The sequence below is a fragment of the Camellia sinensis genome, chromosome 12 (genome assembly GCF_055761805.1).
Source record: "Camellia sinensis isolate YWXY chromosome 12, ASM5576180v1, whole genome shotgun sequence".
NCBI classification, from domain to species: domain Eukaryota; kingdom Viridiplantae; phylum Streptophyta; class Magnoliopsida; order Ericales; family Theaceae; genus Camellia; species Camellia sinensis.
In genome coordinates, this window is record NC_138972.1 from 147,478,416 (window position 1) to 147,766,773 (window position 288,358).

Genomic DNA, 288,358 nt, shown 5'->3' on the forward strand with positions numbered 1-288,358 from the left:
TTTTTGAGGTTTTTACAGTTCTGTAAAGTGGCTTATTTTTGGCCCCTCTTCAATGTTGTTGAAGGGCCCTAACCTGTTTGGAGTCAGCAGCTATGAGTTGCTTCATAATCTCATATTTAGGGCCATTTTTGCATACTAGTTTTGCCCCATTTATGCTTGCTGTTTGGCCATGTTTTGAACTGTAAAAGTGCTCGTCTAGGGGCTGCCTTGCTTCTGTCTTTTCATCTCATGTGCAAATTATGCATGCTTTGTATAGCTGTAAGCCATTTTATGTACCTAATGTTGCATTTCGGTTTAATTCCATGCATCGGGTGTACTTTCGCCTCATTTCGGGGCTGTTTTCCCCCACATTTCAGTGCTGAAATTCCATTAGCATGTTTGCATATCATTTTAGCCATATTGCATTGCGTATGCCATTGCCTCGGTTTGCGTGCCCGTGTGCACGCATTTCGAGGCACTTCATTTTCATCCATCGGCCTCTTATGTGAGTGTGGCTGAGGCTCTCTCATGTTAGTATAAGTCCATGTTGCATTCTATATGCCATTTTAGCCATATTGCATTGCGTATGCCATTGCCTCAGTTTGCGTGCCCGTGTGCACGCATTTCGATGCACTTCATTTTCATCCATCGGCCTCTTATGTGAGTGTGGCTGAGGCTCTCTCATGTTAGTATAAGTCCATGTTGCATTCTATATGCCATTTTATGCTATTGCATTGCGTATGCCATTGCCTCAGTTTGCGTGCCCGTGTGCACGCATTTCGAGGCACTTCATTTTCATCCACAGGCCTCTTATGTGAGTGTGGCTGAGGCTCTCTCATGTTAGTATAAGTCCATGTTGCATTCTATGTGCCATTTTTGCCATATTGCATTGCGTATGCCATTTCATCCATAGCATTGTGTATGCTCGGTTGTGCATTACCTCGTGTAGCGTGTATGTCATTCCATAGCATTGTGTATGTTAGGATTGTATCTTAGTCGCATTTCATGCATGTCATGTATATCACATCGTGTTCGGGATAGGAGTTAGCCTGGGCACGGGAAACGAGGCGCATTTCGTACTCCGAGTGACGGAATGTATCTCAATTCCCCAGTCGCCGACACTCCGGATCATCCATGATGGAGTTAGGTCTTGTTGTGTTTTCATGTGCATTCATTCTATATTGAGTTGTGCAATTCGACTCCTCGGCCATCATGCCTCGGTATGCGTAATTGGTGGCACGAGGATCGAGGCATGCATATATTTGTGAAAATACATTGCTATGCCCCTTTCCTGCTCTCTGTTGCAGCAAAATGAAGAATCAGAAACTTTTCGGGGCTTGGCACGCTTTTCAAGAACAGGTGTAAACAGAGGCTAATTGGGGCATCCCAGTGGATTTCCGCGCAAAGCAGCCTAAATATACATCATTCATCAGAAGCAAGGCAGTCCTTGGCTTGCACGCCAGTTTTACAGTTTTCTTAGTTAATTTGATTAATTAGGAATTTGTATATTATTCGGACTGTAATATTTGGACTGTAATATTCTTTCATTTGGGATTGTATATTTATTTGGACCCTCTACGCGAGGGCATAATTGTAATAAGTGTGCGTGAGTGTGTTGTATGTCTTCCAACCCCACATCTTTCTCCCTTTTATTTATCCGCTTATGATGGTTAGATTAGGGCATGTTTCAATTAGCATACAGTATCATAGCATGTTTGCATTCATTCATCTGTTTTGCATGCACCGGGCTCGGCGCACCATACTAACCGCATTGTATTTTCAATTCCAAATTGAATACATGTTAGTTGTAGCATTCCATATGCCATGTTTAGAATAGTCGAGCCTGTTATAGTTGCATTTTTGTATGTGTTGCATTAGGCATTTCTGTATACTTAGGATCATGCATGATTTCTAAAGTAGTTTCTGTTTTGGCTAGGAGTACTCGGTGAGTTTTATGCTTTAGCATCCTTGCATGCGTGTGAGTGACTGCCATGAAGAGCATGCTTTCCATGAGGCTAATTGCTTATGTGATATATCTGCCTGAATGCCTGTGGGTGAAGGTTGGGTTACTTAAATTGGAATAAATCATCAAATGTTTTAAGCCCACTAGATAGTGGCAAAACCATCTTTTCTAAGCCCACCTGCGGGTGGCAAAATCTGCATTTTAAGCCTACTTGCGAGTAGCGAACCATCTTTCAAATAAACAAGCATGAAATGTTTTGTTCCAATTCGGGCAACCCAGTCTATACTTATATGCTGTGTGCATCACATAGTAACCTAGGCTAATAACCGGAATAAGGACATACAAAGTTTTCAAAAATAGATATCATGGTTAGTAGAGGCCGATCTTTGATCGGGCGAGCGGGGGTGCTCACGAAGTGACCTTCCCCAATTGTACCCAAGTTCCCGAGCTGAGGCAACTTTGGTGATGACGGACACGTGGCCTTTGGCACCGAGTCAGGGTTTCCTAAATTTCCCATTAAAAAGCATTTAGGTGGCGACTCTGTATCTGGCAAAGCAGTCCATGTTTGGCACTTCTTTTCAAAAATTCGTTTTTCTCAAAACGATTTGCCGGATTTGGACTCTTTGGTTCAGACTTAGAACCGTGACAAATTTGAGAGTCCTGAGCTGTAGTGACCCCAAAATGAACAGAACGGGAGCTCGTTCCTCCCGGGGCGTTCGGGGACGTCTACAGTTTCTGGCGACTCTGCTGGGGATTTAGAGAACTTGACTCGAACTCTTGATATCTGTTTTTGACTACACTTGTGTGTTTCTTTGCATTGCATTTGCATTGGTGCGCCTAGGACACCGTGTTTGCCATCTGCTATTCCTGAACGGTTTGCCAGAGGCTTGTCTTGTCAAGGCATGACCATAAGGCTGACCGGTTGTGGGCTCTGCCAGTATGGGAACACAAACCCCGATTTTACCGGGGCACCCTCTTTGACCATTCGACCTAGTGCATATTCGGATCCATAGTGACCATTCCAAACTAGGACAGGTTGCTTACCCGTTTATAGGTTGTTTGAAACCGCTGTGTGCGTAGTGAAACCCTAGCTCCTGACAAAATGGGACAGGGAAACCCTACCCCAACATAGGGGTGTTTTGGCTCTCACTTATCTGTTATGTGCTTTAGAGTGCGTCTCTACAGGAATGCATGTATCAGTTTGCAAGTTTGGGCATCAGGCCTGCGGGCGCCAGTTCAGTATTTTGGGTATTGGGCTTGCGGACACCAGTTCAGTATTTTCGGAAATCAGTTATATCTGCGAGTATCAGGTTCAGTTTTGGGGACAGTAATTTTGGGAACAGTGGTCAGTGGTCGAATGCAGGTATTCAGTTATATTCATGTCTGTATTGGTAGGATTGGGCTGAGATGCTGCATATTTTCTCTTTCAGTTCAAAGACTTGGTTCAGAGCAACCAGTGTTCCCCTTTGCTGAGGCAAGACAGGAAAAGGCTCACCGGTTCTTCAGATTCATTAGTCACCAACCCGGCCCATCTAATCCGTCAGTCACCAGTCACCTCTGTTCAGTTCAGCAAAACTCGTAATGGCGCAAAATTCGGAAGAAATTGTGGTTTTGGCAGCCACATTGGACCAAGGAATCACATTGCAAGGTTATACCGATGGTGAAGTGCCACACCCACCCAGGTCACCTGCCGCACATCCGATTTGGGAACCCCAGTTATTTCAAACCCGTGAGCCCACCACATTCGAGTTGATGGAAATGATTGGTGACCTTCAAAGATCCGTGGCGGATCTAGCCCGCGGAATGTCGGTTCCGCCGCCAAATGCATCGTATGCTGGAAATTTCATACCGCAGGAGCCCCCGCTACTGGGACGAATTGTAATCGAACTTAGCCAACCTGAAGCCATCCCAAGTTCCGGCAATGGCATGTCGACAACAACGGGGCTCCGCTCTGATGTAGCAACTCAAACCTTCTACCAAGCCGAGGCGAGTGGTAAGAACAAGATGAAGGTGGACACCGATCCCTACGAACAACTCCTGTGGGCTGTTGAGGCTTTGAAAGTCGGAGGATTGAATAAACAGCAGGTGTTTGCTGTTGCTGTAAAAACTGTAGATGACATCTTCCCCACTCAGACCGAGAGCAGTTTAAGCCAGAGGGAAAATCAAGACGGGGACCGTCGTGCCAGAACAGTTCCCTCCAATCCTAACCCTGCACCTAGAAGAGATCAGAGAGCCAAGGCAGCACCTGCCGACCCTTTTTCGAGTGCGTCCAGCAAAAGTTAGCAAGCCTCGAATTATCCACCCTGAGGTCGCAGAGTCTTCCATGCCCTCTATATGCCTTTGTCTAAGGCCCTTCAAATCCTCGTCAAAAAAGGGAATCTCAAACCCCTCGAGCCTCGGCCTCTCCCGAGTCCTCTTCCAGCTAAGCATGATGGTACCCAGTACTGTGCATACCATCAGCAAACTGGTCACAGCACCGACAATTGCTTCCGTCTTCGCCACGAAGTGCAAGATTTGATTGATAATGAAGTCATCCTCCCTCCAAGCTCGGCAAAGTCTGTCACCACCAGGTTGGTGGATTTCGAGGATAATGCAAGTATGTGATCAGGGGTTGGACCACCTGCGGGCGGCGCGCGGTTTACCTCGGATGTGGGAATGGCACGCACTGTTCTGAGCAATGTGCAAATACCAGTTTTTGTACTTTCTGACTTGGGTATCGGGTCTGTTGTTTTGTTGTTTTGTTTTGAGTCTGTCTTTTTGTTTTGAGTCAGTCACTTTTGTTTTAGGGTTTGTCTTGTTGCATCGAGTCAGTCCTGTTGTACAAAGGTCGGGTGATTCCAGGGGTGTTACCTCGGGCATCACCATTTTGTTTTGTGTTTGTCTTTTCGTTTTGCTTTGAGTCTGTTCTTGCTTGGAGCCAGTTACACCAACAGATTTGAATGAAATAGCAGTGGTTTTTCACGCTCTTGTGTTTGCCTCGGCCATGTGCCAATTGTGCCAGAAAGTTTGAATGAAACGGCAGTACTTTTCGCCTACTCTTCTGCACCCCAAAATCATTGCGTTGACCTAAATTTTTCAAAACTTTTTGAACACCGCGGTGAAAACAAAGAGGAAGGAATTCCTCGGGATTTGCAAAACTTTGATCAATTGAGAGAAAGAGAGGCGTGCTAAGCCCTTAACGAATGAAATCATGCTTATTAGCGTGAGTACTGAGAAGGACCCTGGCTTGATCCAGACTGGTTTCACACTATTTTCTGCGCGAGTGATTTGTCGCTTTCTTGAAAATTTTCAAAAGCAAAATATTTTGCGCGGTCCTGCGAAGACCTGTGTGGAATCGCTCTTGAGATTGTGCAGCCTAGGATCGCTCTCAGCCTCGAGACTCAACCCCTTTGCTTCCAAACCTTGAACTTGAATTCAGAAGGTTCAACGGTCAACTATGACGTGAGGCCTGTGTGGCCAGATTTGAAGCAGCCCTCGAACAAGAGGCCAGGAAAGTCAGACCAAAAAGATCAGATCTCATCAGGAGAAGCTTACGAAGCTAGAGCAGCGGCCATTCTCCTGGATTCAGATAATTTCAGGATCTCAAAACCATTTGGCATGGACTCGTTACACTTTTACCCTTTGAGAGGCTCGCTGGGCCGAAAACCCGGAAGGGCGACCCAGGCAAAAGTTAGAGCAAGAGAAAAATACAAAAAAAAAAAAGAAAAAGTAAAAAATGAAAAAAGAAAAAAAGAGAACGAAAAAGAAAGATGCAAAGAAAAGAACAAAAAAAAGAGAAGAAAAAGAATTGAAAAGAGAAAGAAAGAAGAACAAAGCTCGCAAGGTTGAAAACCCGCAACGGGCGCCTTGGCAAAAGTTAGAGCCTGAAAATGAGAGGTTAATACCCGAGTGTACCTTAACCCCGAACTACGTAAGGCTTGATTCCCATCTTTGAGATACGTAGGCAACTTCATTCTGAAGTCCAGCCGTAAACCAATTCGATTGTGTCCATGCGATGGTTCTGATCATCTTCGCTTTCTCTGTATCCGAGAGTTTGGTTGTGTTCGTCGCTCTGAGGACTGCCTACAATGCGCTGCAGTGCCATCCAAACAAGGGGCAACTTTCCGTTGCCATTCAATGCGCCGTGGCGCCGTTCAAACAAGGGGCAACTTTCCGTTGCCATTCAATGCGCCGCAGTGCCGTTCAAACAAGGGGCAACTTTCCATTGCCATGCAGTTCCCCTCAAGCAAGGGGCAATCTTCCTTCGAATCCAAAGTTGTGCATCTCAAGAGTAGGTTCCGTGCTCGTTGAGCAGTGGTCGTTTGCAAAAATAGTTTTTGAGAATTTTTACTGAGGTTGACTAACCTTTTCGAAAAGTATTCAATTTCCAAAAACTGGACCATTTCTTGGACCCAAAAGAGGAAAATTTTCAGTGCTCACAGCCTAACTTGCATGATTTTAAATCAAAAAATTGAGCAAGTGTGTTAATCTAACTCTCATGTTGGCAAAATTGTTTTAGTAGAAAACCAAAACAAAAAATGGTTGAAATAATGAACTAGGGGCACAGTTGAGTCGGGCTTTCTGTCTTTTCCCCATTGTCAACATACTTGCCAGAAAAAGCACTCTACTTGCCAGAAAGGACACTCTACCCGCCAGAAAAGGGGATAACTGAAGTTAACAACAAAGGGTTGAAAGCTCTCTCATCCTCCAAGCAGCGAGGTATCAAGCCGAGTGCGAAGCACGAATTGGAATGGATCGAGATGCCCCATTCCCTCGTCCGGCGCATCGACGGATGTCACCGAACGAAATAGCCGCGAGTTGATTATGTTGGGTGTGAGCCCGCAACTTCCTGTTCATCCATCAACCACCCAGGGGAGGGATAAAAAAAATGAGAGATTAAAGAATAGAGAGATGTGCGCTGAGAGAAAAAGTGAGGAAAAGGGCTTTTTCAGCAAAAACAGAGCTTGAGGGCCGAGTGATGTGAGAATCACAATTGAGAAAGGGTGGGAAACAATACCCGAAGAAACTGGCTCCTCGCGTACTGAGAGGTCTCTCGTCTTTGTAACACGTCTGTGTGTCGTGTCTTTTGTTTTGTTTGTCCCGATTCTGGCTTTGAGTCATTCCGAGTGTGTCTCGATGCGTTTAGGTTGTTTACCTTTTCTTTTCCATTGTTCAATCTTTTTCGCTGTGTTCAGTCGTACGCTCAATAACCAGTTAAGAACACATTTCTTAATTTCAAAAATTGTCCTGTGCTCAGAGTGCCGTGTCATTCTCCACATTTGTGCAAAACAAGATTTTGTTCTTTCAAAAAAACACAGGGTTCAACCCGACCCGTGTGGGAACAGTAAAGCCAGAACCCATCTGAAGCTATATAGGTTCCAAACTTCAAAGCAAAAGGAAAAGAGGAAGACGTCGGACATCTGAGTTTGTTTCAACTTTTGCAAGTTCCGTCATCGCATCCTGTAGGTTAAAAATGAGCTGTGTGTTCAAAATTAAAAGACTATTGAGATGTGGGCTGCGTGTTCACCTTCAATTCGAGCTGCGTGTTCAGAAAATCAAAAGTTTGGGCTGCGTGTTCAACTTTCAATCAGAGTGGGCTGCGTGTTCACCTTCAATTCGAGCTGCGTGTTTGGAAAATCAAAAGTTTGGGCTGCGTGTTCAACTTTCAATCAGATGTGGGCGGCATGTTCACCTTCAATTCGAGCTGCGTGTTCGGAAAATCAAAAGTTTGGGCTGCGTGTTCAACTTTCAATCAGATGTGGGCTGCGTGTTCACCTTCAATTCGAGCTGCGTGTTCGGAAAATCAAAAGTTTGGGCTGCGTGTTCAACTTTCAATCAGAGTGGGCTACGTGTTCACCATCAATTCGAGCTGCGTGTTCGGAAAATCAGAGTTTGGCCTGCGTGTTCAACTTTCAATCAGAGTGGGCTGCGTGTTCACCTTCAATTCGAGCTGTGTGTTCGGAAAATCAAAAGTTTGGGTTGCGTGTTCAACTTTCAATCAGATGTGGGCTGCGTGTTCACCTTCAATTCGAGTTGCGTGTTCGGAAAATCAAAAGTTTGGGCTGCGTGTTCAACTTTCAATCAGAGTGGGCTGCGTGTTCACCATCAATTCGAGCTGCGTGTTCGGAAAATGAAAAGTTTGGGCTGCATGTTCAACTTTCAATCAGAGTGGGCTACGTATTCACCTTCAATTCGAGCTACGTGTTCAGAAAATCAAAAGTCTGGGCTGCGTGTTCAACTTTCAATCAGATGTGGGCTGCGTGTTCACTTTCAATTCGAGCTGCGTGTTCGGAAAATCAAAAGTTTGGGCTGCGTGTTCAACTTTCAATCAGAGTGGGCTGCGTGTTCACCATCAATTCGAGCTGCGTGTTCGGAAAATCAAAAGTTTGGGCTGCGTGTTCAACTTTCAATCAGAGTGGGCTGCGTGTTCACCGTCAATTCGAGCTGCGTGTTCGGAAAATCAAAAGTTTGGGCTGCGTGCTCAACTTTCAATCAGATGTGGGCTGCGTGTTCACCTTCAATTCGAGCTGCGTATTCGGAAAATCAAAAGTTTGGGCAGCGTGTTCAACTTTCAATCAGAGTGGGCTGCGTGTTCACCTTCAATTCGAGCTGTGTGTTCGGAAAATCAAAAGTTTAGGCTGCGTTTTCAACTTTCAATCAGAGTGGGCTGCGTGTTCGGAAAATCAAAAGTTTGGGCTGCGTGTTCTAGTTTCAATCAGATGTGGGCTGCGTGTTCACCTTCAATTCAAGCTGCGTGTTCGGAAAATCAAAAGTTTGGGCTGCGTGTTCAACTTTCAATCAGAGTGGGCTGCGTGTTCACCTTCAATTCGACCTGCGTGTTCGAAAAATTAAAAGTTTGGGCTGCGTGTTCAACTTTCAATCAGATGTGGGCTGCGTGTTCACCTTCAATTCGAGCTGCGTGTTCGGAAAATCAAAAGTTTGGGCTGCGTGTTCAACTTTCAATCAGATGTGGGCTGCGTGTTCACCTTCAATTCGAGCTGCGTGTTCGGAAAATCAAAAGTTTGGGCTGCGTGTTCAACTTTCAATCAGAGTGGGCTGCGTGTTCACCATCAATTCGAGCTGCGTGTTCGGAAAATCAGAGTTTGGGCTGCGTGTTCAACTTTCAATCAAAGTGGGCTGCGTGTTCACCTTCAATTCGAGCTGCGTGTTCGGAAAATCAAAAGTTTGGGCTGTGTGTTCAACTTTCAATCAGAGTGGGCTGCGTGTTCACCTTCAATTCGAGCTGCGTGTTCAGAAAATCAAAAGTTTGGGCTGCGTGTTCAACTTTCAATCAGAGTGGGCTGCGTGTTCACCATCAATTCGAGCAACGTGTTCGGAAAATCAAAAGTTTGGGCTGCGCATTCAACTTTCAATCAGAGTGGGCTGCGTGTTCACCTTCAATTCGAGCTGCGTGTTCGGAAAATCAAAAGTTTGGGCTGCGTGTTCAACTTTCAATCAGATGTGGGCTGCGTGTTCACCTTCAATTCGAGCTGCGTGTTCGGAAAATCAAAAGTTTGGGCTGCGTGTTCAACTTTCAATCAGAGTAGGCTGCGTGTTCACCATCAATTCGAGCTGCGTGTTCGGAAAATCAAAAATTTGGGCTGCGTTTTCAACTTTCAATTAGAGTGGGCTGCGTGTTCACCTTCAATTCGAGCTGCGTGTTCGGAAAATCAAAAGTTTGGGCTGCGTGTTCAACTTTCAATCAGATGTGGGCTGCGTGTTCACCTTCAATTCGAGCTGCGTGTTCGGAAAATCAAAAGTTTGGGTTGCGTGTTCAACTTTCAATCAGATGTGGGCTGCGTGTTCACCTTCAATTCGAGCTGCGTGTTCGGAAAATCAAAAGTTTGGGCTGCGTGTTCAACTTTCAATTAGTGTGGGCTGCGTGTTCACCATCAATTCAAGCTGCGTGTTCGGAAAATCAGAGTTTGGGCTGCGTGTTCAACTTTCAATCAGAGTGGGCTGCGTGTTCACCTTAAATTCGAGCTGCGTGTTCAGAAAATCAAAAGTTTGGGCTGCGTGTTCAACTTTCAATCAGAGTGGGCTGTGTGTTCACCTTCAATTCGAGCTGCGTGTTCGGAAAATCAAAAGTTTGGGCTGCGTGTTCAACTTTCAATCAGTGTGGGCTGCGTGTTCACCTTCAATTCGAGCTGCGTGTTCGGAAAATCAAAAGTTTGGGTTGCGTGTTCACCATCAATTCGAGCTGCGTGTTCGGAAAATCAAAAGTTTGGGCTGCGTGTTCAACTTTCAATCAGAGTGGGCTGCGTGTTCACCTTCAATTCGAGCTGCGTGTTCGGAAAATCAAAAGTTTGGGCTGCGTGTTCAACTTTCAATCAGTGTGGGCTGCGTGTTCACCATCAATTCGAGCTGCGTGTTTGGAAAATCAAAGTTTGGGCTGCGTGTTCAACTTTCAATCCGTGTAGACTGCGTGTTCACCTTCAATTTGGACCGTGTGTTCAGAGAATTAGTGTTTGGGCTGCGTGGTCAACTCTCGATCAGTGTGGGCTACGTGATCACGACAAAGAGTATGAGCTGCGTGTTCAGAAATTCAAGTGCTTGAGTTGTGTGTTCAAAAATGCAAACCGAAATGAGCTGTATGCTCAGAGTCGAGCTGTGTGCCCGAAAACGAGCTGCGTGCCCAAAATAAGCTGCGTGCCCGAAATGTGCTATGTGCCCGAAATGTGCTATGTGCCCGAAAGAGCTGTGTGCCCAGATTAAACAGAGTGTTGTGTTGTGAGCTGTGTGCCAATTGAATGGAAGAGGGGCAACTGTAGACACCCCATTTTTGACCGACCTTAAGACTCAGACGTCACCAGTTGAGCGCTCAGTGATATTGCATAATGTGCTCGTTCAGAAGTTTCAGAATCGCGGCCGTGAGCCCTGCCTCTGGATTTCCGAACCCTCTTCTGTGCCTTGCCTCGGTTTGCGAACCAGACTCGGTTTTCTCTGTTTCTTTTCCTGTGGGGAGGGAGAGGTCCCGTAGACCATCTCTCAGTGGCCGTGGGCTAAATTTTGTGGCCGTAGGCCATTTTGCCCATTTCGGAGCCCGATTTCCGGTTTTTCGGGACCGTTGGCCATGTGCCTCGGTTCGGGACCACTTAACCATCTCCTATCACTCCGGTTTTTGGCATGCATCTTATTTACTCCCTTTTTAGGGATACTGGGGTCTAAGAAACCCACTTCATGGCCGAACGCCACTTTCGGTGCTTGGCAGCCCATTTTCAGGACCCCGAACTGCGTGTTTTGGCCCCTGAGCATTCGTTTTGCATCGGTTTTCGTTCATTTTTGGCAGGTGCCTCTGTTTCATCACCAGGAAGGTCACTGGAGGGTGGGAGGCCAGCAATTATCTTAGCAACCAGTTATATTCCATTTTCGCCCTCCGGCATCCGTTTTTCTCACTTCCGAGCCAATGTTGAACACCTTGGGGCCACTTTCTTCAACCCCAAACCACATATTTGTGTTGTACACACATGGGAGGACCCTAAAATTTTGTGGCCGGCCAGTAATTCCCCCTGACCCTTTTGACCCCCTCCTAGAAATGGCCTATTCTCTCTCCTGTTTTACAATTTCCAAATTCGAACCACAGGGTTGTGATGAGGGGACCTGGGAGGACATCTTTATGTGGTGGCTGGCCACTAAATGAACTTGACCTTTTTGACCCCTAGCCGGCCGGCTAGGGGGGTGGCCGGCCGGCCACCTGCAACTCCAAAAGGTGGCCGGCCTTGATCCATGAAATATGAACTTTACAGCTGTATAGCTGTTGTCCCCCAGAAATATCTAAATCCGGGGGACACCTTTTGGGGAAAAGCTTTGGTCCTTTTCCCCCACCCTTTCCCTCCATGCTCCCCCTCTCCTTGGTCCTTATAACCAGCTGCCAACATTTGTTTTAGGGGTTAGAAAAAAATTGCTTCAAGCATAGGCATCCAAATCTCCCTCCATCTCTCTCATTTTCTCAAAAACTCCTAAGTTCTACCCCATTCCTTCATCACCACCAAGCACCACCACCACCACTCCATTTCCAGCAGCAAGGAGGGCTTCTCAGAGGCTAAAGGTGCTGCAACTTGGTCTAAGAAGCAACCAAAGATTGGTCTACAAGGGTGAGTTGCCATTTCCCCCTTTTTGAGCTTATTTTTGCAACATTTCTTAGCCATATATGCTTACTGTTTTGAGCTCCGGCCCTAACTGAAAGTGGCCTTATTTTGAGCTCTTTTTCACTTTTTCTTAAGGGCTCAACCAGTCTCAGTCCCAATCCCTGTCTCGATTCCGATCCATGATCTCGATCCTTTTTCACTCCTTGGTCTCGTAACCTCGCGTTCGTGCAACTCAACCGATCCATCTTCCTCTGCAAAATTATCAGAACTAGAATCTAGAAAAACAAAAAATGGTCAAGAAATTTCAATCAAATCGATTCAAGAATCGATGGATTTAGAATTAGATCTGAACAAGTAATTGAAATTGAACCTAATGAATCTCTCAAGGAGCATGAGGAGAGACAGAGAAAACCCTAGATCTAGAGAAAATGATAGAGAGAGAATGACAAAGACGGAAAGAGAAATGGAGACGGAGCACTATTATAAATTGAAACGCGTGCTTATAAGAGGATAACGCGTGTTTTTAATTTCACTTTACACCTTCCACAGCGTTTGTCAAAAAACGTTGTCTAAAAAACGTGGTTATAGGCAACTTTTGTTGTAGTGTGCCCTTCATTTGCGTAGTTTCTTGGACAAGTGCCTTCTTGTCTTGCCAAAAAGGAAAGTTTAAAAAAAAAAAAAAAAGATGGGCATGTGACCTTCCCAAGGCAATTGGTCATTAGTGCAGCAAATTGCTGGTTCAAAAATGTTGGTTTTGATAATTTAGTTTTTAGTTTTCTTTGAAAATTTGGTGGTAGAAACACCATCCTCAGCCCTTCTAGATTATCCAGGAACTTCTAGACTAAAGTTGCCAAGAAGAAAAAAAAAATTGTTAAATTTATGTTAATTCGGCCTCTAGATTATCCAGGAACTTCTAGACTAAAGTTGCCAAAAGAAGAAAAAAAAAAATTGTTAAATTTATGTTAATTCGGCCTCTTAATGAAGCAGGAAAGAAGAACGCTTGTTTTTGTTGTTAATTCATGTTAAATTAGATATTACATTTCATATGCATCAATTTTCTTTACATTATGTACATAGACATGTTTCATCTTGCATTTTCTGACCTCTAGGGAAATCCCCTTTACCCATCCCCCAACTTTCCCCACACTAGCACAATTTGGAAGACAGAGGGAGAGAGCATGCAAAGGATTAGGGGGTGTGGAGAATGGCTTTCATCCTAAGCCTCAAACAATTATCTGCACTTTAACAACTCTTCAAACTCAAGTTTTGCTTTAGTTTAACCATACAACAATGTTTGTATGTGAAGTTCAATTCATTAACAACATGAGCAAATATTTATCTGAAATAGGTAACGACAAAGCCAATCAAAATATATTTATGTCAAAACTATGAGGCTTGTATTTTCTCCATACCTCAGGCAGTCAGTGTAATTTTCCCATGTTCATTGTATAGCTCTAAATACATACTGATTTTCTTGGATTGCTATCCGTATTCAATAATTTGCATTCATCCTCAATAATTTGCATCAATACTTGGGAAAATTTCGATGTCAGATGCCTTTATCTAGAAGCTGCCCATTGTGATGGTTCAACAACCTTTTTAGTATTCCTATCCTACTGCTCTCATTTGCATCCTTCAGCACCCTCTTTAGCACTATATGTACTTACATCCACTGAATATATACGTATCACTATTCTTTTGAAATAATACAAAGGCTTTAATTTAAAAATTCACGGACTTTCACTTCCCATATTTATATTCTTTGATTGTGATACCTGAACCTTAACTTAGATTGGAGACATTTGTTAATAATATTTTATTCCACATAAGCTGGCTATTACCCAAAATTTTGAATGGTAGTTATATAACACAATACCTACCTAGGCCCTGAAAACAAAATTAGGCAATCCGTATTCATTTTGTGTTTCAATAACTCTCTTGATCATTAAGAAAATTAAGCAAAAGACAACAAAGATGAAATGGGAAATTGATTTTAAAATAGGAAAACAAAAATGAAATAGGAAATTGATTTTAAAACAAAGATGAAATGGGAAACAACCTCACTCCTCAAATCTGAGGCACCACCAAGGATAACTATGAACACAAACAAAATAAATATTTCTTTGTATCAACATATTGAAACAACTAGAACCCTTTACAACATTATGTAATTGATAACAGAGATCAAAACAGAATAATATATCATGAAAACCATATACTATTTTATATTTAAATAAAATAAAATTTTGAACAAGGTTATGCCATGACAACCATATTTATTTGGTGTTCTCGTTGTCACTTAGCTCATCTTCAATGTCTGAAATATTAATTCTCGCAGACCCCTGCTTCGCCCATGTCACAATTTTCTCAGCTTCGCGATTGATTTTCTCTTCCACTTTCATTGCCTTCTTTAGAATTTTTTGTTGCTCTTTCGCTGAAAAAATATTCAAATCCGACTGGAACCCCTCTCCATTCCTCCCCCAATCAACATCAACTCCAATTTCCTTGCTATTTTTCCTGGAAACCCTTTTGGGAGAACACCAGAAACAACCTGTTTTCTTAGGTGGTGATGGAGAATCAAAAAAAATTGGAGAATCAGAAGGGGATAAAAATGACCCAGATCGTGATTTTGGTTTCGAACCCATTTTCCCATCTGGGTTTTCCTTCAAAGGTGAGAAATTCCCATTTCCAGCAGATGAATTCGACGATTTCGAAACAGAAGAACCAGACCCAGATCTCAATTTCGGATTCAAAGCCTGTTGTTGGTCATTTGGGTCTTCATCAGAAGGTGAGTGTAACTGGGGTTTTCCTTCAACTGAGCTATCGAATTGGGGATTGATCGCTTTAACAGAGGGAAAGTGTGAATTGAAGCTTGAAGAAGAAGGGTTGTTCTTGTGATTGGAAAGAGTGGGAGACATTGATTTTGTGGTTGTTGTTGGTAAGGACTTGAGCCTGCGGAAGCGAGTCTCGAGGTGAGACGGAAGAACAGAGTCGGAAGTGAAACCAGAGCAGTTAATGGTGGCAACCTGTTCGAGAACAGAGTGATCCATTGCTTGACTGAGGAGCTCTTCCACTGCACACTCATCACTACTATCTGAAAGAAACGAAAAATCTGCCATTGCACAGAGAGAGAGAGAGAGAGAGAGAGAGAGAGAGAGGGTTCGGCGGTCCCTTTGGGGTTCTTCTGGTCATGGACGTACAACGGTTATAGCTTTTTCAAACTTTTGACTTCAATGGTAGGCCGGTGGGACCCACTGGCGCTCCCTCTCGGACCACTTCATTTTTTTGCGCCAAGAAAAATTATAAATTACAAAAATGTTAAAATTTTTAAAAATTTTATCAAAAATTTTTACATGAGCATAAGACTCATATGGATTCATATTGTGTGGATCTTATACTCATGTGAGATGTTTAGTAAAAGCTTTGGTAGAAGATTTGATAGAATTTTTAAGATCTCTAATATTACTCTATAAAATATTTGTGGAGAATTAATGCTAAGGACTTAAATGTTTTAGGGTAAATTATGTATACACTATTTGAGATTTGCTTAAAATATAAATTGTCTCATGTGATTTAAAAAATTTTATTAGAATTTTTTATTTAACAGAACTAACTAAAAAAAATGAAATTCATAATTACTCTCCTATACAATAATAAAATTACTTAAATTATTAATTGAAATATATTTTTAATATCATTAAAAACTGTTAATTGACTTGATAATTTATTAATAAAATAGGCGATTTGTTATTAAATTAGAACCTCAATGAGTGGAATGTAATTTTCAAAATCACAAGGGGCGATTCGTATTTTAATCAAATCTCAGGAATGTATTTGTAATTTATCCAATGTTTTATTATGGGTGATGATTCAAAGTTTTAAAGCTAAAGCTCTAAATTCAATTCTAATGACGTGTAAAATTAAAATAAAAAATAAAAGAAAAACAAACACAAGCATAAACATCACTGTCATTGCAGGGCCCACACAATTAGAGTTCCTTGAAAGCCCCCTTACTTTTGAGCTCCCAATCATTTTTTGTTTTATAAATATTTTTATTAAATATCTTACATGACTGTAAGACTAATATGAGACTCGCGTAATATGAGTCTCACACTCATATAAGACATTTAGTAAAAATATTAGTAAAACATTTAGAGCACACATGAATGTAGAATCCACATATAATCCACATGTATGGATTCTACAACCAAGTGAAATATTTGATAGAAATGTTAATAAATTATTTAGGATTCCTAACATTTTTCATTCCAAGAGTATTAAGTACCCATACTTTCTAACCAGTCATTATTTATGACGTATTCTCAAACTTCTTAATCACCCAAATGTGTTTTCCAAAATGAAATATATACAATTTTTATCCCAAATAATATATACAATTTTTTGGATGGGCATTATACTTAATCCTCAAACATAATAATGATATATTATCATATTTAAAATTACTTTCACTTTCATATCTTCTTTAATAATTAACAAATCATTTCTCTTGTATAACAATAAATCTAAAAATGAATCTAAAAAATAAATGTATATTATTTTCCTTTTATAAGACTATGTTTGACATATTAGTTGATGGGTGGAAAATATAAAAATATATTTTAGAATGTGTAACAATTATTTCAATTTTTTTAAATATTGAGAGACACCCTTCCTTTTATAAAGTAGTAATTTATTGAAAATATAAAATATGTATATTTGTTATTGTGAGTACTATAGTATAACATAGAACTTGTTAAATATTAAATATTATGTATAATTGAAATACTTGATATATTTGATAGTGTTCTCAATATTATTGTTAAATAAATTTAGTAAAAAGTCATGCCAAAGAAAATTAAATTGGCAATCATTAAGATACACAAAATAATTAACATTAAAATTTCAATACAACTTTTATGCATTTTAATATATTTTTATATTTTTTTTAATACATATTTAACAATATTACTGATAGGCCTAGGGCTGAGTAAGGAATCCGTGAAATATCGAATCCAGTAGATTTGGATTGGTTTTTTGAATCCGTGGCTCGGTTTCGGATTGAAAAATTAAAAATCCGTATTTCACGGATTGGTTCCGGATTGAACCTCACGGTTCCAGATTGGAACCGATCCGGACCGTATACAAATAGTCTATATTTTTATTATACACCCTCCTCCATAGTATCTTCTATTATTTTATATAAAACTTAAATCAAACCTAAACTCGCATAGTATTTTCTTTTATTACTTTTGTTTGCTAGTTTTTAGCGTTAATTTGTAATGATCTAAATACTTATGGTGGAACTAGTTTTCTTATGATTGTTTAAATTCTAGAATAATATGTCGCTATTATAAAAAGACATGTTGCTATTTTGAAACTAATATGGTGTTATATTTATATTTTTATGAAATTAAAGTGTTATATATATATATATATATATATATTGTTATTTAATTATGTAAATCCGTGGTCCTAAACCGATCCAATCCGTGTTTAAATGGATTGGTTCGGATTAGTTTCACAATTTAAACGGATTGTATTGGTTCCAATTTTTCAGGAACCGTAAATAATAGATTGGTCCTGATTTTACCCAAATCCAGTCCAATCCGAACCATGCTCACCCCCTATATAGGCCTTTGAGCTATCATTAACATTGCCAACCAGTGTTGTTATTGTAGAAGATTACATATACATTTTTGGACAATTTCGTGAGGAAAAAATCAAATCAAATTCTTTCTTTGTTTGTTTGTTTGTTTTAATCTCATTTTAATCAAATTCTTTCTTTCTTTCTTTCTTTGTTTTAAAAAATCAAATCAAATTCTTTGCACATTTACACTTTATCCTAGATCTCATTTTAATCTTTTCTTTTTTAATTGAACAATTAGAATAAATTACTAACTTCCCCTGAGACAACACAAGTTGAGATCCTGTATAGTTGCACCATAGAGATAATAGACAAGGAAGGTTTCCACAATTATATAAAACCTGAGGGAGGTCGGTGCAATTAATCCTTTAATTCCCACATTGTTAGAAAGGGGTGATCAAGGGCAACATTGACATTTTAGTCACTAAGGTTGCCGCCATCATCTTATTCTGTTGGCCATTCTAACGAATAGAAAATCTTATTAGTAGTTTCAAAACTTAAAAAACTCAGTGTTACTAAGTTTATGAAATAGACCATTATAATTAAAAATCAAATAATACAAATAAAGAAGCAATTAATTAAATTGCAAAAGCATGCTTGTCCCACCACCAGCTTGATGTTTACACACCAACAACTATGGTCATCACATAATTCAATCTTTTGGTAACAAACAATGCTAATGGGTCCCAATAACTCAGCACTAATTAATTTTCTGAGGTTAAAGATAATGCAATGATGACATGGTGACTAGTTGACACGCAAAACCATAGACTAGGAATCAACCCATCTCCTCTCAAACCCTTTGGCGTGAAACAGTTGGATCGATTTGAGGTTTGTTCTTCAATATTGCAAGAGCTCAAATCAAATGAGCGAAAGATCAAGCTTTTTTTGCTTTTGCTTTTCCAACAAAAAGAAGAGAAAGGGTGGTGATGATGTTTCTGGGCTTGATATCAAAGGCAGCAGCAGTACTGAGTGGGGAAAGAAAGAAGAGATGTTGTCGGATATGAGCACGTTTTCAGTGAAAGAACAAGAGCAGAGATTGAAGGTGGCGATGGCGGAGGAAGAGAAAGTCGTGCAGGAAGCGGAAAGGGTGGTCAACTGGGTGAAGCAAGCATCAGCAAGGTTGGATGTTTCTACAATCAATAGAATTCTAAAGGAAGAAGGTGATCAACCCACCAAGTGATGACAACTTCTCTTTAGGCTTTATTTGGATCTTGAATTTGTGAAAGAAGAAAACTGACGTAGAGTCGCTATGAAGCATAATCCAAGCAAATGCCACTACTGATGTGTCAGAAACACAGAACACAAGCAAAAACATTTCAAATCCTAAGAGAAAATCACACCACAGAAAAGCTTACAGCGGTTAAGAACAAGAAGCATTTCAGTCTATTCAATACAGGTTATGATCTTTATAATTCTACCATCATGCACACATCGCACTTGGAGATGCAAATTGTACAACAAAATTAGTTTCCATATTTTACATACCCCGTTTGTGATGTATGAATTGAGAGAATATTCTGAATAATCCATGTCATATACCATCTAACAAGATGTTCCACTCAAATCTTGTTAAGGGTTAAAATTGACACCTTAGAGGCCCCTTTTTTTAAAAATTTAAAAAAAAAAAAAAAAATGAGGAGCTGCATTGGTTAAAATTACTGGTACAGAGATGACGGATCAAATCTCTGAACAAGATCTTCTTCACCAGGTCTTAACCATTCCCTGAAAAAACCAAACATCGAAATAAGTCACCAGCTCTTTACTCCATTCACCGCAATTATCGGTTGCCCATTCTCAAGAAACTCTAAAAGACACAACATGTAATAAACATAAGATCATGGTTTCAAATGCAGCATCAGTTGCAATAATGGCCTCATTCAGTGTGATGGTATTGGGAGGTATCTGGCACCTCTGCAAACTGGTTCCTTAAACTCCCAACAAATAAACTGTATCATATCATTATCATTATGCTTTTAACAATTTGTGTCAAAAGCAATGATTTTAGTGATTTGTTTTTCACGAAAGGCATCATCATCTCTTATTGGCATTGAGTTTAATACAGATTTTTAGTGTCGGTAGGAAATACTTTCATTTATCGACGTTACACCACTTTTCATGAGTACGATCGTGATTACAAAAGTGAGATTACATTTGAGCTTTCATTGCGCAATACCAGACAAAAATTGGAGAGGCAAATAAGATTAAAAATTCATTCAAGTTTCAAAGAAAGTACGGGAGTTTTCCAATTTTCATTTATCAATTAAATAATATTTGAAGGAATAGATGAGAAGTATCAAAGAAACATATAATAGTCTCCCAATTTTCATTTGTCAGTCAAATGAGGGAAAAGTGCATGGGCAAATTTTGTAATATGAGCAGCAATGACAATGTTCTGCATGAATCCAACAGCTTAAAACATATATTTACATAAGTGTATGGCAGATTGCAGAATAATTATATAGGATATGACTAGAGGACAAGAGAACATACTCAATGTATCCGTTAGACAGTTCACAACCACCAACAAGACCAGGTCCTCCAATTTTTGGGTGCTGAAATGAAATAAAAAATCAGACTGCATAGCTTGAAATATCATAACTACATCTAAAGAGTTTTTAACAAGTATCTCAACAATAACAATTCAGTGCCATACTAAATATACTAAATATAGGTAGTGTAGTATTCACTACAACTAAAAGGGGAACAGAGGTGCAAATAATAAGTACATATTTTACTGTTTATGTACCCTTGCAGAAAGCAATAAAATAATTGACCATACGATTGCACACTCTGTTACTTCCGTATTTGGATTTAATTTTACCACTAATTCACTTCTATACTATAAGATTAAATGAGTGAAATTAATTTAGATTGAAGAGGCTTTGAAATTTCTTAACATTTAATGCAAGGAACTTGTAAGATAAATTGATAAAGAGAGAGAGCAAAATGAATAACTCTGTATTTCTGTGTATTATTACAAGAAGATGAACACTCTCTTTATAGAGAGGAGATGACAGCATAGAATGCTAAGTTAGGCACCGAAAGCAAGAAACATTACATAATATATAATATAAATGACAACTAGCTATGCTTTACTTTACAGCTTTTCTGTACACTAATAATACTAACAGCCCCCCTCAAACTCAAGGAGGATAGACACAAACCAACTTGAGGTTGGAAAGAGTAACAAAACAAGAAAATAAAATAGGATAGGAGACACTGTATAGTCGTGTCAGACCGTTGGTGAAGAGATGGTATGGTCATGTCGGACCGTTGTAGCAGGACAGTTTACGAGGTCATGCCGGACCGATGTAAGAGCTAACCGGAATCAATGTCGGGACAGTTTACGGGGTCATACTGGACCGTTGTAGAAGCTAACCGGAATCAATGTCGGGACAGTTTATGGGGTCATGCCGGACCGATGTAGAAGCTGACCGGAATCAATGTCGGGACAGTTTACGGGGTCATGTCGGACCGTTGTAAAAGCTTGTGGTGGTGCACCAAGGGGGCGACTTAGGGAGTGCGCCATGGGGTGGCTTGGGTGGTTCCCATGGTGTGTAACCATGCTCACCATGATACATGATATATGTATAACCCCCCCCTCAAACTCAAATAGGTGTAAAGATAGAAACCTATTTGAGGTTGAAACAAAAGGATTAAGAAAGTGGAGTAAAACAGCTCAACACAGAGTGAAGATGTTAAAAAAAAAAAAAAAAAAAAAATTGATAAAAAGGGTTTTTTGTTTTTTTTTTTTGGTTTTTTTTCTTTCGGTTGTGGTGTAAAATGGTGATCGGGGTTGATCCCGGCAAGAAGAAATGACAAATTTGTGGAATGAAAACGAGTTGGGTGTGAAATGATTTTTTTGTTTGTGTTTTTTTTTTTGTTTTTTTTTGTTTTGTTTTTTTTTTTTTGTTTTTGTTTTTTTTTTTTTGAAAGAAGGAAGATAAAATAAAATAAATAAAAGGGTATAGTGGGATCAGACGGCGTGGTGTGAAAGTGGAGTGTTTGGGTAATATAGTATAATAAAAAGAGATAGATATATATATATATATAAAATAAAGAAGGTTGGGGAGAGTGGGAAGCGTAATAATGAGTCTGAGCTCAACAAGGGGCAGTGGATAAGATGTTGGGTCCATGGAGAGAGAGAGAGAGGGAAGCAGTGTGGGAGAGATGATTATATTTTAAAAAAGAAGAGATAAAAAAAAATATAAAAAAAGAAATAAAGAAACAAATAAAGAAATCACAGACCACGTGCAAGGTGACAGTGGAGGTTGGTTCAAAATTGTTTCCAATTTCCTACCGGTTTGGTAGGAGCCCATGTGTGTATCTATGGAGGTGTAGTACCCACGTGCTACGCAATAGCAGTTTGTTAGTGCGTGTGAATTTTTTTTTTTTTTTTTTTTTTTTAAGTGAAATATCTTGGGGCATGTGGGTTGATTATTAAAGAGTTACCCTCCACGAGCTTGATCTGTAACGACAAAGAGCTTGTGATCAGGGTGGAAAATAAGTGAAAGAAGTTCTCCAAGTGTAGGTAGATCACCAGCCACAAGCTCACTTCTTTTTTTTTTCTTTTTTTTTAATTTGTTTTGGGAGAGCCCAGTCCTACAACATGGCAGAGAGACCCAACATACACACCCCGAAGAGAGAGAGAGAGACCATGCCCGAGGGACGGGCTACGGAAGTGACTGAGATGGAGAAAGCTCCTCATTCTATGCCATGGTGGTCAATGCCAGAGAGCTCCGGCCTGCTTGAGGAGTGGGACAAGAGAGCCGTTGATGTGAGAGGCCATGACTCTGTCTATAGCTCCAACGAGTTTGCCACCGATGAAGACGACAGGGACGGCGGAGGAGGTTTCACGCTGGCCGGGAAGGACGAAGCAGGCGGCGAAGAGCTCGCCGGAGGAGGGATCTTCAAGGCGGATCTCGCAGCGATCGTTGCTGATCTCTGTGATGCGACTAGGGCCATTCGATGTGAGTTTCGAGCTAGAAGAGCCATGGAGGTTGGTTGAACTTGCAGAGAGAGAGAGGAGTAATCAGTCTCTCTTGTGTGTGTGTGTGTGTGTATGCTGTATGAGTGTGGGGGTATGGTAGGAAAGGTTGATGCCGAGAGGGAATATTGAGCGTGTGTGTGATCCCTGTGCTTTGCCTCCTCCGTGCATGTGTGTGATAGGTGTGTTGTGCATCAGTGCATGGTGTGTTGGGTCTGTTGAACATAAGACCAGCGAGAGAGAGGAAGAGCTGCAGAAAGAGAGCAGACGAGCTCGGCGAGCTTGAGCATGGAGTTTACATGGCCTTGTGCTGGGAGGGGGAAGATGAGTACATGTGGTGGTGTGAGTGTTTGTCGCCGGCGTAGCAGCAGTGAGCACAGAATGGGAGGCGGTCGGCAACTGGGTTGGACAGGTGGATTTGGGCAATGATGGGAAGGTATGTGTAGAAAATAAGCGGAATAGGTTGAGGTCAGGTGGGCAGTCAAGACAAGGTATGTGTTGGAGGTTTCAATTGGTTGAGGTCCGGCAGGCGGTCAAGGCAAGGTTGCCGCCCGCCGGAAGGCGAAGAACACCAAGATCTTTAACCTATAGCTCTGATACCATGTAAGATAAATTGATAAAGAGAGAGAGCAAAATGAATAACTTTGTATTTCTGTGTATTATTACAAGAAGATGAACACTCTTTATAGAGAGGAGATGACAGCATAGGATGCTAAGTTAGGCACCGAAAGCAAGAAACATTACATAATATATAATATAAATGACAACTAGCTATGCTTTACTTTACAGCTTTTCTGTACACTAATAATACTAACAGAACTTCTGTGGAAGCTATACTTATTCCCCCCAAAACTGTTTGGTGGTCAAGAAAGAGCAGAGAATTTTTTAAAAAATTTTCTTGATTGGCAACAAAACAAAATTATTGATATAAATCAAAAAGTTAAACGGGGACACAAAGTCCACCAAAAGCAACAACATCAAAATACATTACATACTACTAGACTTTCTAATCTCTAGAGATCAAAAATAAAGGAATCCTGGAAACCAAAGCCTACGAGAAAGCAAAGTAACAAAGTTTCTCCACCAAATCACACAAAACACAATCACAAATGTTGTTATACATTTACAGGTGTTTATATTATATTCTTTCTTCTTCTTCTTTTTTTTTTTTTTTTTTTTTTTAACATTTTCTGAACTTTCAAAAGATTACTTCAAGGTATTCCTAAATTTTGTTACAACTAGAACTATTACACACTAAGTTCCTATTTATCTGATGACCTATACTTCTACATAGCAGTTACTTTTTTGTTTTTCAATTTTTCTTCCTTGGATAAGGTATGTGTTTAAGCATAAAGATAGAACAACAGCATTTATGTCCGAAATCTGAAGTAGATGAGACCTTTACCATAAATAACTTCTTTTTTGAAATGCAGTTAAATTGGGATGAAGCAAACCATCTGGAAAATGGAACTGTATATGAAACTTAAAACTTGTTGTCCAACCTGTACTGCCAATGAAAGAAACTTATATATATCCAAAGCATATCGGACCAGTGCTTCATTCTCACCTGGGTTGATTGTACACCTGAAAATTTGAAGGATTCATGTGAACTGTACTCTTCCTTCCCAATGTCAGGTGGAAGGATAGATATAAAATAATAAGATAATTACTGAAATCATTATGGAATAAAACACTACTACAAATATAGATAAAGATTTCATTTTTTTTGTGTGATGTATGTTTTTTAATCACACTTTTTAAGTTTTATTAAAGTGTGGTCTTTGGGAGTGTAATTAAAAGGGATCATTTTTAATCATACTTTTTAAGTGTCATTAAAAAATGCTTTCATCACACCTTTTAAGTGTGATTAAAAATATTTAGATCACACCTTTTAAGTGTGATTAATAACATTTAAATCACACCTTTTCAGTGTGATTAATAACTAATAAAACCTATGATAAAAAAAATAAAAAAAAATTCAAAATATTTGAAGAATAATCAATATTATTTTTGTACGCGCATTTGAAGAATGTAATACACACTATATACGATATTTTGAGTCACAGCCATATATTGAATGGAATAACGTCATATATTTCATAAATTAAAGTTAAATGTTCAAAAGTATATACAAAGAAATTAATAAAAAAAAATTAACTGTAATTACATATATTAAAAAAATTAAAAAAAACTTGAAAAAACTAAGTTCTTGAATGCTTTCAAAGCCATGTGGTTCGGCTCGTCAAAAGGTAAGTATCCAGCCATAAGAACAAAAAGAATGACCCCACAAGACCATATATCAGCTGCTGTACCATCATAACCTTTATCAGTGAGCACCTGATAGAAAGGGGAAAAAAAAGAAAGAAAGAAGTATCACAAATGCAAGAAACTAATAAGAAAAGGAAAAAAATTTTGCATCAAAGCGACCATTCATTTCCATGACATCATAATTGATACCTCAGGAGCAACATAATTTGGGGTTCCACAGGCAGTGTGAAGCAGCACGTCTTCTTACAGTAAAAAAAGTTGTCAGTCTTTGATTAAGCAAAGCCACAATACTAACTTATATTGATGAATGAGGGTTAGGTTTAAGGCAATCCATAACTTATGTGTCTGAATGACATTGAGATCATATAACCTCAATGTGGATTAGATCAAGTCTTAAAAAATGGTCACTGAATGTTTTCAAAGTGTCAAAATCTAGATGATGCATGATACAGAATCTTATGAAGAAGTCAACTAATAAAACTAAACTGCCTCCTTGATTTGGGGAAACTAATATAAAAAGAGGGAAAGGAGAGACACAAATCATAAGAAAAAGTTCATTTCCAAATTAATAGAAACAAGAAATGAACATGCCACTGAAGGACAGAAGAAAAACTAATGGCCACATTATTCCTGACGAATTCCTTTCAGAGCAGGGCACTGCTCCTGGCCAGAAAGGTAGTTTCTGGACTAGGTGATTTTAGTAAACCAAATAGACTGCAAAATTGACTCAGTGCTGTAACCACTTTTAAAAATTTAACGTTCAATTTATTAACTCCCACCTGCTAAAAATCTGCTCTTAGATGAGGAAATTGTTGCAAACTCACATAATACTTACTCGCACTTGCTGGGAAAATGCACTCAATCCAAAGTCTGAAATCTTGAGAACACCAAATGAGTCTAGAAGCAGATTCTCAGGCTGCAAAAGATGTAGGGTAACGCAAATTTCAGAGTCATGGTCGCATAGATAGCCAAAGAAACCAAATTACTGTTAGATAATAAATTCTTTTTTATAGGAAGAAATTAGAATAAATACATTAATTAATCAATGAAACATGTAAGAAAGTTTGTTAAACCTTGAAGTCTTTATGGTACATGCCTCTACTGTGGCAGTAGTCTACAGCATTGATGAGCTGCTGAAAATATCTCCTAGCTTCATCCTCTTTATGTCTTCCTAGTTTGGCCTAGTTATAAAAGGGCCAATAAGGGAATATTATCAGACAAATACAAGACTCGGTACCCACATGATTTACATAAATGAGCCTCAATAGAACACACATTACCACAACAAAATGGTAAGCATGACATGAGCAAATGCCTAAATTAAGATGTAATGCATTACACAATTGATTATATTATGAATGAAATTATAGGTGCTCAGAGAGTAGAAGCTCAAAAAACAATGCCTTACTATTTTGTCAAAAAGCTTGCCCTCGCCAACATACTCGAGCACAATGTAGATCTTTGTCTTGCTTGCCATAACCTATTTTCAAGCATAGAAAAAGGATGCATTAACATGTAAAACATGAAGCACTTAGACCATCATATTTCTAGTAGTGTGAAGAGCATTCAATTCCTTTTAAATTCTGCTCATAAATATAAAAAAAAAAACTCAAAAAAATGTTGCAACAAATAGAAAAAGGATGCATTAACATGTCAATTGTTTTCATGTTTACACTAGACAAAATTGTATGCATAGAAAGTTGCATAGTGAAGTGGTTAGAAAATTAACTGTGTGATGAAGAATCAAGGTTTGTGAATAGTGGTAGCACGAGACAAACTATTGGTTGTGGTATTAGAAATGTTGAGCAATATGTATCCAGAATCAGATGATACAATTGTAAATTTTATTTTACTTATTTTTAAATCACCAAAGTAGCAAAAAAAAGTTTTATAGTAGCTAAATCAACTATAATCAATCATGAACCAATTGTATCAACTATGAACCAAATCATGAATCAGTTATAAACCGATATATGTATTGCAAACTGGCTAATATATATGATTTTCATTTCTATTAATTCTGGTATTAAAAGGCTAAAACCCAATACATACTGCATCTATGAATATCAAAAATCATGAGTGAGAGTCATGCTCCAAATTAATCTTATCCACGTATACATTTTATTTTTGATCACTTGCAACTTTTTCTCTCTTTTCTTTATTCGTAAGTTTTACCTTTCGAAGTATTCTTAAAAAAACATAATTAGCGTCTTCAACACACTAACAGACTTGCATGACCAATAGGCCCAAAGAATTGAGTGCAATCATCCATGTCAAAATTTGGTCCCTTTGTCAATGCTTCATCTGCTTCTTGAAGCCTATGCAGCTTCAGCAAGGCCTCAGCTTGCAATGCAAAAATCTTACCAACAACCAAAACAAAACACTCATGTCAATTTCAGGCCTATAGCTGTGGCACCAAACCTTGAAAACAGAACATAACATTTAAAGGCTGAAATTGAAGTGTATAGCTAACCTATGGGGCAGAATCAGCACCAGCTGATATGGCGAGCCTGGTTTCTTTCAGTAGTGTGTTTCAATCTCGTTGTATCTTGGCCTCAGTACACTTACTCAGATGAACCTGAAGATTTTTAGCTTTAGTCAAGACATCAGGGTCTGATTCAGCACCAGCTTGTTTATAGTGATACATTGCCTTTTCTGCTTCTCCTAATCTGCAATCACAAATAAATATTACAACAACAATAGTAATGCCCAATTAAGCATAATGAACATAACTAAATGACAATTGAAGATTTGAAAACTAAAATATGATTAAAAAAAAAATTATCATGTTTTAAATAGTAGGAGACGAATTAGTATTGGTCGAAGTGCAGTGATATATAGAGTATTGAAAGATATGTATTGAGAATTTTGGTGGCACAATTAAAGATATGAACAATGGCCTCCAATATGGAAAATCAAACGTTGTCACGAACCATTCTTGTTGCAGGTTTCCAAGAAAAACGTTCATAGATGAACAATGGCCTCCAAGTGCCATAGAACAATGCAAATGAAAAGATCAAAAACACTAATCTGTTCGATCATGAGCATCTCTGTAGGAACCCACACTTTGTGTCCTCATCATGTTCATGAGCATCGGTATGATTATGACTTGTTTAGCCTGCATGTGTATGTTGTGATTTGTTTCGCTTGAGCTAATGCGACCCATGTCTTGATTTGAAGCCTTGTGATTTGTCTAAGTGTAGTGTGCTTGTCTTGTTTCTCCCTTAATGCGAAACCTAGGTTACGCCTTGCCTGAGTTATGCTAGCCGATGTTATTCCAAGCCGAAGTCATCCTCAGTCTAGTATTAGTATCTTGAAACCCCTTGTCGACCTCAGTCCTTGCCTTGACCACATTAGCCGAGATGTTACCTTGCACCAAGTGATCTCGTCCTGGAAGTGGTATGACCTAGGCCGAGGTGTGGCGCATCTAGGCCAAGGTGTGGCACAGCTTAGTCAAGTGTTGTCCCTCCTAGCCGAGGTCATTGTCATCTTAGTTGCCGAAGTCTTGTGGTTAACCGATGTCACCACTTGCCGGAGTGCCATCCCGAGTAGCTTGTTAGATACGCCTTGTCAGAACCTTGTCTTGTCAATCCATCACCTTTTTGAAGAGAACCAACCAACTGTTGCCACGTGTCCGAGCTGAGAGTTAACTCAGCCGGCAGAGAGAGAAACCCATCATTTGTTGTATATTGTTTTGAAGAGTAGAGAGAGAAGCTCTAGAAGAGGGAGAAGAGTTCTTGAGAGAGAGTAGATCTTCAAGCTTGATTTCTAGAGATCCAACCGTTAGATCCGCGTTCTAAGGTTAGATTCTTGATCTACTCGTGATGTTCTTTATGTTTATGTTATTGCATTGCATGATTGAAAATGATTTGTAAGCCATGCATCGTTTTGAAGCTCGATTTTAGAAAGAGAAAATGACATTCATGTGTTCTTCAAGAAAGTCTTGTTTTGATCCGAAAGCTTTATGCCTAGATTCACGTTTTGTGTTTGTTCTTGCATGATTTCCAAGTACGGGTACCCAGGTCCATGTTTTCAAACTCATAGCACGAAAACCCCAGATTTGTGATGACAGATTATGATCAAACATTCGTATTTTTCATGTTTTCACACCCATGTTCTTCATGTTCATCAGCAGAGGGAAACCCAGAGTTTCCCGACCTCTTTCCTTGCATGTGGCCTCGGGAACACACCTCGGCAAGGAGGTGTGGAACCTCGGCCTGGACCTGGTTGGTGCCCAGCATGTTTTCCGAAAACATTTGTGTATACGAGAGACTTGTTTGAAAGCGCATTCAATAGGCTTTGCCATGTGTTGTAGGACCTGGGCTTGTCTCGACCCCGACGTGTGAAGAAACGATGTGAGTGGTATTTTTAATAAAGCTATGTTATACTTGCTTTCATAAATCTCGTCTTGCCTTGTTTTGAAAAGTACTTGATCTAGCATGAATGACTATCCCTATTTTGTGTATCAAATGCTATCTTGCTTTGATGACTTGTCTTGACAGTCCTTAGTGCTAGAGGACTATAAACTTTTGCAGCACAGCTTGTCTTGACAGTCCTTAGTGCTAGAGGACTATAAACTTTTGCAGCACAGCTTGTCTTGACAGTCCTTAGTGCTAGAGGACTCTAAACTTTTGCAGCACAGCTTGTCTTGACAGTCCTTAGTGCTAGAGGACTATAAACTTTCGCAGCACAGCTTGTCTTGAAACTCTTGTCTTGATATGTCATCACCCCTTGAAATAAGTAGATGTTATTAACATCCAAGGAACTTGAAAGCCGGCAAATGAACTTGATTTCCCTCTCGATCGAAAAGTATGCTATGTATGGTTTTGAAAGAAATCTTGGATATCAGTCATGCAAAACCTTTATTTCTAGTATCATTCACTGAGTATCCAAGCTCACCCTCTCTATATATATGTAGGTGATGAACAAGAAGGCATTGAGGCCTAGACGTGATTGCCGATGTGTTTTGGGTGCTTTGCCGACATGTTTTGGATTTGCGTTTTGCATCGTCTTGAAGATTATGCTTCTCGGCTTATGTTTTCTTTGTTTGTTTTGACATATGTCGGCTTGAGAAGCCTTTTGGTCAGGATGTATTTTGTGTTCCATTTTATTGTATCTAAAATTGTAAGACTTGTAAAGATGTTTGATGTATGGCATTCCATTGGACTTATGCACGGCTCTCATGGACAACTCGGTTTATATGTATATTTTGCTTCCGCTCTTGTAAGCCCCATATTTCATACTCTGATTGTGTGTGATTTTTGTAAGACGGCCTTCGGTAACCTCGGGTTACTGGCCATCACGGCACCAAACTACTAGGGGCGGTTTGGGGGCGTGACAGAATGGTATCAGAGCACAAGATCCTTGTAGTACGTTAATCACACACCTTGAGTTCTAGAGAGCCTAGGATTTCCCTTAGAAGAAAGTTAAGATTGCATCATATTGCTTGCTACTTGACTATGTGTGCATCGTTTTGGCTTAGACGCTCGTTACTTGCGTATGTGTTACTTGTTTAGTTGTTTTAAAGTCTCATCTTGCATCCCCCCTAGCATCATGAGGAGAGGTAGACCCCCGGTTGGTCGAGATCGATCGGAAGACAGGTTGGAGAGATTGGAAAGGTTAGTCGAAGGCTTGGTTCGTGAGCAGAGGCAATCTAGGCCGCAGGATACTGGTACCACTTCTATGCATGCCGAACAAACGAATGGCCGATATGCAGCTCCACCCCCTCCGGTGCCACAAGTGCCTCCGCAGCAAGCTTTGTATGGGAACGACACGATAACTCTAATCAGAGAGTTCAAGAAGATGAAACCGCCGAGATTTCAGGGAGGCATAGAACCAATGAAAGCTGAGGCATGGGTTTTAGAGATGGAGAAGTTGTTTGAAGTTTTCCCCAGTACAGACGCTCAGAAGGTATCTCTGGCAGCATTCACGTTAGACGACGATGCTCGTAGGTGGTGGATGATGGTCCGAGAAAGCAATCCGGGTTTGACTTGGGCAAAATTTTTGGAGTTGTTCTACAACAAGCATTTCCCCCTCAGCGTCCGAGACCGAAAGACCACGGAGTTTCAGAATCTGGTCCAAGGGAACAAGACGGTCGCAGAATACGATCGTGCCTTTACTGAACTAGCGAGATATGCGCCTCATATGGTTGATGACGAGTATCGAAAGGCGAGGAAGTTCGAAAGTGGGTTGCGTGGGCCGATACAAGATCGGGTCAATATGCTCAATATGCCGACGTACGCCGGAGTACTGGACAAGGCCATCCTGGCTGAAGCTAATTTAAACCGATACCAGAGTTCAAGTGAGGGTCAGAGGAAGAGACAGAGTTATGATAGTCGCCGAGTTCCGTTCAATGCCAAGAAGAGAATGAGCACAGACAGTTCCAGCAACTCAAATCAGGAAGGTAACGCCAAGCCGATGTGCGCGAGTTGTGGAAAGCAACATTTCGGGGTTTGTCGTTGGGCAACGGGAGCTTGTTATGAGTGTGGCGAGATAGGCCATCGCGTGAAGGACTGCCCGAAAGCAAGGACCGATGATGGGAAGAGGAATGGAAGCACCTCGGGCTCAACACAGAAGAATAACATCGGGGGAATACAGGCGAGGCAGGGCAGAGTTTTTGCATTAGTACCAGGAGACGCCCAGAATGCCGAGGCGGTAGTGTCAGGTACCCTCTCAATTTGTTCTCAAGATGCATACGTACTGATTGATTCGGGTTCTACGCATTCATTTGTGTCCACTATATTCGCCGAGAAGTTGGATAGAGAATTAGAACCCCTTGATTATGTATTATCTGTGTCTGCCCCATCTGGGGGAAATATGATTGTTACATCCATTTATAGGGCGTGTATTGCTATGGTTGAGAGTGTAGAATTTTTAGTTGATTTGATGCCATTAAACATGACTCACTTCGATGTTATATTGGGAATGGACTGGTTAGCGGCGAATCATGCATCCATTAATTGTGTTACTAAGAACGTCACATTGAAAACCCCAAGTCAAGCCGAGGTCATTTTCCAGGGTAAAGGAGTTGTACCCCCACCTTACTTAATCTCATCCATGAAGGCCTACAAGTTGATCCAAAAAGGATGTAAGGGTTACTTATGCAGTATACTAAGTGATCTGAATGGAAATGTTGAGTTAGCCGACATACCCGTTGTGGAGGAATTCTCCGACGTCTTTCCGACTGAATTGCCTGGCCACCTTGTCGATAGAGAAATAGAGTTTACTGTGGACGTCTTGCCAGGAACACAACCTATCTCCAAAACACCCTACAGAATGGCTCCAGCCGAACTTAGGGAACTGAAATCGCAATTACAAGAATTGTTGGATAAGGGATTCGTCAGGCCGAGCACTTCACCGTGGGGGGCACCCGTTTTATTTGTTAAGAAAAAGGACGGCACCCTTCGTCTTTGCATTGACTACAGAGAACTTAATAAGGTGACCATTAAGAACAAATACCCATTGCCAAGAATCGATGATTTGCTTGATCAGCTACGAGGAGCACGAGTCTTTTCCAAGATTGACCTTAGGTCGGGCTACCACCAGTTGAAGGTTAAAGCCGAGGATATCGAGAAGACTGCTTTTCGGACAAGATATGGCCACTACGAATTTTTGGTGATGCCCTTTGGAGTAACCAATGCCCCAGCAGCATTCATGGACCTGATGAACAGAGTCTTTAAGCCGTACCTAGATGAATTTGTCATTATTTTTATCGACGACATATTGATCTATTCTGGGAGTGCGAGCGAGCACGAGAATCATCTGAGACTTGCCCTGCAGACCTTGAGAGATAAGAAGTTGTACGCCAAGTTAAGTAAATGCGAGTTTTGGCTTTCCAGCATTTCGTTTCTAGGGCATGTGATTAATGAAGACGGTATATCAGTTGACCCCAGTAAGATTGAAGCCATTGTGAATTGGCCGACGCCGACCAACGTGTCCGAGATTCGTAGTTTTCTGGGTTTGGCAGGCTATTACAGAAAGTTTGTAAAGGATTTCTCGAGGATTGCAGTGCCATTGACCCAACTAACGAAGAAGGGAACAGCTTATGAATGGACCAATGAAAGGGAATCAGCTTTCCAGGAATTGAAGACGAGGTTAGTCACAGCACCAGTTCTAGTACTACCATCAGCTAATGAGGAATTTCAGATTTACAGTGATGCTTCACATAAAGGTTTGGGTTGCGTGTTAATGCAAGAAGGTAAAGTCGTAGCGTACGCGTCTCGTCAGTTGAAGCCCAATGAAAAGAATTATCCTACCCATGATTTGGAGCTAGCTGCCGTGGTTTTTGCCTTGAAGATATGGCGTCATTATCTGTATGGAACATCTTGCCAAGTTTTCACCGACCACAAGAGTCTGAAGTACTTGTTCACTCAGAAAGAGTTAAATATGAGGCAGAGAAGATGGCTCGAGCTACTGAAAGATTATGACATGCAGATTCAGTACCACCCAGGTAAGGCAAATTCCGTAGCCGACGCATTGAGCAGGAAGTTAGTTGGAAGTTTGGCGTGCCTGACAGCGGTTTCGGTGGAACCAACTATTATTGAGGAAGCGAAGACCAGACAGAGGGAGGATAAATTCCTCGAGAAGGTAATTGATGAATTCGTCACCAAGCCGAGGCCGGGATACACTATGGAGAATCAAGTGCTTAAGTTTGAAGGAAGATTGTGCGTGGCCGACGTACCAGAGTTAAAAAGGAAGATTTTGCAAGAGGCCCATAGTTCCAAATTTGCCATTCATCCAGGGAGCACCAAGATGTATCGGGACGTAAAGCGGACCTTTTGGTGGCCAAACATGAAAAGGGAGATAGCCGAGTTTGTATCTCAGTGTCTGTGTTGTCAGCGAGTGAAGGCAGAACACCAGAGACCAGCAGGACTTCTTCAACCCTTGTCAATTCCTGAGTGGAAATGGGAGCACATCTCCATGGATTTCGTAGTAGGCTTGCCGAGGACGCAAAGAGGTATGGATTCCATCTGGGTTATAGTCGACAGGTTTACTAAGTCAGCTCACTTCTTGCCTGTCAAGACTACATTCAATGCCAACCGACTTGCCGAATTGTACATGAATGAGATCGTTAGGCTTCATGGTGTGCCGATGTCCATTGTGTCAGACCGAGACCCGAAGTTCGTTTCTAGATTTTGGCAGAGTCTACAAGGAGCCTTAGGAACAGAATTGAGATTTAGCACAGCCTTTCACCCCCAGACCGACGGACAGACAGAAAGGACGATTCAGACACTCGAAGACATGCTCAGACTGTGCGTGTTGGACTTCCAGGGAAGTTGGGAATCGCATTTGCCATTAGTGGAATTCGCATACAACAACAGTTATCAAGCCAGCGTAGGCATGGCGCCGTATGAAGCTTTGTATGGAAGGGAGTGTAGATCGCCGATATGTTGGACTGAAGTAGGAGACAAAGCCCTAATTGGCCCCGAGTTGGTTCATATGACAACTGAAAAGATCAAACTCATTCAGCAGAGGATTAAAACTGCACAGAGTCGACAGAAGTGTTATGCCGACCAAAGAAGGAGGGAGTTAGAATTTGAAATTGGGGATCATGTATTTTTGAAGGTCTCGCCGATGACAGGAGTTTCGAGATTTGGGAAGAAGGGTAAACTTGCACCCCGATATATTGGGCCATTTGAAGTTCTTGAGAAAGTTAACACCGTTGCTTACAGACTCGCGTTGCCGCCAGATTTGAGCCAAGTCCACAGTGTGTTCCATGTTTCAATGCTGAGAAAATATATCCGAGACCCCCTGCATGTAATAGATTACTCCGGGGTTGTAGTTAATGAAGACTTGGGCTACGAAGAGAAGCCGATGAGAATTATCGACAGACAAGTGAGGCAGTTGAGAAACAAGTCGATATCAATGGTGAAAATCGAATGGGAGAAGCATTATGGCGAGGAGGCCACATGGGAAAAAGAAGAAGAGATGAAAATCCGTTACCCAGAGTTATTCGTAGGACAAGGTAACTTAAGTTTGGGGACCAAACTTCTTTAAGGAGGGTAGACTGTAGGAACCCACACTTTGTGTCCTCATCATGTTCATGAGCATCGGTATGATTATGACTTGTTTAGCCTGCATGTGTATGTTGTGATTTGTTTCGCTTGAGCTAATGCGACCCATGTCTTGATTTGAAGCCTTGTGATTTGTCTAAGTGTAGTGTGCTTGTCTTGTTTCTCCCTTAATGCGAAACCTAGGTTACGCCTTGCCTGAGTTATGCTAGCCGATGTTATTCCAAGCCGAAGTCATCCTCAGTCTAGTATTAGTATCTTGAAACCCCTTGTCGACCTCAGTCCTTGCCTTGACCACATTAGCCGAGATGTTACCTTGCACCAAGTGATCTCGTCCTGGAAGTGGTATGACCTAGGCCGAGGTGTGGCGCATCTAGGCCAAGGTGTGGCACAGCTTAGTCAAGTGTTGTCCCTCCTAGCCGAGGTCATTGTCATCTTAGTTGCCGAAGTCTTGTGGTTAACCGATGTCACCACTTGCCGGAGTGCCATCCCGAGTAGCTTGTTAGATACGCCTTGTCAGAACCTTGTCTTGTCAATCCATCACCTTTTTGAAGAGAACCAACCAACTGTTGCCACGTGTCCGAGCTGAGAGTTAACTCAGCCGGCAGAGAGAGAAACCCATCATTTGTTGTATATTGTTTTGAAGAGTAGAGAGAGAAGCTCTAGAAGAGGGAGAAGAGTTCTTGAGAGAGAGTAGATCTTCAAGCTTGATTTCTAGAGATCCAACCGTTAGATCCGCGTTCTAAGGTTAGATTCTTGATCTACTCGTGATGTTCTTTATGTTTATGTTATTGCATTGCATGATTGAAAATGATTTGTAAGCCATGCATCGTTTTGAAGCTCGATTTTAGAAAGAGAAAATGACATTCATGTGTTCTTCAAGAAAGTCTTGTTTTGATCCGAAAGCTTTATGCCTAGATTCACGTTTTGTGTTTGTTCTTGCATGATTTCCAAGTACGGGTACCCAGGTCCATGTTTTCAAACTCATAGCACGAAAACCCCAGATTTGTGATGACAGATTATGATCAAACATTCGTATTTTTCATGTTTTCACACCCATGTTCTTCATGTTCATCAGCAGAGGGAAACCCAGAGTTTCCCGACCTCTTTCCTTGCATGTGGCCTCGGGAACACACCTCGGCAAGGAGGTGTGGAACCTCGGCCTGGACCTGGTTGGTGCCCAGCATGTTTTCCGAAAACATTTGTGTATACGAGAGACTTGTTTGAAAGCGCATTCAATAGGCTTTGCCATGTGTTGTAGGACCTGGGCTTGTCTCGACCCCGACGTGTGAAGAAACGATGTGAGTGGTATTTTTAATAAAGCTATGTTATACTTGCTTTCATAAATCTCGTCTTGCCTTGTTTTGAAAAGTACTTGATCTAGCATGAATGACTATCCCTATTTTGTGTATCAAATGCTATCTTGCTTTGATGACTTGTCTTGACAGTCCTTAGTGCTAGAGGACTATAAACTTTTGCAGCACAGCTTGTCTTGACAGTCCTTAGTGCTAGAGGACTATAAACTTTTGCAGCACAGCTTGTCTTGACAGTCCTTAGTGCTAGAGGACTCTAAACTTTTGCAGCACAGCTTGTCTTGACAGTCCTTAGTGCTAGAGGACTATAAACTTTCGCAGCACAGCTTGTCTTGAAACTCTTGTCTTGATATGTCATCACCCCTTGAAATAAGTAGATGTTATTAACATCCAAGGAACTTGAAAGCCGGCAAATGAACTTGATTTCCCTCTCGATCGAAAAGTATGCTATGTATGGTTTTGAAAGAAATCTTGGATATCAGTCATGCAAAACCTTTATTTCTAGTATCATTCACTGAGTATCCAAGCTCACCCTCTCTATATATATGTAGGTGATGAACAAGAAGGCATTGAGGCCTAGACGTGATTGCCGATGTGTTTTGGGTGCTTTGCCGACATGTTTTGGATTTGCGTTTTGCATCGTCTTGAAGATTATGCTTCTCGGCTTATGTTTTCTTTGTTTGTTTTGACATATGTCGGCTTGAGAAGCCTTTTGGTCAGGATGTATTTTGTGTTCCATTTTATTGTATCTAAAATTGTAAGACTTGTAAAGATGTTTGATGTATGGCATTCCATTGGACTTATGCACGGCTCTCATGGACAACTCGGTTTATATGTATATTTTGCTTCCGCTCTTGTAAGCCCCATATTTCATACTCTGATTGTGTGTGATTTTTGTAAGACGGCCTTCGGTAACCTCGGGTTACTGGCCATCACGGCACCAAACTACTAGGGGCGGTTTGGGGGCGTGACAATCTCATCGAACAGAAAAAAGAAAAAAAAGATTAACTCACTAAACACAACAGCTATATAAACAATAAAGGATTAGATTGAACAGCTATATAATCTATTCAATTTTGTAATTTATCGAACGCTATAAGGTCCGAATCTATTGTTAAGCAAATTACATAAGAGATGATAGAAATTTGGATATAGAAAATACACATTCATCATTTTTGCAGCACAGAAAAACCAATGCTTAAATCAAATTCTATAGTCTTCTACAAAGCACATCTGAAATTCACCAAACTACGACTATAAGCTAAAATCCACACACATGCTCCAATCTAACATGACAGAAAATAATAATAATAATAATAATAATAATAATAATAATAATAATAATAATAATAATAATAATAATAATAATTCGAATTCAGAACTAAAATCAAGCAAGTTCAGAGCAAGTTCATCATTTTCGCAGCACAGAAAATACACAATTAAGAATGAATGGTTCAGCTTGTACCTGTAGCAGATGAGGAAGAAGAATTGAATGGAGATTTATGATCATAGCACCTAATAAATCGAGTTGATTTTAGCTGTTGCATAATATGTACATAGTTCACTTATGCAAGAATGAATATGCTGCGATTTATACCATTAAATGAAAATAAAATATCAAAAGTCACCAATCCTTTTATTTCCCGAACTCTCACCAATCCTCTGATTAAAAAGCAGTAGTGTATATATAATCACACTTTTAATTAGAAGGTATGATTAAAAATATATATATATATATATATATATATATAATCACACTTAATTGAAAAGTGACATAAAAAATAAATATTATCATACTCAATCAAATTAAGTGTGATTAAAATATTAATCAAATTTTTTTTATCATACTTCTAATAAAAGTGAGATCTTTTTTTTTTCAACGTGTGATCTTTAACTATATTTTTAGTAGTGAAATGAGAATTACAAGAAAAGTGGTCGCAGTGATTCTATACTCATGCTTGCTTCCATGTGAAATGACTTTGAACATAAAAAGATGAAACAAAAAAACTAGCCAGAATATACTCCTACCAGCACTACACCTCAACCAGCCACAAAACACACTACACAAAGACAAGGCCAAACATGCACACTGCTGATCATCAACCTACTCAAGAGCTCTGGCCCTGCTCACTCTTACTCTCAGTATTCCTGAGCCACGAAAATACATGACTTCCCACTCATTAATTTTTTTTTTTTATTATTATCAAAGGTGTTGGAAAGTTGTTTTGTTATACCAACAAAACACAATTCAACAAATGAAAAACTAAAAAACAAGAGAGAAACATACTATGTTAAGAAACATCACACCAAGAATGACCGCATTAGCAAAACCAAAACTCAAAACGTGCATGAAAGAGCATGTGCATCGATATTGTGTTATGAATTATTTATAACTCGTGTATTTAGTTATTTATTATTTATTTATTTTATTATTTTTTTTATCACTTTGTGTGTTATCTAAAACTAATTGCAAAGTCCAAAGGCATGTTTTTGCTAGCCCCCCTTAATTTGTCCGAACAAGTCTCATGCACACAACGTGTTAATGAAATGCTTCAACAGTTTTCTTATCTTCCCTAAATTGCAATGCTAGTCCATTATCTTTCACTTAACTTCCAAAAAGTTGATTACAAATAGCACATATATACATACATATATATACACACTATTTGTAATTTACGAATAAAAAATATGAAATAAGGGTTGTTGAGTTTTAAAATATTGAATCAATTAATGCAAAGAGTGTGACAAATAATTCACACTAAACAACTTGTATACTTTATATATAGGACAAGTGGTGTGAGTGGTGTTCTGAATTTTTGAATAGTTTGATGATTGAGTAAGCTGATTAGCCATTTATAGTTTGATGAAGGTACAGAATTATTGTAATAGTTATTGGATATAATAGGTACATGATGAAAATTTGGTGGTAATTACTGAGTAAGATTTAGAGAAGAAAGAAACCTCTCAAACTGTTTGAATTTAGGGGCAAGGATGTAAATGATAGTGTAGCAAAATTATGGAATTTCTTGAAATTTTAATAAACGCAAGATGGGAAATGCAAGGTATGAAAACTCTGTTGTACTTACTCTCTTGATAGTGAGAAAATGCATGGTGTAGAGCTCCATTCAAGAATCCTTCATCAATTCCTTCAAAGACAAACCTTTAAGAAATAATGAAGACATAAATTGCATCAGTTAAAAGCTTGAGCCTACAAAACCAAATATTTAGGTGTAGCACTTTCCTCAATCTAAAACTAATGTTTACATTTCAACAAGCACTAATTAGATCACATCACTCTTATTGAACCATGTGGACAATTCAAGCTCTTAATTTAATCAATCTATTAACATCATTTAGTTTTCAAATGCTCTACTGATCCTCATCGTGAAATGCCCATGTATAGTTGACAATATTTACCAATTGGACCACCGATATACAAAGTTATTCAATAGCCTTCACTATGAGAGTTTAAAACATACCTGTAACAACCAAAATAATAAATTCTATCCTAGATGATATTATATTACCCAAACTGAGAAAGAAAGATTGTCAACTTAATATTATTCTCACAGTAACTAATAGACCACTTGCATTTTGATTATTCCATACCCTCACCATGGGCTCCTCATATCAATGTGATGAAATCATTTTTTTTTTTTTAAATTTGTTTTCAAGACTAGGCCCCAATATAAAAATCTTAATTGAGAAAAGAGTGTATATTCTTTTCTTTTCAACTCAATTTGGAATTTCTAAAGAATGGGATCACCTTTAAATGAAATTAAAAAATGCTCTAAAATTTGAAAAATCAAAACAAGCTATCTAACCTCCAATAGAATAATAAAGATCAAAGAGAAAGATGAAGAAACATTACTACTTTAAGCTTAAACCTATTTACTAGGCACAAATACTCTATCACTCAACGCTGAGAGTTAAAACTACACGAGTACACCCAAAAAAATAACAACTAGCTCATTGTTAGACTAGAAATATATTGAAGATCACAAGCCAGAAGGACATATAGAAAGATAAATTTTCATCTAAAACCAATAGAAATAACCAAAATGGGCATTCTATATGCATCTTTACGCACACCTGTTGCTCTAACCATATGAATGAAGAATCTAGACAAAGTGTTTAAATGTAGACTTTAAAAATGCAGAGACTGGAACATAAACTAAATAAAATGAAGTAGACCATACATAACTAATCAATTAGAGCACCAGCATGCAAAGATACTCAGTAAACAACCAAATTTAAATATTGAAACAAACCCATTCAAAAGACTAATAAGTAAAGATCACAACGTAGATAAGTGACAAAGAACTGATGAACTTTCAGCTCAAACTTATAGCGATCCCGATTTTACCTTCATTGTTTAATTGTAATATATGACAACTTTTCAAAGATTATGCATGATTATACTAGATTCATCTCATTAGTAAGATACATGTACATCAATTAGATGGTGACTAATCATTGATACCTATTTATACAATGTATAGAAGACTAATGCTAATACATTGAATGTGATGGATTTATTATGAATGAATCTTAGAGATGCATTATGTTTCTATTATGAATATGTAGGATAAATTAATCTATCTAATGAATTCATTAATATAGAAGATGCATTATGTATCATGAATGTATGAGATACATTAATCAATTTAATGAAGTTCATTGAATGAATAACTTGAGAATTTCTCTCTCTAGACTACATCTTCTCTCTATAAATACATCTAGTTGTAGTGATCTTCTACCCTAGTTCCTTTGTATTGAGTGTGGAGCTTCCCTTGATCTTCATTTTAATCTGAAAGTTTGGCGATTTGGAGCACTTTGGTTTTTGGCCTTCATCTTCTCCATTTGAGGTAGGGATTTCTTTGTTCTTTTTCAATACTCCGTCTATAGATAGACATGTGGTAATTTTGTATTGCATGAAAATCATATCCGTGTTGGATTTGTTTTAAAATCATGAGGGGAACCTAGGGTTGGTTGTTTGAGAATGGTTTTGTTATCATTGACTGTGGTTTGGACTAATTAGAGAATAAAATTAACATGTTATTATTGAAAGAAGAGAAAGCCCTAAATTATATTTTGATTTGGTAAAATAAAAAGGGTTTATGGTTGAACAATGTTGGTAAATTTCTATTGTTAATATGAGTTGTGTAGAAGGTGTTAACAGTTAAAGGATTAATTGTGGTATTGGAGTTATTTTGAAATGAACGTATTGAATCAAGTTGGGTTATGGCTTATTATCCATGGAATTGATTTTGTAAAATGAAAAGAATGTAATTGGTTTTGTGAAAAGGGAAAAGTGTTTTTGGAATAAGTGATGGAACGTGTTGACTTGAAAAATTATGAAAGTTGATCTTGAAAATGGCAAATGAAATGTTAACTCTATGTGAGTCTCAGAAAATAAATTTGAGAATTGAACTATTGTATCATGAGTGTTGAATACACACATTTGGGGGTTTTATCTTTACCTATCGTACTAGTGTCGTTGTTGGGTTTAAGGATTGCTTGAGAGTTGAGTCTCTTTTATTAGGTGTACTGAATACATGCATCTAGAGGTTTTGTCCTTGGTCATCGGTGGAGGATGACATTGTTGTGTTGAATTGTGATGTATGCGTTACACTTGTGTTGGGTAAACATTATTGAATAGTTTATGTGTATGTATTACACTTGTTATTTATGCTTTGTTGTATTGAGGAATTTGTACATGATAATCGCTTATATACATTGTTTTGTGTGGGAGGAGATAGGGGATGTACTCCACGGTTTAGGGGAAGATAGGGGATGGACCTCTAAACCGGATTTTGTTTGGGAGGAGATAGGGGATGGACTCCATTAGCACCACTATATGTGTGCTTATTGATATTAGAAGTGTTTTTGTTTGATATTGATACAGCACTAAAATGTGTATCATTTGTGAAGTATAGAAGTGTTTTTGGTTACTCAACGGTTTAGGGGAAGATAGGGGATGGACCTCTAAACCGGATTTTGTTTGGGAGGAGATAGGGGATGGACTCCATTAGCACCACTATATGTGTGCTTATTGATATTGGAAGTGTTTTTACATGTTATTCATACAACACTAAAATGTGTATCATTTGTGAAGTATGGAAGTGTTTTTATCTGAGATTGATACAGTACTAAAATGTGTATCTATTATGAGGTATGAAATGTTTAAAATGAGTTATTATCTCGCTTATCGCTTGGCGTATCCTTAGCTTACTGTGCATATAGCCGGTAGAGCAGAGTTTTAATTGTTATCGTCAGTGTATCTAAGTATGTTATGGGTTGCGATGGTTACAGTTTTGAAAGGCCGAGCTGCCTCATTTGTGGATTATATACATGTTGATGATTTGTTATTTCCCTTTTATTTAAGACATGCATGTATTGATATGAATGTATTGGGAACAAACCAAAATGCCATTTTGAGATTTTGGAAAGTGTGAAGGAAAATGGGGTATTTGTGAACATGTTTTTCAAAAAAGGTCATTTTGTTGTAAGTACGGAAAATGGGGGAAGAGTAATGGGCTTGGTGAAATTGTTTTTTTTTTTCTAAAACTGTTATAGTCATGAAAGTTTGGAAAATGGGTAATAAAAAGGAAAAAAAGGTGAACCGCTTATAGCGTCGAATGAAATGGCTGTTTTCGAGAAAAGTTCATACTTATGCATATTTTGTATAAACTGCCACATTACTATTCTAGTATGAGAATGAACATTCATGATCATAGCTATCTGTAAGTTGTTATTGTTGGAGATCATGTTGAGATCCCTACTGGACTATATGTTCATCCCACGTTGTTGAATCTTTTTCAGGTGATAGCCAGGATGTTCTACAAGGTTTTGGATCTTCTTATTTGTTGGCCACGGGGCCTCTTTTGTGTTGGCGGAATGCCATTTATGTAAAAAGGGTTATACCCTTCTTCTTGACTTTTAATGATGTAAGCCCAAGGGCAATTTATTTAGTGTACTCATGTTGTATTTACTTGCATACGAATGAGAGCAATGTTGTTCACTTTTACAAGTTGAATATACGAGTTTATTTCCGCATGTTATCTCTGAAATGGAATTAAGTAAATGAAATTGGTAATACTTTGAGTAATAAAAAGTGGGGCGTGACAAAACTAATACTACAACTCCATTGATTTGCTTCTATGCACATTCACTCGACAATGATTACTTTGATAGTCAAGATGAACAAACCAAGCAAAAACTAATAAATCAAAGAGTAAGAAGTAAAATTATGACAAAGAACCATTAACGGGGGGAGAAAAAAATATATTTTGAGCTGACTCTGACACTAAAACTCAATTGGACCCACTCAGTTAGATAACACTCTTTCACAAGTGCAATATCTGTAAATTACATATATCTTAGACTAGAAAGTGAGACTTCAAAAAATTGATAATTGAGGATAAAAACCAAATATTCTTAACAGGAAAATGTACTCAGTGTAAGTACCCTCTACCGTAAAAAATTCAGAATAAAGAGCACTCAAATAATAATTGTACCTGAATCACAAACTAGCAGAAAATTGGCGACTAGAAGGATTAAAACGTCAATCAACACAGACATTAATATGAACACAATCACCTCAAATAAGCCCATTAATTCTTACATAAATAATAATTGTATTTGAATAAAAAAACTAGCATACAATTGTGCCACCCATGTTCAAATTTACAAAATACCCTATTGAAAAGAAAAACAAAACATATTGCATAAAACATGAAATCCCACCCTCATAAAACAATTCATTATAGAAGAAACCATAAAATAATTAGTAGATACTTGGTTCCTGCTGATCTGGCTGTCGGTCAGTTTGTGTATGTGGTGCAAAAGAGGATTAAGCTCAGTCCTGAAGAGGCTATCTTCATTTTGTTGAAGAATATTTTGCCTCCCACTGGTGCGATTTAACATCTATCTCTTAGAAATATTATTCTTCCCATCCCTGTTTTTCTTGAGTTTTCTCAACGGAAAAAAATGAAATCTGAAGTAATGTTTGAGTTGTTGCAGCGGCTATGATGTCAGCCATTTATGAGGAAAATAAGGAAAACAACAGAATCACCAAAACCAAATTAACTCAACCTAGAAGTCCTCTATTTGATTCAAGAAAATCAAACACTAGAATATAAATTTTCTAAATCTTTTGTTTGCTATTTATTTGATTTTCCCCCAAAATCAAACTATACTAACCCAAAATACCGAAGACAGGCTCATTTTAACTGAACCCATGGCAATGTTTCTCACAGGTATTTTATCAAACACAAGAAAGGCTTTTACACCGTCTCCCTCGCCCAACCCTCTTATAGCTCCCCAACCTCTTCATTCCCCTTAGGAACCCCTATCCCACCTGGTTACACTTCCCCTTCTGCCCCTTACCATAGCCCCTCCAACCCTCTACTACCATAGATCCATTGCCTCTTTCCCTCTTATCCACAACCACAAAACTACTCTTTTTCTCCACCACAAATCTGAAATGTCGCCCCTTTCCCTCCCTACTATAGCACCACTGGCCCTCCTCTCACACCACACCTCCCGTTACACCATTCCATCCCCACCACAGCGCCACCACGTTACCGAAAACCCTTACCCTACCATTAAACAACAGAGAGAGAGAGAGAGAGGCCATACCTTTGTAAGGGAGAAGGGATAGCGAGTCCACTGTGAGGGAGATTGGAAGAGGCTGAAGAGATGTTGAGATTGAGCATACAATGAGGTGCTAGGGTTTTATTTGAAAAAAAAGTCTCAAAACGATTTGTCCTTACAAATTCAATCTTATTTTGCCTGTTGAGAGTAATGGAAGAGAAAAAGGCACCAGTTTAGGATATATTATTATATAAAAACAATATATTCAAAACTATATACAATCACGTTAATTAAAAGGTATGAATAAAAAATATATATATAATCACATTTTATTTAAAAATGACATAAAAATAAATATTATTACATCAATTAAATTAAATATGATTAAAATATCAATCTAATTTTTTTTATCACATTTTTAATAAAAGAGATATTTTTATTTGTCAAAGTGTGATCTTTAACTATTTTTGTAGTAATGATATAATCACACTTTAATTAGAAAGTGTAATTAAAAATATATTTATATATATATATATATATATAATCACACTTATTTAAAAAGTGTGATTAAAAAGTAGTAGTGTATATATAATCACACTTTAATTTGAATGTGTGATTAAAAAATATATAAATAATCACACTTTAATTAGAATGTGTGATTAAAAATATATATATATAATCACACTTGTTTAAAAAGTGTGATTAAAAAGTAGTAGTGTATATATAATCACACTTTTAATTAAAAGGTGTGATTAAAAAATATATATATAATCACACTTAATTGAAAAGTGACATAAAAAAAATATTATCACACTCAATCAAATTAAGTGTGATTAAAATAACAATCTAATTTTTTTTTTATCACACTTCCAATAAAAGTGAGATCTTTTTTTTTTTGTCAAAATATAATCTTTAACTATTTTTGTAGTAGTGAAATGAGACCACATAATTATAACAAAAACATATATAATTACTCAAAGGCGTGGAACCAAGTGCCCAGATCATGAACAAGAAGGGGGAGAGAGAACAGGAAAGTAAAAGGTTGGGGGAAAAACCACATTTAAATGTACTCCATATTGTATATTAATGTATAAGAAAACATGCATATAGCCCACAGTCAAAGTGCAAGCAGGAAGCTTGTCTAAGGGAAACAAGGCACAACATGTTTATGGAAATAAATTGAAATGATGATAACCACCTACCAAATACTATTCATGTAATGTTGAGATGCACATAAATACATTGTTTACATTGTTTTGTAGCTCAGAAAACCAAAAACTTCTTTACCTGATGCATGATTCCTTGTTCGCTACACATCCTGCTTTGCAGTTCACAAGTCCAATGCCAAGCTTCCCAAACAAATCTTACACCATCATGTCTTCTATCAGTAGATTTAAACTATATCTTACCTTCTTTAATGTTTATGTTTGTATTCAATAAATGAACTATATTTTACAACCTATATCTTGAAAGAAATAGATGAATGCTTAGTTGAACGTTTAGAATAATACTCGATCAATTACATTAATCTTGAATGTGAAACTGAGTTAAATACAATTGTGAAAGGTTAACATTTGAACATATAACTTGACAAAACAACATATAGAAGACCAAACCTACTTCACACTTGGAGAGATGATTTAGATTGAAGAAAATCAATTGAATCATCAAGCCTCAACCCTGGTCAACCAAGATTATCAACTAGCTTATGAGTTGGTCAACCAGACCTAAGAAAAAGGAGGTATAGTGAAGAAAGGAGGACATCATATTGATCAAAGAGTTTGTCAACCCAATGACAAATTCACCTTTGGCACTTAATATCAAGGAACACCCCTCCCCTCTCTTCTTCTCTTCATGCATTTTACCACTCCTAAACCAACAATCTAATCTCACCACCTTTAATAATAGTCCCTTCCTTCTATTCAAATATCATCTTTTCCGCCTTACCTACCTTTCAAATATTCCCAACCAACAACCAAGATATTTACCCTACCTCTCATTGGAATGGGAGGTTGAATAGAAGGGTAACTGACAATTATCGAGTAAGATATTTGTATGACATATAATAAACTAGTAGAAGTATAATTTCAAACGCGTCCCAAGCATGTTGTGTCCTGCCTTTTTTGCAAATCAATGCGTGATGTCCATGTCGTATCATACGTCTGTGCTACATAGTTTTTATCTATTTTGTATGGTCGGTTCTCTGTCTTTGGACCATCTTTTAGATTTTCTAGAGACCTTCGAAAAAAAATTAATGTATAGTTTTCTTTTTCTTTTCCCCCAGATTGCACCTATTGGGTGCCATTACAAAATATTATAATCAACAAAAAAATATTAATTTAAAAAAATGTGCACTTACGTGGAATACACTAAAACTCCACCCGAGCGAACTATCTGAACAACATAAAACTCCACCCGAGCGAACTACCTGAACAGCCTAGTCAAACATTTTCCTTTGATACCCTGCATCGTTCTTTAAAGACTATTGTGTCTTGCATCAAGCAAAATAAAGAATGACAAAAAAGAAGTTGCAACTTGCAAATCATCATTTGAGAGAAATTAAAACATATATAAAATAACTACTCAGCATTGAACAAGTCTTTGTGATATCATAAAAATACACCAAAAAAACAGAAAGTGATACCCAACATCAACTTTTTAAATTATCCAAACACGAACTAAATAGATTATTCTCATCAAAATGAAACAACCAAACTCATCAATGTAGTTTAGTTTCATTTGTTGCATTTTTTTTAAACTCATCAAGTATATTATAACTGTTTTTGCAACGACGTGATAGAAATAATAATGACAAATTGGGAAATACATGAAGCATACTTGGGACATTGTGAAGTTAAGTTTTCATTTTACTTGAGCCTTACTTAACATCTAAATTATGCAATGCAGCCAAGATGATATGGGACTTGCAAGAAATCAATGTTGATTAATATATTTTAATTTATTAATAATCATTAGGACCCACAGAAATACTATTGCCAACTTTTCATTTTATTAGGACTTTAAGAGGCTTACATGAGAATTTTAGTGGTTATTACATTCGATAGAGTTAGTTTTAATGTGTTTGGTAGCCTTAATTCTAATGTGGTTTTTATATGAGAAATAAGTATTATCATTTAACAAAGGTAAATCATAAGCAGACCAGAACAATCCAGTTCCAGTACCAAGTATGGTAATTCAAACAAAGAAACCAAAAGGCCAACTGAAATAGATTCCACAAAGTGGTTCTTTCATTATCAACAGAAACAATTACATCTCTATACAAGTAAAAACAAAAAGAGAAAAGTTGCACGTTATAAGTTTTAAGAATAGATAAGAAAATTTTTGCACGAGATAAAGAAACCTACTTGACCCAACAAGGCCTTGTCCCAACTATTTGGATTTGGCTACATGAATCTTGTTCTACCATTCCTCTCTGCTTAGAGTTAAATTCCAGTTGAACAACACTGCCATGCATCTCTGTGCATCCCAACACAGTAAAATTTTGGCCTTCCATCCCCTATTATGTTACTCTTTCTGACTCTTGCAACTACCTATGTCATTGAAAATGACCATTGTAAGACTAGATGTTTTAGAATACTCACAAATTTTAGCTATTATTTTTTTTAACAGACAATTTTTTTAAGCTATTAAAAAACAACAACTACAACAACAACAACAACAACAACAGCAAATTTTAGCTATTATCTATCTAATCAAAGTTACAAAGACTTCATTTACACCCCAAACAATATGAAACTTAAAAAATAGTGTAACAATGAAATTCTATCATTATGGTAGAAAAGAGTAATTACAATCATTAAGATTGAACTTGAGTAGAAAGTGCACTCTTCGTAGATATTACACTGTCAAAATACTTCCTCTCCATACTTTTCTGTCTAACAAAATCAATCTATGAGATCTTCCTAAGCTCAGTGCAAAAGTACACATAACATAACTACAGCCCTTGAAGTGTAAGGTTTATAGATGTAGGGGGGTTGGAATTGGCTTGATTTAAAAGGTAGTAAGTTGCAAGATTTGCAAGAATTAATTACTAAAATTCTAGACAACAACTATTTCATGGCTTTTGGGCTTGAATTCAAAGTCTGGAAAGCACAGAAAAGGGTTATTAGCTTGTTAGAGCATAGTTTTGGCATAATTTAGGGGCTGTTTATTGGCCTTGAATTTCTTGAACAGTAAGGTCTTCTCTATACACCGGAGCCTCTTATGGATGGTAACTCAAAAGAAGATGAGAAAGAAAAGAAGTAGATAAAGAAGAAAAATCTAGGATCCACTTAGAATTCTTTTGAAATTAAGCGCAACGGGTAAAGGCTAATACATCACAAAAAGCTGCAAAAGCTTGTCATGGGTTTAGAAAAAGAAACTCCTAACTTTATCTAATTCCAGAACAAAAAACTAAAATCTTTGACTAGCTAAAATATTCAACAGCTAATATAGCCGTGTACAAAAACCAGTAAAAAAATCATATGTAATCAAGAACGGTCCATGTACCCATACTACAGCCTATGTCCAAAAATATGAAATTACCAAAACAGTCCAACTCCAAACCAAACCAATCCCAATTAAGCCTTGGGTTCCAATCAAGTAGGATCAGCTACATGAATCTTTTTCATCATTCTGCTCTGTCAAGAGCTATATACTCAGTTAAGTACAGATTGTACAGGAAACCATGGCACAAATTGACCCAAAACATGCTCCAAGAAAATCCAGATTAGATATTCTTCTTATTTTCCCACTGTGCATCAGCTTGCAAATTCTACCACAGAGCAAAATCCCCTCAATGAAATGGTACCAAAGATCTTCAACAAAAAGACAAGATAGTAACTTCCCATTGATTGCATTCAACAGGTATTCAATTGCTACACGCTTGTCCAGATAATTCTGATTCAACAGCATGCAAAATTTCATAGTCTGGGGATACTATTGTCCAATTACGCACTTCAGCATTAAAAACATATAGAGATTCTGGTATCGATCTAGCAAGAATTGTTGATCTATTTTTAAGTATCATTATGGTCAACGACCACCTACTAAATTGGAGAAAGTGAAAAACCAGCAACAGATAAGAAGCCAACCACCAAGATAACAAACACAGAACAAGGAGCATCAAGAAGAAATAGGCAACTGTAAGAAAAAATAATAATAATATACAAAAATAAAATAAAATCCAGGAAAATATCGTACCTCTCCAGCTAATAGTCGAGGTCTCAAACCCAGAGTAGAACAAGGAGCATCAAGAAGAACTCGATCGAAGCTATTTGGAGAAAAACCTTCTGATTTTTGAACTCGATCGAAGCTATTCGGAGAAAAACCTTCTGATTTTTCAACCCTACCACCAATGCCATGATTTCTTCCAACCCCATTTCCCTGTGTCGGGATACTCTTCCGGAGTTCAGCTTTGCTAGTGTAAGTCATTTGATTGCTTGTCCATTGGTAACTGAAATATTATAAGTTGATTAGATATGGAAGTTGCACTCATAGGGTAGGGGAAGTGGCACTCATCATGCACATATCAACAATGGAATAGGAACAACCATAAATCTGTCATCCCTAAAATGGAAATGAATTCCTGCCATGTGTGGTAAGGGAGATTAGACTAAAGCTAGCAAAGGTAATGACATGCATTCTAAGGAGAATTAACTCAAAGGTAAGAAGGGAAACCCTAAGGAAAATTTCTAGAATATAATTCTTGGTTCAAAGCACAACCATATTTCAAAGTTCGAAACTTTAACCCTTTCAGCTCTCCAACATGACATGTTAGGCTAGAGTTCAATATCATATGTGGTTATTCCAGTGGAAGTTTGATGATTTCATCTCTTTTTTTTTTTTTTTTTTTTTAGTGAAACTATTATAAACACACTATTTGCATATCTACCACTTGTTCTCCCATGTACCCACGTATCAAAAAAAATCATGAATCATAAAATATAGGCCATATAAAAAGAATTAACATACAGTTTTCATTTCTAGGGAAATCAATGTTTGGCGGTTCTTAGGCAACAAATGACGAAGTGTGCATGTCACTGGATTCATCTCTTCTATGAACAGCTTTAAGAGCATCTAATTTGTAGGTGGTTATACAATTCAAGCCCATTTCAGCAGCCAATTTCTGGATATCAAGAACCTACAAAATAAAATATGATTAGAAGTAACATAATGATAACTTCACAAAAATATATTTTTAAGAGAACAAAGGGCAGAAGACGATACATTTTTAGATGTGAAAATTTTAAGTATTAGACCAAACACATGTTGCCAGCATTAAAGTATTAATCTGCTTATGGTATTCGGTTATGTTTAAATATCAAAATTATCAAACATTGTCATGCAATATGATTTTTATCAGTCACCAAGTAAATTGTATTAAGAACACTCCGAGAGAGCACAACCCACATACAACCAGTAAAATCAAAAAAGAAAAAGAAAAACACTACGACCCTAAAACAATCAAAAGAAAGATCCCCTTTCAACAATAAAATGCTTCAATGATGCGCCAGTTCCACAAAAGAAGCTTTCTCAATGTCACAACCACCACCCTATGTGGACTTGGCATCATAGCAGGATGGCAGCCTACTTGTGGCCACCAAGGCCTGTGGTCTAGTGCAAGTAAGGCCAAAGTTTTCACTTGCAACAAAGCACAAACCCATTTGCACCTCCATGTTTTTGCAATTACTTTCACTTCTTCACACTGATTTGTAATTCATATCTTTGTCAGTTCTTTTAAATCATGTTTGGTTGTGAGAATATATGTTAATTATTAATGAGGTTCAGTCAGCTTTTCTGGGTGGTCAGAACATTATGGATGGGATTCTTATAGCTAATGAGATTGTTGATGGATGGAAAAGATCCAATAAGAAAGGTTCGGTTCTCAAATTGGATTTTGAAAAGGCTTTTGACTCAATCAATTGGGAGTTTCTCTTCAATGTGCTCTCAAACTTTGGTTTCAGATCTAGACGGGTGAGTTGGATGAAAGCTTGTGTATCCTCTGCTAAGATTTCTATTTTGGTTAATGGGTCACCAACGCCTGAATTTTGCCCACAGAGGGGCCTTCGTCAAGGTGATCCATTGTCACCGTTTTTGTTCAACATTGTAGCAGAGGGTCTCAATATATTACTGAGCAGGGCAAAAGAGTTAAACTTAATCAATGGGGTGGAGGTGGGGTCCAATGGCTTAAGAGTAACTCATTTGCAATTTGCGGATGACACTATTTTGTTTTGTAAAGCTAAGAAAGAGGAAGTTTGTAATATCAAAAGAATTTTAAGATGCTTTGAGATGGCTTCGGGGCTGAAAATAAATTACCACAAGAGTGTCATTTGTGGTGTTGGTGTTGATGATGGACTATTGCAAGAGTTTGCCTTTAGTCTAAACTGCCTCTATCAAAAGCTACCTATAATGTATTTAGGTTTGCCATTGGGGGTCAACCCAAGTAGGAGAAGTACTTGGAAACCTGTTCTTGTCAAACTTAAGCAGAAATTGGCTAATTGGAAGAGAAGACTACTTTCTTTTGCCGGGGAGGTTAACTCTAATCAAGTCAGTTTTGTCCAATTTACCGGTTTACTATTTATCATTGTTCAAGATTCCTGTTGGGGTGGCTAAGGTGATTGAGAAAATACAATCGGCTTTCTTGTGGGGTGGATCAGATCTTAGAAGAAAAGTGCATTTAGTCCGATGGGAGGTAATTGCAAAGAATAAGAATCTAGGTGGTTTGGGGTTGAGGAGGATTAGAACATTCAATGACTGCTTGTTGTTAAAATGGTGGTGGGGGTTTGGAGCTGAGAACCACACACTCTGGAAAGAAGTGTTATGCGCAAAATATAATGTTCATTATGGGAAATGGTTACCAACTTTGGTAGGTAGAGGTTCTAAGATCTGGACTGATATAATTAATGTAGCTTTGTTGAATCCAGACTTGCATAATTTCTTTATTCTTAATTCTCAAATAGCTTTGGGTGATGGGAGTAGAGTTCACTTCTGGTTGGACAAGTGGATTGGCAACGTGTGTTTAAAGGAGGAATTCCCTAGACTCTTCTCTCTATCTAATAATAAGCATGGGGTGGTAAGGGTGTTTTTTGAGAATAGGGGTGTAGCTAATGAGTGGAACCTTGAGTTTAGAAGAACTTTGTTGGCTTGGGAGAAGGAGGAAGTACGTAGATTAGTTTGTTTGCTCAGATGTGCACCAGATCTTTGCAGTGAAAAATCAAATGTATTGAAATGGGCAGCAGAGTCATCTGGACTGTTTAGTGTAGCATCAGTATATAAATGGAGTGAATCCCTTCTTGGTCCGGTTATGGCAATGGCAGGCTCTATATGGAATAATTTTGCTTCTCCTAAAGTACAATTTTTTGGATGGTTGGCATGGCTTGGTAAGGTCAAAACTTCCTGGTTCCTTCACAGAATTGGTATACTTGATGGGGGTGTCAATCTTGAATGTGTGTTTTGCCATAATGATGTTGAAACTGTGGAGCATATTCTTCTTGTATGTCCTTTTGTTTGGAGGCTTTGGTCAAACATTGTACGTTGGTGGGGCTTTCAATGGGTCATGCCAGGTTCTGTAGATGGACTGCTGCAGTGGTGGTATGGGTGTAGTATGTCAAAATTGGAGACGAAAATCTGGATGGTCATTCCTGTGGCAACTCTTTGGTCTCTCTGGAGGCATAGAAACGAGTGTGTTTTCAATGGACTACAACCAGATTTTGAAGCTCTATGCGACATTGTGAAAGTTCGAGTAGCTTTGTGGACTAAGGCATCGCCACTACAGGTGGCAGCTTCTGTAAATGATTTGGTGTACAACTTGCAGCAGGTCAAGTTCTGCCTGAGGAGTGGTGGTTGAGTGTGTTTTTGTTATGGGTATTTATCTCAGAAAAATCTGTTGTCTGCTCTGGTGTTGAGCTTGCTGGGTCTCTATTTTTCTATATGTTGTTTGCTCTGCTAGAATTGGGTATGCACCAAGATGGTGGCTATTTGCTACTTCTGCAGATTTTCTTCTTTTATTGTGCTGTTTGAGCTTTCTGGTTGTTAGTCTAACCTGTTACCATGGGTGGACTGCTGGCTAAAACAGATTCTGATATGTTTGGGTGGTGTATTCTGATCTGTTTGCTCTGCTGGTTTGTGAGGTGTGGTTGGTTCTCTGCCTGGTTGTGTCTAGCAGTTGATGTCTAGCAGCATAGCAGCTTTGGTTTGGTTTTTGGTCTGTCTCTCTCGTTGGTTCCTCACCAACTTTAGGGTGCTAGCAAATGATAGGATGGGTTTTTTTGGTGCCAACCTAGTTGGGATCATTTAGCTCATTGTGATGCTCATGCACTCCTCTTTTCTTTATTGGTGTAATTTCTTTCGTACCTTGTACTAGCTTTTACATCAATGAAGTATCTTTTTTGCTGATCAAAAAAAAATTATGGAAATATATCAATTAGGTTGATTGTATATTTTAGATTGATTGTGTAAATATTAGATTGATTGTATAGGGTTATTATTTCCTATTTCAGATTAGGTTTAGGTTTGCTATATATATCGGTTGTAATCTTTGTATTAGAAACAAGTTGAATATACAGATCATTTAGAAAAACTTATAGTTTGCAGCTTATTCCAATAAGAGATCTATTCACTTATTGAATTTTATCCTCCATATTTTCATTACCCACCCCACCCACAAGGAAATGAAATATAATAAAATTAAAAATAAATAAAATAAAATCTCAATTGTTAGATACTAGTTCCAAAAACTTAAGTTGTTAGGAAATAAGTCCAACAATGTATGTCAAGCTCTCTAACACCCTCTCTCACATGCAACATCGTCTTGCACATGGAGATGCAAACATCCTTACATACAAAAAGAAAAGGAAAAAAAAAAAGAAAAAAAAAAGAAGAAGAAGAAGAAGAAGCAAACAAGGACCAAATGCAACTAGAAAGACTTGAAGCCAAGACCTCCTCCAACTTGAGTTCTAATACCATGTTCGATTACAACTAGTCCCAAAAGCTTAAGCTGTTAGGATATTAGCCCAACAATGAATATCAAGCTCTCTAAAATCCATGACTCTTACCCAACCTGTCTAAGAGCACTTAGCTCAATTTCGTATAATCATATCTAGACAACATTGGGATGCCATCCTATCCAATCTACACCTAATTGGACTAGTATTATTTAAAATTCATCAATGCAAGAGTCATACGCCAAGGAACTAATAGTGAGATGAGATCTATCAAAAACTGCACCTTATTGTGAGATCTATCAACTGCAACAACCTCTCATTTGTCCTTCATAAGGATAGCAATTGCAGTTGTGTTTCCCTCCAGGAGCTGCACACATATCCAATATCCTGTCTCCCTGTTGAGGATCTAAGGCACAAAATAAAAATAAACAAAAGGATCTATCACACAAAAAGGAATACCCTTCACTATAAAACCTAGAGGAAAAAGAAAGAAAAAAAAAACAAAAATAAAATAAATAAATAAGACTATAAACAAACAAAAAAGACAAAAGAAAAACTTACAGACCCAATTACCCTCGTCCCCATTGTCCTCTAGCTATCACTTTTTTTCTCCTTGTAAAATAAGACTATATTCTCTTTCACATACACAAAAAAAGAGCCTAAAAAGATCTCTCCATTCCATTTTTTATAGAAATTGTACTTTTGTATTGTTCATCGATTTTAATGGGTTTTCAATTTCTTTACTTTCTCAATTTACAGGTGTCTTATTTCCTTGTGTTGTTACAATGTATATATATATATGCCACATTGAAACCCTAACACCTCCTGAAACTACCTTATTTATCAGAAGAAAAAAAAACACCTCCTGAAACTGCCTTCCTAACTCACCTAGTAATACCTTTCTAATTCTCAACATCCATTGTCTGCAAGTTCACAGGCCCCTCACCCTTTAAACACTCCACTCTAATATGAAGAATTAGAAAGAAACTCAACAAACTCACTCACTCAAGGAACGTGTCTCCAATGTAGAGACATCATAATTAACTTAACCCAAACACTCCTCAGCAGCTTGTTTCAGCTTGGATGAAATATATTGCTTGGAAAAGAATGGACCCACCAATACAACTGTTCACAGATAACCCATCTACAATGGGCACACTCCCCGAGAGGTGAATGATGAGAAAGGGGTGCCACATGGACATCTTATTTTTCACTATATTTTAGTAAATTAGGGATGGATAATTGGAAAATTGAGAGGTAGGTTAAACTAAGTTTGTAGAGCTTAAATTGCATGGGACCTTTAATTTGTGTTTATTTGAAAGAAGTGCTATTTAATTTTCTTAAATGGTCAAGATAGTTCAATTTTTTCATAATTGTTTATTTTCATATTTTTATTTTTTAGTTTTAATATGCCAAAGTAGATATTCTAGGAAAAATAGTGCCAACATCAATAAAATTTGATTGGTAACTAATGGAGCATGATTTAACTTGTGAGATTTTAAGGAATTTATGCAATTTCTACATCTTGCCTGTAACAAGAATGTTTGGCAACAAACAATGATTCAAAATAAGCAACAATACATCCATCACAAAAAGGGGAGAGGAGAGAAAGGGCAACAACATATATATATATATATATATAAATTAGTCAGAATAACTATGATGCTAAGATAATTACCAAGGGCATGTGCGGTGATAATGCTTGGCAGATTTTGCATAAATATTTCCCCCTCCAAAACATCTGAAAACCAAAAAGTTCAAGAAACAGATGATTAAGAACAATAAGTAATTTGTAAACAACAAGCATGAAGTTTGAATTGTATACTGTAAGCAATAGTCCCAGTAACACAAAGATGCTCAAAATGGAAATGAAACAACATTAAAATGGTTTATAATATTTACTCTAAACACTACAACCTAAAAAAGGTGTCAGCTAGCTTGGTAAGTAAAGTCTCTTGAAGGTGGCACCGTAAACCTAGGATAGAATCTCATCTTCGTTCATAGACCTCAACATGCTCAAGTAATTAACAATTAAAAATTTATTAACATTTATATAAGTTTTTGTTTTGTTTACAAACATTTCCATATATTTTCCAATTCTTTTGTCATTTCACTGATGTTCTTGAAATGCTTCTCTTCCAAAATGTTTCAAAAAAATTTTGTTTCCAAGCTAACCAAAACAAAATACCGAAAGGAATTTTTTTATCCTTGGCTCTTATCCTGCCTACCATAATGATCCACCTTCCAGATAACATTGAAACAAACAGGGAGACTACATTATAGTGAATAACCAACAAGGGGGAAATCAAGAACTAATAAACAAAAGGATTTGTACTACTAAACAGATGCATGTGCCGAACACCATTACAAGTTGAGAAACCACTGAAAAGTGAGGGAGTCTAAAACTCCATAATTAAATGTCACACCAAATCATTTCCTTGCAATAAAATCATAATCAGTATCAAGTATGCTCGCCATATTTGGGGGGAAAATTATACTATGAAAGGAAGGTAGCTCAAATACTCTGTTATTCATATCCACAACAATTCCTTGTAAAATGCGAAACATCCCAGCTCTTGAAATCATTGTCGTTCCTTGGCCAATATATAATCCACTTTGTTCAGAAAAATAAGGATCTGCAACAACAATAATATAAGTCAACCATAACATTTCAAGAAATATTTGCATAAATACGAACAGAAGATAAGAATAAATTCAACTGTTATGCATGAAGCAAAACATATATAAATGCATGAAACTACCACCACTACACACCCATCCCAACTGCCACCTCAAACCACCACCCTGCAAGCCCCTTGCCTAGCAATCACCACTGCCCTGCCCCACCCTCATGACCCCCTTCCAACTTTACCCTCCACAATGCAAACACCACCCCCTAAAGTCTTCCCCTCTTCATGAATATGTATAATGAAAACTAGTGTTCTCAAATCCCTGAACCTATTATTATATGCTCTCATCTGGATATAAAATATGTTAGTCAAGGACAGTGAAAAAATAGAACAAAGAAATTAGGACCTTCATGAAGTGAAGTCAAAACAAGAGCAATTGAAAGAAGACAAAAGGATAGTGGATAACTAGAGAATCGGAAAATAAGATGAAACATAGCTGAAAAAGCCAAAAAAAAAAAGATGAAAGACAAAGTGAAGAAGATGAACATATGACGCTGAAGAAGATGGAAACACAACAATGATGAGTAAGTTTTTAAAGAAAATGAACAAAGAGAAAAAAAAAATAGCAGATGGTACATCAATGAAGAAGATGAAAAAGAGGATGGAACCATTCCAATAATCTATCAAGATGCAACAACCTTGTTCTTTGCTAATCTCAAGTTCCGGTCTCCTCCATTCTCTTGTCAAATTATAACCAAAACTTGCTTGTATGCAACAAAAAATGCATTCTCGGTCTTGAGCTTTTATCATTGCTAGGTGCACTCCAAGCTTGCGAATGTGGCCATGTGGATTTGAGCTTAAGGTTGGACACTTCATAAAAATAATGTAGAAGGCATGGTCTGCACCCAATACACCCCTCCTGTCACCTTACATTGGCAGCACCAACATGAGGCAGCAGCTTTTTTTCTTCTTTCTCTTTCAAATTTATCTTTTTGTAGTATTGCAAGGTTTACTAAAAGCTTATTGATCAACTGTGTAGAAAAGCAGAAAATTGTTCCGTATAAAGAAGAGTCAACTTTTTTCTTAATACTGAAGAAAAGTTATGATTGTACAAAAGGCTTCAAGAGAATAATAAATTTTAAAAAAAATTATGGGAAGCAAATTTCTGGCAGCTATAGTTTGCTTTATGATCTCATGCTGCCCCAAACAAAGAGCATATAATATATTTATCACAACCTCCATTTTTAAGGACAGTGCACTGACATTTAATGTTAATAACCCAATGAATTTCACCAACTGTTACTTTGATGGTCATTTTCATGGTTAAAGTTTCAGATCCCAACAATCAAGGTCCAAAGAACAAACAATTAAACAATTCACGCTGAAGGTCATTCAGTGTACTTAGTAAATAACTGCAGAAACTGACTTGCCTGTCTCCAATATTTAACAAAACAGCTTAGTTTTTTTTCCTTGATGGGAATTTTGTCCCATTGTCAAAATATGAACCATTGGATTGAACTTAATCCAAGGGCTCACAGTGTCACACAGGGATTCTGTGAAAAATACTGTTTGTCATAACACTTTAAAAATATATATATCATTTTATACATAAAATGGCCCCCTAGTGTAAGAAAATGCATATCTTATTATTCTCCCATCTTGCCTTCTTTTTCTATTTTGCACTAAAAAAAATTTCTTCATCCTATTAGAAATTGCTTCTATGGTATTTAATTTTTTTTTCTATGTATATATAATTTATATATCATATTGTGCATACATGTGTGTTTGTGTATTTGGTGATTTTTTTTTCTGGCCCCTTCGGTAATAAAATCTTGGTTTCGTCTCACACTCTCCATTTTCAACCCACACCCTCTCTCTCTCTCACTCTCATCTCTTTGTTTCTGGTTTCTGATTTCAAAATTTAAAATCAGACCCCCCTTCTCTCTCTCTCTCTCCATCAGACGTGCTACCCTGTCGGAGCCCAACCCTCACCAGCGACCAAACCCCAAACCCCCTATTAGTCTCTTCATCTTCTCTTTTCCTCCCTCCATCTCTCCACTATCCTAATCGTCATCGTTTTTCTTCCGACCGAATGGAGCCACTATATATATGATTTAGAGATGGGAGATTCAGAGATTCGGAGACCGAATGTTTGTATGTATATGCATTTGTGTGTATTATATACATAATTTTATATATGATTGTGGATGTATATATATGTATACATATGATTCCAATATGTATGTATATATGTATATATGGATGTATATATATATCTATATATATATATGATTCCAAACCCGAAACCTCCTATTTATGTATGATTCCAGTATGTATATATATATATATTTCTTGAGAAGCCATGTTTAAGAACAAAAGCTATGCCAATTAAACAAAACCTGAAGTGGGTTTCTGCTGCGTTTTTTTTTTTAAAAAAAAAATGAAAAATTGGAAGAAGAAAATAAACATGCCTTCCTCTGCCTCTTAGGGCATGTTTTTTGTGTTGAATAGGTTTATTTTTTGTGGGTTGAGAAAAGAATGGGTTATTTTTTGTATTAGTTTTTGATTTTTTTAGCTAATTTTCCAAATTTAACCAATATAAATAGGAGTTAAATTAATCTTTTTATTTTTATATACGATTATGGATGTGTATATATATATATATCTATACATATGATTCCAAACCCATTTACTTTGATTTAGTAGGAATTAGTGGGACTATTGTATTGAGTTACTCTCTTGAATGGTTGTTGTGCCATTACTATTGTTTGGTTGTTACAAAAATGTTTGATAACCATTCTATCTTCCTTTCTTAGTGTTTGATAAAACGTTTCAATGGAATTTACACACACACAAATTGACTTTAACACACACCACACACATTGGTAATTTTCATCATAAAAATTCATAACTGTCTTATGATGTGCATCTTTCTTTTCTTTTCTTTTTTCTTTTTTTGGACAAAAAAACAACTTTATTAATATGATGTGCATCCTTTTAAGAGTGGACATTATTAATTTTCCCTAATATATGAGAAATCAATACATGATAAATCAATATTTAGCCAAGAGAATGCATTAAAAATATATATATTCAAAGAACAATATTGAAACCTTAAACAAATAAATTACTGGTTTGTTGGGTTTGTTAGATGCTTTGTTCTGCAAAGTAAATGTAATACTCTTATCTCTTTCTTAATAGATTATTGTGTGTATATATATTGATTACAGTTTTTTTTTTTTTTTTTCTTTGAAGCCATAGAGACCATCAATTGATCATTAGTGGAATAGAGAAAGAAAGATTCCGAAAATCAAACTGTGAGTATTGTTTTTTTTTTTAATTTTCTAGATGCATGTAGGATTTTGGGTATACTTTTATGGGTTTTGTTGATTTTTTTTATTCATATATATTATCTATGTATATATATACACACATATATATGAAGAGTTGGTTGGGTTCCACGAAACCCATTTACTTTGATTTAGTAGGAATTAATGGGACTATTGTATTGAGTTACTCTATTGAATGGTTGTTGTGCCATTACTATTGTTTGGTTGTTACAAAAATGTTTGATAACCATTCTATCTTTCTTACTTATTAAGTGTTTGATAAAATGTTTCAATGGAATTTGCACACACACAAATTGACTTTAACACACACCACACGCATTGGTAATTTTCATCACAAAAATTCATAACTATCTTATGATGTGCATCTTTTTTTTTTTTTTGACAAATAAACAAACTTTATTAATATGATGTGCATCCTTTTAAGAGTGAACATTATTAATTTCCCCTAATATATGAGAAATCAATACATGATAAATCAATATTTAGCCAAGAGAATGCATTAAAAATATATATATTCAAAGAACAATATTGAAACCTTAAACAAATAAATTATTGGTTTGTTGGGTTTGTTGGATGCTTTGTTCTGCAAAGTAAAGGTAACACTCTCATCTCTTTCTTAATTGATTATTGTGTGTATATATATTGATTACATTTTTTTTTGATTTTTTTCTTTGAAGCCATAGAGACCATTAATTGATCATTAGTGAAATAGAGAAAGAACGATTCTGAAAATCAAACTGTGAGTATTGTTTTTCTTTAATTTTCTAGATGCATGTAGGATTTTGGGTATACTTTTATGGGTTTTGTTGATTTTTTTATTCATATATATTATCTATGTATATATATACACACATATATATGAAGAGTTGGTTGGGTTCCATGAAACCCATTTACTTTGATTTAGTAGGAATTAGTGGGACTATTGTATTGAGTTACTCTATTGAACGGTTGTTGTGCCATTACTATTGTTTGGTTGTTACAAAAATGTTTGATAACCATTCTATCTTCCTTGCTTATTAAGTGTTTGATAAAATGTTTCAATGAAATTTACATACACACACAAATTGACTTTAACTCACACCACACACATTGGTAATTTTCATCATAAAAATTCATAACTATCTTATGATATGCATCTTTTTTTCTTTTTTCTTTTTTGACAAATAAACAAACTTTATTAATATGATGTGCATCCTTTTAAGAGTGGACATTATTAATTTCCCTTAATATATGAGAAATCAATACATGATAAATCAATATTTAGCCAAGAGAATGCATTAAAAATATATATATTCAAAGAACAATATTGAAACCTTAAACAAATAAATTATTGGTTTGTTGGGTTTGTTGGATGCTCTGTTCTACAAAGTAAAGGTAATACTCTCATCTCTTTCTTAATTGATTATTGTGTGTATATATATTGGTTACAGTTTTTTTTTTTTTTGTTTTGTTTTTTTTCTTTGAAGCCGTAGAGACCATCAGTTGATCATTAGTGGAATAGAGAAAGAACGATTCCGAAAATCAAACTGTGAGTATTGTTTTTCTTTAATTTTCTAGATGCATGTAGGATTTTGGGTATACTTTTATGGGTTTTGTTGATTTTTTTATTCATATATATTATCTATGTATATATATACACACATATATATGAAGAGTTGGTTGGGTTCCACGAAACCCATTTACTTTGATTTAGTAGGAATTAGTGGGACTATTGTATTGAGTTACTCTATTGAATGGTTGTTGTGTCATTACTATTGTTTGGTTGTTACAAAAATGTTTGATAACCATTCTATCTTCCTTGCTTATTAAGTGTTTGATAAAATGTTTCAATGAAATTTACACACACAGACAAATTGACTTTAACACACACCACACACATTGGTTATTTTTGTCATAAAAATTCATAACTATCTTATGATGTGTTGTTGGCACATAAATTTCAACTAAATTTATGACATGTATAGAGCCTATGATAGGAAGGTTGTAGGTAATCAATCCCTAAAAAAAGATCAATATGATCCGTTGAAGTACATAATTAAAACGACGTTGTATCTCAAAAACGTTATTCAAGATACTCAAATGACACGTGGAGCCTACGAAAGATGACACCTACAGAGCCTACATCAAGGACACCACATAGGATGAAACCACAAAGATTAATCCGGTTAACGATTAATCAGATAGCGCTATTATTCAAAATTCAATTGGCGCTATCATTCAATTTGAAATTCAAATTGAAGATGAAGCATTCCTATCACCTGATGGCCCTACATAAATATGAGGACCATCACACAAGACGGGGGATCAGAAAATCAGAAGTGAAAATATCAGAGATAGAGAGAAAGAAATTGAGAGCTAAAGAAATCGTTACAAGAAAGAAGAAGAGAAGCCTAGAGAACTCAAGAGCCTACGCTAATGGCGATGAATAGGTAAAGGGTTCCAAACCCAAGAATTGTATTTTGTATTCGAGGGTTCAAAACCTATAACAATTTCAATAAAATATTTATTTTTCTTAAATTATCTTTTGTTGTTTATTTTGTTCTTCATTAATCGGAGGTTTCATTTGTGTAAAATGTGTAATTAACGATCTGAAATACAGATCAGAAATAAGAACCTGCTATTCAAATAATCAACACTGTTTAGTCCAAAAACTAAACAGTGGACATTTGTAACATAAATTTTGAAATGTGTTGAAACACTTCATATTTTAAAATTTGTGTCCACAAATTCTAGCACGCCCAGTGGGACATATTTCTCCTCCCATCTTTTGAAGAACAAAATATATATATATATATATATAGTTGAAACTTACTGATGTATTCTTTTGCTATAAGAATGCTGGAGCAACTGTCAGGAGACAAACCTACACTCCAGTGGTTCTGAAATCACCAACGGTGGAGATAGCACCCATCACCCAAGGGGCTCCGGAGCGAATGCTCTTGGTTGTCCCAAAGGTAGAACCAGGGAAATCCTAGAAAGATGCACTTCTTTCCCCTATCACCGAAGGGGCTCCGGAGCGAAAGCTCTTGGCTGTCCCGAAGGTAACTGGTGTGACGAAGAAAGTCACATTTCTCCAGAAAGATGAAAGTTTGAGAAAGATTACTGAAGATTATGTGAAAGCTTCAAAGCAGTATGCAATCGTGAGCGCCACAGCCAGAACGAAGAGCTTTCTAACTCAGGCAAAGGAGACTAATCAGTTTGCAACTACGACTTTTGTTACAGCTTCAACGGGGGCAACAAAAATGTTGTGGCCCAACTACTTAAAAAGGTAGAAGACTCCATTAAAATGGTGGAGTCTGCCCAGAAGAAAGCCTCTGCTAAAAACATGGCCATCATTAGGGCCATTGGGAGGAGGGTAATGACCCAAACTCCTGTTGATGGAAAAAAGGCCCCTATTGTTGAAAAAATAGTTTCGGCCTACGAACCGATAGTTCTGTTCAGAGCACAAAATCGGTCAAACCAAATCTCAGTCAACTCTCAGGAGCCAAAGAAACACTAGTTGGCTCGACAGGGTTCGAATAATGAACACCCGTTGGCTTGACAGGGTTCGAATAGGGAACACTCGTTGGCCCGACAAGGTTCGAATAAGGAACACCTATTGGCCCAACGGGATTTGAATCAACATCAATTGGTCTGCTCTAAAAATGTAGGGGCTGTTTTGAAAATTCATGAGGAATCTGCAAAAACGCAAATAGTTCCTTCTATGCCCCTAGAGGCTCGACTTGATATGTCATCCGGTTCAGTTTCAAAAAGACAAAGGCGAAGAAGAAATAAGGCCTTAAAAAAGTTGGAACTAAGAATAGTGGCAACAAATGTTATAAGAGCTATTGAAAGGGCTCTCTCGAAAAATGAACGCCAAAAACAAATTGAAAGTCCTGTCTTTTTTGGAAAGTCAAATGTGGAGGAGGGTAAGCAACCCTTGGGAAATATTTCTACTTTGATTGAACTATCTATGGAGGGAATAAGAAAAGGGCCTGTAACAAGGTCCATAACCCGTAAGGCTCAAAATAAAGCATTGCAGTCAGATGCTTCAAATGTGAGTAATGTTGTGGGGGTTGAAAATCCTTTGTACGAACAAGATGATTCTATCTCGTTTGTTTCAACGAATATTGGAAACAATGAATTGAAAGATATCAACAAAGTCGCAGTTATGATGACTGAGGTTGAGAAAGAAGGTGAACATTCGCAGGTCCAACAAGACCAAGGTCTCAAGGAAAAAGTGGTGGCCCTACAAAAACAACTTGAGAGAAGAGAACGAGAAATGGCCGCTATGTTGGAGCAAATGCAACAGTTGCAGGCCTAAATGACAGGACCAGGAAGTGCACACAAACAAATGACACAACTTGTTGTGGGGACATTCGTAGGCATACAAAGTAAACTAGCCCCAGGGGGCAATGGTCCTTGTTACTCTGATCTAACCAGTGGTGGTATGAACCCAATGCTCATGGCCATGATTGATGATATTGTGAGGAGACAAGTAAAGAAAGTCAAAGAAAAAGATGATGAAAACTTTCGAATAATTACAAAACCTTACACAGCATGGGTAGATGCTGTTCCATTCCCTTCTAGTTTTGACTAACCAGATTTCAAAATGTTTGATGGAACTGGAGACCCAAGATAACATGTGGCTCATTTTCTTTCATGGTGTGGACCAATAGCCCAGAATAAGGCCCTGTGCTTGCAGCGATTTGTCCAATCACTTGAAAGTTCTGCATTTACTTGGTATGCTAACCTTCCTAAGGGATCAATCCTAAATTGGGATTCCATAGTGAAGGAGTTCCTTAAACAGTTCTGCAACACACAAAGGCGAGTTGGAGTACCAAAACTGATTGAGACCAAGCAATGTGACAATGAGTCTGTTACAGATTTCATTGCAAGATGGCAAGCTTTGACATTTGCTTGTCCTCAAAAGTGAATTAGAGTTAATTCGGATGTGCCTTAACAACTTCCGACATGAGCTCTCTACGGCTCTTATGGCTCAAACTTTTAAAGGATTCAATGATCTGTGCACTAAAGCTCATGATATGCAGCTGCATCTAGCTAAACGAAGGAGGCCTAGGGCCGTTGAAAGGGTTGAGTCCTCAACTGCAGCTACAATCGAAACCAGAAAGAAGGGTCCTGTTGTAGTAGGGGCTAAAAAGCCCAAGGAATTTAAAAAGGTGACTATGAAAGAGAGGTTGGAGAAGAAATATTCTTTCATGGATGATCTGGTCGAAGACCTATTTGAAGATCTGTTGGAGCAAAAGTTGATTGCTCTCCCTGAGGTGAAAAGACCACATGAGGTAAGAAAGACCAACGATCTAAAGTATTGCCCCTACCATCGTTTGATTAGCCATCTGATAAAAGAGTGCTTTGTTCTGAAAGATAAAATTCAGGAACTTTTGGACTCTAAGATTATCGAGCTCCCTCCTCAAGAGAAAGCATCTGCTAACCCAATCACTATTGACAATGACAATGGAGGTGAATGGGTTGTTTATCAGTCAAAAAGCATGAAGAAAAAACAAAATGCCAAAATGAAAGCTAGAAATGTGGTTGCTTCAATAACACAAAGGCCAAAAGTTTCCAAAAAGCAAAAATCAAAAGTTTCCAGGAAACAGGAAAAAGCCAAAGTAAGCAAGAGAAAAGGAAAGAAGAACCCAAAGAAGGAAAAATGGGAGAAATTGGTCCCTGATGAGCAGTTAGAGCAATGTCCCCTTGTCCCAGTCACATTGGAGGAATTTCTACCTTCAAAATTTCAATCTGTGGAGTTGCAGACATACTTTGATAAAAGGAGGGAAGAAAAGTTTACTTTGGCCCCTTGCCTAACCATCATTGTTTTGAGTGATGACGAGGAAGATGAGGGTGGAGTTGGTTCAAAAGTAAGGGAAGGAGATTGCATTACATCTCCTATCTGCATACTTGACTCACTAGAGTATACACCAACTTCTCCAGAATACACACCAGGCTCACCAGAGTATACACCAGCTTCTCCGGAGTACACAACAGAAGCCTTTTCTCCAAAATATTCGCCAGTACCACCAATGTACTATCAAAGCACTCCAGAATATGTAAGGAGAACAGAGCAAGGAGACATCGGGTGTAGGTCCGACTCTGAGCTTGTGAAAAAGGTGAAAAAACGACTACACTTCAAGGATGATGAGGTGAATGGAAGGTGTATGTCGGATGATGAAGTATGGAAGCATTCAAGTAAACAAGCAAAGTCATCTCAAGTTGAGGATTCTAATGAAGATTGGGAACTTGACTTTTCTCCTGATGGTTCACCATACACATCCCCAGCTAGGACATACAATGGAGAAAGTGTATCAAGTGACCACTTTGACTTTCCTTGTAATGTCATCACTGTGGATGTAAATTTTGAAGAGCGAGAAATACATATCATTCGTAATCCAGGTGATGATGAGAAAGCAAAAATTGAAGCTAGAAGGGAAGCAGAACATCAGGCAAAAGTAACAGTCTCTTTGAAAGATGAGGGTTTTGAAGCCCATCAAAATTTGATTATTGAAAGAAATCAAATTTCTAGACACCCTTTTCCCTAATTGGGTCGAATGGGTTCAGTTCCCATGAGGATATGCAGTACCTCATTTTCCTTTATATAATGGGACAGGTTGTCCAAGGCGCCATTTGGTTCGTTTCCTTGCACAATGTGGAAACACAATAAAAAGCCAGGCGTTACTTCTATGGCAGTTCGTTCTTTCTTTGGAAGTATGGACAGCAGATTGGTACTTCAGCCTGCTACCTAATTCAATCCTAGATTGGGACACAATGGCTGATCGATTCTATAGGACATTTTATAAACCATGGCCAATAGAAATTGAGATGTTAGAACATTTGGATGACGAAGGTACATCTTCTCAAACATATGATTTCATAGAAGTCACAATTGAGGAGAAGATTGAAACTGCCCTTGATATTTGAGAGATGGGCACTTATCACCCAAGGGATTTGTTCCCTTTATGGGTAGAGCAAACACCATTTCCTAAAAGATACGAACTCCCGAATTTTGTCCTATATGAGGGGTATGGAGATCCTCAAAAACATATTAGGCATTTTTTGAAACAATGTGGGGAAACGGCTCAAAATCAAGCACTTTGCCTAAAACAATTCCCCCTTTCCTTGGAGGGGATCGCCTTTGACTGGTATTGCTCCCTCGTTGGAGTCGTGGTGCCTAGTTGGGAGGCCATGAAGAATGGTTTTGAAGAATCCCAATGCTTTTATAGGCGTGACTCTCGGTACCTAAGAAATGGGAAAAGAATGCAGCTCCAAGAAGATGGAGAAGTGACTGATGATGATGATCACCCTGCAGCTGGACCAGTTAACATGGTCCAAATAGGTGAGGGAACAAAAGAAGTTGAGGTCAACGAAAAGGCAGTTGCTGAAGTATGCCAGACTTACTTGACCTACCGGAGGAAATTACGAAATCCTCAGGACCCTCAAACATCAGAAGTTCCACAGGTTTTGCTGGAGGAAGAGTAAGTGAAATATGATGTACTAGCTATAGACACCCCATTTTTGACTGACCTTAAGACTCAGACGTCACTGATTGAGCGCTCGGTGATAGTGCGTATTGTGCTCGTTCTGAAGTTTCAGAGTCTCGACTGCGAGCCTTGCCTCCGGACTTCGGGGCTCTTTTGTGCTTTGCCCCGGTTTGTGAACCAGGTCCCGCTTTCTCTATTTTCTCTTCCCAAAGGGAGAGAGAGGTCTCGTAGACCATCTCTCAGTGGCCGTAGGTGTAGACGTCCCCGAACGCCCCGGGAGGATGAGTCCCGTTCTGTTCATTTGGGGTTACTACAGTTCGGACTCGACTTGTGTCACGATTCTTAATCTGAACCAAAGAGTCCAAATCTGGCAAATCGTTTTGAGAAACTGATTTTTGAAAAAGTAGTGCCAAACATGGACTGCTTTGCCAGATACAGAGTCGCCACCTAAATATTTTTTTATGGGAGAATTTAGGAAACCCTGACTCGGTGCCGAAGGCCACATGTCCATCATCACCGGAGTTGTCTCGGCTCGGGAGCTTGGGTACGATCGGGGAAGGTCAGCTATGAGCACCCCTTTTCGCCCGGTCTGAAGACCAGCCTCTACTAACCGTGATATCCATATTTGAAAACTTTATGTGTTCTTATTCCATTTATTAGCCTAGAATTACTATGTTATGCGCGCAGCAAACAAGTATAGACTAGATTGCCTAATTTGGAAACAAGCATTGCATATCCGTTTGTTTTGGAAAATGCTTTGGATTTGCTACTCGCAAGTAGGCTAAAACACGGATTTCAATGAGTTCTTCCAAATCAAACAATCCAACCTTCACCCACAGGCATCCAAGCAGTTTATAACACATAAGCATCTAGCCACATGTTAAGCATGCTGACATGGCAACATTCACACTCATGCGATATGCTAAAGCGGAAATACTTACATCGTACTCCGTGCCAAAACAAAGAACTCGTTAGCAAACATGCATGATCCAAGTCCATGTTAAGTGCCTAATGCATCGCATACAAAGTGTTGCTAGAATAGGCTCGGCTATCCTAAACATGGCATATGAGAAATGCACAACTATCACATATTCAGTTTAGAATTTGAAGTACAAATGCAGTTAGCGTGATGTACCGAGCCTAATACATGTAGCATAAATGCATGAATGCACGCATACGTAGCATAAGGTATGCTAATTTAAACGTGCCCTAATCTACCATCATAAGCATGTAAATAAAAGGGAAGAAAGACGTGAGGTTGGAAGACATACACACACTCACGCACACTTATTACATCTTTACCCTCACTCGGAGGGATCAAATAAATATTACAGATTAATTAACTACGCAAGCTAATTAATATTACAAATTAATTTAATTAACGGATTAAATAAACTAAGAAAAGCAGATAATCGCCTCGGGAAACGCGCCGCCATGCGCAAGCTGCCTCTGTTTTCTTTCCTCTGCTCCTCTGGAGGCTGTCAAAACCTCAGGACTGCATCCCTGGACACTGGGGAGTGCCACCGGCTGAGTGGAATTACCACCGGCACTGGTGTGTGGCCATCGGCACAAAATGGAGTTGTCGGCAGAGGAAAGATTGCCGGCCGGCACCTTACACTGCCGGTCGGCAAAGAAAGCCTGCAGAACCTGCAACTCACAGCAACAGAGGGCAAAACAAAGCATGGCAGCACAATTCAAGGCATGTATGCACCAACCATGTCCCTTATCATGATAATGACTCAAAGGGGCATGTGCCTCGATTCTCGGACCACCAATTACGCATTTCCATGCATGATGGCCCAAAGAACCAAGTATGCAAATTTGATTTCAAATGCATGCAAACCAAATCCAACCAAACAAGGCCCAATTCCTATCATCAAGTCAAGGAACAAGGCATGCATGCAAGATGCAATGCAACCTAGGCATACAAGCTAAGGATGCAACATGGCATGGCAACAAACTTATGCAAGCATACAAGCATACATATGGCAATGCAAATAGATGGAAAGATGGACTTATACATGGATTAGGCAGCTTTAATAAGGCCCAAAACAGTAGCCATAATGCTATAATGAAGGACCAAATATACATGCACACATGCACCTAATTGAAGGCCAACACTTAAGCACAAATTGCACAACCCTCAAACACATTTGAAAGGGGGAATCATGGACTATTAACATGCAACATAAGCTCTGAAAATGCATGTTAGGATGGTGTCAAACCAAGCAACAAAATCAAGCCAACATGCAACAAATAGTCCAAGTGTTCAAAGAGAATCCAAGGAGCATTGAACTACACTTAACAAGACCAAACATGGTATGAAAGGAAGGACCAAAATCAGAGGTTTAGCATGTTAAAACAAAGCTAAAGGACTACTTAGATGGCATCTAAGTGACTCAAAAACAAAGGCATGCATAAACACCAAAACATGGAGCATCGCTACACAAGCTTCCAAAGCATTAAAGAGGCATGCAAGGCAATCAAACAAGCATGGAAATGGGGCTGAAATAACATATAAAGTGACCCCAAATCACCAAATCGATGCAAAGATGTCATGCTACACATGCACATACCCAAGGCCAACAAGCCCAAATACAAAGGAGCTATATGATGCATGCCAAATTTGACCCAAACACTTATGGACAGACCTAAAACATGGCAAAATAAGCACATAATCTTCACAAGACTAAGCCTAAAACATGCTCCCACAAAGGCTAACAACCTAAGGCACATTAAGGCATAAACAAGGCATTACATGGCAACTATGCTAAGCATGCATGGAGTACCAAAACCAACTTAAAATCATGTTATATTATGGATATATAAGCATGAAAAACAACCTAAACATGCTCAACACACACTCAAGCATAATGCTCTCTCAAGAGGCCAAAACATGCCCTTTTCAAGGACAACAAGGAGAGGGGGTGGCCCTCTCCTTCTTGGGACTTCAAGGCATCATCTTCACCACTGAAATCCCTCAAGATTTCAGTGGTGAAGAGACCCCAACACCAAAATCCCGGAGCTAGCACAAAATGGCCCAAAATGAGGCCTTTCAAGGCCTAAGGGGGGTCAACCACCCTCAAACAACAAAACACTCTTAATAAACAATAAAGAGGGCCTAAAAACAGAACTTTTTTTATGGTATACAATAAGCACAAAAACAGCTCTAAGACAAGTAGAAAATCAATGCAAAAAAGGGGAAAAATGAGACTAGGTTCTCACCCTTGTAGACCTCTTCACAAATGGTGCTCCAATGGCCTCCTTTAGCTTGGATCCAACACCAAAACTTCAAAAACAGTCCCTTAGAACCTCAAGAGCCAAAGGAAGGTGAAACACTAGGTGTTTGTGTGCAATAGTATGAACTAAACACTATTTTACACACACAAGAGGGAAAAAAAGAGAGATAGGATGTGTATCTAATCCTAACCCTAAAACCAGAGCTTGGTCTGCGTTTTTCTTTCCCTCCAATGTCCAAAATCTCCAACCTCTCTAACAAGAGAGAGCCTCTCTCTATCTATCCAACCAACTTGCAAAACTTACAAGTTAAGCCAAACTAGAGGGCCATCCCTCCATACACGTGTATGGAGGGAAAGTCACTGCAATACAGCTGCCTAAAAATATCTCAAAAAGCAACTGCACAGTAACCGGCCGGCCAAAAATGCCATCTTGGCCAAAAAGAGTGCCGACCGGCACAAAATAGTGCTAACCGGCAACAAATGGTGCCGGCCAGCAATAAAAATTGCCGGTGGAGACAAAAACCAGCCGGTGGCCTCTAGCCACTGCCGGTGGTGGGTGGGGATGGTCTACAAGCCTCACCCTGCCCTTCCAAGGCAAAACACAAGTGTTTGGTGTGAAACCAGACACTAAACGGTCGAGTTCGGAGATCCTGAGGCAAGGCACGCGAGGCGAGGCCTCCGGGAACTCCAAACGAACACAAACATGGATAATCACCGAGTGTTCAAACGGTGACGTCCAAGTCTTGAGGACGGTCAAAAATTGAGTGTCTACAGTAGGCTACGTTCTATGGTCGCAGGCCATTTTTTCTGTTTGGAGCCCAGTTCTCGGTTTTCGGAGCCGTCGGCCGTGTGCCTCGGTTCGGGACCGCTTAACTACCTCCGTTTGCTCTGGTTTTTGGCACATACCTTGTTTCCTCTCTTTTGAGGGACACTGTGGCCCGAGAGATCACCTTCGTGGTCGCACGCCACTTTCGGTGCCTAACAGCCTATTTTTGGGGCCCCGAACTGCGCGTTTTGGCCCCCAAACCTTCGTTTTGCATCGGCTTGGGTTCATTTTTGGCATGGACCCTATTTTCATTGTTAGGAAGGTTGTAGGAGGGTGGGAGACCAGCAATTTTTCTGAAAAACCATCTTTCTCTTCGTCGCCCAGTTTTCATGACAGAAAGCTGGTTTTTCTCACTCCCGGGCCATAATTTCTGGTCTCCCACCATACCATTGTGTTGTACTCATCTGGGAGGCCACCAATATGGGTAGGCCGACTAGTATTTCTTCTTGACCCTTTTGAACCTTGCTAAAAAGCTAGTTTTTCTCACTCTTGGGTCACATTTTCTGGTCTCCCACCATACAGTTGTTTTCTACTCATCTGGGAGGCCACCTTTCTGGTATGGCCGACCAGAAATTCACCTTGACCCTTTTGAACCCTGGTCGGCCGACCAGGGCAAGTGGTCGGCCGACCACTTGAACTGGTCGGCCTACCTTCTGCTTTTTGGCCTTCCCAAGTGCTTCACAACTGTGCCAACTGTGAAGCATTTGACCCACAGTCCAAGGTATAGCTCCCTTGTTTGTCTTCTTAAGGTCGTTTTTGACCCCTTTGCTTAGCTTCCGATGGAAGCTTGACCCTTTTGTCAAGCTTCTTGAGGAAGCTTAACCCTTTTGGTTAAGCTTCTTTTAGAAGCTTTGACTCTCTCTTGAGGCTTCTCCAAGAAGCCTTGGCTCTTTCTCCTCTATAAGAGAGGCCTCCCTCTCACTTTGCAAGGGTTAGAAAATTTTGCTAAGGCATATACACCCCACCCTCCATAGCTCTCTTCTTCAAGCTCCAAACCCTAATATTCTTGGCCATTTACACTACATCTTATAGCCTACCACCTCCATCATCCACTCAAGCACCTTGGGACTGAATTCTAGAGGTTGAAGGCTCACCTTCTTGGTCTAAAAGTTGCTGCGTTGCTGTGCTACAAGGGTAAGTCTCAATTTTCCCTTTTCTTGCATTATTTTTCCCTATATCTTAGCTCTATTTGCAAGCATTTTTGAGCTTTGACATGAACTGAAAAGTGTCTTATTTTGAGCCCCTCTTGAACTTTGTTTCAGGACACTTTTCTATTTGAGGTCATCTACTTCCTTGTATCCTCTATCTCTCTTTTAAGGCTTATTTTGCATCCTATCTTAGCCTTACTTGCAAACATTTTTGAGATTTGTCATAAACTAAAAAAAGTCCTATTTTGAGCTCATCTTGATGTTTTCTTAAGGTAATTTTTCTGTTGGGGATCATCTACCCCCTTGTATGCTTGTTTGCCTCTTGTTTTGAGCCTTACATCTAGGCCATTATTTTTTGCTTTGTTTGGCCTTCTAGCCACTGAAATCTAGTAGATTTTTAGTGGCTAACACACTATTTTGAGAGAAAAAATCAGAGGGGGGGGGGTGACCCCCTCTCTCCTTGTCTTGTTTGTTGCCCTTTTTGGCCTTCCAAAGGGGCCCCTATTTGCAAGCTTCCAAGCTTCATTTCCAGAATTTTTCAATGGGTTTTAGGACCCCCATAAGCCATTTCTAGAGCTGGTTTTGCCATGTTAAGTGTCCTTGATGCATGTGTAGAGTAACCTCTCTTATAGCTCATCAAAGGAACACATCTTTCTTGCATGCATGGACCTCATTTCAGTGGGTTTTTGGGGTTTATTTGACATTCCATGTTACTATTTTTAGCCAGTTTGGTGACCTCTCTTGTGCTTCATATACAAGTAGTATAAACCATGCTCACTAGCCTATGTTGCATGTTGTTTTAGCCCTTCATGTTAGCACTTTTTGGCCATGCTTTGAACTAATATTGTGCATATTTTGGGACTAATTTGGCTCTGTTTTTGTACTTCATGATCAAATAATGCTTGCTTTGCATGGTTATAGTTCAATGCATTTGCCTAGTTATGAGTTTCGGGGTCGATTTCATGCATGGGGTGACATGTTTCCATGATTCGGGACCATTATACATCATATTTCAGAGCTGGAAATTGCATGTTTGTATGCCATCTTTCATCCCCTGCCATGCTTTGGTAGAGTGGCATTTGATGCCTTAGGATCGGTCCTTTGCATCCGTGCATGTTTGCATGTATTTCGGTTGTTTCATTTCCATCATATGGCCACTGATTTGAGTGTGGCTGAGGTCCACTCATATTGGTGTAAGTCCATCTCGCATTGTGTATGCCATGTCATTCCTCGCATTGTGTATGCTAGGTTGTTAGTCGCATTGTGTATGCCATGTCATTTCTCGCATTGTGTATGCCAGGTTGTTGGTCGCATTGAGTATGCCTTAGTTCATGAGCATTGTGCATGCCATGTAGTGTTAGCATTGTATATGCTAGGTGCATGTTCGCATTTCATCTCTTGCATGTTTGCATTACTTGGTCACATTGCATTTAGGATCGCATGATAGTTGCATTTGCACGTGCCATGCATTGTTTATCGCATTGTGCTTGGAGTAGGGTTTAGTCCAAGCACGAGAAACGAGGGGCGTTTCGTACTCCAAGTGACGAAACATGCCTCGATTCTCGGTCGCCGACATTCCGGATTTCCCATGATGGAGTTTAGGCCTTAAGTGTGTATTTGTGCATTCATGTCATATCAAAACGTGCGATTCGGCTCCTCGGCCATCATGCATTGAGATGCGTGATTGATGGCCCAAGGACCAAGGACCACACTCCCTAGAGCTTGTGCAAGGACGGGGGAGGGGGGAGTGGTCGCGCACACACATGTTGAAAATACCTTGCTTTCTCTCCTTCTTGCCTTTGTTGCAGAAAAACCAGAATCCAGGAGGCAGAAAGTGGTCGGCCGACCAGGTTTTCTGGTAGGCCGACCACCTTTTTTAGTTTTCATCACAAAGGGTGGTCGACAGATGTTTCCTAAGCCAATACCTGGTCGACAGCCTTCCCAATGTGGAGTTTCAGCCTTCTGGAGCCTTCTGCAATTTTCAGAAATTAATTGCAAACAATGGCGAGATGAGGCATCGCGATGGAATTTCCCGACAAAGCAATCTGAGCATGCATGCATCCATCATCCAAAACAGAGCCGAGGTAGTCGCATTCATTTAGTTTATTTCGCTTTCTTAGTTAATTTGGTAATTAATTAGGGTTTTGTATTCATTCGGACTGTACTATTTATTCGGACCCTCCGAGCGAGGGCACAATTGTAATAAGTGTGCGTGTGTGTGATGTATGTCTTCCAACCCCACGTCTTTCTCCCTTTTATTTACCAGCTTATGATGGTTATATTAGGGCATGTTTCAATTAGCATACAGTATGATAGCATGTTTGCATTCATTCATCTGTTTTGCATGCACCGGGCTCGGCGCATCATACTAAATGCATTTGTATTTCAATTCCGAGTTGCATACATGTTAGCTGTAGCATTTCATATGCCATGTTTAGAATAGCCGAGCCTATCTTAGTTGCATTTTGCATGTGTTGCATTAGGCATTTCTGTATAATTAGGATCATGCATGGATTTCTAACATAGTTTTTTTTTTTTGGCTTGGAGTACTTGGTAAGTGTTTATACTTTAGCATCGTTGCATGCGTGTGAGTGACTGCTATGATAGCATGTTTACCATGAGGCTATGTGCTTATGTGATATAACTGCCTGAATGCCTGTGGGTGAAGGTTGGGTTATCTGAATTGGAATAATGCATTGACTGTGAGTTTTAAGCCCACTAGATAGTGGCAAAACCATGTTTCCTTAAGCCCACCTGAGGGTGGCAAAACCTGCATTTTAGCCTACTTGCGAGTAGCAAACCCTTTTCAAAACAAACATGAGATGTTTCGTTCCAATTCAGGCGACCCAGTCTATACTTGTATGCTGTGCGCATCACATAGTAAATCTAGGCTAATAACCAGAACAAGAACGCGTAATGTTTTCAAAACTAGATATCATGGTTAGTAGAGGCCGATCTTTGATCGGGCGAGCGGGGGTGCTCACGAAGTGACCTTCCCCAATCGTACCCAAGTTCCCGACCCGAGGCAACTTTGGTGATGACGGACACGTGGCCTTAGGCAACGAGTCAGGGTTTCCTAAATTTCTCCAAAATAAATATTTAGGTGGCGACTCTGTATCTGGCAAAGCAGTCCATGTTTGGCACTTCTTTCAAAAAATCTGTTTTCAAAAATGATTTGTCGAATTTGGACTCTTTGATGATTCATCGGTCTTGTATTGCACTCTGCGAGATTAGATACAGGACCGTGACATTGAGTCTTGAACTGTAGTGAGCCCAATGAATAAAACAGGGGGGGATTCCCTCCCGGGACGTTCAGGGACGTCTACAATTTCTGGCGACTCTGCTGGGGATTTAGAGAACTTGACTCAAACTCATGATATCTGGTTTTGACTACACTTATGTGTTTTTTTGCATTGCATGTGCATTGGTGCACCTAGGACACCGTGTTTGCCATCTTCTATTCCTGAGCAGTTTGCCAGAGGCTGCATGCCATAAGACTTACCGGTTACAGGCTCTGCCAATATGGGAATACAAACCCCAGTTTTACCGGGGCACCCTTTTGACCATTCGACCTAGCGCATATTCGGAATCTGTAGTGACCATTCCAAGCTAGGACAGGTTGCTTACTCGACAGGTTGTTTGAAACCACTGCGTGCGTAGTGAAACCCTAGCTCCTGACAAAATAGGACAGGGAAACCCTATCCCAACATAGGGGTGTTTTGGCTCTTACTTGCTTGTTATGTGCTTTAGAGTGCGTCTCTACAGGAATGCATGTATCAGTTTGCGAGTTTGGGCATCAGGCCTGCGGGCACCAGTTCAGTGTTTGAGAATCAGTTATCTGCGGGTATCAGATTCATATTTGGGGCAGTAATTTAGGGAACAGTGATCAGTAGTTGAATACCATTATTCAGCTATACTAGTATCTGTTCGGGTGAAATTGGGCTGAGATGCTGCCTGTTTTCTCTTTCAGTTCAGAGACTCAATTCAGAGCAACCAGTGTGCTCCTTTGCTGAGGCAAGGTAGGAAAAGGCTCACTGGTTCATCTGATCCGTCAGTCACCAGTCACGTCACCTTCGTTCAGCTCGGCGGACTTGTGATGGCACAGAATTCAGAGGAAATTATGGTTATGGCAGCCGCATTCGACCAAGGAATCATCTTGTAGGGTGAGACTGACGCTGAAGTACCACACCTACCCAGGTCACCTGCCGCATACCTGATTTGGGAACCCCAGTTGTTTCAAGCTCGTGAGCCCACCACATTTGAGTTGATAAGAATGATTGGTGACCTTCAAAGATTTGTGGCGGATCTAGTCTACAGAATGTCGGTTCCGCCACCAAATGCATCCTATGCTGGGAATTTCATGCCAGAAGAGCCCCCGCTACTGGGGCGGATTGTAATTGAGCTCAGCCAACCTGAAACTATCTCAAGCTCCGGCAATGACATGCCGACAACGAGGCTCCACTCTGATCAAGCAACCCAATCCTTCCACCAAGATGAGGCTAGAGAAAAGAACAAGATGAAGGTGGACACTGATCCTTATGAACAACTCCAGCAGGGGGTTGAATAAGCAACAAGTAGTCGCAATTATGGCTAAGACTGTGGATGACATCTTCTCCACTTAGGCCGAGAGCAGTTCAAGCCAGGGGAAAATCGAGATGGGGATCGTCGTACCATAATAGTTCTTTCCAATCCTAACCCTGCACCTGGAAAAGACCAGAGAGCCAAGGCAGTACCTGCCGATCCTTTTTCGAATGCGTCCAGCAAAAGCTCGCAGACCTCGAAGTATTTGCCCTGAGGTCGTAGGGTCTTCCATGCCCTCTACATGCCTTTGTCTAAGGCCCATCGAATCCTCGCCGAAAAAGGGCATCTCAAACCCCTCGAGCCTCGGCCTCGGCCTCTCCCGTATCCCTTTCCAGCTAAGCATGATAGTACCCAATACTGTGCGTACCACCAGCAAACCGGTCACAGCACCGACAACTGCTTTCATCTTCGCCATGAAGTACAGGATTTGATCGACAATGAGGTCATCCTCCCACCTACCTTAGCAAAGTCTATCACCGCTGATGTTGGACTTCGAGGATACTGCAAGTATGTGATCAGGGGTTGGACCACCTGCGGGCGACGTTTGGTTTATTTCAGATGTAGCGTTTGGCACACACTGTTTTGAGCGTTTGCGAATGCTGGTTTTTGTAATTTCTGGCTTGGGTGTTGAGTCAGTTCTTTGGTTTTGTTTTGAGTCAGTCCTTTTGCTTAAGGGTCTGTCTTGTGGTATCGAGTCAGTCTCGTTGTATAGGAATCAGGTGATTCCGGGGGATGTTACCTCGGGCATTACCATTTTGTTTTGCGTTTGTCTTTTCGTTTTCCTTTGAGTTTGGTTCTGCCTGGAGCCAGTAATGCTAACAGATTTGAATGAACAGCAGTGGTTTTTCATGCTTCTGTGCTTGCTTCTGCCTTGTGCCAGTTGTGCCAGAAAGTTGAATGGAATGGCAGTGCATTTTCGCCTACTTTTCTGTGCCTTGAACTCATTGCATTGACCTAAATTTTTCAAAAACCTTTTTGAACACTGTGGTAAAAACGAAGAGGAAGGAATTTCTCGAGATTTGTGAAAATTTGATCAATCGAGAGAAAGAAAGGCATGCTAAGCCCTTAATGATAGAGATCATGTTTGTTAATGTAAGTACTAAGAAGGATCCTGACTTGATCTAGATTGGTTTCACATTGTCTTCCACGCGAGCGATTAGTTGCTTTCTTAAAAGATTTCAAAAAAAATGTTTTGCGCCGTCCTGCGAAGACCTATGTGGAATCGCTCTTGAGATTGTACAGCTTAGGATCGTTCTCAGCCTCGAGACTCAACCCCTCCACTTTCAAACTTTGAACTTGAACTTAGAATGTTCAACGGTCAACCGCAATGTGAGGCCTATGTGGCCAGATTCGAAGCAGCCCTCAACCTAGGGGCAGAAAAATGTCAAATGTGCTCGAAGAGCCGAAGATGGATCATCCTGCAAATCAATGAAGACTGGCAAGACTGCCAAATCCCAGAAGGGAAGAAAGAAGAAGATAGTTTCTACTAAAGAACAACTAAGTTCCGATCCACAACACTAGGGGCAAATTCAGGGGTAAATTCAGCCCCCGTTGGATAGACTCCTGCATCGTCAGCAAACAACAGCCATTTTCCTGGATTCAAATGGCTTCGAGATCTCAAAACCATTTGACATGGACAAAGCTACACTTTTACCCTTGAGAGGCTCGCTGGGCCGAAAACCTGGAAGGGCGACTCAGGCAAAAGTTAAAGCAAGAAAAAGAAGAGAAAGAACAAAAAAAAAGAAAAAGAAAAAATGCAAAGAATGAAAAAAGAAGAAAATGAAAAGAAAAGGTGAAAAAAGAAGAAAAGAAATGAAAAGAATTGAAAAGAAAAGAAAAACATAGCTCGCAAGGTTGAAAATCCAGAAGGGCGGCCTTGGCAAAAGTTAGAGCACAAATGGAGAGGTTAATACCCGAGTGTACCTTAACCCCGAACTATGTAAGGCTTGATTCCCATCTTTGGGATACGTAGGCAACTTCATTCTGAAGTCCAGCCGTAAAACACTTCAAATCGACTATGTCCATGTATTGGTTTTGGATCATCCTTGCCTTCTCTGTATCTGAGAGTTCGGTTGTGACCGTCATTCTAGAACTATTTACAATGCGCTGTGGTGCCATTCAGAGAAGGGGCAACTTTCCGTTGCTATACAACGTGCCGCGGTGCTATTCAAACAAAGGGCAACTTTCTGTTGCCATGCAGTGTCCTTCAGACAAAGGGGCAATTTTCCATTGTTTTGGATCTGAGGTTATGCATCTCAAGAGTAGGTTCCGTGCTCGTCCAGCAGTGGCCGTTTGCAAAAATAGTTTTTGAGAATTTTTAATGAGATTGAATGATTCTCTCAAAAATTATTCCATTTTTCTAAAACTAGACCATTTCTTGGACCCAAAAAAGGAAAATTTTCAGTGCTCACAACCTAACTTGCATGATTTTCAAATCAAAAAATCGAACAAGCATGTTAATCTAACTCTCATTTTGGTCAAAATTGTTTTAGTAGAAAGCCAAAAACAAAAAATGGTCAAAATGATGAATTAGGGGCACAGTTGAGTCTGGTGTTCTATCTTTTCCCCATTGTCAACATACTTGCCAAGAAGGGCACTCTATCTGCCAGAAAGGGCACAACTGAGGTTAATAACGAAGGGTTGAAAGCCCTCTCACCCTCTGAGCAACGAGGTATCAAGCCAAGTGCGACGCACGAATTGGAATGGATCAATATATTCCACTCCCTTATCAGGGGCATCGACTAAACATCATCAGAGGAAATAGCCGTGAGCTGATAATGTTGGGCGTGAACCCACAACTTCCTGTTCATCCATCAACCACCCAGGGGAGGGATAAAAAAAATCTGAGAGATTGAAGAATAGAGAGATGCGTCTGGAGAGAAAAAGTGAGAAAAGGGTTTTCAGAGAAAAATAGAGCCTAAGGGTCGAGTGATGGGAGAATCACAAATGAGAAAGGGTGGGAAACAATACCCGAAGAAACTGGCTCCTCGCGAACTAAGAGGTCTCTCGCCATTCGAACATGTCTGAGTGTCGTGTCTCTTGTTTTTTTGTTTTGTCTCGATTCTTGTTGAGTCGTTTCAAGTGTCTGTGTTTGCGTTTAGGTTGTTTTACCTTTGTTTTCCTTTGTCGAGTCGTGTTGTGCTGTGTTTAGTCGTAGGCTCAATACCCAGTTGAAAACTTATTCTCACTCTCAAATTTCAAAAAAATCGCTTTGTGCTCAGAGTGCCGTGCCGTTCTCCATATTTGTGCAAAACAAGATTTTGTTCTTTCAAAAATCGCAGGGTTCAACCCGGGTCATGCGGGAACAGTAAAACCAGGACTATCTGAAGCTATATAGGTTCCAGACTTCAAAGCAAAAGAAAAAGGGAAGATGTCGGGCATCTGAGTTTGTTTCAACTTCTGCAAATTCAGTCGTCGCATCCTGTATGTTCAGAATGAGCTGTGTGTTCAAACTTAAAAGAATACTGTGTTATGAGCCGTGTGTTCAAATTGAGCAGTGTTGTGTTATGAGCGGCGTGTTCAAAATTGAGATGTGTGAGCTGCATGTTCAAAGTGGAATATGTGAGCTGCGTGTTCAAATTCAAATGTGTGAGCTGTGTGTTCAGATTCAAATGTATGAGCTGCGTGTCCAGAATTCAAATGTATGAGTTGCATGTTCAAGTTCAAATATGTGAGCTGTGTGTTCAGATTCCAAGGTATGTGCTGCGTGTTCACCTTCAAGTGTATGAGCTGCGTGTTCAGATTCAAATATGTGAGCTGCGTGTTCAGAATCCAAATATGTGAGCTGCGTGTTCAAATTCAAATGTATGAGCTACGTATGCAGAATTGAAATGTGTGAGATGCGCGTTCAAAATGAAGTGAATGAGCTGTGTGTTCAGAAATGAAAATTTATGAGCTGCGTGTTTAGAATTAAGAATGAGCTGTGTGCAACTAAAATCAGATACAATGCTGTAAGCTACGTGTTCAACATGAAGTATATGAGCTGTGTGTTCAGAATTGAAGTGTGTGAGCTGCGTGTTCAACATGAAGTCTATGAGCTGTGTGTTCAGAATTGAAGTGTATGAGCTGTGTGTTCAGAATTGAAGTGTGTCGAGCTATGTGTTCAACATCAAGTTTGAGCTGTGTGTTCAGACTTCAAAAACGGTGGGCTATGTGTTCATCTCAAAATTCGAGCTGTGTGTTCAACATCAAGTGTTTGAGCTGCATGTTCAGATTTCAGAAACAGTGGGCTGTGTGTTCATAATCAACAAGTTTGAGCTGTGTGTTCAGATTTCAAAAACAGTGGGCTGTGTGTTCATCTCAAAATGTGAGCTGGGTGTTCAACAACAAGTGTATGCTGCGTATTCACCTTCAAAATATGGGCTGCGTGTTCAGAAATTCAACAGTTTGGGCTGCGTGTTCAACTCTCAACAAGTGTGTGCTGCGTATTCACCTTCAAAATATAGGCTGCGTGTTCAAAAATTCAACAATTTGGGCTGCGTGTTCAACTCTCAACAAGTGTGTGATACGCGTTCACCTTCAAAATATGGGCTACGTGTTCAGAAATTCAACAGTTTGGGCTGCGTGTTCAACTCTCAACAAGTGTGTGTTGCGTATTCACCTTCAAAATATGGGCTGCATGTTTAGAAATTCAACAGTTTGGGCTACGTGTTCAACTCTCAACAAGTGTGTGCTGCGTGTTCACCTTCAAAATATGGGTTGCATGTTCAGAAATTCAACGGTTTGGGCTGCGTGTTCAACTCTCAACAAGTGTGTGCTGCATGTTCACCTTCAAAATATGGGCTGCGTGTTCAGAAATTCAACAGTTTGGGCTGCGTGTTCAACTCTCAACAAGTGTGTGCTGCGTGTTCACCTTCAAAATATGGGCTGCGTGTTCAGAAATTCAACAGTTTGGGCTGCGTGTTCAACTCTCAACAAGTGTGTGCTGCGTGTTCACCTTCAAAATATGGGCTGCATGTTCAACTCTCAACAAGTGTGTGCTGTGTATTCACCATCAAAATATGGGCTGCGTGTTTAGAAATTCAACAGTTTGGGCTGCGTGTTTAACTCTCAACAAGTGTGTGCTGCATGTTCACATAACATTAAAAAATATGGGCTGCGTGTTCAGAAATTCAACAGTTTGGGCTGCGTGTTCAACTTTCAACAAGTGTGTGCTGCATACTCACATACAAAAAGTATGAGCTGTGTGTTCAAAATGCAAACCGAATGCTGTGTTATGGGCCGAGTGTTCAGATTGAACAGTGTTACGAGCTGTGTGCCCGAAATGAGCCGTGTGCCCGAAAAATTAGCCGTGTGCCCGAAAAACGAGTTGTGTGCCCGAAATGAGCTGTATGCCCCAAAAGTGCTGTGTGCCAAAAAAGTGTTGTGTGCCAAAATCAGCTATGTGCCCGAAAAAAGAGCTGCGTGCCTGAAAAAGAGCTGTGTGCCCGAGATCTGCTGTGTGCCCAAGATGAACTGCGTGCCTGAAATGTGCTGTGTGCCCCAAATGAGCTATGCGCCCAAAAGAGCTGTGTGCCCAGATTAAACAGAGTGTTGTGTCTCGAGCTGCGTGCCAAACGAACAGAATGTTGTGTTATGAGCTGCGGGCCAAACGAACAAAGTGTTGTGTTGTGAGCTGTGTGCCAAATGAATGGAATGCTATGCCGTAAGCTGTGTGCCAAGTCTTGCATTGTGCATGCATTTCATCGCGCTATTTTGCGCATCGCACTGTTGGTGCAATTTATACTCTCACTATCTTGCGCACCTTACCTGCGCTTGTTAGTGCATTACATCGCGCTATCTTGCGCATCTTACCTGTATTGCACTGTTTTGAGCATTCACCCTGCTTGCGCTGTTTTGTGCACCTTTAGCTCGCATTGTGTTGTGCACCTGTATCACACTACTTTATGCATTCACCCTACTCGCACTATTTTGTGCACCTCTAGCTCGCACTGTCTTGTGTACTCACCTGGTCTAGGAGACCTTAAATCCTACATCTTCATTCGCACTGTCTTGTGCACTCTCTGGTCTAGTAGACCTTAAATCCTCTAAAGGTGCAATTCCTTTAGTGTTTGTCGTATCCGAACGACTTCCGATGGTCTGGTATAGCCACCTGCCTGTGTTTGCGGTGAGTTCCTAGGAGACCAACTGAGACGGTGGAAACTAGAGTTCGAATGGCTCATGCCTAGAACGCAAAGGTTCGGGATTTTCGAGACTAAAGTCTGGTTTAAATACCCAGAGGTATATCCTCAGCTTGAAATCTGTATGGCAGCCCCATAGATTGAGATAGCATGTGTATGCGCCTCAATTCTGGACACTGAATCAACCTAGTCTGTCACCCTGTTGGAGAATAGGGAAAGCTACGACCATAGCCAGGGAGAAAAGTAGTACCTGTGGTTCAACCAAGAAGAAGCGCAAGATCCCCAGCAACATGAGGCACGATATTGTATGTACGGTTCATTTGAAGCTGATGTAACCAGATGAGCCGCATAGGTATTGTATCTTCTCCATGTGAGACGTGGCGAGAATTGAATAATTCTCCACATTCTTAAAACTGCATGAAATACAATTTCTGCTTTGCATTCTTGCTTAAAACTGTTGCATCTATTGCGAATACTTGCTTCACTACAGCTTGCTGCTTTGCATAATCATGAGTTACGTCCGGCTTAGTGCATATCGTTTTTCATTTTGCCCCCTACCTGCGGGCATGCCTGCGGGTACATCTTTGTTTATCTCGCCTGTTTGTCTAAGTCTTCGGCCTTGTCAAAAATGGGTCGTCTCTGGGTTTTGACATTCACTCCCGTCACTTATGACTTTCGAGTTCTATCAAAGAGGGGCAACCGTAGACACCCCATTTTTGACCGACCTTAAGACTCAGATGTCACTGATTGAGCGCTCGGTGATAGTGCATATTGTGCTCGTTCTGAAGTTTCAGAGTCTCGGCTGCGAGCCTTGCCTCCAGACTTCGGGGCTCTTTTGTGCTTTGCCTCAGTTTGCGAACCAAGTCCCATTTTCTCTGTTTTCTCTTCCCAAAGGGAGGGAGAGGTCTCGTAGACCATCTCTTAGTGGCCGTAGGCTACGTTTCATGGTCGTAGGCCATTTTTCCCATTTGGAGCCCAGTTCCCGGTTTACGGAGTCGTCGGCCGTGTGCCTCGGTTCGGGACGGCTTAACTACCTCCGTTTGCTCTGGTTTTTGGAACACACCTTGTTTCCTCTCTTTTAAGGGACACTGTGGCCCGAGAGACCACCTTCGTGGTTGCACGCCACTTCCGGTGCCTAACAGCCTGTATTTGGGGCCCCGAACTGCGCGTTTTGGCCCCCAAACCTTCGTTTTGCATCGGCTTGGGTTCATTTTTGGCATGGACCCTATTTTCATTGTTAGGAAGGTTGTAGGAGGGTCGGAGACCAGTAATTTTTTTGAAAAACCACCTTTCTCTTCGCCGCCCGGTTTTCTTGACAGAAAGCTGGTTTTTCTCACTCCCAGGCCATAATTTCTAGTCTCCCACCATACCATTGTGTTGTACTCATCTGAGAGGCCACCAATATGGGTAGGCTGACCAGTATTTCTTCTTGACCCTTTTGAACCTTGCTAGAAAGCTGGTTTTTCTCACTCATGGGTCACATTTTCTGGTCTCCCACCATACAGTTGTTTTCTACTCATCTGGGAGGCCACCTTTCTGGTATAGCCGACCAGAAATTCACCTTGACCCTTTTGAACCCTGGTCGGCCGACCTGGGCAAGTGGTCAACTGACCACTTGAACTGGTCGGCCTACCTTCTACTTTTTGGCCTTCCCAAGTGCTTCACAGCTGTGCCAGCTGTGAAGCATTTGACCTACTGTCAGAGGTATAGCTCCCTTGTTTGTCTTCTTAAGGTGGTTTTTGACCCCTTTGCTTAGCTTCCAAGGGAAGCTTGACCCTTTTGGTTAAGCTTCTTTTAGAAGCTTTAACCCTCTCTTGAGGCTTCTCCAAGAAGCCTTGGCTCTTTCTCCTCTATAAGAAAGGCCTCCCTCTCATTTTGCAAGGGTTAGAAAATTTTGCTAAGGCATATACACCCCACCCTCCATAGCTCTCTTCTTCAAGCTCTAAACCCTAATATTCTTGGCCATTTACACTACATCTCATAGCCTACCACCTCCATCATCCACTCAAGCACCTTGGGATTGATTTCCAGAGGTTGAAGGCTCACCTTCTTGGTCCAGAAGTTGCTGCGTTGCTGTGCTACAAGGGTAAGTCTCCATTTCCCCTTTTCTTGCATTATTTTGCTCCATACCTTAGCTCCATTTGAAAGCATTTTAGAGCTTTGACATGAACTGAAAAGTGTCTTATTTTGAGCCCCTCTTGAACTTTATTTAAGGACACTTTTCTGTTTGAGGTCATCTACTTCCTTGTATCCTCCATCTCTCTTTTAAGGCATATTTTGCATCCTATCTTAGTCTTACTTGCAAACATTTTCGAGATTTGTCATAAACTAAAAAAAGTCCTATTTTGAGCTCCTTTTGAAGTTTGATTAATGGCATTTTTCTGTTGGGGGTCATCTACCCCCTTGTATACTTGTTTGCCTCTTGTTTTGAGCCTTGCATCTAGGCCATTATTTTGTGCTTTGTTTGGCCTTCTAGCCACTGAAATCCAGTGGATTTTTTGTGGCTAGCACACTGTTTTGAGAGCCAAAATCAGAGGGGGGTGACCCCCTCTCTCCTTGTCTTGTTTGTTGCCCTTTTTGGCCTTCCAAAGGGGCCCCTATTTGCAAGCTTCCAAGCTTCATTTCTAGCATTTTTCAATGGGTTTTAGGACCCCCATAAGCCATTTCTGGAGCTAGTTTTTCCATGTTACGTGTCCTTGATGCATGTGTAGAGTAACCTCTCATATTAGCTCATCAAAGGAACACATCTTTCTTGCATGCATGGACCTCATTTCAGTGGGTTTTTGGGGTTTATTTGACATGCCATGTTACTATTTTTAGCTGGTTTGGTGACCTCTCTTGTGCTTCATATACATGTTGTATAAACCATGCTCACTAGCCTATGTTGCATGTTATTTTAGCCCTTCATGTTAGCACTCTTTGGCCATGCTTTGAACTAATAATGTGCATATTTTGGGACTGCCTTGGCTCTGTTTTTGTACTTCATGATCAAATAATGCTTGCTTTGCATGGTTATAGTTCGTTGCATCTGCCTAGTTATGAGTTTCGGGGTCCATTTCATGCATTGGGTGACATGTTTCCATGATTCGAGACCATTATACATCATATTTCAGAGCTAGAAATTGCATGTTTGTATGCCATCTTTCATCCCCTGCCATGCTTTGGTAGAGTGGCATTTGATGCCTTAGGATCGGTCCTTTGCATCCGTGCATGTTTGCATGTATTTCGGTTGTTTCATTTCCATCATATGGCCACTGATTTGAGTGTGGCTGAGGTCCACTCATATTGGTGTAAGTCCATCTCGCATTGTGTATGCCATGTCATTCCTCGCATTGTGTATGCTAGGTTGTTAGTCGCATTGTGTATGCCATGTCATTTCTCGCATTGTGTATGCCAGGTTGTTGGTCGCATTGAGTATGCCTTAGTTCATGAGCATTGTGCATGCCATGTAGTGTTAGCATTGTATATGCTAGGTGCATGTTCGCATTTCATCTCTTGCATGTTTGCATTACTTGGTCGCATTGCATTTAGGATCGCATGATAGTCGCATTTGCACGTGCCATGCATTGTTTATCGCATTGTGCTTGGAGTAGGGTTTAGTCCAAGCACGAGGAACGAGGGGCGTTTCGTACTCCAAGTGACGAAACGTGCCTCGATTCTCAGTCGCCGACATTCCGGATTTCCCATGATGGAGTTTAGGCCTTAAGTGTGTATTTGTGCATTCATGTCCTATCAAAACGTGTGATTTGGCTCCTCGACCATCATGCATTAAGATGCATGATTGATGGCCCGAGGACCAAAGACCACACTCCCTAGAGCTTGTGCAAGGACGGGGGGGAGTGGTCACGCACACACATGTTGAAAATACCTTGCTTTCTCTCCTTCTTGCCTTTGTTGCAGAAAAACCAGAATCCAGGAGGCAGAAAGTGGTCGGCCGACCAGGTTTTCTGGTAGGCCGACCACCTTTTTTGGTTTTCACCACAAAGGGTAGTCGGCAGATGTTTCCTAAGCCAATACCTAGTCGACAGCCTTTCCAAGGTGGAGTTTCAGCCTTCTGGAGCCTTGTGCAATTTTCGGAAATCAATTGCAAACAATGGCGAGGCGAGGCATCGCGATGGAATTTCCCGACAAAGCAATCTGAGCATGCATGCATCCATCATCCAAAACAGAGCCAAGGTAGTCGCATTCATTTAGTTTATTTCGCTTTCTTAGTTAATTTGGTAATTAATTAGGGTTTTGTATTCATTCGGACTGTACTATTTATTCGGACCCTCCGAGCGAGGGCACAATTGTAATAAGTGTGCGTGTGTGTGATGTATGTCTTCCAACCCCACGTCTTTATCCCTTTTATTTACCAGCTTATGATGGTTAGATTAGGGCATGTTTCAATTAGCATACAGTATGATAGCATGTTTGCATTCATTCATCTGTTTTGCATGCACCTGGCTCGGCGCATCATACTAACTGCATTTGTATTTCAATTCCCAGTTGAATACATGCTAGCTGTAGCATTTCATATGCCATGTTTAGAATAGCCGAGCCTATCTTAGTTGCATTTTGCAAGTGTTGCATTAGGCATTTCTGTATAATTAGGATCATGCATGGATTTCTAACATAGTTTTTGTTTTGGCTTGGAGCACTCGGTAAGTGTTTATGCTTTAGCATCCTTACATGCGTGTGAGTGACTGTCATGATAGCATGTTTACCATGAGGCTACGTGCTTATGTGATATAACTGCCTGAATGCCTGTGGGTGAAGGTTGGGTTATCTGAATTGGAATAATGCATTGACTGTGAGTTTTAAGCCCACTAGATAGTGGCAAAACCATGTTTCCTTAAGCCCACCTTAAGCCCACCTGAGGGTGGCAAAACCTACATTTTAGCCTACTTGCGAGTAGCAAACCGTTTTCAAAACAAACATGAGATGTTTCATTCCAATTCAGGCGACCCAGTCTATACGTGTATGCTGTGCGCATCACATAGTAAATCTAGGCTAATAATTGGAGTAAGAACGCGTAATGTTTTCAAAACTAGATATCATGGTTAGTAGAGACCGATCTTTGATCGGGCGAGCGGGGGTGCTCACGAAGTGACCTTCCCCAATCGTACCCAAGTTCCCGAGGCGAGACAACTTTGGTGATGATGGACATGTGGCCTTAGGCAACGAGTCAGGGTTTCCTAAATTCCCCCAAAATAAATATTTAGGTGGCGACTCTGTATCTGGCAAAGCAGTCCATGTTTGGCACTTCTTTCAAAAAATCTGTTTTAAAAAATGATTTGCCGGATTTGGACTCTTTGATGTTTCATCGGTCTTGCATTGCACTCTGCGAGATTAGATACAGGACCGTGACATTGAGTCCTGAACTGTAGTGAGCCCAATGAACAAAACGGGGGGGGGGGATTCCCTCCCGGGACGTTCGAGGACGTCTACACTAGCTCATCTAAAGAAAATTCCAGCATTATTGAGCGTATATGATGCACTGAAAATGTCTCCAGAGCTTCGAAAGTCTTTAATATATTCCCTGTCCAAGCTAGAGGATTTCCAGAAAGAAATTGAGGGTAGAAATCAAGAAAAGACAACTATATGCATGGCTATGGTAACCTTTGATGACAATGACATGTGTGCTGAAATGGCAGACCATAATCGGCCTTTGTTTATAACTGGGCTTATCCATGATGTGAAGATTTCTCGAATTTTGGTTGATGAAGGATCTGCAGTAAACCTCCTACCTCGAAGGGCCTTAAACCTATTAGGGATTCGAATTTTACAACTGCGCCCAAGTCGTCTGGTCATTCAAGGATTTAATCAGAATGAACAATGCCCAATAGGAAAGATTGAACTGCGAACCAAGTTTGGAGATATTGAAGAAAGCACTGAGTTCTTGGTCATTCATGTAGACACCTCCTACAATGCTTTGCTTGGGAGACCATGGATGCATAATCATCATGCAGTGCCATCAACTTATCACCAATGTATCAAGTACCCATTGCCTTCACCCAAAAAAGAGGGGACAATTGTGGCTGATAATGATCCATTTGGAGAAGTAGAGGCCTATTATGCTGATGCTCGCTTCTATACAAAGACTTCACAAAGAAAGGGAAAAGATGTGAAAAAGTCTGAAGATACTCCGAATGTCAAAGACGCTTTAGAGTCTACTCCAGTTTCAACAAAAAGAACTTTTCGATATGTGCCAAAGTCCAAAAGGAAACTGGGGGCAAAGGCTCTAGCCCCCAATAAATCCAATTTTGGATCTCACAGGTGAGTTCACGTTGCCATTAAGGAGGACAGAATGCACCTATGTGGAGAAATATAATAAGATTGTGGTCCCTTCTAAAGGAAAAGGGTCGAAACCCATCATATTCCACTCGCTTGGAGATGTTGAACAGAAAGTGAAAGTTGAACAAGTGCCAGAAGAAAACATCTCGAGTTTTGAGAAGCCTATTTTCAGTGCAGAAATTACACAAATGTTGGTGAAAGTTGGTTTAGATCCTGAAAAAATGCCAGAAACAATGACACCCTTTGACTTTGCATTAACACCTTCGCAGAGGCAGGCTATCCAATAAGGTGGTATTATCACTGCTAGGACAGAAGGGTTAGGCTATCGGGGGAATGAGGAAAAATTTCCAGTAAACATGACTATCACTCAAGATGTATTGGAAGATGTTGACCAAGATGAAGCTCAACCTGCACCAACAGAATTTGAAGCAGGAGGCCAAGCCACCATGGATGACCTTCGTGAAAGAAATCTAGGTAATGAAGGAGAAAACAAACCAACCTTCATTAGTGCAAATTTAAAGGAAAAAGAAGCTCAGCAATATATTTCCTTCTTAAGGGAGTATCGTGACATATTTGTATGGAACTACAGTGAGATGCCTGGTCTTAATCCAGAGATTGCAGTCCATAAGCTTGCAATTCACCCTCAGAAATGGCCAGTTAAACAGCCTCAGAGGCGAACTCGACCAGAGCTTACAGCCTAAATTGAAGCCAAAGTCGACAAGCTTATCAATGCAGGATTTATTAGGGAAGTCCAATATCCAACCTGGCTAGCAAACATAGTGTCGGTCAAGAAAAAGAATGGTCAAATAAGGGTCTGCATTGATTTCCGTGATCTCAATGAGGCTTGTCCTAAAGATGACTTTCCATTGCCCATCACTGAGCTTCTTGTAGGTGCAACTATTGGGTATGAAACCTTGTCTTTTATGGATGGATACTCAGGATACAACCAAATCCGAATGGCACCTGAAGATGAAGAAATGACTGCATTCAGGACTCCGAGAGGAGTCTTTTGCTATAAGGTAATGTCTTTTGGCTTGAAAAATGATGGGGTCACGTATCAAAGGGCGATGACTGTAATTTTCGGTGATATGTTCCATGACACCATTGAATGCTATGTTGATGATCTTTTCATCAAGACAAAGGAGAAGGAAAACCATGTGGAAGATTTGAGAAGAATCTTCGAACGTTTGAGGAGATACAAACACAAGATGAACCCACTAAAATGTGCATTTGGAGTTTCCTCAGGAAAATTTCTCGGGTTTGTGGTTCGAAACAAAGGGATTGAAATTGACCCTACTAAGATTAAAGCCATTGCCGAAATGCCACCTCCGCGAAATCTAAGGGAATTGAAGGGGCTACAAGGGAGATTGGTCTATATTAGAAGATTTATTTCGAACTTGGCTGGTCGATGCTTGGCATTCTTAAGATTGATGAAAAAGGGTGTTCCATTTGAATAGGATCAGCAGTGCCATAATGCTTTTAATAGTATTAAGGAGTATCTTTTGAAGCCTCCAGTACTTATGAGCCTAATAAAAGGAAAACCACTTTTGTTGCACATAACAGCCTTGGATGGTTCGTTAGGGGCACTGTTGGCACAACACAATAAGCATGGGAAAGAAAATGCCTTGTGTTACTTGAGTCGTACTCTAGTTGGGGCAGAAGTCAATTACTCTCCTATCGAAAAGACATGTCTTGCCTTGGTGTTCGCCTTGCAAAAACTAAAGCACTATGTCTTGGAACACGAAGTCAAGTTGATATCAAGAGCAGACCCCTTGAAATATATACTTTCACAGCCCATACTTTCAGGGAAAATTGCAAAGTGGGTTGTAATTCTCCAACAATTCATAATTGAATATGTTCCTCAAAGAGCTGTAAAGGTGCAAGCTCTAGCAGATTTTTTGGCAGCACATCCTATACCTGATGACTCACCTCTAGTAACTGATTCACCAGATGAAGAAGTTATGCAAGTAGAAATTTAGAAAGGATGGGAGATGTATTTTGATGGAGCTTCAAGGAGTCCAGATGGCAAGAACCAAGAAAATCCTAGAAACAATAAAGCTGGAATTGGAATTGTGTTTGTGACTCCAGACAATGCTATAATCACCCATTCTTTCACCTTAAGTGAAGGATGCTCCAATAATGAGGCAAAATATGAAGTTGTAATTGCTGGATTAGAATTGGCATTACAAATTCCTATTGAAGAACTCTCAATTTATGGAGATTTGGAACTGGTGGTAAAGCAACTCCGTCGAGAATACATTGTTAAGAAAACAAGTCTCATCCCGCATCATGAAAGGGCTGATCATTTGCTTTCGCAATTCAGGAAAACACATATTTTCCACGTGAAGATAAGAACAAATGCTCGAGCTGATTCACTTGCAAGTTTGGCTGCATCACTCACCCTACCAGATAGCAAAACAATTACTATCACGGTAGGTGAAAGAAGGGTGTTACAACCTTTAAAAGAAGTTTTTGACTTGGTTCCAATGTTGGTCGTCACCACGAAAGGAGAAAATGAGGAGGATTGGCGGGAACCATTCATAGCTTACCTCCAACATGGTAGGCTACCTGAAGATAAAGTAAAAAGAATTGAAGTGAGACGCAGGGCTACCAAATTTATCCTGTGGAAAGATGGAACGTTATACAAAAGGTCTTTGGATGGAATGTACATGCGGTGTATAGCCAAGGAGCATATTCAAGAGGTAATGGCAGAAATACATGCAGGTGTATGTGGGGCACACCAAAGTGGTCCTAAATTGCATATGCAGCTAAAACGGTTGGGATACTATTGGCCGACTATGATTGCAGATTGCATAGATTATGCTCGAAGATGCCAAGTCTGCCAATTCCATGGGAACTTTCTCCACCAACCCGCAGAGCCTTTACATTTAACAACTTGTTCTTGGCCATTTGCAGCATGGGGTATGGACATTATTGGTCCTTTTGTACCTCCATCTTCAGCAGGATATCGATACATCCTAGCTGCAACTAACTATTTTTCAAAATGGGCAGAGGCCGTGGTTTTAAAGGATATAAAAAGCACAGTTGTCTCTAAGTTCATCCGAACCCATATCATTTACAGGTTCGGGATTCCAGAAAGTATCATCATGGATAATGGACAGCCGTTCAGGAGTGATGATTTGAACAAGTTATTTGCCAAGTACAAAATCAAAAACAACCATTCATCAAGATATCATACACCTACCAATGGTTTTGCAGAAGCTTTCAACAAGACATTGTGCAAAATTCTCAAGAAGATGGTGGATAAGAACAAAAAAGCTTGGCACGAAAAGTTACAAGAAGCTTTGTGGGCTTATCGAACTTCGCACAGAACTCCTACTCAAGCAACCCCTTATTCGTTGGTCTTTGGAGGAGAAGCAGTGTTACCACTTGAGGTTCAAATACCATCATTGCGAGTGGCAATACAAGAGTCCTTAACAAAAGATGAAAGCGCTAGAGTGGGGTTGGCTGAGCTCGAGACCCTAGATGAAAGAAGGTTGTATGCTCAACAGAATTTGGAGATCTACCAACAAAGGATGGCAAATGCGTTTAATAAAAGGGTGAGGCTTCGCTCCTTTAAAAAGGGAGACTTGGTACTAATGGTTAGAACACCCATAGTAGTATCACGAAGAACCAAAGGAAAACTTGAGCCCAAATGGGAAGGACCTTATGTGATTGAGAAGGTTTATTCTAATAGGGCCTATTTGTTAATAACGATGGATGGTGACAAAATCATTCCCCCAACCAATGCAAGGTTCTTGAAGAGATATTACCCTTAAGAAAGCCTACTAAGTTGAAAACCCGAAAGGGCGGCCTAGGCAAGAAAAAAAAAAAAAAAAAAAAAAGTCAAAAACCACCAACGGTATTGTATGTGGTTAAACTGCTAAAATATCCCACCGAAATCTAAGGTGGTAAAACATTAGATACTCCTGGCCTGCAAGAGTATAAACTGTGTACAAAAAACAAAAGTGGAAAACCACCAATGGTATTGTATGTGGTTAAACTGCTAAAATATCCCACCGAAATCTAAGGTGGTAAAACATTGGATACTCCTGGCCCGCAAGAGTATAAACTGTTACGGCCAAACAAAAATCAAATACCACCAACGGTATTGTATGTGGTCAAACTGCTAAAATACCTCACCGAAATCTAAGGTGATAAAACATTGGATACTCCTGGCCCGCAAGAGTATAAACTGTGAACGGCTAAAATAAGACAAATCAATGTATTGTATTGAGAAATTTCATATAACAAATAAATCTATCATTGAGCGAATTTTCATAAATACATTATGTTCGGATGAATAAAAAATAACAGTGCATTCATTCATTAAGAGAAGCCTTAGCCCTTTCAAAAGCACGTTCCACAACACTGTGTTGTCCATTCTTCTTCTTATGTTGGCTCAAAACATTCAAAGTAGTTTGCACGTCTTCTTCTGATTTAGAAACACTCTTGGAAGCTTGTGCAAAATCACACATAAAGGATGCATGTTCCACTTGGGTGGATGACAATTCCTCTTCAAGTTGTTTGAGTAACTCTTTGGTTTGAATAATCCTTTGATTAAGACCCACAATGTTCTCATCCGACTTGATAATTGAAGCAGACAACTGTTCATGTTCGCCAGAGACTTTGTCAAAATGAAGCTTCTTCTCATAGTATTGGGCCTCAAATTCTGCAATAGATAAGTTTGAAGAATCTGCAAGTTGGGTTTCCAAAGCAAAGCACCCAAGAAATATCTTCACCTTCTTGTAAAAGGAGATGAAGTCTACACCCAAACTCTTCAAAATCATGAAAACGTTGTTTGCTACAACAATCATGCCATTAACATCCGTCATTGATTGGAGAGAAATAGTAAGACCTTTCTGAATATGGGTGGCTGCTTCATTAGAGGAAGTTCCCAAAAGAAGGCTAGATGGAGCAAAGGGTGCTTCAAGTTTGTCAAATAATTTGTTAACCACATTTGCTTCAAGTAAGTCTGCAAGAATTTGGGCCTCTTCCGAGGTATCAGAAGTAATTTCGTCTGTCTCTTCCAAGTGTCAGAAATATTTTCTGTGAAAATAGAAGGAGATACTCAATGAAAACGTAGAAGGTAAAAACAATATATATATATATATATAGATGAATGAAGTATACCTTGGTGTACGGCTTGAAAAGACTTAGGTGGAGGAGGAGACAAGTTGTGATTCCCACAAGTGGACCATGGATTTTGTAATGTGGCATGATCTAAAGAGAAAAGAGTTCCTTGAGTATCTATACATGATGAAATAAAATGAGGTACAAGGAATGAATAAGAATACCCTTAAAGGTAGCCAATGGCATATGCGAGGCAGCTGGGGAAGTCCGAGGCGCAGTGCCTAAGAAAATGAAAGGTATTCAAAAATAAATAAATAAATAAATAAAATAAAATAAAATAAAGTCCATAAAAAGGACCCATGCAACAAAAGTAAATGGCCCATGGACTATAAAGGGAAATTAAACCTTTATTGAAAAAAAAAAAAAAAAAAAGATCAAGTCCACAAAAAGGACCCATGCAACAAAAGTAAAAGGGCCCATGGAAAAAGAGCCATCAACCCAAAAAAAAAAAAAAAAAGAGGTCTGGGACCAAAGTAAATAAATAATCTAATCCAAGACCTAAAGATCATCCAGATAAAAGTGCCAAATTGTCGTGACTTGCACAATTAAGAAAATTCACTTGTGCAAGTCACAAGGGGCATTTGTTGGCACATAAATTTCAACTAAATTTATGACACGTATAGAGCCTATGATAGGAAGGTTGTAGGTAATCACTCCCTAAAAAAAGATCAATATGATCCGTTGAAGTACATAAATAAAACGACGTTGTATCTCAACAACGTTATTCAAGATACTCAAATGACACGTGGAGCCTACAAAAGATGACACCTGCAAAGCCTACAGCAAGGACACCACACAGGATGAAACCCCAAAGATCAATCCGGTTAACGATTAATCAGATAGCGCTATTATTCAAAATTCAGATGGCGCTATCTATAGCGATCCCGGGTTTACCCTTGTTGTACAGTGATCCGGACATGTGTCCGTGGATGTTGGTAGTTGTTTATTATCTTGTTTGCATCCTTTTTACGTCGTATTTGAGTTATAGGATGTGTTGGGCAGGTTTGTTATAGGTTGGTTGTGTTTGGGAGCCTAGTGCTGCTGCCCAGATTTTTGGACCTTCGCTCCAGCGAGGAGTTGGTCGCTCGAGCGAGAGTTGAGTTCGTGTCTGGTGGATCGAGCCAGAGTGGCTTCGCTCAAGCGAGCGATTGCATCTGGTTCTGGACCTGAGAACTGCATTTCTTGGCTCGAGCGAGCTTTCTTCGCTCGAGCGGTCTGGTTTGTTCTTCGCTCGAGCGAGAAGTCTGTCGCTCGAGCGTGCTTCTGGTTGCAGACATGAGGGTTTGAGTTGTTAGCTCGAGCGAGCATTCTTTCGCTCGAGCGCACTTCTGAGTTTTTGGCTCGAGTGAGAACTTCTTGGCTCGAGCGAGAGTTTTCTGTGTCTGGTCGCTCGAGCGACAAAGGCTTCGCTCGAGCGAGCGTGTTTTATATCAGCGGACAGTAGCGTTTTTGAACATCAGTTTTTCACTTTTTTTTTCTTTCAAACCCTAGATCCGAGACTCTCTCTCTCTAAACTTACACTCTCTCTAAGATTTGATCTCCCTATAGTGTGAATCTAGCCTAGGGCCTTTGTTAAAAAGATAGAGGGCGTTGAGAGCTTCTACTTAATCTGAAAAAGTTTGGATTTGGAGCACGTTGATCTTCGAGTCTTCATCTCCTTTTTGGCTCAAACTTCGAGGTAGGGATATCCTACTCCTCTCTATGGGTTTTGTCTTTAAATATTAGTATTTTGAGATGTTGGGGTTGGTTTGGTAATTTTGTGAAAGTTCGGGGCTTTTGTGTAATTTTACAAAAGTTGGGGTTTTATTTATAATAAACCTAGATGCATGTTTGGCATAGAGAAATGGAATAAATGTTGAATCATTGATGAAAATGGAACCTAAGGGTTGAAATGTTAATTATGGAAAATGACCTAATTACATTGTTTGATTAATTGGAATAATTAATTGAGAGAAATGAGGAAATGAAATGAGATTGTTGAGATTGGGAATGCAAAGGGTTAAAGGGTGTAGTTGAATTATTTATCACTCACCGGAATGAAATGTTGATTGAATATCCATTTGTGCATTTATTTTCTGTTTAGAAATAACTGCTTTGGGCTATCGGTGGAGAATAGTCGTGATTGTTGTAGACAATGCATGATGATTAGGCAAACGGAAACTAATCAATGGAATGTGTCATGGAATTTGACTATTGATAGAATACATTAACTGTATGTATTGAGTGATTGTATATAGAACCAATGTGTTTATATACGTTATGTGTAGAGGAGGAGATGGGGGATGTACTCTGCGGTTTAGGGAAGATAGGGGATGTACCTCTAAACCGGATAGTGTTGGGAGAAGATAGGGGATGAACTCCGTAGATACAGCTCATATGCTTGTCTAGAGAAGTGAAGATAGAGCTCATATGCTTATCTTTGTGAAATGTGGATACAGCTTATATGCTTATCTGTGAATGTGGGATATAGTTTTTATACATATCTGTTGAAATAACGATAGAGCTAACATGCTTATCTATTGAAAAAGGGAAAATGAAAAGTAACTTGGACTCGTAAGTCGTATGACATAAATATGTGATTTATGTGAATGTATCAGTGTTGGCCATCTATCAATTGCTAATCTTTTAGTCATTGTTCATGGTTGGTTTAGTGTATTTCTACTGGGCTGTGGGTCACCCTATATGGGAATATCATTTTCAGGTACAGGTAGCATGCCACCACCAAGGACATAGCTTGGGAGGCTAGAGGCGGACATACTTTTGTCGTTTTATTTTTGATGTATTACATGTAAATTCAAGCCAAGGGCTTAACGTGTAAATGAGTTAGTACTCTTTTGTTGTAACCAAGTGTTAACTTGGAAAGCTGTAAGCCCATAGGGCATTTGTTTTTGTTGTTAACATGTAATACTTTTTGTAATGAAACTCTGATAAATGGAAGAATGTGGAACTTTTACATATCAATGCATATCTTTATTGATGGGTTTAATGTTGTTATTTTGAGGGCGTTACACTATCATTCAATTTGAAATTCAAATTGAAGATGAAGCATTCCTATCACCTGATGGCCCTCCATAAATATGAGGACCATCACACAAGATGGAGGATCAGAAAATCAGAAGTGAAAAGATCAGAGAGAGAGAGAAAGAAATTGAGAGCTAAAGAAATCGTTACAAGAAAGAAGAAGAGAAGCCTAGAGAACTCAAGAGCCTACGCTAATGGTGATGAATAGGTAAAGGGTTCCAAACCCAAGAATTGTATTTTGTATTCGAGGGTTCAAAACCCATAACAATTTCAATAAAATATTTATTTTTCTTAAATTATCTTTTGTTGTTTATTTTGTTCTTCATTAATCGGAGGTTTCATTTGTATAAAATGTGTAATTTACGATCTGAAATACAGATCGGAAATAAGAACTTGCTATTCAAATAGTCAACACTGTTTAGTCCAAAAACTAAACAGTGGACATTTGTAACATAAATTTTGAAATGTGTTGAAACACTTCATGTTTTAAAATTTGTGTCCACATGTGCATCTTTTTTTTGACAAATAAACAAACTTTATTAATATGATGTGCATCCTTTTAAGAGTGGACATTATTAATTTCCCCTAATATATGAGAAATCAATATTTAGCCAAGAGAATGCATTAAAAAAAAAATCAAAGAACAAGATTGAAACCTTAAAAAAATAAATTATGGGTCAGAATTAAAAAAAATAAATCATACAAAAACAAATCAAACTTAAACTTGGGCTTTTTGTACAAGAAAGCAATTGTCAAAATTGACCTGACCTACTTTGGTCAATTTGATAGAGATAAAGTCATTTTCATTCATTTTCTATTTTTGCAATCTCATTGATCAGAAGTACCATATGTATATACTTTTATGGCATTCAAAGAATATTCAATAATTTTTCAAGTATGATTTAATTATTATTTAATGTTACAAGTCTATTGGATAAATTAATTTTTTTGTACAAATTTCTTTTTCTTTTCCTTTTCCTTATTGTGATTTGAAATTTCTTTTCCAATTGTCAGTGCTGAATTTATCTATGAATAGAATCAATAATAAACTTATCGTTCCCTACAAATTTGGATACTCTGTTTTTTGTCATCCCGTCATCCCCACCATCACCAACAAAGCTCTCACTCTCTGTCAAATCAAATGGGGGTTAAAGGAAGAAATTGGTTTCATGTTAATACCCATTTTTATTTCATGTTAGTCAAATGGGTTGAGGATTATTAACATTAAATGGGTTAATGTGAACATTAAGGTTAACCAGACTGTTAACATTAAGCTGAAAATAATATAAATGATCATATTTTTTACTCATAGTTTCTAATTAGACAAAATATTTTTGGTATTTATTGAATACTTTTGTATTTACTTAAGCTTTATCTAGAACATTATTTAGTGGTGATTTGCAGAATGATGATGAATTGTGGTGCACAGCAGATGTGAGCGGTGGTTTTGTTTTGGGATAATATTCTTATACTTATTATTATTATTATTATTATTATTATTATTATTATTATTATTATTATTATTATTATTATTATTATTATTCTGAGAAGTGCTCTTCCTGATTTTGGATTTGGTGCTCCTTCATTTCTAAAAGATATATTTTGTTTATGGTGATTCTTTTGGATATACTTATATATTTTTTGGTATATATCTAAGAATGTTTCAGTTGCAGTAAGAGTGCTTCAAAGTTGAAAATCACTTCCAATTTAATTGCTTTATTTACATTTATGGTAATTTGTATATGAAGCATTGTGTTTGTGGTCCTATATATCTGAATCATTTCTTTAAATTTGTTTAATAGGTTCACATTAGAGAGCTTGAGGAAGAAGTGAAACTTCTTAACAACCTTTCGCATCTGAACATTGTGGTAAGTATTTGATTTGCATTCTTATTAAAGCATTTTAACGTTTCCTTTTGTTGGTCATCCCTTAGAAAACAATTCAAATATCTTTCTGTGCCTATCTATAAATTCTTCAGAAGGTAAGGTATAACTTCCAATTTCTGGTTGTAATAATAACATTCTAATGATTTGAGCACATGCAAGTTTGTTCAAATATAAGTGATGATCCTCGCCACATACATAAAACTTTAAACCCAGATGAAAGTCTAATTTTTCAAGGCAATTAAAATCCATTGGGGTTTCTGTTTTATAATTTGTTGTGGTATTGCTTTGTTTTCACTTAAAATCCATCGGCTTTGCTCTGGTTTCCTTTGCTTATATAGAGTTATGAGCCATTATATTGCTTTTCATTTTTCTAGATAATTAATTATTTTCTTTTATCCACCAATGTCGATAGCTATTATGGGTAGTTTAGAAGTTGATTTCAATAATTTTCCATGATTCTTTGATTTTGAAGACCAACATATGCTCTACATAGTTGATTTGTGGTGATTCTCTCTCTCTCTCTCTCTCTATCTCTCAAGATTTATATTTAATGGGTTCAATAACTTTTTCGTGGTGAGCACCCAAACTTAGATTTTTAGATATATTTTTCATGTGAATGGGTTGTTATTTCGTCCTTTTATTGGCATATTAGTACAGGATTTTGGGGTTTTTAGTATGTTGTTATTGCATTATTGTACAAAGAGGTTTTCATTTGAAGCTTTCTCAACTTTATTTTTTTGCCCCCAATACTTAATGTACATTTGTAATCTCAACATACACCACCAGTTGAGCCCACGCGTGTTTGGATTTTGTTTTAGGCTGAAGATTCATAATGGAACGATTCCCACTCACTCCCACCCCCTATCTTAGTTATATCTAAATACAATTTTGGTTTTTTTAATTGGTACAAATGTATTCAATTTCCATGGAATTCGAAACTTTACCAATGGAAGCAATTTCAAGTTGAGGCATGAGTTATAGATATAAAAGGTAAATTCATGAGTTAATTTGCTTTATACTTACAGAAGTTGAGTTGGAATTTTTATTTACTAAGATTTCAAATTAATGATTAATTTCAAGTTTTTATTCAAATTCAAATTCATGACTTAATTTCAAGTTTTTATTTACTTATAGAAGTTGTGTTAATGATTAATAGTTAAATTTTTTTTCCAGTTAATTGGTTTTGAATTTCATAACTTAATTATTTGGATTTGTAATATCATCCAGTTCAATTTTTGATTAATCTCATTAACAAAAGTATTATTATTTACATAGAATCCTCTAATTGGTTGTTTAGAATTTCATCATTATTAGTTGGTTTAACAGAGAAGCCTTCTATTTGTTAGCCTGCTTTCAATTTGATTTCCAAATTCTTTTTTTTTTTTTTCATAGTGTAATGATTTAACTATGTTCATTGTGGAATCTAATCTCTATTTATTCTTGGTATTATTGATTAGTAGGTTATTGATATTGACATAAAACAGTGCATTTTTAGTTTAAATTTTATATTATTAGTTTGGCATCTGCATGTGTGTGGTTTTGATTGATTGCTTGAATTAGATGGTTTGATTCTTGATCAAAAGAAACTAACAAAATGCATAGTAAAACATAGTGCAATAGCTCATATCTTTGTCAAATTGATTCAATTCACTTCAATTAATAGTATTGGGTAATAGTAAAATGAATATATACTGTCTTTTTGGTATAAATAGGACAGTTTCATGATTTCATTGTAAATTTTATCATTTTTACTTGAATAATCAAATGAAATTGGGAAGTTTTGACTAAAAAGTTTTGTGGATGGGGCTATTTTGTTGATTATTGCTCATTTGGGACATTTAATTTTGTTTTTGCATGTAACCTTTGTTATTAAGTGATTTTGAATAGAGCTTCAATACAGTTGTTACTAGTTGTTGATTCACTTCCTCCCTTTGTTAATAGTTTTAACTAAATCTCAATTTTCTTTTTAATTTTTAATTTTTAATTTTTATACTGGTTTGGTTTTGGATTCAGTTTGTGTAGAATTCAAAATATAAAATTGTTATTTTTTTAAGTTGAATTGAAGGTGTGAGATGTTGTGGTGATGACTGAAATTTGGTTTTGGAGTACTTGCCACCATTGATTGAATTTCATCGTAACTTTTCTAGCATTTTTTGCTACTTATTTGGTTTCATTTGTGGGTTTTTTATTAGATCACGTTTTTGATACAAACGTGATTATGCTAATTACATCTTCTTCTTTTTTACTTAAACACATAATCATATTTGAACTATTATTTTTTCCCAAGTGGATTTGTCATAACTGGTAGTTTTGCCCTATTTCCTAAATTGTGGAATTTAAGTTTTTATCATTAAGTTGATCGTTAAATTGTAATTTGTGAACTTTATCATTTCTTCTTCCAAAATTTTCTTTGTTAACATCTAGGCGATGACACTAGATGCTCAGTTCAAATATCAGTTCAGTTTTTAATTTGTAGTTCCTAATGTGCCATTATGGAGTAACAAGAAGATTTCAGAAAAATTATGGAGTAACAACCATTTGGGTGCTTTTTGAATGGCTAAGTTCTCTCTCTCTCTCTCTCTCTCTCTCATGTAACTCAGCCACCGAAATCGAAGTTGGGTTGATGTTTATCAGTTTGATACAGAGGAATTAACGATGTTGACATGCCCAATAGCCACTACACCCACTTAGTCTTTCCTCTTTGCCAGTATGTAAGCACTACTTCCTCAAATGGCTCTTTTTAAAATACCACTCTCCACTCTTTAAAATTTTCTCTGATTCCCCCCCCCCCCCCCTTCTATTGTTCATTTTCATCACTTGAATTACAAGCTGTTAGGTGATGGAATATACAAGTGGGTGACATGGATTGCACAACTGGGAGACAACGCGTATCTAACGTAAAAAGCCTTTTCTTTTTATTGTCATTCCTTCTTTAAATACTATAAATGCATACACATGTATGCGTATAATGTAATGGATAGAATGAATTTATTTAACGTGAAAAGATCAAATGGTTCCATTTGAAAGATATTTGTTTGTGAGATTGTAATTCCCTTTGAAAGATCAACTGGATTTGTAAATGGATCTTTTGATCTTTTTCAAGCATCATGCATTTATGGTGGTGTGCTATTGGCAATAAGAAATAATCAGATCTAAAATGCATATAGAGATGTTGAATCAAGTTTAAAGTGGGACTACACTTGAGGCTATACATATAGAATGCATGATTATTTATTTTTTGGTTTCAAATTAATTCATGAACTATATGTATTAAGTAAATCTCTCCTGATTTCATATTGTAATTACAAAGTAAAAGGACAAGGGAATTAAAAATGATTGTAATTGTCTATATGTGTATACTGAAAGTTTCGTATACACTGTGACACGGAGTTTAACCTTGAATATGATGAATTATCAATGGATTGAATAGATCATAACTATAATGTGGTGAATTTTTACCAGTATGGAAGTGCTACATTAGTTTGTCTTAACTTTTATTTTTCATTGGTCAAAATGTATTAACTTGAATGTGATTTTTTTTTTTTTTAAACTTAGAGTGCCGTAGTATAGCGATCCCGGTATTCCCTGTTGTTGTATAACTATAATCTGGACTCAGTTCCGTAAATTCGTTGTTGTCTTATCCTCATTTCTATCCCTTACTCTTTGTTTTAGAGTTTTGGGTTGTGTTGGGCAAGTTGGGAATTAGTTGGTTGTGTTTTAAAGCTTTGAAATTTTGCCCAGGTTTTGGTCTCTCCGCTCGAGCGGCGGTTTTTTTTGCTCGAGCGAGCTTTTGTTGCTGCCTTTACGCTCGAGCGGCAGTTTGGACGCTCGAGCGTGAATTTCCTTCTCTCAGCATTTTGGTCGTCTGCAGAAAATTCTGGGAGAGTGCACCCGGCGCTCGAGCGGATCTTTGGACGCTCGAGCGTGAACCTGTGTCTGTACGCTCGAGCGGACCTGCTTTTATATCAGTTCGTGAAACCACCTTTTTGATCACTTTTTGATTTCCCTTCTCTCTCTTACTTTTTCAAAACCTCCATTGGAGAGCACCTCACTCTAAAACTGAACTTCTCTCTTAGGATTGATCTACCTAGAGTGTTTTCCTCACCTTGGGCCTTTGTAAGAAGTGTGTTGATCGTCGAGGGCTTTGTTGAGATCTGAGAAATTTGGGATTTGGAGCACTTCTGAGTTTTACTCATCTTCTCCCTTGGAGCTCTGAATTTGAGGTAGGGATATCCTACTCCTCTCTATGGATTTTGTCTTTAAATTTTGGTAATTTGAGATGTTGGGGTTGGTTTGGTAATTTTGTGAAAGTTTGGGCCTTTTGTGTTATTTTACAAAAGTTGGGGTTTTATTTGTAATAAACCTAGATGCATGTTTGGTATAGAGAAATGGAATAAATGTTGAATCATTTATGAAAATGGGACCTAAGGGTGGTAATGGTAATTATGGAAAATGACCTAATTACATTGTTTAATTAATTGAGATAATTAATTGTGGGAAATGAGGAAATGAAATGGAATTGTTGAGATTGGGAGTGCATGGGGTTAAAGGGTGTAGTTGAATTATTTATCACTCACCGAATTGAAATGTCGATTGAATATCCATTGTGCATTTATTTCCTGCTTAGAAATAATTGCTTTGGGCTACCGGTGGAGGGTAGTGTTGATTGTTGTAGACAATGCTTGATGATTAGGCAAACTAAAACTAATCAATTGGATGTGTCATAGAGCATGCCGGTTGATAGAATACATTAACTTTATGTATTGATTGATTGCATATGTGATTCTGTGTTTATATGCATTACTTGTGTATGGGAGGAGATGGGGGATGTACTCCACGGTTTAGGGGAAGATGGGGGATGTACCTCTAAACCGGTTAATGGTTTAGGGAAAGATGGGGGATGTACCTCTAAACCGGTTGTTGGAATGTTGATATAGCTCATATGCTTATCGGTTGAAGTGTTGATACAACTCATATGCTTATCTGTTGTAGTAGTGATATAGCTCATATGCTTATCTATTGAAAAGTTTGTTTGATTTGATATAGCACTAAAATGTATATCATCATTGTTTGCGAAGTATGGGAGTAGTTTATGTGTTATTGATACAACACCATAATGTGTATCCACCTTGGATTTCGAAAGTGTTCTAGTGATGAACTATAATCTCATCAAATGTTCTGGCCAGAGTACTGAGCCTTGTTTTCAAACTCAAAGTTGAACAAAAATGAAAAGTGAATTGTAACATAGACTTGGCTGTCATGGAAACGTAGGGAGATGTAAATGGAAGTGTCAGTGTTGACCATCTATCAGTTGCTAATCTTTTAGTCATTGTTCATGGTTGGTTTAGTGTATTTCTACTGGGCTGTGGCTCACCCTATATGGAAATATCATTTTCAGGTACAGGTAGCATGCCACCTCCAAGGACGTAGCTTGGGAGGCCAGAGGCGGACTTTTTGTTGTTTTACTTTTGATGTATTACATGTAAATTCAAGCCAAGGGCTTAACGTGTTTGAGTTAGTACTCTTTTGTTGTAACCAAGTGTTAACTTGGAAAGCTGTAAGCCCATAGGGCATTTGCTTTTGTTGTTAACATGTAATACTTTTTGTAATGAAACTCTGATAAATGAAAGAATGCGGAGCTTTTGAATATCAATGCATGTCTTATTTAATGGGTTTAAAGTTATTATTTTGAGGGCGTTACACGTAGGCACGGGTCATCCACTAGTGTATATATATATATATAAGCTGTCAGCTTCTTCTGTATATGCAATTTTTGCTAAGTTTTACAGTCACAGATGGACGCATCGGACCGTTACCGCTTTGAGCCGATGTTATGATGGAACCCTCGGGTCTAAGAATACTTCATCAAAGAATACGGAGCTGACCATTTCGCTCGCATTTCGAAACCCCTAACGTTTGCTCAAATCTTCTCTTATCGCATCTCATATTTTTTCTGTTTTTCATTTTTTCTGTTTTTAAACTGTGAATTCACACCTACATTCATTTGGGATGCTTTTTCTTTTTTTTTTGTTTTACTTAAGCTTTAAGCATTTTACTACTAAGCTGAAGTTTAAATTGTAAAATTGGAAATGGAATTGGAGTTATTTTAGTTCAAAATTTGTATTAAGCTAGCATTGAATGCCAAATTGAAGTACTGGGTGTTGTGATCCAACATATAAAGGGCATGCTTGGAATTGGATTTTGAAGTTTTGGGATTGAAGGAACTGGGATTATGCGGAATCAGTACATTGCTCTTTGGTGTAACTTTTGAAATTTAGCTGGAATTAGTTTATAGATTTCAAAAACAATGTTTAGATGTCTAAATAAATCTTTTAGTATTGAATTGGTTTTGATAATAGTTTACCCACTTCGCCATTTTGAAGCTAGGTAAAATAATCCACCCTTTGGGTGTTTTAGGTTGTATACTTTATTATACTTGTTTATATTTTGAGATTTGAGCTATAACAGTTGGTACCTGTACTCCAGCTCAACAAATTTATTACACATATTTTTAGTTACTAAAATATCTACTCTATTATATGATTAAGCATATCTATCACCCCTTGGGCAGCACAAACATCAGTGTTGCTAAAACATGCTGAGACTTAGAGATTGTGTTGATGTAAATATTTCTCTTTTATATCATTAAGTTCTTCCATGTTTGGACCCATGTTGTAACAGTTTGTACCTGTTAATACTTAATAGTCATGCTATTTTCCTTTTCTTTTACAGGCAACTTTTGTCATTATAATCGTAATTTCTTTCCTTTTTGTTTTTTGATATTTGAATGTGATGAATTTTTGGATATATAATTTAACAAAATTTATCCTCTTTCAGTAGTTGTATATTCATATATACATATTTAAAATATTTTTTCACCCTTTTGTGCATACATGTATTGCTCAGGCATCCATCTTGTTACTCATGTATTTGTGTGAATACACTAAAGTCAACAAGTGATACTGTTAATGAAAAGCTATCGAAAATTCTATAGGAAACGGGGCAAGAAAGTGCTATTGATGACATGAACCAAAGTGATGCCAATGCTGGATATATTATGGGCCAAGAGCATAAATTTTTTGTTAAAGAATCTAATACTTCCCTATGTGATTCTAACCAGGCAGCTTCGGCTATCTCAGAAAGTACACAATCTGGTCTTGTTTCAAAATGTCAATTACCTAGGCTAGACTATGTTTTGTTTGTCAAAGGTTTCGGACCACACAATATCAGTTATGCTCATGCACAAGACAAACCTCCAAAGGAGATAATTGTTAGCCGTAAATGCGCTGAGGCTGTACTTCGCAGTGTCAGGTAAGAAGTGTCTAGTAGTGCCTACATATCAACTATATCTGTTACTTCAAGTCTCTTTGTCAAGTACTTCTGAATGTTCCAATTTGTGTTATAAACATCCTAGCATTTTCTTTTTTTCGATGATGTTTTTTATTTTTAATATTTATAGTCTTCAATCTTTTAATCTTGTACTCCATTTGCTAGAAGTATGTGGGCTAGTGGACTATTCTATCTTAATTTTCTACCCTTAGTTATTATTAACTCATTTCCCCCCTCCCCCTTATATATATATATATATATATTTTTTTTTTCTCTTAGATTCCTTGCCTACTTTGCGTGTTTCATTGAATATAATATTTCTTTCTCATGTAAAAGGATTTATTGTAGGCAAGGCCAGTGTTCAACAAAAAAATTCAAAACTATTGTCTAGGAAAGAAGTTGAGGTTTTAGTGTAAAGTGATACGATCATTTTGTGCAGTCACTCTTACAGATGAGAAAGTCATTCAGTTTCATATTTGACCACTAGTATTACCTGTAATTATTTATTATTTCCTTTGTTTATTTCTTCTATAAGTATTCGTACTGAGGCAATACAACAATATTGTGTATATTTCTCACTCTTACAGATGAAAAAATCGTTCAGTTTCATATTTTACCACTAGTATTTCCTGTAATTATTTATTATTTCTTTTGTTTATTTCTTCTATAAGTTTACGTATATATTTCTTAGGTTTGTGGGGATTGCGGTAATTAATTTTGTCTTGAGGCAATAAAAAAATATTGTGTATTCTCAACATGAACATCAACACAACCCCCCCTCCCCCCCCCCCACAAAAAAAAAAAAAAAACACGAACCCGACAAGTTGTGACGACTTGGTACTCCTTCTTCTGTTTTCTTATGATAGTTCATGTGTAGGTATATGTTCCTGGTGTATTGGCTTGCAGTGCTCACGTTGAGAAAGGGGATGCAGTTGCAGTATCAGTTGCTGTGGAGCAGCCTGGACAGGATGGCGGATGGGGCGTCGGTATGACATGTGGAACTATTCTATAGGGATTGCAGACAGGCAAGTCAGTTTCTTCAGTTATTTACTGAGTACACTGAATGACCTTCAGCGTGAATTGTTTAATTGTTTGTTCTTCGGACCTTAATTGTTGGGATCTGAAACTTTAACCATGAAAATGACCATCAAAGTAACAGTTAGTGAAATTCATTGGGTTATTAACATTAGATGTCAGTGCACTGTCCTTAGAAATGGAGGTTGTGATAAATATATTATATGCTCTTTGTTTTTGGGGCAGCATGAGATCATAAAGCAAACTATAGCTGCCAGAAATCTGCTTCCCATAATTTTTTTTAAAAATTTATTATTCTCTTGAAGCCTTTTGTACAATCATAACTTTTCTTTAGTATTTAGAAAAAATTTGACTCTTCTTTATACGGAACAATTTTCTGCTTTTCTACACGGTTGATCAATAAGCTTTTAGTAAACCTTGCAATACTACGAAAATATAAATTTGAAAGAGAAAAAAGAAAAAAAGTTGTTGCCTCATGTTGATGCTGACAATGTAAGGTGACAAGAGGGGTGTATTGGGGGCAGACCATGCCTTCTACATGATTTTTATGAAGTGGCCAACCTTAAGCTCAAATCGACATGGCCACATTCGCAAGCTTGGAGTGCACCTTGCAATGATAAAAGCTCAGGACTGAGAATGCATTTTTTGCTGCATACAAGCAAGTTTTGGTTATAATTTGACAAGAGAATGGAGGAGACCGGAACTTGAGATTAGCAAGGAACAAGGTTGTTGCATCTTGATAGATTATCGGAACGGTTCCATCCTCTTTTTCATCTTCTTCATTGTTGTACCATCTTCTATTTTTTTTTTCTCTTTGTTCATTTTCTTTAAAAACTTACTCATCATTGTTGTGTTTCCATCTTCTTCAGCATCATATGTTCATCTTCTTCACTTTTTTTTTTTTTTTTTTTTTTTTTTGCTTTTCAGCTATGTTTCATCTTATTTTTCGATTCTCTAGTTATCCACTGTCTTTTTGTCTTCTTTCAATTGCTCTTGTTTTGACTTCATTTCATGAAGGTCCTAATTTCTTTGTTCTATTTTTTCACTGTCCTTGACTGACATATTTTATATCCAGATGAGAGCATATAATAATAGGTTCAGGGATTTGAGAACACCAATTTTCATTATACAGATTCATGAAGAGGGGAAGACTTGGGGGGGTGGTGTTTGCATTGTGGAGGGTAAAGCTGGGAGGGGGTCATGAGGGTGGGGCAAGGTAGTGGTGATTGCTGGGCAAGGGGCTTGCAGGGTGGTGGTTTGAGGTGGTAGTTGGGATGGGTGTGTAGTGGTGGTAGTTTCATGCATTTATATCTATTTTGCTTCATGCATAACTGTTGAATTTATTCCTATCTTCTGTTCGTATTTATGCAAATATTTCTTGAAATGTTATGGTTGATTTATGTTATTGTTGTTGCAGATCCTTATTTTTCTGAACGAAGTGGATTATATATTGGCCAAGGAACGACAATGATGTCAAGAGCTGGGATGTTTCGCGTTTTACAAGGAATTGCTGTCGATATGAATAACAGAGTATTTGAGCTACCTTCCTTTCATGGTATAATTTTCCCCCCAAATATGGCGAGCATACTTGATATTGATTATGATTTTATTGCAAGGAAATGATTTGGTGTGACATTTAATTATGGAGTTTTAGGCTACCTCACTTTTTAGTGGTTTCTCAACTTGTAATGGTGTTAGGCACATGCATCTGTTTAGCAGTACAAATCCTTTTGTTTATTAGTTCTTGATTTCCCCCTTGTTGGTTATTCACTATAATGTAGTCTCCCTGTTTGTTTCAATGTTACCTGGAAGGTGGATCATTATGGTAGGCAGGATAGGAGCCAAGGATAAAAAATTCCGTTCGGTATTTTGTTTTGGTTAGCTTGGAAACAAATTTTTTTTGAAACATTTCAAGAACATCAGTGAAATGACAAAAGAATTGGAAAATATATGGAAATGTTTGTAAACAAAACAAAAACTTATATAAATGTTAATAAATTTTTAATTGTTAATTACTTGACCATGTTGAGGTCTATGAACGAAAATGAGATTCTATCCTAGGTGTAACGCCCTCAAAATAATAACATTAAACCCGTCAGATACGACATGCATTTACATATAAACTAACCACATTTCTTTATTTCATTAAGTTTCATTACATAAGTATTACATGTTAACATCAAAACAAAATGCCCTACGGGCTTACAGCTTTCCAAGTTAACACTTGGTTACAACAAAAGAGTACTAACTCGTTTACACATTAAGCCCTTGGCTTGAAGTTACATGTAATACATCAAAAGTAAAACAACTACACAATGTCCGCCTCTAGCCTCCCAAGCTATGTCCTTGGAGGTGGCATGCATCCTGTACCTGAAAATGATATTCCCATATAGGGTGAGCCACAACCCAGTAGAAATGCACTAAACCAACCATGGACAATGACTAAAACATTAGCAATTGATAGTTGGTCAACACTGATACAATCACATAAATAACATATTTATGTCAACGACTTACAAGTCCCAATTACTTTCCATTTTCCCTTTAACAACAGATAAGCATAAAAACTATATCCACATTCTCAACAGATATGTATAACAACAATATCCACAGATAAGCATACAAGCTGTATCCACACTTCACAAAGATAAGCATATGAGCTCTATCTTCACTTCTCTAGACAAGCATATGAGCTGTGTCTACGGAGTTCATCCCCTATCTCCTCCCAATACCTATCCGGTTTAGAGGTACATCCCCTATCTTCCCCTAAACCGCGGAGTACATCCCCTATCTCCTCCTCTACACATAACGTATATAAACACAATGGTTCTATATACAATCACCCAATACATACAAACAATGTATTCTATCAACCGTCAAGTTCCATGACACATTTCATTGATTAGTTTCAGTTTACCTAATCATCATGCATTGTCTACAACAATCACGACTATCCTCCACCGATAGCCCAAAGCAGTTATTTCTAAAACAGAAAATAAATGCACAAATGGATATTCAATCAACATTTCATTTCTTCATTCTTCTCAATTAATTATCCCAATTAATTAAACAATGTAGTTAGGGCAATTCCCATAATTAACATTTCAACCCTTAGGTCCCATTTTCATCAATGATTCAACAATCATTCCATTCTTTTCATGCCAAACATGCATCTAGGTTTATTATGAATAAAACCCCAACTTTTGTAAAATTACACAAAAGTCCCAAACTTTCACAAAATTACCAAACCAAGCCCAACATCTCAAAATACCAAAATTTAAAGACAAAACCCATAGAGAGGAGTAGGATATCCCTACCTCAAATTCGGAGTCGCAAAGGAGAAGACGACAAAACCCAACGTGCTCCAAAACCCGAGGTTTTCAGATTAAAAAGAAGCCCTCGACGATCAACAACTTTTTTGTAAAGGCCAAAGCGAGTAAATCACTCCTACTAGATCAAAACCTAGAGAGAAGGTAGAGTGTAGAGTGAGAGGCTCAACAATGGTGATTTTGGAAAAGTAAGAGAGAGAAGAGAAAGTGAAAAAGTGATTTGAAAAGTCACAATTTCGGGACTTTAACCCAGGTCTCCGCTCGAGCGTAAAACACCCCGCTCGAGCGTCCACTCACAGACTTCCGCTCGAGCGGCCAACCACCCGCTCGAGCGCAGAATGCACTCGCCCAGCACTTTTGCAGAACCAGGCCTCCGCTCGAGCTCCCAACCCTACGCTCGAGCGTACAACATTGCATAACAAAATACTAGATGGGTGTATTACCCGCTCGAGCGCCAACACCTCCGCTCGAGCGTACAGGCCAAAAATCTGGGCAACTAGTTTTGGTTTCTAAACTCAACCAACCTGAAACAAATCCGCCCAACACATCCTATAACTCAAATACGAAGTAAAAGGATGTAAACAAAATAATAAACAACTACCAACATCCACGGACACATGTCCGGATCACGGTATAACAAGGGTAAACCCGGGATCGCTATAACCTCCCCCCTTAAGGAATTTCGCCCCCGAAATTAAGCACAAGTTTTCAAAACAAGTTTTCCTTCATTTTAGACAATGTTACAATTTAACATTCAACAATTCGACCCATTACCGGTCATCCCATCCCTTTAACAAGAGACATATCACAATATGTAAACAACATATGCATTTTCAACATGCATTAACATTATGCACTATCTTTCCAATTTCAACAATATATTCAACACATATAGTGTCACATTCAACTTCCATATGAGGCAAGTTCCAAACATACTTCCAATAATCAAAACATTTTGAATGTTTCACAACTTAAGACATATATAAAAGCTCTTAAGTTCAACAAAAAGTAAAATTTAAATACAAGATTACATATCAACAAACAAGTCCGGATATTTCTCACGGACTCCCGACTCACGTTCCCAAGTGGCTTCCTCCACTCCGTGATGTTTCCACAAGACTTTCACCAAAGGAATGGTCTTGCCACGCAGGACCTGATCCCGCCTATCCAAGACCCGTACCGGTCTCTCCTCATACGAGGCATCCTCATCTACCTCTAAATCAGTCCAATCCAACACATGTGATGGATCTGGCTCATACTTCCGAAGCATACTCACATGAAACACGTCATGCACTCCGGACAACTGCGGTGGTAAGGCTAATCGATAAGAAACCTCACCAATCCTCTCAAGGATCTCAAAAGGACCAATAAACCGAGGGGATAACTTCCCACTCTTCCCAAACCTCATCAGGCCTCGTCTAGGTGATATCTTCAGAAAGACATGATCACCTACCTCAAACGCCAAAGGCCTCCTCCTACGGTCGGCATAACTCTTTTGTCGACTCTGGACTGTAACAAGCCTCTTACGGATAAGCTCAACTTTCTCCGTCGTCTCCCTAACTAACTCTGGACCCAACAAAGGTGCATCACCCACCTCGGCCCAACACACTGGAGACCTACACGGTCGGCCATACAAGGCCTCAAACGGTGCCATACCGATGCTAGACTGAAAACTGTTGTTGTAGGCAAACTCTACCAATGGCAAGTGCCTCTCCCACGTCCCACTGAAGTCCAGGACACAACCCTGAAGCATATCCTCGAGGATCTGAATAGTACGCTCGGACTGCCCGTCAGTCTGAGGATGATAAGCCGTACTAAAGGTCAATTTAGTGCCCAAGGCACTCTGCAAACTCTGCCACAACCTAGCAGTAAAACGAGGATCTCTATCTGAGACGATCGTCACTGGGACCCCGTGCAATCTCACTACGTCCCGAATATACAGGTCGGCAAGATAATCTACCGAATCTCTCACGCGCATAGGAATAAAGTGCGCTGACTTAGTCAACCGGTCTACAACCACCCAAATAGCATCACTACCCCGCTGAGTCCTCGGAAGACCTACAACGAAGTCCATAGTCACATGCTCCCACTTCCACTCGGCAATAGGCAAGGGTTGCAACAAACCCGCTGGCCTCTGATGCTCGGCCTTCACTTGCTGGCAAGTAAGGCACTTCGATACGAAAACAGCCACATCTCTCTTCATACCCCGCCACCAAAACTGGCGACCCAAATCCTGATACATCTTAGTACCTCCCGGATGCACCGCAAGGCGCGAATGATGAAACTCTCGGAGTACTTCCTCTCGGAAAGACTCCGGTACAAACAAACGGTCTCGGTATCTCACACTCAGGTCGGGATACACCGTCAAACCCTTCTCAACTGTCCCACTAGAGATCTTCTCTCGGAGGGATTCTACCTCAAGGTCACCTCTCTGTGCCTCTAACACTCTAATCACAAGTGTAGGCTGCGCAACAACAGAAAACAAAGCCGCAGCCTCGACAGATTCGCCCAGTAGCAAATCAAACTCGCCAAGTGCTCCCAACATCTCCCATTCCCGGATGGCTATACAAGCTACATCACTAATGGTTTTCCTACTAAGGGCATCGGCCACAACATTGGCCTTTCCCAGATGATAATGCAACTCAAAATCATAATCCTCGATGAACTCCATCCATCTCCTCTGCCTCAAATTCAAGTCTCTCTGTGTAAACAGATATTTCAAACTCTTATGATCCGAGAATACCTCGAACCTCTCACCATAAAGGTAGTGCCTCCAGATTTTCAAGGCAAAGATCACAGCTGCTAACTCTAGGTCGTGTGTAGGGTAATTCTTCTCGTGTATTTTCAACTGACATGAGCCATAAGCTACCACTTTTCCCTCTTGCATCAACACACAACCCAAACCCTCTCGTGAGGCATCACAATAAACCGCATAACCCAACCCTCTCTCCGGAATAATCAACACCGGAGCGGTGGTCAATCTAACTTTCAGCTCTTGGAACGACTTTTCACAAGTCTCACTCCACACAAACTTGACTCCCTTCCGAGTTAGCCTAGTCAACGGTGACGCTAACCTGGAGAAATCTTTCACAAACCGACGGTAATACCCAGCTAATCCCAGAAAACTGCGGATCTCAAACACACTCTTAGGCTGTGCCCAATCTTGCACTGCCTCAACCTTGGATGTATCAACAGACACCCCTTCCCCGGATACCACGTGGCCTAAGAATTTGACTTCCCTCAGCCAGAACTCACACTTCCCAAACTTGGCATACAGCCTATGGGCTCTAAGTAACTCAAGCACCACTCTCAAGTGTGCCTCGTGCTCCTCCTCAGAAGACGAATAGATAAGGATGTCGTCCACGAAAACAACCACAAATCGGTCTAAGAACTCTCGGAAAATCCGGTTCATCAAGTCCATAAAGACTGCCGGTGCATTGGTAAGCACGAATGGCATCACCAAAAACTCATAATGGCCATACCGCGTACGGAATGCCGTCTTAGGAATATCTTCCTCCCTGACCCTCAACTGATGGTAACCCGATCTCAAGTCTATCTTAGAGAAACAACGGGAACCCTTCAACTGGTCAAACAAATCATCTATACGGGGCATAGGATACTTATTCTTAACCGTAGCCCGATTCAACTTCCGGTAGTCTATACACAATCTCAAGGCACCATTTTTCTTTTTAACAAAGAGTGCCGGTGCTCCCCACGGTGAAACACTAGGGCGAACAAAACCCTTATCGAGCAATTCCTGGAGCTGAACTTTCAACTCAACCAACTCTGCTGGAGCAAAACGGTAAGGTGCCATAGAAATCGGCGCCGTACCAGGCACTAAATCAATAGAGAACTCTATCTCTCGGTGAGGTGGCAAACTAACAAGATCTTCGGGAAAGACATCCGAATACTCACAAACTACCCTTGGCAATACAACCTGGGTCTCACCACTCTCACCACTCTCAAAGCTGGCAAGTAGACTACTAAGCTCACTTCGCCCTCGCGAATCATACCCCGGTGGCAAAACACTACCAACCCGGTCTCCCAAGAAATGGAACCACTCCCCGCTCAAGGTACATAACGTGACCCTCTGGCGGTAGCAATCAATAACAGCCCGGTATGACGATAACCAGTCCATACCCAAAATAACATCAAAACCCTTCATGGGCATGACAACAAACGGAAAAGGAAGCCTATAATCGGCGACCTCTATATCACATCCTCTAACACCCTGTTTCAGGATCAACTCACCACCCAAAGGCGATACCACACAAATAGGAGATGCTAACTGTGCTAACACCAATTCCAAAACAGATGCAAATGCAGCAGATACAAAAGAATGAGATGCACCCGTGTCTATCAACACATTAGCAACTGAGTTGCAAAACAGAAAAGTACCTCTCACTACTGATGGAGCCGGTACTAAATCCTACGCGGTAACAGCATACACGCGCCCCGTAGGCCCCTGGTCTACCTGCTCACCTCTCGGAGCAAAAGACTACTGCACAGACTGGGATGACGAAACTCCCGGATTGGCCCTCGAGGCCTGCACAGACTGAGCTAGCTGAAAACCCTGCGTCTGCCTAGAACCAGACGCTCCCGAAGTGGCACTCAACTGTGGGCAAAACCTCTTCATGTGCCCAGGTTGTCCACACTGATAACAAGTCAAGAGCTGCCCCCTGCCCAAACTCTGGCTCTGCGGTCTAGCTGAAGAAGAAGCAGCTTTCTGACCCCCACCCTTCTGCGGGCAAACAGAAACCTTGTGACCCAGCTGGCCACACTTGTAACAAGTGAATTCCCCCTGACTGCCTCTCCCCGAGCCTACACTCGGCACTGGAAAGGTCGATCTAGAGACTGCACCCTGAGACTGCTGAGGGTTATAACCCTTCTGTCTCCTACCATCACCCTGACTATCCTGGCTCCTCTTGGAGCCTCTCTGACCCTCATCCTCCTCCTGCATCATAAGCTCCATATGAGCTGCAGCGTCCACTAGGTGTCTATACTCTCGAATATAAGACCCACCAATTCTCAACTTGAGGCCCCGCCTCAACTTCCGCTCAAACTCATAGCAACGGCGTTCCTCAGACGCCACCAGTTCAGGTGCAAACCTAGACAGACTGGTAAAAGTAGCCTCAAACTCGGCCACTGACAAGCCCTGCTGATTAAGCCGGCTAAACTGATCCCTCAGCTTCTCCCTAGCTGCTGCTGATAAAAACCTCTCCTGAAAAGCATTCACAAACGCCTCCCAAGTACCACCAACACGAGCTTTCTCGTACTTCCACCATTGACCCGCATCTCCCTTCAGTTGGAAGGATGCCAAGGTCACTTTCAGTGCTCCGTCCTCGATGCCAAGCATCTCAAACGTCTTCGTTGTCTGTTCGAGCCATTCATCTGCCTTAAGCGGCTCTTTAGGATCCCCGATAAACTCGTCCGGATTACACCGAAAGAACTCCCTCTTCAAGAAGGAAGGTCCTGTCTCAACTGCCTGATTCCCAGCTCTAAGAATACCCAAAGCTCCCGCTATCTCTCTGGCCAAGGCACCCATAGCCTGCTGACCTACTGGCTCGGCCACAGTGGCCTGCCCAACCCCCTCCTGTACTGCCGGAATCTCACCAGGTAATGGTACTTCCTGCCTCGCAGGTCTACCACGCCTAGCACCTCTTCCTCGTCCTGACATCCTAATAAAGGCAACACAGAACATTAGCACATTCATAAATGTGCCGAAACTAAACACTCACGTCCTAATACATGGACAACTGTAATTCACTCCACATAAGCACATAAACACATAAGCACTTACGAATTTCATTTCCGGATAATGATAGTCCCGAGACGTTACTAGAGTTCCGGTTAGAAACAGCATTGATCAAGTGCTTTTCGAACAAGACTCCCAGAAACTCAAGGATCCAATCAATATCCCAGAAATTAAATCCCATACCCACATAGTCACATAAGCATGTTATCACTTAAGCCCATAGCATATGATACCACATTTAAGTCTCTATCAAGCGAGACAAACCCATTGTGATCTTAATCACTTCCCACGTACCCAAAGTATTCGAACCCTGTACGCTCTGATACCAAGTTGTAACGCCCTCAAAATAATAACATTAAACCCGTCAGATACGACATGCATTTACATATAAACTAACCACATTTCTTTATTTCATTGAGTTTCATTACATAAGTATTACATGTTAACATCAAAACAAAATGCCCTACGGGCTTACAGCTTTCCAAGTTAACACTTGGTTACAACAAAAGAGTACTAACTCGTTTACACATTAAGCCCTTGGCTTGAAGTTACATGTAATACATCAAAAGTAAAACAACTACACAATGTCCGCCTCTAGCCTCCCAAGCTATGTCCTTGGAGGTGGCATGCATCCTGTACCTGAAAATGATATTCCCATATAGGGTGAGCCACAGCCCAGTAGAAATGCACTAAACCAACCATGGACAATGACTAAAACATTAGCAATTGATAGTTGGTCAACACTGATACAATCACATAAATAACATATTTATGTCAACGACTTACAAGTCCCAATTACTTTCCATTTTCCCTTTAACAACAGATAAGCATAAAAACTATATCCACATTCTCAACAGATATGTATAACAACAATATCCACAGATAAGCATACAAGCTGTATCCACACTTCACAAAGATAAGCATATGAGCTCTATCTTCACTTCTCTAGACAAGCATATGAGCTGTGTCTACGGAGTTCATCCCCTATCTCCTCCCAATACCTATCCGGTTTAGAGGTACATCCCCTATCTTCCCCTAAACCGCGGAGTACATCCCCTATCTCCTCCTCTACACATAACGTATATAAACACAATGGTTCTATATACAATCACCCAATACATACAAACAATGTATTCTATCAACCGTCAAGTTCCATGACACATTTCATTGATTAGTTTCAGTTTACCTAATCATCATGCATTGTCTACAACAATCACGACTATCCTCCACCGATAGCCCAAAGCAGTTATTTCTAAAACAGAAAATAAATGCACAAATGGATATTCAATCAACATTTCATTTCTTCATTCTTCTCAATTAATTATCCCAATTAATTAAACAATGTAGTTAGGGCAATTCCCATAATTAACATTTCAACCCTTAGGTCCCATTTTCATCAATGATTCAACAATCATTCCATTCTTTTCATGCCAAACATGCATCTAGGTTTATTATGAATAAAACCCCAACTTTTGTAAAATTACACAAAAGTCCCAAACTTTCACAAAATTACCAAACCAAGCCCAACATCTCAAAATACCAAAATTTAAAGACAAAACCCATAGAGAGGAGTAGGATATCCCTACCTCAAATTCGGAGTCGCAAAGGAGAAGACGACAAAACCCAACGTGCTCCAAAACCCGAGGTTTTCAGATTAAAAAGAAGCCCTCGACGATCAACAACTTTTTTGTAAAGGCCAAAGCGAGTAAATCACTCCTACTAGATCAAAACCTAGAGAGAAGGTAGAGTCTAGAGTGAGAGGCTCAACAATGGTGATTTTAGAAAAGTAAGAGAGAGAAGAGAAAGTGAAAAAGTGATTTGAAAAGTCACAATTTCGGGACTTTAACCCAGGTCTCCGCTCGAGCGTAAAACACCCCGCTCGAGCGTCCACTCACAGACTTCCGCTCGAGCGGCCAACCGCCCACTCGAGCGCAGAATGCACTCGCCCAGCACTTTTGCAGAACCAGGCCTCCGCTCGAGCTCCCAACCCTACGCTCGAGCGTACAACACTGCACAACAAAATACTGGATGGGTGTATTACCCGCTCGAGCGCCAACACCTCCGCTCGAGCGTACAGGCCAAAAATCTGGGCAACTAGTTTTGGTTTCTAAACTCAACCAACCTGAAACAAATCCGCCCAACACATCCTATAACTCAAATACGAAGTAAAAGGATGTAAACAAAATAATAAACAACTACCAACATCCACGGACACATGTCCGGATCACGGTATAACAAGGGTAAACCCGGGATCGCTATACTAGGTTTACGGTGCCACCTTCAAGAGACTTTACTTACCAAGCTAGCTGACACCTTTTTTAGGTTGTAGTGTTTAGAGTAAATATTATAAACCATTTTAATGTTGTTTCATTTCCATTTTGAGCATCTTTGTGTTACTCGGACTATTGCTTACAGTATACAATTCAAGCTTCATGCTTGCTGTTTACAAAGTACTTATTGTTCTTAATCATCTGTTTCTTGAACTTTTCGGTTTTCAGATGTTCTGGAGAGGGAAATATTAATGCAAAATTTGCCAAGCATTATCACCGCACATGCCCTTGGTAATTATCTTAGCATCATAGTTATTCTGACTAATTTATATATATATTTATGTTGTTGCCCTTTCTCTCCTCTCCTCTTTTTGTGATGGATGTATTGTTGCTTATTCTGAATCATTGTTTGTTGCCAAACATTCTTGTTACAGCCAAGATGTAGAACTTGCATAAATTCCTTAAAATCTCACAAGTTAAATCATGCTGCATTAGTTACCAATCCAATTTTATTGATGTTGACACTATTTTTCCTAGAATATCTACTTTGGCATATTAAAACTAAAAAATAAAAAATATGAAAATAAACAATTATGAAAAAATTAAACTATCTTGACCATTTAAGAAAAATAAATAGCACTTCTTTCAAATAAACACAAATTAAAGGTCCCATGCAATTTAAGTTCTACAAACTTAAGTTTAACTTACCTCTCAAATTTCCAATTATCCATTCCTAATTTACTAAAATACAGTGAAAAATAAGATATCCATGTGGCACCTCTTTCTCATCATTCACCTCTCGGGGAGCGTGCCCATTGTAGATGGGTTATCTGTGAACAGTTGTATTGGTGGGTCCATTCTTTTCCAAGCGATATATTTCATCCAAGCTGAAGCATGCTGTTAAGGAGTGTTTGGGTTAACTTAATTATGATGTCTCTACATTGGAGACACGTTCCTTGAGTGAGTGAGTTTGTTGAGTTTCTTTCTAATTCTTCATATTAGAGTGGAGTGTTTAAAGGGTGAGGGGCCTGTGAACTCGCAGACAATGGATGTTGAGAATTAGAAAGGTATTACTAGGTGAGTTAGGAAGGCAGCTTCAGGAGGTGTTTTTTTTTCTTCTGATAAATAAGTGTAAATCAGAGTTCACAAAACTTGCAGCGGAATAAAATGTTTAGATCATACCTGATTCGATCTAAAACCTCATGGATAAATCACGTGCTTCCAGAATCTAATCAATCAATCCCAGCAGTGGGGTGATATTACAATGGTGAATATCACCCACACAAACCACAGTGCAAAATGACTTGATCGTTGTTTCTTGGGAGAGAGTCAGTTTATGGGTTGAAAAACAAAACCTACGTTGTTTCTCTCTTGGGTTACCCATAACCATATATCAGATATATATTATATTATTATTATTTATCCATATCAGTTAAAACTGATAATATCTATATCCTGAGTGGTTATCCTAAATAGGTTTGAATTTAATTCAAAACCTATTTGGATAAGATCCAAATTATGTTCAAATGGTCATGCCACATGGGCGCCCATTACTAACATCTCCCACTCGCACATGAGTTGGCATGACACTGCCACATCTCTGTCTCAATCTCCCCAAAAAAAATAAACAATCTCATACTAGCCACTGCACCGTGCGACTGCTGAGAACACCTGCATGTGGGAGCTCTATACTAGAAACTCAAAATGAGCCAGCATAGAGACATCAACCCAAAAAGAACAGAAATAGTGTCTCATATACCCCAGACCCATCTAATTACACCGGTCCAAAAAACATCTCTAATCCCTCAAAAAGAGCATGTTTGACCCTCTCAATTCTTGCAATATATTCACACTCAATTCGCCTCTCATACAGAGCGATGTGAGTTGCCGGCAGTGAATATACAACAGTGGTGTAATACTAGATGATCTTCCCTTTGCACTCATGCCATTTAGTTTAGGATTGACCGCTTTCCCAGTGATGTCCCTTAAGGCCGAATCATGCATGACCGCAGGCAACATACCAAAGTAGCAGAACATCAACCCCTTACCTTATGACATAGTCAAAAGTCACAAAAGGGTACATAAATGAAAGTCATATCAATAATGACTCGTAAGACTCACACGGTGAGGAAGCAGGGATCCATTCTCTCACCTCATTACTCGGTCGCTAAGCACATATAGTATGAATACATGTTACGGTGGAGTAACTCTTCCATAAAGAGTGATGTCATACTCGATACACCGTACAGATATTAGTCTAGTCGCTTTCTAGCGCCTAACCCGAATTCTCTATTTGCTCGCCTTCTAGGCGCCAAATGAGATCTCGTATCTGGCTAATCATAACAGGCACAACATGGAAAGTGGGTACTAACATCCATGTTTGGTCCTTAACACGACCTCATCTTGGTTATAACCAAGGCGACATACATAGTGGATGATTTAAGCCTCTCTTGGCTCCAAATAAAATAAACCACCAGTCTCATCCTTGCTCGCTCCCAAGCGTCAAGGGCGATTGCTCGTGTGAGTGAGCCAATCTTGCCTGCTGACATCATCATTTGCTAATCATTATGACACAAACCGTAATAGTGTCAACATCCCATCATCTCAAAATAAGTGACCGATTTTAAAAAAAATTGACCACAACTTGCGCAATTATAGATTCCAAACATAAGCCTTATCAGCACCTCTTGCGATAAGTATATACAACGGAATCCACCATGTGCGCCTCACATGAAATGATTTAAGATCACTACCTCTTGCGCAATAACCTCTCTAAAGATATTTTTGGTGACCAATTTGCGTTCATTCTTAATGCGCCCAACTAGCGCAGATGCGCCCAACCAGCGCATTGAATTTTACAAGGAGCAAATTAATATGCTTCTAATAAAGCATTTTATCCACAGTCTAATGAGCAAGGTCAAAGTCTGAACAACTCAGTTAACCATTTATCAAAGATAACACTTATCATGCCGAATACGCCCACATAGCGTACTTTAGGCTCCCACAACAAAGAAAAGATCAAGGAATATAGGTCATCTGTTTCTCTCAAAGACAATCTGAGGATTCACTCAATAGCTAAGGCTCTGGCTTTTACCGATAGGTAAGTCAATGGATTTGCAATTTTGCATCTAGAATCATTCTAAGATATTCTCTATGTAAGTCATCGAAGACAGACCGAGAATTTTCCTAAAACAATCCCTAAGGATCGTACATCCGAGCATATAAATTACATCACCCATGTCCATCATATCTAAAATAGAGGACTGCCCACCCTAGGTGGCGACAACCTTATAAATTCCTGGCTCATAATGACTAAGTAAGGAAAAACTTCTTTTGGACCATTGATCATGCCTCAGTGGTCTTCATTGATCATCGTTGGCCTATCATGGCTTGACGAAATCTAAGAACCACTGTTTGGATAACTGCTTTAGGTTGTAAAAGATTTATTGGAACCAGCAACCTTTTTGCGCTCCTAACTTTTCACCATAAAAGCAGAAGGTAAATCCCTACGGATCTACTTATCCAATTCTCTAATGAGAAATCAGGTCACAATGTCCACAAATCAATGTTCTGAACTTATGTCAATTATAGCCTAAGTCAAAATAACCTCACTCCCCAGGAGGAAGTCTTCTCATGGTCTACACTTTCCTCAATGGTGCGACCATTCGGTATCTAGCGAGCCTTATGCCTCAACAATGACTATCCAAATTACGCATAACTTTATAACAGTTTTGCGTCATAATGGAAAGTCAACCAAATTATAAAAATGGTTAATCCTCAAAGACTTTGTCTTAAACTGCGCAACATTGATCCACTTTCTAAAAACAGGGGACTAGAGCCTTTGGCATTATCCTAGGCTCTTTATCATCTTGCGGAGCAATCATGAATGTTTCCCTCTCAATCACCCAGTGATGACGTGGAAAATTTTCACATTTGCTACCACGCAACTAAGAATGTAGAGTATTCTGCTCTAATGGAGTAATCCATTAGTAGACACATCGCTCCCACTGTCCCTAGGATATTGGAAATTTCTTTCCATTCTCAACTAGGCTACATAGAGCGCTATGCTTGGAATTCTCCATCTTATAGAGTTCCGAAAACTCTATTCACGTCACCTTTACTAATAAAACTTTATGTGACTTAGTTACACTACCACAAAGCTGCTTACCTATATGCACATGACCCGGAGGGTTTGCATGACCGCATACAATAATGCGCCACACGACCCTTTGTGTTTACAAGACAACATACAATAATGCGCTATAGAACCCTAGGTCTTAACTTTGCAATCTTATGAGAAGTAGAATAAAGATAAGCTGCTTAATGGTTACAGATCGCCCATAGATGGCTCTCTGCTAACCCATTACTCAAAAATGGAGTGTAAAATCTGATATGGAGGGCACTTAGTTAGGGATATAGGCAACAAACTAGTGCAATTCCCAATTGGGAAACATTTTGCGCCATTATCTACCTAACATTAACAATATTTAATTCCTTATCTCTACTACACCAATGTGTTGTTGAGTACTAGGAATAATCAATTTTCTAAGCATCCATCTCTCTTCACAGAGTTTTTCTGAAAAAATAACTCAAATAGATACTCGCCACCTTGGTCAAAACTAAAAGCACAAAAAACTCTTATCTAATTGATCTCGACCTCATATGTGCAATGTCAAAAATCATCTCAAAACTTTTGACTTATGGGAGATCAAATAGTCTTGACTCAGATGCGTATCGTAATCTATAAATGTGTCGAGATTGAGGCTTAGCTATCATACCCTCACACATATCTAGTCACAAAATATCATAGTGGACTAAATGCGCCAAAACAAATGACCTTCTGCGGCTTTCCTACTTACTTGTGCGCACCCATTGCGAACAAAGTTACACATTCACATGAGAGCAGGATGTCATAAGCGAGTGGGCCCGAGAAGGCCTACTCAAACCATCGTGTCATCATCTCATTAATGTGATTAAGTATAATAAGCCACTGGTTCATGACCAATGTCATAAACTAATTCCAATCATCTTAATGTGTGAGTTCTCGAAGACAAGTTTTAAAGGTTTAGGCCCAACTAGGTAATGACTCACGACTAAGTCATATTCACTAGATCATAAAAAGGATGTCATGGAGATATCAACTGCGCCTAAGTCGCAAATTTAACTAGTAAGTGCTAATCCCCTGCACCTTCAAGTCAATTTTATTCTCCATACACTTTAATACATCTAGTTGAAAGATGACGATACTCCTGTTGCCATCTCTATTTCTCGCTTCATAGTTACTTGCAATTAATTCTACTATCCACAAGAAGGAGAGAATAAGCTATCAACTATGATAGCTCCTGAAGTAACTTAAGCGCGAATTAGGCTAAAGAGTCTAATTCAACACAATGCTCTTACAAGCGATGCGTTAAATTCTTAGAGTCATAACAACCTTGTCAGCCTTAACCTTTTCATTACTATGCTGCAACGTTTGCGCTTAGTGGTAAATGTTATTCAAAATGTTAGCCTAGTAAAGGAATCACACAAAGAAGCACCTCATCCATGTTTCACACTCAAGTGTGGAAACAGTAAGTGTCCACACTTAGACAAGTTGGCAATGCTAATAGATTTTGCAGCCACTAAGCGCCAATCTTTTCACTCAGTGTTAATAGATTTTGCAGCTTCTAAGCGCTAATCTTTTAACTTCACGTGATATTTCAACGCACACTATTATAGTGCATGAAATTTCGCTCAATCCACTCCCAATAATTGGGTAGAGAGCAAAACACTGCTCGTACTGGCTACTCGTCTTACACTTAATGACTAATTTATTTAAGCTCGCATTTCTTGGATGACGTGACTCTTGAATGTTACTTCATCCAATGATGTAACATTATTTACAAGTCAAATTACAAAGTCAATCCGCGCAGCTCATTAGTCAAGATCATATACAGATCTATTGAGGGCTTACTAATTTCATAACTCCAAAACTCGCCAACCAAAACTATGTAGCGTGCCGCTAACTATAACGCACACATTAGTTTTTATTGTGCCAAACAAGGCAACAAAAACACGGCGACTTTGAGTCATGTTTCCTTACTTTGGCTCAATTAAGGTTTGACCTAAAGTCTCAAAGACTTTTGCTCATCTAAAGAATGGGATTAGTTTGTTCACATTTGAACATCTCTACTAAGTCTAGGTCAACCAAATTAACTTCCATAAGGTAAATCAATTTAGAGAGAAATTCGCATTGGGATTAATTTGATTAGCATAACATAATTTTGCCGCAAAAATCTAAATTAAATAGTGACAATATTACACAAGTCGCAAGATCGAAAATCCGCTATGCTCGTAATCATCTCTTGCGCCACAAGTGACAATTATCCAAAATTTAGTTTAATTTATGCGCAAAATATTGGTTTTCGGGAGTTAATCTACAAAGATTTCTCTCAACCGAATAACCTCCCACTGACTATGGCATATACAAAGCATGATAAATTCCATACAATAGCATTTTAATGCAAATCTACAAATAACTCATGCTATATTTATTTAATAATGGAATTCTAATAAATAAATAAATAATCATGCTCTTCTAATTACAACATATTACAAATCCAAAAAAAATATGCTGTATTCAATATTCAGATTATGCCATAATTAAAGTGTACATCATTTTGAAATTTTCTGGAATTTTTCTGAAATATTCTGGAATTTTAAATAACTAATAAACACACATAAAATTAGAAATAAAAAATCCAGAAACTGATAAACTGAAACAATATTACCAGTAGATAGTAAAACATTTCAGAAGTCCACAATAAAAATTTCAACCCCAGAAAATTAATTATGCAATACCAGAATCATTTTAAAGCAAAAAAAATGCATTATTAACACAGGAAAAATATTAAATATTTTCGTAAAATTTTCAAAATTTTACAGAATATAGAAAAATTAATTCTGAGTCTAAGGGTACCAACCATGCTTAAAACAAAGCTATAACGAATAAATTATGGCCAATTAACGCAATTCAGAATTAAAAAACAAACAAACAGAGCCTTAGAGCCAAGCCAGGCGGAAAAAACGGCTCGGCTCGGCTCAGCGCCGCTCAGCGCAACTCGGCGCGAGTCGGCTTAAGGGGCGGCGCGGCGTGGCTCGGAGCGCAGCTCGGAGCGCGGCTCGGCTCTAGCACGCGGCGCGCGTGCGAGGCGCGGACGGCGCGCGTGCGTGGACAGCGCCGCCGACGCGCGCGTGATGGCGCGTGCAGGCGCATCAGCAGGGCATCCGGCGCGTGGTGGCGCGTGGCTGCGCGTGGTGGCGCGTGGCACCGCTGTGAGGCGTCATACAGCGCGTGTATCACACGCGCCGCCTTCCTGGGTGTTTTCTGGTCCGATTTTTATACTGCCGGACTCCTTTTTTCAAAATAAAACCGTTTATGGTCTTAAAAAAGACATTAATGATCATAAAAATGAAATATTTTGGATCTCCGCATCTTTTATAAATACACACATGATAAAAGAAAGCACGAAAATATCCATCAATGGCTCTGATACCAATGTAAATCAGAGTTCACAAAACTTGTAGCGAAATAAAATGTTTAGATCATACTTGATTCGATCTAAAACCTCATGGATAAATCACGTGCTTCCAGAATCTAATCAATCAATCCCAGCAGTGGGGTGATATTACAATGGTGAATATCACCCACACAAACCACAGTGCAAAATGACTTGATCGTTGTTTCTTGGGAGAGAGTCAGTTTATGGGTTGAAAAACAAAACCTACGTTGTTTCTCTCTTGGGTTACCCATAACCATATATCAGATATATATTATATTATTATTATTTATCCATATCAGTTAAAACTGATAATATCTATATCCTGAGTGGTTATCCTAAATAGGTTTGAATTTAATTCAAAACCTATTTGGATAAGATCCAAATTATGTTCAAATGGTCATGCCACATGGGCGCCCATTACTAACAATAAGGCAATTTCAAGAGGTATTGGGGTTTCAATGTGGCATATATATATATATATATATATATACATTGTAACAACACAAGGAAAGAAGACACCTGTAAATTGAGAAAGTAAAGAAATTGAAAACCCATTAAAATCGATGAACAATACAAACGTACAATTTCTATCAAAAATGGAATAGAGAGATCTTTTTAGGCTCTTTTTTTTTTTTGTGTATAGCCTAAAAAGATCTCTCTATTCCATTTTTGATAAAAATTGTACTTTTGTATTGTTCATCGATTTTAATGGGTTTTCAATTTCTTTACTTTCTCAATTTACAAGTGTCTTCTTTTCTTGTGTTGTTACAATGTGTATATATATATATATGCCACATTGAAACCCCAACACCTCCTGAAACAGCCTTCCTAACTCACCTAGTAATACCTTTCTAATTCTCAACATCCATTGTCTGCGAGTTCACAGGCCCCTCACCCTTTAAACACTCCACTCTAATATGAAGAATTAGAAAGAAACTCAACGAACTCACTCACTCAAGGAACGTGTCTCCAATGTAGAGACATCATAATTAAGTTAACCCAAACACTCCTCAGCAGGATGCTTCAGCTTGGATGAAATATATTGCTTGGAAAAGAATGGACCCACTAATACAACTGTTCACAGATAACCCATCTACAATGGGCACGCTCCCCGAGAGGTGAATGATGAAAAAGGGGTGCCACATGGATCTTATTTTTCACTACATTTTAGTAAATTAGGAATGGATAATTGGAAAATTGAGAGGTAGGTTAAACTTAAGTTTGTAGAACTTAAATTGCATGGGACCTTTAATTTGTGTTTATTTGAAAGAAGTGCTATTTATTTTTCTTAAATGGTGAAGGTAGTTCAATTTTTTCATAATTGTTTATTTTCATATTTTTTATTTTTTAGTTTTAATATGCCAAAGTAGATATTCTAGGAAAAATAGTGTCAACATCAATAAAATTGGATTGGTAACTAATGCAGCATGATTTAACTTGTGAGATTTTATGGAATTTATGCAATTTCTACATCTTGGTTGTAACAAGAATGTTTGGCAACAAACAATGATTCAGAATAAGCAACAATACATCCATCACAAAAAGGGGAGAGGAGAGAAAGGGCAACAACATAAATATATATATATATATATATATAAAAATTAGTCAGAATAACTATGATGCTAAGATAATTACCAAGGGCATGTGCGGTGATAATGCTTGGCAGATTTTGCATTAATATTTCCCCTTCCAGAACATCTGAAAACCAAAAAGTTCAAGAAACAAAAGATTAAGAACAATAAGTACTTTGTAAACAGCAAGCATGAAGCTTGAATTGTATACTGTAAGCAATAGTCCCAATAACACAAAGATGCTCAAAATGGAAATGAAACAACATTAAAATGGTTTATAATATTTACTCTAAACACTACAACCTAAAAAAGGTGTCAGCTAGCTTGGTAAGTAAAGTCTCTTCAAGGTGGCACCGTAAACCTAGGATAGAATCTCATCTTCGCTCATAGACCTCAACATGCTCAAGTAATTAACAATTAAAAACTTATTAACATTTATATAAGTTTTTGTTTTGTTTACAAACATTTCCATATATTTTCCAATTCTTTTGTCATTTCACTGATGTTCTTGAAATGTTTCAAAAAAAAATTTGTTTCCAAGCTAACCAAAACAAAATACCGAACATAATTTTTTATCCTTGGCTCCTATCCTGCCTACCATAATGATCCACCTTCCAGGTAACATTGAAACAAACAGGGAGACTACATTATAGTGAATAACCAACAAGGGGGAAATCAAGAACTAATAAACAAAAGGATTTGTACTACTAAACAGATGCATGTGCCTAACACCATTACAAGTTGAGAAACCACTAAATAGTGAGGGAGCCTAAAACTCCATAATTAAATGTCACACCAAATCATTTCCTTGCAATAAAATCATAATCAATATCAAGTATGCTCACCATATTTGGGGGGAAAATTATACCATGAAAGGAAGGTAGCTCAAATACTCTGTTATTCATATCCACATCAATTCCTTGTAAAACGCGAAACATCCCAGCTCTTGACATCATTGTCGTTCCTTGGCCAATATATAATCCATTTCGTTCAGAAAAATAAGGATCTGCGACAACAATAACATAAGTCAACCATAACATTTCAAGAAATATTTGCATAAATACGAACAGAAGATAGGAATAAATTCAACTGTTATGCATGAAGCAAAACAGATATAAATGCATGAAACTACCACCACTACACACCCATCCCAACTACCACCTCAAACCACCACCCTGCAAGCCCCTTGCCCAGCAATCACCACTGCCCTGCCCCACCCTCATGACCCCCTCCCAGCTTTACCCTCCACAATGCAAACACCACCCCCCCAAGTCTACCCCTCTTCATGAATCTGTATAATGAAAACTGGTGTTCTCAAATCCCTGAACCTATTATTATATGCTCTCATCTGGATATAAAATATGTCAGTCAAGGACAGTGAAAAAATAGAACAAAGAAATTAGGACCTTCATGAAATGAAGTCAAAACAAGAGCAATTGAAAGAAGACAAAAAGACAATGGATAACTAGAGAATCGAAAAAAATAAGATGAAACATAGCTAAAAAAGCAAAAAAAAAAAAAAAAAAAAAAAAAAAAAAAAAAAAAGATGAAACACAAAGTGAAGAAGATGAACATATGACGTTGAAGAAGATGGAAACACAACAATGATGAGTAAGTTTTTAAAGAAAATGAACAAAGTGAAAAAAAAAATTAGAAGATGGTACAGCAATGAAGAAGATGAAAAAGAGGATGGAACCATTCCGATAATCTATCAAGATGCAACAACCTTATTCCTTGCTAATCTCAAGTTCCGGTCTCCTCCATTCTCTTGTCAAATTATAACCAAAACTTGCTTGTATGCAGCAAAAAATGCATTCTCGTTCCTGAGCTTTTATCATTGCAAGGTGCACTCCAAGCTTGAGAATGTGGCCATGTGGATTTGAGCTTAAGGTTGGCCACTTCGTAAAAATCATGTAGAAGGCATGGTCTGCACCCAATACACCCCTCCTGTCACCTTACATTAGCAGCACCAACATGAGGCATCAACTTTTTTCTTCTTTCTCTTTCAAATTTATCTTTTCGTAGTATTGCAAGGTTTACTAAAAGCTTATTGATCAACTGTGTAGAAAAGCAGAAAATTGTTCCGTATAAAGAAGAGTCAACTTTTTTCTAAATACTAAAGAAAAGTTATGATTGTACAAAAGGCTTCAAGAGAATAATAAATTTTAAAAAAAAAAATTATGGGAAGCAAATTTCTGGCAGCTATATTTGCTTTATGATCTCATGCTGCCCCAAAAACAAAGAGCATATAATATATTTATCACAACCTCCATTTTTAAGGACAGTGCACTGACATCTAATGTTAATAACCCAATGAATTTCACCAACTGTTACTTTGATGGTCATTTTCATGGTTAAAGTTTTAAATCCCAACAATCAAGGTCCAAAGAACAAACAATTAAACAATTCACGCTGAAGGTCATTCAGTGTACTCAGTAAATAACGGCAGAAACTGACTTGCCTATCTGCAATCCCTGTAGAATAGTTCCACATGTCATACCGACGCCCCATCCACCATCCTGTCCAGGCTGCTCCACAGTAACTGATACTGCAACTGCATCCCCTTTCTCAACGTGAGCACTGCAAGCCAATACACCATGAACATATACCTACACATGAACTATCATAAGAAAACAGAAGAAAGAGTACCAAGTCGTCACAACTTGTCGGGTTCGTGTTTTTTTTTTTTTTTTTTTTTGTTATGTTCATGTTGAGAATACACAATTTTTTTTTATTGCCTCAAGACAAAATTAAGTACCGCAATCCCCACAAACCTAAGAAATATATACGTAAACTTATAGAAGAAATAAACAAAAGAAATAATAAATAATTACAGGAAATACTAGTGGTAAAATATGAAACCGAACGATTTTTTCATCTGTAAGAGTGAGAAATATACACAATATTGTTGTATTGCCTCAGTACGAATACTTATAGAATAAATAAACAAAGGAAATAATAAATAATTACAGGTAATACTAGTGGTCAAATATGAAACTGAATGACTTTCTCATCTGTAAGAGTGACTGCACAAAATAATCGTATCACTTTACACTAAAACCTCAACTTCTTTCCTAGACAATAGTTTTGAATTTTTTTTGTTGAACACTGGCCTTGCCTACAATAAATCCTTTTACATGAGAAAGAAATATTATATTCAATGAAACACGCAAAGTAGGCAAGGAATCTAAGAGAAAAAAAAAAAAAATATATATATATATATATATATATAAGGGGGGGGAATGAGTTAATAATAACTAAGGGTAGAAAATTAAGGTAGAATAGTCCACTAGCCCACATACTTCTAGCAAATGGAGTACAAGATTAAAAGATTAAAGACTATAAATATTAAAAATAAAAAACATCATTGAAAAAAAGAAAATGCTAGGATGTTTATAACACAAATTGGAACATTCAGAAGTACTTGACAAAGAGACTTGAAGTAACAGATATAGTTGATATGTAGGCACTGCTAGACACTTCTTACCTGACACCGCGAAGTACAGCCTTAGCGCATTTATGGCTAACAATTATCTCCTTTGGAGGTTTGTCTTGTGCATGAGCATAACTGATATTATGTGGTTCGAAACCTTTGACAAACAAAACATAGTCTAGCCCAGGTAATTGACATTTTGAAACAAGACCAGTTTGTGTACTTTCAGAGATTGCCAAAGCTGCTTGGTTAGAATCACATGGGGAAGTATTAGAATCTTTAACAAAAAATTTATGCTCCAGGCCCATAATATATCCAGCATTGGCATCACTTTGGTTCATGTCATCAATAGCACTTTGTTGCCCCATTTCCTACAGAATTTCTGATAGCTTTTCATTTACAGTATCACTTGTTGACTTGAGTGTATTCACACGAATACATGAGCAACAAGATGGACGCCTGAGCAATACATGTATGCACAAAAGGGTGAAAAAATATTTTAAATATGTATATATGAATATACAACTACTGAAAAAGGACAAATTTTGTTAAATTATATATCCAAAAATTCATCACATTCAAATATCAGAAAACAAAAAGGAAAGAAATTACGATTATAATGACTAAAGTTGCCTGTAAAAGAAAAGGAAAATAGCATGACTATTAAGTATTAACAGGTACAAACTATTACAACATGGGTCTAAACATGGAAGAACTTAATGACATAAAAGAGAAATATTTACGTCAACACAATCTCTAAGTCTCAGCATGTTTTAGCAACACTTGATGTTTGTGCTACCCAAGGGGTGATAGATATGCTTAATCACATAATATAGTAGATATTTTAGTAACTAAAAATATGTGTAATAAATTTGTTGAGCTGGAGTACAGGTACCAACTGTTATAGCTCAAATCTCAAAATATAAACAAGTATTAATAAAGTATACAACCCAAAACACCCAAAGGGTGGATTATTTTACCCAACTTCGAAATGGCGAAGTGGGTAAACTATTATCAAAACCAATTCAATACTAAAAGATTTATTTAGACATCTAAACATTGTTTTTGAAATCTATAAACTAATTCCAGCTGAATTTCAAAAGTTACACCAAAGAGCAATATACTGATTCCGCATAATCCCAGTTCCTTCAATCCCAAAACTTCAAAATCCAATTCCAAGCATGCCCTTTATATGTTGGATCACAACACCCAGTACTTCAATTTGGCATTCGATGCTAGCTTAATACAAATTTTGAACTAAAATAACTCCAATTCCATTTCCAATTTTACAATTTAAACTTCAGCTTAGTAGTAAAATGCTTAAAGCTTAAGTAAAACAAAAAAAAAAAAAAAAAAAGCATCCCAAATGAATGTAGGTGTGAATTCACAATTTAAAAACAGAAAAAACGAAAAATATAACAAAATATGAGATGCGATGAGAGAAGATTTGAGCATATGTTAGGGATTTCGAAATGCGAGCGAAATGGTCAGCTCCGTATGCTTTGATGAAGTATTCTTCGACCTGAGGGTTCCATCGCAACCTTGGCTCGAAGCGGTAATGATCCGATGCGTCCATTTGTGACTGTAAAACTTAGCAAAAATTGCATATACATGTAGACACCCCATTTTTGACTGTCCTCAAGACTTGGACGTCACCGTTTGAACACTCGGTGATTATCCATGTTTGTGTTCATTTGGAGTTCCCGGAGGCCTCGGCTCGCGTGCCTTGCCTCAGGATCTCCGAACTCGACCGTTTAGTGTCTGGTTTTGCACCAAACACTTGTGTTTTGCCTTGGAAGGGCAGGGTAGGGCTTGTGGACCATCCCCACCCACCACCGGCAGTGGATAGAGGCCACCGGCTGATTTTTGCTGCCACCGGCAATGTATAAGCACTATTTGTTGCCGGTCAGCACTATTTAGTGCCGGCCGGCACTCTTTTTGGCCAAGATGGCATTTTTGGCCGGCCAATTGCTGTTCATCTGCTTTTGCAGATATTTTTAGACAGCTGTCTTGCTTTTGCATCCCTCCATACACGTATATGGAGGGATCTCCCTCTTGTAAAGCTTGTCTTGTAAGCTTTACAAGATATATAGAGAGAGGCTCTCTCTTGAGGCAAGAAGGGAGGACCTAGGGAGAGAGTTTAGATATTTTGAGAGCAAAAACAGCCATTGTTGAGCTCTGGTTCTAGGGTTTGAGTTAGATACATTTTCTATCTCTCTTTCCCTCTCATTTGTGCACTAGGTGTTTTGTGTCTTACTATTGCACACAAACACCTAGTGTTTCACCTTCCTCTTGGAACTGAGGTTCTAAGGGACTGATTTTGAAGTTTTGGTGTTGGATCCAAGCTAAAGGAGGCCATTGGAGCACCATTTGTGAAGGGATCATCAAGGGTAAGAAACTTACACCTTTTTTCCCCAATTTTGCATTGATTTTCTACCTATCTTAGAGCTGTTTTTGTGCTTATTGTATAACATAAAAAAGTTCTATTTTTAGGCCCTCTTTATTGTTTATTTAGAGTGTTTTGTTGTTTGAGGGTGGTTGACCCCCCTTAGGCCTAGAAAGGCCTCATTTTGGGCCATTTTGTGCTAGCTCCAGGATTTTGGTGTTGGGGTCTCTTCACCACTGAAATCTTGAGGGATTTCAGTGGTGAAGATGATGCCTTGAAGTCCCAAGAAGGAGAGGGTCACCCCCTCTCCTTGTTGTCCTTGAAAAGGGCATGTTTTGGCCTCTTGAGAGAGCATTATGCTTGAGTGTGTGTTGAGCATGTTTAGGTTGTTTTTCATGCTTATATATCCATAATATAACATGATTTTAAGTTGGTGTTGGTACTCCATGCATGCTTAGCATAGTTGCCTTGTAATGCCTTGTTATGCCTTAACATGTCTTAGGTTGTTAGCCTTTGTTGGAGGATGTTTTAGGCTTAGTCTTGTGAAGATTTTATGCATGTTTTGCCATGTTCTAGGTCTGTCCTAGGTTGTTTGGGTTGATTTTGGCATGCTTGGTATAGCTCCTTTGTATTTGGGCTTGTTGGCCTTGAGTATGTGCATGTGTAGCATGACATCTTTGCATCGATTTGGTGATTTGGGGTCACCCCACATGTTATTTCAGTCCCATTTCCATTCTTGTTTGATTGCCTTGCATGCCTCTTTAATGCTTTGGAAGCTTGTATAGCAATGCTCCATGTTTTGGTGTTTATGCATGCCTTTGTTTTGAGTCATTTGGATGCCATCTAAGTGATCCTTAGGCCTTGTATTAATGTCCCAAAACTCTGTTTTTGGTCAATAAGCTCATGCCATGTTTGGTCTTGCTTAGTGTAGTCCAATGCTCTATTGGTTTGTTTTGAGCACTTAGGCCATTTGTTGCATATTTGGCTTGATGTATTGTTTGGTTTGGCACCATGTTTTAGCATGATTTCAATGCTTATGTTGCATGCTAATTAGTCCATGATTCCCCCTTTCAAATGTGTTTGAGGGTTGTTCAATTTGTGCTTAAGTGGTGGCCTTCAATTAGATGCATGTGTGCATATATTTGGTCCCTCATTATAGCATTTTGGCTACTGTTTTAGGCCTATTTAGAGCTGCCTAATTCATGTTTAAGACCATCTTTGCATCCATTTGCATCGCCATATGTGTGCTTGTATGCTTGCATAAGCTTGTCACCATGCCATGTTGCATCATTAGCTTGTATGCTTAGGTTGCATTGCATTTTGCATGCATTCCTTGTCCCTTGATTTGGTGATAGGGATTAGGACTTTGGTTTGATTTGGTTTGCATGCATTTGAAATCAAAGTTGCACACTTGGTTCTTTGGGCCATCATGCATGGAAATGCGTGATTGGTGGTCCGAGAATCGAGGCACATGCCCCTTTGAGTCATTATCATGATAAGGGACATGGTTGGTGCATATATGCCTTGAATTGTGCTGCCATGCTTTGCCTTGTCCTCTGTTGCTGTCATTTGCAGATTCTGCAGGAACAATCTGCCGACCGGCAGTGTAATGTGCCGACCGGCAACAATTCCTCTGCCGACAGCTTCATTTTGTGCCGATGGCCACACACCACTGCCGGTGGTAATTCCACTCAGCCAGTGGCACTCCCCAGTGTCCAGGGATGCAGTCCTGAGGTTTTGACAGCCTCCAGAGGAGTGAAGGAAGGAAAACAGAGGCAAACCATGCATGGCAGTGCGATTTCGAGCCAGTCCCGAGCATGTGTTGCATCTGGCCCTCGCCCCGAGGCGGTTTATCTGTTTTCTTAGCTTAATTTAATTTGTTAATTAATTAATTAATTTGTAATTATTAATTAGCTTGCGTAGTTAATTAATCTGTAATATTTATTTGGTCCCTCCGAGTGAGGGCAAATCTGTAATAAGTGTGAGTGAGTGTGTGTATGTCTTCCAACCTCACGTCTTTCTTCCCTTTTATTTACCTGCTTACGATGGTAGATTAAGGCACGTTTAATTTAGCATACCTTATGCTATGCATGCGTGCATTCATGCATTTGTGCTACATGTATTAGGCTCGGTACATCACGCTAACTGCATTTGTACTTCAAATTCTAAACTGAATATGTGACAGTTGTGCATTCTCACATGCCATGTTTAGGATAGCCGAGCCTATTCTAGCAACACTTTGTATGCGATGCATTAGGCACTTAACATGGACTTGGATCATGCATGTTTGCTAACGAGTTCTTTGTTTTGGCACGGAGTACGATGTAAGTATTTCCGCTTTAGCATATCGCATGAGTGTGAATGTTGCCATGTCAGCATGCTTAACATGTGGCTAGATGCTTATGTGTTATAAACTGCTTGGATGCCTGTGGGTGAAGGTTGGATTGTTTGAGTTGGAAAAACTCATTGAAATTTGTGTTTTAGCCTACTTGCGAGTAGCAAATTCCAAAGCATTTTCAAAACAAACGGATATGCAATGCTTATTTCCAAATTAGGCAATCTAGTCTATACTTGTTTGCTGCGCGCATAACATAGTAATTCTAGGCTAGTGGACGGAATAAGAACACATAAAGTTTTCAAAAACGGATATCACGGTTAGTAGAGGCCGGTCTTTGAACCGGGCGAAAGGGGGTGCTCATAGCTGACCTTCCCCGATCGTACCCAAGCTCCCGAGCCGAGACAACTCCGGTGATGACGGACATGTGGCCTTCGGCACCGAGTCAGGGTTTCCTAAATTTCCCCATTTTAAAAAATATTTAGGTGGCGACTCTGTATCTGGCAAAGCAGTCCATGTTTGGCACTACTTTTTCAAAAATCTGTTTCTCAAAACGATTTGCCGGATTTGGACTCTTTGGTTCAGATTAAGAACCGCGACAACAAAAATCGCGAGTCCGAACTGTAGTAGCGAGGTCCCCCTCCACGGGCACGTCTACAGTTTCTGGCGACTCTGCTGGGGATTTTTAGAGAGCTTGACTCGAACTCATGATATCCTGTTTTGATTTCGCTTATGTGTTTCTTTGCATTGCATGTGCATTGGTGCGCCTAGGAACACAGTGTTTGCCATCTGCCATTCCTGAACGGTTTGCCGGAGGCTTGTCTTGTCAAGACATGTCCATAAGGCTGACCGGCTATGGGCTCTGACAGCATGGGAACACAAACCCCGGTTTACCGGGGCACCCCTTTTGACCATTCGACCTAGTACATGTTCGGATCCATAGTGACCATTCCAAGAATAGGACAGGTTGCTCACCCGATGTTAGGTTGTTTGAAACCGCCGCGTGCGTAGTGAAACCCTAGCTCCTGACAAAATAGGACAGGGAAACCCTACCCCAACATAGGGGTGTTTTGGCTCTCTCTTACTTGCTATGTGCTTTTAGAGTGTATCTCTACAGGGACGCATATACCAGTTTGCAAATTTGAGTATTGGGCCCGAGGGCACCAGAATCAGTATTGTTGAGAATCAGTTATCAGGAATCAGTTATCTGCGGGTATCAAATTCAGTATTTTGGGAACAGAAATCTGGGAACAGTGATCAGCAGTAGGGTACAGTTGTTTGGCTACGCCCATGTTTGATCAGTTTGGACTGAAATGCTGCATGTTTTTCCTTTTAGTTCAGAAAGTGGCAGAGTTGATACAGAATAACCAGTGTCTCCCCTTGCTGATGCAGGATTTATGGCGGCACAGAATACAGAAGAAGTTGTGGTTATGACGGCTGCATTGGAGCAGGGGACCGCTCCGCAGAGTGAGGCCAACATCAGTATGTCACACCCGCCCAGGTCGCCCGTTGTGCACCTGGTTTGGGCTCCCCAGTTATATCAGGCTCGTGAGCCCACCACCTTCGAATTGATGGGAATGATAGGGGACCTCCAGAGGTCCATGGCCGATCTAGCCTATGGAATGTCGGCTTCATCGCCAGCGGCGCCGTATGCCGGGAATTTCGTACCACAGGAGCCCCCGCTACTGGAGCTGATTGTGATAGAGCTCAGCCAGCCAGAGGTGGCTTCCAGCTACAGCCGCGACATGCCAGCACCGACCCAGACCCTTGATCAGGCTGAGGCCAGAGGAAAAGACAAGGCAAAGGTGGATGCCGATCCTATTGAACAACTGCTGTGGGCAGTCGAGACTCTGAAAGTCAGAGGGATGAACAAGCAACAAACATCCGCAATCATGATCAAAGCTGTGGATGATGCTTTCCCCACTCTAATCAAAGGCAGTTCAAGCCGGGTAGAAAATCGGGATGGGCCCCATCATGCCCAGACAATGCCTGTAGTTCCCAACCCTGCACCGGGAAAGGTTCAAAAAGCCAAGGCAGCGCCAGCCGACCCCTTCGCCAGCGCATCTGGCAAGAATCCCCAAACTTCAAAGTACCTGCCCCGAGGGCGCAGGGTCTTTCACGACCTCCACATGCCTTTGTCTAGGGCATTGCTAATATTGGCAAAGAATGGGCATCTTAAACCTTTGGAGCCCCGGCCACTCCCGAAGAATCTCCCCGCCACGCACGATGCTACATTATACTGCGCGTACCACCAACAGTCCGGTCACAGTACCGATGGATGTTCCCGCCTTCGTCATGAAGTGCAGGATTTGATCGATAAGAAGGTTATCCTTCCACCCGCCTCAGCCAAGTCCGTCACCACCCAGTTGTTGGATTTCGAGGGCTCAGATACTGCGAGTATGTGAAGTGGACCGCCTGCGGGCAACATTTGGTATATTTTGGATGAAGCGTCTGGCACGCATTTTTGAGCATCGGTGAAACTGAGCTTTGTAAATCCTGGCTTGGATATCGAGTCAGTCTTTTGTTTTGAGTCTGTCTCTTTGTCTTGAGTCAGTCTTTTTTGCTTAAGGGTCTGTCTGGTTGTATCGAGTCAGTCCCCGTTGTATATAATACCAGGTGATTCTGGGGTTGTTGTCCCGAACACCATTTTGTTTTGTAATTATCTGTTTTTGTTTTGAGTCTGTTTCTGCCAAGGAGCCAGTTACACCCATCAAAGCCAAATGAAACAGCTGTTGCTATCTCAAACTTCATGCTTGCTTTCAGCATAAGTGCCAGAGAATTTGATCGGGCTGACAGTACATCTTGCCTGCTCCCCTGCGTGCCAAGCTCATTGCATTAACCTAAGTTTTCCAAAAAACAAACTTTTTTGAATACTGCGGTGATAAAAACGAAGAGGAAGGAATTCCTCGGGTTTTGTAAAATTTTGATCATTTTGAGAGAAAGAAAGGCGTGCTAAGCCTTTTTATGAATGAAATCATGCTTGTCGGCGTGAGTACTGAGAAGGATCCTGACCTGATCCAGATTGGTTCCACACTATCTTCGGCGCGAGCGATTTGTCGTTTTCTTAAAAACTTTCAAAAGCAAATGTTTTACGCGGCCCTGTGAAGACTTGTGTGGAATCCCTCTTGAGGTCGCGCAGCCTAGGATCGCTCTCAGCCTCAAGATTCAACCTATTTGTTTTCCGACTTTGAACCCGTTCAGAACGTTCAGAAAGTTCAACGGACAAACGCCATGAAAGGCCCGTGTGGCCAGTTTTGAAGTAGCCCTCGAGCAAAAGGCACCAAAAGCCAAATCAGAATGAGTGGATCTCGCCGGAAGAAGCTCGTGGAGCAACCGTGATGGATTCTTCTATCCATTTGCAAATCCAGTTGATCTTTCAAAGGGAATTACAATCTCACAAACAAATATCTTTCAAATGGAACCATTTGATCTTTTCACGTTAAATAAATTCATTCTATCCATTACATTATACGTATACATGTGTATGCATTTATAGTATTTAAAGAAGGAATGACAATAAAAAGAAAAGGCTTTTTACGTTAGATACGCGTTGTCTCCCAGTTGTGCAATCCATGTCACCCACTTCTATATTCCATCACCTAACAGCCTGTAATTCAAGTGATGAAAATGAACAATAAAAGGGGGGGGAGGAATCAGAGAAAATTTTAAAGAATGGAGAGTGGTATTTTAAGAAGAGCCATTTGAGGAAGTAGTGCTTACATACCGGCAAAGAGGAAAGACTAAGTGGGTGCAGTGGCTATTGGGCATGTCAACATCGTTAATTCCTCTGTATCAAACTGATAAACATCAACCCAACTTCGATTTCGGTAGCTGAGTTACATGAGAGAGAGAGAGAAAGAGAGAGAGAGAGAGAACTTAGCCATTCAAAAAGCACCCAAATGGTTGTTACTCTATAATTTTTCTGAAATCTTCTTGTTACTCCATAATGGCACATTAGGAACTACAAATTAAAAACTGAACTGATATTAGAACTGAACATCCAGTGACATCGCCTAGATGTTAACAAAAAAAATTTTGGAAGAAGAAATGATAAAGTTCACAAATTACAATTTAACAATACACTTAATGATAAAAACTTAAATTCCACAATTTATGAAATAGGGCAAAACTACCAGTTATGACAAATCTACTTGGGAAAAAATAGGAGTTCAAATATGATTGTGTGTAGACACCCCATTTTTGACCGACCTTAAGACTCAGACGTCACCAACTGAGCGCTCCGTGATGTTGCATATGGTGCTAATTCTGAGGTTGCGGAGTCTCGACTGCGAGCCTTGCCTCCGGACTTTGGGGCTCTTTTGTGCTTTGCCTCGGTTTGCAAACCAGGTCCTATTTTCTCTTCCCGAAGGGAGGGAGAGGTCTCGTAGACCATCTCTCAGTGGCCGTAGGCTACGTTTCGTGGTCGTAGGCCATTTTTTCCGTTTGGAGACCCGTTTTTTATTTTCAGAGCCGTCGGCCGTGTGCCTCGGTTCGAGACCGCTTAACTACCTCTGTTTGCTCTGATTTTTGGCACACACCTTGTTTCCTCACTTTTGAGGGACACTGTGGCCCGGGAGGCCACCTTCGTGGTCATACGCCACCTTCGGTGCTCTACAGCCTGTTTTCGGGGCCCCAGGCCGCGTGTTTTGGCCCCCGAACCCTCGTTTTCCATCGGTTAGGGTTCATTTTTGGTATGGACCCTATTTTCATTGCTAGGAAGGTGGTAGGATGGTGGGAGACCAGAAATTATTTCAAAAACCATTTTCTCTCTCCTCCAGCCGTTTTTCTTGACAGAAAGCTGGTTTTTCTCACTTTTGAGCCACAATTTCTGGTTTTTCATACCACCATTGTGTTGTACTCATCTGAGAGGCCACCAATATGGGTAGGCCGACCAGTATTTCTTCTCGACCCTTTTGAACCTTGCTAAAAAGCTGGTTTTTCTCTCTCTTGCGTCACATTTTCTGGTTTCCCACCATACAACTGTATTCTACTCATCTGGGAGGCCACCTTTCTGGTATGGCCGCCCAGAAATTCACCTTGACCCTTTTGAACCCTGGTCGGCTGACCAGGGCAAGTGGTCGGCCGACCACTTGAACTGGTCAGCCTACCTTCTGCTTTTTGGCCTTCCCAAGTGCTTCACAACTGTGCCAGCTGTGAAGCATTTGACCCACTGTTTGAGATTTTGAGCCTTTTGTTGGTCTTTTTAAGTTGGTTTTGACCCTCTTGCTTAGCTTCTTAGAGAAGCTTGACCCTTTTGGTTAAGCTTCTTTGAGAAGCTTTGTCCCCCTCTTGAGGCTTCTCCAAGAAGCCATGGCTTTTCTCTTCTATAAGAGAGGCCTCCCTCTCATTTGGCAAGGGTTGAACAATCTTGGCTAAGGCATACAAACACCCTTGTTCTTGGTCATTTACACTACACCTCATAGCCTACCACCTCCACCATCCATTCCAGTACCTTGGGACTAATTCAAAGAGGTTGAAGGTTCACCAACTTGGTCCAGAAGTTGCTGCATTGCTGTGCTACAAGGGTAAGTCTCCATTTCCCCTTTTCTTGCATTATTTTGATATATACTTTAGCCCTATTTTCCAGCATTTTTGGACTTCGACATAAACTGTAAAGTGTCTTATTTTGAGCTCCTCTTGAAGTTTGATTAAGGACACTTTTCTGTTTGAGGTCACCTACCTCCTTGTATGCTTCATCTTAGGGCTTATTTTGCATGATATTTTAGCCTTACTTGTGAGCATTTTTGAGATTTGTTATAAACTGAAAATAGTCTTATTTTGAGCCCCTATTGATGTTTGATTAAGGGAATTTTTCTGTTTGAGGTCATCTACTTCCTTGTATGCTTGTTTGCCTCATGTTTTGAGCTATGCATTTGAGCACTTGTATTGGCCTTGATTTGGCCTTCTAAACACTAAAATCCAGTGGATTTTCAGTGCTTAGATATGTCTTTGAGCTTCAAAATCATAGAGGGGTGACCCTCTCACCCCTCATTCTCTTTACTAGCTTCATTGGCCTTCCAAAGGACCCCCATTTTGCATGTTGTGAAGTCACTTTTTAGGCCCTATTTGGTGATTTTTAAGGTCTTCCTTGACTCTATCCAGACCCCCTTTGGAAATATTTTATGTCCCTCATGCATGTGTGGAGCAACCCTCCTCAAGGCCTTTCAAGGGGACCTTTCATTGCATGTTTTGTTGGCCAATTTCAGGGCCTTTTTGGTGAGTTTTAGGACTGTCATAACTGATTTCCAGAGTTGGTTTTGCCTTGTTATGTGTCTATCTTGTATGTGTTTAGTAATCCACGTCATGGCCCTCCAAAGGAGCCCATCATTTTTGCATGCATTCGATACATTTCAGTGGTTATTTGAGGTTTATTTGACATTCCATGTTACTTTTTTGGGCTGGTTTGGTGACTTCTCTTGTGCTTCATATACATGCCATGTAAACCATGCTTACTAGCCTATGTTGCATGTTGTTTTAGCCCTCCATGTTAGCACTTTTTGGCCATGCTTAGAACTGATTTGGTGCATGTTTAGGACTGTCTTGGCACTGTTTTCATGCCTCATGGTCAAATAATGCTTGCTTTGCATACTTGTGGTTTAATGCATTTGCCTAGTTTTGAGTTTCGGAGCCTATTTCATGCATTGGGTGACATATTTCCATGATTCAAGACCATTGAGAATCTCATTTCAGAGCTGGAAATTGCATGTTTGTATGCCATCTTTCATCCCTTGCCATGCTTTGGTAGAGTGGCATTTGATGCCTTAGGATCGGTACCTTGTATCGTGCACGTTTGCATGTGTTTTGGTTGCCTCATTTCCATCATATGGCCACTGATTTGGGTGTGGCTGAGGTTCACTCATATTGGAGTAAGTCCATCGTGCATTGTGCATGCTATTTTAGTCCTTTGCATTGCGTATGCTAGGTTGTATGTTAGTGCATTGCGTATGCCATTTTAGTCCATAGCGTTGCGTATGCTAGGTTGCATGTTAGGATTGCATTCATGCATGTCATGCGTATTGCATTGTGTTTGGGATAGGAGTTAGCCCAAACACGGGAAACGAGGGACGTTTCGTACTCCAAGTGACGGAATGTGTCTCAATTCTCGGTCGCCGACACTCTGGATTATCCATGATGGAGTCTAGGCCTTGTTGTGTTTCCATATGCATTCATTTCATATTGAGTCGTGCAATTCAACTCCTCGGCCATCATGCATCGGGATGCGTGATTGGTGGCACGAGGATCGAGGTGTGCACACATATGTGAAAATACTTTGCCATGCCCCTTTCTTGCTCTCTGTTGCAGCAAATCAGAAACCGGCAGTCTTTTGGAGCTTCGCGCAATATTCCAGGCTTAATTGTAAACAGAGGCTAATCAGGGCATCGCAATAGATTTCCGCGCAATGCAACTCAAGCATGCATCATTCATCATTCGGAACAGAGCTGAGGCGGTCCATGGATTTACGTGCTATTTATTTCATTCCTTAGTTAATTTGTTAATTAATTAGGGTTTTGCAATATTTAATTATTGATTCAGACTGTAATTATTTATTTGGACTGTATTATTTATTCGGACCCTCCGAGCGAGGGCACAATTGTAATAAGTGTGCGTGTGTGTGATGTATGTCTTCCAACCTCACGTCTTTCTCCCTTTTATTTACCAGCTTATGATGGTTAGATTAGGGCATGTTTCAATTAGCATACAGTATGATAGCATGTTTGCATTCATTCATCTGTTTTGCATGCACCGGGCTCGGCGCATCATACTAACTGTATTGTATTTCAATTCCGAGTTGAATACTTGTTAGTTGTAGCATTTCACATGTCATCTTTAGAATAGCCGAGACTATCTTAGTTGCATTTTGCATGTGTTGCATTAGACATTTCTGTATAGTTAGGATCATGCGTGGTTTCTAACATAGCTTCTGTTTTGGCTGGGAGTACTCGGTAAGTTTTATGCTTTAGCATCCCTGCATGCGTGTGAGTGACTGCCATGATAGCATGCTTACCATGATGCTATGTGCTTATGTGATATAACTGCCTGAATGCCTGTGGGTGGAGGTTGGATTATCTGAATTGGAACAATTCATTGATTGCGAGTTTTAAGCCCACTAGATAGTGACAAATCACCATGTTTTCTAAGCCCACCCGAGGGTGGCAAAATCTGTATTTTAAGCCTACTTGCGAGTAGCAAACCACTTTCAAAAACAAACATGAAATGTTTTGTTCCAACTCAGGCGATCCAGTCTATACTTGTATGCTGCGTGCATCACATAGTAATTCTAGGCTAATAACCGGAATAAGAGCACATAATGTTTTCAAAACTTGATATCATGGTTAGTAGAGGCCGATCTTTGATCGGGCGAGCGGGGGTGCTCACGAAGTGACCTTCCCCAATCGTACCCAAGTTCCCGAGCCGAGGCAACTTTGGTGATGACGGACACGTGGCCTTAGGCAACAAGTCAGGGTTTCCTAAATTCCCCCAAAATAAATATTTAGGTGCGACTCCGTATCTGGAAAAGCAGTCCATGTTTGGCACTTCTTTCAAAAAATCTGTTTTCAAAAATAATTTGCCGGATTTGGACTCTTTGATGATTCATCGGTCTTGTATTGCACTCTGTGAGATTAGATACAGGACCATGACATTGAGTCCTGAACTGTAGTGAGCCCAATGAACAAAATAGGCGGGATTCCCTCCCAGGACATTCAGGGACGTCTACAGTTTCTTGCGACGCTGCTGGGGATTTAGAGAGCTTGACTCGAACTCATGATATCTTGTTTTGATTACACTTATGTGTTTCTTTGCATTGCATTTGCAATGGTGCGCCTAGGACACCATGTTTGCCATCTGCTATTCCTGAGGGTTAGCCCGAGGCTGTGTGCCGTAAGGTTGACCAGTTACGAGCTCTGCCAGTATGGGAACACAAACCCCGATTTTACCAGGGCACCCTTTTGACCATTCGACCTAGTGCATATTCAGAATCCGTAGTGACCATTCCAAGCTAGGACAGGTTGCTTACCCGATAGGTTGTTTGAAACCGCTGTGTGCGTAGTGAAACCATAGCTCTTGACAAAATAGGACAGGGAAACCCTACCCCAACATAGGGGTGTTTGGCTCTCACTTATCTGTTATGTGCTTTTAGAGTGCGTCTCTATAGGAATGTATGTATCAGTTTGCGAGTTTGGGCATCAGGCCTGCGGTCACCAGTTCAGTTATTTTGGGAATCAGTTATCTGCAGGTATCAGGTTCAGTTTTTGGGGACAGTGATTTGGGGATAATGATCAGTGTTTGAGGATAGTGTGTATTCAGCTTATCGACTGTGTGTTGTTATGCCCAACTGTGTGTTATGTGTTGTGTGTTTATTTTAAGCTGTTATGTTGTCCGTTTATTTGGTTATTTATTTCCTTATTGCTTTATTTATCTTTTTGCTAGGTAGTTTTAGCACAATTGCTTCAAACTGAGCAGATATTCCCCGAGCACTCTGGACAAGAGGTCGCCGACTCAATCGATCTGAGGATCTGGTTGGCAGACAGCCAGTGTTTCATTCTCTACCCCCAGTTGTCAGACGGAGGCCGAGAAAGCGCAGTGCGTCTGAGCAGAGGTTACCAGAGTAGTGGTCTACCCTAGCAGTGAACAGTCGGGCTGAGGTCTCAGTTTCTGTCATAAAGATACACATACCAGTCAGTCAGCAAGATCGGCAGAATATGGCCAGGATAGAAGAAATGATGCGACAGCTTCAAGAGAGCATGAAGCAGATGCAGGAAGACGCTGCCCGCCTAGCAGAATTCTCCAAACAGTAGGCCACAATCATGACCCAGCAGGCGGAGCTAATTGGCTACAGCAGCAAGCCGGAGCATCAGCCTTACATCCAGCTCCTCCCCCACCAAGGGTCCAGTTGCCCGAGGAAACACCGAATGCCCAGAACATCCTTCCAAATGTCCAGAATGTTCAAGAGGACATAGACATTCCAATGGGGCCGGCTCCGCCCCTACTTCTACCTCAATTATCCAAGGCACATACACCCATCAACCACCCGGACTCTCCCTTCGAGTTCGAAGTAGACCCTACAGCACTGAAGTTGAGCAAGCTCGAGAAGTTGTTCAAGAAATCCCAAAGGGTAAAGGCTATCCCGGATATCTAGGACAGATATACCGACGTGGCTGTCACGCTGCCAGATAGGTTCAAAATGTCGCAAATTGATCGCTTCGACGGATCTGGAGATCCCATGGTCCACCTCCGATTATTCTCAAATATACTACGGCCGATGGGCCTCACCAGACCGCAGAAGCTTTCATTATTCGGCCGGACCCTGTCTGGTGTGGCCGCTATCTGGTACGCGAAGTTAGAAGACGATGTCAAGTGGAGTTGGGATGAGATGGTCGAGGCCTTCATTGCGCAATACTCTTACAACACTCAAATCGAGATTACAACCCGTGATCTTGAAACAACAAGGCAGGAGCCTAAAGAGAGCTTCTCGGATTTTGTTACCCGGTGGAGGGTGAAGGCCTCAATGATGACCCTAAGGCCCGTTGATAAAGATCAAATCCGGATGATTGTGCGCAATCTCTAGCCGAAGCTAATACAGAAAATGATCGTACTCCCCTTCCCTACCTTTTCAGATCTGCATGAGATGGGAGTACAGATTGAAGATGCAATGAAACAGGGCCTGATTGACCAAGACAGAGAGCAGCCCAGAAGAACCTTTAACCGTAACAACAATGCAGGCCTGAGCGGTGCTGCAACTGCAAGAGCTTCGGAAGTAAGCATGGTCACCACCATTCGCCCTCTCCCTCCAAGACCCATGGCAGCCACACCTTTCTCCGGTGCATCCGGAAGCAATACACAGACCACCAAATACCAACCCTGAGGCCAAAGAACCTTCACTCTATTGTATATGCCCCTGTCCAAGACTCTAGGGGTATTAATCAAGAAAGGGCATCTAAAGCCCCTGGAGCCGAGGACATTGCCAAATCCACTCCCACCCTCTCATAACCCAGCCAAATATTGTGCATATCACCAACAACACGGTCATGACACCGACTAATGTTACAGATTGCATCATGAGATTCAAGATCTCATCGACAAGCAGGTGATTTTGCCTCCCAAGAAACCCATTGTCACAATAAACCCTCTCCCTACACACAACCAAGCTCCACCTCCCAAACGTATCAACTTCATCCAGACTGGGGTCGTGTCTTACGATCCTAGCATCTATATCACTCCTTCCCACCTACCTAAGCCGGAGGTTTTCCTTCCCGACTGCATTGACTTGTGCATGTTGGACATTTCCAGAACCCAACCCAAGCCAATGGTGGTGACTGTCGAAGACAGAACAAAGGAGATTTTAGAAGAGGATGGAATTGTTGAGTCAGGGTTTGAGCAGTCTGGGAGTTTTACTGGGGAAGCCTACGATCCGAGTGATTACATTCTGTCAGCAGGCTAGGTTGGGCCAAGTGTAGAATTGCCAGAGAGGGCAGAGCTGTGTGTGATCCAAGGGGATGGATTTGAGCAGGGGACAGATAATTTGACGGCTGTGGAAGAGGGCTTTGCCAACCTCCAGTTTTTTAATGACCAAGATCCAGGGGATGCGGCAGTCAACTAGTTTGATTATGAGGAATCGGCAGAGGCTACCGGGTGGCTGGATGATCAACCGGATGTTGTGGAAGAGTTCCAACCAGAACAGGGCCTGGCAGGGGCGAGAATATCAGTCGTGGCTGGAAGGGCCAGAAGTCAGAGTACATTGCCGGAGAGCGCCGGTACTAAGAATTTCGCTCAGGACTTGGGCATTGTGAATGCAGGGAATATTGCACAACCAGCTATACTGACGCAGTTGGAATAAGAAAGGTTTGGGGATTCTGAGAGAATCAGGAAAGCTAAGGCCCCAGTGGGGACTGAAAGTGCTGTGTGCACGAGGACAGAGAATGCTGCGAGCATGTGGACGAAAAGTATTGTGAGTACAATCATACCGGAGTCGGACAGGTGTCTGTCGGCTACCGACGGAATGTAGTGGGAAGACAATGACTTATGTCTTGCCCACACGGATGAGGATTGGGGGAGCAATCAACCCGACGATACCTGGTACATCGGCGAAGTAAATCATATGACAAGGAGCGGGCAGTATTTCAAGCCCCCGCACCTAAACCAGCCAGAGGCATCTGGGAAGGATAAGGAGGCTGAGAAACAGAAAAAGAAGCAAATCGAAGAAGAGGTTGTACTAAAGCAGTTGAAAAAGATACAGGCAGACATCTCCATCTGGGGACTGTTTATGGCATCACGAGTGCATCAACAAGCTGTCTTATCGGCTATGGACAAGACCAAGCTCTCAATTGACACCATGCCCAAACAGTTGGTGGGCTTAGTTTTTCTGAGAGGAGCTACCCCAATGTTGACTTTCTCTGACAAAGAGCTGCCACCTGAGGGTGCGAACCATAATAGGCCACTCTACATCTCTGTGGAGTGTAGAAACAAATGGATACCCGTGGTGCTTATCGACACAGGGTCCGCCATCAACGTCTGCCCGGCAAGGACAGCGTATGCAATTGGTTTAAAGAACACAGACTTTGTACCGACTGCCCAGGTGATTCGGGCGTATGACAACATGAGCAGAGAAGTCATGGGGACAATAAAAATTCAGACCAAGGTTGGGCTGGGACAACATGAGATAGACTTCCACGTCTTAGAAGTTCCTACAACTTTTAATATGCTTTTAGGGAGGCCGTGGTTGCACCAAGTGAAGGCAGTTTCATCCACCTTGCATCAAACGGTGAAATACCCCCATGGGAAGGGAGTAGCCATTGTTTTTGGAAATTAGTCGATCCATCCATCGCCGGAAGTATCTACGCCAGTTTTGGAAATTAAGCACGGTATGGAGGATGTGTTCATATCGGGTTTTACCCTGGCTGAGGCCCGAGTCATGCAGAACATTATGGCTGTTAATGAGGGAGTGTATACCAATGCTCAATCAATATACCTCATGAACAAGCTCCAACACATCCCCGGGATGGGATTGGGAAAGAGCGGCCGGAAGGGCGTCGCAGCATTGGCCGAAGTGCCACACAACCCACATACCTTTGGCTTGGGTTATCTGCCCACCAAAGAGGATTGGGTAAGAAAAGGTAAAGAGATGGCTGGGAGAGCCAGAGCAAAGAAGGAGGGGAAGCCTTTTGAGCTAATGCACCGACCCATTCAGGGGACCCTAAACAGACGCTTCGTCCGGGAGGGGGAGGACTTTCCATTTTGTGGCTTCCCAGAGCCGTGGCTGAACGTGGAGAGGAAGCGCGTGCCAGGTTTTGAGATTTTCTTTGACCTACAGTTATCCAGGGATCTCTCATTTCAAATAACGGTTTTTGCAGAACTTCCAGGATTAGAAAATTGGTTACCAAACAAATTGGCATTTTGAGACAAGTTTAGGTTGGAGTAAAGACAAAAATCACCCCAAAACCACCAATATTTCTAAAGTAACTAGCATGGTTGATCCCAGCTCCACAAACTACATGCTTTGAAAGTGAGGAATCAAAATGTCTGGAGCCCCTGATACATAGTGGTCCAAGCCTATGCCTAGGCGCGTGCTTGGCATATGCCATTGCTTGTCTTCTGGCATTGAAACTCCATAGCCAAGCATAGGATGTTATCAAGTGGCGGCCCACGGTGGTGGCGGTGGCCTCGCCTAGCATGCCATGCCACAACCTTGGCCAGCAGCATTCCATGCCTCGGCCTTGGCCAGCATGCCATGCCACAGCCTTGGCCAGCAGCATGGTATGCCACGACCTTAGCCAGCACGCCATGCCACTCGGCCTTGGCCAAATACATGGCATGCGATGGCATAGGCCAGCAACATGGCATGCCATAGCCTCGGTCAGCAGCATGCCATGCCACGGGCTTGGCCAGAAGCATGCCATACCATGGCCTTGGCTAGCAGCATGCCATGCCACGGGCTTAGCTAGAAGTATGCCATGCCACCGCCTTGGCCAGAAGCATGGCATGCCACGACCTTGGCCAAAAGAATGGCATGCCACGGCCTTGGCCAGCAACATGGCATACCATGTCCCTCGGGTACTTGTCATTAGATTGGCTTTGTCTTACGTACAAGTTGCCTTCCGAAATGCATGTCCCTCATAAGTTTTCCATTTGGTTGGCTTTGACTTATGAACGAGTTACCTGTGCTTTCCTAGTGGACGCTTGTTACGAAAAGTATATCCCTCAGTAGTTGCCTGTTGCCTTTGTTATTTGCGTTCGCGCTAACCGGTGCTTGCTCGGCTTCTCTAAATGTTTTCGCACGTTCGTCGGGCTTCTTAGTCCTTCGGGGTGTGATTCGTTTTGGGGGGCTGGTATATAGTGTACGTCGTGGCACTTGAGTTGTGATTGGTTTGTACGAGTTGGATGGGTCCCTGCATGTGTAACAGAACTCCACTGGTGCATTCCTCTTGTCCCTCGGGTAATCGCCATTTGGTTGTCTTTGACTTGCCTACAAGTTGCCTACCCTTCCCTAGTGGAAGATGCCTTGCGAAAAGCATGTCCCTTGGGTAATTGCCATTTGGTTGGCTTTGCCTTACGAAATTCCTGTCCCTCGGCCTTGGCCATGCCACGGCGATGGCTTGCTTGCCATGCTAAAGCCATGGCCAGCATGCCATGCCATTCCACAGCCTTGTCCAGCATGCCATGGCATGCCACGGCCAGTAGCATGGCATGCTACGGCCTTGGCTAGCATGTCGTGCCATCGCCTTGGCAAGCATGCGATGCCACTGCCTTGGCTTTATGTCATGCACACGGCCTTGGTAGCTTGTCTTGCGGGCGGCCTTGGTAGCCTGTCCTGCTTGTATCCTTGTCAGCATGCCAGCTTAGCCTGTGGGCGGCCTTGGCAGCCTGGCTTGCCTTGTTCCTTTCTAAAACTATGTTCCTCGGGTAAAATCCATTTGATTGGCTTGGACTTTTGCTTACAAGTTGCCTGCCTTTCCTTTGCAGAAGTTGCCTTATAAGAAGCATGTCCCTCAGGTAATTGGCATTAGGTTGGCTTTGACTCACGTACAAGTTGCATTGCGTAACGCATGTCCCTCTAGTCATTGCCATTTGGATGGCTTTGACTTACGAACGAGTTGCTTGTGCATTCCAAGTGAAAGCTTGTTGCGACAAGTATGTCCCTTGGAAGTTTCCTGTTGCCTTTGTTATTTGCATTCGCGCTAACCAGTGCTAACTCGGCTTCTCTAAATGTTTTTGCACGTTTGTCGAGCTTCTTAGTCCTTCAGGGTGTGATTCCTTTTGGGGGGCTGGTGCATAGTGTACGTCGTGGCGCATGAGTTGTGACTGGTTTGCGCGAGTTTGATGGATCCCTGCCTGTGCAGCAAACTCCACTGGTGCATTCCTCTTCATTCGTGCTTGGAGACAAAATTTTACCGTCTACCTCGCGTGGGTTCTTATGTTGCCTACCTAAAGAAAAAGAAGCAGATAGGGGCTGGCGATGCGCCCCAGTCGGATGTGGAACGATGACTAGCCAGTCCATCGATCGACTCGGGGCGTGGACCAGTGCAGATTGGGGCGGAGGCCAAAGCCCGGGCAGTCAAAAAGCCTACGGAGACGCCTTCGCCTCAATCGTGACTGGCATCGTGTGCCCTCGGGCGTTGCTTCGGCATCTGCGCACTCCCGACGCTGGCCTGCGAGCTCCCCATTCAGCCCGTCTTCAAACACGGACCAAGGAGTCTGACGTGTGTGTGAGTCAACGGGTGAGTAAACTCGTAAGGCGTAAGGAAGCTGATTGATGGGATCCCCTTGCGGGTTTCACCGTCGACCGACCTTGATCTTCTAAGAAGGGTTCGAGTGTGAGCATGCCTGTCGGGACTCGAAAGATGATTTCTACCCACCCAAGTAACAACTAACCATCCATCTCCCAATTTCTCTCTCAATTGTTGGGCAAAATGATGGGTTTTGTGTGATTTTTTTTTTCCGAATTATGGGTATTTTTAAATATTCTTCAATCTAAACTATAAATTATCCTTCTTATTAATCTTTTAGGTATAAATTATGTTCTAAAAAAATACCTACAATTAATAGGTTTGTTTATGTTTTAAATATTCTCAATTGTTTGGGTATAAATTCTATTTTTCTTTTTGGTAATTCCTGAATAGTAGTGTATGCCAGTTTATAAATTTTAATTAAAAAAAACATCCATGGTTTATGTATGAACTTCTTGATATTGACTTTTGGATATGCTATTTAATATTGTGTTCCTTTTTGAGATTTTAGTTTCATTGTTTATATATGAACTTTTCTTTAATGTTGTAACTTTTTGTTTTGTGTCCAGTGCTTTTAATTTTTATTTTTTTTTGAATTTTGGCTATGGTTATTTTATTTTTTATATAAATCTCTTAGATTGTACGTGTTTTATGTTTTTCTATTGATTGATTATTATTGTCAATGGAAGGATTGAATTCAGTTAATGGCAGAATTTACGAAGAAGTTCATCGTTGAAAGGGGTAGTGGAGCTTACAGGGACTTCATTAAGGACTTGCGCGTTGAATTGAGAGAGACCTTTTCACACAATATGCATGTACTTCCCGCTCAACAGGATCCACCCACTCGATGGTTCGACATCATACAGCGAACCAACAATCATTGGATTAGGCCGAGAATTCGACGGGGCAACCTCTACTTGGACGCCTACCAAATGGAGAATTCTGAGCGGTTGGAGTTCGGGCGTACTTCTCTCTTACTTCTGCGCATCGAATTCCCAGATCCAGTTTCTTGGGTTACGATGGTGGCTACAATGCCCTGGAACATGTTTCCGGACAAGGTATGAACAACATAGCCCTTGGCCGGATCGCACTCACTAATGCCGTAAATGGACTGGCTACCTCCCTGATCTCCTCTGCAAATCGCGCAAGGTCACTGATCATCATGATTCAAATGATCTGCGAATCGATTAGATTCACCCATATCTCTGAACTTCTCGCTGCCACATTCAGCAACAATAGTTCTTCGCCACCTCCTAATTGGATGCCGGCACTAGTACGTAGCTGGGGACTCCTCTCTACCACATTGCTGCTAGCCGATGCTAATCACGCTGCTTTCTTCCGACCTTCGTAACCCAACGATATGAATGTCGTGTCCACTCTGGACGCGGTTGCTGCACTTGGCATCTTGCTCAGAAGCATCTAGGAATCATCATCATCAAACCCAAACCCCAAACCCCAAACCCCAAACCCAAAACCAAAACCCTAACCCCTAAAACCAAAATCGCTAACCCCCAACCCCTAACTCTAAGCAATAACCCTAACCCCCAAACCCTAATAGACCCTAGCCCCTAAACCCCAACAGACCCTAGACCCAAGACACTAAACCCTAATAGACCCCAAACCCTAATAGATCCAACCCCAAACCCCCTAACCCCCTAACCCCTAAATCCCAAATCCCAAACCCTAAAAAACCCTAAACCCTAAACCCTAAACCCCAAAAAACCCTAAACACTGAATCCAAAACCCAAAAACCCCAAATCCTAAATGGTAATTACCCAAACCCCAAATCCAAAAAGCTAAACCATGAACCCCAAAACCCCAAACCCCAAAATCCTACCCTAAACCTTAAACCCTAATCACCAAATCTCAAACCCCCAAACCCCAAACCCTAAGCCCCAACCCCAACTCCCAAACCATAAAACCCAACCCCTAACCCTAGATCCTCAACCCTAAACCCTAAACTCTAAACCCTAACCCCAAACCCTCAACCGTAAACCCAACATCCAAACCACTAACCCCTAACCCCTAAACCCTTAACCCTCAAACCCCAAACCCTAAACTAAACCCCTAAACCCCAAACCCCAACCCCTAACCCATAAACTGGTTTAGGGTTTAGGGTTTAGGGCTTAGGGCTTAGGGTTTTTTAGGGATTGGGGTTTGGGATTTAGGGGTTAGGGGGTTTGGGGGTTTGGGGTTAGATCAATTATGGTTTGGGGTCTATTAGGGTTTAGTGTCTTGGGTCTAGGGTCTGTTGGGGTTTAGGGGCTAGGGTCTATTAGGGTTTGGGGGTTAGGGTTTAGGGCTTAGAGTTAGGGTTGGGGGTTAAGGGTTAGGGGTTAGGGGTTAGCGCTTTTGGTTTTAGGGGTTAGAGTTTTGGTTTGGGGTTTGGGGTTTGGGTTTGATGATGATGATTCATAGACGCTTCTAAGCAAGATGCCAAATGTGGAAACCACGTCCAGAGCGGACATGATATTCATATCGTTGGGTTATGAAATTCGGAAGAAAGTAGTGTGATCAGCATCGGCTTGCAGCAATGTGGTAGAAAGGAGTCCCCAGCCACGCACTAGTGCCGACATCTAATCAGGAAATGGCGAAGAACTGTTGTTGCTGAACGTGGCAGTGAGAAGGTCAGAGATACGGGAGAATCTAATTGATTCGTAGATCATTTGAATCACGATGATCAGTGACCTTTCGCGATTTACAGAGGAGATCATGGAGGTAGCCAGACCATTTACGGCATTAGTGAGTGTGATCCAACCAAGGGCTATGTTGTTCATACCTTGTCCAGAAGCACATTCCAGTGCATTGTAGCCGCCATTGTAACCAAAGAAACTGGATCCAGGAATTAGATGCGGAGAAGTAAGAGAAGTACGCCCGAACTCCAACCACTCAGAATTCTCCATTTGGTAGGCGTCCAAGTAGAGGTTGTCCCGTCGAATCCTCTGCCTAATCCAACGATTGTTGGTTCACAGTATGATATCGAGCCATCGAGTAGGTGGATCTTGCTGAGCGGGAAATATAGGAATATTGTGCGAAAAGGTCTCTCCCAATTCAACGCGCAAGTCCTTAATGAAGTCCCTGTAAGCTCCACTACCCCTTTCAACGTTGAAGTCCTTTATGAATTCCTCCATTAACTGAATTCAATCCTACCATCGACAATAATAATCAATCAATAGAAAAACATAAAACACTTACAATCAAAGAGACTTATACAAAAAATAAAATAACCATAGCCAAAACCCCAAAAAAAAAAAAAACTTAAAAGCATTGGACACAAAACAAAAAGTTACAACATTAAAGAAAAGTTCATATATAAACCATGAAACTAAAATCTCAAAAAAGAACACAACATTAAATAGCATATCCAAAAGTCAATATCAAGAAGTTCATACATAAACCATGGATGTTTGTTTAATTAAAATTTATAAACTTGCATACACTACTGTTCAGGAATTATCAAAAAGAAAAATAGAATTTATACCCAAAAAAATTGGGAATATTTAAAACATAAACAAACCTATTAATTGTAGGTATTTTTTTAGAACATAATTTATACCTAAACGATTAATAAGAAGGATAATTTATAGTTTAGATTGAACAATATTTAAAAATACCCATAATCCGAAAAAAAAATCACACAAAACCCATCTTTTAGCCCAACAATCGAGAGAGAGATTGAGAGATGGATGGTTGGTTGTTACTTGGGTAGGTAGAAACCATCTTTTGGGTCCCGACAAACATGCTCACACTCGAACCCTTCTCAGAAGGTCAAGGTCGGTCGATGGTGCAACCCGCGAGACGATCCCGTCAATCAGCTTCCTTGCGCCTTACGAGTTTACTCACCCGTTGACTCGCACACATGTCAAACTCCTTGGTTCGTGTTTCAAGATGGGCTGAATGGGGAGCTCGCAAGCCGGCACCGGGAGGGCGCAGATACCGAAGCAACGCCCGGGGGCACGCGCTGCCAGCCACGATCGAGGCGAAGGCATCTACGTAGGCTTTGGCCTCCGCCTCAATCCGCACCGGTCCACGCCCCAAGTCGATCGGCGGACCGGCTAGTCGCCGTTCCACATCCGATCGGGTCGTACAAGGTAGATTGGTTCATTTCGTACTCAATAGTGATGAAATGAGCCAATCTCCTTTGTCTCAATCACCCTTGATCATGCATGATAGGGTGATGGTACTTAGAGTCTTGTTTTTGTGCATTTATTGAATATGTACAAGTTAGATCTTTGGCCATCATGCATTGAGATGCTTGATTGGTGGTCTTGGATCCAAGAGTGTCACTCCTTTGATGTTTTGAGATGATAAGGAGGAGTACGGTACACACATGTCCTTGGGAGACCCTCCTTTTTTCTCTGTTTGAGCTCTGTTGCAGAATGGTGATCCCGCACACTAATGGCCGGCAGTGCTTCACTGCTTCATCCATGGCCAACAGTGCACATCTATGGCCGGCAGATGGCCGGCGGCAACCATTCATGGCTAGAAGGCCACTGGTGCACTCCTCAGCATTGGTTTGGTAAGGTTTAGCAGGAAGTTCTTGGGGTGACCCTGCAAACAGAGCTGCTCGAGAGCAAATCAGAGAGCTTTTCAGGGCGAAAACCGAGCATGCATCTTCTACTTCTTCAAACAGAGCTGAGGCAGCATAGTTTAAAGCTTTACTTGTTAGTTGGCATGAATCTGTAATTTAATTAATTAGTTTGATAATTAGTTAAAGTGTTGTAATAATTAGTAAGTAGTTTACTAGTTATTTGATTAGTTATGTAATAATTAGTCCAATTAGTTTAATTAGATTAGTTGATTAGCTTAGCTAAGATTAGCTCAGCTAAGATTAGCTCAGTTTATTCATTCGGACCCTCCGTTGAGAGGGCACAATGTTGTAATAAGGGTGCGTGCTTGTGTGCATGTCTTCCAACCCTACGTCTTTCTCCCTTTTATTTAACCACTTTCGATGGTTAGCTTCGGGTCATATTTCAATTAGCATACCTTATGCTTGCATGTTTGCATCATTCATTTGTATTGCACGCACCGGGCTTGGCACGTCATTCAAAATGCATTGTGTTTCAGCACTTACTTGAATACGTGTTTTAAAGCATGTTATCAAGTCGCATTCATATGCCATCTTAGATAGCCGAGCCTGTTTAGTTGCATTATTGCACGTGTTGCATTACGCATCATTAACATAGTTAGGATCATGCATTATTTCTAACTAGTCTTTTGTTTTGGCTTGGAGTACACTGTAAGTGTTTATGCTTTGGCATTCTTGCATGAGTGTAAGTGATTGCCATGTTAGCATGCTTGCCATAAGGCTATTTGCTTAAATGTTAAACTGCATGAATGGCTGTGGATGAAGGCTTTATTACTTTAATTGGAACAATTTGTCAAATGCGAGTTTTAAGCCCACTTTGCGAAGTGGCAATTACCTGAGGGACATGCATTTCGCAAGGCAACTTGTACGTAAGTCAAAGCCAAACCTAATGGCAATTACCCGAGGGACAAGGCATGCTTGCCAGGGCTGTGGCATGCCATGTTGTTGGCCAAGGCCATGGCATGCCATGCTACTGGACAAGGCCATGGCATGCCATGCTGCTAGCCAAGGTGTTGGCATGCCATGCTACTGGCAAGGAATGCACCAGTGGAGTTCGCTGCAAAGGCAGGGATCCATCCAACTCGCACAAACCAGTCACAACTCACGCGCCATGACATACACCACGCACCAGCCCCCCAAAATGAATCACATCCCGAAGGACTAAGAAGCGCGACGAACGTGCGAAAACATTTCGAGAAGCCGAGCAAGCACCGGTTAGCACGAATGCAAATAACAAGAGCAACAGGAAACTTCCGAGGGACAAACTTGTCGCAACAAGCTTCCAGTTAGAATGCACAAGCAACTCATTTGTAAGTCAAAGCCAACCAAATGGCAATGACTCAAGGGACATGCATTACGCAACGCAACTTGTACGTAAGTGAAAGCTAACCTAATGCCAATTACCCGAGGGACATGCTTCTCACAAGGCAACTTTCGCAAAGGAAGGGCAGGCAACTTGTAGGCAAAAGTCCAAGCCAACCAAATGGATTTTACCTGAGGAACATACTTTTCGAAAGGAACAAGGCAAGCCAGACTACCAAGGCCGCCCACATCCTAGGCTGGCATGCTGACAACGACGCAAGCAGGACAGGCCACCAAGGCCGCCCACAAGACAAGCTGCCAAGGCCGTACGCATGACATAAAGCCAAGGCGGTGGCATGGCATGCTTGCCAAGGCGGTGGCACGGCATGCTGGCCAAGGCCGTGGCATGCATTCTACTGGCTGTGGCATACGATGGCATGCTAGACAAGGTTGTGGCATGGCATGCTGGCCATGGCTTTGGCATGGCAAGCAAGCCATGGCCGTGGCATAGCCAAGGCCGAGGGATAGGAATTTCGCAAGGCAAAGCCAACCAAATGGCAATTACCCGAGGGACATGCGTTTCGCAAAGCATCTTCCACTAGGGAAGGGCAGGCAACTTGTAGGCAAGTCAAAGACAACCTAATGGCAATTAGCTGAGGGTCAAGAGGAATGCACCAGTGGAGTTCGCCACACAGGCAGGGATCTATCCAACTCGCACAAACCAATCACAACTCACGCGCCACGACCTACACTATGCACCAAAATGAATCACACCCGGAAGGACTAAAAAGCCCGACGAACATGCAAAAACATTTACAGAAGCCGAGCAAGCACCGGTTAGTGCGAATGCAAATAACTAAGGCAACAGGCAACTACCGAGGGACATACTTTTCGCAACAAGCATCCACTGGGAAAGCACAGGCAACTCGTTCATAAGTCAAAGCCAACCAAATGCCAAACTTTTGAGGGACATGCATTTCGCAAGGCAACTTGTACGTAAGACAAAGCCAACCTAATGGCAATTACCTGAGGGACATGGCATGCCATGCTGCTGGCGAAGGTCGCGGCATGCCATGCTTCTGGCCAAGGTCGTGGCATGCCATGCTACTGGCTAAGGCGGTGGCATGGCATGCTTCTAGCCAAGGCGGTGGCATGGCATGCTTCTGGCCAGGCCCGTGGCATGGCATACTGTTGGCCAAGGCCGTGGTATGGCATGCTTCTAGACAAGGCCATGGCATGGCATGTTGCTGGCCAAGGTCGTGGCATGCCATGCTGCTGGCTAATGTCGTCGCATGCCATGCATCTGGCCAAGGCCATGTGGCATGGCATACTGGCTAAGGTTGTGGCATACCATGCTATTGGCCAAGGCCGTAGCATGGCATGCTGGCCAAGGCCGAGGCATGGCATGCTTCTGGCCAAGGCTATGGCATGGCATGCTGGGCAAGGCCACCACCACCCCCGCGGGCCGCCACTCGACAACATCCCATGCTTGGCTATGGAGTTTCAATGCCAAAAAACAAGCAATGGCATATGCCAAGAGCGCGTCTAGGCATAGGATTGGCCTGTGGCCTGGCCATGCTGGCCAGCCTTAAGGGAGGTGCGCCCCCTTATAGTAGCTTGTTAAGCCCATTTCCATTTGGCAGGAGGAAACATCACCCATGTTCGAGGAGTCATAATGGGACTTTTTTTTAAAGTAACATTTTCTTTCACAAATTTTCAATCATAACTCAAAGAAAACAAATCAAGCCACCATAAAAAAAAAATTTAAAAAAAAAATTTGGCCACCGAAATATTTTATTTTAATTTATTTCAACTTTAATACTAAACAAATAATGAAAATAAGTAAGATAAGGAAAAAAATGTAGAAATTAATCCAATAATTAAAGGATAAGAAACTTGTAATTATATTAACTTTTAAATACTTTTTTTATTTATTGTATATTTTATTTTAATTTTTACAAATAAATAAAAATTTAAAAAAATAAGCCTGGGCTGCGGCCTTTCCAGCAGGTTTGGCTCCGGCCTGAGCTGTGGCCTTGCCGGCTGCCTTGGCTGCGACCTTGTCTGTGACTTGGGCTGCGGCCTTGGCTGTGGCCTTGCCCACCACCTTGGCTGCGTGGCATGGGTTGTGGCCTTGCCAGTTGCCTTGGCTGCGTGGCCTTGGTTGCGGCCTTGTTATCATTAGACATGCGTTGGCTGCGGCCTTGGCTGTGTGGCCTTGGTTGCTGCCTGGGTTGTGGCCTTGGCAACTGCCTTGCCCATAGCCTTGTTATCATTAGAAGTACGTTACGTGCGAAGGCGTGCTAAGGCCTGCGCGAACGTGCGCACAACCCGCACACTGCGGCCAAAAGAGTGTGCACGCGGTATGCTCACAGGCCTTGCCTGCATGTTGACCTTGGAATGCTGTGCAACGCTGTGGCGTGGCATGCTGGGCAATGCTGTGGTGAGGCATGCTAGCCAAGGCGGTGGCAAGGCATGTGTGCCAAGGCTGTGGCATGGCATGGCATGCTAGCCGAGGCTGTGCCATGGTAAGCTGGGCAACACCGTGGCATGGCATCCTGGCCAAGGCAGTGGCATGGCCTGCTCGCCATGGCTGTGGCATGGCATGCTAGACAAGGCCAGGGCATGGCATGCGGGCCAAGTTCGCGGCATGGCACATCGGCCATGGCATGCTGGGCAAGGCAGTGGCACGATATACGTGCTAAGGCCGTGGCATGGCATGCGGGCCAAGGCCTTAGCATGGGATGCTAGCAAAGGTGATGCCATGGTATGCAGGCCAACTCCGTGCCCTGGCTAACCGGCGTTGGCAAGGTGACCAAGGCAGTGGCACGGCGTGCCGACCTAGTCCGTGGTGTGGCATGATGTCCAAGGCATGCTGGAAAACGCTGTGGCAAGGCATGCTAGCCAAGGCCCCAGCATGGCATGTCGGCCTTAGCATGCTGGGCAACGCTGTGACAAGGTGGCCAAGGCGGTGGCATGGCATTCTGGCCAAGGACGTGGCATGGCATGCTAGCCAACGCAGTGGCATGGCATACTGGCCAGGGCTAAGGCATGACAGGCCGACCATGGCATGCTGGGCAATGTTGTGGCATGGCATGCTGGGCAACGCTGTGGCAAGGCATGATGGCTGAGGCGATGGCAACGCACACATGCCAAGGCGGTGGCATGGCATGCTGGCCAAGGCCATTATGGCATGCTAGTGAAGGCGGTGGCATGGTAATCTGGCAAAGTCCGTGGCATGGCATGCTGGCCAACGTAGTGGTATGGCATGCAGGCCAGGGCTAAGCCATGGCATGCTGGGCAACGCTGTGGCATGGCATGCTGGGAAAGGAATTGGCACGGTATGCTACCATGGAAAGTGGGGCAACGCTGTGGTATGGCATGCTGGGCAACGCTATGGCAAGGCATGATGGCCGAGGCAATGGCAAGGCATGCATGCCATGGGGGTGGCATGGCATGGCCGTGCCATGGCATGCCGGCCTTGGCATGCTGTGCAACGCCGTGATATTGCATGCTGGCCAAGGCTGTGGTATGGTTTGCCAGCCTTGGTATGCTGGGCAACGTTGTGGCACGGCATTCTGGCCAAGGCCGTGGCATGGCATGCTGGCCAAGGCCGTGATGGCATGGTAGCGAAGGCGGTGACATGACATTCTGGCAAAGTCTGTGGCAATGGCATGCTGGCCAACGCAGTGGTATGGCATGCTGGCCAGGGCTAAGCCATGGCATGTTGGGCAACGCTGTGGCATGGCATGCTGGGCAAGGAACTGGCACGGTATGCTGCCATGGCATGCGAGGCAATGCTATGGCATGGCATGCTAGGCAACGCTGTGGCAAGGCATGATGGCCGAGGCAGTGGTAAGGCATGCATGCCAAGGGGGTGGCATGGCATGCTGGCTAAGGCCGTGCCATGGCATGGCATGCTGGCCAAGGCTGTGCCATGGCATGCTGGCCAAGGTCGTCATAGCATGCTAGCCAAGGCGGTGGCATGGCATTCTGGCCAAGGCGGTGGCATGGCATACTGGCCAATACAGTGGCATGGCATGCTGGCCAAGGCACTGGCACAGTATGCTGCCATGGCATGCGGGGCAACGCTGTAGTATGGCGTGCTGGGCAACGCTGTGGCAAGGCATGATGGTCGAGGCCGTGACAAGGCATGCGTGCCGAGGTGGTGGCATGGCATGCTAGCCATGGCCATGCCACGGCATGCTGGCCTTGGCATGATGGGCAACACCGTGGCATTGCATGCTGGCCAAGGCCGTGGCATGGCATGACAATCTTCACATGCTGGGAAACGCTATGGCATGGCATGCTGGCCAAGGCGGTGGCATGGCATGCTGGACAAGGCCATCATGGCATGCTAGCCATGGCGGTGGCATTTCATTCTGGCCAAGGCCGTGGCATGGCATGCCCGCATTTGCATACTGGGCAATGCTGTGGCATGGTATACTGGCCAAGGCCATCATAGCAAGCTAGCCACGGTGGTGGCATGGAATTCTGACCAAGACCGTGGCATGGCATGCTGGCCAACGCAGTGGCATGGCATGCTGGCCAAGGCTAAGGCATGGCATGCCAGCCATGGTATGCTCAGCAACACTGTGGCATGGCGTGCTGGCAACGTTGTGGCAAGGGATGTTGGCCGAGGTGGTGGCAAGGCATGCGTGCAAAGGCGGTGGCATGGCATGCTGGGCAAGGCCGTGCCACGGCATGCCGGCCTTGGCATGCTGGCCAACGCCGTGACATTGCATGCTGGCCAACGCCGTGGGATGGCATGACAGCCTACCATACTGGGCAACGCTGTGGCATGGCTTGCTGGCCAAGGTGGTGGCATGGCATGCTGGCCAAGACCGTCATGGCATGCTAGCCAAGGCGGTGGCATGGCATTCTGGCCAAGGTCGTGGCATGGCATGCTGGCCATGGCTAAGGTAGGGCATGCTAGCCATGGCAAGTTGGGCAACACTGTGGCATGGCATGCTCGCCAAGGCACTGACACGGTATGCTGCCATGGCATACGGGGTAACGCTGTGGCAAAGTGTGCTGGGATACATTGTTGCAAGGAATGATGGCCGAGGCGGTGGCAAGGCATGCGTGCCAACGCTTTGATCACTAAAATTACAACAAATCGTGCATAACTATTGGGTATTTTAGTACTAAACGGTCTTTCTAAAAAAGAAAAAGAAAAAGAAAAAAGAGGGACAAAATCTATTGGCAACGTGACTTAAATCAGGAATCAAATTGTAAATTGTGTAATTCATTACCAATTTGATCCCAAAATAAATTTACCTATAGTTTCGCATCAATCTATTCATGAATTGTGAATTGTAAGATTCTAACAATTATGTTTTTACTACCAATGCATACATCAGTAATTGCAATTCACTACCAATGCATACATCAGTAACCTATGAAAGACCACAAAAAGAAATCAACAATAGGCCACAAAATATAAAGCTAGCAGATGTCATCCATGATTATAGACAACAGAAACTATGTTTTTTTTTCCAAGTTCCAACATACCACAAATTCATTGAGGCATAACAAAATTGATTCATCAGATAGCTCCCCTGCAACAACCTCAAGGGGATCTACCACACCCTTGTGCTTCTGCAGTTCTAAACAACCTAACAACATTAAGTTTAAATTTTATACTCCAAATACCAGTACAAGCCACCTATTTCCCTGTACAGTCACCAAGAACAAGATAAAAATTGGTCCAAAGCAGAGATATTTTTGCACAAAATGTAGATGTTAGCCATAGTTCATGAGCACTGAGATTTAGCTACCTTGACCAATGATTTAGTAGAGATAACATTGAACGTCTAGAAGCGGAGATCATATTTCCAAAATACATTTAGAACAATAGTAGGTTTTGAAAAACATAATTGTCAGAATCTTACAATTTACAATTCATGAATAGATTGATGCGAAACTATAGGTAAATTTATTTCGGGACCAAATTGGTAGTGAATTGCACAATTTACAATTTGATTCCTGATTCAAGTCACGTTGCCAATAGATTTTGTCCCTCTTTTTTTCTTTTTCTTTGTCTATTTTATAAAGACTATTTAGTACTAAAATACCCAATAGTTATGCACGATTTGTTGTAATTTTGGTGATCAAAGGGTTTAATAGGATTCTGTAGGATTCATTTAAACTTGGTTTGGTATAATTTCCAAGGAAATTAAAGGATAAAGACTAGCATCCATCAAAAATACATTATTATTTTGCATTACAAGCATACAAAGGAAAGCTCATATGATTAAACTAGCTCAGAATAAAGCTTAATCATGCCAAATCAGTAGCTAAAACATGCTGAAACCTAGGCTCAAAAGGCAAGAAAAACATGGTCATATGTTGGCTCACAAATAAGGCACAAAGCACAACTTTCAAAAGCAATAAAAGAGTGATATATATGAGAGTGTGACAATGACATATGCTCTGAAATTACATGCCAAATGATGCTATGTCATACAAACAACCCAAGTAAAGCATACTAGGAGCTTTAAAACACAAAGCTAGTAAAGCCAACAACACTATAGCCATGCAAGGCAAGCCTCATGGGGCCAAGATCATTCAAAACAGAGTTTAAGCATGTCAAAGAAAGGCCAAAAACATGCTGGAGTGGGGCCAACACATGCTAGAATAATAGGTTAAAACATCAAGCATGTTAAGCTAATAAGCATGATTACACTACAAGTGTAAGAAGCAAGAAACAAATGGCCTAACCAGCCAAAAACAGAGTTTAAACATGTCAAACAAAGCCAAAATCATGCTTGAACTATGCTACAAAAAGGTGAAAAACATGCTCACATGTTAAGCCATCTACACATGCAAAGAAGACACAAGGAGGGGAGGCCAACCCCTCCTATTTTGGACTCAAAATATGCTTTTAGCCACTGAAAAACCTCTGAGTTTCAGTGGTTAAAAGGCCAAAAGAGTTGGTTTGAAAGGTGATGAAAGATGGCACAAAAAGCTTCACAAGCCAAAGAGCCAAAATGGGGGATAAGCCCCAAACTCAAAAGGGGCTTAAACCACCATTTTTAAAGCATAAAAATAGAGGTTTTTTCAGTTTAAAATCATCCTTGAAACAATTTAAAAGGATGGAAAAACAAGCAATTAAAACGAACTTAATGGGTGAAAGTTATACCTCTTGAAGGGAAGACACCATTTAGGCAACAATTCAAGCCAAATTCAAGCTAACATCACCTTCTAGGGCTCAAAGAGTGCTTCAAGTAACCTCAGCCAAAAGATGGACAAGTTTGATCATGGATTGATAGGCAAACTTGAAGTGTATGCAAGCTTTGTATGCACAAAGGTCCAAGAGAGAGGGAAATGTAGAGAGAGAGGTTCTAGTGAGAGAGGCTCCCAAACTTTTGCTCCTAAAAATGTTTTCTAACCTTGAAAACCATAGAGAAGCCTCTCTCTACATATAGAATAATGCAAGCCTTGGTCGAAAATATCCCAAAATGGACAGCTGTAACAGTTGGAACAAAAATATCTGCAAAAATCTGCTTTTTTGCATCAATGGCCGACATTGCTTCACTGATGGCCGGCACTTGATCATTGTTGGCTGGGATGGGTCACCCTTGGATGGAAGGGGACCGGAGTAGGCCATTCGTGGCTGGTACATGGCCAGAAAATCCCATTTATGGCCACCATCCTTCAACTCTAGTTGGCCAGAAAAATCTACTTTTTGGGCCCGAATTCAACCGGACATAACTCCTTCATCTAGCCTCCTTTGGAGGTCATTCTTGAGCCTAAATTGTATCCCTTGAAGTCTTCTTTCCAATGGTGGTAGCCTCACTTCAAAATTCCATGTGTGCAAAACGTTATGCCTCTTTTAGGGAAGACTGCTCTGTTTTGATCCTACCCGGATTCATGCCAAACTTCTCCTCAACTACATTCTTCTCTCCACTCCCATTCTTCTCCTCAACGCACAAGTCCTTAATGAAGTCCATGTAAGCTCCACTACCCCTTTCAACGTTGAACTCCTTTGTGAATTCCGCCATTAACTGAGTTCAATCCTTCCATTGACAACAATAATCAATCAATTGAAAAACATAAAACGCGTACAGTCAAAGAGACTTATACAAAAAATAAAATAACCATAGCCAAAACGCCCCCCCCCCCCCAAAAAAAAAAAAAAACTTAAAAGCACTGGACACAAAACAAAAAGTTACAACATTAAAGAAAAGTTCATATATAAACCATGAAACTAAAATCTCAAAAAGGAACACAATATTAAATAGCATATCCAAAAGTCAATATCAAGAAGTTCATACATAAACCATGGATGTTTTTTTTAATTAAAATTTATAAACTTGCATACACTACTGTTCAGGAATTACCAAAAAGAAAAATAGAATTTATACCCAAAAAAAATTTAGAATATTTAAAACATAAATTGAGAATATTTAAAACATAAACAAACCTATTAATTGTAGGTATTTTTTTAGAACATAATTTATACCTAAACGATTAATAAGAAGGATAATTTATAGTTTAGATTGAACAATATTTAAAAATACCCATAATCCGAAAAAAAAAATCACACAAAACCCATCTTTTTGCCCAACAATCGAGAGAGAGATTGAGAGATGGATGGTTTGTTGTTACTTGGGTGGGTAGAAACCATCTTTCGAGTCTCGACAGGCATGCTCACACTCGAACCCTTCTCAAAAGATCAAGGTCGGTCGACGATGCAACCCGCAAGGGGATCGCATTAATCAACTTCCTTGAGCCTTACTAGTTTACTCACCCGTTGACTCGCACTCACGTCAGACTCCTTGGTCCGTGTTTCAAGACGAGCCGAATGTGGAGCTCATAGGCCAGCGCCGGGAGTGCGCACATGCCGAAGCAACGCCCGATGGCACACGCTGCCAGCCATGATGGAGGCGAAGGCATCTCCGTGGGCTTTTCGACTGCCCGGGCTTTTGCCTCCGCCCCAAACCGCACTGGTCCACCCCCCGAGTCGATCGGCGGACCGGCTGGTCACCGTTCCACATCCGACCGGGGCGCATCGCCAGCCCCTATCCGCTTTCCTCCCGACAATTTCAAGCACTCTCTGACTCTCTACTCAAAGTCCTTTTCATCTTTCCCTCACGGTACTTGTTTGCTATCGGTCTCTCGTCTGTATTTAGCCTTGGACGGAATTTACTGCCCGATAAGGGCTGCATTCCCAAACAACCTGACTCACAGACAGTGCCTCTTGGTGCGACAGGGTCCGGGCATGACGCGGCTCTCACCCTCTCCAGCGCCCCTTTCCAGGGGACTTGGGCCCGGTCCGTCATTGAGGACGCTTCTCCAGACTACAATTTGAACAACGGGGCCATGCTACCGACACGGCAACATGAGGACAACATGGAACACAGGAGATACTTTGCGGTTCACCCAACGCCATGAGGTGGTGAGACGAATATAGGCACACGATTCGGACCGAATTCCTTTTCGTTAGGTAGGCAACACAAGAACCCACGCGAGGTAGAAGGTAAAATTTTGACTCCAAGCACGAATGAAGAGGAATGCACCAGTGGAGTTTGTTACACAGGCAGGGATCCATCCAACTTGCACAAACCAATCACAACTCATGTGCCAGGACGTACACTATGCACCAGCCCCCAAAAACGAATCACACCCTGAAGGACTAAGAAGCCCGACGAACGTGCGAAAACATTTAGAGAAGCCAAGCAAGCACTGGTCAGCGTGAATCCAAATAACAAAGGCAACAGGCAACTTCTGAGGGACATACTTGTCGCAACAAGCTTCCACTTGGAATACACAAGCAACTCATTCGTAAGTCAAAGCCATCCAAATGGCAATGACTAGAGGGACATTATAGACGCGCCCCGAGGGCTTCCGTGCTACAGTTCGGACTCAAATGTCACGGTTCTTAATCTGATCTCACAATGTGCAATGTGAGATTGATAAATCATCAAAGAGTCCAAATCCGGCAAATCGTTTTGGAAAACTGATTTTTAAGAAAGAAGTGCCAAACATGGACAGGTTTGCTAGATACAGAGTCACCACCTAAATATTTTATTTTGGGGAATTTAGGAAACCCTGACTCGTGCCTAGGGCCACGTGTCCGTCATCACCAAAGTTGCCTCGGCTCGGGAACTTGGGTACGATTGGGGAAGGTCATCTATGAGCACCCCCGCTCGCTCGATCAAAGATCGGCCTGTACTAAACATGATATCTTGTTTTTGAAAACACGTGTTCTTATTCCGGTTATTAGCCTAGAATTACTATGTGATACGCACAGCATACAAGTATAGACTAGATCGTCTAAATTGGAACAAAACATCTCATGTTTGTTTGTTTGAAAATGGTTTGAAGGTGCTACTCGCAAGTAGGCTAAGACGTGGATTTGCCACCCTCAGGTGGGCTTAGAAAAACCTAATTTTGCCACTCCCAAGTGGGTTTAAAACTCGCATTTGAATGAATTATTCCAATTCAAGCAATCTAACCTTCACCCACAGGCATTCAGACAGTTATATCACATAAGCAAATAGCCTCATGGCAAGCATACTATCATGGCAACACTCACACACATGTAAGATGCTAAAGCATGAACACTCACAATGTACTCCGAGCCAAAACAACAACTAGTTAGTAATCATGCATGATCCTAGTTCATGTTAAGATGGCTTATGCAACACATGCAAAAATGCAATTAGAAATAGGCTCGGCTGTTCTAAGATGTCATGTGAAATGCAATTTGATAATCATGTATTCAAATTGGTATTGAAATACAATGCAGTTTGTATGATGCGCCGAGCCCGGTGCATGCAAGACAGATGAATGAATGCAAACATGTGAGCATAAGTATGCTAATTGAAACATGACCTAGAACTAACCATCGTAAGCGGTTAAGTAAAAGGGAGAAAGACGTGGGGTTGGAAGACATTCACACACTCATGCACACTTATTACAAATTCGCCCTCTCGACGGAGGGTCCGAAAGAATAATACAGATTAGCCAATTAAACAACTAACAAGCTAATTAATTATTACACAACAGTTAACTAATTTAAACGAATTAATTAAGCTACTAAAGTAGTAAAGAGGCCTCAGGAAGAGAGACAAATGCACGCATACTCGGCTTCGCTCAGAAATCTATCGCCATGCTTTTGTTGCCTCTATTTGCACTGTTTTGCACCTCTGAGAACTGTGCAAGTGTCAAGGATGCTCTTGAACCACTCCCTGAGCACTGTGGGATGTCACCGGCCAAAAGGAAGGGCCACCAGCCAAAGGATAATGGTCATCGACCATTTGTGGGGATCTCGGCCAACAATTCATAGTTGGCCAGCATTAAAGATGGCCGACCGACCATCTCTTCCTGCAGAATCCTGTTTTTGCTGCAGTAGAGGACAGACAGAGCATGGCAATGCATTTTCAAGGCAATGCTTGCACCACCACCCTCCTTATCATGTTTAAGAGTCAAAGGAGTATGGTTCTCAACCCACGGGCCACCAATTACGCATTTCGATGCATGATGGTCAAAGGAGCCAAGTGTGCACATTAATGTGAAATGGATGCACAAAATACATATGAGTGTTTCACATTTTATCATATTAGATCAAGAATGTCGGCGACCGACGATTGAGGCACGTTTCGTCAATTTGAGTACGAACGTTCCTCTCTCCTCGTGTTTGGCTTGACACCCCAAACCAAACACAATGCAATGCATGTATACCAAAAAAAAAAATGCAAAGCATGCAAGCTGAGCTAATGTAATATGAACATGCCAAGTATGCAACAAGGTTATGCAATGCAACTAGCTAAACATCATGCCATATACCAATCATGCAAACATGGTATAATGCAAACATGCAAATAACGTAATGCAACGTGCGCATGCCAACTCAATGCAACCTAAACATATAACGCGACAAAATGCAAACTAGCAAGCATGCAAAATGCAAACTAAGCCTATGATGCGATAGGCATGCAATAACTATACCAACAACAAGCATGCAACAACATGCAATATGATAAGCATGCAATCAACACACAAACCACACAATTCATGGACTTATACTGAAAATGGATAGGCCTCAGCCGTACCAAAATAGTGGCCAAAATGCTATGAAATGAGTACAAAAGTACATACAAACACACATGCCAATTGGCCTAACACTTAAGCATAAAAGGGCAACTTTTAAGCACACTTAAAAGGAATGAAAAGCATGCAAATGTGACAACATTACATGCTCTGAAATGATGCTAGGAGTGATGCCAAATCACATAAACAAGTCAAGCATGGCATGCTTAAAGCTTAAAGTCTAAGACTAGTCAAGAGACTTGAACCAAAGCTACCCAAAACAAAGAGCATATGGCAAGCATAATCCAAAACAGTCCTAAATATATAGACCCACTTGGACCCAACAGTCCTAGTCAAGAGACTTCATGGGGCAATTTCTCATTCAATTCTCAATGGTTTTTGGCCATTCTATTTGTGGTGTAAAGATCTCATTGCAAAGTATCTAGACCCACTTGGACCCAACACAATAAATGGTTAGGACCCACTTTAATATTTAATTAAAGTCACCAAAAATCCATTTTTTCCAACATATATAACACAAACTAATTTTACATAATATTTTTCATATATAGAATCACTAATTTGTAATGAATTGCATATCTTAAATTTCTCTCACACTCATTTTTACATTGATATTTCATTGGAAGTTAAAAAATATATATGTATTAAATATAGCAAAGCAGAGTTTCGGTTGATGGATTATAAATTTTAAAGTTAAAACTGCAATTAGCATTTAGAGCGATGCGAATTAATACGGATCGATGTGATTTTAACGAATTAGACAATATTTTACACGGCCCTATTGAAACCCATGTTTCTTTGAAGCCTCATTGAGTTAGTTTTTGATAGTTAAAACCATTATGTCACTCATAATTTCAATAAACTATAATCGTTCATCTCAGCAAAAATGGACCTTCTCATTGAATTTGATATTTAGTTAAAAGAATCACAATTTTTTTTTTTTTTGGTTGTTGTTTATTTTTAGTACTTTTTCAAAACCGTGTCAAAACATTTTTCAGGTTCAATTAATATAGAAGGATTTAATAAAAGCTAAAAAAAATTGAAAAAATTCAAATAAAGTTTGCTAAAAAAACAAAAAAATAGTTGGAAAAGAAAACAGCAACTATCAAGCCTGTTAAAGAGGCGTCACTGGATGTGCTGGCGACAATGGCAATGAAAGGTGGGTGGTGATTGGAAGGATTGTGAAAACAAATGAATAAAAGCTTATTTTTAAAAAAAAACAAATGAAACAATTTATTTTTAGTTGCAAAAACGTAGTTAATTTTGTAAAGTGTTTATAAATTTTTGAAGGAAAAAAAAAAGTTAATTGTTTATAATTTTTAAAAATATAAATAAAAAAAGTGCAAAAATCAAAACAGTATTTGTAATGGGGCCGTAGTGGGAAAGGCTGGGGTTGGGCCGGCTGTTAAAAGTCTTGAGAGGCTTTTTTTACTTGATCCATACCATCCATTCATTCTTTCCCTTTTACTTGTTCACCTAATCCTAGCATCATCTACTGTAACTAGGGTGTTCGTTGTTCGGATTTAGATAGTTTGCGAATCAGTTTAGACTCACTCGTATTTATACAGTTTGGAGAAAAGTCAACCCGCAACTACCCGCAGTGCGATTTGGGGTTTGTGCGAATAGGGTTCGCAGATGTGCGGGCAGTTTGCGGATTAGACTTTTTTTCTTCAAAATTTTATTTTTGAGCCTTTTTTTCCCATTTTGTAAATATTTATTTTGGATCATTTTCTTCCCATTTTCTAAAATGCTCTAACATTAATAATTAATTAATAAATTAAAACTTATAAAATTAAAAATAACAACAAAATCAATTCGTAACACAAATAAATCATTGAAAATCCTAAATTAAATCATAAACTAACACGGGCATATATTTCAAAATCCTAAACTAGAACTCTATATTCATTAAGGAATTTAAAATTCTAAATCACACTTCATTCAGAACAAATTTAGTTATGAAACAATAATAATATGATCAGTATTTATTCAGTTTCAGTTGATATAATACTACCAACAAATATAATATTAGAGTAAGTTCAAAGAATAAATGATGTTTTGTTTTGAACAAAAATATCTAAATAGGATATGAGAATGAAATCAACGGTTAAGATTAATAAAAATAAAAAAATGCGGGCGGATTTTTGCGGGTGGAGGTTAAACCCGCAACCAGCCTATAACCTGCAAAGATGCTATATTTCAAGCCGTATCCACCCGCATTGTATTTAAAAAACCGCTCATTTATATGCGAATTGAGCGAATTTTGCAAATCGGATAAACGGTTACCCATCCTAACTGTAACTTACTCAGCATTGTAGACACTCCATTTTTGACCGACCTTAAGACTCAAACGTCATCGATTGAGTGCTCGGTGATGATGCATGTTGTGCTCGTTTAGAGGTTTCGAAGTTTTGGCTGGGAGCCTTGCCTCCGGGCCTCTGAACTCTTTGTGCTTTGGCTCAGTTTGTGGACCGAATCTTGTTCTCTCTTCCCGGAGGGAGAGGGAGGTCTTGTAGGCCATCTCTTTGTGGTCGTAGACCACTTTTTGTGTCGTAGGCCACTCTTCCTGTTTGGAGACTAGTTTTTGATTTTTGGAGCTTTCAGTCGCGTGCCTTGTCTTGGGACCGCTTAACGTTCTCCGTTTGGCGTGGTTTTTGAACCACGCCTTGTTGCCTCTGCCTAGAGGGACACTGTGGTTCGGGAGACCACTTTTGTGGTCACGTACCACTTTTGATGCTCGTAGACTAGTTTTCGAGGCTTTCAGCCGCGTGTCTTGCCTCCCGATCTCTCGTCTTGCATCCGCTTTGGTTTGTTTTTGGGACAAACCTTGTTTTCCTTGTTTGGAAGGTGGTACAAGGGTGGGAGACCACTTTTTCTCCTTGGAGACCATTTTTCCTTCTATCAGCCAGTTTTCTGGTCGGATAACTAGCTTTCTTGGTCTTTGGGCCAGCTTTTCTGGTTAGCCACCACACCATTGCATTGCTTTCATGCCTTGGACTCTTTCCCACCATTGCGGACCAGTTTGTGCCTTGGAAGACCACTTGAAGTGGTCGGCCGACCACTTTAAGTAGCAGGCCGACCACTTCAAGTGGTTGGCTGCTTTTTGGCACCTTTTTAGAGATATTTTCCTCCAGCTGTGCCAGCTAGAGGGCATTTGGGCCATCCTCCATACACGTGTATGGAGGGATTTGTTTGAGGCTTAGCTTCTCCAAGAAGCTTTGCCTTTTAGTTTCTATAAGAGGAAGGCTCCTCCTCCCTCCTCTAGGTTCAAAAAATTGGGCCTTGAGAGATAGAGATAGCTTTGTATCTATCTTGCCTTGTTTCTTCATTTTTGTGCTTCAAACGTGTAAATTTGTCTTAGTTTAACACTCAAACACCTTCCTTTGATTTCTGAGGTGCTAAGGGGTTGTTTTTGGTGTTCTTGGGTTGGTTTAAGCTTAAAGAACTAGCTGGAGTTGCAGTTGTAAAGGAGGTCTTCAAAGGTGAGTTTCTTCTTGCTCAAGCTTTTAGCCCTTCTCGCATACATTTTTAAGCATAGCTCTTAACTATAAAAATTTCTATTTTTGCATGCTTAAAATAGTTTCCTAAGGTCACTTTTTCGTTTGGGGTGATCTACCCCCTCTTAGGCCTTGTTAGGCCTTGTTTTGAGCCATCCCTTTAGGCTCTTGTTGAAGCCATTGCATGACCTTCCTACCACTGAAATCCAGAGGATTTTCAGTGGTGGGAAGGTGGTTTTGGAGTCCTAAATAGGAGAGGGTCATCTCCTCTCCTTTGTGTCTTGTTTACTTGCTTTGAATGCCTCATATGTGAGCACCTTTGTTAAGTTCATGTTGGCCATATCTTAGCACGTATCTGTGGTTATTTTACTGAGGCATGCCACCTTTTTTGCTTGGTTTTGTCATTCCATGCATGCCTAATACACTTGTAGTGTAAATCACACAAACTAGCTTTGTATGCCTCATGTTTGAGCATGTGTTTTTAGCTTGTTTTCTTTCCATTTCAGCATGTTTTTGGTGATATTTTACCATGCCATGACTCTGTTTTGGGTTGGTTTGGTTGGCCTTTGCATGCTCCATGCACTTGTAGTGCAATCCCTTGAAATAGCCTAACATTCATCATGCTTTGACATGTCATTTTAGCATGCTCTTGGCTTAGCTCTGAGGAGACTTTGTTCATGTTTTAGCATGCTTAAGGTCTGATTTTAGTTGTTTTGGTCATGCATGACTTGCTTTGTATAGCCTTGGTTCAATCTAGCTTGTTAGCTTTGTGTATTGAGTCCACTAGCATGCATTACTTGGACTATTTCAATGATTTGGCATCATTTGTTATGTAATTTTAGTCCATGCTTCATGGCCATGCACTTGCATTTGTCACTCAATCAATGCGTTGGAGGGTTTGCCCCTTTATGCCTTAACATGAATCATTGTGTATGACTTCATGCCATAGCTTGCGAGCCATCATTTCAGTGGTTATTTGGGGTTATTTTGCCATGATATAGCTCTGATTTTTGTTGGTTGAGTCATCCCATACTTGGTCCTAATAGGTGTAGTGTAATCCACCTTATTTTCCTTTTATGCAATATGCCTCATGCTCACCATGCTAGCTTGTTTTGGCTTACTTACATACATGTTTTAGTCTCATTTTAACATGTTCTAGGACTATTTTGGGTTGCCTTAACCACATGCTTCATGCTTTGTATAGCTGTAGTGCAATTGGCCTTGCTAGCTTTGTGTTTTGATGCCTCATGCATGCTATCTTTGAGCTATTTGGATGATTTGGCATCATTTAATACTTGATTTCAGAGTATGTAGCATTGCCATATTCCCACTTCATTCATGCTTTAAGTGTCTTTGAGTGTTGTGTATTGTTGCCTAGTTTGTGGCTTAGCTTGTATGCTTGCATGCCTAGGTCCTCAAGCCCTTATCTCAGCATGTTTAGGTCCTTCTTTTGACCTATTTAAGCTCTGTCCATACTTGGTTTGTGCATTTTTGCCTTGTATTGCATGCCTCCTTTATAGTGCTCTTTACTAGCTTCATGCTTTAAGGAGCCTTGCATGCCTTACTTGTGTTGTTTGAATGATTTGGCATCATTTCTTACTTAATTTCAGTGCACTTAGTGTTGTTACACTTCTGCATTTATCACTTTTTGAACACTCTTGAGAGTTGTGCTCTTAGGCCTTATGAATGGCCAATGCATTGTGCATGCATGCCTTGTCTTTTGTGCCTTTGTTTTGATGTTATGGCCACTTATTTGGGCATGGTTGAGGTCAGTCCATATTGGTTTAAATCCATTGAGTATGTGGTATGCATGTTGTTGCATGCCTAGTGTATTACATATTGTTGCCCTTGTTGCATTGTATCGTGTATGCATGCATTACACTTGTGTTTAGAACCTCATGATCACCTCGCATTGTGTATGCTTAGGTTACATTATTGCATTGTGCATGCTAACTGACATTTGCATTATGTATGTTAGTTGTTACATGCATTAGCATTGAGCATTGTGCATGCCATTAGCCTTGTTAGGTTGTTCAAGTTGCATTCCATGCTTGCATGCTTGAGTCGCATTGTGTATGCCATGCCATGTTATGTGTTGCATTGCGTTTGGAATGGGTGTTAGTCCAAACACAGGAAAAGAGGGACGTTTCATACTTAGAGTGATGAAACGTGCCTCAATACCTGGTCGCCGACGCTCTTGATCATATATGGTAGAGTTTTAGGCTTTATGTGTTTACTTGTGCACTCATTTCATATTAAATTGTGCAACTTCGCCTCTCGGCCATTACGCATTGAAATGCATAATTGGTGGTCCGAGGGTCGAGAACCACACTCCCTTGAGTTCATTACATGATAGGGAGGATGGTTGTGCACACATATGCTGCAAATACATTGCCATCCCCTTTCTTGCTCTCTGTTGCAGAACACTAGAGTTCAGCAGCAACAACTGGTCGGCCAGCCAAAAAAACTAGCTGGCCGACCACTTTCCTGGTTTTTGGCAACAACAAGTGGTCGTCAAGTGGTTGGAGAGACCAAAAGTGGTCAGCCACCCTCCCACAAATCTCCCAAGATGTAGTTTAAGCTTTCTGAAGCTTGGTGCAAGGTTCTGAGGACAATTGCAAGCAGAGGCAAATCAGGGCATCGCATTGTATTTCCGAACGACGCGACCGGACATGCATGCATCCTTCTCCCTCTGAGGCTCCTGTTTTATTGCTTTCCTTAGCTGCCATGCTTAGATAGCTTACTTATACATTTGGTTGTTATTTGATAGTTAATGCGTTAGCTATTCAATTCGTTTTGTAATAATTAGTTAACTAGGATTAGTTAATTAATTCGTTCTGTAATAATTAGTTTAATTAGCTTAGATTAGCTAGTTAACTTCTTATTCAGTCCCTCCTTCGAGAGAGCGTATTGTTATAATAAGCGTGCGTGTGTGTGATGCATGTCTTTCAACCCCCGTTTCTTTCTCCTTTTTACTTAACCGCTTACGATGGTTAGTTTTAGGGCATGTTTCATTTAGCATACCTTATGCTTGCATGCGTGCATCCATTCATCTGTTTTGCATGCACCGGGCTCGGCGCATCATACTAACTGCGAATTGTATTTCAATTCCTATTTGAATACATGTTAACCGAGTTGCATTTCACATGACATTCTAGGTAGCCGAGCCTATCTTAGTCGCATTCTCGCATGTGTCGCATTAGCCATCTTAACATGAACTAGGATCATGCATGATTTCTAGCTAGTTCTTTGTTTTGGCTTGGAGTACACTGTGAGTGTTTACGCTTTAGCATACTACATGTGTGTTAATGCTGCCATGTTAGCATGCTTGCCATGAGGCTAATTGCTTATTTGCTATAACTGCCTAAATGCCTGTGGGTGAAGGTTGGATTACTTGAATTGGAACAATTCATTGAAATCAGCATTTTAGCCTACTTGCGAGTAGCAAACTTCAAACCGTTTTCAAACGAATATGTAATGTTTTGTTCCAACTTAGGCGATCTAGTCTATACTTGTTTGTTGTGCGCAGCACATAGTAAATTCTAGGTTAATAACCAGAATAAGAATACATGTGTTTTCAAAAACAAGATATCATGTTTAGTACAGGCCGATCTTTGATCGGGCCAGCGGGGGTGCTCATTATATCACCTTCCCCAATCGTACCCAAGTTCCTGAGCCAAGGCAACTTTGGTGATGACGGACACGTGGCCTTCGGCACGAGTCAGGGTTTCCTAAATTTCCCTAAAATAAATTATTTAAGTGGCGACTCTGTCTCTGGTAAAGCAGTCTATGTTTGGCACTTCTTTATAAAAATCAGTTTTCTAAAACGATTTGCTGGATTTGGACTCTTTGGTGATTTATCGGTCTCATATCGCACATTGTGAGATTAGATTCAGAATCGTGACATTTGAGTCCGAACTGTAGTAACTCAGAACAAAACAAGATCCCCACACCCTCGCCAAAGCCCGCGGATGTTGGAGAGTTCCCGGGAGCGCGTCTACAGTTTCTGGCAACTCTGCTGGGGATTTAGAGAACTTGACTCGAACTCATGATATCTTGTTTTGACTACACTTATGTGTTTCTTTGCATTGCATTTGCATTGGTACGCCTAGGACACCGTGTTTGCCGTATGCTATTCCTGAACGGTTTGCCGGAGGCTCGCTTTGAGAAGCGTGCCATAAGGCTGACCGGTTGCGGGCTCTGCTACGACGGGAACACAAACCCCGAATTTACCGGGGCACCCTTTTTGACCATTCAACCTAGTGCATATCGGAATCCATAGTGACCATTCCAAACTAGGATAGGTTGCTTACCCGATTGTAGGTTGTTTGAAACCGCTGTATGCGTAGTGAAACCCTAGCTCCTAACAAAGTAGGACAGGGAAACCATACCCCAACATAGGGGTGTTTTGGCTCTTATTTGCTTGCTATGTGTTGTCAGAGTGTGTCTCTACAGGTTGTACGTATCAGTTTGTAAGTCTGGGTATCAGGCCTGAGGGCATCAGTATTTTTGGAAAAAATCAATTTTACCTGAGGGTATCAGTTCACGGGTAGAATTTTGGACAGAATTCAGTAGAGAATACAGTCATTCATCTATGCTCATATCTATTCCAGTGAAATTGGGCTGAGATGCTACCTGTTTTCTCTTTTGCAAGGTAGTCGCAGAACTATAGCTTCAGAAGGCTCCAATATCCTCTGAGGTTCGTTGGATTTGTGCTGATAGACTTTGTCAGGTCAGAGATTCAGTTCAAAATAGCCAGTATTTTCCTTCGCTGAGGCAAGGCAGAGAAAGGCTAGTCAAGGCTCACCGGTTCATCTGATCCGTTAGTCACCAGTCACATCACCTCTGTTCAGTTCGACAGACTCATGATGATACAAAGCTCAGAAGAGATTGTGGTCATGACGGCAGCATTGAACCAGGGAATCACCATGCAAGGTGAGACCGATGCTGAAATGCAACGCCCATCTGGGGCATCTGCCACACATCCAGCCTTGGAACCCCGATCATTTCAGACCCGTGAGCCCACTACTTTTGAGCTGATGGGAATGATCGGCGATCTTCAGAGGACTATGGTTGATCTAGCCTTCGAAATGTCGGCTCCGCCATCAACCATGTCACATGCCGGGAACTTCATGCCGGAAGAGCCTTCGCTCTTGGGGCGAATTGCCATTGAACTCAGCCAACCTGAGGCTATCCTAAGTATAGGCAATGACATGTCAACAACAACGGGACTCCACACTGATGCAGCAACCCAAACCTTCGACCAAGCTGAGGCTAGTGGAAAGTACAAGGTAGGGGCAGACACTGATCCCTATGAACAACTTCTGCAGGCTGTTGAGGCTTTGAAAGTCGGAGGACTGAACAGACAGCAAGTGCTCACAGTTGCTGTGGAAACTTTAGATAACACTTTCGTTACTCAGAATGAGGGCAGTTCAAATCAAGGGGAAACAGGGAGAAGGGTCATCGTACCAGAAATGATCCCGTTAGCTCTAATCCTGCACCCGGAAAAGACCAGAAAACCAAGTCAGCACCTGCCGACCCCTTTGCTAGTGCGTCCAGCAAAAAATCACAAACCTCGAAGTATCAACCTCGAGGTCACAGGGTTTTCCATGCCCTCTATATGCCTTTGTCCAAGGCTCTTCAAATCCTTGCTGAAAAGGGGGATCTTAAACCCCTCGAGCCTTGGCCTCTCCCTGGTCATCTTCCACCTGGTCATGACGCTACCCAGTACTGTGCGTACCATCAACAGACCGGTCACACCACTGACAATTGCTTTTGTCTTCGCCACGAAGTACAGGATTTGTTTGACAACGGGGTCGTCCTCCCACCAAGTTCAGCAAAGTCTATCGTCACTAGGTCAATGAACCTGGAGGATAATGTGATGTGATCAGGGGATGAACCACCTGCGGGCGGTGCTCAGTTTACTTCAGATGTGGTGTATGGCACACACTATTTTGAGCATTTGTGAATGCTAGTTTTTGTACTTTCTGACTTGGGTATTGAGTCAGTTCTACTGTATTGTTTTCAGTCTGTTTCTTTGTCTAGAGTCAGTCTTTTTGTACTATGTCAGTCAAGACTGTCTTGTTGTATCGAGTCAGTCCTGTTGTACAGAAGTCGGGTGATTACAAGGGTGTTACCTCGGGCATCACTATTTTGTTTTGTGTTTTTCCTTTTACTTTCTTTTGAGTCTGTTTCCGCCGTGGAGCCAGTTATGCCAACAGATTTTGAATGAAATAGCAGTGATTTTCACACTCTTATGTTTGCTTCTGCCTTACGCCAGTTGCGCCAGAAGTTCGGAATGAAACGGCAATGCTTTTCACCTGCTTTTCTGTGCCTTGAAATCATTGCATTGACCTAAGTTTTTCAAAACTTTTTGAACATTGTGTTGAAAACAAAGAGGAAGGAATTCCTCGAGTTTTGCAAAAATTTGATCATCTGAGAGAAAGAGAGGCGTGCTAAGCCCTTAATGATTGAGATCATGCTTGTTAATATGAGTATTGGGAAGGATCCTGGCTTGATCCAGATTGGCTTCACCCTGTCTTCAGCGTGAGCGATTAGTCGATTTCTTAAAAGATTTCAAAAAATGTTTTGTGCCGTCCTGCGAAGACCTGTGTGGAATCGCTCTTGAGATTGTGCAGCTTAGGATCGCTCTCAGCCTTGAGACTCGACTCCCCTTTGCTTTCAAACCTTGAACCTTAATTCAGATTATTCAACGATCAACCACAATGTGAGGCCTATGTGGCCGGATTTGAAGCAGCCCTAGAACAAGAGGCAACAAAGTCGGATCAAGAAGGTCAGACGTCATCAAAAGAAGCTTGCGAAGCTAGATCAAGAAGCGCCCCTCGAACTAGGGGCAAAAGAATTTCAAATGTGCTCGAAGAGTGAAAAGTTGAGATGTTTCTTAAGCTAGCGAAGATCGGCAAGAATGCCAAATCCCAAAAGGGAGGAAAAGAAGAAAGTATTGCTGAAAGACAACCGAGTTCCTATCCACAACACTAGAGGCAAATTCAACCCCCCTTTGGATGGACTTTTACATCATCAGCGAACATCAGTCATTCTCCTGGATTCAGATGGCTTCGAGATCGCAAAAACCATTTGACATGGATAAGCTACACTTTTACCCTTGAGAGGCTCGCCGGGCCGAAAACCCGAAAGGGTGACCCAGGCAAAAGTTAGAGCAAATGAAAAAAGAAAATAACAAAAAAAAAGAAAAATGCAAAGAATGAAGAAAAGATGAAAAGAAATGAAAAGATGAAAAGAATTGAAAAGAAAAGCTCGCAAGGTTGAAAACCCAAAAGGGTGGCCTTGGCAAAAGTTAGAGCGTAAAAGGAGAGGTTAATACCCGAGTGTACCTTAACCCCGAACTACGTAAGGCTTGATTCCCATGTTTGGGATACGTAGGCAACTTCATTCTGAAGTCCAGCCATAAACATTTCCAAATCAACTAAGTCCATGTAATGGTTCTGATCATCTTTGTCTTCTCTGTATCCGAGAGTTCGGTTATGATCTTCACTATGAGAACTACTTATAACATGCTATGGTACTATTCAAACAAGGGGCAACTTTCCGTTGCCGTTCAGTGTGCTGCGGTGCTATTCAAACAAGGGGCAACTTTCCGTTGTCGTGCAGTGCCATTTAGACAAGGGGCAAATTTCTTTTGTTTTCGATCTGAGGTTGTGCATCTCAAGAGTAAGTTTCGTGTTGGTCGAGTAGTGGTCATTTTCAAAAACAGTTTTTGAGAATTTTTTTACTGAGGTTGACTAATTCTCTCGAAAATTATTCCATTTTTCCAAAACTGGACCATTTCTTGGACCCAAAAAGGAAAACTTTCAGTGCTCATAACCTAACTTGCATGATTTTGAATCAAAAAGTTGAACAAGTATGTTAATCTAACTCTCATGTTGGTCAAAATTGTTTTAGTATAAAGCCAAAACAAAAAATTGTCAAAATGATGAACTAGGGGCACAGTTGAGTCAGGTGTTCTGTCTTTCCCCCATTGTCAACATTCTTGCCAGAGAGGGCACTCTACTCGCCACAAAGGGCACAACTGAACCTAACAACAAAGGACTGAAAGCTCTCTCAACCTCTAAGCAATCAAGCCAAGTGCGAAGCACGAATTGGAATGGATCAAGATACTCCGCTCCCTCATTCGGGGCATCGACTAGACATCACCGGAAGAAATAGCTGCGAGCTAGCAATGTTGGGCATGAACCCACAACTTCCTGTTTATCCATCAATCACCCAGGGGAGGGATTTAAAAAAGAAGAGAGATTGAAGAATAGAGAGATGTGCGTTGAAAGAAAAAGCAAGGAAAGAGCTTTTCAGAAAACAGAACCTGAGGGCCGAGTGATGTGAGGATCACTAATAAGAAAGGGTGGGAAACAATACCCGAAGAAACTGGGCTCCCCATCAACTGAGAAGTCTCTCGCCTTTGGAACGCATCCGATTGTTGTGTGTGTGTTTTATTTGTCTCGATTCCTGTTGTGAGTCGTTTCGAGTGTTTCTCGATGTGTTTAGGTTGTGTACCTTTTGTTTTCCGTTGTTGAGTCTTTTTTGCTGTGTTCAGTCGTAGGCTCAATACCCGGTTAAAAACTTATTTCTTAAATAAATCGTTTTGTGCTCAGAGTGCTATGTCATTCTCCACATTTGTGCAAAACAGAATCTGTTCTTTCATAAACCGCAAGGTTCAAACCAGGTCATGTCAGAACAGTGGAACCAGGACCTATCTGAAGCTATATAGGTTCCAGGCTGCAAAGAAAAAGAAAAGAGAGAAAATTTAGAGCATCTATTTTTTTTTTTTTTTTTGTTTCAACTTCTGCAAGTTCCGTCACTACATCCAGTATGTTCAGAATGAGCAGTGTGTTGTATGAGCTGTGTGCCAAATAAATCGAATACTGTGTTATGAGCTGTGTGTTCAGAATGAGTAGTGTGCTGTATGGGTTGTGTGTTCAGAGTAAACAGAAAGCTGTCTTAATTGTTTCACTACCAGAATGGCAATCAGGAGTGCTCTCCCTGAGTACCATCCCTGCCAGAGGCATCTTAGCTGTGCTCGCAATGAGTTCCTAGGAGATTAACTACGACGGTGGAAACTAAAGTTCGAATGGCTGATGCCTAGAACGCAAAGGTTTGGAATTTTCGAGATTAAAGTCTGGTTTAAATACCTAGGGGTGTATCCTCGGCTTGAAATCTGTATGGAAGCCCCATAGGTTGAGGTAGCGGGTATGCATCTCGATTCTGGATGCTGATCCAACCTAGTCTGTCACCCCGATTGAAGAATAGGGAAAGTTGTGAGTATGATCAAGAAGAAAAGCGGCATCTGTGGTTCCCCCAACAGATGTCTCTACTTGTCAGCATTTCAGAACCTTTGAACTGCGAGTCGAAGGTAAATGTTCGAAGGACACGAGGGGAGATCCCCGTCAGAGTAGAGCGGTTTACCGCCACTCACTCCTTGAGGTGCTTTCTAAAGTGCCGCTTTGTTTGTTTATTACATTCTTTTAGCATCATGCATTGTATTGCATTGTACCTATCAATTGCTTTCTCATTTATGCACAGTATTGTATGTACTGTTCATTCAGGCAAGTTCCGGTTCAGTTTGATTGCTTCCTTTCCTCTCTTGCGTGTGATACGCTGAGAGGTTTTCCTTTTCCTCTCTCACGTGTGATACGCTGAGAGATGCTCCCTTTCCTCTCTTGCGTGTGATACGCTGAGAGATTTCTTTTTCCCCTCTCTCGTGTGCTACGCTGAGAGGTTTTCCTTTTCCTCTCTCGCGTGTGCTATGCTGAGAGGTTTTCCTTTTCCGCTCTCGCGTGTGCTACGCTGAGAGGTTTTCTTTTTCCTCTCTCGCGTGTGCTACGCTGAGAGGTTTTCCCTTTCCTCTCTCGCGTGTGCTACGCTGATAGGTTTTCCTTTTCCTCTCTCGCGTGTGCTATGCTGAGATATTTCTTTTTCCCCTCTCGCGTGTGCTATGCTGAGAGGTTTTCCTTTTCCCCTCTCACGTGTGCTACGTTGAGAGGTTTTCCCTTTCCTCTCTCGTGTGTGCTACGTTGAGAGGTTTTCCCTTTCCTCTCTCACGTGTGCTACGCTGAGAGATTTCTTTTTCCCCTCACGCGTGTGTTACGCTGAGAGGTTTTCCTTTTCCTCTCTCGTGTGTGCTACACTGAGAGGTTTTTCCTTTCCCCTCTCGCGTGTGATACGTTGAGAGGTCCACTCTCCTCCATGCTGAAACACGGGGATATGTCCCTGTGTTTCTCCTTTTCTGGTTTAGAGCATTTGGAATACGTTCCAATGTTCATACCATTCTAAAACACGGGGATATGTCCTTGTGTTTCTCCTTTTCTGGTTTAGAGTATTTGGAATATGTTCCAATACTCATACCATTCCGAAACACAAGGATACGTCCCCATGTTTCTCTTTCATTTCAAGACACGGGGATATGTCCCTATGTTTCTCCCCCTCTCCCTCTTCCTCACACGATTTTAGCGTGTTTAGAATTTTGGTTTTTGACCTCTTCTCACGATTTCAGCGTGGTTAGAGTTTGGTTCTTCCTCACACGATTTCAGCGTGTTTGGAATTTTGGTTTTTGACCACTTCTCATAATTTCAGCGTGGTTAGAGTTTGGTTCTTCCTCACACGATTTTAGCATGTTTGGAATTTTGATTTTGTTGACCTCTTCTCACGATTTCAGAGTGGTTAGAGTTTGGTTCTTCCTCACACAATTTCAGCGTGTTTGGAATTTTGGTTTTGGACCTCCTCTCGCGATTTCTACGTGGTTTGAGTGTCCCTTTTCCTCACACGATTTCAGCGTGTTTGGAATTTGTCTCATGTTGCGTTGAGCACACTCCTGATTGGTTGTTTTGGGATTTGTTTTTCCACCTCTTTTGATCCTACCATGGTAGAAGTATCACCCTTTTGCATCCACTGTACTACCTGTTACATTGCACTATCTTGTGCACCTTATTTGCATTGAGCATGCATTGCATCGCACTGTTTTGTGCACTCGAGCTGTTTTGCGCATCGTACTATTTTGTGCACTCACGCTGTCTAGCGCATCGCACTGTTTATTGCACTCGCGCTGTTTAGCACATCCCACTGTTATGTGCACTCGCGTTGTTTAGCGCATCACACTGTTTTGTGCATTCGCGCTATTTAGTGCATCACATTTTCTTGTGCAGTTGCGCTATCTTGCGCACCCTATCGCACTGTTTTGTGCATTACATTACGTCCACGCTATCTTGCGCACCTCACCTGCCCTTGTTAGTGCATTTCATTCGTGCTATCTTGCGCACCTCATCTGTACTTGTTAGTGCATTGCATTGTTTTGCATCCCTTTCGCATTGTTATGCGTCACTCCTAGGATTGCATTGTTTTGCATCCCTTCCGCATTGTTATGCGTCACACTTAGGTTGCATTGTCATGCACCCCTCCACTTGCGTTGTTATGCACTTTTCGCTTGCATTGCTATGCATGTTTCTAACGGTATTGTACCTATTGAGTCTCTTTCTTTTGCAGGCACAATATTGTATGTACAGTTCATTTGAAGCTGGCGCGACCAGACGAACCGGACGGTATTGTATGTACTCCATGTGAGACGTAGCGAGAATTGCATAATTCTCTTACATCCTTTCTGCATGTAATGTAGTTTCGTTTGAATTTGCCTGCTTAAACTGTTGCATTTATTGTGTATAATTGTTTCGTTACAGCTTTCTTTGCATGATCATAAGTTATGTTCGGCTTTGTGCATATCATTTGCATTTTGCCCTGCCTGCAAGCGGATCTCTTTGTTATCATGCCTGTTTTTCTAAGTCTTCGGCCTTGTCAAAAATGGGTCGTCTCTGGGCTTTAACATTCACTCTCGTCATTTATGACTTCCGAGTTCTATCCAAGAGGGGCAACTATAGACACCCCATTTTTGACCGACCTTAAGACTCAAACGTCATCGATTGAGCACTCAGTGATGGCGCATGTTGTGCTCATTTAGAGGTTTTGGAGTTTTGGCTGGGAGCCCTGCCTCCGGGCCTCTGAACTCTTTGTGCTTTGGCACGATTTTTGGGCCGAATCTTGTTCTCTCTTCCCGGAGGAAGGGGGAGGTCTTGTAGACCAACTGTTTGCTTTGGATCGAAATATGGAGGTTGTTTTGGATGAGTCTAGGGTCATTCTCAACCATGATTTGGTTGTCCAAGTGTTGGAACGGTTCCACCACGCTAGGCGTTTGGCCTTTCGCTTCTTCTGCTGGGCAAGGCAGAGGCCTAGGCCTGGCTACTCCCACGATTCCAGGACGTACAATAAGATGATGTTGATACTTGGGAAAGCTAGGCAATTCGAAACCATGGTGATAGTGCTCGAAGAAATGGGTGAGAGAGGGCTGCTCACATTGGAGACTTTTCAGATTGCAATTAAAGCCTTTGCAGAGGCTCAATCGAGGAAGAAACCAGTTCGGGTTTTTGAATTGATGAAAAAGTATAAATTCAAAGTTGGCGTTGATACCATTAACTGTTTGCTTGATTCACTTGGGAGAGCAAAACTTGGAAAGGAAGCTCAACTCTTGTTTGAAAGTTTAAAGAGAGATTTACACCGAATTTAAGGACCTATACGGTTTTGCTTAATGGGTGGTGCAGGGTGAAGAATTTAATGGAGGCAGGGAAGGTGTGGAATGACATGACTGATAAAGGTTTCAAACCGGATATTGTTGCCCATCATACAATGCTTGAAGGGTTGTTGAGGTGTAGAAAGAGGTCTGATGCAATCAAGTTGTTTGAGGTCATGAAGTCCAAGGGGCCATATCCTAGTGCTCGAAGCTATACAATCTTAATTAGGGATTTATGCAAGCAAATGAAAATGAGAGAAGCTGTTGAATACTTTGAGGAGATGCTTGATTATGGCTGTGAGCCAGATGCTTCAGTTTATACATGTTTGATTACTGGGTTTGGGAATCAAAAGAAGATGGACAAAGTTTATGGATTGTTGAAGGAGATGAAAGAAAAAGGATGCCCACCAGATGTGCAAACTTACAATGCCTTGATTAAATTGATGACAAATAGGCAAATGCCGGATGATACAGTTAGGATTTACAAAAGGATGATTCGAAGTGATTTTCAACCAACAATCCACACTTACAATATGATGATGAAGTCCTACTTTCAGACGAAAAATTACGATATGGGTTGTGCAGTTTGGGCGGAGATGATTCGGAAGGGATGTTGCCCTGATGATAATTCTTACATTGTCTTAATTGGAGGGCTTATAAGGAAGAGAAGATCAGAGGAAGCTTATAAATATGTGGAGGAAATGATAAAGGAATGAAAGCTCCTCAGCTTGATTACAACAAGTTTGCTGCTGATTTCTCTAGAATTGGCAAACCTGACATACTAGAGGAGTTGTCCCAAAAGATGAAGTTCTTGGGAAAGTTTGAGGCCTCCAATCTTTTTGGAAGGTGGGCTAAGACGATGAGGAATAGGGTTAAGAGAAGAGATCCTGTTAAAAATGATAAGCACTTCGCCTGAGTTACTGGCTTTGTCACAACAAGATAGTGTTTTTTAATGTCGCAGGAACGATGAATCTTGGAGACTACTGTTTCTCTATGTATGTAATGGGTCAGTTGTTTTTGCTGTTTGCATTGTACACATTTGGTTACATCCTTCTCTTTTAGTGTTACCATTATTTACCAATCTAATTACCAGTTGTTGAGATGTATCATTTGTCTAAAGAGTCTTCACTGTTAATTTCCAGGCAATATAAATTTTGGTTTGTAGCCTTTTCATATGATCTTATAGATGCTCCATTGTTTTATTTTGTATAATTTTTCTTCTTTCAATGAGACACTATGGAACAAAAAGCAAGAGATTCTTCACTATGATTGCTCTTCAAGTAAACACGTGATGACACTATAGTGGGTTGTCTAGTTTTTTTATCAGGTGCTTTAACCTTCAGTCTTCAAGTAGCGGCCTGACCTTGTTTTATGCTCTGCTTACTGTATTTGGTACTGCAGCTGAGGTTTTGTGTCATTTATACAGTGTTGAAAAAGCTATGGACTTGGTTTTGGTTATAAGGTTTAGTGGTGATCAAATGAAGTCGTTAATAAAGAAACTAGTTCTTTTAAAAGTCGCTTCAAACAATTGAGAAGAAATTTAAACTGAGTGTTTTGAATCTACAAAGCAAGCAGAATCATTCAATAACAATTTTGCTATTGATGCTTTCATTTTCCCCCCTATCAATCTTGTCATTTGGTGATTATTATTTCTTCATGAAAGATTGGATGTAGTTAATGTGCTTAACTTTACCTGTGCTCTTTTTCCATTGCCGATGAATGGGATGCTACAATTTCATGTGCACTTGTTTGTTTAATTCATCAAGCTACAGAATTTTGCATTTACAAACTTTGTCTTCATTTGAGAGGTGACACTAGGGTACAAGTTGTGACAATGCATTTACAAATTATGTTTATCTAACGAGATGGACACAGGTTGTTGTGAAATCCATTGTTTTGTGTTTAGAAGTGAGAAAATAAAGTAAGAAATAAAATTATGAATAACATATTGCTCTTTTAATTTAGGCTGTGTTTTGCCCCCAATAAATTTCATTCATTTGAAGATCAAAGCAGAGTAGCAGACTAAAATACAGATCCAGAAATAGCCAAAAACTATGAACTCGTTGTGGAGTCCAAACTGGGCTTTAGCGAAATTGCACATTTGGGCCACAAGAAATTTCCAATTCAAAACTCTGATTCTATGACTTAAGGACCAATCTCAAATTTTATTTATTTTTTTCCTGAAGGGAGTTTTTCTTCTTTTCTTAAAGGACAGCAAAGTGTATTTGTCGTGCTTACCAAAGGAACAGGCAACAGATACCCAAAATGATAGATAGTTATTTTTAGTATTTACGTAAAATAATTTGAAGTAAAACACATACACCAAACAGGCAATGTGATTAATACTGGAAGTCTTGAACCAACATTATATTTGTAAAACATGTCCAAGAAAAGAAAAGAAAAGAAAAAATATATTTTTGGGGGGGCTTTTCTTAAGTTCGAATGCAATGCAAGTAAATACATCAAAATTCTTACAATAAGTAAATATATTTACTTTGTAGTATTACACCAAAATTATGGAGTTTGCTATATTTTTTCTCAAAATCTTATGAGAGGTCTATATAATTTTCCTTTTTTGAGACTATCCACTACACTACCCAATCTAGTGAATTTGAATCCTTGTAGTGTATTACATATAGTATCCCAAAACAATGTCGTTTTAAGAAAAATGCAAAAGAGAGAGGGACAATAAGATTGTCTCAAACATCATTTTCAGACATTACAAAATAATACTAAAAACAATACATCAGAGAGTACCCACTTCACAGACATACAAAACCCCCGTCACAGAAAGAGACGGCTAGAACAGTGGGTGCCAACTTTTAGTCTAAACCCTTTTGTTTTCTGTTTTAGTCTTCACTCCCTCACTTGTCTCACACCTCAGAACAGGCTACCAAAGCACTTGATGATGTTCCCTCCCATCTCCTCCATTTACAAGCCAAGTATGCAAGCTACATTATTCTGTTTACTAATTTTTTCACCTTTTTTAAAAATAAATTTCTCAAATATGAATTAGTTTGAACTTAATTTTCAAATTCAAACCGCTTTTTAAAACCATATTTTTAAAACACAACTTTAAAAAAAAATTCACAATAAACTAATCGAAATCTTTGCTTTTAACATGACAAAAGGCGACTTGAAAGAACAACTTGGATTCGAGAAATATAACTTTAAAACAATTTGAATTTGAAAAAATTGTTTCAAAATAACATTAATTTGGTATTATTACCAAAAAATAAAAAATAAAAATACTCCAAAAACAACTGCTACATCTTCTACTACTTTTGGAGGATTTTAAAGGGTATGTATTTACACCACAATTCCAGTCAAACCAAACTAAAACAAAATCACAAAGACATAGAGACTAAGTTTTACACTTGTATTGAGCCTATCCAATCAAGGTGAGTGACTTGAGCTTAGGAAAGAACAAATATTTACAATAGAAATCCAAACTAGAAAAATTAAGAGATGAGAAAGATATGGTTAAAGCCCTATTTACCTCTCTTTTTCTTCTCAAGGACAAAGTTAATTCTGGCTTTTGGTAAAGACTATCTGAAAGAAAGAAACCACTTTAGTCTGTGTGTCTTTTTTGTTGCTACCTTACTCTCTTCTATCTTGGTCCAGAGAGTTCCATGGCATGGGTATCATGGTCATCATCCATCATCATCATCATGCCAAACATGCTCGAACAGTCATGATCATAGTCATCATGCCTTGGGACCATGCTAGGGTGTGACTGAATTTTACTATCCTTGTTGGCAAGGAAGAAATTTGTGTTGGGATTAATATGGTTGTGAGAGGCAGCCCATTTTTCAACAAGGCCATCCCCCTGGAGCATGCACTCCACTTCCGACATCTTGGGGCGGTGTGCAGGCAAGTATTGAGTGCAAAGTATATCCACCTGCACCATCTCTCCAACCTCTATCTGGTCATAGTTGCACCCTAGCTCTCTGTCCACCAACACCTCTACTTTCTTTTCTTGCTGCACTTTTCTCACCTGAAACAAAGTATGCTTTTTTTGTCAAATTAAACTTGCAACTTCAAGTCATGTAATTTGGCTAATAAGATATGAGGCAAAAGCAAATTTCAATCCAACATTAACTGACCACTTGTCCCCCCCCCCCCCCCATGTTGATCTGCCACTTCGTTGGGAACATCAAATTACACAAGTTAAAGAAAAATAAACCAGTGCTCTCTTCTTTACATGTAATAGATTAAATTGCCTGGAATCCTATGTGATCAAATGCCATGCAGGATATTCTATCTTCTTCCTCAATGAAAATAATATCTCATTGTGGTACAAAGCTAAAGAAACTAGGTTCCCAATCATTTCAGGTTAACTTCTCTTCTCCTTTTTCCTCCCAATGAATAAGCAAGCAGAATTTGATTATTCTTATAATTAGTATTGCTTTATGACCACGAACTAAATATATTCCAACAATAATAGGTCTTTTCATATTTTATTTCATCAATGCCTCTCATGGTAATGCAGGGACGGAGCTAGGATTTTAAGATAAGGGGGGGCCAAACATTATGTATATCCAATAGAATACCTATCCCTCAAACATATATATATATATATATATATAAAGGTTATAGAAAACATTGGGTGGGGGGCCGGCCCAAAGGGTAGCTCCGTCCCTGAGGTAATGCAGTCCATAGTCCTTTAAAACATTTTAATCTTCTTTGATAGATGAGAAAACACCAAAAAAAGAAAGGGAAACTTGGAATCACAAAATGTAAGGTCAGTGGTATCATGTTTACAAATTCTCCATTTTTCCTCTCAAATTATTTTGAATCAAAGGGGCATTCCTGATTGTTGAATGCACCCTTAAATGCATCATCTAAATGTTTTCCCCATGGAATTGTGGGAATTGATAACATTTTCCCACGCTGCTCTAACAGGAAAATGACATAGAAATTATTCTAAGATTCAGAATAATTAAAACTCAATAACTACTGAATTTGGATGATCTTTGCAACTGTCATCATCAGCTATTAGATCATTACTGATAAAGTTCTTTTTCTTTAAAGGACACTATTTCATTTCATCTTCTTTTTCCTCAATCACAGAGCTTTGGATGGGGCAGGACTAAAGTCATTTAAATATTCTTAGCATTTTAGATAGTAATTACCTAACAAAAGGCAAACAGGATGACCGAGAATAAAAGGTTGTATTTTGATTTCTATGCCCAAACAAAAAGCAGAGAAGACCATAGTGACGCTCAACAATGAAATAGAAAGCATAAACTATGATGGAGGAGGACTATATGCAGGGATCCATATGGAGTCCCCAGATGGAATGTGATGATCTCATGCAAATGTACAAGGCATATATCTATTGGTTTAAGTCACCAGATTGATAATTTAATAATGGAAGAAACTTACCCATTCAAGCATGGCTCCTTTCTGATTAACTGATTTGCCGAATTCAAGAGCTCTCATCCCAGTGATGAGCTCCAGATGAGCTCCAACAAAAGAATTCCAAATCCAAAAACATTAGTCTTCTCAGATGACTGGCCAGTGGAGAGATACTCTGGTGCAATATGTCCAACAGTACCACGGACAACTATGGTAACATGGGAGTCACCATGGTCAAGGAGCTTCGCAAGCCCAAAATCACCAACAACGGCTTCACAGTAGTCATCCAACAGGATGTTGGCTGCCTTCACATCTCTGTGGATTATCTTTGGATCACATTGCTCATGCAGATAGAGAAGTCCCTGTGCAGTTCCTATTGCAATTTTCTTTCTAGTGTTCCAGCCTAGTGTTGGTTTTTCGGTCATAATCAAGTTGACAGGGAACTTTGTTAAAATGCATGTTGGGGATAAAGTATAATTGGTAATAAGAAAGTAATGCCACAAACTTTATTCCTTCTTTGTCGTCATGAACAATAAAACTTTTCACGGAGACAATGTATCAACTTCTGCTCATAATATCAAGAGAATGCACAATTTTTTAATTGATGCAACATTCGTACATGTGGTGCACAACACACAATAGCCAAGTTTTTTTTTTTTTTTTTTGTGCACATCTGGATTCCAAAAGGGAATTGAACATCCATATGTCCCTCATATATTGCTTTACAAACACATCCATCCTCACTAATGGAGCTATTACATGAAATGGAATCCATTAATGGCGCTAATGAAAGTAAAAGTCGTGGCATTTGTATATTCTCCATCAGAAGTGAAAGACTATGTCCCCATTCTAGATTAGGAACTCTTGCCATTCATTATATGAGATGGAGCCACTCAGCCCCTTTGTAAAATGCAAGTCAATGTCAAATCCAAGTAGATGTGATTGATTTAACCACTCCTCAATTAGATTTATTTATCTAGTATTACTTTTTAACAAATGCCTTGAAATTGAAATTTAATCAAGACTAAGAAATTTAAAAATCAAAATCAAAAATTGTATTTAATCTTCATCACATTATGGCTGAAATTCTTTTGTAGGCTAAGCTTTATTTCCCAAACCTTTTTGATTACTTAACAACTAAAATATCTGTGGAAAGTTTGATAAAAATCAAACAAAGCAAACACATAAATTGAAAACTCACTATTTCCAATTTTTTGTTAAAGAATGCCAGGTCAAATAGGAAAAAGAATGCCCTAAATTTGTGACATAAAAATGGTCAGAGCAAAATGAATTCCCATCCACATTATTTCAGGCTAAACAAAGTTTTGGTAATATAACTGTTTTATTTTATATTTTTAATTAATTAATTAAATAAATTTTTTGTCACTTATCTATTAACAAATCAAATAGTCCAGCTATTCAGTTTTCCATTTAAAATGAATTGTTCTCATTTCAAATAATAGTTATTGCAGAACTTCCAGGATTAGAAAATTGGTTACCAAACAAATTGGCATTTTGAGACAAGTTTAGGTTGGAGTAAAGACAAAAATCACCCCAAAACCACCAATATTTCTGAAGTAGTTAAGCATGGTTGATCCCAGCTCCACAAACTATATGCTTTGAAAGTGAGGAATCAAAATGTCTGAAGCCCCTGATATATAGTGGTCCATAACAAATTAAAAAGTGAAAGAAGTACCCACAGTTGATAGGTCATGCAGTAGAGGAATCATGCCCATGCCATGTGTGATACCCCTGTTCTGTAACACGCAAATTTGTCCCTAATTTAAATATGATTATGTGTTTGATATGATTTTGTGTGCCACTATGTGAATATATGTGGTTTTGAATTTCTATCTGTTCATCGTAGGAACATCTGTTTGAATAATCTGCTTTGGAAATTAAATGGGAGGCCTTATCAGCCATAGAACCCGAAATTGATTACGCCATTGTAATTGGCGTAATTTTTAGAGCCTACGGTGAAATTTAATTAGAAATTGATTTGGGTCAGATTAAATCGATTAAATTGATGAATTAGTGCCCAATTGTTATTATTATTATAATGGACTTAGTGGAGGTTGTTGTAAAGAGGCACTACACCTCAACTCTCCTCCTTAGTTGCATCGTGGCTGATCTTGGACTCAAAATTGAGAGAGGGCCGACTATAGAGAGGGAGGAAGAGGAATTTTACAATTTTGGTCTTGAGACTTGGTGACTTGAAGCCTAACTCAAGATTTGATCATATTGGGAAGATTAAGGCTCCTAGGTGAGTGAATTTGTACATCTTAGTTTGTAATCTTTGTGAATTCAAGTTGAATGTGGATAAGGAACATAAGATGAATTGATCATGATGAAATTGAGTTAGTTTTGTTGGAATTAAAGCTTGATATGTGCATGCATATAAGAAATTGTTTGAATTTGCATGTTTAAGCTTGAACCACATGATTCATGTAGGATTGTGGTTGGAACTCATGTATAATCACCACTTATACCATCTAAATTGAGAATGGGAGCTAGACATCACATACATGTACAATCTATGAAGATGAGAGCTTTGAATGTATGAATGAGTATGTTAGAATTGAGTTTGGTGTCAATTTGAGCCATGCATGTGTTAAATCCTTGAAATTGAGCTCCATGATGTTGTGTTTTGGTGTTTATACCATGTTAGAACTAGTATATATGAGGTTTGAGCCATAGAATGCAAGAATGTTCGTTTGAATGTCGAAATTGAACTCAAGAACACAATCTGGAAAACCCAAAATTTTTATGTCCGCTCGAGCGGGGTAATGGCCGCTCGAGCGGAAAAAACATGCTCCCAGTACTTTTTGCAGACTTGATGTCCGCTCGAGCGGGGTAATTCACGCTCGAGCGGGGGAGCTATTTTGACAGGCCTTCCGCTCGAGTGCCCTATTTCACGCTCGAGCGTATTTTTGATGCAACCAGTACTTTTGCAGGCCTATAGGGTCCGCTCGAGCGGGGAAGTCCACGCTCGAGTGGGGACCCTATTTTCTGAAATTTTGTTTACCCGTTCTATGTTTCGTTTTCCGTTCTCTTTCACTCGGAAGCACTCTTAGGCATATGTTAAGCATTGTAAATAAGTTAAAGAGATAAGAATGAAGCCTAAAGAGGAAAATGTGAATTTTGAACGGATTGAATTGTTAGTGACCCTGTAACGCCCTCAAAATAATAACATTAAACTAACCACATTCCTTTATTCCTTAGAGTTCCATTACATAAGTATTACATGTTAACATCATAACAAAATGCCCTACGGGCTTACAGCTTTCCAAGTTAACACTTGGTTACAACAAAAGAGTACTAACTCGTTTACACATTAAGCCCTTGGCTTGAAGTTACATGTAATACATCAAAAGTAAAACGACAAAACTTGTCCGCCTCAAGCCTCCCAAGCTATGTCCTTGGAGGTGGCATGCTACCTGCACCTGAAAATGATATTCCCATATAGGGTGAGCCACAGCCCAGTAGAAATACACTAAACCAACCATGAACAATGACTAAAATATTAGCAATTGATAAATGGCCAACACTGATACAATCACATAAATCACATATTTATGTCATACGACTTATGAGTCCAAGTTTCCTTTCATTTTCCCTTTTTCAACGGATAGGCATATAAGCACTAACCACATTCTCAACAGATATGTATATCAACAATATCCACATTCTCAGATAAGCAAATAAGCTATATCCACATTCTACAACAGATATGTATAACCACAATATCCACAGATAAGCATATGAGCTATATCCACACATCACAAAGATAAGCATATAAGCTCTATCTTCACTTCTAGACAAGCATATGAGCTGTATCTACGGAGTTCATCCCCTATCTTCTCCCAACACTAACCGGTTTAGAGGTACATCCCCTATCTTCCCCTAAACCGCGGAGTACATCCCCTATCTCCTCCTCTACACATAACGTATACAAACACATTGGTTCTATATACAATCACCCAATACATACAGTTAATGTATTCTATCAACCGTCAAATTCCATGACACACTTCGTTGATTAGTTTCAGTTTGCCTAATCATCATGCATTGTCTACAACAATCACGACTATCCTCCACCGATAGTCCAAAGCAGTTATTTCTAAACAGAAAGTAAATGCACAATGGATATTCAATCAACATTTCATTTCTTCATTCTTCTCAATTAATTATCCCAATTAATTAAACAATGTAATTAGGTCAATTCCCATAATTAACATTTCAACCCTTAGGTCCCATTTTCATCAATGATTCAACAATCATTCCATTTCTCTATGCCAAACATGCATCTAGGTTTATTATGAATAAAACCCCAACTTTTGTAAAATTACACAAAAGCCCCAAACTTTCACAAAATTACCAAACCAAGTCCAACATATCAAAATACCAAAATTTAAAGACAAAACCCATAGAGAGGAGTAGGTTATCCCTACCTCAAATTCGGAGTCCCAAAGGAGAAGACGACAAAACTCAACGTGCTCCAAAACCCAAGATTTTCAGATTAAAATGAAGCCCTCGACGATCAACAACTTTTTTTGTAAAGGCCAAAGGTGAGCAAATCACTCCTACTAGATCAAAACGTAGAGAGAAGGTAGAGTCTAGAGTGAGAGGCTCAACAATGGTGATTTTGGAAAAGTAAGAGAGAGAAGAGAAAGTAAAAAGTGATTTGGAAAGTCACAATTTCGGGACTTAAACCCAGTCGCCCGCTCGAGCGTAAAACACCCCGCTCGAGCGTCACTCACAGACTCCCGCTCGAGCGTCCAAACTTCCGCTCGAGCGCCGGATGCACTCTCCCAGCATTTATACAGAACCAGGCCTCCGCTCGAGCTTCCAACTCTACGCTCGAGCGGCACTCAGACAACCCCGCTCGAGCGGCCAATACCACGCTCGAGCGTATAACGCTGCACAGGAAAATACTGAATGGGTGTAACCTCCGCTCGAGCGTACAGGCCAAAACCTGGGCAACTAGTTTTGGTTTCTAAACTCAACCAACCTGTAACAAACCTGCCCAACACATCCTATAACTCAATTACGAAGTAAAAAGGATGTAAACAAAATAATAAACAACTACCAACATCTACGGACACATGTCCGGATCACTGTACAACAAGGGTAAACCCGGGATCGCTATAACCTCCCCCCCTTAAAGAATTTCGTCCCCGAAATTAAGCACAAGTTTTCAAAAATAAGTTTTTCTTCATTTTAAAGAATGTTATACTTTAACATTTAACAATTCGACCCATTATCGGTCATCCCATCCCTTTAACAAGAGACATTTCACAATATGTAAACAACATATGTACTTTCAACATGCATCAACATTATGCACTATCTTTCCAATTTCAACAATATATTCAACATATACAATGTTACATTCAACTCCCAAATGAGGCAAGTTCCCAAAACATACTTCCAATAATCAAAACATTTTCAATGTTTCACAACTTAAGACATATATAAAAGCTCTTAAGTTCAACAAAATGTAAAATTTAAATACAAGATCACACATCAACAAACAAGTCCGGATATTTCTCACAGACTCCCAACTCACGTTCCCAAGTGGCTTCCTCCACTCCGTGATGTTTCCACAAGACTTTCACCAAAGGAATGGTCTTGCCACGCAGGACCTGATCCCGCCTATCCAAGACCCGAACCGGTCTCTCCTCATACGAGGCATCCTCATCTACCTCTAAATCAGTCCAATCCAACACATGTGATGGATCTAGCTCATACTTCCGAAGCATACTCACATGAAACACGTCATGCACTCCGGACAACTGCGGCGGTAAGGCTAACCGATAAGCAACCTCACCTATCCTCTCAAGGATCTCAAAAGGACCAATAAACCGAGGGGATAACTTCCCACTCTTCCCAAACCTCATCAGACCTCGTCTAGGTGATATCTTCAGAAAGACATGATCACCTACCTCAAACGCCAAAGGCCTCCTCCTACGGTCGGCATAACTCTTTTGTCGACTCTGGGCTGTAACAAGCCTCCTACGGATAAGCTCAACTTTCTCCGTCGTCTCCCTAACCAACTCCGGACCCAACAAAGGTGCATCACCCACCTCGGCCCAACAAACTGGAGACCTACACGGTCGGCCATACAAGGCCTCAAACGGTGCCATACCGATGCTAGACTGAAAGCTGTTATTGTAGGCAAACTCTACCAATGGCAAGTGCCTCTCCCACGTCCCACTGAAGTCCAGGACACAACCCCGAAGCATATCCTCGAGGATCTGAATAGTACGCTCGGATTGCCCGTCAGTCTGAGGATGATAAGCCGTACTAAAGGTCAACTTAGTGCCCAAGGCACTCTGCAAACTCTGCCACAACCTAGCAGTAAAACGAGGATCTCTATCTGAGACGATCGTCACTGGGACCCCGTGCAATCTCACTACGTCCCGAACATACAAGTTGGCAAGATGATCTACCGAATCTCTCACGCGCATAGGAATAAAGTGCGCCGACTTAGTCAACCGGTCTACAACCACCCAAAGAGCATCACTACCCCGCTGAGTCCTCGGAAGACCTACAACGAAGTCCATAGTGACATGCTCCCACTTCCACTCGGCAATAGGCAAGGGTTGCAACAAACCCGCTGGCCTCTGATGCTCGGCCTTCACTTGCTGGCAAGTAAGGCACTTCGATACGAAAACCGCCACATCTCTTTTCATACCCCGCCACCAGAACTGGCGACCCAAATCTTGATACATCTTAGTACCTCCCGGATGCACCGCAAGGCGCGAATGGTGAAACTCTTGGAGTACTTCCTCTCGGCAAGACTCCGGTACAAACAAACGGTCTCGGTATCTCACACTCAAGTCGGGATACACCGTCAAACCCTTCTCAACCTTCCCACTGGAGATCTTCTCTCGGAGGGATTCTACCTCAAGGTCACCTCTCTGTGCCTCTAACACTCTAATCACAAGTGTAGGTTGCGCAACAACAGAAAACAAGGCCGCATCCTCAACAGATTCGCCCAGTAGCAAATCAAACTCGCCAAGTGCTCCCAACATCTCCCATTCCCGGATGGCTATACAAGCTACATCACTAATGGATTTCCTACTAAGGGCATCGGCCACAACATTGGCCTTTCCCGGATGATAGTGCAACTCAAAATCATAATCCTCGATGAACTCCATCCATCTCCTCTGCCTCAGATTCAAGTCTCTTTGTGTAAACAGATACTTCAAACTCTTATGGTCCGAGAACACCTCGAACCTCTCACCATAAAGGTAGTGCCTCCAGATTTTCAAGGCAAAGATCACTGCTGCTAACTCTAGGTCGTGTGTGGGGTAATTCTTCTCGTGTATTTTCAACTGACGTGAGCCATAAGCTACCACTTTCCCTTCTTGCATTAACACACAACCCAAACCCTCTCGTGAGGCATCACAATAAACCGCATAACCCAACCCTCTCTCCGGAATAATCAACACCGGAGCGGTGGTCAATCTAACTTTCAACTCTTGAAATGACTTTTCACAAGTCTCACTCCACACAAACTTGACTCTCTTCCAAGTCAGTCTAGTCAACGGTGACGCTAACCTGGAGAAATCTTTCACAAACCGATGGTAATACCCAGCTAATCCCAGAAAGCTGCAGATCTCAAACACACTCTTAGGCTGTGCCCAATCTTGCACTGCCTCAACCTTGGATGTATCAACAGACACCCCTTCCCCAGATACCACGTGGCCTAAGAATTTGACTTCCCTCAGCCAGAACTCACACTTCCCAAACTTGGCATACAGCCTATGGGCTCTAAGTAACTCAAGCACCACTCGCAAGTGTGCCTCGTGCTCCTCCTCAGAAGACGAATAGATAAGGATGTCGTCCACGAAGACAACCACAAATCGGTCTAAGAACTCCCGGAAAATCTGGTTCATCAAGTCCATAAAGACTGCCGGTGCATTGGTAAGCCCGAATGGCATCACCAGAAACTCGTAATGGCCATACCGCGTACGGAATGCCGTCTTAGGAATATCTTCCTCCCTGACCCTCAACTGATGGTAACCCGATCTCAAGTCTATCTTAGAGAAACAACGGGAACCCTTCAACTGGTCAAACAAATCATCTATACGGGGCATAGGGTACTTATTCTTAACCGTAGCCCGATTCAACTTCCGGTAGTCAATACACAATCTCAAGGCACCATCTTTCTTTTTAACAAAGAGGGCCGGCGCTCCCCACGGCGAAACACTAGGGCGGACAAAGCCCTTATCGAGCAATTCCTGGAGCTGAACTTTCAACTCAACCAACTCTGCTGGAGCAAAACGGTAAGGTGCCATAGAAATCGGCGCCGAACCAAGCACTAAATCAATAGAGAACTCTATCTCTCGGTGAGGTGGCAAACTAACAAGATCTTCGGGAAAGACATCCGAATACTCACAAACCACCCTCGGCAACACAAGCTAGGTCTCACCACTCTCACCACTCTCAAAGCTGGCAAGTAGACTACTAAGCTCACTTCGCCCTCGCGAATCATACCCCGGTGGCAAAACACTACCAACCCGGTCTCCCAAGAAATGGAACCACTCCCCGCTCAAGGTACATAACGTGACCCTCTGGCGGTAGCAATCAATAACAGCCCGGTATGACGATAGCCAGTCCATACCCAAAATAACATCAAAGCCCTTCATGGGCATGATAACAAACGGAAAAGGAAGCCTATAGTCGGCGACCTCTATATCACATCCTCTAACACCCTGTTTCAGAATCAACTCACCACCCAAAGGCGATACCACACAAATAGGAGATGCTAACCGTGCTAACTCCAATTCCAAAACAGATGCAAATGCAGCAGATACAAAAGAATGAGATGCACCCGTGTCTATCAACACATTAGCAACTGAGTTGCAAAACAGAAAAGTACCTCTCACTACTGATGGAGCCGGTACTAAATCCTGCGCGGTAACAGCATACACGCGCCCCGTAGGCCCCTGGTCTACCTGCTCACCTCTCGGAGCAAAAGACTGCTGCACAGACTGGGATGACGAAACTCCCGGATTGGCCCTCGAGGCCTACACAGACTGAGCTGGCTGAAAACCCTGCGTCTGCCTAGAACCAGACGCTCCCGAAGTGGCACTCAACTGTGGGCAAAACCTCTTCAGGTGCCCAGGCTGTCCACACTGATAACAAGTCAAGGGCTGCCCCCTGCCCAAACTCTGACTCTGCGGTCTAGCTGAAGAAGAAGCAGCTTTCTGACCCCCACCCTTCTGCGGGCAAACTGAAACCTTGTGACCCAACTGGCCACACTTGTAACAGGTGAATTCCCCCTGACTGCCTCTCCCCGAGCCTACACTCGGCACTGGAAAGGTCGATCTAGAGACTGCACCCTGAGACTGCTGAGGGTTATAACCCTTCTGTCTCCTACCATCACTCTGACTATCCTGGCTCCTCTTGGAGCCCCTCTGTTCTTCCTCCTCCTCCTGCATCATAATCTCCATATGAGCAGCAGCATCAACTAGGTGTCTATACTCTCGGATGTAAGACCCACCAACTCTCAACTTGAGGCCCCGCCTCAACTTCCGCTCAAACTCATAGCAACGGCGTTCCTCAGACGCCACCAGTTCCGGTGCAAACCTGGACAGACTGGTAAAAGTAGCCTCAAACTCGGCCACTGACAAGCCCTGCTGTTTAAGCCGGCTAAATTGATCCCTCAGCTTCTCCCTAGCTGCTGCAGACAAAAACCTCTCCTGAAAAGCATTCAGAAACGCCTCCCAAGTACCGCCCACACGAGCCTTCTCATACTTCCACCACTGACCCGCATCTCCCTTCAGCTGGAAGGATGCCAAGGTCACTTTCAGTGCTCCGTCCTCAATGCCAAGCATCTCGAACGTCTTACTCATTTGTTCTAACCACTCATCAGCCTTCAGTGGCTCCTTCGGATCCCCGACAAACTCATCCGGATTAGACCGGAAGAACTCCCTCTTCAAGAAAGAAGGCCCTGCCTCAGCTACCTGATTCCCAGCTCTAAGAATACCCAAAGCTCCTGCTATCTCTCTGGCCAAGGCACCCATAGCCTGCTGACCCACTGGCTCGGCCACATTGGCCTGCCCAACTCCCTCCTGCACTGCCGGAATCTCACCGGGTAACGGTACTTCCTGCCTCGTAGGTCTACCACGCCTAGCTCCTCTTCCTCGTCCTGACATCCTAATAAAGGCAACACAGAACGTTAGCACATTCATAAATGTGCCGAAACTAAACACTCACGTCCTAATGCATGAACAACTGTAATTCACTCCACATAAGCACATAAACACATAAGCACTTACGAATTTCATTTCCGGATAATGATAGTCCCGAGGCGTTACTAGAGTTCCGGTTAGAAACAGCATTGATCAAGTGCTTTTCCAACAAGACTCCCAGAAACCCAAGGGTCCAATCAACATCCTAGAAATTAAATCCCATACCCACATAGTCACATAAGCATGTTATCAATTAAGCACATAGCATATGATACTACATCTAAGTCTCTATCAAGCGAGACAAACCCATTGTGATACTAATCACTTCCCACGTACCCAAAGTATTCGAACCCAGTAGGCTCTGATACCAAGTTGTAACGCCCTCAAAATAATAACATTAAACTAACCACATTCCTTTATTCCTTAGAGTTCCATTACATAAGTATTACATGTTAACATCATAACAAAATGCCCTACGGGCTTACAGCTTTCCAAGTTAACACTTGGTTACAACAAAAGAGTACTAACTTGTTTACACATTAAGCCCTTGGCTTGAAGTTACATGTAATACATCAAAAGTAAAACGACAAAACTTGTCCGCCTCAAGCCTCCCAAGCTATGTCCTTGGAGGTGGCATGCTACCTTATGTTCATGGCATGTGTAGGGTCGAGTTTCAGGGCGAACCAATCAACCGATCACTGTGAGTAATATCTGACATATGTTATTGTCCAATTGCTACTTCTGTGTAAGTTTGTAAAGTTCATTAATTTGAATGGTAGACACAGTTTGATATGAAAGGCCTATGAGCCAGTCTGATATAAAGGCCTATGAGATAGTTTGAAATGAAAGGCCTATGAGCCAGTCTGATATAAAGGCCTATAAGCCAGTTTGAAATGAAAGGCCTATGAGCCAGTTTGAAATGAAAGGCCTATGAGCCAGTCTGATATAAAGGCCTATGAGCCAGTTTGAAATGAAAGGCCTACGAGCCAGTTTGAAATGAAAGGCCTATGAGCCAGTTTGATATGAAAGGCCTATGAGCCAGTTTGATATGAAAGGCCTATGAGCCAGTCTGAAATGAAAGGCCTATGAGCCAGTTTGATATGAAAGTTTGAAAAGGCCTAAAAGCCAGTTTGACATGAATGAATTGGGCCCAAGGCCGTCTGTTGTATAATGTTTCAATGCATTTCCTTTGCTTGTTATTATTCACTGGGCTTTCGCTCACGCTTATTTTTGTGTTTGTAGGTGAGCCAAGAAAGGTCCAGACCCAGCCCCAGTGAAGCCTAAGTGGATCAACATAGGTTTTGGAAAGCCAGCCCTTGTGTCTCACGCAAGAGACCCATCTTCGCCCTTTTGTTACGTATTTATATTTTGTCATGTTGGCGAAGTTTTGTATATGTCTGTACATAGTTATCTTGGGTTGACTTACTTTTGGATGATCCTGTTGTACAGAACTTATGCTACTGTATGGAGTTGTGAGTTATTAATGTCTATGTGTATGGTTTGTTTTGACGTGCCATGTAAGCACAACTCTAAGGACAAAGTTTCTAAAATTGCTTCTGTTTGGCCCCCATCAACTCTGTTAAATACGTTTGGTTTAGTTTGAGGCCGTAGGTAATCTCATGATTACTGGCCGGTTATGTCCTTAACCCATGGGGGCGGGTTCGGGCCATGACAAAGTGGTATCAGAGCACGAGTTAATAACTCACACACTTATCCAAAAGAGCAATAAGCGTCTAGAAAAGATCTAGGATGCATTCATTCGATAAATCTGAATTCGAAAGCATTGAGAATGTGCTTAACTATTTTAATGTGAACAACTACGTGTTATAAATTGTGATCTACTTGCATTACAATTATTTGAATATGTGTGCTCTTTGTTATATGTATATTTGTGAATCTTTTATATGAAATATAATGCAAGCTTAATCAGATGGTGAGAACAAGAGGTAATGAGACAGAGGAATCCTCCGCTGCCAGAATAGACAGAATGGAAAGATTGATACAGGAAATGGCAGAAACCTTGAGACAACAACACGAATGGCAGCAGCAGTGGCAGCAGCCACACCCTCCACCTCCACCTCCGGCACCTCCTGTGCCAGATAATCAGAATGATGACCGAATCATAGCTCTCACCAAAGAGTTCAAGAAGATGAAACCACCACAGTTCCATGGTGGATTAGATCCTTTGAAGGCTGAAGCTTGGGTCCTTGGCATCGAAAAACTGTTTGAAGTGTTCCCGTGTTCGGAGACACATAAAGTGCTTCTAGCCACCTTTAGGCTAGAAGACGAGGCAAAAAGATGGTGGATGTTAATGCGAGAAAGTTAAAAGGATGCTAACTAGGAGAAATTTTTGGAGATCTTCTATGATAAGTACTTCCCGCAATGTGTCCGGGATAGGAAGGTGGCAAAGTTCATGGAACTGAGGCAAGACAGTATGACTGTAGCCGAGTATGAGGCCAAATTCACTAAATTGGCTAGGTTTGCGCCACACTTGATTGATACAAACTATAAAAAGGTGAGACATTTTAAAGGCGGGCTTCAAAGCGACATTCTAGAGAGAGTGAATGTCCTGAAATTGGAGACCTACATCGGGGTGGGTGCTAGACAGGGCTATCATATCAGAGAACAACATAGCCAGACAAACTAAGCCACCAACAGAATGAAAAAGTAACAAAAGGCAAGGTTTCTTCTCAAAGAAGAAGTTTTCGAAAAAGCAAAACACAGGCTCCTCAAATACTTTAAATTCTTCCCAAGACACATCTCCCATGTGCAACATCTGCAGCAAAAGGCACCGTGGGGTTTGTTACCATGTGTCAGGGGCCTGTTTCAAGTGTGGTAGACAAGGGCACATGGCTCGAGATTGTAAGCAGAACAGTGGGAGAATAGCTGCTAGTTCCACTGCATCAATCCCAAAACCAGGAAATACTGTGAGACCTACTCCCGCCGGAGATACCGTGAGAGAGGGGAGAGTTTTTGCGCTTGTTCCGGGCGGTACACGGAATGCCAATGCAGTTGTCTCAAGTACTATTTATATATGCAATTAGGATGCCTTTGTATTAATTGACTCTGGATCAACACACTCATTTGTGACATGCACATTTGCATCTAGACTGAATAAACCCCTAGAATTATTGCCATATTTGCTATGTGTGTCTGCTCCATCGAGGGAATCTGTATTGTGTGAATCTATATATCGGTTTTGTGAAATGCGTGTTGAGGATGCTATCCTATATGTAGATTTATTGCCCTTGAATTTTAGGCATTTTGATGTAATTTTGGGCATGGATTGGTTGACCAAACACTGTGCCACCATAGATTGCGTGTCAAAACGGGTTGTGTTTAAACCACCATAACAGAAAGAGATTGTGTTTGTGGGTAATGGGGTAGTGTCTCCACCTTATTTGATATCTGCAATGAAAGCATGTAAATTGATCAAGAAAGGGTGTCAGGGTTATTTGTGCTATGTCTTGTCTGAGCAATCTGTGAATGTTGAATTGAAAGATATTCCCATTGTTAGAGAATTTCCAGATGTGTTTCCAAATGAATTACCAGGGGAATTGGTAGACAGGGAGATAGAGTTCACTATTGAGACTGTGCCAGGCACCCAGCCCATTTCTAAAACTCCCTACAGAATGGCTACCGCCGAAATGAAAGAATTAAAGGAACAGTTGCAAGACCTTCTTGATAAAGGGTTTATTCGACCTAGCACTTCGCCTTGGGGTGCACCAGTGTTGTTTGTGAAAAAGAATGATGGTACTTTGCGCCTGTGCATTGATTATCGGGAATTGAACAAGGTAACAATAAAGAACAAATATCCCATACCCCGTATTGATGATTTATTTGACCAGTTGCAGGGATCACAGGTGTTTTCTAAGATTGATTTGAGATCCAAGTATCATCAGCTGAAAGTTAAGGCAGAGGATGTTGAGAAAACAGCGTTTAGAACAAAGTATGGTCATTTTGAGTTTCTTGTTATGCCATTTGGAGTAACTAATGCTCCGGCAGCATTTACGGACTTGATGAATAGAATTTTTAAAACCTACCTTGATGAGTTTGTTGTAGTCTTCATCGATGATATTTTGATATACTCTAAAGATAGATTTGAACATGAACATCATTTGAGGACTGTTTTACAAATACTTCGGGAAAGGAAATTATTTGCTAAACTAAAGAAATGTGAGTTTTGGTTGGATAAAGTTGTTTTCTTAGGGCATGTGATCAACACGAAAGGAATTTCAATGGACCCACAGAAAATAGAGGCGATTGTGAATTGGCCTACATCAACCAATGTGACAGAAGTCCGCAGTTTAATGGGATTAGCTAGGTACTACCGGAGATTTGTGAAGGACTTTTCGAAATTAGCTGTGCCCCTTACCCAATTGACGTGTAAAAGGAAACTGTTTGAATGGAACGAAGAAAGAGAATCAGCCTTTCATGAATTGAAAACGAGATTGACCACGGCACCAATTTTGACACTACCTTCAGGTACGAAAAATTTTGTGATTTTCAGTGATGCATCTTATAAAGGTTTGGGTTGTGTGTTAATGTAGAACGGAAAGGTTATCGCTTACGCCTCCTGACAGTTGAGGCCACATGAGAAGAATTATCCAACGCATGACCTAGAACTGGCCGCAGTTGTTTTTGCTTTGAAAATTTGGCGGCATTATTTGTATGGAGCAAAGTGTGAAGTTTACACGGATCATAAGAGCCTGAAATACTTCTTCACGCAGAAAGAGTTGAATATGCATCAGAGAAGATGGATGGAACTGATAAAAGACTATGATCTAGAGATTCAGTATCACCCCGGGAAAGCTAATACAGTGGCTGATGCATTAAGCAGAAAATCAACGGGGAGTATGGCCTGTTTGCTTACTGAACAGAGAGAAATCTTGCAAGATTTTGAGAAGTCTGAAATTGAAGTGATAATGTGTGGACAAGGCGGATTGATAGCCACTGTTACAGCCGAGCCGGCAATTCTTGATGAAATCAAGCAGAAACAGAAAGAGGATGAGTTCCTTAAGAAGGTGATTGATGAGTTTGAGACAAGCCCGAAAGCAGTGTTCGGCATTGAAAGTGAAGTGTTAAAATTCCGAAACCGAATGTGTGTCCTTGATATTTCGGAGCTAAAGAAGAGGGTTTTAGATGAAGCTCATAGATCCGCATTTTCTATGAATCCGGGTAACAACAAAATGTATCAGGATTTGAAACAAACTTATTGGTGGCCTAAAATGAAGAAGGAGATTGCAGAATATGTGTCCAAGTGTCTTCAGTGTCAGCAAGTTAAGGCTGAACACCAGAAACCAGGCGGTCTACTTCAACCTCTCCCTATTCCTGAATGGAAGTGGGAGCATGTCGCTATGGATTTCGTGGTGGGCCTACCTCGGACTTCTTGAGGTATGGATTCTGTTTGGGTTGTAGTTGATAGACTGACTAAATCTACACATTTTCTACCTGTCAAAACTACATTTACTGCTTACAGATTGGCTACCATCTATGTTGATGAGATTGTCCATTTACACGGAGTTCCGGTATCTATTGTTTCGGATAGAGACCCGAAATTTGTGTATAGATTGTGGAAGAGTTTGCAGGAAACTATGGGAACAGAACTAAGGTTCAGTACTGCATTCCACCCACAGACAGATGGGCAATCAGAACAGACCATACAGACTTTGGAGAATATGTTGAGAATGTGTGCCTTAGATTTTCAGGGGAGCTAGGAAGACTATTTGCCACTTGCAGAATTTGCTTATAACAACAGCTTCCACACTAGCATCGGTATGGCACCATACGAGGCTTTGTATGGTAGGAGGTGTAGATCACCTATTTGTTGGACAGAGGTCGGGGATAGAGCTTTGCTTGGGCCAAAAATTGTGCAAGACACTACTGAGAAAATCAAGACTATTCGTCAAAGGCTCAAAACAGCTCAGGACCGACAAAAGAATTATGCAGACGTTTGGAGAAGACCTCTTGAGTATGAGGTTGGTGACCATGTGTTCATCCATATTTCTCCGATGAAAGGCCAAGTCAGATTTGGGAAAAAGGGCAAGTTGTCGCCCCGTTACATTGGGCCGTTTCAGATTTTGGAGAGGCTTGGTCCAATTGCCTACAGAGTTGCCTTGCCACCGGGATTCGAGCAAATCCATAATGTGTTTCATGTGTCGATGCTGAGGGGTTACCTCCGAGACCCATTTCATGTGATTGATTATCACCAGGTAGCTATTGATGAGAATATGGAATATACCGAATGGCCGGAAAGAATTGTTGACCGACAAGTGAAAGAATTGAGAAGCAAATCCATCTCAATGGTGAAAGTGGAATGGAAGGAACACTATGGGACGGATGCCACGTGGGAAAAAGAGGAGGAAATGCGACTACGCTATCCACATTTGTTTCCCGATGAAGGTAAATTAAGTTTGGAGGACCAAACTTCCTAAAGGGGAAAAGACTGTGATACCCCTGCTCTGTAATACGCTAATTGGTCCCTAATTTAAATATGATTATGTGTTTGATATGATTTTGTGTGCCACTATGTGAATATATGTGATTTTGAATTTCTATATGTTCACCGTAGGAACATCTGTTTGAATAATCTGCTTTGGAAATTAAATTGGAGGCCTTATCGGCCATAGAACCCGAAATTGATTACGCCATTGTAATTGGCGTAATTTTTAGAGCCTACGGTGAAATTTAATTAGAAATTGATTTGGGTCAGATTAAATCGATTAAATTGATGAATTAGTGCCCAATTGTTATTATTATTATAATGGACTTAGTGGAGGTTGTTGTAAAGAGGCACTACACCTCAACTCTCCTCCTTAGTTGCATCGTGGCTGATCTTGGACTCAAAATTGAGAGAGGGCCGACTATAGAGAGGGAGGAAGAGGAATTGTACAATTTTGGTCTTGAGACTTGGTGACTTGAAGCCTAACTCAAGATTTGATCATATTGGGAAGATTAAGGCTCCTAGGTGAGTGAATTTGTACATCTTAGTTTGTAATCTTTGTGAATTCAAGTTGAATGTGGATAAGGAACATAAGATGAATTGATCATGATGAAATTGAGTTAGTTTTGTTGGAATTAAAGCTTGATATGTGCATGCATGTAAGAAATTGTTTGAATTTGCATGTTTAAGCTTGAACCACATGATTCATGTAGGATTGTGGTTTAAACTCATGTATAATCACCACTTATACCATCTAAATTGAGAATGGGAGCTACACATCACATGCATGTACAATCTATGAAGATGAGAGCTTTGAATGTATGAATGAGTATGTTAGAATTGAGTTTGGTGTCAATTTGAGCCATGCATGTGTTAAATCTTTGAAATTGAGCTCCATGATGTTGTGTTTTGGTGTTTATACCATGTTAGAACTAGTATATATGAGGTTTGAGCCATAGAATGCAAGAATGTTGGTTTGAATGTCGAAATTGAACTCAAGAACACAACCTGGGAAACCCAGAAATTTTATGTCCGCTCGAGCGGGGTAATGGCCGCTCGAACGGAAAAAACGTGCTCCCAGTACTTTTTGCAGACTTAATGTCCGCTCAAGCGGGGTAATTCACGCTCGGGCGGGGGAGCTATTTTGACAGGCCTTCCGCTCGAGTGCCCTATTTGACGCTCGAGCGTATTTTTGATGCAACCAGTACTTTTGCAGGCCTATAAGGTCCGCTCGAGCGGGGACCCTGTTTTCTGAAATTTTGTTTACGCGTTCTTTGTTTCGTTTTCCGTTCTCTTTCACTCGCAAGCACTCTTAGGCGTATGTTAAGCATTGTAAATAAGTTAAAGAGATAAGAATGAAGCCTAAAGAGGAAAATGTGAATTTTGAACGGATTGAATTGTTAGTGACCCTTTTATGTTCATGGCATGTGCAGGGTCGAGTTTCAAGGCGAACCAATCAACCGATCACTGTGAGTAATATCTGACATATGTTATTGTCCAATTGCTACTTCTGTGTAAGTTTGTAAAGTTCATTAATTTGAATGGTGGACACAGTTTGATATGAAAGGCCTATGAGCCAGTCTGATATAAAAGCCTATGAGCCAATTTGAAATGAAAGGCCTATGAGTCAGTTTGAAATAAAAGGCCTATGAGCCAGTCTGATATAAAGGCCTATGAGCCAGTTTGAAATGAAAGGCCTACGAGCCAATTTGAAATGAAAGGCCTATGAGCTAGTTTGATATGAAAGGCCTATGAGTCAGTCTGAAATGAAAGGCCTATGAGCCAGTTTGATATGAAAGTTTGAAAAGGCCTAAAAGCCAGTTTGACATGAATGAATTGGGCCCAAGGCCGTCTGTTGTATAATGTTTCAATGCATTTCCTTTGCTTGTTATTATTCGCTGGGCTTTCGCTCACGCTCATTCATGTGTTTGTAGGTTAGCCGAGAGAGGTCCAGACCCAGCCCCAGTGAAGCCTAAGTGGATCAACATAGGTTTTGGAAAGCCAGCCCTTATGTCTCACGCATGAGACCCATCTTCGCCCTTTTGTTACGTATTTATATTTTGTCATGTTGGCGAAGTTTTGTATATGTCTGTACATAATTATCTTGGGTTGACTTACTTTTGGATGATCCCGTTGTACAGAACTTATGCTACTGTATGGAGTTGTGAGTTATTAATGTCTATGCATATGGTTTGTTTTGACGTGCCATGTAAGCACAGCTCTAAGGACAAAGTTTCTAAAATTGCTTCCGTTTGGCCCCCATCAACTTTGTTAAATACGTTTGGTTTAGTTTGAGACCGTAGGTAATCTCATGATTACTGGCCGATTATGTCCTTAACTCATGGGGGCGGGTTCGGGCCATGACACCATGTGAATGTGAGTGGTGACAATAGAAGAGACTGCAAGGGAAGTAAAAGAGAGGTACCAACCTCTAAGCCTTGAGGCCACACTTCCATTAGACATGTAAGGATACACAAAAAGCCTCTCAACTGGGGCGGCACAATATCCCATTAAGTGCAACAAATTTCGGTGAACTGCAAGGCTAATCATTTCCAATTCCGTCCTAAATTGCGATTCCCCAGCCGTTCCAATCACATCCTTTAACCATTTCACTGCCACCATTGTGCCATCCCTCAACTTTCCCTTGTACACATTTCCAAAACCTCCAGCACCAAGTATGTTCTTCGAGCTAAAATTGTCCGTGGCCACTTGGAGTTCTCTAAATGTGAAGTTCCTGAGATTGCCCAGGTTCATTAGACCCTCTTCTTGCACCTCTACAAAAAAATATATATATATATATATATATATATAATTAAGACTTGTGAAGGTTTTTATTAAAATTTAATTTATAAATGTAACGTTTAAACAGATCTTGTGAGTTACTGACCACTAATATCAAGAATGGTTAGCTTTTTATTTTTAATTCTCCTCCAATACAGGAAGCTATGAGCATGAGAGTGGCAAAGCTCAGGCTGACCCCAAGTGCAATTGCTAGTTTCTTGGAGCTAAGTTTTCCTAGAATATTGTAGAAGCAAAATTTAACAGAGATAAATTGCTTATATATATATATATATATATTTAGAGAGAGAGAGAGAGGGAGATACCAGGGGATAAACGAAGAGAGAAGGAAAGAGGAATAGGAAAGGCTGATCCAGGGCAACCTTGAATTGAGTGGCTTCGACAAATAAGAGGTTTACCCACAATACTATATGAAAAATGAGAGAAGAATAATCAGTAACTGAAATAAAGCCACGAATACATACTATCCACACAACGTATGAGAGAGAGAGAGAGAGAGAGAGAGAGAGAGAGAGAGAGCTTTGCAGAGAATCCATACTTGAATGTTCGGGCAGGAAATTTGGGGACAGGTCCACTGAGTTTGTTATAAGACAAATCCCTGAATGATTATAAAAAACAAACTACAGACTTACTTATGCATTTTGAACCAAAACCTCTGATTTAGAAAAGCAGTGAGAAAATTGTAGGTTGTTTCGATTACCAAGACACTGAGAAACACAAACAAAACACAGAGAGAGAGAGAGAGAGAGATAGAGAGAAGAAACCAGAGGGAGGCATACTCACAAGAAAGCAAGTTGAGGGACTTTGGCTAAGAACATCTCTAATGGTAGTAATGGTAGTAGGTATTTTATCTATCTAAATATTATTATAAAATATATATTTTATTTTACTTATCAACTGTTTTATGTTTCTCTTTATTTTAGTTATTTATCCAAATACTATTAATTTTATAGAATGTCAAGTGAACAATAAAGATGGAGGGAAATGATCCTAATAATTGAATACATTTTGTCTAGCATTGAAGGCTAGCTACATGTAGTTAGTGAATATGAGTTGAGCCAAAATACCTAATCATATACCTAGTGCATTAAAATTAAAAAAAATAAATTACACTAAATATTTTAACTAACAAATATTATATGCCTAGTGCATTAGCTCCAGACAAGCTATTGTTATTCAAGCTTCTTTTTCACTTTCTCAACTGAGATCAAATTCCGTAAAGCCAAATGGGATTTTTTTTTAATTTAAATATATATATATATATATATATATATATATATATATATATATAAATAAAGGCAAACGGTGGCACCACATATATGTAATAAATTATGATTCACACACAAATGTGAAGGAGTTATTGACATGTTTCTAATATATCATATTTTATAATTTTATTTATTTATAATGAGTAAATATAAAATTAAAACTTCATAAATATGTGGTTATATTTTTTACATTATTATGTGAAAGATAAATAAGAGTAAGGTTTTGAAGTAGAATATAACAATCACCAAAAAATCTACAACGTGAATTATCTCCATTAATGGATTGAGATACGCGAGTATTATTATTTTTTCTATTGATTTAATTTAAAATCTTTAAGTTTGAATTTTTATTAGGATCTTATAATACATAGCACATATGTAATACCTTTTGATTGCTTATACGTTGCTCTTTTTTCTTTTTGGTGGGATGGGGAGAAGGGGGATAAGAAGATCTTTCTGATAATTCATGTAATTTTTACTAACCCATCCATCATTGCATCTGGAAAAGTAATGTTTATAAACACGTGATGATCCATACAAAACAACATAACACATGTAAATGTATTGATTCACCAGAGTTCAAGTAGTGTTTTTATATGGTGTTTCTACCATTATTTTTCAAGTAATTGTGGCAAAGCATAATAAACCAACTGATATTCCAAAGGAAATTCCCACAATCATTCCCAAATCATGTCAAAATATATCCAATCTTTGAAAAAAAAAATTTCTAGATTTGGCAACACTACCAGTGAATATATGTCTCCCAAATCAAAATTCTCTTGCACATCTCTGGTCTATTTATCGAGCATGAACTACCACACTTACCTCATTTCCTTTTATTCCCGTGAGAGAACGAATATTTACTTCCATAAAATGAAAATGAAGGAGGCACCCACCCACCCACCATTTGATGTCAAATTGACAAAATGATTGTGGTGGGCTTCAAGAATACACCTTGGTGTTCCTTAATCTCAACCAAATATTTCTCTTAGGGAAAGCATCAATATGTCAACTCTTAAGGTTGAGTTTAATTTATTAAATAAAGGTAAAATTGAATGATTATTTCATTAAAGTATTCATTTTTTTATTTATTTTAAATCGACTTTTCTTACAATGAACACAACACTAAAATAGGTTTTCGGCATTGACCTATAAAGTATTTGAAGTTCATTTACTCACTTTATTAAAAAAGTAGACGAATGTTATTCTCCTTTTTTACTATAAAAATAGAAAAGTTAAGGTGAAATATTACTTTATTTACAAAGTCGAGTAGACGAATATTACAACTAAAATTAATTCACTATTAAAATTTTAAGTTTATATTTTATATTTACTTTTTCATGTTTGTATACCATTATTGTAATTAAAAAAAGAAAAAGAAATATAAGATCACATTTGTGTTTGTAAAGACAGGTTTGATTGGATCTGTGGTCAATAGTGGGTATTGAATGCTCCGGGCTCTTTTCAGACAGGCCCATTTAGTTCATGTCTGTCCAGTTTGTAGGACTAGCCTCATCTCATGTGGACTGAGTCCAAAGAATTAGTTGTTCTCGTTTTACTTACTTCATGTGAAGAACACAATTAATTTTTGGTAATTTTGGTTGTTTCTATTTTCTAAAAAACACAAACTTTAATTACACAACTGTATTTGAAAACAATTTATGATATCTTCTCCAAAACAACTCACTCTTTGTCTACTATATTTTAGGATGTAGTTTGATGTGCATCACCACTTCATATGAGAACTCATTAAGAACATATTTTTCTTTATGATATGACCCGATAACATAAATGTCAAACTTTTGTAACACAAAATTGACATAGATAATATGGACACCACGTCTTTTAATGCACACACATGTCGGATTTGACTTTCCGTTTTCAATAGTGAATCATCAAGGTCTAAACTTTGACAATAAATCATTTTTCCCCCACAAATTATTGGGTTTCATTTTATTTATCAAGAGATATATTGAGAGACTATGAAAATCTAAATAAGCAAAATTGAATAACAATTTGTCAAAATTAGACCGATTCATTGAATTTCAAGTTTTTAATGAGAAAACTAGAAAACTATAACTCCGGCTTAATTAAAGCCATTGATACGTTACTGCAAAAAAAATTTGATTCAAGAGTTTAGATACAAAAGGAGACAATCATTAATTGAGTACCTCTTTCGCTCAATCTAAAAGATTGATCTCTACTAATTCATTTTTAAAATTTTATTTTCATTTTTAATTCCACATACTAATTTATTTCATCTAAATCCTTTAACTTAACCTACCATTTCATACAATATGGACCATATTACCTTATAATTTAGATACTCTCATATTTGCAAAGATTTGGACCAAAAGTTCCCCAAGATGTAAGTTTTTAAAAAACAAATGAAGCAAGTATCCAAACTAGAGTGATATGACCTCTAAACATGCAATCATATCAAATATATAGTAAATAAATCATGAATATATATATATATTTTTTTTTTTTTTATTTTTTTTTTTTTTTGAACAAGAAAAAAATGAAAATATGTTTTTAAATCATGAAAATATTAAATCATGAAAATATGTTAAGGAGGAAGATTATGCATGCACACCAAAAGATGTGTAGGAAAAGAAGAAGATTAGATAAATAGATGCATGATCTTACATATTACAACTAATGCACAATTAATGATATTGTGCATGATCTTATATATATATTTAGTAGAGGCCAATATTTTTGATTGGGTAAGAAAAGTGCTCAATTAATGATATTCTCCTCTCATATCCAAATTCTTGAACTGATTTTCTGGTAATGACAAATCAGTGGCCAAGGCTAAAAAAGAGTTAAGAGCTTTTTTATCCATAAAAAAAAAAAAAAATTTAAAATTAGGGGACAACTCCATTTTTAATGAAATCAAATATTTTTGGCAAATTTGTGAGTTATTTAGTTCGGTTATTTTAATTTTCATAGTCCATCGATACATCCATGGATAAAAAAATGGAATCCAATAATTTGTGCGATTTATTGCCAAGTTTAGATCACAATGGTTTATTACTAATATGAAAAATATATCTGGCATAGCACACTGTCACGTACCAACTCATTGATAATGCGAGTTTTACACCAAACACTTTATAAGCGCATTAGTTTGTGAGTGGCAAGGTTTGTAATGCCTCAAATTTTGGGAATATCAATAATATAATACAACGATACAGTGGAGTTTAACTAGTGGATAGACAACATTTTTAAGTACAAAATACAAATAATTACACTAAAAGAAAATATTAATAATAGTTACAGATAAAATTCTTCAAGTTTTTAAATATAGATCAGTTTCTTCATACAAAAAGATTATTAATACAGGAAATATAAAATCTAATCTCTAAGGCAGCCATGGTTCTTCAAAGCTTTTAGGGATTCTGTTCTCGATGTAAAACTCACCTTCAACTGGCATAAAACGCCATGAGCTTGGAATGTCCAGTAAATACACGCACCCCGCCTATTTTCCCATTCCAAATATACAAGTAAAATAACAGCATGATCATAACACACAGCAAAAATAATAATTAAGCAAAGCTTATAATAAATTTCAGTTCTCATGAATAATAGTTAATTCCAGTTCTCATGAATAACAGTGTTCATGAATAACAGTCAATTAAGTTAGTTTTAGGTAACTCCCCGCAAAATGTCGTTCCTACCCAACCACTAACATTAGCCATAGGCAAATTCTGACTTCCCCTTGGTTAATACAATACTAATGCGTCGCTTGCCGCATAATCACCAGTTCGTCGCTTACCGCACAATTACCAATGATGCCTACGCACCTAGGTTATATACTTGACTGGTGACATCACGATCTGTCCCAAGGGAACGAGCTTCCAGGGATACTCTCTCTGTGTGAGACCCTCACTGCCACCCTTATACCTCCCAATTCTATTAAGCAGCCAGAATACCTCCCGTGCCATGTTAGGGTTTGAAAACACACTTGCGCAAAACTTCACCAAAATGGAATACATTCCAGTATATTGTACTTTTGAATCCATCATTCATTATCACATAAAATTTAATACAATGATCGCAACCCATTACCACCCCATTTTATTTCTCCTTTATTAAGTGCATTATGTTCTCGGTTATAGCAAAGCATGGTCAAGATAATTACGAAGCCAAACTAAACATAAAGTAATTTATGCATGGTAAAACTATAGCGACTCCAATTTTGACCCGTTATCTATTGTATTCCGAACTCGGGTTGGTATGGTTTAGAATGGTTATTCATATCTTGTTCCCCTTGTCTCCCCTTTTATTTTGGTTATCGGGTTGTAATTGTGCGTTTAAAGTAGGTTGGTTGCTTGTTTTTTTCAAAACTGTGATGCCCAGATTTTAGCTCTTCCGCTCAAGCATGCATTCTTGCACTCGAGCGAGCTTCACAAATTTTGCTCCTCCGCTCGAGCGGTCATTCTTGTACTCGAGCTGGATTTGTTAACTCTTAGTATTTTTGCAGACCAGCAAATATTGGAAGAATACATTAGATGCTCGAGCGTCCAGTTTCACGCTCGAGCGGGGGCTTTCATCTGTAAAACTTCTGAAAGTGCGTATTCTGCGCTCAAGCGCCACTTTTCACGCTCGAGCAAACTTTTGTGTCTGACGCTTGAACGTCACTTTCCACGCTAAAGCGGACTGCGTGTATAACAGTTCGTGAAGATGAGGTTTTGCATCACTTTTTCATTTCTCTCTCTCTCTAGAACTTCTCAAAAACCTAGATCTACACTTTCTCTCTATAAAACTCACATTCTCTCTTAGATTTCATCTTGATCCGATTGGAGTTAATTTTCAGCGTCTTTGAGGTTTCTCCCTTGCTTTGCTTGGTCTTCTCTTTAAGGTAGGGATTTTTCTGTACCTTCATATGATATTTAGCTTAGTTATTTGTCTCTTGTGTAACAATGATGTGAGTTGGGGGTGTTTCAAGGAAACCTAGGGTTTGGGTATAATATGGAAAGTTGTTGAATATGAAATAAATGAATGTGGGTTGTGAAAATGAAATTATGTTGGATCAAAATAGTTGAGTTTGATGCTTGAGTTAATATTTGAAAAGGGAGATTTTTGCCCTAAATTGACTATCATAATTATTTTATATAAATAATTGAAATTGGTGGGATAAATATGAAATTGAGCAAGTGATGGAATAAATAGAAGAATTGAGTATATAATACTTCACATCTTTGGAAATTTTGGATAAATTATCTGTCATAAGATTGTATATATGTTTAGAAATATCTGTATTGGACTATCGGTAGAGGATAGTTTTGCTTGTTGTAGAAATTGCATGTGAATTAGGTGAATTGAAACTAGTTCATGGTTGGTTGTCATTAAATATGACTATGTTTATATACATTGCACATGTATAATTATGTGGGAGTGGAAAGTGGATGTACTCCATTGTTGGATTTTGTGTTTAAATACATTGTATATGTATGTTTGTTTTGGAGGAGAAAGGGGATGAACTCTATTATAACTAAGTTGGTCAGATTGTCCTAAGTGAAAGTCCCGAAATTATACATGGGTGCCTAACCCACGAACAAAATATCCGTAAAATGGCAATTGTAGTGCTTGTATAGCTTACGTTTACATGGATCCCGTTTGACGGTTGCCCGCAGACGAAATATCCGTGAAATGGAAGTTTGAAGTGTTAATGTATATGTGTTGTATGATTTGAAAATCATTGAGTTGTGGTCTTATTTGGATTGTTAAAGAAATTACGAATTTGACTCATAAATTGAGAAAGATAAGTGAACGGAATATGGATTAAAGGAAAATGGGTTAAGATTTGAATATGGTACCTTTCATATATATAAATTTGTGGATGTTTTATCATAGACATTGTATATACTCTTGTACTTATACCTTTGCTAAATTTCATATACTATGTTAGATGATTCCTACTAGACTATGGCTCACTCTATTTGGGAATAACATTTTCAGGTGTTGGTAACTTACCTCCACCAAGGCAATAGCGTGGGGGGAATTCTTTGGAGCAAGAGCTTCTTATTTTGATTGTATATTTTTGTAAAGCCAAGGGCTTAAGATGTAATGAGAAAAGCTCACTTTTGTTGTAACCAAGTTAAGGCTTGAAAAGGTGTAAGCCAATAGGGTATTTATTTTTGTTAAACTCTTTTGTATCTTTAACTTTCATGAAATGAAAGGACTGTTTACTCTGATTTATACAGTTATTAACATATGATTGGGTTGTATTTACTATATTATTTTGAGGGCATGACAAAAATAAATTCACAGTTTACATATCAAGACTTAAACATTAAAAGAAAATAGCATATAAGAGTTGCAAGCCAATTAAGAACACATTAACACAAATTTTCAAATTTTCAGATTTGAACTAGTTGGGAAGTAATTGTGGTGTTGGCAAGTCAGTGGCTATGAGTGAGATTTTTGTATTTTCTGAAAAATGAAAACAGAAAAACAAAAACCCGAAGCACCAAAAAAAAAAGGCTTTATGAAGTACTCTAAGAACAGAAAACAGGGGTTGTGATTTGCCTCTGGACAAAAGAATGTATTTATTTATTTATTAGTGTAATTTGTTTTTGGATACATAAACATAAACGTTCAACTGGTGCCTCCACGACCCTTTCAAGCCATGATTTTTTTTCTTGCACCTGAAAATTCATAATGCCATGTAGCGGCGACCTTATAGACACCACGACATATCATCATCAAAACTCCGAACATGATACAAACTTGACTTTGAAAAAAAAGAAAATAGAAGAAAATCATATGCACAAAGATGAAAATATCACATTTGACTACAAAAGGGTCATCTGGGACCGGACAATTCATCTGGGCGGAGATTGGAAGTGGAGTCCGCGATGATCCAATCAGCATTTGGTTGTCGGGTATGGTTATATTCTTGGCGGAATACCTCCTCCTTCTGCCATTCTTCCCACCTCTCAGCTAATCCATCACCTTCGAGCATTCTGACAACATCCGACATTTTGGGGCGTTCCAATGGGGCGCCTTGTGTGCAGAGCAATGCCACCTGGATTAGTTGTTCTACCTCTTCATTGATGTAATTACCATGCATATCTTCGTCAACTAGCATTTCCAACTTCTTTTCTTTCAGAAGTCCTTTTACCTGAAATTTTCAGAGATGTCACACAAAATAATAAGTGCTCATTGGAGAGACCAAAGATATTAATGCCAATGGAGACAACTTTAAAATTCATAGCATTTAAAAACATCATATTGCAAATCCTGCAGATCATGATGAAAATTTCCTTCAATGAAATTGTCAAGAACTTTGTTTTAAATGCGTTAAGGGAGATAATTTTAATACCATCATGAATATTGCTCGACTCATTGAATCATATTAGCAACACAATAACAGCCTATGTTGCACGGACACGGACACGGACACGCGACACGACACGGACACGCAAAAACTCAAATTTTTAAAAAATAGGGGACACGACACGCTAGGGACACATTTAATATACATAATTAATTTTATTTATATATTATATGTAAAATTAAAAAATATATACTATTTGTATTTATTTTTATTTATTTATTTAATTTATTATATGCAAAATTAAAAAATATATACTAATTTTATTTATTATATGTAAAATTAAAAAATAAATATATTATTTATATTTATTTATATTATTTAAGGCCAAAAGAAAGGTTAGGGGTTATATTATTTATTTATTTATATTATTTATTATTAGTATATAATTTATTATTAGTATATAAATATATATATATGTATATATATTGTTAGTATATAACGTATATAGCTATCGATGGTTTAGCGAGAGAGAGAGAGAGAGAGAGAGAGAGAGCAGAGAGGGTCAAACGATGCGCAGAGAGGGAGACGAGGTCGATGGTCGATCGATGGTCAAACGAGGGTCAAACGAGGGCGATCGATGGTCGATTGAGGCGCAGAGAGGGAGACGAGGAAGACGAGGAAGACGAACAGGTTAGGGTTTCTTCTCTGTCCTCAATCTGTCTCTCTCTTCCCTCGACCTATCTCCCTCTCTCTCTCTTTCCTCGATCTGTCTCTGTCTCTGGCTCTCTCTCTTTCTCCTCTCCAACTGTTCTAGGGCTTCTTCGATCCACCCACCTGCGTGTCTGAATTGTGTCCTCGCGTGTCCAACCTCGTGTCCGACTCTGAAAAATTCTGAAAAAAGGGGGACACGCAGGGGAGAGTGTCGGACACGTGTCAACAGTGTGTCGTACGCGTGTCCGTGTCCGACACGTGTCCGACACTAATACGCAAGCCTCAGGGACGTGTCCGTGCTTCATAGATAACAGCTTTGCCAAGAAATTGAAAGCAGCTTTCAAAAAAGGCTCTTAAGATGAACTCAATCAATCATACGAAGATATCCAACTTAAGAAACGTGCTAACATAATACAAACAGATTGCGAGTGTGATAAATGCTTACCCAATCTAGCAACATGACATCATCATCGTTGGCAAGCCGAGCAAGATCCAAAGCCCTCTGTCCAGTGATGAGCTCCAGAAGCATGACCCCATACCCAAAAACATCGGTTTTCTCTGAAGATTTTCCGGTGGAGAGGTACTCAGGGGCAATATGCCCAATTGTGCCACGTACAGCAGTGGTAACATGGGTATCCTTGTAATCCAATGAGTTGAGCAATATTCATGATGGTATTAAAATTGTCTCCCTTAACGCATTTAAAGCAAAGTTCTTGACAATTTTATTGAAGGAAATTTTCATCATGATTTGCAGGATTTGCAATATCATGTTTTTAAATGCTATGAATTTTAAAATTGTCTTAATTGGCATTAGTATCTTTCGTCTAATTTCTACATCTTTCCCCATTTGGTAATTCATTCAACTCAATATACCTATTATATAAGACGGGAGAAGCGAGATACAGAGAGAAGCGAGATAGAGGGAGGGAGGCGAAGGCGAAGGCGAAGGTGAAGGAGAGAGAACTTTGAGAAGGCGAAGGCGAAGGAGAGAGAACTCTGAGAAGTCACCGACTAGGTTTGTACATTTATAGTTGAAAACTCACTATTTGCAAATTTTTGTAATATTTTGAAAAATCAAACTGATCGTGTTAAACTGATCATCGTTGAAAAATCAAACTGATCAGTTTGAGTTAAAACCTGAAAAATCAAACTGATCATTTTTTAAAAATATTACCATAGTTAATATTACCATAGTTAAAACCTGATCGTTAAAACATTTTGCAAAATAAGATCATTCATAGTTAAAATATTACCAAAAAAATAAGATCAGTTTAAACGATCAGTTTAAAATATCCCATGAATGATCTTATGTTTATACTCACTGCAGGTATGTCATGTCATGTTATTCATAGTTAAAGGGAATGCCCACAATTATCTGACATAGTTAAGAAATAACATGTGATAGCCAACAATCATCTAAATAAGTGCCAAAAATAAGCACGTTTCCAGTTGAATAAAGTTTTCAGATGTAAACAAGGAATAGTTGTTCACTAAAACTAGTGTTGAGGGGATTTTGACATGAACCTGAGATGACATAACACTAACACAATCAAGAAACTAGATATGAAGTTGCACACGTGTACCGTGTAGACATAGCCTGTGCACCCGCCACTAGTCATTCATTATGACCACAATGAAACAAAGCCCCCCAAAATATAGAACAGAAAATAAATATGGGTCAGTTACACTTTTCACCCTTATAGTTTGACTCAAAATTCACTTTCATCTCCATAGTTTTAATTTGAACAATTCAAACCCTACACTTTAAATCTAATTTCAATTTGATATTTCTGTCCAAATTTTTATTAATTTTTCCTATGTATACTCCCATAAGTTGGTAACACCATTTTGCTGCTAGATAATATGTTGAGAGAGAGAGAGAGAGAGAGAGAGGTCCTATTTGAATAGAGGTAAGAGGAGAGGATTTTTTAGAATGGCCCAGCAAATGAAGAATGGAAGGAGAATTTATAGGTTAGTGAAATTCCTAACCTAAGACTGTATGCTGTATATAATAAAATCTTACCATGTGTAGTGAGCAGTAGTACATCAATAGTAGGGTCTGAATTGAAAGCGTTTACAATATCAAAACGCTTTTCTGGTTCAACTGATCCATCAAGCCGCAAATATATGACACTGCTTTACAGCGAGTACAAAATTATTAGAACAATGAAACAAGTCAAATACAAATGTGAGACCTTTTTTTTTAACAATGTATGTCTTAGTTTGATGACTAAGAAAATGATACATCAATATTTACCCCCCTTTCTTTTTACCTCCTATGTGGATTCAAACGAACCATATGTATAAATATAAGACCTATCATATCTAGAAAATAATAAGGTTCACTATTATTTTTCAAAGGATCATGCTAATGATAACCTATAGTCTATCTTTAAGGGGGAGGTAATACCAAAATAGTTAGAATACTAAGCACTTTTTGCATATTTTATACACATTTAGCACGTATATCAAGACTAATACTAATCACTGGGTGATCATTAGCATATATTTTTGTAAATATGGTGTGTACATGGTGTTTGTTGTGCTGATCTGCAAAAATATATATATATATATCCGGTGATAAATATGATCCACCAAATCAATTTTTTTGCTTCACCTTGTGACACTACCGAGAGAGAGAGAGAGAGAGAGAGAGAGAGAGAGAGAGAGAGTTATACTAAAGACACTTGTGTTATTTAATTCTTGTATGCTTTGGGAAATCGAAGCTGATTTTCCTAGGTATGACCTTGTTAGCCTCTTGACCACTTCTAACCCTTGCATGCTACACAGAAAAGAAGTAAAAATAATAATTATAATAATAAATAAAGAAAATCTTTGAGTTTTTTACTCTTCAGATTCATGTTAAAATTTACTCAAGCATCAACATATGATCAAACTTTGAGAGAAAATAACTACTGTCCTAACAAAGCCTAAATGCCTAATACCTTGTACTAAGTAGGTTGTTGTCTCCATTTTTTGCGGCATAAAGATCATCAAACCAGGTGTCTTTGAGCAACGTTTGCAAAACAAAACGTTTCTTCTCATTCGGAATGGTGTTACTCACCATGATCACATTTGCAGGAACAGTTCCAAATCTAATAAAAAATAAGCAGAGGACTATAACCATAATTGCAACACCAACAACAAAATTGTAGCAATGAATTAAACTTGACTATTAAGTTGTTTTCTGTCCCTTCTACATCAATGAAAGAAACCTATGAAGCACGGACACGTCCCTGAGGCTTGCGTATTAGTGTCGGACACGTGTCGGACACGGACACGCGTACGACACGCTGTTGACACGTGTCCGACACTCTCCCCTGCGTGTCCTCCTTTTTTCAGAATTTTTCAGAGTTGGACACGAGGTTGGACACGCGAGGACACGATTCAGACATGCAGGTGGGTGGATCGAAGAAGCCCTAGAACTGTTGGAGAGGAGAAAGAGAGAGAGCCAGAGACAGAGACAGATCGAGGGAAGAGAGAAAGAGGGAGATAGGTCGAGGGAAGAGAGAGACAGATTGAGGACAGAGAAGAAACCCTAACCTGTTCGTCTTCCTCGTCTTCCTCGTCTCCCTCTCTGCGCCTCAATCGACCATCGATCGCCCTCGTTTGACCCCCGTTTGACCATCGATCGACCATTGACCTCGTCTCCCTCTCTGCGCATCGTTTGACCCTCTCTGCTCTCTCTCTCTCTCTCTCTCTCTCTCTCTCTCTCGCTAAACCATCGATAGCTATATACGTTATATACTAACAATATATATACATATATATATATATATATATATATATATTTATATACTAATAATAAATTATATACTAATAATAAATAATATAAATAAATAAATAATATAACCCCTAACCTTTCTTTTGGCCTTAAATAATATAAATAATATATTTATTTTTTAATTTTACATATAATAAATAAAATTAGTATATATTTTTTAATTTTGCATATAATAAATTAAATAAATAAATAAAAATAAATACAAATAGTATATATTTTTTAATTTTACATATAATATATAAATAAAATTAATTATGTATATTAAACGTGTCCCTAGCGTGTCGTGTCCCCTATTTTTTAAAAATTTGCGTTTTTGTGTGTCCGTGTCGTGTCCGTGTCGTGTCGCGTGTCCGTGTCCGTGCAACATAAGTAGACACATTTAGATTCTCAACCCATTGAACAGATGCACAATTATAGCAGAGTAACAATAAACTTCAATTTTTTCAAATTTATAATTTAATCAATTCATATTTTGTGTTCTACCATGCTAGTGCTACTGGCCAGTTTACTGATTCATTTCTTACTTAGGCTCCTTCCCCCCTTCCCCTATCAAATCATCCCAAACAGTGATTATCACATTTTTTTTTGGGTGAATAGGTTTTCACACATCATTTTTATGTTTAGCAAATTTATCTTTTAATAGAAATGAATAAACATTTGAAAGAGTAGCACCTTTTGTATCGTTTTCATTTTTCAGAAAACATTGTTTTGACATTCTGCTTTCATAATTTATTATTTTTGGAAAACAGTCCATTTTTTACATCAAAAAATTGTTTTCACACAAAAACCATAAAGATACAAAATGGGTGAGTATTTTTGAATTTTCGTTGTTTTGGTTTAGATAACAAAGAAAACGAAAACAATACCAACAAGAAGTTCGGTCACTTACGAACAGGATCCTGGATAGCCATTGATTTCTCTGCAACCCCCTTGTGGACAAAGATACCTGCACACATTGTTTAAGGAAAAGGATTAGTCATGAATACAATAACGCTATGTTTGGTAACTTAGGAGAGAAAAGAAAAGAAATGATTACTTAAGTAATAAGAGAAAAGAAAAGAAAAGAAAAGAAATGATTGTAATTTCTCTCCTTTTTGTTTGGATAAATAAGAAATAAAAGAAAAGAAATGATTGTGATTTCTCTCCTTCTTATTTGGTTAGATTTCATTAAGAGAAAAGAAAAGAAATTATTTTATGTTATATTACCAAAATAACCTTTTTATATTTTCAATCATTTTATTTCTTTTATTTTTATAGGGGTAAAATTGGTATTATGAAAATATAAACATTTATGGATTTCTTTTCTCTCCCAATCTCTCCACTTTTGGGAAGATTGAAAATAAGGGTTATGAGAGAAATGAGTTTCTCTCCATTTCTCTCTATTTCTCCCCATTTCTCTCCACTTAAGATAACCAAACAAGGAAAAGAAATACATTTCTCTCTATTTCTTTTCTTTTCTCTCCAAATCACTCAATCCAAACACAGTGTAAGTAACCCAAATTAAAAATATTGGTCCTTCACGTTAATTTGAAGAACCAAATGATATCATAGACCCACATGAAATCTCTAACAGATTTTGTTGACCAAGACTGGTTTTGAGGACCTTCCATGGAGTAGAGCAAAGCAGTATCACTTCTAACAAAGGCAATATCCCCAAATCCCCCCACAAGACAACGAAACGCTCCAGAGTAACCAAAGAACAACAAACTGTTCCCATTACACGACCCATTCGCTTTTCCACACCTACTACAAACACCCATTCCTTCAAATTCCGAAGGAGCACAGACCTCAAAGAAAAAACTCAAAGCCATTTCTCGGTCACTCATTGTCGATCACCTTCGTCGTCCGTCACCGTCGTTGATTTTGGCTCAAGGCTTTGGGGATTTTGCTTCAAAATGGTTTTGGGGATTTTGGTTTTAAAGATTTTACGGATTTTGGGTTGGTTCAGAAAGGTTTGGGGATTTTTGGGGAAACACGTGACCGCGAATAGCTAAAATGAGCGGGGTAGAAAAAATTTCATTATTTTTTGCGACGTCGTATTTAAACCGTCACAAATGATGAATCCTAACAAATAAAACGACGCCGTTTTTATAAGACTTTTTTGACAGTAAATGTTCTTGTCTCAAAAAAAAAAAATTTGTGACGGTACATCAGGCGTCGCAAATGTTTTATGTTTTTTTGTGATATATTTTTTAGCGACGGGGTCACAACCGTCACAAAGACCATTTTTTGAGACGGTTTAAAAACGCCGTCGCAAAAGACCCTTTTTTGCAACGGTACCTATACCATCGCAAAAAGTTCCATGTTATTTGGGCTGTTTTCTTGTAGTGCAAACCAAATCTTAAGTTCCATAAAATAAGATTGGCTACATAAATCATTCTTCTTCATTTGGCTCTATCAAATGCTATTTGGTTAATTCAATTAAGGAAGTTCATGTCTTTATTTACTATACTATCCCATGTCAATTTACGTTTACCCCGTTCCCTAACATTTCCATCTACCGTAACTTTATCATATCTCCTCACTATTGCCTCTATTGGTGTTCGTTGTATATGACCAAACTATCTTAATCTGTTCTTTCTCAACTTATCTTCTATCAGTGATACTCTTACCCAATGATAGACACAGGAGGGCAATCGCCCCCTATGATTTCAAAAACACCATTTATTACAGTAGTGTTAACTATAATTATTTACATATTATAGAGACTCTTCCCCTCTACGTTTTTCTTCTTTTAGACAAATTTTAAGCAATTGTCGCTCTGTAGGTATGAAACATAAGATCAAGATATAATATTAAAAAATATAAAATAAAAATTGTTTCGTATAACCAATGTTAATTATAACTTCAAATTTCTAAAGAATCGAATGAGGTATTACCTAATTACTTAATCACGTTCATTGATAAAGACATTATACGAGATCTTAATATCAGTTCTATTATAGACATTTTAATGACATAAACTAATATTGAGCACAATAATTCAAGATACCGCACTTTAATAAATAAATTGTTTTATGGATGCTATTTTTTGTAACCAAATGTGACTACAAAAAACATGTGATTTATATATATTTTCATCTTATTTTCACTTTTTATAGTAGTAGAAATTGATATTATAATTCATATTTTCTTTTTAAAAATTTTGTTAGTATATATATGTTCGCCTTCTATCTAAAAATCCTGAGTTCATCTCTGCTCCTATCCATTCATGAATATATTCATTCTAATCTTGCCACGCATCCACTTTAACATCCTCATCTCAGTAATACTCATCTTATCTACATATTATTTTTTAGTTTCCCAACATTCTGTCCCATTCAATATCGTTGGTCTAATAACCGTTCTATAAAACTTTCTTGTTAGTCTAATGGGTATTGTATGATAAACGAATAAAGTGACACCTCACTTAAAAAATTAAGGTTGCGATTGGTAGAGTTTTGTAAATATGATTTGAGAGTATGAGTTGTATTTTGAGTTTGTGAGTTGTGAAATTATGATTTGAGTGTAGAAAATTTGTTTGGTTATGGTTTTTAAATAGAGTGTTGAATTGAGTTTTGAAAGTTTGATGTGACATGTGAAATAAGAAAATTTGTTTGGTGATGAGTTTTCAAAACTTAATTCAACCTACAATTAAATATTTTTTGGGTATAAATTCTATTTTTCTTTTTGGTAATTCCTTAACAGTAGTGCATGCAAGTTTATAAATTTTAATTAAAAAAAACATTCATGGTTTATGTATGACCTTCTTGATATTGACTTTTGGATATGCTATTTAATGTTGTGTTCTTTTTTGAGATTTTAGTTTCATGGTTTATATATGAACTTTTCTTTAATGTTATAACTTTTTGTTTTGTGTCCAATGCTTTTAAGCTTTTTTTTTTTTTGGGGGGGGGGGGTTGGCTATGGTTATTTTATTTTTTGTATAAGTCTCTTTGACTGTAAGTGTTTTATTTTTTTCAATTAATTGATTATTATTGTCAATGGCAGGATTGAATTCAGTTAATGGCAAAATTCACAAAAGAATTCAACGTTAAAAGGGGTAGTGGAGCTTATAGGGACTTCATTAAGGACTTGCGTGTTGAATTGGGAGAGACCTTTTCACACAATATTCCTGTACTTCCCGCTCAGCAGGATCCACCCACTCGATGGTTCGACATTATACTGTGAACCAACAATCATTGGATTAGGCTGAGGATTCGACGGGATAACCTTTACTTGGTCGCCTACCAAATGGAGAATTTTGAGTGGTTGGAGTTCGGGCATACTTCTCTTACTTCACATCTAATTCCTGGATCCACTTTCTTGGGTTACGATGGCAGCTACAATGCCCTAGAACGTACTTTCGGGACAGGTATGAACAACATAGCCCTTGGCCGGATCACACTCGTTGATGCCGTAAATGGTCTGGCTACCTCCACGATCTCCTCTGCAAATCGCGTGAGGTCATTGATCACTGTGATTCAAATGATCTGCGAATCGATTAGATTCACTCGTATCTCTGACCTTCTTGCTGCCACATTCAGCAACAAAAGTTGTTTACCGCCTCCTGATTGGATGTTGACACTAGTGCGTAACTGGGGGTTCCTCTCTACCACATTGCTGGAAGCCGATGCTGATCACACTGCTTTTTTCAAACTTTTGCAACCTAGCGATATGAATATCGTGTCCACTCTGGATGCAGTTGCCGCACTTGGCATCTTGCTCAGAAGCGTCTAGGAATCAGAGGAGCCCTTTAGAGCCAGTGTTGAGTGACGATGATGCTGAGACCAGTGACTCTAGAGAGGCAGTGATTCCACAGTCTGAGTCCTCCGAGGATGGAGATGATGGTGACTCGAGATCTTAGAGTGGAGGTGATGCTGAGTCAGGCTCTAGAGCAGAGAGCGACAGAGATTCCAGCTCAGATTCTGGGACAAATTCAAACAGCGGCACTGACGGAGACAGTGCCCCTGAGTCCTTTCCTCAGAGGAAGAGGACGAAGAGGGCTTCTCGAGCCTGAGGCGACCAGCGCTGATTTTTGTATTTTTGCTCAGTTTTTTTTTTGTTTTATAGCATTAGCACATGTATAGCTTTAGGAAGTTCTGTTTTGGTTTAAAACTTGTACTCCACTTTTGTAAAAAGCCATGATTGAAATAAAATCGGCAGTTTTATGAAAAAATGTATTGTCATTTTTTTGCATCATGAGCACCATATATGTATGAAATGGACAGGGAATTGAAATGGCCAAAGTGTTTGATTAAAACAAGACGCTTAATCAGGTAACAAACCAACCAACAACCAAAATACAAAATGCGATATACAACTCGATAAGCAACACAACAACAGCTCGATAAACAAAACAACTCAAATACAACTCAACAAGCTAGATAAAACCAAAAGGACTTAAAACAAGACCTTAAAACACACAAAGAGCAAAAAAAAAACATATGCTTCCAACAATGTTTAGCACAAGGATGGACGACATATCTGAGAGGAAGGGTGCCGGTCAAAGGAGAAAGGCTGTCGGCCACCAATATGGCCTGCTAGCCATCAGCAGTGGCCTGCCGGCCACCAAAGTGAAGAACGTCCATATTGTTGGCACCTAGCTTCCACTCACTGCCTTATCTTCTACAAAAGGTTGAACTTCATAGTTTCTTCATGTCAGCTGCGAATTCTTCACAAATGGAGCCATTTTTCGTCGAAAAGCTCTCGAGCTTTACTTGTTAGTTGGCATGAATTTGTAATTTAATTAATTAGTTTGATAATTAGCTAAAGTGTTGTAATAATCAGTAAGTAGTTTACCAGTTATTTGATTGGTTGTGCAATAATTAGTCTAATTAGTTTAATTAGATTAGTTGATTAGCTTAGCTTAGATTAGCTTAGCTTATTCATTCAGACCCTCCATTGAGAGGGCGCAATGTTTTAATAAGGGTGCGTGCTTGTGTGCATGTCTTCCAACCCCGCGTCTTTCTCCCTTTTGTTTAACCGCTTTCGATGGTTAGCTTAGGGTCATATTTCAATTAGCATACCTTATGTTTGCATGTTTGCATCATTCATTTGTATTGCACGCACTGGGCTTGGCGCGTCATTCAAACTGCATTGTATTTCAACACTTACTTGAATACGTGTTTTAAAGCATGTTATCAAGTCGCATTCATATGCCATCTTAGATAGCCGAGCCTGTTTAGTTGCATTATTGCACGTGTTGCATTAGGCATCGTTAACATAGTTAGGATCATGCATTATTTCTAACTAGTCTTCTGTTTTGGTTTGGAGTACACTGTAAGTGTTTACGCTTTGGCATTCTTGCATGAGTGTAAGTGATTGCCATGTTAGCGTGATTGCCATGAGGCTATTTGCTTAAATGTTAAACTGCATTAATGCCTGTGGATGAAGGCTTTATTACTTGAATTGGAACAATTCATCAAATGCAAGTTTTAAGCCCACTTTGCGAAGTGGCAATTACCCGAGGGACATGCATTTCACAAGGCAACTTGTACGTAAGTCAAAGCCAAACCTAATGGCAATTACCTAAGGGACAAGGCATGCTTGCCAAGGCCGTGGCATGCTATGTTGTTGGCCAAGGCCATGGCATACCATGCTGCTGGCCAAGGCATTGGTATGCCATGCTGCTGGCAAGGAATGCACTAGTGGAGTTCGCTGCAAAGGCAGGGATCCATCCAACTCGCACAAACCAGTCACAACTCACGCGCCACGACATACACTACGCACTAGCCCCCCAAAATGAATCACACCCTGAAGGACTAAGAAGCCCAACAAACGTACGAAAACATTTAGAGAAGCCGAGCAAGCACCGGTTAGCACGAATGCAAATAACAAAGGCAACTACCGCGGGACAAACTTGTCGCAACAAGCTTCCACTTGGAATGCACAAGCAACTCGTTTGTAAGTCAAAGACAACCAAATGGCAATGACTTGAGGGACATGCGTTACGCAACGCAACTTGTACGTAAGTCAAAGCCAACCTAATGCCAATTACCCGAGGGACATGCTTCTCGCAAGACAACTTTCGCAAAGGAAGGGCAGGCAACTTGTAGGGAAAAGTCCAAGCCAACCAAATGGATTTTACCCGAGAAACATACTTTTCGAATTGAACAAGGCAAGCCAGACTGCCAAAGCTGCCCATAGCCTGGGCTGGCATGCTAACAAGGACGCAAGCAGGACAGGCTGCCAAGGCCGCCCGCGAGACAAGCTGCCAAGGCCGTACGCATGACATAAAGCCAAGGTGGTGGCATGGCATGCTTGCCAAAGCGATGGCACGACATGCTGGCCAAGACCGTGGCATGCCATGGCATGCTAGACAAGGCTGTGGCATGGCATGCTGGCCATGGCTTTGGCATGGCAAGCAAGCCATGGCCATGGCATGGCCAAGGCCGAGGGACAGGAATTTCGCAAGGCAAAGACAACCAAATGGCAATTACCCGAGGGACATGCTTTTCGCAAGGCATCTTCCACTAGGGAAAGGCAAGTAACTTGTAGGCAAGTCAAAGACAACCTAATGGCAATTACCCGAGGGTCAAGAGGAATGCACCAGTGGAGTTCGCCACACAAGCAGGGATCCATCCAACTTACACAAACGAATCACAACTTACGCGCCACGACCTACACTATGCACTAGCCCCCCAAAATGAATCACATCCAGAAGGACTAAAAAGCCCGACGAACGTGCGAAAACATTTAGAGAAGCCGAGCAAGCGCCGATTAGCGCGAACCCAAATAACAAAGGTAACAGGCAACTACCGAAGGACATACTTTTCGCAACAAGCATCCACTGGGAAAGCACAGGAAACCTATTCATAAGTTAAAGCCAACCAAATGGCAAACTTTTGAGGGACATGCATTTCGCAAGGCAGCTTGTACGTAAGACAAAGCCAACCTATGGCAATTACCTGAGGGACATGGCATGCTATGCTGCTGGCTAAGGCCGCGGCATGCCATGCTTCTGGCCAAGGTTGTGGCATGCCATGCTACTAGCTAAGGCCATGGCATGCCATGCTTCTAGCCAAGGCGGTGGCATGCCATGCTTCTGGCCAAGCCCGTGGCATGGCATACTGTTGGCCAAGGCCGTGGTATGGCATGCTTCTGGCCAAGGCCGTGGCATGGCATGCTGTTGGCCAACGCTATGGCATGCCATGCTGCTGGCTAATGCCGTCGCATGCCATGCATCTAGCCAAGGCCAGGTGGCATGGCATGCTGGCTAAGGTCATGGCATACCATCCTGCTGGCCAAGGCCATGGCATGGCATGCTGGCCAAGGCCGAGGCACGGCATGCTGGGCAAGGCCACCGCCACCCAAGCAGGCCGCCACTCGACAACATCCCATGCTTGGCTATGGAGTTTCAATGCCAGAAGACAAGCAATGGCATATGCCAAACACGCACCTAGGCATAGGCTTGGCTTGTGGCCTAGCCATGCTGGACAGCCTTAAGGGAGGTGCGCCCCCTTATAGTAGCTTGTTAAGCCCATTTCCATCTGGCAGGAGGAAACATCACCCATGCTCGAGGAGTCATAATGGGATTTTTTTTTAAAGTAACATTTTCTTTCACAAATTTTCAATCATAAGTCAAAGAAAATAAATCAAGCCACCATAAAAAAAAATTAAAAAAAAATTTAGCCATTGAAATATTTTATTTTAATTTATTTCAACTTTAATATTAAAAAAATAATGAAAATAAGTAAGATAAGGAAAAAAATGTAGAAATTAATCCAATAATTAAAGGATGAGAAACTTGTAATTATATTAACTTTTAAATATTTTTTTATTTATTGTATATTTATTTTAATTTTTACAAATAAATAAAAATTCAAAAAAATAAGCATGGGCTGCGGCCTTTCCAGCAGGTTTGGCTCTGGCCTGGGCTGTGGCCTTGCCGGCTGCCTTGGCTGCAACCTGGTCTGTGACTTGGGCTGCAGCCTTGGTTGTGGCCTTGCCAACCACCTTGGCTGTGTGGCAAGGGCTGCGGCCTTGCCAGTTGCCTTGGCTACATGGCCTTGGCTGTGGCCTTGTTATCATTAGACGTGCGTTGGCTGTGGCCTTGACTGCGGCCTTCGCTACTGCCTTGGCTGCGTGGCCTAGGCTATGGCCTTGGTTGCTGCCTTGGCTGTGTGGCCTTGGCTGCTACCTGGGCTGCGGCCTTACCCACGGTCTTGTGATCATTAGACGTGCGTTACGTGCGAAGGCGTGCTAAGGCCTGCACGAACGTGTGCGCAACCCGCGCACCGCGATCAAAAGAGCATACACGCGGTATGCTCACAGGCCTTGCCTGCATGCTGACCTTGGAATGCAGCGCAATGCTATGGCATGGCATGCTGGGCAACGCTGTGGCGAGGCATGCTAGCCAAGGCGGTGGCAAGGCATGTGTGCCAACAAGGCATGTATGCGAAGGCTGTGGCGTGGCATGGCATACTGGCCGAGGCTATGCCATGGCAAGCTGGGCAACACCGTGGCATGGCATGCTGGCCAAGGCAGTGGCGTGGCCTGCTCGCCATGGCTGTGGCATGGCATGCTGGCCAAGGTCGGGGCATGGCATGCAGGCTAAGTCCGCGACATGGCACGTTGGCCATGGCATTCTGGGCAAGGCAGTGGCACAGCATGCTTGCTAAGGCCGTGGCATGGCATGCCACGGCCTTGGCATGCTAGCGAGGGTGGTGCCATGGCATGCAGGCTAACTCCGTGCCCTGGCTAACCGGCGTTGGCAAGGCGACCAAGGCAGTGGCATGGCGTGCCGACCTAGTCTGTGGTATGGCATGATGGCCAAGGCATGCTGGGCAATGCTGTGGCACAGCATGCTAGCTAAGGCCCCGACTTGGCATGCCGGCCTTGGCATGCTGGACAATGCTGTGGCAAGGTGGCCAAGGCGGTGGCATGGCATTCTGGCCAAGAACGTGGCATGGTATGTTGGCCAACGCAGTGGCATGGCATGCTAGCTAGGGCTAAGGCATGGCAGGCTGGCCATGGCATGCTGGGCAACGTTGTGGCATGGCGTGCTAGGCAACGCTGTGCCAAGGCATGATAGCCGAGGCGGTGGCAAGGCATACGTGCCAAGGCAGTGGCATGGCATGCTGGCAAAAGCCGTGCCACAGCATGCCAGCCTAGACATGCTGGGCAACACCAAGGCGGTGGCATGGCATTCTGGCCAAGGATGTGGCATGGCATGCTGGCCAACGCAATGGCATGGCATACTAGCCAGGGCTAAGGCATGGCATGCTGGGCAACGCTGCGGCATTGCTTGTTGGGCAACGTTGTGGCAAGGCATGATAACCGAGGCGGTGGCAACGCATACGTGCCAAGGTGGTGGCAAGGCATGCTGGCCAAGGTCGTGCCACAGCATGTCGGCCTTGGCATGCTAGGCAACGCCGTGACATTGCATGCTGGCCAATACCGTGGCATGGTTTGCCAGCCTTGGTATGCTGGGCAACGCTGTGGCACGGCATGCTGGCCAAGGCCGTCATGGCATGCTAGTGAAGGTAATGGCATGGCATTCTGGCAAAGTCCGTGGCATGGCATGCTGGCCAACGCAGTCGTATGGCATGCTGGCCAGGGCTAAGCCATGGCATGCTGGGCAATGTTATGGCATGGCATGTTGGGCAAGGAACTGGCACGGTATGCTGCCATGGCATGCAGGACAACGTTGTGACATGGCATGCTGGGCAACGCTGTGGCAAAGCATGATGGCCGAGGCAGTAGTAAGGCATGCATGCCAAGGGGTTGGTATAGCATGCTGGCCAAGGTCGTGTCATGGCATGCTGGCCTTAGCATGCTAGGCAACGGCGTGACATTGCATGCTGGCTAAGGCCGTGCCATGGTTTGCCAGCCTTGGTATGCTGGGCAACGTTGTGTCACGGCATACTGACCAAGGCGGTGGCATGGCATGCTGGCCAAGGCCGTCATGGCATGCTAGCGAAGGCGGTGGCATGGCATTCTGGCAAAGTCCGTGGCATGGCATACTGGCCAATGCAGTGGTATGGCATGCTAGCCTGGGCTAAGCCATGGCATGCTGGGCAACACTATGGTACGGCATGCTGGGCAAGGAACTGGCACAGTATGCTGCTATGGCATGCGGGGCAACGCTGTGGCATGGCATGCGGGGCAACGCTGTGGCATGGCATGCTGGGCAATGAACTAGCACGGTATGCTGCCATGGCATACGGGACAACGCTGTGGCATGGCATGCTAGGCAACGCTGTGGCAAGGCATGATAGCCGAGGCAGTGGCAAGGCATGCTGGCCAAGGTCGTGCCATGGCATGCCAGCCTTGGCATGCTAGGCAACGCCGTGGCATGACATGCTGGCCAAGGCCGTGCCATGGCATGCCAGCCTTGGCATGCTGGGCAACGCCGTGGCATGACATGCTGGCCAAGGCCGTGCCATGGCATGCCAGCCTTGGCATGCTGGGCAACGCCGTGGCATGACATGCTGGCCAAGGCTGTGCCATGGCATGCTAGCCAAGGCCGTCATGGCATGCTAGCCAAAGCGGTGGCATGGCATTCTGGCTAAGGCATGCCATGCCTTCCATGGCATGCTGGGCAATGCTATGGCATGGCATGCTGGCTAAGGCACTGGCACGGTATGCTGCCATGGCATGCGGGGCAACACTGTGGCATGGCGTGCTAGGCAACGTTGTGGCTAGGCATGATGGCCGAGGTGGTGGCAAGGCATGCATGCCATGGCAGTGGCATGCCATGCTGGCCAAGGCCGTGCCACGGTATGCCCACCTTGGCGCGCTGGGCAACGCCGTCACATTTCATGCTGGCGAAGGCCATGGCATGGTATGCATGCCAATGCCATGGCATGGCATGCCAGGCTTCACATATTGGGCAACGCTGTGGCATGGCATGCTGGCCAAGGCCATCATGGCATGCTTGCCAAGGCGGTGGCATGGCATTCTGGCCAAGGCTATGGCATAGCATGCCAGGCTTCGTATACTGGGCAATGCTAGGGCACGGCATGCTGGCCAAGGCCATCATGGGATGCTAACCAAGGCGGTGACATAGCATTCTAGCCAAGGTCGTGGCATGGCATGCTGGCCAACGCAGTGGCATGGGATGCCGGCGAGGGCTAAGGCATGGCATGCCGGCCATGGCATGCTGGGCAATGCTATGGCATGGCATGCTAGCCAAGGCACTGACACGGTATGCTGCCATGGCATGCGGGGCAACGCTGAGGCATGGCGTGTTGGGCAACGCTATGGCAAGGCATGATGGCCGAGGCGGTGGCAAGGCATGCGTGCCGAGGCGGTGGCAAGGCATGCGTGCCGAGGCGGTGGCAAGGCATGCGTGCCAAGGCGGTGGCATGGCATGCTAGCCATGGCCATGTCACCGTATGCAGGCCTTGGCATGATGGGCAACGCCGTGACATTGCATGTTGGCCAAGGCCGTGGCATGGCATGACAGCCTTCGTATGCTGGGCAACGCTATGGCATGGCATGCTGGCCAAGGCGGTGGCATGGCATGCTGGCCAAGGCCATCATGACATGCTAGCCAAGGCGGTGGCATGGCATTCTGGCCAAGGCCATGGCATGGCATGCCCGCCTTCGCATACTGGGCAACGTTGTGGCATGGTATACTGGCCAAGGCCGTCATGGCAAGCTAACCAAGGCGGTGGCATGGAATTCTGGCCAAGACCATGGCATGGCATGCTGGCCAACACAGTGGCATGGCATACTGGCCAGGGCTAAGGCATGGCATGCTGGGCAACGCTGTGGCATGGCATGTCGGGCAACGTTGTAGCAAGGCATGATGGCCGAGGCGGTGGCAAGGCATGCGTGCAAAGGCGGTGGCATGGCATGCTGGGCAAGGCCATGCCACGGCATGCCGGCCTTGGCATGCTGGCCAACACCATGACATTGCATGCTGGCCAAGGCCGTGGGATGGCATGACAGCCTACCATGCTGGGCAACGCTGTGGCATGGCTTGCTGGCCAAGGCGGTGGCATGGCATGCTGGCCAAGACCGTCATCGCATGCTAGCCAAGGCGGTGGCATGGATTTCTGGCCAAGGCCGTGGCATGGCATGCTGGCCAGGGCTAAGGCAGGGCATGCTGGCCATGGCAAGCTGGGCAACGCTGTGGCATGGCATGCTCGCCAAGGCACTGACACGATATGCTGCCATGGCATGCGGGGCAACGTTGTGGCAAGGTGTGCTAGGATACGTTGTGGCAAGGAATGATGGCCGAGGCGGTGGCAAGGTATGCGTGCCAACCCTTTGATCACTAAAATTACAACAAATCGTGCATAACTATTGGGTATTTTAGTACTAAATAATCTTTCTAAAAAAGAAAAAGAAACAGAAAAAAGAGGGACAAAATCTATTGGCAACGTGACTTGAATCAGGAATCAAATTGTAAATTGTGCAATTCACTACCAATTTATCCCAAAATAAATAAATTCATGCTTTATTAAATTAACTAAAAGAACATCAAACAAAACCATACTTGATAAATTACATCATAGAGCATAAACATGAAACAAGACTAATATAAGAACACATTTAATCTGAATATGAAAACAAGAAATCAAACTAAATTCCACAATGTCCTTAAAACAGATTAGCCGCCTCACCGTGGGTGTTGGAGGAATGTCGACTTTTGTCTCCTAGGATAAGATGGTTTAAACTGGCTAACTCAGAAGCACCTTCTGTTAGCTTTGGCGAATCGACAATGGCAGCACTCTCTCACAGTAAGAAATTTCTAGCAAACTGACTAAAAAATGGAAGAAACAATTTATGTGTTTGAGACTTGACAGGAGGGTTTCAATTTATACATGTATAGGGGAGAGAGGAGAAGCCTCCAGCCTTTATGACTGGTCATTAATGCACCATTAACTTCTGCAATAAAGGCAGGTGTTACAAACCTCATTAATGAATTATTAAACTCTGCAATAATGGCAGAAGTTACAAACCCCATTAACTCTTTCATGAAGCTAACTTCATGGGGCAATTTCTCATTCAATTCTCAATGGTTTTTGGCCATTCTATTTGTGGTGTAAAGATCTCATTGCAAAGTATCTAGACGCACTTGGACCCAACACAATAGATGGTTAGGACCCACTTTAATATTTAATTAAAGACACCAAAAATCCATTTTTTCAAACATATATAACACAAACTAATTTTACATAATATTTTTCATATATAGAACCACTAATTTGTAATGAATTTCATATCTTAAATTTCTCTCACACTCATTTTTACATTGATATTTCATTGGAAGTTAAAAAATATATATGTATTAACTATAGTGAAGCAGAGTTTCGGTTGATGGATTATAAATTTTAAAGTTAAAACTGCAATTAGCATTTAGAGCGATGCGAATTAATATGGATCGATGTGGTTTTAACGAATTAGACGATATTTTACACAGCCCTATTGAAACCCATGTTTCTTTGAAGCCTCATTGAGTTAGTTTTTGATAGTCAAAATCATTATGTCACTCATAATTTCAATAAACTATAATCGTTCATCTTAGCAAAAATGGACTTTCTCATTGAATTTGATATTTAGTTAAAAGAATCACAATTTTTTTTTTTTGGTTGTTGTTTATTTTTAGTATTTTTTCAAAAGCGTGTCAAAACATTTTTCAGGTTTAATTAATATAGAAGGATTTAATAAAAGCTAAAAAAAAATTGAAAAAATTCAAATAAAGTTTGCTAAAAAAACAAAAAATAGTTGGAAAAGAAAAGAGCAACTATCAAGCCTGTTAAAGAGGCGTCATTGGATGTACTGGCGACAATGGCAATGAAAGGTGGGTGGTGATTGGAAGGATTGTGAAAACAAACGAATAAAAGCTTTTTTTTTAAAAAACAAATGAAACAATTTATTTTTAGTTGCAAAAATGTAGTTAATTTTGTAAAGTGTTTATAAATTTTTGAAGGAAAAAAAAGTTAATTGTTTATAATTTTTAAAAATATAAATAGAAAAAGTGTAAAAATCAAAATAGTATTTGTAATGGGGCCGTAGTGGGAAAGGCTAGGGTTGGGCTGGCTGTTAAAAGTCTTGAGAGGCTTTTTTTACTTGATCCATACCATCCATTCATTTCTTCCCTTTTGCTTGTTCACCTAATCCTAGCATCATCTACTGTAACTAGGGTGTTCGCTGTTCGGATTTAGATAGTTTGCGAATCGGTTTAGACTCACTCGTATTTATACAATTTGGAGAAAAGTCAACCCGCAACTACCCGCAGTGTGGTTTGGGATTTGTGCGGATAGGGTTCGCAGATGTGCAGGCGGTTTGTGGATTAGACTTTTTTTCTTCAAAAATTTATTTTCGAGCCTTTTTTTTTTCCCATTTTGTAAATATTTATTTTGGATCATTTTCTTCCCATTTTCTAAAATGCTCTAACATTAATACTCTAACAAAATCAATTCGTAACACAAATAAATCATTCAAGATCCTAAATCAAATCATAAACTAACACAAGCATATATTTCAAAATCCTAAACTAGAACTCTATATTCATTAAGGAATTTAAAATTCTAAATCACACTTCATTCAGAACAAATTTAGTTATGAAACAATAATAATATGATCAGTATTTATTCAGTTTCAGTTGATATAATACTATTAACAAATATAATATTAGAGTAAGTTCCAAGAATAAATGATGTTTTGTTTTGAACAAAAATATCTAAATAGGATATAAGAATGACATCAACGGTTAAGATTAATAAAAATAAAAAAATGCGGGCGGATTCTTGCGAGTGCAGGTTAAACCCGCAACCAACCTATAACCTGCAAGATGCTATATTTCAAGTGGTATCTACCCGCATTGTATTTACAAAACCGCTCATTTATATACGAATTGAGCGGATTGGACGAATTTTTCAAATCGGATAAAGGGTTACCCAACCTAACTGTAACTTACTCATCATTCTCTTCTGGTAGAGATCTCCGATCTCCCCATTCCATCCCATCCAACCACCGCCACAACCAACGTTGCTCCTCACCTCAAACTGCCAATTTGCATCGGCTTTTTATCGTTATTGTGATTAATGGATTTTAAATGGCTCTTACTCTTACATTTATGCTACTGAAAAAACAACAACAACAACTCCTCCTCCTCCTCAATAAAGACTCCATCTTTATTAGAGCATGTGAGGACCGAATATTGGGAGTCGCAAAGATGCCGAATAGTCAAACTCGGGGTCGAAATATATAGCACCTGGTGCCATCTCACACGCTCGAATCCTATCATATCCGGCCCAATAGCCGGTCAAGCAAGGGACCGAGTGAAAAGCGGTTTGTTACAGTTGAAGCTGAATAGCGAATTGAAAGTGGACCCAATCTCAAGGCCCAAGAAAGAAAAGATATAAATAGAAGAACATCAGCCAGGAAGAGGTATGTGAGAACTATTACACTTTACTTAAAATACAAGTAATTCAGAAAGTAAAGACTGACTTGCCCGTCAGAGTGCTAATTCCGGCACCCCTAACCGGAGTGTTGATTCTTTTTCAGGTGACTAGCTAAGGATCACGAGTGTCCCCTAGGATCAGAAGAGTATTTCCAAACCACTTCTCCACAATTGGTTTCATCTGTGGGAATACCTAAATACATCCATGGCGGGCGTAACAAAAGACCCTCCGATAGTCACTGATGAAACCACGCAGAGAGACAACCTCACTCCAACAACCATGCTTGGACCGGAGACCATTGCCATAAGACGCGCCTTGAACTTCACCTCACCCTCGACTTCGGAGCATGAGACAATGCAGGCGATCATGGAACAAGCAAAGCAAAATGAACAAAGGTTGGAGAACATGATCGCTGAGAATGAGCGTCTCCATCAAGATTTGGCCTTGGAGGTGGCGAAGTCCAAACAAGCTGTACACTTAGATCCCGAACGACCTCCGAGGACAAGTGGTCGACGACCTCGAGCCGGACAAGTCGACACTGATAGTGACTCCGATTCATTATCCCCAGAGCCCAAGAAGAAGAGGCACCTGAAGCTACCAGTTCTTCTGAAGAAAGTCCCCGTATAAGGCATAAGCGAAGAAGAAACAGTTCAGATGAAGAAGACCAGCACTATCCCTTTGTACAACGGATTGCAAAGGCAGTGCTACCCAAGAAATTCAAAGCACCGTCATTCACCTTATACGACGGTAAATCAGACCCCACCGATCACATCTACCATTATAAGCAACCATGACGCTGCATGCAGACGATGAGGCTCTCATGTGCAGAATATTTCCAAGCAGTTTGGGACCACTAGCTGTCAGGTGGTATTATAAACTGGAGCCGGCTTTGATTAAAAGCTTCCACCAACTCCAAAAATCCTTCAAGACAAGGTTTATCACTAATGAGGTCCAGCCAAAGCAAGCCGACTCCCTCTGGGCAATGCAAATTCAACCGGAGGAAACCCTTCGTGCATATTCGGCGCGGTATTGGAAATGTTTTAATCTGGTAGACGATGCTTACAATGACTCCATGGCCATCACCGCTTTCAAGATGGGGCTGCATTCCGACAGTGACCTCCGCAGCTCTTTGACCAGACGGCCCCCCAAGACAGTTTGGTCGTTGATGAAGAAAGTTGAAGAATACTGTAAAGTGGAAGATGATGCCTTGTGGGTTAAAGCTGGAAATGTGACTGTGGACGCGCCCCGCGAGGAGCTTATGCTTTTCCACAGTTTGGACTCAATTTGTCACGGTTCTGAATCTAGTTTCGCAAAGTGCAATGCAAAATCGATAAATCACCAAAGAGTCCAAATCCGGCAAATCGTTTTGGAAAACTGATTTTTAAGAAAGAAGTGCCAAACATGGACTGCTTTGCCAGATACAGAGTCGCCACCTAAATATTTTATTTTGGAGGAATTTAGGAAACCCTGACTCGTTGCCTAAAGCCACGTGTCTGTCATCACCAAAGTTACCTCGGCTCGGGAACTTGGGTACGATTGGGGAAGGTCAGCTATGAGCACCCCCGCTCGCCCGATCAAAGATTGGCCACTACTAAACATGATATCGAATTTTTGAAAATACATGCGTTCTTATTCCAGTTAATTAGCTAGAATTACTACGTGATGTGCACAACAAAACAAGTATAGACTAGATCGCCTAATTTGGAACAAAGCATTGCATATCCGTTTGTTTGGAAAATGGTTTGAAGTTTGCTACTCGTAAGTAGGCTAAAATGCAGATTTGATGAATTGTTCCAATTCAAGCAATCCAACCTTCACGCACAGGCATTCAGGTAGTTATATCACATAAGCAAATAGCCTCATGGCAAGCATGCTATCATGGCAGCACTCACACTCATGCAAGATGCTAAAGCATAAACACTTACAGTGTACTCCAAGCCAAAATAGAAACTAGTTAGTAATCAATGCATGATCCTAGTTCATGTTAAAATGGCTAATGCAGCACATACAAGATGCAACTAGAAATAGGCTCAGCTATTCTAAAATGCCATATGAGATACAACTATTGATACATGTATTCAACTTGGAATTGAGATACAATGCAGTTAGCATGATGCGCCGAGCCTGGTGCATACAAGATAAATGAATGTATGCGAACATGCAGGCATAAGTATGCTAGACAGATGAATGGATGCGAACATGCAAAACATAAGTATGCTAATCGAAAATGACCTAAAACTAACCAACAAAAGCAGTTAAGTAAAAGGGAGAAAGAAATGGAGGTTGGAAGACATGCACACACGCACGCATACTTATTATAAAATTGGCCCTCTCGACAGAGGGTCCGAATAAATAATACAAACCACCTAATTAACTAACTAACAAGCTAATTAATTATTACATAACCGAATTGAATGACTAGCTACAACTAATTATTACAAAACTCAATTAATTAACTAACTACGAATTGAAAAGCAACAAATAAAGCCGCTCCAGCTCTGTTCACAAAAGCAGAAGGGTATGCCTGCTCGCATTTGGTTTCTCGCCTCGAAACGCCTTCCAGTTGCTCTCTTGAGGCTTTACTTGCACGGTGTCTTCCAGCGTTTGCTGTTGAAACTTACGAAAACACTACTGGAGAATGCACCAGTGGCCTGTCGGCCATGATAGGTGGCTGCCAGCCAAAAATGTACACTGCCGGCCAATGATGAGGGTCTGCCGGCCAAGGATGAGGAGGTGCTGGCCACTGGTGTGCTGTGACACCAAGCTGCAACAAAGCACAAAATAGAGAAAAATGAGGGTCTCCCAAGGGTATGTACGCACTATGCCACCCCATATCATCTCAAAACATCAAGGGAGAGGCATAGTCGGATCCACGACCATCAATCACACATCCCTATGCATGATGGCCAAAGATCCAACTTGTGCAAATCAATATGAAAATGAATGCACAAATAAACACACAAAGCCTAAAACTCTATCATGGATGATCAAGAGGGTTGGCGACCGAGAATTGGGACACATTTCATCACTTGAAGTATGAAACGCCCCTCGTTCCTCATGTTCGGATTAGCACTTAATCCAAACAACGATGCAACACAAGTATGGCAAACATGCAATGCAACTATATGGCATACTCGATGCTCAATGCTAAGAACTAGATGGCATGCAAAATGCAACATACATAGCATACTCAATAGACTTAAACCAAGAGCTATGCAACCTAAGCATGCAAGCAAACATGCAAACAGCTCAAGCATGCAACAAGTATATGAGCATGATGTGAAATAACAACTTCGAACAACATGGTAGAATGCAACATGAACATGTAAACATGCAAGGCATGTAAAGATGGACAAGTATGCAACAACATACAAGATGAGATAAGCATGCGACAACATGGTGAGATGGACTTACACTAAAGATGGATAGGCCTCAGCCATGCCCAAAATCAATGGCCAATGGTGTTGAAATGATGGTGTGAAAAGCATGAAATGGCAAGACAAACATGCATGCCAATGGGCCCAAGAATTAAGGCATAAAGAGGGCAACTCTCAAGAACACTTAAGGAGTGAAAAGCATGCAAGTATGACAATACTACATGCTCTGAAATAATGTTAGGAATGATGCCAAATCACACACATAACACAAGCATGGCATATATGAAGCTCAAAAGCTAAAAGCTAGCAAAGGGAATTAAGCCATGGCCATACAAAGCAAGCCCCAAAGGGTCGAGGGGACCTAAAACCCTAAAACAGTCCCAAGGCAGGTACAAACAAGACCAAAAACAAGCTTGAAGCTAGCCAACATAGGCTAGAACACAAGGCTAAAAACACAGAGCATGCAAGGCTACAAAAGAGGCAATGCACTACACCTATTAAAACCAAACATGGCATGACTTGGACAGCATAAAATAGAGTTACATCATGGTATAACAAGACCAAAAATGCACTGATATGATGAGCCAAAGGCTTAGGCTTAATGGCATGCACAATAATCCATTCATGAGGCATAAAGGGCCAAACCTCCAAGGCATTAAAAGAATGTCAAATGCAAGTGTATGACTACATTTCATGGACTGAAATAGCATTTGAAATGATGGCAAAGCATGGAAACATCACATGTATGGCATGGTAGGAGCCTCAAAACCCAAGACTAGCCTAAGCATTTACACTATAGCTATACAAAGTATGAGTGATATGGCCATGGCAGCCCAAAACAGTCCTAGAACAGCCCAAAATAAGAGTAAAATCATGCTGGAGCAAAGCCAAAATATGCTAGGATGATGAGTCAACACATCATGCACAAAAAGCTGGTAAGCAAAATTTGTTCTACAAGTATATGGAGCATGCAAAGGATGATCAAACCAACCTAAAACAGAGTTATGACATGGCAAAACATCACCAAAAACATGCTGAAATGGACTCAACATAAGCTAGGATAACATGCTAAAGCAAGAAGCATATGAAGCTAGTTTATGAGATTTACACTACGAGTGTATTATACATGCATAGAGTGACAAAACCAGCCCAAAACAGATCTAAGGCATGGTAAAATATCACCAAAAATCTACTGAAATGGACTCAACACAAGTTAGGCAAGCATGCTACTTTGATGAGCTACAAATGGGATTACACTACACATACAAGATGCATGCAAAAAGCGACCAAACTAGCCATGGACAGACTTAAGGTAGGTCCTAAAAGTCACAAATAAGTGCCTGAACTAGGCCTCAAAAGTACAGAGATGCATGCTCCTTTGATAGGCCAATAAGACATGCAAACAAAAGAAGAGGAGGGGGGACAACCCCCACCAATTTGGGACCTCAAAATAGGGTTTTTACCACTGAAAATCCTTTGGATTTTAGTGGTTAGAAGGCCATGAAAAGATGCTTTGAAAGGCCTTAGAAGATGGCTCAAAAGCTATATAAGCTAAGGAACAAAAGGGAGAGACAACCCCCTAGCCAAACAAGGCTTAAACCAACATTTTTAGGATTGAAAATTAGACCTTTCTTCAGTTCAAACCCCGCCAAAAACAGTTTGAAATGGTAGTAAAATAAAGCTTCAAAAGAGCAAGTGCTTACCCTTGAAGAACCTTGAGGGACAGCAGCAAAACAAGCCAAAATCTGAGCCAAACAACCTTCAATCAGCCCAAAAATAGGTTCTAATGGACCTCAAGCCAATGGTGATCAACTCTTCTCAAGGGTTGATGGGTTGAAGATGGTTGTATGCAAGCCTTCTAGCACAAATGCTCAAGAGTTCTTGAGAGAGAGGAATGTAGAGAGAGAGAGAGGTGTAGAGAGAGAGGCTCCCAAAACTTGCTCAAGAAGTTCTAAAATGTTCTTTCTCTTGAATATATGATATATATGGCTTCATATATAGCAAAAAGCAAAGGTTTGGTCGAAAATAACTTAGCCAAGACAGCTGTGCCAGCTGGAGATAAAATATCTATTGAAATCTGCTTTCTGTTACCAATGGCCGGCACCTTATCATTGTTGGCCAACACCTTACCATTGTTGGCTGGCATGGGGCAGGCATTGGCCATTCATGGCCGGCACACTCCCATAGAGGCTGGCAGCAAAAATCAGTCTTAGTCCCTGACTTGAAGAAAAGCTAACTCCTTCATCTGGATGCCTTTTCAGATCATTCTTGCATGCAAATTGAAGCCCCAGAAGTAAGCTTTCCAATGGTGGCAGTCTTGCATCAAAATTCCAACTGTGCTAAGAGATATCCCTCTTTTGGTGAAGCTGCGCAGTTTTGGTCCTACCCGGAGTCATGCCGAACTTCTCCCAAACTTGTTTTCTTCTCTCCTCTCCTCTTTTCTTCAACTCCAAACTCCTAAACAAGGTTTTTTGAAATATTTTTCAGAGATTTCATCTCTCTTTCATTCATTCCCACTTTGTTCCCGCTCGGTTTACCAAAAAGCGCAACATTTAACAAAATACGAGCCTTGGAACATCGTAGGAACTTATTTTCAAAAAAGTTTTGAAAGAGAGGGTTTTAAAGTCTAAAAACCATTCAAAATAGCTTTGGTCCAAAATGGGGTGTGAGGTTAAATCAAACTTTTGCCCTGCACATCTTTCACCACCAAGTAAACCATCAGTAACGGCGCCCAAGTCTTAAGGGCGGTCAAAAATGGGGTGTCTACAGTGACCAACAAGACGGCTCCTGTTGAAATTGCTCATTCGTTAAATTCTGTAGCACCTCAGGGCCCTGAACCATGGCATCGGGCAAAACGAGATAAGAGACGGGATTCTTGCCGATTGAGCGACCAATGCTCCCACCGAGCAAACGAACCGCTGCAAGTTGATAGCAGGCGCACAAGGCGCGCTGACAAGAAATATACTGAGTTGTCAGAGCCAATCAGCACGGTCATGTCCAAAATCCAACATCTTCCGTTTTTCAAATGGCCATAAAAAATGGTGGGACCTACCGACACGCGAAGACGAGATAGGCGGTGCGAGTACCACAAGGATCATGGCCATGATATTGAGAGTTGTTATTCCATGAAGGATCACCTGGAGGAACTGGTACAGGATGGGTGGTTGCAACAGTACGTCCGAAAGGGCAGCTCAACCAAAACAATAGCCTTAAGACAGGATTCCCCTCCACTCGGCGTCATCCACGTGATATACAGCCTGCCAATTTCATCCGCGGTGCATACGATTCAGTCGAATCCCGATCCTCAAAATCAACTCACTCCGGCTCAACGGCCCCATGAAGCTGCAAGCATTACTTTTGATGATTCGAATTTGGCCGAAGTGACTTCCCCACACCGATCCCTTAGTAATTGGGTTACGCGTAAACCGTTTCACAGTTGAGCACGTACTCATTGATCCGGGAAGCACATCAGAGGTTATGTACTACAAGACATTCACCAAACTTGGCTTCACATAATCGGATCTCTCTCCAGCTCCTTGTCCACTATTCAGCTTCAACGCCAATCCAGAATATCCATTGGGAAAAATCACACTACCCATCCGAGCGGGCTCCCAAACAGTGGATGTGGAATTCTTGGTCGTCAAGCTGCCATCGCCATATAATCTCATCACGGGGCTGTCCTGGTTACATGTTATGTAGGCCGTTCCAAGCACCTATCATCAGCTGCTCCGCTTCCCGACGGAACGCAGCATTGAGCAAATTCGTGGCTCTCAGAAATCGACTTAAGTATGTTATCTCCTTGCTCAAAAGACGCCCAAGGAGTTGCAAGTGAACTCTTTGAGGTAACAGATCAGGAAAGCCTCGACGACGTTGGGAGGCTCCCAAGTGAAAAGCCGTCTGTTTCGCAACACCGCTTAAATGTTGACCCTAAATGCAAGCCGATCATCCAGAAAGCTGGCAATCAGCCGCAGATCACACTGTCGCAGTTGTTGAAGAGGTTGACCGGTTACTTGACGCCGGGGCAATCAAGGAAGTGACCTACCCTACATGGCTCTCTAATACTGTGGTTGTGAAGAAAAAGAATAGGACTTGGCGAGTCGGCGTTGATTTCACAGACCTAAACAAAGCCTGCCCCAAAGATTGTTTTACTCTCCCAAGGATAGACCAATTGGTAGATGCTATAGCACATCATCAGTGTATAAGCTTTCTCGATGCTTACAGAGGCTACCATCAAATCGCCATGTATCTAGAGAACCAAGAGAAAACTACATTCCTCACCCTAAGAGGAACCTACTGCTACAAGGTTATGCTTTTTGGGCTGAAGAATGCAGGGGGAACCTACCAAAGATTGGTCACTGCCATGTTCAAGGAGCAACTCGGCCACACTATGAAAGTGTACATTGATGATATGGTGGTCAAGTCCAAGGAAGAGCAGAATCATATAGCCGATTTGAAAGAGACATTCGGCATTCTGCGTAAATATAGAATGAAGCTGAACGCTTCCAAATGCGCGTTTGGGATCGGCTCTGGCAAATTCTTGGGTTACATTGTCAACCACCGAGGAATAGAAGCCAACCCAAGGCAAATCACATCAATCCTAGAACTCGGCTCCCCTCGATCGGTCAAGGAAGTACAGAAGTTAATGGGGATGGCCGCCGCACTCAATAGGTTCATCAGTTGTTCCACAGACCGCTGCCGACAATTCTTCCATACATTACGACAGGGCAAATCTTTCGAATGGTCCGCCGAGTGTGAAGCCGCTTTCAACGGTCTGAAAACCTACCTCTGATCAATTCCTCTTCTGACAACACCCTCGGCAGGCGACTCGCTCATCTTGTACTTGGCAGTTTCCGACCGGGCCGTCAGCGCTGTACTGATAAAGGAAGAGCTGGGGGAACATCGGCCAGTGTATTATGTAAGCAAGGCAATGGTTGACGCTGAAACACGCTACCTGCTGTTAGAAAAACTCATCCTGGCCCTGGTCATGGCGGCAAGAAAACTGATGCATTACTTCCAGGGGCACAGCATTGGGGTGCTAACAGATTACCCCCTCCGATCAGTACTGCGTAGTGCGGAAGCATCAGGACGCGTTTCAAAGTGGGCTCTTGAACTCAGCCAGTACGACATTCAGTTTCTACCTAGAACCTCAATCAAGGGGCAAGTGCTTGCCGACTTTGTGGCCGAGTTTACCGGGGGTCTTGCCGACTTCAAGTCTAATGAAATTTGACCTACGCCGAACTGGAGAATTTATGTTGGAGACATTTGGCAGCTGTACTGTGATGGGTCATCCAATCAACGGGGCAGTGGAGCCGGAGTAGTAATCATGGCTCCTGACGGCGCAGTAATTGAGCAGGCCATCAAACTCAGCTTCGAAGTATCAAATAACGAAGCCGAATACGAAGCCCTTCTGACCGGTTTGTAGAATGCACATCTCCTGGGTGCTCGGCGTCTGCTTGTATTTTGCGATTCAAAACTGGTGATTAATCAGTTGAAAGGGGAGTACGCGGCAAGAAATGACCGTATGGCAGCTTACATGAAAACGGCTAACTCCTTGCTGGCAAAATTTGACCATCTTGAATTGAATCAGATAACGCATGATCAGAACACGCATGCAGACGCCCTGGCCTGCCTAGCCTCCGCCATTAATTCAGAAATCAAACAGACCATCGAGGTGGGTTTCATTCCGGAGCCAAGCATTGGTCCTTCGGAGGAAATCCAAGTCAATGTCATAGAATCTGGACTGAGTTGAATGGATCCCATTGCCGCATTCCTATCTTCCAAATAGCTTCCAGAGGACAAGAAAGAAGCGCACAAGCTGCGAAACAATGCCCTGCGTTACTACTTGGATCCGCAAGGAAAGCTTTATAAAAAGTCCCTTTCTGGTCCATACCTAGAATACGTACATCTGGACAAAGTCGAAGAGTTTCTGACTAAAATACATGAAGGCAGTTGTGGCGCACATTCTGGCGAGCGCTCTTTGGCCCATCGAGACAGGGGTATTATTGGCCGACAATAAGATCTGATGCTGAATGCTATGTGAAGAAATATGAACAGTGCCAGAAGTTCTCCCCATTAACCCATCTGCCTGCTGAAGAGTTGAGCTCAATCACCAGTCCCTGGTTGTTTGCCCAGTGGAGGCTTGATATCGTAGGACCATTGCCGAGGGCCCTAGGGAACAAGCGATACTTGATCATCGCCACAAATTACTTCACGAAATGGGTTGAAGCGGAGGCATTAACACACATTTGAGATGCCGATGTCAAGCGCTTTGTATGGAGAAATATCATAACACGATTCGACATTCCGAGAGCTCTCATTTTAGACAACGACACCCAATTTGATTGTGGCATCTACCAAGAGCTGTACAGCAAGTATGGCATCCGGCCCTACTTTTCCACGCCGGCTTACCCCCAAAGCAATGGTCAATCCGAAGCCTCTAACAAATCCATCTTGGACGGCATCAAGAAAAGGCTGGAGAAAGCTAAAGGCAAATGGGTCGAAGAATTGCCAAGTGTGTTGTGGGCCCATCGAACTACGCCGAGGCAATCCACTAGGGAAACGCCATTTTCTCTATGCTTTGGAACCCAGGCAATCATACCCCTGGAAATCGGCCTCCCAACCCTGAAATCGAAATTTTTTTATATGGGCCAAAATGACATGATGCTTGCCTTGGATCTAGTTCTGATTGAAGAACAAAGAGACCGTGCCCTTGCATCCGTGGCGTGGTATCAACAGCAGCTTGCTAAGTCATGCAATCAACGTGTTCAGCTGCGCTGCTACACACTAGGAGAGTTGGTCCTGAAGAAAGTACTTCCTGCTGCCAAAAAACCGGCCGATAGAAAGTTGGGTCCTAACTGGGACGACCCTTATTAGGTCGACTTGATCGCGGGATCAGGGGCATATCGGCTAAAAGACATGTCTGGACGAAGTCTTCCACGGCCTTGGAATTCAACGCATTTGTGTAAATTCTATCATTGACCCGGCTTGTGAAGCTTGATACTTGTACATATCTCACTTTTTCAATGCAAAGTTTCTCATTTCTTCATAGCGCAATTCAGTTTAAAAGCCTCCGGATTCGAAGCGCCCTTCGTGCATATCACGATTGGCCAAACAAAGACTCCGAATTTGGAGCCTCATCGACGCACGATGCTTTTGGGCCGATAAAGCCTCTGGATTCGGAGCACCCTTCGTGGATATCATGATTGGCCAAATAAAGTCTCCAGATTCGGAGCCTCATTGGCGCACGACGCCTTTGGGCCGATAAAACCTCCAGATTTGGAGCGCCCTTCGTGGATATCACGATTGGCCAAATAAAGTCTCCGGATTCAGAGCCTCATCGGCGCGCGACGTCTTTGGGCCGATAAAGCCTCCGAATTCGGAGTGCCCTTCGTGGATATCACGATTGGCCAAATAAAGTCTCCAAATTCGGAGCCTTATCGGCTCACAACGTCTTTGGGCCAATAAAGCCTCCAGATTCGGAGTGCCCTTCGTGGATATCACGATTGGCCAAATAAAGTCTTCGGATTCGGAGCCTCATCGGCGCACAACGCCTTTGGGCCGATAAAGCCTCTGGATTCGGAGCGCCCTTCGTGAATATCACGATTGGCCAAATAGTCTCCGGATTCGGAGCCTCATTGGCGCACGTCGCCTTTGGGCCGATAAAGCCTCCGGATTCGGAGCGCCCTTCGTGGATATCACGATTGGCCAAATAAAGCCTCCGGACTCAGAGCGCCCTTCGTGGATATCACGATTGGCCAAATAAAGTCCCCGGATTCGGAACCTCATTGGCACACGATGCCTTTGGGCCGATGAAGCCTCCGAATTCGGAGCGCCCTTCGTGGATATCACGATTCGGAGCCTCATCGGCGCATAATGCCTTTGGGTCGATAAAGCCTCCAGATTCAGAGCGTCATCGGTGCATGGTGCTTTTGGGCTGAAAAAGCATATGGATTCAAAACCAGGGTTGTACGTAGCACGTATATGATGAATAGATATTTAATAAATATTTAATAAATCTGTTATGTCGAGCCAGCAAAAATCGTTTACATATCAAAGCATACAAACATTTGAAATGAACTGCTTGATTGTGATTAACTCCGGCCGATCAATGTCTATTCAGTCATCTAAAATAAGTTTATTCAAACATTTATACAATAAAACACATGCAATCACATGTGTGCCAAACAAAAATTACAACAAAACACATTGAAAATAAAATCTTTTTATTCGATCAAGCAATAATTACATAATTTTAGATGCAATCTACGTTTGAGCATTACAATGGATATTTTTATCTGGTGTCTCCCTCATCGTCACTCTTTTTGACTTCAAAGGCGGTAAAGGGAAAATGATCATGTTGGTACAACGGCAACGCCGAATCAACACCCTTTGCTCAGAGAGCCTCCGCGGCTTGAAATGCCGCGATCCAACCGTGCTTAAAGCCCCGGTTCTCGCATCGGCAGACCTCCTCTGCAAGTTTCTCTTTCGTTTTTTCGATCCCAACCTTCTGGCCTGCATGGAAGCCTTGCTCATAACCCATCGTCCTCGCATTTTCTACGGCAAACATGCTTGCCATATCTTGGCCAGCGATGGCGTGACTCAACAGTCGTTGGATTACCCTCTCCTCCACGATCGGGTTAGATTGACCCGCCGCACGCGGCTTGGCAGCTTTAGCCTTCCTAAGCTCCTTAAGCTCACGCTCGGCTTTCTTCGCTCGAGCCTCCAAACTACGGATCCGTTCGTTCTTCTTCTCCATCTCCCGCCACGCGGCGCGCAGGCGCATGTCAACTTCGTAGGCGGTGTACAGCCCCTTCACCGTCCCATGGATACCTTCTTGAAACACTTCAAAATCTTGTCGTCCAACCATCGATTATTGGACTTCCGGTGGAAAGATCTGTCGAGCGAACTCGACCACTACACCCGGATCATTAACAATGGAATCTACCTCAGTCATCAGTTTATTCCCCACGAACACCGCAAAACTCAATGGTCGTGGCGTCGCGTCTGGCTCGTTCCTCGGTCGCGGGGAGCTTTCCCGTTGCTATTTTTCTTTTCGGGGTGATCTGCTTCGACGGCTTGAGGGCTGACATTTTTCCCTTTCCTTGGACATCCTTCCTCCCGTACATGTAGGCTCGCTGCTGCTATTCATTGTAGTGTCTAACTTAGCCAGCGTTCGTCCTTCTCATCTGCTATTGAAGAACAGTCTGTTTGACATTCGCACTTACTCCAAGCTAGTTTAAATCGAGTCTGAATAAAAATAAGTGGAGTCACTGGCGCGAACTCACCCCATTTATTCGTATGTATGCAGCGCTCCCGAGGTGACGTCATTAATGCCAAACGCCAGAAGCCAAATGCCGATCGACGTATGCCGCAGCCACTCCACGAACTAGGCCTATTCGGCTTATGAAGCTCGTGCATTGGTTGAGGCAAGGGCAGATTTATTAATCTGATCGGCCAAGTATTTCAGCCCAATGCTGATCGATTTATGCCGCAACCATTCCATGAACTGGGCCTATTCGGCTTATGAAGCTCGTACACTGGCTGGGGAAGGGCAGATTTATTAATCTGATCGGCCAAGTATTTAAGCCCAATGCCGATCGATTTATGCCGCAGCCATTCCATGAACTAGGCCTATTTGGCTTATGAAGCTCGTGCACTGGCTGGGGCAATGGCAGATTTATTAATCTGATCGACTAAGTATTTCAGCCTAATGCCGATCGATTTATGCCACAGCCATTCCACGAACTAAGCCTATTCGGCTTATGAAGCTCGTGCACTAGCTTGGGCAAGGGCAGATTTATTAATCTGATCGGCCAAGTATTTAAGCCCAATGCCGATCGATTTGGGCAAGGGTAGATTTATTAATTTGATCGGCCAAGTATTTAAGCCCAATGCCGATCGATTTATGCCGCAGCCATTCCACGAACTAGGTCGATTCAGCTTATGAAGCTCGCGCATTGGCTGGGGCAAGGGCAGATTTATTAATCTGATCGACCAAGTATTTAAACCCAATGTCGATCGATACTTGGTATTAAAAACAAAGTGTAGCCATTTTACAATCGAAAGCAATATTATTCATCAGTAACAAAATTTAGCACAACATCAAGGCAAAAAAGGAAATTTTCACTAGGAAATTAGGCACACAAAATTTAGCACAGATAACATCAAGGCAAAAAAGGAAATTTTCATTAGGAAATTGGGCACAAATTGTAACCATTTTACACATGAAAATTACCAAACGAAAAGCTATAAAAATACATTCGAAAACTCCTAAAACAAAAAAAGTGTCGCCCAAATTAGTCCTCGGAGTCAGACTCCAGCGGCTCAATATCCACTTGCTCGTATGGAATCGGCATAGCCAATGTCACATCAGCAGCAGCAAAGGCTTTGAGCCAACCGTGTTTGAATCCCCGATTTTCAAATTTGCTGACTTCGTCTACATATTCGGCGAAGGCAACACTTTTCCCAGCCTCGAACGCCTTAGAAGCCTCCGAGTCGGCTGCTTCCTTCGCCTTCTTTACTTCCTCCAACTCAGCCGCCAGTTTGGAGACCGCCTTTTGGGCTAATTTCAGCGCCTCTTCGCTCACGTCCACCCTCTTCTCGGCGGCTAATCACTGTTCATCCGCGTTCCATGCCCTCTCCATCTCGGCTTCGGCTCGCGCGCCTTCCATCTTCGCCCTTAAAGCCTCAAACTCGGCCCTACTCCTTTGACCCTCAACTTCCGTTTGAAGATGACTGAGCTGTTCGATGGCGTCATGATGGCGACGGCCCATCTCCGCTATCCTTCCGACGGTCTGCAAAACAGGAAGTTAAGACCAAAATAGTATTTGCATAAAGTGAAAAGACAAAGTCAAGATATATACCAAAAGTGCTGATTGCACGGCCAATGCTATTGCAACCAGATCCGGCTCCGCCCGGAAAGCCGCCTTGTCAGTCGGCAGTGAAACGGACGTAGCCATGCTCAGTGCGACCACTGGATCTTTAATTACCGAAGCATCAGAGGGGATCGGCGTGTTTTTGATCTTCGGTGTAATAACGAAAGGCATGATCACATCCGATTCCTCTAAACGAGGTCGTTTGTCGGCACAACTATCTTCTGAGCCGGCCTCAACGTCGGCAGGGCGCTTCTCTGCCCTTTGTTCAGCCTCTTGATCCGCCTGCACAACCAACTCGGCCTCGACACTTCGTTTTTCTGCCGTTCCCTCCTCAATAACAGGCAGAGAGGGCTGAGATTCGCTAACAGGCAGGGAGGGTTGAGATTCAGCGGCAGGAGGCACTCTAGCTCGAATGGCCTCTGCTCTTCGCCGCGCTGCCATCCTTTCCACGTTCGCCTTCTTGGCAAGTTGTGTGAGACTTAACCCAGCCATATCTTCGGGGTATGCGCCGGGAAGGTCCTCTAAACCGTGAAAAATGTTGTCAAGTGAAAGGTCCTCTCGGCCTGAAGTGGACGAAGGGTCGGCTAAGTTGAGGCCGGCTTCCTCAAAGGCTAACTTCAAAGCCTCGTCGACTTTGGTTTCGGACTTATCGAACTCGACAACCACAGCTACTTCTGGTCATTCCGAATTGGACCCCTTCAAACCGACTTGCCTCAAATTTTTGAAATCGGTCAAGATAAGGGCAGTAAGAAACTCCTCACCCTTCGGAACGGGGATGTTTTCTGCCGCCGAGAAGGTCGTATAAGTCGGCTCATAGCGGAGAAGAACGTGGGCCGCCCTCCCCTGTTTTTGAAGACTCGGCCGGCCGAAATATCTGAGCACAACCTTGATTTCCGAAAGAACGGCGTTGTCATTTTTTCTTCAAATCGTTTCCTGCGCAAGCAAAACCATGAGGTCTCGAAAATGAAGCTTTATAAATATAACAAAAAAAACAAATAAAAGAAGCTACACGGCCACCTGGTTCGCCCCTTCGTCTAGGAATAGGATTGAGGCGATCCTCGCCCTCGCCGAATTCCCAATTACCTTGGACAACGACCATAACATCATCGACTCGCTTCCCAGAGCTGGAAAGCATAGTCACTAATTGATGGTCGGTGTCCTTGGCCCTAAGAAAGTAACGCCCATGCCAACCAGAAGACTTGGCCAAGGCATAACAATGTCGAATAGCAGGAATGCCGAGGTTAATCCTAAGGCGACGGTTTAGTGCGATAATCCCCATTACGATTCTAAAAAAGTTGACATTAGGTTGGGAAGGAATTAAATCCCAATAGCAAAGCACAACCCTAAGGAATGGGTGAAGGGGAAAACAGACTCCACCCCTTGCAATTGACAAGAGAGGGAAGACAATCGTGGTTTCATCAGCCCTCTCCATATCGAGGGTGCCGTCTGTCACGTCATCAGAAATGGAGAAATGGCGTCGGAAGCCAGAAATTCGATCCAAGGAAAGGAGATCTTTTAAATGTTTTGCCATTTCTTTCAGTCTATAGGAACGTGCTAAGCCAAAAACAAAGCAAGAAAAAAGATTCAGGGCAGAGAGGGAGAGAACTTACAAGAGACGAAGAGGATAGTGAAGAAGAGGAAGTTGCAGAGGGAATTTGGAAGGTAGTCCAGCGACAAGCGTCTAAAAGCGTGTATGTATTTGAAAAGGCGTCCAAATTTTAAATCACAATAAATAGAAGCGTACGAAGGGGCGGGAAGTTGAAATGATAACCGAGAAGCGTGTGCTCAGACATTTGCGTTGGAATGAGGTCAGTCGCTGAATTTCAGCTCTGACTTTTCGAGTTCGAAACCAAACACTCCAGCCAATTGTCGTTAGTGGGGTGCTTGGGGGGCAATTGTGAGGGCCGAATATTGGGAGTCGCAGAGATGCCGAATAGTCGAACTTGGGGTCGAAATATATAGCACCCGGCGTCATCTCACACGCTCGAATCCTATCCTATCCGGCCCAATAGCCGGTCGAGCAAGGGGCCGAGTGAAAAGCGGTTTGTTACAGTTGAAGCCGAATAGCGAATTGAAAGTGGATCCAATCCTGAGGCCCAAGAAAGAAAAGATATAAATAGAAGAACATCATCCAGGAAGAGGTATGTGAGAACTAGGGGTGTGCATAATACCGCCGAAACCGCCAAAACCGCACCGAGCCGCACCGCCAAGGCAAATTCGTTATTATCTGCCAATCAAACCGTCGGTTTTTGGTAAGAAAAATGGCAAATTCTAGTGACACTTTTATCAATCCGCCGGTTTCTATTTTTCTTCCAAACCGCACCGACCCGTACCGCTATTAAATCATGTTTTATAAGATTCTAAAAAAAAATTTTACTTAAGTTTGCTTGTTGTTCTATACCTTAGAATATAGTATTACATTACTGCTTGAGAGGAATTCAAGATATCAGTAATCCAAAATAATGTTGGATTCCAATTCACTTTTCAATCTTTTTTTTTTTCTGGCCATGTTGCAAACTTGCATTAGCTCACTTTTCAATCTAAATACTTTTCAACAGTAAACATTTTCAATATATTGTAAACCCTGAATGATATTAATTTTATGTATTGTATTTGATCATTGTAGCTTCCACAGATGCTTGTAATGAACTGATGGCATAGTCGTTGATATTATCATGTTGCTGCATACACTTGCTGCATCAGAAGAAAGTTTCGCAAGATGCTTAACATCACGGTATCTCTCGTCTTTTTTTTACTCTTTGATTTAAGTTTTGTAATTTGAATTATATTTTTTATAAACCGCCAATCCGCCCGAACCACCAAGGCAAATCCGTCATTATTTGCCAACCGAACCGCCGGTTTTTGATAAGGAAAATGACAAATTCTAGTGACACTTTTATCAATCCGTCACCCGCCATACAGTTTCTATTTTTCTCTCAAACCGCACCGACCCGCACCGCGCACACCCCTAGTGAGAACTATTACACTTTACTTAAAATACAAGTAATTCAGAGAGTAAAGACTGACTTGCCCGTCGGAGTGCTAATTCCGGCACCCCCGACCGGAGTGTTGATTCTTTTTCAAGTTGCTGGCTGAGGATCATGAGCGTCTCCCAGGATCAGAAGAGTATTTCCAAACCACTTCTCCACAGAGCACTATCATCAACATCAACATCATCTACATCTTTGTATCTCAATTTCAACCCAAATGGCCAACTCTTCCAATCCTCCTTACGCTATGTCGATCGGAGGAGAAGGAAGCCGAAAGAAGAGGAGGAGGAGGAAGCCGAAGGCAAGTGGTCTTCCATATGCATGGTAGCTCTCTGTCCCTCTCTCGTTTGCATCATTCTCCTCCTCATTGTACTCTCCATCGCCTAAATTGTCAAGTTCCACATCTCATGTCACACCCCCCTCCACTCTCTCTCCTCTGTCCTCTACAAGAAAAGTTACAAACCTTCTTCCTAGCTCCTCCAAACCCTCCTCCTTCTCCTTCTTCTCCTCCTCCTCCTCCTCCTCCTACTACTACTACTATTACTACTCATAGAGGTTTATGTAGTAGGGTTTCAAATGGGGATTCTGATTCTGAGACCACGGATGTTGAGAATTGCGAGAGTGTTCAGTGTGAAAATGTCAATTCCATGGCGGATTGGAAAGAAGTTGATAGGGTATGCAAGGTGGTCGATGAATTGTTTGCTTTGGATCAGAATATGGAGGCTGTTTTGGATGAGTGTGGGTTATTCTTAACCATGATTTGGTTGTCCAAGTGGTGGAACGGTTCCGCCACGCTAGGCGTCCGGCCTTTCGCTTCTTCTGCTGGGTAGGGCAGAGGTCTCGGCCTGGCTACTCCCACGATTCCAGGACGTACAATAAGATGATGTTGATACTTGGGAAAGCTAGGCAATTCGAAACCATGGTGATAGTGCTCGAAGAAATTGATGAGAGAGGGCTGCTCACATTGGAGACTTTTCAGATTGCAATTAAAGCCTTTGCAGAGGCTTAAGAGAGGAAGAAAGCAGTTGGGATTTTTGAATTGATGAAAAAGTATAAATTCAAAGTTGGCGTTGATACCATTGATTGTTTGCTTGAATCACTTAGGAGAGCAAAACTTGGAAAGGAAGCTCAACTCTTGTTTGAAAGTCTAAAGAAAGATTTACACCGAATTTAAGGACCTATACGGTTTTGCTTAATGGGTGGTGCAGGGTGAAGAATTTAATGGAGGCAGGGAAGGTGTGGAATGACATGATTGATAAAGGTTTCAAACCGAATATTGTTGCCCATCATACAATGCTTGAAGGGTTGTTAAGGTGTAGAAAGAGGTCTAATGCGATCAAGTTATTTGAGGTCATGAAGTCAAAGGGCCCATATCCTAGTGCTCGAAGCTATACAATCTTGATTAGGGATTTATGCAAGCAAATGAAGATGAGAGAAGCTGTTGAATACTTTGAGGATATGCTTGATTATGGTTATAAGCCAGATGCTGCAGTTTATACATGTTTGATTACTGGGTTTGGGAATCAAAAGAAGATGGACAAAGTTTATGGATTGTTGAAGGAGATGAAAGAAAAATGATGCCCACCAGATGTGCAAACTTACAATGCCTTGATTAAATTGATGACAAATAGGCAAATGCCGGATGATGCAGTTAGGATTTCCAAAAAGATGATTTGAAGTGGTTTTCAACCAACAATCCACACTTACAATATGATGATGAAGTCCTACTTTCAGACGAAAAATTACGATATGGGTTGTGCAGTTTGGGCGGAGATGATTCGGAAGGGATGTTGCCCTGATGATAATTCTTACATTGTCTTAATTGAAGGGCTTATAAGGAAGGGAAGATCAGAGGAAGCTTGTAAATATGTGAAGGAAATGATATAGGAATGAAAGCTCCTTAGCTTGATTACAACAAGTTTGCTGCTGATTTCTCTAGAATTGGCAAACCTGACATACTAGAGGAGTTGTCCCAAAAGATGAAGTTCTTGGGAAAGTTTGAGGCCTCCAATCTTTTTGGAAGGTGGGCTAAGATGATGAGGAACAGGGTTAAGAGAAGAGATCCCGTTAAAAATGATAAGCACTTCGCCTGAGTTACTGGCTTTGTCACAACAAGATAGTGTTTTTTAATGTCGCAGGAATGATGAATCTTGGAGACTATTAGGGTATGTTTGGTTTGAGTTTGGGAGATGGGTTTTAGAGATAAAAAGTACGAAAAGTTGTTTGATTTGGTTTTTTTCAAAAGATGTTTTGGAAAATTATTTTGAGAGAGAGTTTTGGAAAAAATGATTGATTTGATGTGTATGAGAGAGAGATTTGTTTGGAAAACTTGTAAACCAAACAAGTTTTGGAAAAAAAATTTGAAAAAATTTGTTTGGTTTGATTACTTTTAAAAACTTATTTGTAGAGAATTTTTCCCAAAAATTTTTGAGAAACACAAACCAAACAATATGTAATGGGTCAGTTGTTTTTGTTGTTTGCATTGTACACATTTGGTTACATCCTTCTCTTTTATTGTTACCATTATTTACCAATCTAATTACCAGTTGTTGAGATGTATCATTTGTCTAAAGAGTCGTCACTGTTAATTTCCAGGCAATATAAATTTTGGTTTGTAGCCTTTTCATATGATCTTATAGATGCTCCATTGTTTTATTTTGTATAATTTTTCTTCTTTCAATGTGACACTATGGAACAAAAAGCAAGAGATTCTTCACTATGATTGCTCTTCAAGTAAACACATGATGACACTATAGTGGGTTGTCTAGTTTTTTTATCAGGTGCTTTAACCTTCAGTCTTCAAGTAGCGACCTAACCTTGTTTTATGCTCTGCTTAATGTATTTGGTACTGCAGCTGAGGTTTTGTGTCATTTATACAGTGTTAAAAAAGCTATGGACTTGGTTTTGGTTATAAGGTTTAGTGGTGATCAAATGAAGTCGTTAATAAAGAAACTAGTTCTTTTAAAAGTCGCTTCAAACAATTGAGAAGAAATTTAAACTGAGTGTTTTGAATCTGCAAAGCAAGCAGAATCATTCAATAACAATTTTGATATTGATGCTTTCATTTTCCCCCTATGAATCTTGTCATTTGGTGATTATTATTTCTTCATGGAAGATTGGATGTAGTTAATGTGCTTAACTTTACCAGTGCTCTTTTTCCATTGCCGATGAATGGGATGCTACAATTTCATGTGCACTTGTTTGTTTAATTCATCAAGCTACAAAATTTTGCATTTACAAACTTTGTCTTCATTCGAGAGGTGACACTAGGGTACAAGTTGTGACAATGCATTTACAGATTATGTTTATCTGATGAGATGGACACAGGTTGTTGTGAAATCCATTGTTTTGTGTTTAGAAGTGAGAAAATAAAGTAAGAAATAAAATTATGAATAACATATTGCTCTTTTAATTTAGGCTGTGTTTTGCCCCCAATAAGTTTCATTCATTTGAAGATCAAAGCAGAGTAGCAGATTAAAATACAGATCTAGAAATAGCCAAAAACTATGAACACGTTGATTCTATGACTTAAGGACCAATCTCAGTTTTTATTTATTTTTTTCCTGAAGGGAGTTTTTCTTCTTTTCTTAAAGGACAGCAAAGTGTGTTCGTCGTGCTTACCAAAGGAACAGGCAACAGATACCCAAAATGATAGATAGTTATTTTCAGTATTTACGTAAAATAATTTGAAGTAAAACACATACGCCAAACAGGCAATGTGATTAATACTGGAAGTCTTGAACCAACATTATATTTGTAAAACATGTCCAAGAAAAGAAAAGAAAAGAAAAGAAAAAATATTTTTTTTTTGGGGCTTTTCTTAAGTTCAAATGCAATGCAAGTAAATACATCAAAATTATTACAATAAGTAAATATATTTACTTTGTAGTATTACACCAAAATTATGGAGTTTGTTATATTTTTTCTCAAAATCTTATGAGAGATCTGTATAATTTTCCTTTTTTGAGACTATCCACTACACTACCCAATCCAGTGAATTTGAATCCTTGTAGGCCATGTTTGTTTGGGCGGACTGGATTAACATTCCCATGACTAATAATCCTAAGACTACGAATCCGTTGGATTATGTATCCTATCTTAATTAATAGTCAAGTTTAAAATAATTAGTCCGTAATTTAATTGTTTAACCAAACATTGGATTAATAATTTTATTAGACTATTAGTTCAATCCCAAGCTCATGTCCACCCAAACAAACATGACCGTAGTGTATTGCATATAGTATCCCAAAACAATGTGGTTTTAAGAAAAATGCAAAAGAGAGAGAGGGACAATAAGATTGTCTTAAACATCATTTTCAGACACTACAAAATAACACTAAAGACAATGCATCAGAGAGTACCCACTTCACATACAAAACCCCCATCACAGAAAGAGGCGGCTAGAACAGTGGGTGCCAACTTTTAGTCTAAACCCTTTTGCTTTCTATTTCAGTCTTCACTCCCTCACTTGTCTCACACCTCAGAACAGGCTACCAAAGCACCTGCTGATGTTCCCTCCCATCTCCTCGCCAAGTATGCAAGCTACATTATTCTGTTTACTAATTTTTTTTCCTTTTTTAAAAATAAATTTCTCAAATATGAATTATTTTGAACTTAATTTTCAAATTCAAACCGCTTTTTAAAACCATATTTTTAAAACACAACTTAAAAAAAAATTCACAATAAACTAATCAAAATCTTTGCTTTTAACATGGCAAAAGGCGACTTGAAAGAACAACTTGGATTCGAGAAACATAGCTTTAAAACAATTTGGATTTGAAAAAATTGTTTCAAAATAACATTAATTTGGTATTATTACCAAAAAATAAAAAATAAAAATACTCCAAAAACAACTGCTACATCTTCTACTACTTTTGGAGGATTTTAAAGGGTATGTATTTACACCACAATTCCAGTCAAACCAAACTAAAACAAAATCACAAAGACATAGAGACTAAGTTTTACACTTGTATTGAGCCTATCCAATCAAGGTGAGTGACTTGGGCTTAGGAAAGAACAAATATTTACAATAGAAATCCAAACTAGAAAAAGTAAGAGATGAGAAAGATATGGTTAGAGCCCTATTTACCTCTCTTTTTCTTCTCAAGGACAAAGCTGATTCTGGCTTTTGATAAAGAATATCTGAAAGAAAGAAACCACTTTAGTCTGTACGTCTTTTTTGTTGCTACCTTACTCTCTTCTATCTTGGTCCAGAGAGTTCCATGGCATGGGTATCATGGTCATCATCCATCATCATCGTCATGCCAAACATGCTCGAACAGTCATGATCATAGTCATCATGCCTTGGGACCATGCTAGGGTTTGACTGAATTTTACTGTCTGTAGGAGAGGGTTCAAGAAAGGAGTTAGAAAATTCAAAAATCGAATTCTCTAGAATATGATGAGAGGCTTAGATTCTTCAATAATCTCAACTTAGGAACACAACAACAAAGGAGATGATGGAGATAAGAGATTGGGTGAAGAAGAAGGCAAAATGGCTAGAGAATAGAATAATGGCAAGGCTCTCCCATTGATCTCCTACTTTCACTCTCAAGGTTGATAATGGAGAAGGGAAATTAGTTCTTTCCCAAGAGTTCAAAAATCTCCAAAATCCATCCCTTGTAAAGCTATGGGTGGGTGCTATTTATAGGCACCTCATGATGTAGGATGGAGCCCATGTGCAAGGCACATGGGGGATATTTTCTCTAACCACCTTGTCCGAGGGGGTGACCTCTCCGAGGAGGTGACTTCTCCGAGGAGGTGACCTCTCCGAGGAAGTGACTTCTCCGAGGAGGTGACCTCTCCGAGGAGGTGACTTCTCCGAGGATGAGAAAACCCCGAAGAGGAGATCAATCCCTCGGCGAACCCTTCTTCTTAGCCACACCTAACCAATGATCCCCGATCATCCCAAAGGGTCAGGGGTAGTCCCAGAGGACGTCCTGCCGCAAAATATTGCCGAGTCTCATGGACCCCCCGAGGTCGTGCCACCTCGACCCGGGTATAGGCTAGTTTAACCGAAGAGTGAATTTATCTCCACTCACCGTCCTCGGGATCGGGTCCTTTGTTCGAACTCCATTACGCCCATGGTTCTGGTGCGTAGATCCCGGAAAGCTCCGAGCCCGCAAGTGTTCTGGGACTCATTAACGGAGCGACTTCTAGATTGCGTCTGAATCCGTTCGAAGCCAAGTACTTCGGATCTCTAGATTCGTGGGTCCGAATCCTTTCGAGTCCGAGTGCCTCGGATCTCTAGGCTCGCTTAATACCCTTTCGAGTCCGGGCCCGAGTAAGTCTCTAGGTTCGTGGACCCGAACCCTTTCGAGGCTTACAGCGATTCAATCCGTTTGATGGCGATAAATCTGGGCCCACCGATTCTTGGACTTGCGATAAATTCGGGCCCACTAATCTTGGGCTATTGGGCCTAAATAATTTAGTGGGCTCAAATTAGCCCCTCTTACATTTGCCCCTTGCGTGTATGAGAAATTTTAAATTTCTCAGACATGCATACTGTCATTTCTTCGACCCTGTTTCGCATCACGTTCCCCAAAAAAAAAAAACATTTTGTCACGACAGAGCCTATGGATAAAGTTGATGACGCACTTTAATTTACAAAAAAAATTGACAAGCAAAAATTTAATTTTTTTTTTTTTTTTTTTTTTTTTTTTTTTAGGCTCACACGTGCCTTTGTTGTTTGGCACACACGGATAATGCTCTTTTTTTTTTTTTTTTTTTTATTTAAGGAAAGTGCCAAAACCCTAAGCCTCACCAAAATCTTTTACACAGCCGCCACACCTACTCTCTTTCTTTCTTTAACCCAGCTTTTCTTCTTCTTTAAGAAAAACTTGTTTCTACAATACCAGAGCCCATTTCGGCACACTTTCTCTGCTGCGATTTCACCACTTCCCAGCCTCTGCTGTCCAGCTCCGATTACGCACGTCGCCCTACTCAACGCGACGTGTGTGGCCACCGTTCAGCTTGTCGCCAACACAACAACTCGGCGGCGCACACTCATTCACGGCAGTCAGTACACTGCGTTGCTGTCCTGCTCCAGCCGCTGCTGCGCTACGGTTCGGCTCGCACCTGTGACCTCACTGCGCTACGGTTCGGCTCGCACCTGTGACCCAAGCCGCTGCTCACTGTCGGTGCTTCATTTCGGCCCAGCAACGCCACTTCAGAACTCCGAACAGAGCTCAGTCTTGCTCTGCCGAAGACCACCACTATTTGTGTGTTACTTGTTACAGCCTTAGGTGCCGCAGCAGCCGCCTCAACCTGCGCTACTGTTCTTTGCTGCGCTGTTGTTCACTGATTATATTTGCTCCGAATACGCCAACACCGCGATCCTAGCCATCGCCCGTTCAGCTCGCCAACTTCAATGTTTGCTCACTCCGGCGCCACTTCATCACGATCTCGGTTTGTATTGTTCTTGGCCACTCTCTCTCATGGGCGTGGCCTTCAGATCTGTAAGTATTTTATCGAAACCCACTCTCGATCCTCTTGCTTTGATGAAATCTGAATTTCTTTTGATTTGGGCCTTTGAGATTTGTGGGCATTGTTTTATATCAATTTTGAATTTGAGATAACTGAAGCTTCCATTGAATCTTGACTTGCATATGAAATGAAATCCTGAAATTCATATTCTGGAGCTTCATTTTTGGTGGGCCTTGGTCTTCCTCTCAACTAATTTCATTTTTTTTTTATTTTGCTACTTGAAAATCTGTAGACAAGTATATATATTGATTATATATATATATATATATTTTAGCTTCGAATCTGCTGGTGCTTGCTTTAGATTGAATCTGCTGGTGGTTCATTTTTTTTTTTTTTTTTTTTTTTTTTTTTTTTCACTTTGCTGCTTGACAAACTTTGGGCAAATATATATATATATATATATATACTGATTATCATATATATATATTTTTTTGTTTAGAGCTCGGATTAACCACATTAGCCTTGGCTTGTGCACAATCAATCGCTGCTTCCGGCTTCAGTTTATCCGACGTCGACCACGCACGTTCGCCCTCTCAACGCAACGTGTGTGGTCTTGCCCAACCTAGCTCCACATCGCTGCTTCCGGCTTCAGCTTATCCGATGTTGACCACGCACGTTCGCCCTCTCAACGCAACGTGTGTGGTCTTGCCCAAGCCTAGCCCAGTCTTGTTGATTACAGTCTGTAAAGCCTCTCTGATTTCAGCTTAAATTTCCAGTATCGGCTTCGGACTTCACCTCTCTAACTGCCCAAATTTGTAAGTATGACATTCGACCCCCTCTTCCGAATATAAATATATTTAAATATATATAAATATATTTTTGTGGCAATGTAGAGGGCTCAAGCAATCTGATGAAAATAAAAATAAAATAAATAAATAAAAACTGAATCTGAATATGGACTCAATTTTTGTGGCAATCCCAATGATATTTTTTTTTAGCTCAAACACCGTGATTTTGGCCATATGGAAACATGCACTAGCACTTGAAACCTTATTGAGGTGCTTGGCTTGAACATAATTTGTTGAACTTTATCACCGAGGAAAGGCCGAATATAACTTGTTGACTAGTATTTGAGCTCTATTTTTGACATGGAGAGGGAAAACCCTGGACTTATGAATATGGACTTTGGAAAGGACATTCTTGTAATTTGCATAATGATCCATTGAATCTTGCTACTGATAAGCAATGTAATATACTTCGGATCTCGGGCCTGAAATTTACTATTGAACTTCACTCTGTCCAAATTTTGAACCCCGTATAAATTGGACCTTTAATATAGAACATAGTGACTTTAAGAAATTGACCCAATTGAACTTCATCATGAAGCGACCTATGACATTGCACCTCTTATTGATGATAGAAGACGAAAATCTATATGTTGATGATGCACCCATTGGTATTAAATTTTGTTGAGCTTGAAGAATATCCAAGAAAATGAATTGTTGATGACGTCCGAAGTTGAATTTGTTGATAAACCCATCATGTTGCATATAACAATATTCTGAATTTTAATACGGTCAACTCTTTAATATTTATACAGGTTATTTCAGCCATATGTCTTCTCAAAAGAAACCCGTAGCTCCGGGGTCATCAGAACCGGCTCTCATGAAAGAGAGGGATGTACCTCCGGCATCTGAGTGGAGGAAATCTCCTTATTTTGGTCGGAAAGACCCCTTCTGGCGGGCGGCTACCTCCACCACTTCTCTTCTATCTCCGAAGGGGGCTCCATTATGTCTCACTGAGGACACTGACTCTGGACACGAGGCCCTCATTTCTCCTTCCTCAGTGCTACGCTTTCGGATTGAGCGGGGGGACTTTCCATACTGTTATCCTCAGTTCAAGGCCTTCTCAAACCCTCCTTTTGGTTGGCAGGAGTGGGTCGATGATGTTCTCTCGGACAAGAGCTTCTGTCAGCGGCTTCAAGAGGCCCGCCTATTGATCCCAGTGAAAATATCTCGATCCCTATCCATCCGTCGCAACAATGCTAGCTTGGAAGCCATGGCTCTTCGGTGGAGCACCGAGACACACACCTTTATACTTGGCCAGCACGAGATGGGGCCCACCCTTGAGGATGTGTTCATGTTGCTGCGTCTGGAAGTAACCGGCCCTGATGCCTTCGACCCTGAGCAGACACCCCCCGAAGATGATTCTTTGATCCAATCTCTGAAGCTAAATCTTCAAACTTGTGGTCGGTGGAGTTCCGTTTTTGATGGTTCAGCGAGGAGGACTAGTCGAGTAAGGACGGACCGTGCCTCCTATACTGCATGGATCCGCCACTTCTTCAAAGATCTTCAGCCCTTGGCCAGAGATGCTGACCCTAACTCTCGGGAGTATGAGGTCGGTCCGATGTATGACTCCAGGCTCTATTTCTTGGGATTTCTGGCTTGCTTCCTTTCATTCTTCATTCTTCCGAGCACGCCTCCGGATTCCCTCAATCCTTTCGTCTTCCCCTTGGCAGTCAGGCTCTTCAGAGGAGATCGGATCCCTTTGGCTCCACTATTTCTTGGGAATCTCTACTATCGGCTGGATCTACTACATCGAGATATGGTTCGCTCCGTGGGTCGATATGAGCCTGTCTCCTTTATTCACAGCCAGTTCCTGCTATGTTTCTTCTTCGAGAGGTTCCCAAAATTTGCCCCTGCTCCGACTGTATTTGAGGCGGAAGTTCTTCGGGAGATAGTGGATAAAGATGGCATCCCCGTGCTCGATACTGATGGGTCTCGGACATTTGAGAAAGCGAAGTCTTGCCAGCCGTTGATTACATGTTGGTCACGTACTATTTCCACCTTATCCTTGAATACTCTGGTGGATGATCCCCGACGCTTTGTGGCACGGCCGTATGTATGCCCACCTGTAGGTGTGGCCACACCGCTTATCTATCATGGTTCCTCCCGCTTGGTGTCCTTTCCTTTGCCGAAGAACATCCCTGCACCCTTTGTTGATATGCTAATTATGATCCGTCCGAGTTCATTACCGGTGTGGCATGAGGAAGGCGTTGATAGTGCCGTTTATAGGCCTGACCGTGTAGCATGTCAATTCGGGTTTGATCAATGTGCCCCGGGGCCAGCACCTCATTTATTATCATTTTCAGAGAGCTACGGGCGCTTCAGTCGCCGGCTTATACACACCGTGCTTCCCATATCCGGCTCTTTGACGATGCCAGGCTTGAGCCGAGTAGGGGGTTTCACCCCCTCTTTCAGGCGGTATTGGCAGAAGAATATCGATGCGTTTATTGCATTTGTCCAGAGCGGACCGACCGTATGTTTGCCTCCGCCGATTTATAAGAAGGATTCTTCTCTTCGGCTACCCGAGAGCCGAAAATCTGACCACATGTACGAGGGTTTCTTCACTTCATCTGCTCCAACTGACCCTTCTGCTCGGGCATCTGCTTCTAGCTTGGCAATTACTTCTCCAGAGCCAGTCCCTTTGAATAAGGCCTCTGGTCCTCGGACGACCCGCCTTAAAAAGATGGCTCACAAGAGGACTTCTGATGCCAGTCCTTCCGCTCCTCGCCTTTCCAAAAGGCTTCATGAGGTACCCGAAATTTTTGATTTGAAGCTACTTTCCTTTTTGCGACTATACCTTCTAAAAATGAAAACTTTTATTTGCCCATGTTGTGTAGGATCCTGCGGTTGTTGACGTTCTCGGTACCGTGGCTCCTGGCCATGCTGCCTCCCCCAGGCCGGACTCAGACTTGGACGACACCCTCCCTTTGTCTGCAAGACTTGTGAAGATGCGCACCTCTCGTATAGCAGTTATAGATGATGACGATGATGAGGCTGAGTCCTCCGACCATTTTTGTGACCTTATTCCACGTATGCGTCGTCACCGCCCTACCGTAGCTGAGGAGGAGCGCTATCTTGGTGACGAGGTTATTGGGGCTCACCGTTCTGATGTTGAGATTACTGGAGGGACTGATGCCTCAGAAATTGACGCCGTAGGCCATGCTTCTAGAAGCAATGTAGAGATGAGGTGCGCCTCTGGGAATGGTGTGGAGGTGGATGTGCTAGAAATCTCTGAGACTCGCTCTGGCACTTATGGTGATTCTCATCCTCCGGCCCTCCTTCCTTCTTCAGGGATGACTGCTACTGTTCAGGCTTCATCAGACATTGAGATCGATCAAGTGGTCTCTACACGACCAAGTGACTTTGTTGATGCTAGGAGTCCTTCAGTTGCCCCTGCTTTGCATATTGATTCTCCCTCTGGTAATCTTTCTTTCTGAAGTTTGTCATTTACTTATATCTGTGAGAAATCTTTACTTAAATGACTTTCCTGTTCCCTACCTCTAATAAGGCCTTCTTATCTTTTCTTCAGTGTTAGCTGCTAACGGGGTCTTGCCTTCACCTACCTCAGACTCTGCTCCAGTGTTAGCTGCTACCGGGGTCCTGCCTTCACCTACCTCGGACTCTGCTCCAGTGTTAGCTGCTACCGGGGTCCTGCCTTCACCTGCCTCGGACTCTGCTCCAGTGTTAGCTGCTACCGGGGTCCTGCCTTCACCTGCCTCGGACTCTGCTCCAGTGTTAGCTGCTACCGGGGTCCCGTCTTCACCTGCCCCGGACTCTACTCCGACTCTCTTTGTAACTCCTCACGGTTCTCCTTCTCAAGGGGGAACACCTGCCTTTGAGACGACTGCCAGAGGTTCTTCATCGCCAGTGCCTTCGAATATTTTGGATTTGAATCTCAGTGATTTCCACATTGATAGTGATGCTTTTGGTCTGTCCCCTTATCGTTCGGCATTCTCAGGCTCGGGACCTCTGCCGGGAGTTACCCCTCCGGGTGGTTCATCTAACCCGATAGACATTGGGGAGATTCCTGAGACTAGCAACTTTCCGGCCCCAATTCCTCCTTCGACTTCTGGCAAAGTATCATTTCTCCATTATTGGGTAGCTCCTGAGTTTGCTTCAGTTCTACAGCTTGTGCATTCAAGTTACCCGGAGACCTTTGCTTCATTTGCTTGCCAGTGTCCACTCATTCAGACTGCTCTTCTCGAGTCTTTTGCCACTATCTTATATAGCTTGGACACGCAACGGTTGTGTGACCTTAATGGAAAAGTAGTCGAGACGGCGTATCAGGGGATCTCTGACATGGAGCGTCACCAAGTGGACTTATCATGGCTTCGGAAGCGCCTGGATATAGCTTCGAACGCCAGTCATCGGCTGGAACTTATGTCTGTGCTTGCCTCTTATCGCACCTCTATAGATGAGACAAAGGTAACTCTTCGTGAACTTGAGTCGGGTTATGCTCGGGCCTTGGAGACTTTAGAGGCACACTCTACTGTTTGTCCTCCAGATGTAGATGTGACGGGCAGCTTCTTCGAAGGTGTCTTTAGGAAAGATTGAGTTTTTTTTTATCATTACTTTCTTGCCCCTTTCGATAAAAATGTTTTATCTAGGACAATGCAATGAAATGACAAAATTTTTGTTGTTTGGATATTTTCGCATTGTTTTCTCATTCTACTTGATAAAATATTTATTTCGAATGATAGAACAATCATATGCACATGTTTATAAAAGCTGAAATATTCTCATTAGTTCTTCAACTTTCTTGACAAAAGCATAATAGATTCACTGTAAGTGATGGGATAAAACATACACCATAGAGAAAACCAGCTTCTTCATAACGCAAGGGAAATACAACCTTTAGACAAAGTAAGAAAGTGAAAATGAATTTCAACATAGATGAGTCCAACTATGGGTAGTAATGCTTGATAAACTTTGCATTGAGCGGGCCAGTTCGGAAGCCGTCTTCAACCCTTATAAGTTTGTAGTACCCGCTTGAGCTTGCCTGAACCACCTTGTAGGGCCCTTCCCATTTTGGAGAAAACTTGGGTAAAGGCTGTCCTCGCATGATTGGGTCTACAATCTTCCATACTAGATCACCTTCTTCAAACTTCCTTGGTACCACAGTCTGGTTATAGGCTCGGGCGATGGACTCATGATACCTTTCCATGACTTTTGCAGCTCTGTCATGCTTTTCCTCTAATGCTTCCAATCTGGTGGTTCGAGGCTCCAATACCATTCCCGAGGCGAGAGCCATTCGAGCAGATGGCGTTTCCAACTCTATAGGTAACACTGCCTCGGACCCATACACAAGGGAGTAAGGAGTTGCTTGAGTTGGCTTTCTCTTCGAAGTGCGATACGCCCATAGGGCTACTATCAACTGTTCGGACCAAGTCCCCCCAAACTCATCCATCATCTTGCTCAGAATCCTTATCAGTGTCTTGTTTGTGGCTTCCGCCTGCCCGTTCCCTTTTGGATAGTAGGGTGTGGATTTGTGATGCTTCACTTGGTAAGTCTCTAGGAGGCTCTTCACATCTTTGTTTATGAAGGGAGTGCCGTTATCCGAGAGGATGGTGTTTGGTACTCCAAATCGGCAAATGATATTCTCCTTGATGAAGTTCGCAACTGCAGGCCCCGTAGCGTTCTTCAGAGGAATTGCTTCGACCCACTTTGTACTCAATTCTGTGGCTGCGAGAATCCACTTGTACCCCTTAGAAGATGTGGAGATGGGCCCTATCAGATCAAAAGCCCAGGTATGGAACGGCCATGGCGTTCGGATACTATGCAGGTCTACAGCTGGAGCATGGATCAAATTTCCGTGTTTCTGACAAGTCTGGCACCTCTTCACGTGATGGGATGCATCTGACTCCATGGTCGGCCAGTAATACCCAAGGTGTATAAGTTGCTCGAACAGCCGAGCCCCTCCTTGATGTTCAATCTCGTGGGCTCTTCCGAGGACTAGATCTGACTCCTCCTTGGAGAGACATCTCAGGGGAGTGCCCTCAATACTTCTTCTATACAGCTTGTCCTGGTCAAGAAAGTACCGCCTCGCTCTCCTCTTGAGGTGTGCAATGTCCCTCGGGCTCTCAGGTAGTGTTCCCTCTTTGAGATAGTCAATGTAGACTTGCCTCCAGTCAGGGGTATCAATTTCAAAGCAACTCTCATCCTCCCGGATGTATGACTGACACTTGGGGCATTCCCTCTGTAATTGATTTGAGTCCTTTTCCATCTCGGGCCAATAATAACCTTGTCTTTGGATTCTTCTATACAGACTGATATCCCCATCCCCGCAAGACTTTTCATGGATCTGTTGTAGCCGGAAGCTTGCTTCTTGTTGGCCAATACACCGGGCTAGGAATCCGGTACCTCCTCGGAAGTAAAGTTCACCTTGAATAATTGTGAATTGGGCGAGCTTGGCCATAGTCAGTTTTCCAACTTTGCTTCTGAGTTGCTCGAGGACTTCTCCTCTCCAGTCCTCCGGAAGGCCTTTGTCTTCGGGTATTATTGAAGGTTCTGTTCTCTTCTTGATAACAATTGTTGCCTCTTCCTCTGGAATGTCAACTCTTGCCCCTAATGTTGCGAGGGCATCTGAAAACTTGTTGTCGGAGCGAGGCACATGCTCTATTTCGACCTTCTGAAATTTGTCAAGAAGCCTTTGGACTGTTGTTCGATATGTGGCCAAGGCAGGCTCCTTTAAGACGAACTGTCCTGAAACTTGCTTCACTATCAGCTTTGAGTCCCCCCGGATCCGAATCTTCTTGATACTGTGCTTCTCAGCTGCTATCAAGCCTAAAATAAGAGCCTCATACTCGGCTTCGTTATTCGAACAATGGAAATCCAGTTTATAAGACAAATATAACTTTTCCCCACTTTTGCTTGTAAGGACTATCCCGGTTCCTCCCTTCCCTCCGGCTGCTGCTCCGTCAAAGCTCAATGTCCAGAAGCTTTCCTCGGAAGCCATAGCTGCGTGCACCTCTCCTCTTAATTCTTCATTCACTGGTTCATAGTCACCACTTGGAAATTGGGCAAGGAGATCAGCTAAGGCTTGGCTTTTGATCGCCTTGGGGGCTACACATGTGATCTCGAATTCACCCAATGCTAACAACCATCTTGCCACCTTCCCGGTTAGAGCAGGCTTGCTGAGGAGGTATCGGATTGGATCACTTCTAGTAACAATCTGAATCTGATGTGCTAGGAAGTAATGTCTGAGCTTTTGGGCAGTGAATACCAAAGCTAAACAATGTCTCTCTACTGGAGTATATCGGACTTCTGCTCCTCAAATCTTCCGACTGATGTAATACACCGGGCGTTCTACTCCATCTACATCTTGGACCAATAATGCCCCTATGGACTTGGGGGTTGAAGTTAGGTACAACATTAGAGGTACCCCGGGCTGCGGGGCTATCATGGTCTGAGGCGAGGTCAAGGCCGCCTTGATTCTCTCAAAGGCCTTTTGGTGCTCTTGGTTCCACTCGAACTTGGCATCTCCTTTTAACAAAGAGCCAAAAGGCGCAGAGATCTCTGCCAGTGCTGGGATAAACCTCCGAATATAAGACACCTTCCCGAGGAACTTCTTTAACTCCTTCTGAGAATGCGGGGGAGGCATTGCTCTGATAGATTTGACCTTGTCTTCATCTGCCTCGATGCCATGCCTATGTACAAGAAACCCGAGGAACTTCCCGGCCGTCACCCCGAAAGCACATTTGAGAGGATTCATTCTCATTTTGAATTTCTGGCACCTCTTGAATACCTTCTCAAGGTCTTGGAGATGGTCTTCTTCTTTCTTGGATTTCACCACTAGATCATCAACATAATCTTCCATCTCATGATGGATCATGTCATGAAAGATTGCAGTCATAGCCCTTTGGTAAGTTGCACCGGCATTCTTGAGTCCGAAAGGCATGACTGTATAGAAGAAGTTTCCGAGAGGTGTTCTAAAAGCGGTCTTTTCTGCGTCCTCTTCAGCCATCTTAATCTGATTGTATCCACTGAATCCATCCATGAATGAGAACATCTGGTGTCCCGAGGTAGTATCCACGAGGGTGTCGATGTGAGGAAGAGGGAATTCATCCTTCGGGCAAGATTTGTTCAAATCTCGAAAGTCTACACATACTCTGATTTGGCCATTCTTCTTCTTTACTGGCACGATGTTTGCTAACCACGTGGGGTACTGTATTGGCCGGATGAAACCAGCCTGTTGAAGTTTTTCAATCTCCTCCTTAATCTTCTCTTCGAGATCTGGATGATATTTTCGAGCAGCTTGCTTAATTGGCTTGGAGTTTGGGAACACATCAAGATAGTGGGAGACTAGGTCAGGATCTAGTCCGGGCATTTCCTTATATGACCAAGCAAACACATCTGAGTATCGGCTTATCAATTTTAACAACTGTTCCCGCTTTTCTGGGCTAAGGCTCGAACTTACGAATACCGGTCTCGGTGCATCTTGTCCATCACTCAGATCTATTTCGATAAGTTGTTCGGGCTGAGGTTTTGGCCCATCTTGCATACATTCTGGAGCCACTTCAGGCTTTATTACTATATCATTGTCAGGAGGCTCTTCTTTTGACTCGGAGTCGGTGACTGAAGAAACCGACTCCCCGCACCTTCATAAATAATACACCATCTTGCCTCCTTCTCGAACTTTCATCACCTTCCGAGGAATAGGCGGACTTTCTGGTCTAGACATCGCCCGCTTACTTGATTCTGTCATCGGCTCCTTGTCATCTTTGATATCCTCCCAACGAGGAATTTTGACCCCTCGAGGCTTAGAGGTGGTGGGAACTTCTTCGACAGCCAGTTCGGTGAAGTAGATGGCATCAGAATAATGAGCTTCATGGATCTCGAACGGCCTTTCTGTAGCCTGAATTGTCACCGTCTTCTTTCCCCATTTAGCCTTAACACACTGATGATAACTTGATGGTACAGCCCCATATCTATGCATCCAGGTCCTCCCTAGAATGATGTGATAATTTGCCTCAGAATCGATAATATGGAACTTGGTGGCCGAGCGAATCTCTCCAACGGCTAAATCAACTGTTACGCATCCGATAGTAACTCTCCTTTCTCCACCGAAGCCAGTGATGACTATCGGCTGCTTCACAATGCGTTCTTCAGAGATTCCGGCTTTTTCTAGAGTAGCGCGAGTCATAATGTTGATAGAGGCTCCACTATCTAGAAAGGCCCTTTTGAACTCAACCCCGTTAATAAAAACAGTCACATAAAGCGGGCGATTGTGAGAAAAAGGATACTTTCGATCAGCCTCGGAGAAAGTAATGGCACTAGATTGCTCTTTTGCCTTCCTCGGGATAGACCCCTCAGTCGACATGCATTCCTCATGGTGTGCCTCGGCTATATTAATGATAGACTTGGTGATTTCCGTTCTTGCCTCCCTGGAAAGTCCAAGCTGGTCAAAGAACTGCTTGAACTTTACACAGTCTTGCAGGGTTTTGGCATAGTGATCCGGATCTTTTTCCACTCTTGGAGGCTCGTAGTTAACCATCTCCTCGGTCTCCTCAAAATAAGATGCCACATAAACATGGTGTCCTCCTCTTCCATAGTATTCTTCTCCTCCTTCTGGATCAAAGGGATCTTCGCCATGAGTCATAAATGTTCTGCCCTCTGGATCGAGAGCACTTCCATAGTAAACTTGCTCACCCTCTGGCTCGAGGATGTCGTCCAGATAACAGTCATCGTCATCGAGATTAGCGATAGCCTCGATCATTGGGCCTTCATAAGCTATCATAGCAACATTCTTGCCCTTGTCCCGGTGTTGAGGATATGGTTGTTCTCGGATGTCTTGAGTCCCTCGCTTTTTGAACCTCAATTCGTCTGCCTCGACTTTATCTCTGAAGATTTTCCTGAGAGTCCAACACTTCTCTGTCGGATGTTTCAATGTACGATGGTAGACACAAAATTCAGGGCTCTCACGGTCCTTTTTTGATGGCATTTCTTCAACATAAGGCAATTTTAGCTCTCCGTCAGCCACCCATTCCTTAACTAGAGCTTTCACTTCCTCGATTCCACATGGATAAGAAACATTCCCCTTTTCACCATTATATTGCTTTCTTTTCTGGCCCCTATGACCTCCTCCTTGTGAATTTCGAGTATCCGGGGCAGAGGCAGCAGCAACGGTAGGTCCACGAGATGACTTGAAACTAGTCTTGTAACTGGCTTTAAATCCGGACTCCTGAGCCTGAGGGATGCTAATGTTCCGAGCTGCTTCTATTAATGCCGAGAAGGTGGGTAGCTTGTGGTTAACTAGAAACATTTTGTACCTGCTCAATGCCCCTTCTAGACAAATTTGAACCAGATAACTCTCCTCAACTGCTTCATGACAATCCACGGCCTTGTCCTGAAACCTTTTGACGTAGTCAAGGATGTCTTCACTTTCTTGTTGCTTCTCTTTACACAATGTAAGTGTGGTCACCTTCTCCGCCACTTGAAAGAACTTGGAGTGGAATTTGTTAACCATTTCCTCCCAACTTCGGACAGAGTTTGGGGCCAAATTAACATACCAACTATATGCTCGGTCGGTGAGGGACTTAGAGAATTCTCTCAGTCGGAGGACGTGGTTTGAACCATGAATACCTAGAGTCTCGATGAATCGCACAACATGTTCTCGGGCATTTCCTTGTTTGCCGTCGAACTTGATGAACTTCGGCACTGTATACCCCTCAGGGTATGGATAGCTCAGCATCTCAATGGGGTAAGGCGGCTTGACGTCTGGATCAGGCAAAGAGGGTAAGGTCCTCTTGCCCCGTTCAAGATCGAACATGGCCTGCACATCGGCGAGAGTGAGAAACTGTTGAGGGAGAGAGTTTGATGGTGGTATTCCCGGGACTTGGCTTATGTACCCGAAGACTGAGCTAGGGGCGTCTTGGCCATTCTGGTGCTGCGAATTCATCATTGGTGAGGACATTTGACGATACTGGCCATCAGCGCCTATAGACATGCCAGTTGGTGATGGGATATTGAATTGAGGCCCGTAAAGTCCACCGTACGGCGCCGCTATACCGGGTTGTGCTTGCAGATTTGTTGTTGGCACCAAAGGAGGCCCGCTTGGTGCTTGGGTAACATTTACTGGTGGCGTGACAAGATTATGTACGGGCAGAGCTCCCTTTTGCGCCATCACGCTCCTTATGTTTTCCTGGACACCAACAGTCGCCGGAGCACCATTCATTACACTAGAAACTCCCCTAGTCACCATCGGATCTTGGCTTGGCACGCCATGGAGCCCGGGTATGGGCAAACTGCCGCCGCCTACTGTGGTTTGAGCATGTGTTACTGTGGCCGTGTTGCCATGAGCCATAGGCTGATTGGGGCCTACTTCTCCTTGGATTTGATTTTGCGCTCCGGCGAGAATAACTCCACCACCAGTTTGATTCCCGTTTGGCGCCGGTGCAAAGTTAGAACTCATCACCAACATGGTGTGAGTGAGATTCTGAAGAGTGGTAAGAATCTCTTGCTGAGTATTCTGAAGTCCTTGAATGGCTTCAAGCAAAAGTGGTTGATCTGGAGTCATGGTTCTGTCATCACCACCATTAGAGGATCCTTGTTGGTGAACTTCATCTTCTCCCGCCATCCTTGTTGGAGTTGTGTGGATTCCAGATCTCGTTGAGACCATTAACCAATCCGCCTCCCCAGCAGAGTCGCCAAAATGTAGGAGAGGGTTCAAGAAAGGAGTTAGAAAATTCAAAAATCGAATTCTCTAGAATATGATGAGAGGCTTAGATTCTTCAATAATCTCAACTTAGGAACACAACAACAAAGGAGATGATGGAGATAAGAGATTGGGTGAAGAAGAAGGCAAAATGGCTAGAGAATAGAATAATGGCAAGGCTCTCCCATTGATCTCCTACTTTCACTCTCAAGGTTGATAATGGAGAAGGGAAATTAGTTCTTTCCCAAGAGTTCAAAAATCTCCAAAATCCATCCCTTGTAAAGCTATGGGTGGGTGCTATTTATAGGCACCTCATGATGTAGGATGGAGCCCATGTGCAAGGCACATGGGGGATATTTTCTCTAACCACCTTGTCCGAGGGGGTGACCTCTCCGAGGAGGTGACTTCTCCGAGGAGGTGACCTCTCCGAGGAAGTGACTTCTCCGAGGAGGTGACCTCTCCGAGGAGGTGACTTCTCCGAGGATGAGAAAACCCCGAAGAGGAGATCAATCCCTCGGCGAACCCTTCTTCTTAGCCACACCTAACCAATGATCCCCGATCATCCCAAAGGGTCAGGGGTAGTCCCAGAGGACGTCCTGCCGCAAAATATTGCCGAGTCTCATGGACCCCCCGAGGTCGTGCCACCTCGACCCGGGTATAGGCTAGTTTAACCGAAGAGTGAATTTATCTCCACTCACCGTCCTCGGGATCGGGTCCTTTGTTCGAACTCCATTACGCCCATGGTTCTGGTGCGTAGATCCCGGAAAGCTCCGAGCCCGCAAGTGTTCTGGGACTCATTAACGGAGCGACTTCTAGATTGCGTCTGAATCCGTTCGAAGCCAAGTACTTCGGATCTCTAGATTCGTGGGTCCGAATCCTTTCGAGTCCGAGTGCCTCGGATCTCTAGGCTCGCTTAATACCCTTTCGAGTCCGGGCCCGAGTAAGTCTCTAGGTTCGTGGACCCGAACCCTTTCGAGGCTTACAGCGATTCAATCCGTTTGATGGCGATAAATCTGGGCCCACCGATTCTTGGACTTGCGATAAATTCGGGCCCACTAATCTTGGGCTATTGGGCCTAAATAATTTAGTGGGCTCAAATTAGCCCCTCTTACACTGTCCTTGTTGGCAAGGAAGAAATTTGTGTTGGGATTAATATGGTTGTGAGAGGCAGCCCATTTTTCAGCAAGGCCATCCCCCTCGAGCATGCACTCCACTTCCGACATGTTGGGGCGGTGTGCAGGCAAGTATTGAGTGCAAAGTAGAGCCACCTGCACCATCTCTCCAACCTCTATCTGGTCATAGTTGCACCCTAGCTCTCTGTCCACCAACACCTCTACTTTCTTTTGTTGCTGCACTTTTCTCACCTGAAACAAAGTATGCTTTGTTTGTCAAATTAAACTTGCAACTTCAAGTCATGTAATTTGGCTAATAAGATATGAAGCAAAAGCAAATTTCAATCCAACATTAACTGACCACGTGTCCACCTCCCCCCCCCCCCCGCGAAGTTGATCTCCCACTTCGTTGGGAACATCAAATTACACAAGTTAAAGAAAAATAAACCAGTGCTCTCTTCTTTACATGTAATAGATTAAATTGCATGGAATCCTATGTGATCAAATGCCACACAGGATCTTCTATCTTCTTCCTCAATGAAAATAATATCTCATTGTGGTACAAAGCTAAAGAAACTAGGTTCCCAATCATTTCAGGTTAACTTCTCTTCTCCTTTTTCCTCCCAATGAATAAGCAAGCAGAATTTGATTATTCTTATAATTAGTATTGCTTTATGACCACAAACTAAATATATTCCAACAATAATAGGTCTTTTCATATTTTATTTCATCAATGCCTCTCAAGGTAATGCAGGGACGGAGCTAGGATTTTAAGATAAGGGGAGGCCAAACATTATGTATATCCAATAGAATACCTATCCCTCAAACATATATATAATATATAATATATAATAAAGGTTATAGAAAACATTAGGTGGGGGGGCAGCCCAAAGGATAGCTCCGTCCCTGAGGTAATGCAGTCCATAGTCCTTTAAAACATTTTAATCTTCTTTGATAGATGAGAAAACACCAAAAAAGAAAGGGAAACTTGGAATCACAAAATGTAAGGCCAGTGGTATCATGTTTACAAATTCTCCATTTTTCCTTTCAAATTATTTTGAATCAAAGGGGCATTCCTGATTGTTGAATGCACCCTTAAATGCATCATCTAAATGTTTTCCCCATGGAATTGTGGGAATTGATAACATTTTCCCATGCTGCTCTAACAGGAAAATAACATAGAAATTATTCTAAGATTCAGAATAATTAAAACTCAATAACTACTGAATTTGGATGATCTTTGCAACTGTCATCATCAGCTATTAGATCATTACTAATAAAGTTCTTTTTCTTTAAAGGACACTATTTCATTTCATCTTCTTTTCCTCAATCACAGAGTTTTGGATGCGGTAGGACTAAAGTCATTTAAATATTCTTAGCATTTTAGATAGTAATTACCTAACAAAAGGCAAACAGGATGACCGAGAATAAATGGTTAGATATTTTGGCAAAACTTTGATAGTGGTATTTTGATTTCTATGCCCAAACAAAAAGCAGAGAAGACCATAGTGACGCTCAACAATGAAATAGAAAGCATAAACTATGATGGAGGAGGACTATAAGCAGGAATCCATATGGAGTCCCCAGATGGAATGTGATGATCTCATGCAAATGTACAAGGCATATATCTATTGGTTTAAGTCACCAGATTGATAATTTAATAATGGAAGAAACTTACCCATTCAAGCATGGCTCCTTTCTGATTAACTGATTTGCCGAATTCAAGAGCTCTCATCCCAGTGATGAGCTCCAGATGAGCTCCAACAAAAGAATTCCAAACCCAAAAACATCAGTCTTCTCAGATGACTGGCCAGTGGAGAGATACTCTGGTGCAATATGTCCAACAGTACCACGGACAGCTGTGGTAACATGGGAGTCACCATGGTCAAGGAGCTTCGCAAGCCCAAAATCACCAACAACGGCTTCACAGTAGTCATCCAACAGGATATTGGCTGCCTTCACATCTCTGTGGATTAGCTTTGGATCACATTGCTCATGCAGATAGAGAAGTCCCCGTGCAGCTCCTATTGCAATTTTCTTTCTAGTGTTCCAGTCTAGTGTTGGTTTTTCGGTCATAATCAAGTTGACAAGGAACTTTGTTAAAATGCATGTTGGGGATAAAGTATAATTGGTAATAAGAAAGTAATGCCACAAACTTTATTCCTTCTTTGTCGTCATGAACAATAAAACTTTTCACGGAGACAATGTATCAACTTCTGCTCATAATATCAAGAGAATGCACAATTTTTTAATTGATGTAACATTCGTACATGTGGTGCACAACACACAATAGCCAAGTTTTTTTTTTTTTTTTTTTTGTGCACATCTGGATGCCAAAAGGGAATTGAACATCAATATGTCCCTCATATATTGCTTTACAAACACATCCATCCTCACTAATGGAGCTATTACATGAAATGGAATCCATTAACGGCGCTAATGAAAGTAAAAGTGGTGGCATTTGTATATTCTCCATCAGAAGTGAAAGACTATGGCCCCATTCTAGATTGGGAACTCTTGTCATTCATTATATGAGATGGAGCCATTCAGCTCCTTTGTAAAATGCAAGTCAATGTCAAATCCAAGTAGATGCAATTGATTTAACCACTCTTCAATTAGATTTATTTATCTAGTATTACTTTTTAACAAATGCCTTGAAATTGAAATTTAATCAAGACTAAGAAATTTAAAAATCAAAATCAAAAATTGTATTTAATCTTCATCACATTATGGCTGAAATTCTTTTGTAGGCTAAGTTTTATTTCCCAAACCATTTTGATTACTTAACAACTACCATATCTGTGGAAAGTTTGAGAAAAATCAAACAAAGCAAACACATAAATTGAAAACTCACTATTTGCAATTTTTTGTTAAAGAATGCCAGGTCAAATAGGAAAAAGAATGCCCTAAATTTGTGACATAAAAATGGTTGGAGCAAAATGAATTCCCATCCACATTATTTCAGGCTAAACAAAGTTTTGGTAATATAACTGTTTTATTTTATATTTTTAATTAATTAATTAATTAATTAAATTTTTTGTCACTTATCTATTAACAAATCAAATAGTCCAGATATTCAGTTTTCCATTTAAAATGAATTGTTCTCATTTCAAATAACGGTGTTTGCAGAACTTCCAGGATTAGAAAATTGGTTACCAAACAAATTGGCATTTTGAGACAAGTTTAGGTTGGAGTAAAGACAAAAATCACCCCAAAACCACCAATATTTCTAAAGTAGTTAAGCATGGTTGATCCCAGCTGCACAAACTACATGCTTTGAAAGTGAGGAATCAAAATGTCTGGAGCCCCTGATACATAGCGGTCCATAACAAATTAAAAAGTGAAAGAAGTACCCACAGTTGATAGGTCATGCAGTAGAGGAATCATGCCCATGCCATGTGAATGTGAGTGGTGACAATAGTAGAGACTGCAGGGGAAGTAAAAGAGAGGTACCAACCTCTAAGCCTTGAGGCCACACTTCCATTAGACATGTAAGGATACACAAGAAGCCTCTGAACTGGGGCGGCACAATATCCCATTAAGTGCAACAAATTTCGGTGAACTGCAAGGCTAATCATTTCCAATTCCGTCCTAAATTGCGATTCCCCAGCCGTTCCAATCACATCCTTTAACCGTTTCACTGCCACCATTGTGCCATCCCTCAACTTTCCCTTGTACACATTTCCAAAACCTCCAGCACCAAGTATGTTGTTCGAGCTAAAATTGTCCGTGGCCACTTGGAGTTCTCTAAATGTGAAGTTCCTGAGATTGCCCAGTTTCATTAGACCCTCTTCTTGCACCTCTACAAAAATATATATATAATTAAGACTTGTTAAGGTTTTTATTAAAATTTGATTTATAAATGTAACGTTTAAACAGATCTTGTGAGTCACTGACCACTGATATCAAGAATGGTTTGCTTTTTATTTTTAATTCTCCTCCAATACAGGAACCCAACTGCTATGAGCATGAGAGTGGCAAAGCTCAGGCTGACCCCAAGTGCAATTGCTAGTTTCTTGGAGCTAAGTTTTCCTAGAATATTGTAGAAGCAAAATTTAACAGAGATAAATTGCTTATATATATTTATATTTAGAGAGAGAGAGAGATACCAGGGGATAAACGAAGAGAGAAGGAAAGAGGAATAGGAAAGGCTGATCCAGAGCAACCTTGAATTGAGTGGCTTCCACAAATAAGAGGGTTACCCACAATACTATATGAAAAATGAGAGAAGAATAATCAGTAATTGAAATAAAACCACGAATAAACACTATCCACACAACGTATGAGAGAGAGAGAGAGAGAGAGTTGTGCAGAGACCCATCATAGACCCATCATTCTTCTTCACAAACAACACATGTGCTCCCCAAGTTGAAACACTAGGCTTAATAAAACATTTCTCTAACAACTTCTATAACTAAGTTTGAAACTCCCTCAACTCCAATGGTGCCATTATATAGGGGACTTTAGAAATAAGTGTTGTGTTGGGACCAAGTTAATGAAAAATTCTACCTTGCGATCTAGAGGAAGTCCAGGTAGATCCTTTGGAAAAACATCAACACAATCACTCACTACAGGCAACTCCTCTAACTTCTATTCTGACAGTTCAATACTCACCACACAAGCTAAATAATCATTACACCCTTTACTTAACATTCGATTAGCCTAAAAGGAAGAAGTAAAACAGATAGAAGACCCTTTCCTATCCCCCTGGAAGAAAAACTCAAGTTGTCCCAGCATAGCAAAAACTACTCCCATTCTAAAACAATCAATAAAAGCATGATGCTTCGTCAACAAATCCATCTCCAAAATCACATCAAAATCCTTCATCTCTAAAGAAATCAAATCCACTAGAAAAACCCTACCATCCATCTTTATCTGACAAGATCTACAGACATCTCTTAACACTACTGTTTCTCCTAATGGAGTACACACGGTAATACAAACATCAAAGGCTCACAAAGAATCAAAAATCCGTGTAAATATCTAGGTACCAATGCTTAACCTCAAACTGAAATCAAGAAAGATTCAACACAAGTTTAAACAAAACTAACTTAACCAAACACTACTAAGGACTATAAGGACTCGGACCTCGTCTAAATGATGAAATGCAAGATACGTAACTCGATAAATCTACAGCTCTGATACCACAATTGTCACACCCCAAATCCGGGCATGACCGGCCGTGGCCCACAGGGACTTAGCCCAAGGCACACGTAAGCCTAAACACGAATCCAATCACATTGAACAACTGAACAATAGTCCAATAATAAATAACCAAAACTCAATCCAGACATGCCACAATTATGAACGGCAAAATCAACCGTAATCAAAAGCCATCCAAACTTATGGGATATAAACAACCCACATATCAAAAATAATCCTAAATGAACTTCGATAAGAATAAATATAAATATGCACAAACTTGACATAACACTCTAAACTAAAGGAATGCCCTAGAGGTCCATGCAATTGAGTCCCCGCTACGCCATGAGTTCACTCTAAGTCCTTCTAACACCTGGAAATGGTAAACAACTAAGTCAGCTGATAGCTCAGTGAGTAGCAACATGGATAGTAAATACAGTTTTGAAAACAGGGTTCAATTCCAAAATAAGATATATATCACAGAAACTAGATTGGCATACAGTCTGGTAAATACAATCTGTTTCAAAAAGAAGGTTCCACAATTCAACACTTGAAATACTCATGTCTCGCAAGAACATGATAAACGACATTTTTCACTTAAAACAGATTATGACATGAACACCAATAATTTTCTGGGTACCAATAAAAACAAATAATCTGCCACACATTTCTCAGGCTATAAGCCCCGTTGGATCCAATACCGAACTAAGAGTCATCCTCAGGGTGGCACCTGGGCCTTTTCTCAAAGACGATCCGATTGAAGGTCACCTAGTTGTTTTTAAAGGTCTGTTCCTTACAATCGTTGAGCACTAGAGTCATCACGGCCCAACCCGGATCTGTTCCCTAGTGGCCAGAGTCACCACACACAGTGGAATAATTTCCCTGGACTAAATACACACATGGTCCCAATAATCAATACACATCAGTTTCGCAAAACATGGTAGTTCATCATTATAAACATGAGACCAAAACAAATAGTTTACAATATGCCAAGTTCACACATGTTTCAGAAATAATTTGATTCAATTGAGAATATAATAATTTATCAAAACAGTTTAATCATGAAACAACAATTTAATTTTTCCAACAGTTCAGGGTAGGGAAACATTTATAAAAATATGTAGCATGAAACTACTCACCTGAAACGCAATAATATAATCCTCGAATAGAGTGTAAAAGTCCAACTAGTGGCCTGAACCAAGTATAAAAACTACGCGTCACAACTAATTTAAAAATACTAAAAAAAAATAGGAACTAAGTAACCTCAAACTAAAGCGCACTAACACGGCTCAACCCAACTCACCTTTACTCTTAAATATTACCTAAGTTCATATTCTTCAAGGTCTAAATTCACCCAAGACATAGATTCCGATCGAAACTTAACTAAAAATAACTTTAAGATGAAACAGTGTTTTAAACAAGTTTTCCCAATCAATTCGCTAACTTTGAAAATTACAAAACCCACTCCACGCTATTCGAAAAATTCCAATAACATCCAGATATGATCTAATATATCCAAAGTTTCAAACCCAATTGGTTTCACTTGATTTGCTTATCAAAATAATTTTCTACAATTCATTATATCCAAACAGGTTGTTTTCTGCAGCACTTTAAAGAAATTGACGGTTCTCTTAATATACACGAGCAATCAATGCAAGGACAAAAACATACGAAACTAGTCTCGTAACCGGTTCTAATGACACTAATTTGATAATTTTTGGATTTATACCCAAAGAGAACAACGATCCCGAATTTACTATTTCGGACTGGTTTCCTGGACAGATTTGAATACCTCAATTTATATGGATTTCGACTCCCAAAAATTATGAAAAAATTCAGATATGCAATTCAATGTGTAATTGATCTACAGTAAAAATTTCAGATTAAAATTCATCCGTTTGATATGGTTTCTTGATTTTTAAAGTTAGCGATTATGTGCAGAATTTTTTTGGACTAAGATTCACACCGATTCTTTATACATGAATTTAACTCCTTAGATTTCTTAACAGCATATATATATATATACACAAAATACATACACCTACAATCTCTCCATCAATGAATTAAATAACAATATTATTAGGATAAAGAACAAAGAGAGAAGAGAAGAAAACCTAGGAAGCCACACAGCACAACACACCCAAAGCTCTCCTTCTTGGCTACAACAATAATCTTGATGATTGAAAAACCCCTCTCTTTTCTTCATAAACCCACGGCTGCTAGGGCTGCTAGTGTTGTGGAAAACAATTATAACAAGAGTTAGGGTTTGTGTTTATTTTATTTTATACTAGTGGTGGGCACACTTAGGTCAAATAGATAGATAAATATACAAAATACATATATAAGTTACATGCAATTCAAATGGTAAGAGTCTAACTTATTAATTTTGTACTCTAGAGTTCAAGTCACACCCTCTTCTCTATTTTTTTTTTTAATAATAAATCTTGCTTCTCAATCAATGACTTTCACCATAAATTTATTTTAGGTTTAAAATTAATTAAGAGATCCTCCAATAATATTTAATTTGCACTTAAAGATTCATAATAAAATATTTGAGATTTGTAAAATTATTATGTAATTATTTACTTAATTTTTATATTCGGGTTCTCACATGAGTTTTTTTATTTTTGTGTTTTTTTATTTTTAGTGAATATTTTTAAAATTTTAAACATTTTTTTTACTTTTTTAGATGCATCTTACTTAGATGTGTCTAAAAAGTAAAAAAATTGTGAAAAAATATTTTTAAAAATTAAGAAATACATAAAAATCAAAAAATGTACTAAATTCTTGTATTTTTTTGTATTTTTGATATTTAGTGAATTTTTAAAAGATTTTTTTTACAATTTTTTTACTTTTTAGGTGTATTTATGTTAGGTATGTCTAAAAAGTAAAAAATTTGCATAAAATATTAAAAAAATTCAGTAAAAACAAAAAAATACAAAAAATAAGAGTGTAGAATTTTCTGAAAACTATTTTTAAAAAATGGGAACCAAGCAAAGTGTCCCTCTGTATTTCTTAATTATATTCGAAATAACTTTTAATGTGTAAATTTAATTTTTATAAAAATGACATCAATAAAAAGTATAAAATCATACCTTTAAAATAAGTATAATATTAAATATGTTTTATAAAAATTTTAAAATTAAATATTTATTAATGAACAAAATTACTTTTTGATTGGAGTTTAAATGAAGGAAATGAAAATTTGTGATTGGAGTTTAAATGAATAGTAACCTCTTTTATATTTACTTTTTGAATAAAAAATATTATATTCATCCTCTTAAAAAGAGGAGGTGGTTGGAGATGCTCTTATTCAACCTTCTTTCACTTTCTCAACTGAGATCAAATTCCGTAAAGCCAAATGGGATTTTTTATATATATATATATAAAGGCAAACGGTGGCACCACATATATGTAATAAATTATGATTCACACACAAATGTGAAGGAGTTATTGACATGTTTCTAATATATCATATTTTATAATTTTATTTATTTATAATGAGTAAATATAAAATTAAAACTTCATAAATATGTGGTTATA

The 288,358-nt window shown here is 40.7% G+C and overlaps 6 protein-coding genes, 1 long non-coding RNA gene and 4 pseudogenes across 26 annotated transcripts; 3 read left to right on the top strand and 8 right to left on the bottom strand.

Annotated features, from left to right (window-relative positions):
* Positions 1 to 14,285: 14,285 nt before the first annotated feature.
* Positions 14,286 to 15,128, bottom strand: LOC114302899 (uncharacterized). The gene has a single exon (XM_028247978.2). The coding sequence runs from the start codon at positions 15,126 to 15,128 to the stop codon at positions 14,286 to 14,288; it is 843 nt and encodes a 280-aa protein (XP_028103779.2).
* A 3,396-nt stretch (positions 15,129 to 18,524) lies between these two features.
* On the bottom strand, positions 18,525 to 134,299 carry LOC114306780 (rRNA (cytosine-C(5))-methyltransferase NOP2C-like; annotated as a pseudogene). Its single transcript, XR_014345596.1, has 17 exons — positions 134,181 to 134,299; positions 133,104 to 133,182; positions 132,771 to 133,010; positions 131,752 to 131,899; positions 130,159 to 130,296; positions 56,455 to 56,517; positions 55,060 to 55,182; positions 50,852 to 50,974; positions 50,385 to 50,419; positions 50,163 to 50,287; positions 50,035 to 50,120; positions 48,708 to 48,710; positions 47,261 to 47,323; positions 47,192 to 47,226; positions 24,146 to 24,227; positions 20,147 to 20,208; positions 18,525 to 19,378 (listed from the first exon to the last, which is right to left on the bottom strand). The product of XR_014345596.1 is annotated as an rRNA (cytosine-C(5))-methyltransferase NOP2C-like (transcript).
* Positions 24,717 to 45,082, bottom strand: LOC114302523 (CBL-interacting serine/threonine-protein kinase 9). Of its 18 annotated transcripts, none has more exons than XR_014347472.1 (10): positions 44,878 to 45,062; positions 39,321 to 39,394; positions 37,700 to 37,749; positions 27,385 to 27,580; positions 27,087 to 27,270; positions 26,320 to 26,391; positions 26,008 to 26,092; positions 25,747 to 25,827; positions 25,101 to 25,150; positions 24,717 to 24,980 (listed from the first exon to the last, which is right to left on the bottom strand). XR_014347472.1 is itself a non-coding variant. In XM_082900114.1 (10 exons), the coding sequence occupies exons 6-10, from the start codon at positions 26,386 to 26,388 to the stop codon at positions 24,863 to 24,865; spliced, it is 426 nt and encodes a 141-aa protein (XP_082756240.1). In that variant the 5' UTR covers positions 26,389 to 26,391; positions 27,087 to 27,270; positions 27,385 to 27,580; positions 37,700 to 37,749; positions 39,321 to 39,394; positions 44,035 to 45,060; the 3' UTR covers positions 24,717 to 24,862. The 18 variants fall into 18 exon arrangements, 7 of the variants coding, with proteins under 7 accessions (XP_082756240.1, XP_082756239.1, XP_082756237.1 ...); XR_014347480.1 differs by having other exon boundaries at positions 25,736 to 25,827; positions 25,985 to 26,092; positions 44,878 to 45,057; XM_082900114.1 differs by having other exon boundaries at positions 25,985 to 26,092; positions 44,035 to 45,060.
* A 49,648-nt stretch (positions 134,300 to 183,947) lies between the features above and the next one.
* Positions 183,948 to 188,380, top strand: LOC114306734 (pentatricopeptide repeat-containing protein At3g62470, mitochondrial pseudogene; annotated as a pseudogene).
* A 2,065-nt stretch (positions 188,381 to 190,445) lies between these two features.
* Positions 190,446 to 214,101, bottom strand: LOC114306733 (protein CLAVATA3 INSENSITIVE RECEPTOR KINASE 3-like; annotated as a pseudogene). The gene is made up of 5 exons (XR_014345597.1): positions 214,097 to 214,101; positions 212,542 to 212,601; positions 212,309 to 212,409; positions 192,585 to 192,960; positions 190,446 to 191,193 (listed from the first exon to the last, which is right to left on the bottom strand). The product of XR_014345597.1 is annotated as a protein CLAVATA3 INSENSITIVE RECEPTOR KINASE 3-like (transcript).
* A 5,696-nt stretch (positions 214,102 to 219,797) lies between these two features.
* On the bottom strand, positions 219,798 to 221,923 carry LOC114306732 (BRASSINOSTEROID INSENSITIVE 1-associated receptor kinase 1-like). Its single transcript, XM_028252015.2, has 2 exons — positions 221,716 to 221,923; positions 219,798 to 220,403 (listed from the first exon to the last, which is right to left on the bottom strand). The coding sequence occupies exons 1-2, from the start codon at positions 221,797 to 221,799 to the stop codon at positions 220,086 to 220,088; spliced, it is 402 nt and encodes a 133-aa protein (XP_028107816.2). The 5' UTR covers positions 221,800 to 221,923; the 3' UTR covers positions 219,798 to 220,085.
* Positions 221,924 to 223,745: 1,822 nt separating this feature from the next.
* On the bottom strand, positions 223,746 to 226,961 carry LOC114306779 (uncharacterized). The gene is made up of 4 exons (XM_082900122.1): positions 226,612 to 226,961; positions 225,944 to 226,000; positions 224,216 to 224,365; positions 223,746 to 224,052 (listed from the first exon to the last, which is right to left on the bottom strand). Exons 1-4 carry the CDS (start codon positions 226,878 to 226,880, stop codon positions 223,884 to 223,886), a joined length of 645 nt encoding a protein of 214 aa, XP_082756248.1. The 5' UTR covers positions 226,881 to 226,961; the 3' UTR covers positions 223,746 to 223,883.
* Positions 226,962 to 259,229: 32,268 nt separating this feature from the next.
* Positions 259,230 to 260,772, top strand: LOC114306731 (pentatricopeptide repeat-containing protein At3g62470, mitochondrial-like; annotated as a pseudogene).
* A 2,814-nt stretch (positions 260,773 to 263,586) lies between these two features.
* On the bottom strand, positions 263,587 to 283,921 carry LOC114306730 (protein CLAVATA3 INSENSITIVE RECEPTOR KINASE 2). Its single transcript, XM_082900121.1, is given in 7 exon segments — positions 263,587 to 263,973; positions 279,674 to 279,925; positions 281,352 to 281,426; positions 281,429 to 281,727; positions 283,131 to 283,475; positions 283,571 to 283,705; positions 283,783 to 283,921. Coding segments are annotated over 6 exon segments (1,179 nt in total). The 5' UTR covers positions 283,644 to 283,705; positions 283,783 to 283,921; the 3' UTR covers positions 263,587 to 263,838.
* LOC145804857 (uncharacterized) lies at positions 269,791 to 271,553 on the top strand. The gene is made up of 2 exons (XM_082900120.1): positions 269,791 to 270,328; positions 270,438 to 271,553. The coding sequence occupies exons 1-2, from the start codon at positions 269,857 to 269,859 to the stop codon at positions 271,460 to 271,462; spliced, it is 1,497 nt and encodes a 498-aa protein (XP_082756246.1). The 5' UTR covers positions 269,791 to 269,856; the 3' UTR covers positions 271,463 to 271,553.
* A 996-nt stretch (positions 283,922 to 284,917) lies between the features above and the next one.
* On the bottom strand, positions 284,918 to 287,053 carry LOC145804858 (uncharacterized). The gene is made up of 3 exons (XR_014347482.1): positions 286,930 to 287,053; positions 285,955 to 286,007; positions 284,918 to 285,188 (listed from the first exon to the last, which is right to left on the bottom strand). It is a non-coding gene; the product is annotated as an uncharacterized LOC145804858 (long non-coding RNA).
* Positions 287,054 to 288,358: the final 1,305 nt, after the last annotated feature.

Bases quoted from the DNA above. Each gene is read 5' to 3' on its own strand.
- LOC114302899 (XM_028247978.2), bottom strand. From the start codon at position 15,128: ATGGCAGATTTTTCGTTTCTTTCAGATAGTAGTGATGAGTGTGCAGTG.
- LOC114302523 (XM_082900112.1), bottom strand. From the start codon at position 26,388: ATGGCAAGCAAGACAAAGATCTACATTGTGCTCGAGTATGTTGGCGAG. The intron at 25,828-25,984 runs GTTTAACAAACT...CATCTTTTGCAG, and splicing joins TGTACCATAAAGACTTCAAG to CCTGAGAATCTGCTTCTAGA. The intron at 25,154-25,746 runs GTAAGTATTATG...TTTTACTGTAAG, and splicing joins CATTTTCCCAGCAAGTGCGA to AAGACGTGCTGCTTCACACT.
- LOC114306732 (XM_028252015.2), bottom strand. From the start codon at position 221,799: ATGCTTCTGGAGCTCATCACTGGACAGAGGGCTTTGGATCTTGCTCGG. The intron at 220,404-221,715 runs GTAAGCATTTAT...TGAAAATTTCAG, and splicing joins ATGTCATGTTGCTAGATTGG to GTAAAAGGACTTCTGAAAGA.
- LOC114306779 (XM_082900122.1), bottom strand. From the start codon at position 226,880: ATGAGTGACCGAGAAATGGCTTTGAGTTTTTTCTTTGAGGTCTGTGCT. The intron at 226,001-226,611 runs GTGGGTCTATGA...CAATGTGTGCAG, and splicing joins AAATCTGTTAGAGATTTCAT to GTATCTTTGTCCACAAGGGG. The intron at 224,053-224,215 runs GTATTAGGCATT...TTTTCTGTGTAG, and splicing joins AACAACCTACTTAGTACAAG to CATGCAAGGGTTAGAAGTGG.
- LOC145804857 (XM_082900120.1), top strand. From the start codon at position 269,857: ATGCGCACCTCTCGTATAGCAGTTATAGATGATGACGATGATGAGGCT. The intron at 270,329-270,437 runs GTAATCTTTCTT...TCTTTTCTTCAG, and splicing joins GCATATTGATTCTCCCTCTG to TGTTAGCTGCTAACGGGGTC.